A 288,358-nucleotide genomic window follows, 5' to 3' on the forward strand; every position below is an offset into this window, starting at 1 on the left:
GTCTTACGACTCAAACTGTGCGCAATAGGCTGCATGATCCGTAACTTCACTCCCGCTGTCCGTGGCGAGGTCTGTCTTTGCAACCACGACACCATGCAGCGCGGTACAGATGCGCCCAACAACATCACGATGAGTATCGCATATGCCTTCAACCATACAATCGTCGGAGACCCGTTTGGAGGCAACCCGGTCAGGCTGAACGATTTACACACACAGTCCAACGAGTGCAGCAAGGTGGAGGTTCCCTGTTGTTATGGAGTGGCATTATGTGGGGCCGACGTACGCCGCTGGTGGTCACGGAAGGCGCTGTACCGCTGTACGATACGTGAATGCCATCCTCCGACCGATAGTGCAAGCATATCGGCAGCATATTACGAGGCATTCGTCTTCATGGACGACAATTCGTGCCCCCGTCGTGCGCATCTTGCGAATGACTTCCTTCAGGATAACGACATCGCTCGACTAGAGTGGCCAGCATGTTCTCCAGACATGAGCCGTATCGAACATGCCTCGGGTAGATTGAAAAGGGCTGTTTGTGGACGACGTGACCCACCAACCACTGAGGGATCTAGGCCGAATCGCCATTGAGGAGTGGGACAATCTGGACCGACATTGCCTTGATGAACTTGTGGATAGTATGTCACGACGAATACAGCCATGCATGAATGCAGGAGGACGTACTGCTTGGTATTAGAGGTACCGGTGTGTACAGCAGTCTGGACCACCACCTCTGAAGGTCTCGCTATATGGTGGTAAAACATGCAATCCGTGGTTTTCATGAGCAATAGGATGTGTGGGAATGGTCTTTATGTTGATCTGTACTCCAATTTTCTGTACAGGTTCCGGATCTCTCGGAACAGAGGCGATGCAAAACTTTTTTTGCTGTGTGTATTTTCCGTTGCGGCGAGATCACTTCAAAAAATTTCAGTCACTCTCTTCTCCTGAAAATGTGAAAATATTTTCTTGACACCCACCTACATTAGGAATCAGAATAAAATCAAAGTAAAATAAGAGAAATCAGACCTCGCATGGAATGATTTAGGGTTCTCATTTTTCCCACTTGCTATTTGATAATGGAAAGATCAAGAAATAGTCTGAAAATGGTTTTGTGACCTCTGTGCGAAACACTTACTTGTGAACCTCAGAGTAGTGATGTCGATGGAGATGTGCCAAAATTCTCAGGAGACACAGGAATGCAACGATATAATTTATTTAGGAATGAATTAAAAAGGAAGCGCGGGGAACTCAAAGCATAATAGCAGCAGGCAAAACACACAGAAATCAAATAACTCTTCTTCTAAAACAATTAAAATCAACGGCGTCAACATTAAAAGTATAATAGGAATATCACTGCCACAAACAATGTGTAAGGGACAACCAAAAGTTTCCGTCTGAAGGCGTTCCTGCAGCGTGTGTCCACCCAAGTGCGACTTCGATAAGGGTACACAATGAAGAGCCGAAGAAAATGTTACACCTGTCTGATATCGTGTAGGGCGCCCGCGAACACTTACAACTGCTGCAAAACGACGTGGCGTGGACTCGACTAATCTATGAAGTAGTGCAGGACAGAAATGACACCAAGAATCCGGCAGTTCTGTCCATATGTCCTTAAGACTACGAGAGGGTGGAAATCTCTTCTGAACAGCACGTTCCCAGGTATCGCAGATATGCTCATTAATCCAGAATGAGATTTTCACTCTGCAGCGGAGTGTGCGCTGATATGAAATTTCCTGGCAGATTAAAACTGTGTGCCCGACCGAGACTCGAACTCGGGACCTTTGCCTGTCGCGGGAAAGTGCTCTACCATCTGAGCTACCGAAGCACGACTCACGCCCGGTACTCACAGCTTTACTTCTGCCAGTATCTCGTCTCCTACCTTCCAAAGAAGGCAGAAGTAAAGCTGTGAGTACCGGGCGTGAGTCGTGCTTCGGTAGCTCGGATGGTAGAGCACTTGCCCGCGAAAGGCAAAGGTCCCGAGTTCGAGTCTCGGTCGGGTACACAGTTTTAATCTGCCAGGAAGTTTCATATCAGCACACACTCCGCTGCAGAGTGCAAATCTCATTCTGGAAACAACCCCCAGGCTGTGGCTAAGCCATGTCTCCGGTTCCGCACTTACGTTTAATGAAAAAAATACGAGCTTACGGAATATCGGACCAGGTTTGTGATTGGATTCAGGATTTCCTAGAAGAAAGAACACAACATGTCATTCTTAACGGTTCAAAATCTGCAGATGTAGAGGTAATTTCGGGAGTACCGCAAGGAAGCGTGATAGGACCTTTATTGTTTACAATATACATAAATGACTTAGTTGACAACATCGGTAGCTCCGTGAGGCTATTTGCAGATGACACGGTTGTCTACAAGAAAGTAGCAACATCAGAAGACTCGTACTTACTCCAGGAAGACCTGCAGAGGATTAATGCATGGTGCGACAGCTGGCAGCTTTCCCTAAACGTAGATAAATGTAATATAATGCGCATACATAGGGGCAGAAATCCATTCCAGTACGATTATGCCATAGGTGGTAAATCATTGGAAGCGGTAACGACCGTAAAATACTTAGGAGTTACTATCCGGAGCGATCTGAAGTGGAATGATCACATAAAACAAATAGTGGGAAAAGCAGGCGCCAGGTTGAGATTCATAGGAAGAATTCTAAGAAAATGTGACTCATCGACGAAAGAAGTAGCTTACAAAACGCTTGTTCGTCCGATTCTTGAGTATTGCTCATCAGTATGGGACCCTTACCAGGTTGGATTAATAGAAGAGATAGACATGATCCAGCGAAAAGCAGCGCGATTCGTCATGGGGACATTTAGTCAGCGCGAGAGCGTTACGGAGATGCTGAACAAGCTCCAGTGGCGGACACTTCAAGAAAGGCGTTACGCAATACGGAGAGGTTTACTATCGAAATTACGAGAGAGCACATTCCGGGAAGAGATGGGCAACATATTACTACCGCCCACATATATCTCGCGTAATGATCACAACGAAAAGATCCGAGAAATTAGAGCAAATACGGAGACATACAAGCAGTCGTTCTTCCCACGCACAATTCGTGAATGGAACAGGGAAGGGGGGATCAGATAGTGGTACAATAAGTACCCTCCGCCACACACCGTAAGGTGGCTCGCGGAGTATAGATGTAGATGTAGAATATCCTTTCTTTCAGGAGTGCTAGCTCTGCAAGGTTCGCAGGAGAGCTTCTGTAAAGTTTGGAAGGTAGGAGACGAGGTACTGGCAGAAGTAAAGTTGTGAGTACCGGGCGTGAGTCGTGCTTCGGTAGCTCAGATGGTAGAGCACTTGCCCGCGAAAGGCAAAGGTCCCGAGTTCGAGTCTCGGTCGGGCACACAGTTTTAATCTGCCAGGAAGTCTCATGCTCATTAATGTTCATACCGGGGAGTTTAGTGGCTAGCGGAAGTGTTTAAAGTCAGAAGAGTGTTCCTGTAGCCACTCTGCAAACAATTCTGGACTTATCGATTGCGACAATGTCCTGCTGAAATTGCCCAAATCAGACGGAATACAGAGTGGCCACGAATGGATGCAGGTGATCAGACAGGATGATTATGTACGTGCACTTGTCGGAGTCGAATTAAGACGTTTTAGGGACCCAATGTCATTCCAACTGTACACCTCCCACACAATTACAGAGCCTCCATCAGCTTGAAAAGTCCTCCACTGGCACGCAGGGTCTATGGATTCATAAGGTTTTCTCCATACACGTACACGTCCATCCTCTAGATTCAATTTGAAACGAGACTCGTCCGACGTGGCAACATGTTCCCAGTCATCAACAGTTCAGTGTCGTTGTTGACGGACCCAGGCGAGGCGTAAAGCTTTGTGTCGTGCAGTCGTCAAGGGTGCACGAGTGGGCCTTCGGCTCCGAAGTCCGTATCGTTGTTCTTTCGTTGAATGCTTCTCACGGTGACAGCTGTTGATGGCCCAGCATTGAAAACTGCAGCAGTATACAGAAGGGCTGCACTTCAGCTACGTTGAAATATTCTCTTCAGTTGTCGTTGCTCCCGTTCTTGCAGTATCTTTTCCCGGAAGCATCAATGGCTGAGATTTGACGTCGTACCGGATTCCTGATATTCACGATACACTAGTGAAATGGTCGTACGGGAACATCCCCATATCGCAACCTCGGAGATGCTGTGTCCCATCGCTCGTTCTAACTCACTTAAGTCTTAATAACCTGCCACTGTAGCAGCACAAACCGATCTAACAACTTCGTCAGACATTTTTTTCCTTTACAGGTGTTGCCGACAGCAGCGCCGTATTCTGCCTGTTTACATATCGCTGTATTTGAATACGCATGCCTGTACTAGTTCTTTTGGCACTTCAGTGTGCAAGCACCGACAGGTGGCCTTATAGAAATCGGGTAGATGCAAAGTAAACAATGAAGGTTTCTGAGAGGCCAAGGAAGTGTTAGATGGCGTGAAAGAAGTAAAAATTGGAGTCAATATTTAATACACAGTGGATCCAGTATTAGAGTTCAACTACAGATTTGGAAGAATTGAAATGACATAAGTCAGAAGGGATGGATGACATCCCAAAGAAATTTCTATAGTCGTTGAGGGATGTGGCAAGTAAATGGTTATTCAAGATAGTCTGCAGAATCTGTGAGACTGTACAAATACCATCAGAAAAATAGCGTCCTCACAATTTCGAAGATAGCAAGAACACGCAAGTGTGACAACTATCGCACAATCAGCTTAATAACAAATGCATCCGATTTTCTTATAAGAATACTATATAAAGGACTGTAAAAAATTAGAGTATCGATTAGATGATTAGTAAGGCCTGGCACCAGGAAAGCTGTTGAGACGCTGTGCTTCATGATGCAAGCAAAAGACTTTTAAAAAAATCAAGTTCATAGCGTATGTCACAAATAATATTCCCAGAGAATGAAGGGAGACCAGATGCAGCAGTCCTGCATCACAGCTAATGGCAAGTTGCTAGTGGAAGTGGTTGGTCTTTGCCTTCCTCCAACCTGTTAGAAGTGTCTAGTGTGTATTTGTGTGGTGTAGATAATTGTGATGAGTCCTCACGAACTGTGGTGTAGAGTTTGTGTTGTCATGGATGAAGAGATAGCAGACTGTGAAACCCTCTATAATAGCGCCAAGGGGGTTGCCGAAGCCGCGCGGGATTAGCCGAGCGGTCAGAGGGCGCTGCAGTCATGGACTGTGCGGTTGGCCCCGGCGGAGGTTCGAGTCCTCCCTCGGGCTTGGGTGTGTGTGTTTGTCCTTGGGATAATTTAGGTTATGTAGTGTATACGCTTCGGGACTGAAGACCTTAGCAGTTAAGTCCCATAAGATTTCATACACATTTGAACATTTTTGGGGGGGGGGGGGGGGGGTTGCCGACCTAGATGCCCCCACTCGACGGGCAGTGCCACATGCCTACACTTCATCAGGCACTGCAGAGAGAATAAGATTTTCACTCTGCAGTGGAGTGTGCGCTGATATGAAACTTCCTGGCAGATTTAAACTGATTACCGGACCGCGACTCGAACTCGGGACCTTTGCCTTTCGCGGGCAAGTGCTCTACCAACTGAGCTACCCGTGCACGACTCACGCCCCGTCCTCACAGGTTTACTTCTGCCAGTATCTCGTCTCCTACCTTCCAAACTTTACAGAAGCTCTCCTGCGAACCCTGCAGAACTAGCACTCCGGAAAGAAAGGATATTGCGGAGACATGGCGTAGCCACAGCCTGGGGGATGTTTCCAGCACTTACCCGCGAAAGGCAAAGGTCCCGAGTTCGAGTCTCGGTTCGACACACAGTTTTAATCTGCCAGGAAGTTTCACTGCAGAGAGGTTTGGAATTTAATTCAGGACACTGGCGCTAAGGCTGGTGATCAGGGAATGTACGCCAACACCTCTCGTCCCTGTGCCGGCCAAATATTACAGTAAAAATTTCATCCACCACCAGGATTCGAACCCGAGGCATGTGTTAGCAACCTCGGCTACGGTAGCGGATATTCGTAGGGTTTATCGGCCTAGAAAAATTTTTCGACAGTATAAGCTATTATAAGAAGTTTACAATTCTGAAAAATTAGGAATAAGCCATGGGAAATGTACAAAAATCAACAGGAAATGATAACAATGGAACACAAAGGAGAGGTTAGAGTTTAATGTCCCATCGACTACGAGTTCATTATAAACGGAGCATGTGCTCGGATTATGGAGAGACAGAGAAAGAAATCGGCCGTGCCCTTTCAAAGATACCATACCTGTCTAAAAAGATTTAGAGAAATCACGGGTCTGGTACTGAGCGCCGCGGGTTTCGAATCCGCGCCAGACGGCATGGAACTCGATGACCACAGAGGTCACTGCAGCAGTCGCGCCGTAATCCGTGGCTGCGTGCGCTCCTGGCCCCGAGTCTAACGGGATGTGCAGCACGTGGTCCCAGTGGCCAATAGGAACATACCTTGTCGTGTATTTAGACGACTGCATCTCACTCAGCGAGATCTGCTGAAGAGCTGCGCATATTCTGCTGCCAGCCCGCCCCGATGGGGAACTGAAATACAATAAAGGGAAAAAAAAAGAAACTCAGCGAGACAGTCTGGTATTCGTGTAGATTCAGTTGACATATCGCTTACAGACATCATGTTTACGTTGTGTGTGCTTACTTCCCGTTTACGAGTGGGCGCTGTTTTGATTTCGTGAGGTTCTCTTGTGACCCCATTGCTTAGTTCTTTCTTGTTGACCTTGGTGTCCTGCTCCGTTGTCTGTTGTCGTGCTTGTCCCTCCATTCCCGTTCGTCCGTCTTGTTTGTTCGCGGAGCTCTCCCGTCGGTCCCGCTGCGTTTTCGTTAGCGGCAGCCCCGTGACATGTCCGAAAGAACAGACACCATACATAGACATATAAGGTTTATGTATTGTCCATCGTTCTAATGAACACCATCTCTTTACAGAACATCGCCGCTCTCAATTTACTTGACAACAAATGGAAATAATTGTAACGAAGACCATTACTACACATTCAAACATATAAATTCAATTTTGTAATTGTGGGAAGTTGGATATTTAGGTAGAGGCCTGAGGTAGGTAGCCTTTACAGTGGCAGGGTTGCGTTTCGGTGTGTTAACGTCAAGCTGTTGCCCGGTAGCGCTCAAGAAACGTCTTTAACCGTCGCAGATATATTCGAAAGCATGCCACAACACAACACTCATTCCTTTGTAGCAACGCCCCCTCGGCGTGTGCTGAAACCATGAAGTGACAGGCGACCAACGGCCTGACGTTGTGGCAGTGGAAGACAGATCCCAGCAGTATTGCCACCCTTACAAGCGTAATTGAATTGCACGGTGTCTGTCTGTCTGCACAAGTACAGGCCGATGAGTAGGTGCACCGCCCTAGTACCGAATGGCTGTCGTCCAAGGCAGAAGTCCAACTGAGGCTGAAGTGGCCCACCAGCTGGAAGGTATCAAATGATGGGAGTTGACTTAGAATCAGAGGTCTGCTTGTCAATGAAAGCCTAGTCTCGTGGAGACAGCTTGGATAACCATTACGCCCCATCGCCTGGCGTGAACCTTCTCTCATGGTTGGCTTTGACTAAAAGTGATGGTGTTTGTATAAGCCTGGTGCCTACTTGTTGCGGCAAGGGACCGCTTCCAACGACGTTTACCAAAACAAGGTGGTGGCTAGAAGGTCTGGTAACAGGCCTACCATTGCCAGGGTCAGCCTGCCTTTCTGTTGTATCGCCTGTGCTGCGACTACTGGCCACTGACCTGCAATTTGAAATCGTCGCAGATGTAATAAAACTCATTCATACAGCCAGTGCGAAATTTTCTTTGAAAAAATGTCGAGGTTTGGCTGTGGTTGCTCGCCCTACAAAACAATTTGAAACAGGCTGGTGTTATTGCTGCGTCTGTTACAACGATGTTTTGGTCCGTCCTGCGCCTATTGTCGTCCGCGGCCAGATTGCGACAGCTGTTACAGTGGCGCCATCATACTTAGAAGCGCCAGAAAGTTAATGCGGCGCTATATTTACAAGAAAACTGTGTAATGCATTAGTTAAATAAGAGACAGAACTTACTGAGTAATCTGTTTTATATTGAATCATCAAAGAAACAATAAAAATTTGGTAAAACATTTTACTGTAACTAAACACTAAGGACTTCAGACCTACCACTGGTGGAATGAAGATTTGAACCTTAAACCAATTTACATAATAATGGACTTTGTCCTACGATTCATAAAATGCGAGCTATGAGCTGTTTATCGGGGTCTGACTGAAGTTAACATGACACCTGGAAGTAAATTTTGACGACTCTAAAATATCCAGTTGAGGTCAAGTTACAGTACCGGTAATGGAAGATGGCGTTAACTTGGGTTTGCACCCAGTGAAAGACTTACCAGTTGTGCCACAGTAGAAAGTGTTCGCAGGACCTTAAACATTGAAGATAACTGATCCGTTTCGTCTTGCTGCCTCAGAAATAAAGGATAATGCTGATACATAGTGAAACGACGCTCTGGTCTGCAGTTTGCGGGTGTTTAATCACCTCGTGGTATGACTATGCGTTACATTTGACCTGTGGTCGTCGCACGGTGGCGCCGGCTGCAGTCCCCATACCCGGAGGTGTGTTGGTGCGTGTCAGAGTATGGTGCAGCGAGTAAGTGTGCAGACGTTTCCAGACGTCCTACTAGTGACTGTGTGTTGAAAATGGCCCAAAGAACGCCCGCATCTCGTGGTCGTGCGGTAGCGTTCTCGCTTCCCACGCCCGGGTTCCCGGGTTCGATTCCCGGCGGGGTCAGGGATTTTCTCTGCCTCGTGATGGCTGGGTGTTGTGTGCTGTCCTTAGGTTAGTTAGGTTTAAGTAGTTCTAAGTTCTAGGGGACTTATGACCACAGCAGTTGAGTCCCATAGTGCTCAGAGCCATTTTTTTTGGCCCAAAGAACACATATTGATGACTTTATGAGGGGTAGAATACTAGGGCGGCAGGAGGCTGGTCAAACACAGCAGGTCGTAGCACGGGCCCTCCGTGTGCCATAAAGTGTGATCTCAAGATTATGGCAACGATTCCAGCAGACCGGAAACATGTCCAGGCGCTACAGTACGGGACGTCCACAGTGTACAATAAGACAGATATCTCACCATGAGTGCCCGCAGACAGCCACAGATTCTGCAGGTAGCCTTGATCGGGACCTTACCGCAGCCACTGGAACAGTTGTCTGCAGACACAAAGTCTAAGACGACTGGACAGGCATGGTTTATTCGTCCACAGACCTGCAAGTTGCATTCAACTCACCCATGGTCACAGGAGAGCCCGTAAAGCCTGGAGTCAAGAACACAGTACATGGTCACTGGACACAGTGGTCCCAAGTTATGTTCACGGACTCCAGGTATAGTTTGAACAGTGATTCTCGCCGGGTTTTCATCTGGCGTGAATCAGGAACCAGATACCAACCCCTTAATGTCTTTGAAAGGGACCTGTATGGAGGTCGTGGTTTGATGGTGTGGGGTGGTATTACGATCGGTGCACGTACACCCCTGCATGTCTTTGACAGAGGAACTGTAACAGGTCAGCTGTATCGGGACGTCATTTTGCACAAGTATGTCCGCCTTTTAAGGGGTGCAGTGGGTCCCACCTTCCCCCTGATGGATGATAACGCACGGCCCCAACGATCTGCCGTCGTGGAGGAGTACCTTGAAACAGAAGATATCAGCCGAATGGAGTGGCCTGCCTGTTCTCCAGACCTCAACTCCACCGAGCATGTCTCGGACGCTCTCGGTCGACGTATCGCTGCACGTCTTCACACCCCTACAACACTTCAGGAGCTCCGACAGGCACTGGTGCAATACGCCAGCAACTGCTCGACCACTTGATCCAGAGTAAGCCAACCCGTTGTGCGGTCTGTGCACGTGTGCATGCTGACTATATCCCATATAGATGTCGGTGTACATGCGCAGGAAACAGTGGTGTTTTGTAGCACATGTTTTTCGGGCAGTTTTCTCAAATTATCACCAATACCGTGAACTTACAGATCTGAATCGTGTGTGTTCCCTATGTGCCTATGCTATTAGCACCAATTTTGTGTAGTGCCACGTTGTGTGGTACCACATTCTGCAATTATCTTTAATTTACGAGAATGAGTGTATATATGAACATATCTTGCAACAAGTACCGCAAGTGCGAACGGGAAATCAGTTATTCACTTACAGTAGGTTGATGCAGGTCTGTGAATATTCGTGGGTTCGTTTATTTCTTTTAAAAAGAGGGACGATACATTTTGAGTAGAAAAGAAGATTCGATCTATTTATTGATTTAAAACAAATTTTGAGAACAGTGGAACATGACTTGTATGTTTTTGTGACTACACATACTTAAAACAACTGAGAAGTGCTCTAAGATGTCGGTGATAACTACATGGATTCTGAAATATGATAACCAATAAAAACAGCTGTTTTGACAAGATTCAAGTTTGATTAAATGTCGGGAAAGTGCTGCTGAATGAAAATCACACATTTATCACTCCCTTTACAAAATGTAGAATTGCTGCTGGCTTTACGTGGAGTGGACGTAATTGACTAAAAAGTGACTAAGAGAGATTAATTATTTGCTATTTTATTTTCTGTCCAGTTGATAAGCGACATTGTTATCATCATCAGAATAAACAGAAAAGTGTGCTTTGTTTTATAATTAACTTGTATTACACACCTACAATGTTAGCGGAATGTAAACGATTAATAATTTCGGGAGGTACTTGGAGCTATTCATTGTGACATTCAGCTACGGTAGATAATACATTTTCAACAGTATTTTAATAAAAATGGTATCTGCATCTTTATTCAGTGTGCTGTGTAATGTAAAACCGACATGATTAAGGCTACATATAGCATTTAATTTATTGTTTCAATGGTTCATACTATATTAGCTTCATTTGCGTTTGAAGTAATGTGTAGAAATGTAATTCCTAGAGTGGCCCCAGCTTAGCGCCTTACGACTTGTGTTAAACGCAGGTCACTCTCATATTGTATCGATTTTATTATTCGCTAACGCCACTTCATTATTTCAAAATCAATATTATCATTTATATAAACTTCTACAATTTCAGTATTACACACTTTGTGAGGAGGAGTATAACCATCGCCATACAATCCCGAATTGCTCAGATCATAACTAATTTGATTATAGACTAAATGTATTCCATCTGTTGAACCGGTGTTTCGAATAATATGTCTGATACATCAAAAGGCGAAGGTTGACCGCATGTTGGTAACGACTATAGCGTTAGTGACGTAAAGGTTTATACAGAACTCTACCGACGGACTTTCAGAGGTGATAAAGTGCAATAAAACAAGAAAAAAGTGTAGTAAACGTCGGCTACAAAGTGAGTAGCACAAGACCTAAGATCACGTTTTTATCTTCGCTACTATGAGACACATCTCTTCTACTGAACAAGTGCTCATAGCCCTTGCGGTACGCATTTTAGAGCTCATGTTTGCGAGGCTGTTTTGGTCCGTAGTACGACCTCTAATAGTTTATCAGTGGATCTCTGGTTCACCCTGTATATTGATGTGAGGATGTCAGAAAAGGTATTGGGGACGTGTTGATAACGAGGTTATTCGATATGGAGCACAGGCCCAGACTGGGGAAGTCAGCTCTCCATGCCCTTTCAACAGAACAATCCTGGATTTTGCGTCAAGCGGTTTAGGAAACAGTCACTAGGAAATAAAATCAACGTAAGTTTTTCAGGCGTTTCGAAGTGACTTACATTTTTTTCCGAAAAATGTGTGAGATGCCAATTAATGGGTGATTACAATGGGTTTCCATTGTAAATAACAAGCGTTCTATTCAATGTCGCTGTGTGCATCTTCTATTCTTTGACAGTCTTCAGGTACTTCCCTAATGACTGAAACCTATGTGCACGTATTTATGAGAATTAACTTCTAAGGTCATCAGTCCATAAGCTTACACACTACTTAACCTAAATTATCGTAAGGACAAACACACACACACACACCTCCGCCGGGACCAGCCGCACAGTCCATAAATCCAGCGCCCTCGACTGCTCGGCTAATCCCACGCGGCTGCCATGTGTAGAGAAGTATGTACAAAGAATTTGGACTGCTATCTAAAGTTGTAACACGCGTACGGACTAGTCTGTTTTATAACTGCATGGTTGAAAGACAAATATTGCTGTAAGTTCACTGTTCTTTTATCAAAAATGGTTCAAATGGCTCTGAGCACTATGGGACTTAACATCTGAGGTAATCAGTCCTCTAGAACTTAGAACTACTTAAACCTAACTAACCTAAGGACATCACACACATCCATGCCTGAGGCAGGATTTGAACCTGCGACCGTAGCAGTCGCGCGGTTCCAAACTGAAGTGCCTAGAACCGCTCGGCCACACAGGCCGGCTGTTATTTTATCCTTAACGTTTGATGGGACTACCTGAAATATTTTATTTCCATAAGTTTGTTTGAGGGGTGAAAAACCCTATGACTCCAGCGGTAATTATTTTAACAAACGAGACAGAAAAATGTACAGCGTTCGCGTTAGTCATAAGTCGTGTGGACATAGGAGTTGATATTGCGTTACCAGCCACACCAGTTAGGTGCATCGTTAATGATGGTAATAATTGTAAATTTCTTAACCCTTGATGCTAGCCAGCATCCTTGTATGGGTATGTCAGACCTGAAATCAATTTTTTTCTGAGAGGTATTTCCTATTCCGTATTAACAGTGTTTTACGAGCACAAAATGAATTGCAAGAAGTTTACGAGCAGCACGTCAGTAGTGCTGGAAGCCCTACGCTCATATTTTTCGCCGCTTTTGTCTGTGTGAAAGACCACTGTTGGTGATCATTAGGCGGACAAATTTGGTTTTCGACGCTTGTTTGCCTGTGAAGCGACACGTGCCCAGCCGCGCTACGCTGCCCTGAAACGCCGATAATTGCAGACGCGGCTCATTTCGGCGGCAAAGCCTCATTGCCGGCTCATTACTTAATCATGCCGCCTGACGCCCGTCATCACGCAGCCGCCGCTCCCATTACTGATGGGTGGATGGATGGATGAAGGCTCAACGGTTGAGCGGTGTCAGTACGTCTCAACGCGTCAGCAGCCGCGTTTCTGCTTCTGGCTGCAGCAGATCCTGACCCTCCCCAGTCAGACCGTGTAGGTGGACGTGACAAGGCCGTCCGAATGAAACGACATTCGTAGGTAAATATTCTTCAGAAATGCGAGTGTATCCGTAGAGCATAAAAACACAAAGCTTGGGTGGGGAGTCTCGTTTCAGTCACCGACACCTTATGGGGCAGAGTTAAATTTTTAAATAAAGCAATGAATCCAGTCTTATAAAATCGAAAATCCTTAAGCCATGGGCCCACGGACCGTGCTGTCGAACCTTAACGTTGAGCCTGCCGAGTCAACGTGCTGCTGAACGCTCAGGAACGATGCGATTCTAATTTGTAAATCACGCTGTTTACTCAACAGGCGGGCGTAAAATTCCCACGCTAGCTCTATTAATATGCACATTTTGTAAGGTGCCTCTTATGTGAGGAAGACATTTTTACCAGATTTAATAAATTATTGTCTCTTATTGATGTATTCACGATAGTTGGGAAGTGTCATGAGTCGGAGAGCATTTCCCACGCTGGCTGGCTAGGTGACGAAGCAACCATACGTCGCGCGTAGTGGGGTGGGGCTCGGCGCTGGGCCGTAGCAACAAGCGTCAGCCTGGGAAGTATACATGACGGGAAGTACATCTTGGCGCCAAAGTCACCGATTTTGTTTATTTATATTTAATAATTAAAGTCATTTATGACAACATGAATACTAGAAGGAGCCTCTGGATGTTTAAAACTATTTATCATAATTTTGCGTCGTTAAAATTCACACCCGTTCATTAACAAATGCATATCTAAGTATGTACGAACTTGATCGGAAATCCACGAACTTTCACGAAGCTAGTAAGAGATACGGACTGCGCACCAAAGTCGGCAGTCTGCGTTAAGAGCTCTTCCTGTCTTGTTATATGGTAGACACGCTCTCGGTTACGAGTAGTTTGTGACATGAGTGTTTCATTATTGATCTAACAGGAATAAAAGTGATACTACGGCATCCTGAATGTGAATTTCGAGTAAATAGATACCCCAAAGTTGATCGACAGCAATTTCAGATAATTAGCTTCCACCGACAGAGACATCCAATGCGCCAATGAAGAATCTGCACGGGACGACATTTACGAGAGCTGCACCGCGCACAGGTAGGAGGAAATCCGACGACACGACCTACCAAGGAGGTTCAAGGAATGTCCGACTTACACTCGCATATTCCGGGTGTAAATGCTGACCAGTTACACTGTACGTCACATATACCACCCTCTACGGACTCGCGGCTAAGCTGAGTAATAACAGTATCAGTTTAGAAGCGAGGGGATCTTGCAATTTCCTCCATTGTTCATATCTTAATCACGTTGTTCTATATGTAATATACACAAATAAAAATTTCAATATCGATGTACAAGTTTCAAGACAAAAAGGAAAGTACCATATCCAATCAGTGCGGATACAGGCTTATAAAAGTTCCATTACAAACAGTGCGACACAAATTGGCAATAGTTCTCCACATAAGATAAACACTGTTGTAGCTTTCCTACATTGTAGTAAAAACCTAAGGTCATTCTTACTTGATAACTGTTCCTACTCAGTAGCAGAATCTCTACAACATGTAAATTACGAAACTCAAAAGAAAAATGAACAAAATATCTTTATACAAGTTGCACAAGCTGTCCTGTAGATAAAGCCAATCGAACAAAATCAGTCCTCAAAAAAAGGTAAACTTATATTTTCATAACATCAAATATTGTAGTATATACTCACATCAGACTAATAATAAAGCATTAGAACCTATTATATACACGAATGTTAGGAAAAAAATATTTAGACATGGCGAGACGAGAGCCAAATCACGTATTTGGACAAGAATCATCAACGCTACTCACTACGCCAAAGTGACAACTCAGTTACGGCCAATTCTAAGATGTTTGCACGTGCTAAATGCTTTAATGGTAGCTATCTTACTAACTGAAATTTAACTATAACAAATTGTACCAAGAACAATGTGTTTTTGGTGAATGCTCAGTGTGTCGCTACCTTCAAATAACAAATAGTTCAAATGGTTCTGAGCACTATGGGACGTAACATCTGTGGTCATCAGTCCCCTAGAACTTAGAACTACTTAAACGTAACTAACCTAAGGACGTCACACACATCCATGCCCGAGGCAGGATTCGAACCTGCGACCGTAGCAGTCGCGCGGTTCCGGACTGAGCGCCTAGAACCGCTAGACCAGCGCGGCCGGCCTTCAAATAACATACTCCGATAATACGCAAGTTACAATATTTTTGCAACGAATATGATGCCTCTCATTATTATATTGCAGCGAATCACGCAGTGATTCTCAATTTGCTGGTGCTCAGAAACGACATTTGTATACGTATTGGCTTGAACTGAATGCCAATATGGCGCCTTACAGCTCAATGCTCAAGGGAGATGGCATGCATGTGACGTACGTGGCGTTGTATCATCTGATTGGTCAACGCTCAGAATATGTGACATGCTAGACATTCCTCTGCACGTTCGGAAAGAATCCATAACGTGCTATTCCACGCTATGACGTCAGAAACTCAGCACGCTCAAAGCTCGGATGCACGGTCCGTGTGCCGACGTCTGTCCCTGTAATTAATATAGTGTTGATGAAACCTTCATGTGCCAAAGCTGTTTAGTGGACTTTCTAAAACGTTTTGTTTCAGCTACTTTCATCTTACGAGAAATCTGACAGTGGTGTTCCCTGTGGACTCGCAGTGTGATAATAAAAACCCTAATGAATGTTCAGAGCAGGTATCTGGCAGTACGTGCCTTGTTCATGACAATTCAGATAAGGACCCATTTACTGCAGAATCAGCATACTGCCCCCAAAACGAATGATAGTGTGTGTCCATTACTGTAATAGAGTACTCGTACCGTGATGCAAGCCTTCTGTGCGCTATAGTAGTAAGAGGTTTAATGTGAATTCCGTAGACGCTGATTCACTGTATGCTGGGTGATCGTTGCATAAATTCTCTGGCGTTAAACGGCCAGCAGAAGGCGACCACCTTCACGAGTAGTCTGAGGGTTCACATCAGAATATCAGAGTCCTAGAGGCGAGAAGTAAATGAGTTTGGCACATAGTGCAGGACGCTCCGCAGCGTGCAGCTTACAAACTACGCTTTAGTATTAAAAATATCTTTCTCTTCCCCTTTCTTTTCTCTTTTCATAGCTACGTTTAATAATTTGATTCAACTCAGTTAATAACAGAGAGAACTAAAAGCTTCACCTAATTTTAATTCAAAAGATCTCGCCAACCATTACGTAATGCTATATACATATTTAGCACTTAGTGTTCAGGCTCATCGGGACCCATCCGACCGCCGTGTCATCCTCAGAGGGGTGCAGATAGGAGGGGTGTGTGGTCAGCACACAGCTCTCCCGGTCGTTATGATGTTTTTTTTTTTTTTTTTTTTTGGCCGGAGTCGCTAATATTATGTCGAGTAGCTCCTCAATTGGCATCACGAGGCTGAGTGCACGCCAAAAATGGCAACAGCGTATTGCGGTCCAGATGGTCACCGATCCAAGTACGGGCCACACCCGACAGCGCTTAACTTTGGTGATCTGACGGGTACCGGTGTATCCACTGCGGCAAGGCCGTTACCCGGTGTATATATTTCCCTGTAATCAAATTGTTCTTATTAAATTCCGATAGTAGTGACGACGAAGAGCACAGAACTGACATTTCGCAGACATGCGTGAAAAGAAAAGGCGGCGAGTCATTATAGAGGGTTGGGAGGTTTCGCTAAGACACCTGGCGAGAAATGATCAGAGAGCATCCAGTGAATGTGAAAACGACTACTTTCGAGGATGTTCTAGGAGGTTCTTAACGTATGAGGATGTTCTGTGTCATGAAAAGCGCGCCGAATGGCACTGTATTAGGAGACCACTAATATCGTGTGAACGCACTGGAGCGGAGCACCTGCCACTCATTGCCGCGCATTCTACCTCTCGGAACGTTACTACCATAGCGGAAGAACGCTTACGTTAACGCTTGTAACGCCGGAAATGCATATCCTCCTATTTCCATCTATTGTACTATAAATGTTTATCCTTATTTTATTACCTGAAGATATGAAGTTTCTGTGTCTTTGTATATTGTAATTGTTTTACTAATATATATATATATATATATATATATATATATATATATATATATATATATATGCATTTATGTCGATGTATAATTGGTTTGTTTTATAAATACTATTTGTATTTTCACGCTGGGTCTTGCCTAGGGTAAACTATGCTATCTAACGAATACATCGATAGTTCGTGTGGAGAACCAAAGTGTTTAGGATCTATGGTAGTGTGAACTCGGCCGCGTGGAGCGCGGGCAGAGCAGAGGGAGAGTCTGGCGGGAGTAGTGCGGTTGAGCAGGTGTGTTGTGTGACGCTCCCGCGAGTTGCTGCGCTTTCGGGGTTTGGCAGCATGTAACGGCTATGATGGTTTCCGACACGGTGTCGCGGACGGGAAGCATTAGCTGGAGCACATCAAGAGCCCGTTTCGCCTGGTGACCGTGTAGAGAAGAAGGCGCGCCAACATCCAGCTCCTACAACAGCGACGGCCGACAATGAGCGACTGTCGCCACCTCCTCGATCGACGGCTTCAAACCTTCAATCAACCAACAAGGAAGACTGGAAGCACGTAAAGTTTTAGGACTGTATGGCAGACCTCAACTCTTCAAACTGTTCCATTTTCGGAACTATAATTACAGCAACTTAGCACGAACATTTGTTGCTCATTGTGCCAATTGCATTACCAAGCAGGGTCCCTTCCTTTTCCGGAATGAACCCGAGTGTCGTTGAAATTCATACGCCGGCATTAAAGTAATATCATTCCATTTCACTGCTTTAATTTCAAAGTTCAGTTAAAGTATTCATAGCTGGCTACAATATTTAGATTACACAAGCACAAATTAAGAGTGCGAGCTTTGTTACCATATTTTAATTTACCTGTGACTGCAGCTCAACTTGGTACGTACTAAATTTTACTATTGTTAATTGTTCAGAATCATTTAATTCAAGTTCAAAGTTAAACCTCATATTTCTAAATTGCGTAGATTCAAGTAGCTTTTGAAATGATTGTTGAGGTAGCCCAAGACTAACCGTATTTTACTGAATTTCGATGTGCTTCAGAAACAAAGCTCACTATTAATTTCAGTCACTACATTAACTTTCAATTTTCATGTTTTATTAATTCTTTTGCTAAATTAATTCAGAGTGTAGCGAAATTTATTACTTCTGACAAACATTCAGTTTTCACACAACATGTGTCAACCTTCAGTTGCCACGCTTTTAGTGTTAATTATGTGTGCATTAATCTTTCATTTTCAGTTATTATAGTAGTTGTCCATAGGACTGGCGACTGTAATTTTCCCCAAATCTCAAATATCTAATTAACGCCAATTAATTGTCAACGCAACGACCGCACAATTACATTCTTTATTAATTTTACCCTTCTCTCAAAATTGATTTCCACCAATTTCATTTGCATTTTTCCTTTCATTTAGATGTAACCCTTTCCTCCCTCTTTACCGACAGATTAACTTCGGTGACGATTGCTTTTCCCAAATTTCCATTAGGTACACGCGGTTTAATTTTTCACTGTCATTAAGGTCGATAAGTGAGGGGGAGGTTACACGCTCCACAAAAATGTCAACCTTGGAGCTGATAAATTACTGACACTTTTGCTAAACACATCTCGCACACTGTTCCAAGTCTTCAAAACAATTTGTAGGCAGTTACAAGATGTGATTTTCGCTCAGATACAATTAATTTAAGTATCAACCACGAAGTGACTTTTAAAATTATCAAATATACTGTTACCAGTCGCAAAACCATGTTTTACTTATTCACTTTTTCAAGTCAATTTCAACTGATTAACCAATGATGGCTGTTAATCAGTTGAAATAGATTAGCAAAAGTGAGTAAATAAAACATGATTTTGCGACTGGTTGCTGCATATTTGGTAATTTTATGGTTTATGGTCGCTGCACGACTTGGGAACCACATTTAGCCCACCATTCAGAAGTGACTTTTGCTGTGTGAAAATGTGTTGTTTTTACCTGTGAAGGTATTTAGAATGACAGGTAAATAATTCAATCCTTCTCTTCGCGCGGGCATGATTTTCGTTATTTCCTTTGTTTTACTCACGCTGATGGCAGCCTGTTCGAGAGGCATGGGAAAAACCGACAGGTTAAAAGTCGGGCCAGGTATTTTAATTCTGATTAAATTATGTTTATCCGTGTTTTGTTCGGCCTCTGTTATATCAGGGCTTTTTTCGTTATAACCGGGTAAAGAACCGGCGTATCAGTTTCACATAGCAGTGCTAAATTTTTAGTTTTTAATAAAATTTTCTTGAAATGATGAGTAATTTCAGTTCGCTAAATTTCCATCGCTTTCAAATATTGGGCTATAATAGAAAGTAGAAAGAGTGATCAATGGTATTTTAACTACAACGCTGACAGACGGAAACGAGCATCAAACACACGGTATAAGAATCGTTGCAGAGACAATACTACCCCTTTTGCCGTGTTCAAATGGCTCTGAGCACTATGGGACTTAACATCTGAGTTCATCAGTCCACTAGACTTAGAACTACTTAAACCTAACTAATCTAAGGACAGCACACACATCCATGCCCGAGGCAGGATTAGAACCTGCGACCGTAGCAGCAGTGCGGTTCCAGACTGAAGCGCCTAGAACTACTCGGTCACACCTGCCGGCCGTTCGGGAGGACGATGGTTCAAACCCGTCTCCGGCCATCCTGATTTACTTTTTGCGTGATTTCTATAAATCATTTGAGGAAAATGCCGAGATTGTTCCTTTTAAAGGGCATGCCCAATTTCCTTCGCCATCCTTCCCCAATTCGAGCTTGCGTTCCGTCTCTAATGACCTCATTTTCGGCGGGACGTTAATCACAAAGCTCCTCCTCCTCCTAGTATTGGAAGTAATAGCAATAAAATCCAAAACCCGGTTATTTCAAAAAACGGTTGTTCTGAGAGGTTTTAACAGTTGTGCTAAATGCGGACTAAAAGACCGGCATAGCCGAATACAACTTGTTTCAACGGATACCGTCATCCTTACTCTTCGAGTGACAACGTTTTAATTCCCGAACGTTAATTTAGTTTACAGTAGGCAGGTGAGCATGTTTTCGCTCAGAAATTTTGATCCACATTCTCTTTCACAAGTAAAAGTGTGGTATTATGTACACTGTTCCATTTAGTTTTCAGTGAGATAATCCGATATACCTTTTAAACTCAGTATGCTATTGAAATATACGATCAGTCATATTGCGGTTAGTATATTAAAAATTATTATATAATAAGTATTTCGCTGAAGGCTTTTTTTTATATTTTATGTTTTTGAGCTTTTCCCCATTACAGAGGGTTATCTCCAACATAATAATTTACTTTGAAATTACAATACAAACAATAAACGTTGTTAAACTATACTCTCAAAATATTTCTCCAGGTGTTTCGATCTTGCGTGTCCTCTTCCTCTGCGCCCATTCTCCTCATTGTGTGCTGTACATTTTGGAGCCAGGTGGTCATAGGTCGTCATCTTCTTCTTCTCCCCTCCGGTTCCCGCTCCAGTATCAATTTTGGTATTCTGGCTTCCTCCATTCGTCGTACATGCCCGTACCACTGTAATTTCTTCCTATCCATTACGTCATATATTCTTTCTTTCTTTCTTTCCTGGAGATTCTTGCCGATCTTCTCCAAAAGTCCATCTCTAGAGCTTGTAATTTTTTAATGTGCTTCATGTTAATTGTCCAGGTCTCCGTTCCATACAGAACCACACTCTTTAATATGGATTTGTATTTTAATTTTTTAGTTCTGCTCATTACATTCCTGCTCCATAAGACTGAGTTAAGCATCCCAATGACCCTCCGTCCGCTACTAATTCTTTTATTGATATCTGACTCTGATTTTCCCTCGATTTCTAAAATGGATCCCAAATAACAGAAAGTGTTTATCTTTTTGATTTTCTTTCCTTCAATGTATAGCTCATCTGAATCATTAGTCAAGTATTCTGTTTTTTGGTAATTAATCTTCAAACACCAAGTTTTGTATGCTACTGCTAGTTGAAGAAATGAAAGAATGATTAACGGATATCTTACAAGGACGCTTAAGGGTAGAAATAAGCAAAAGATGAACGTGTTTCCTGTCCTCTTGGCACGATTCTAGCTAGAAACACACACCCACAGTCAGGAGAGGACCGCACGCTTTTTACATTAAACAGCATGTGCAAGAAACTGGTACACCTGCCTAATATGTAGCGAGCAAGCAGAAGTGTCACAACACGATGTGGTATAGACTCGACAAAATCTTAAATAATGCTGGACGGAACTGACAACATCAATCCTCCAGGGCTGTCCATAAATGCGTAAGAACAGCACATTCCAAGGCATCCCAGATGGGCTCAATAATGTTCATATCTGGAGAGCCTGGTCACCAGCGGAAGTGTTTAAACTCAGAAGTGTGTTCCTGGACCCACTCTGTATTAATTCTGCAGGTGTGGGATGTCGCATTGTCCTGCTGAAATATCCGAAGGCTGTCGGAATGCACAATGGACGTTGTCGGATGTACGTGACCAGACAGGATGCTTACGTTGCTATCACCTGTCGACGTCGTATCTAGACGTATCACGGGTCCGATATCACTCTAACTGCACAGACCCCCCACCATCACAGAGCGTCCACCAGAATGAAAATTCCCCTGCAGACATCCAGGGTCCATGGGTTCATGAGACCGTCTCCATAACCGTGCGTGTCCATCCGCTCGATACAATTTGAAACGAGACTCGTCTGACCAGGCAACATGTTTCCAGTCATCAATAGTCCAATGTCGATGTCGACGGACCCCAGTGAGGCGTAAAGCTTCGTGTGTGCAGTGATGAAGTGTACACAAGTGGGCGTTCGGCTGTGAAAATCCATATCGATGATGTTTCGCTGAATGGTTCACGCGCTGACACTTGTTGATGGCACAGCATAGAAATCTGCAGCAATTTGCAAAATTGTTGCACTTCTGTCACGTTCAAAGATTCTCATCAGTCGTGGTTACTCCCGTTTTCGATGTTTTTCCAGCCGCAGAGATGTCGGAGGTTTTATATTTTACCGGATTCCTGGTATTCACGGTACACACATGAAATGGTCGTGCTGGAAAATCGTCATTTCATTTCTCCCTCGGGGATTTTGTGGTCCATGGCTCGTGCCACGACTATAACAACAAGTTCCAACTCACTTAAATCTTGATATACTGCCTTTGTAGCAGCAGTAGCCAATGTACCCACTACGCCAGACATAAGTTGTCTTTTACGGGCATTGACGACCGCAGCGCCATATTCTGTCTGTTTACATATCTCTGTATCTGAACACTCACGCCTCTACCAGTTTCTTTGGCGCTTTATTGTAGTTTTGCCTGCCTTCTTTCAATCTGATGAAGAAGACCGCCTCAGCTATATGACAAATATTTAAGATGCAACAAGTTTGCCACAACTTCAGTGATACATATTTATTTCATAATTTAGTTCAAGCAATAACTAGTAGATGTATAATTATGACTGCCGATCTTCGTCCCACGCGGTCTCTTTATTAAGCTCCGAAAAGTGTAACTGCAGAGTGTAATGCCGACAGCGGAGCAGCGGGTCCAGCCTGCTGTGTCAGTGTTTAAGGTGCTCGCAGAGGCTACTAACCGCACCACTTTTGTCGGCAGCCTGCCTCCATCGTCATATGAATAACGAAGCACCTAAGCACTCAATTCACTGGACGCTGGCACCAACCATATACAAAATCTAGACCCTTTAATTTTAGTTTTCTTTATAACGAGTATGCATCCAGTAATAACGGTACTTAGGTTTTATCTAACAATATGCAAACACACTAGAGTGGAGAAAAGGTTTGTGCACCTAAACTGCTCCACAAAATCAGTGGCAACATGGAAATTATGGAAATTAAGATCTTATTACTATGATTGATTATAAAATGGTTGCATGTACTTAAAACCGGACAAGAACGACTGATATATGATCGTAGGAAATGGATAGTATAAACTGCAAGGCTACAGAATCAGAAATAATCAGCTGCAGCCGAAATGCTGCCTGTGAATTGCCGGCCCTTTTGGTCGAGACCCATGGTACTGGAGAGCGTTTCCTGCCCGCGAGCATTACTCATCCACTTCTCTTTCCTGGGCGCAGCAAGACGGTGCAGATGACAAATGTGTCCTGGTTCTAGCTACAGACACTAATCTGACACACTACTTCTCAGATGTGTTACTGTTTTAATTAGGTATGTAGTTTCCTTCAAGCTTTTCTTTGTAAGGCGTGATATTACGTAATGGAATGTCTCGACGATAGTTAATTTAATAAACTACACCTTTAATGCACGCAGTTCCAAGGGGGGCGTGAGGTTTACTTCACGCGCAGCTTTCAAAAATAGTGTAATCTAGTCACATACAGACACAAACACACACACACACACACACACACACACACACACACACACACACACACAATTCACATGCATATGACTGCAGTATCAGGCAACTGAAGCCACAGTTGCCTGTGTCTATCTGCGACGCAGCATCTCCGCTATATGGTGAGTGGCAACTTTTCTTTTCATCATATTGTTACATTCCATCCTGGATTTTCCACTGTAATCTAGACAGTTACCTTATATTCTAAAATTCTGAAGGAATATATCTTTATTGTTTATAATGAATTCTTCAATCATATCCCATATAAGTTTTAAATTTTTCACTTAAATTTAACACAAAAATGTAAGTTAATAGTAGATGTCACTTCCCCAATGAATCTCGTACTCAGATTTCTATGTTCAGGGCCTTACTCTCATTAAAATTTATGTTCATCGAAAAGGTAACATACTAACAGTTCAAGTTATAGTTTTCGGAAGGTTGGGTGTATATGGCTACGATGAATGAACCAACAATGTAAATTCTAGCAAACTGCACTCCCTAGACGAACAAGCAGAGACTTGATTATTTCGTATTTCTAAGGCTGTCTCGATGTCACCATTGAATTAACTGTCCGTTGGATTCGGCGTTTGACTTGCGATTAGAAGCAGTAAAGTTCGGAGCGACTTTTGGGAATGCTACTAATACGATGAAACAATGTCCTGGTTCAAATGGTTCAAACGGCTCTGAGCACTATGGGACTTAACATCTGAGGTCATCAGTCCACTAGAAGTTAGTTCTACCTAAACCTAACTAACCTAAGCACATCACACACATCCATGCCCCTGGCACTATTCAAACCTGCGACCGGAGCGGTCGCGCGGTTCTAATTAAGCGCCTAGAACCGCTCGGCCACACCGGCCGGCAAAACAATGTCCTAAAACATGAGATGCAAACTAATTTATTAATCTATCAGTAAACGGAGAAGAGGGCAGTGTAACTGTGCCGAAACATTGGTTTCAATAATGACAGTTATTTACAATATGTCACAATGATATACCGAGAAAACCTTCATTCACCTTCTTGATGAGATATGAAGTCCTGTTTCTAAATATGAATAAAGTTCTGTGGACCTTGTTGTTTGTTGAAAGCTGTAGGTAACGTAACAATGCTGCAGGACGTGTCGAATAGAATCAAAGGCCCACTACCTGTTTCTATTACCGAGATCGTAACGCGTACGTGTGCTGTAGCGATCGACTCGGAGGTCAGCAGGTTCAAATCCCGGTGGTGGGTGAAATTCTCAGTATTCAATGCTTGGCCGGCGAGGAGAAGTGGTGGCATACAGTTCCTGATCACCGACATTGCCACCAATTCCAATATTATTATTAGGACCTCTCTATAGTGTCTCATAAAGCAACAGCATGGTTAAGACACTTGATGGTTCCAGATTGTGACGTTAAGCTGGGCTGCCGACTTGATGCCATTCGAGATAATGAAAGTGTACCCTCAGGGGACTACATAAATGATTGAGAATGTATGCAAAATTTTGTTTGCTGGTCACATTTATTTTCCCAAAACAAAGACAGACATAAATTATGCTAAACAAGTTATGACTGAATACCGTAGACAACTAACAGGTGACTTAGGACAACAATCGGCAAGGGTCCTGGGTAGCAGAAATGAGTCAAGTACTCTGGCCTAAAAATGTGAATAAAGCAATCAGAATTGATCTGACGCTGAGCAGACTTTGATAGTTCAAACCTACAGATGTTTCTCTATACAGATGCAGCTGAGGGCAAGAGGCGACCGAGATCTGTACGCCCTGACAGGACCAGAGTTGCAGTACGTTACCCTGACTGCTCCGTGCGGCGATGTGACTTGCAGCTGGCGAGATGTGTGCGGCAGAGGTGAGACGTGAGTCGGCACCTGTGAATCGATCGCGGCCATGAAAGGAATACAAAAAAAGTCACGGTCTAGCGATCAGGCAGACGGATAGCAATTTACTCTCTACCAGAGCGCTGTAATCACGATAGATTTCAGTGTGTGACACACTTGTTGGCTGGTCGTACCAAAGACCAATTTGGCTCACTTATACGACACAGCACACAACGATACCAAACGTCAAGACTATTAAACCAAAAACTAATAAGTGTGCCCTCGGCAAACTAGTAGTCCAAGATGTTTGAAGTCACGCTGTCAGTGGTAGGGTTTTTGCACTTAACTTAGGATTCACTTAGCAACTCATAAATACACGAAACCCTCCGTTGTCAAATTTACCTTTATTGTAATTTTAATTGACGTGGGAGCCATAAAAAAAACACCAAACATGAAGGCAAAATATACTCATCTAAAGGCTACTTAAAAAAATTTGTTTCCACAAGAGAAGAACATAACGTCCCAATTCGGACCTCGCTAACACATTTTACTGACATTAAATATAACAAGATAAATAATCATACATGTGACGAGAACAAATGAATAACACCATCACTTTTTACAGATGAGATACAAGTATATCCACTAAGGTTCCCGCCCTGGCTAGGGAAATACTTAACTTCAACATATTACGTGATTACAGTAAGCCCTAATTCCACTAGACATACGTCGTAACGATATAAGCGAGACAAATGTACTGGAGGAGGATAGCCGGATGTGCTGTAGTAAAAAGGGCCACTATCAACCCCGTCAGGACGCGACCCCCGTCAAGACGTCAGTTTCAGCTACCTGGAACATACACAGAGTCATTTGTAGCTTCTTAAAAACACTTAACATGCAAAGGCACAACGCGTAACACACTAATAAAATACAAACGACTACTTCACAGTACTAACTCCTCTTTAGACAAAGCAAACAACAGAATATTAATAACACTTAAAATACTTCTAACCTATAGCAAACTAAGGTACCACGTATTAGAATATCGTCTTGAGCTTATAGAATACTCAGTTTGACTTGTTTGTTTATAGATCTTACAACTCCACGTAACAGTGTTAGCCTAAGCAAACTCACAAATACGAAACTCTAAATATGACAGCAACAGTGATTGAAGCCACTAACAATGCTAGGCTGCCACACAGAGGAGACAATAGTAACGTACAGCGGCACACAACCGACCTTACATCTCCAATTTAGTATAATCAGAATAAACAATTTTGTGTATAATAATTACTTACAGTACCATGACAATCTCCGAGTAACACTTATTACCCAAGGTAGATGCTGGTATCGAAAGGCACCTTTAGTAATACAGAGTTCGAGTGTATTCACTTATTGGAAGGGTTTCAACTTCACATCCCTTTCCACAGCGCTCTCTGTTTACATACTTCTATCACTTCTGCTACTAAAGAAGGGCATCTAAATGCACATATAACTGACACAGATTTAAGCAGAATAAAACAGTACCTTAGTATGGCGCAAATAGCTTCATTTGCTTTACACGCGGGATATCTTCTCCATTAAGTAATTCAGAAATATATTCAACAACGTGTGAGAGCAAGATGTCACCGTGGTATCAGGTATTTACTTCACATAATTTTCTGCACAGACACAAGGTTTTCACATGCAACAGCGGAAAGCATCACACATTTCCTCCGTCACGCCATTGACACATCTCAGTTTCAGTGGCCAGTAACAAGAACCTATACATGCCCTCGCAGCAGAAAAGCCCCAAACCACAACAGTGCACCATCGCGATATGAAACCCGACGTCCCATCAAGTCACTGCCGGGATCTCTCGCTGACCCTGCCGATAGCGTACAGGCGTCGTACCACAGGCCTCACGGTAAACGTCAACAAGCCACCTCCAACCCACGCGAATATCCCCCGCTGTCTCTTTTCTCTCCTTGGTAACCACCCGACCACTGGCCAGACTCGCGGAAGGCAAAGATGGTGACCCTGATGCCATTCTAAGTGCGAGAACACTGGCGCCAGCAGCGCCAGTCAGTATAGTAAGAACTTCACCACAGGCTCCCGAGTCTAACTACTCACAAGAGAAGTCAGCCTTAGAACAGGTCCCAAGTACCAACCACATATGCCAGAGCTTCGACCAGAAGTCCCCCTTCCAGGCCGAAGTACAGCACCTGAGTGTTTTGCACCAAGAGTTAAGAAACTTACGTCTCTGGAAAAAAGAGGAACTGGCAATTACTGGCTTTAAGGTTTCGTGGAGAGCGAAGATGATTATCTCCAAAGTCGTGTGGTTTCCCACACCAACATGAGAACAGATACAATCTTAAAGATCTTTATCTAAATCGCATGTGCCTTGGAGATTGTTAGTCGTAGGTATGAAGTGTAATAAAGATTCTAACTCTAAGCATTTCTCAGACGTTGGAGTTTTCAATGCAACCAAGGTGGCAGATGGAAGTGGTTCACACACCTATTTGCAGTATCAGCGAACATGAAAACTTGTGAATTTTTGTTATGAATGGCTCTGTACACAGTGACCGGTTTACGATTCTACTGTGTAGATACATTCCTTCAGTCCGTCGCCCCCAGCGCCATTGCAGGTATCACGGCACTGTTCTGCTGGAGTCCTGTCTCGATGAGGGGCTGGTCTGCCCAGTAAAGCTGTGGGCCTGTTTGGCAAGATATACTTAGGGATGGACTCGCCACCAACTCCCAACATGCCATTTCTACGAGCTAAGAACCATAAAAATACCTCATGCTTTTAGCGCCCTATCAGGATCCATCAACATCTGATCAGGCCATTAAGTTTCTCGAGTCTCGCTCAAGCTGCGTCAGGTTGTACTAAAATCTAATGATTTTCTGTATACGAAAAATAGGTGAGAGGATACCTTGTGCTCTCTCAATGAGTTGGCCTTCGAGTTCCAACCTCTCTTTTTCTCCCCATTATTATACTGTACAAATGGAACACTATGCTACTCTCGCACTTCTTACACTGACCTACAATCTACTTAATACACATATGTCAAAACTCTCATGCATTCCAGATTTTGTAAGCATACAATGTGGATGTGCTGTGTTTACTTTCAACGTCCTTCACTTACGTTTCCCATCAGTATAATAGAGCGATGGCCAACCGTTTCCGAAAATCCACACTACACTTCACTTTCTGTAATGATTAGACACCACCAAAGGCTCTAGAAGTCAATGGTTCATATGTCACGAAGCTATGATCCCAGCTTGCAACAATTTGGGGTATCAATGTGTCCATCTTAAGTCAATGATGCTACGTGAGAACGAATACTTCGCGACACCAAACATAGGCTACGCTTTTGCCATGCCGACAGGTGTGTCGGCGCAGTCACTGTAGACCACCATGCCTGGGCTTGTGCACCAAACGAGTCTTAGAACTACCATTCCACCTCCCGGTGGAAGACTTTATCACGTCTTGCTGCCTCTACATGGTGCCGAACGCTGTATGCAGTTCCAAACGTACCCCGTTCTCATGGATCACCAACGATGTACGTGGCCACGTGCCATTTTATATACAGATCAGATGGTGCCATGAGGTCATTATTTACGACGAGCAACTCAAGACCCATTCTGGGAGTAGCAAAGAGGGCCACCTCAGCTCTGAGTGTCTTCAGCAGCGCATCATCCAATTGCTGTCTGCTACTGTGGCACCTACGACTGTGACGACGGTATTACTTGTCACCGGCGCATCGAAGCGTTCTTCTCCTCTCGACGACTATCGTCAACCGGACCACATGCCTGTTTCCCTTCAAGCTGCCACAGATAACCCCAGGGCCGATGCTCACAGTCATGCTCACAGTCTGTCGCGACTTTGGAGCCACTACCAAAAGCGACGACTGCCGATCTCCTCCTGGCTAATGATATGGACGTCACATCGCTTACCATCCCACGCTGATTTCACCCTGTACTATCGCGACTCCCTTCCATCTTCAAATACAGATCGACGGACACCTAGAAGCCGTTCATCTAAACAGAGTTACAGCAGCCATCTTACAGTGTCAGAACGAGAGAACTCATTCCCTCTCCCCCCTTCCCCCACCCCTCCCCCGTCTGGCAGACGAGGCCTCTGAGAACCCACACGAGAAGAATGACCACAACGCTATGCTGGAATTCGCGGTGCCGGTACCTACGCCGCTGGCTCGCCTATGTGCACCTCTACCAATGGACTCTACTCTTATGACTGCTGCTGAGACAACTTCTATCGGCGAGATGAAACATTTGATGTAAAAGCCGAGTTTACACTATATTTGAAATATATGCTACGATGTTACGCTGATTTTGTGTATACACTACTGGCCACCGTAAATGCAACACTCTGAAGGAACCATCCGAATCAAGTGAAATTTACACCATGGGTTTGCAGCGATGAGATATGCAACTGACTAGAATTTCAGCGCAGACGCACATCACGCGCGCCTGTGGCGCCACCTCATAGCGCCATTTAAGGCTTGGCGATTTCGACGAGTGTACGTTCGGCACGTGTGTTTACCTTGTGGTTGTTTCATAAGACGATCAGTTATGCCTCGTAGACAACAGCGAACATCTTTTGATCAAGTATCCGAGTTCGACAGAGGAAGGATAGTAGCTTACCGAGATTGTGGATTATCATACAGTGAAATCTCTAGTCGTGTTGGACGAAACCAAACAATTGTAATGCGGATATGTGACCGTTGGATGCAGGAGGGTACGATGGACCGACGTGGTCGATCGCATTCACCTCGGTGCACCACTGCACGTGCTGATAGGCAAATTGTGCGCATGGCAGTGACGGATCGCTCAGTGACATCCCGAACCATAGCACAGCACATTGCGTCTGTAACGCATCATCCAGTGTCTGCGCGTAACATTCGACGCCGTTTACAGCAGAGTGGTCTGTCCGCAAGACGTCCATTGCTTCGTCTACCATTGACGCAGAACCACAGACGTCTCCGTCGCCAATGGTGTGATGACAGACGGATGTGGTCGGCAGAATGGAATGACGTTGACTTTACTGACGAGGCACGCTTCTGTCTGCAGCACCACGATGGTCGGATTCGAGTGTGGAGACACCGTGGAGAGAGGATGCTGGACAGCTGCATTATGCACCGCCACACTGGTCTTGCACCGGGTATTATGGTATGGGGCGGTATTGGATATTACTCTCGCACGCCTCTAGTACGCATTTCCGGTACTTTAAATAGCCGGCGCTAGATATCCGAGGTGCTGGAGCCCGTTGTCCTTCCTTACCTTCAGGGCTCGGCCACAGTCATATTTCAACAGGATAATGCGCGACCACACGTGGCACGCATTGTCCAAAGGTTCTTCGTCAATAACCAAGATTGAATTGCTTCCCTGGCCGGCTCGCTCTCCGGATCTTTCGCCGATAGAAAACATGTGGTCCATGGTTGCTCAACGAGTGACCCAGATTACATCCACAGCTGCCACACCAGATGATCTTTGGCAACGTGTGGAAGCTGCTTGGGCTGCTGTATCCCAGGAACACATCCAACGTCTCTTTGACTCAATGCCGAGACGTGTGGCAGCGCTGATCTCCAACAATGGCGGCTACTCTGGCTACTGATTCTGGCAGGAACCACATATCACAGACGTCTGTAAACATAATCATTTGATACTTGGTCAACATGTTATCTACAAAATAAATTTTGTTGTGCTACCTCTTGTCTTTCTTGGTGTTGCATTTACGGTGGCCAGCAGTGTATTTTGTGAACGATGACAGAATGACTTAATATTAAGACACGCTATAAAACAGATCTGAAAATGATCATTACTGACTGAAACCGGTAATCTAAGGAGAAAAAGTCATAATTGGTGGAAGTAAAAGAAATTCGTTCTAGAGATGGTAGCGGCAGGATGCGTCAAACCGATTAAAAGACACATGATTGAAAAATAAAAAAAAAATCATTCTTAATTATGACTTCTATAACTGTGATTAAAGATTGTGATAAGTTTTTTCCTGTTCGTTTTCAGCAACGAAGGACTCTCCTAGTTTCGCCTACTGGAGAGACGAGGCCGCGTGCTTTTTCCAGGCTCCGCGGCTGGCCGCTCACAGATAACGAAGCTCCGTCGCTAGGCAACGCCCTTAGCCTTGCCTGCCCGTTGCATGACCAAGGCAGATACTACAGCTGTTCTCTGGTTCTACTTCCTTCATGCTACGGACTGTTCTTTTTCTCGCAGAGAGTGTGCAGAGAGAGGAATACTCCTCGTTCTTTCGAAATAGATGGCGTGCTTTGTTGCATCTTGGATACCAGATCCATATAAGAGCCGCTTTTTAAGAGTCTGTTTTAGTCTTCCCTGTGGCGATAATCATCATGTGCTGTATTTCACGCAAAGTTTTTGTCTCTGTTTACAATGTGCCTGCACAACTATTGACAGAGCAGAATCAAGATCACCACAAGTGGAGTATTTACAGTTCTATTATAAATATTTCACCGTAAAACAAATGAGACCCCAAATGATCACTTGGCTACAAAGTCCTTTCTTTTCTTTTTTGTAATTTCATCCACTCTCGCCCCATGTGGGCGAGCAGCGGCACAGTCAACCCGCTCTTCAGCCAGGGAACTATACATACTTAGGCACTAACATGTAAATATGAAGACATAGTGAAACTGCCTAAAAATAGTGGCGAAATAAGGTTGGATGAATAGTTCAAAGGCAGTGATAAAAATATTTTCAGTCAGCACAATTTAAAAAACACACAAACACTAAAAACACTGGAACAAGAAACAACCCAGAAGAAACACTGGCCATGATAAACGTAGCACAACACACTTTCACTAAAACTCGAAAGATCCTGCTTTGGGAAGGCAGACGAAAGGAAAAGTAATTACAGAGGGGGAGAGGAGAATGGTGGGGCTGGGAACTAGTAACAGCTGGGAATGACAATGAGATAGGGATGGCTATTGGGCCACAGAGAGTAAAAGGTAGGTGGCATTGCAGTGTTTGAATTTCTAAGGAAAATGGAGCGGGTAGCGGCTGGGAGGGGTAAACAAAGAGGTGTCACAGGGGGCAGAGAAGGAGGAGAAGGGAGCCTCATGGAGGGGGGGGGGCGTGTGTGTGGAGAGGATGAAGTGGATTCAGGATCGGTATGAGGGGTATATTTCGGGGCAGAGTTTAAGATCTGGCAGAGAGAGATGGTTGAAATTTCTTTGGCAGAGACTTTTTTTCTTTTTGTTTTAGGGCGCAAAACTGCTATGGTCATCAGCGCCCGGTCCGTGACTTTGGAAACAGTAAAAACCGAAAATGGAAACCAGCAGCAGTGGGAACGAAACTCAAACAATTGGAGAAACTAAAAGCAGAAGGAAGGCTTAAAAATCCACTACAGCAAGGGGTTGGTTGTCCCCCAAAAAAAAAAAAAATGCTTCGAATGACTGACGTCATTTCACTGGCACTAATAAACTCGAGAACGCGATCGGCCGAGCGCGTGTCATCTGCTAAAATTGACGATATATCAGGCGACAGCTGTAGACGGGCGCGTAACGGATTAAAATAGGGGCACTCAATTAAAAGGTGTCTTACCGTCCACAGCTGAGAGCAGTGGGGACAGAGTGGGGGAGGATCGCCGCTTAAAAGATGTCGATGGCTAAAAAGACAGTGCCCTATCCGGAGTCTAGTTAAAATTACCTCCTCCCGACGACGCGTTCGGGAGAAAGAGGTCCAAGCACAAGGAAGAGTTTTCACGTCCCGCAATTTATTTTGGGGAAGTGTCGACCAATGCGCGTGCCATAAAAGAACAACTCGACGACATAAAACGCTCCGGAGATCGGCGATGGGAATCGATTGAATTGCTGGCCGAAGAAGAGAGACTGCAGCCTTGGCTGCAATATCGACCGCCTCATTTTCGCAGATACCAACGTGTCCCGGGAGCCAGAGGAACGCCACCGAGACGCCCCCCAGGTGGAGCAAGCGCAGACAGTCCTGAATCCGGTGGACCAGAGGGTGCACAGGGTAAAGAGGTTGGAGACAGAGGAGAGACCTGAGAGAATCTGAGCAGATAACATACTGTATCCGCTGATGGCGGCGGATGTAGTGGACAGCCTGGAGAACAGCGTAAAACTCCACAGTATAAACCGAAGACTGGTCGGGAAGCCGAAATTGATTTGGGGTGTCGCCAACAATATAGGCACTCCCTACACCTAACGATGTTTTCGAGCCATCAGTGTAAATAAATGTGACTTCCTTCATTTGTGCACATAGAGCAGCAAATGCCCGACGATAAACAAGTGAAGGGGTACCATCCTTGGGAAATTGACAAAGGTCACGGAGCAGGCAGATCCGGGGACGGAGCCAAGGCGGTGCTGTACCCCAAGTTGTCAAGAAGGTCTTAGGAAAGCGGAAGGAAAGAGAATGTAGCAGCCGACGGAAGCGGACTCACGGTGGTAGTAGGGAGGAGGTGCGGCCTGCATACCCTACATCAAAGGAGGCGTCAAAAAAAATGTCATGGGCTGGATTAGCAGGCATGGAAGACAGATGGCTAGCATAACGACTCAGAAGGACTGCTCGCCGATTGGACAGTGGAGGTTCAGCAGTCTCAGCATAAAGGCTTTCCACAGGGATGGTGTAAAAAGCTCCAGACACTAAACGTAATCCACGGTGGTGGATAGAGTCGAGACGACGAAGAATAGACGGCCTAGCATGGCAGAGACTGTGGAGGATGTGCAGTGGGAGCGTTGGTGGTATGTGTAGGTAGAGGCACAGCAGTACCTTACGATTGGAGACAAGGGAGGACACAATAGTACTGCTGGAGCCGAGTACGTAGGTGGTGTGGATTATCTGAAGGTGTTATATGTGACTAAGGAGAGACGGGAATGTGATGACTCGGTAAAGGATCCTCGTGTGGGGCTACTAAGACCTAAACAAACTAGTTAACTGGTCTCAAATTCATTCTAGGGGCACGGGCTAGGAGAGTATCGTCAAAGAAGTTGACCACTGTAGAGCCCTCATTGATACACGTAGAAAAGTCAAAGACAAATCGTTGTTGGTCTGTGCAGTCCCCTAAATACACTCCTGGAAATGGAAAAAAGAACACATTGACACCGGTGTGTCAGACCCACCATACTTGCTCCGGACACTGCGAGAGGGCTGTACAAGCAATGATCACACGCACGGCACAGCGGACACACCAGGAACCGCGGTGTTGGCCGTCGAATGGCACTAGCTGCGCAGCATTTGTGCACCGCCGCCGTCAGTGTCAGCCAGTTTGCCGTGGCATACAGAGCCCCATCGCAGTCTTTAACACTGGTAGCATGCCGCGACAGCGTGGACGTGAACCGTATGTGCAGTTGACGGACTTTGAGCGAGGGCGTATAGTGGGCATGCGGGAGGCCGGGTGGACGTACCGCCGAATTGCTCAACACGTGGGGCGTGACGTCTCCACAGTACATCGATGTTGTCGCCAGTGGTCGGCGGAAGGTGCACGTGCCCGTCGACCTGGGACCGGACCGCAGCGACGCACGGATGCACGCCAAGACCGTAGGATCCTACGCAGTGCCGTAGGGGACCGCACCGCCACTTCCCAGCAAATTAGGGACACTGTCGCTCCTGGGATATGGGCGAGGACCATTCGCAACCGTCTCCATGAAGCTGGGCTACGGTCCCGCACACCGTTAGGCCGTCTTCCGCTCACGCCCCAACATCGTGCAGCCCGCCTCCAGTGGTGTCGCGACAGGCGTGAATGGAGGGACGAATGGAGACGTGTCGTCTTCAGCGATGAGAGTCGCTTCTGCCTTGGTGCCAATGATGGTCGTATGCGTGTTTGGCGCCGTGCAGGTGAGCGCCACAATCAGGACTGCATACGACCGAGGCACACAGGGCCAACACCCGGCATCATGGTGTGGGGAGCGATCTCCTACACTGGCCGTACACCACTGGTGATCGTCGAGGGGACACTGAATAGTGCACGGTACATCCAAACCGTCATCGAACCCATCGTTCTACCATTCCTAGACCGGCAAGGGAACTTGCTGTTCCAACAGGACAATGCACGTCCGCATGTATCCCGTGTCACCCAACGTGCTCTAGAAGGTGTAGGTCAACTACCCTGGCCAGCAAGATCTCCGGATCTGTCCCCCATTGAGCATGTTTGGGACTGGATGAAGCGGTGTCTCACGCGGTCTGCACGTCCAGCACGAACGCTGGTCCAACTGAGGCGCCAGGTGGAAATGGCATGGCAAGCCGTTCCACAGGACTACATCCAGTATCTCTACGATCGTCTCCATGGGAGAATAGCAGCCTGCATTGCTGCGAAAGGTGGATATACACTGTACTAGTGCCGATATTGTGCATGCTCTGTTGCCTGTGTCTATGTGCCTGTGGTTCTGTCAGTGTGATCATGTGATGTATCTGACCCCAGGAATGTGTCAATAAAGTTTCCTCTTCCTGGGACAATTAATTCACGGTGTTCTTATTTCAGTTTCCAGGAGTGTAGCTCACGAGAGGATGGATACTGCCACGCTATAGCTCAGTGCACATGACTGGCATTGTAAAGCACCGCCCTCTGGCAGAGCTGGTGTCAACTGTGAGTCACCCAGAACTATGTTGTGTTTACACTGTTTACGTCTGCTGAACAGGCAGCCCTAGAGGCACTGCTTTACGGGATGAGATCACAGTCCCACTTGGGTACAGCATCTTCAACCAAGACGAACTAATTTTATTTTTTTTTTTTTTTTTGTGAGCTGCAAATTCATTATTTTATCCCACAGTTCGTGTATGGTATGCAGTAAAGCTTCTCCCTGTACTGTTTGGGCTCATTCTATTCCATTTATTTGAACAAAAGCTTAGCTTTTCATCATTTTCTTGGGTGTTTGCCCCATTTCAACGCCGGGTCGACTCTGTTACTGAGGATTTGGCGGTGTTAGTGTCAGAGAGTGGCCGGATGCTCTTCCTGTCGCCACCCCGAACCCCCTGGGATGGAAGCAGTGCACCCCACCTGTCTGCGTCTAGTGTAAGCCATGAAATAGTGTGACCGTTTTCAAATGTCTGTGAGTCGTGTTACTGAAGCGGGACATGTGGGACAGACTGATATTCACCTAGCGGGATGTGGAAAACCGAATAAAAGCCACATCCAGGTTGGTTGGCACAGTGGCCCTCGTCGTTAGTCCGCCAGGAGCAGTCGATCGGGGGCCGGCGCACTTACCTGACTCCAGGGAGCACAGTACAAAAGCGCCCTCAGCTAACCTGACGGGTCAAACAAAGGTATAGCTTCTACTAGCAATAATTCACTGAAAAATTTCCATAGGAAACTATTTAACTCTAAGAGCTTGACCTGGAGCCATACAACATCTACTTACTTCACTGCCATCAGCTGCCAGTACTGACGAGAGAGCTCCATGTGTATGTTCATATCACTCTACCAATGGTTATTGATGTCATTTCCGAACCTGTGCCGCTATTTCTTCTTGACGAGCTTCTTCTCCTATGCAAACGGAGACGGATTTCATGCTTGAGGAGTGGGAGTTGGTTGAAAGTACAGTGTCAAAGGATGGATGAGGCACATTCTGCATGGAAGGTGGAGGAGTTGGGTTGTTTGGGGGAAGAGACCAAACAGCGAGGTCATCGGTCTCATCGAATTAGCGAAGGAAGTCGGCCGTGCCCTATCAAAGGAACCATCTCGGCATTTGCCTGGAGCGATTTAGGGAAATCACGGAAAACCTAAATGAGGATAGCCGGACGCGGGATTGAACCGTCGTCCTCCCGAATGCGAGTCCAGTGTGGTAACTACTGCGCTACCTCGCTCGATCCCTATGAAAACCTTTCGTCTCAGAAGAGCGCTCACGCGCAAAGCCTTCAGTCTTTTGTTGGACATATTCCAGTCTCTGTCTGTAGGGTTTACCGTCGAGTATCTGGAGATAATTCTCTGTTGTCTCAACATCTATTACGTTGTGCCTTTTCTTGTCACTGATTTTACACATATTTCTGTCGTCATCGATTGTATAGAAACCTCATTTCTTATCTTAGTAATCCAGCTAATTTCTAACATCCTCGATTCTCTTCTGTTCCGGTTTTTCAGAAGACCGTGGTTCAAATCCATGTAATACTACGCAGCAGTAGACATACCTTCCCAGGCATATCTTCCTCGTATCAAGGCCAATGTTTGAGATTAGTAAACCTTTACTGGCCAAGAGATCTCTGTGATTCTGCTACTCCATTTCTTGTGTTCTTCCTTCAATTACTGTGGCATACGCTATTTTGGTTCCAAAGTAACAAAATTTAACTTCCTCTACTTCCTCGTTCACACTTTTGTTCTTAAGCTAATTTTGTTCTTAAGGTAGTTTTGATTTCCTTCGGTTTATTCTCAGTCTGTATCTTGTGTACACCAGGGCGAAGAGTACAGCTTACAAATACTATCCGAGCTGTTCTAGGCGCTTCAGTCTGGAACCGCGCTGCTGCTACGGTCGCAGGTTCGAATCCGGCCTCGGGCATGGATGTGTGGATGTCCTTAGGTTAGTTAGGTTTAAGTAGTTATAAGTCTAGAGGACTGATGACCTCAGATATTAAGTCCCATGGTGCTTAGAGTCATCTGAACCATTTGAACAAATACTATCAAATTTCTGTCTTGTTCCATTCGAATATTCACCGTGGGAGAAACGACTATCTGTCTGCTGCGGTATGTGCCCTGTTCTCTCTTATCATTTCCTCGTGATCCTTACGTGAGGTATGCGATGGTGACAGTAAAACTAACGCAAATTTTTCCTTGAATACCGGTTCTCTAAATTTTGGCAAACATCGTTTCAAGAATACATTATCGACTTTTTCCCAAAAATTCCTTTTAAGTTTCCGAGCCTTTATGTTACACCATTCTACTGGATGTACGGAAATGTTGCGATCCAAGAAGCACGTCCCCGAATTCGTACGTTGTGTTGTCCTTATCATCATTATCTCATTCCCATCGACGCGCAAGTCGGCGAAGTGGCGTCAAATCAAAAGACTTGCACCCGGCGAACGGTCTACCCGACGGGAGGCTCTAGTCACGCGACTTTTTTTTTTTACTATCCCAAGTGAAAATTGTTTCCAAACTTATCTGCCTGTACTTACGATTGTCCTACGACAATATGCACCTGCAAGCAACAGCGTACTCGTCAAACACTGTGACCACGTGAAAGTATAAAATACGAAGTGGTCGTCTTAACTTGGCTTCAGCGTCATGGAAACGACTTTTCGACGTTTCAGTTTAGGCAGTTAATATAGCAATCTGAAGTCTTCACGAACGTATTTCGCAATTCTCAGTTACTGTACGTCAGTCATTAAATCAGAGTGGCTAATTTTGATATGAAAACACATGACAAATTGTCAGTTATTAATTTCTGCTGTTTTATTTACAAAATCCCTCACGGTAATCCAGCTGAGTTATATGGTGAAATACACCCAGTATTTCGGCAGTTAGCATCTCCATCATTCTCAGGCACTTAGAAGCGATTCACTGGATCTACTTCGCAATTTAAACCGACGAATGTGGGAGGAGAGCACTGGCACGAACAATGTAACAATATACAAGGTGAAACTCTGGGAGTTTGTAGAGGAGATGAAAAGAAATATTTTTCCCTAATGTCATTTTTCCCTATGAGGAGTATTTAAACCGGTAGAGGAAGATTTCTCTTGCGCAAATTAATTAAACCAACAAACACTTTTCCATTTTTATGACCAAGAGACAACACATTAACACAACCAAATTTCAATTACAGTAGATTTTCAAAAATGCCTCCACACAAATGCATACACAAAGGTTACACCGTCGGATCATGTTCTGTCTGACACCGGCAAAAAACCCCAGGAAGTTCCTGAATTGTTCCTGCTGCTGCTACTATCCGAGCAAGCAGAGCCTCTTGTGATGCAACAGGAGTTGCGTAAGCAAGGTTGTGCATCTCTCCCCGCACACACACAACAAAAAATCCAGAGGGGACAAATCTGGGGATCGAGCAGGCCATGCTACAGGACCACCTCTGACAATCCGTCCAGGAACCGACGCACACGAAGACTGAAATGTGCCGGCGCCCCGTCATGTTGGAACCACATGCGTTGTCTCATAGGGAGCGGGACGTCTTCCAGCAATTCTGTCAATGCTCTGGCAAGAAAACTGTAATAGTGCCTGCCATTTCATGGCCTAGGTAGCAGATACGGCCCAAATAACAGTCCCCAACAACACCGACCCGCACTTTAACGAAGAACCGCACTTGATGAGCGCTAGTAACTGTGGCATGTGCGTTATCCTCACTACAAACAAGCGAATTGTGCATGTTGAAGACTCCATCACGCCAGAACGTTGCTTCATCGGTAAACAACAGAGAGGATGGAAATGTAGGATGCATTTACACTGTTCCAGGTACCACTGCGAAATCTGTGCTCTGGGTGGATAATCAACTGGTGCCAGGTTGTGGACACGCTGGAAGTGAAATGGACGTAACAATTTCTCTCGAAGGACTGTTCTTACATTCGTCTGATTAGTCCCCGTGTTACGTGCAATTGTACAGGTGCTGATTGAAGGATCCCGCTCCACATGCTGAATGACAGCTTCCTCAAATTGCAGCGTTCTTATCGTGCGACGGCGACCCTGTCCAGGTAATATGCTAAATGACCCTGTCTCACGACGTTGGTACACAGTAGCAAAGGTCGTATGATGCGGGATGCGGCGATTAGGATAGTGTTGTTGATGAACCGGCTGTGCAGCTCGTCCGTTGTGGTACGCTACGTATTACGCACCAAACATATCAGTGTACTCACTCCAGGTGTATCGCTCCATTAGTAAACAGAGACAATGCACTACAACACTGTTAGGCAGCAGTTGCCTATAACTGAAGATCGTAATACATAAGAAAAAAAATGACATTAGGGGAAAATATTTGTTTTGATGTCCCCTACAGCCTCCCAGAGTTTGTCAGTTCAAATACTTTTCACCCTGTATAGGAAGACAAACTACATATCGTGCTCACTGGAAACGACTGCTAACCGAAGGTAACTGCAACTGAACTGCTGGAGAGAGTATACACTAAAGTAGAGACCAGAAGCTGGATGCCGGTCGTAAGAGTGCACAGTGCCGTACATCGTTTAATTTTCGAGGTAGGGCCATAAATTAATGAACATATCTTCCAAACGGATACTCAACATAATTTCTAACTGTCCCACACGTTATTCTGAAGAGAAAGTGGTTCTTAGGTTCGTGATCAGTGATGTGCCCCGTAGCTGCATATACTTATATGTGAATAGAATAATATCATGAACTATATCACATGGCTATCTTGTAAGAAGAGTGAGCAATAAGCACTCTCTCACATGAGTACACGGATCCTTAATAGTTAAGGACTCGCTGACAATAGACCTATTCCACCGCCACACAGTGACCAACCCACTTCATTTATAGGGTTGTATGACAACTGGAATACATTGAAGATATTTCCTTCTTTTTGCAAACTACTCTTTGAATGTGCTCTTCGAAGATTTTCCCGTGTATTGTAGACTACTGGCCATTAAAATTGCTACACCTCGAAAATGGCTTGCTACAGACACTAAATTTAACTGACAGGAAGAAGATGCTGTAATATGCAAATGATTAGCGTTTCAGAGCAATAATACAAGGTTGGCACCGGTGGTGACACCTACAACGTACTGACATGAGGAAAGTTTCCAACCGATTTCTCATACACAAACAGCAGTTGACCGGCGTTGCCTGGTGAAACGTTGTGATGCCTCGTGTAAGAAGCAGAAATGCGTACCATCACGTTTCTGACTTTGATAAAGGTCGGATTGTAGCCTATCGCGATTGCGGTTTATAGAATCGCGACATTGCTGATCGCATTAGCCGAGATTCAATGACTGTTAGCAGAATATGGAATCGGTGGTTTCAGGAGGGTAATACAAAACGTGCTGGATCCTAACGGCCTCGCGTCACTAGCAGTCAAGCTGACAGGCATCTTATCCGCATGGCTGTAACGGATCGTGCAGCGACGTCTCGATTCCTGGGTCAACAGATGGGGACGTTTGCAAGACAACAACCATCTCCACGAACAGTTCGACGACGCTTGCAGCAGCATGGACTACAGTAATATATCCGCCGTCCGCGAATAGGAAACTCTCAGAGTGTGAGTTATAGCACTTTTATAAAAACTAAAGTCATTCTTCAAACTTTTTTCAAAAACAATACTCGTGAGGTAGGACTGATCCTCAAAGCCCACCAATAACTAAATCAGAGATTCTTCCAAACATAAACTGGCTGTAGTAACCATACAACTTCACCAAACCAAACCCCAGGCGTCTCGTGAAGAGCGGCGCAGAGTTCACGTTGCCGTCACCTGAGTCCGGGGACGAGTAGAGGCCCTGCGAGGATGATTCCAGTACGCTGGCGGCGGTGGACAACGACCCGGCAGTTACGATGATACCAGTGGTCTCGCTCGGCGTGAACTGCCTCGCCAGGTTTTTTTCTTTCTTTTTTTTCCTTTATTGAAGCTGGCAGCAGCTTAGTACGCCGCTCTGCAGCCTACAGATTTTGTGACGAAGATCAGGAGAACAAATAATAATAAAAAAAAGAGGCGATAACATCGGGGACTCAGAGAGTAACAAGGCGAAAAGAAATCGTGGAACTTAAAACAAATAACAGAGGGATGATGATGCTAATAAAAATACATACAGCAGACAGGGAAAACAATAGACAATTTAAAAAAAAAAAGCACGGCGACAATCTGGATTCTGTTCGCAAAAGACATAAAATTCACACCCAGCGACAGCATGGTTTCCGTTCGCAACACGAGAAAGACAAACAACACTGAATAGTCACTGGAACACTGCACGAAAAAGTTGGCAAATTGGACACCACAGTCGAGGGCAGGTGGGGGGAAACTGGACAGAAGAGGGGAAAACAAAAAAGGGGGGAAAGGAGAGGAAAAGCGCAGGGGGGGTGAACCGGGAAAGGAGCTGATGGAGGATGAGGACCCACAAGAGGGGTGGGGGGCTGACGTGGCAGGGAGGGGGGTAGGCAGAGGAGGGGAATACAACAGGACTGGGGGGGGGAGAAGGGAGGTAGGGAGAGGTTTAGTGGGCAGGAAACAGGACGGAAGGGGGGGGGAAGAGGGAGCCCAGGGAAAGGACAGAGGAAAGGAGGGGGAGGGAGGATCAGAGTTGATAGGAAGGATAAATGGAGGGAGAGAGGGCATCATCCGGGAGGGGGAGTTGACGGAAGCCACCTTGGGAAAGGAGATGGAGGGTGTAGAGATGGAGGGTAGGGGGGACACAACGGTGAAGACGTGGCACGGGTCGGGGATGGGAGAGGAGAGAAGCAACCAGGGGGTCAGGGGGTTCAAGACGGCGGGAGGTGTAGAGGATGCGGATATGTTCGAGGAATAGGAGCAGATGGGGGAAAGGAATGAGATTATAGAGGACCCGCGTGGGGGACGGGAGGCGGATATGGAAGGCGAGGCGGAGTGCATGATGCTCAAGGATCTGGAGGGACTGATAGAATTTGGGGGGGGGCAGAGATCCAGGCAGGACTGGCATAACACAGGATGGGACGGATTAAGGATTTGTAGGTGTGGAGGATGGTAGAGGGGTGCAACACCCATATCCGGCCAGAGAGGAGTTTGAGGAGTTGGAGGCGGTTGTGGGCTCTGGATTGGATGGAGCGGAGATGAGGTATCCAGGTGAGGTGACGGTCAATGGTGAGGCCAAGGTAGGTGAGGGTGGGGGTGAGACGGACAGGACGTGCGCAGACAGTAAGGGAGAAATCCAGGAGCCAGAAGGAGCAAGTGGTATGACCTACGATGATTGCCTGGGTCTTGGAAGGATTGAGTTTCAGGAGCCACTGGTTACACCATGCAGCAAAAAGGTCAAGGTGATTCTGGAGAAGGCGTTGGGACTGTTGGAGGGTAGGAGCGAGGGCGAGGAATGCGGTGTCATCAGCATATTGCAGGAGGTGTACTGGAGGGGGGGGGTTGGGGCATATCTGCCATGTGCAGGAGGTAGAGGAGAGGGGAGAGGACAGAGCCCTGGGGCACTCCAGCAGAGGGGTAGAAGGTGTGGGAATTGGCAAAAAGGTCAAGGTGATTCTGGAGAAGGCGTTGGGACTGTTGGAGGGTAGGAGCGAGGGCGAGGAATGCGGTGTCATCAGCATATTGCAGGAGGTGTACTGGAGGGGGGGGGGGGTTGGGGCATATCTGCCATGTGCAGGAGGTAGAGGAGAGGGGAGAGGACAGAGCCCTGGGGCACTCCGGCAGAGGGGTAGAAGGTGTGGGAATTGGCATGATGGATGGTTACATAGGAGGGGCTGCGGGAGAGGAAGGAGGCCACCAGACGGATGTAGTTGATAGGAAGGGCGTAGGTTTGGAGTTTAAACAGGAGACCGGGATGCCAGACATGGTCGTAGGCCTTTTAGAGGTCAAGTGAGACAGAAATGGCGGAGCGACGGGAGTTAAGCTGGAGGGAGAGGAGATGAGTGAGGCGGAGGAGTTGGTCATCAGCAGAGAAGGAAGGTCGAAAGCCACATTGGGTGTTTGGGAGGAGGTGGTTTTGGTGGAGGTGGATATGGATGCACCGGGAAAGGATGGATTCCAAGAGCTTGCTGAACACTGATGTGAGACAGATAGGACGATAGGAAGAGGCATCAGATGGAGGCTTATTGGGTTTGGAGAACATCAGGATACGGGAGGTTTTCCACAGGTCGGGATAGAAGCCAGTGGCAAGGATGACATTGTAGAGGGTGGCAAGGAGGGAAAGGAAGGAGGGAGGGCAGTGTTTGAGGTGGCGGTAGGTAACGCAGTCATGGCCGGGAGCAGTGTTGCGTTTAGTGCGGAGTGTGAGGCTGATGTCCTGTGTAGTGATGGGAGTGTTAAGTGCAGATGGTGGGGTGTGGCCCAAGTACTGGAAGCTAGGAGCAAGGGGAGGAACAGAAGTATTCGTACGGTCCATGACATCAGGGAAGAGGGAATAATCAAAGTGGGGATCATCTGGGGTGGAAAAAAAACATCAGAGAGGTGGGAGGCAAAGTGGTTGGCATTACTGAGGTTGTCAGGAAAGGGACGGTCATTAAGGAGGAGAGGGTACTGGGGGGTGGGGCGGTTCCCAGTAAGGCGGTGGAAAGCAGACCAATACTTGGAAGAGTTGATGGGGAGCGTGGTGTTGAGTTGTGTACATGTCTGGCGCCAGGCTCGGCGTTTCTTCGCAACAAGCAGGTTGCGGATGTGTCGCTGTAATTGTCGGTGGCGGGTAAGTGTATCCCGGTCACGAGTGCGGAGGAAAGAGCGGTAGAGGCGGCGGGACTCTCGAAGGAGAAGGACGGCCTGTGGAGGCAGGGCGGGGCGGTGAGGGTGGATGGCTTTGGTGGGGATATGGGTGGCGACGGCGTCAGACAAGGTCTGATGCAGGAAGGCAGCAGTGCGAGAGATGTCATCAGGAGACTGGAGGGTAAGGTCGTGGCCGTCAACCTGGGTGTGAATGGAATCCCGGTAGGCATCCCAGTTGACACGGGAGTAATCATGGACAAGTTTAGGAGGGACGGCAGGGCGAGGAGCGTGGCGGGGATGGCGACCGTTAGAGATAGTGAGGAGGACAGGAGCATGGTCACTGCCAATGAGGTCAAGGACATCCGCGGTGATGCGCCCAAGGAGGTTGGGAGAGGCATGGACTACATCAGGAGTGGTGTTAGATTCAGGCCGGGTGTGCTGAGGCAGGGGAACCAGGTCTCCCTGGAGAGTGGTGAGAAACTGATGCCACCGCCGGAGGTCGGCAGGTTCACGGCTGTGGATATTGAGGTTGGCGGCAATCACGTAGGTGGAGAAGGTGCGGTCAGTGTGGGCCAGGAAATCGTACGGGATGGGGGTGCGAGGGCGGACATAAATGGTGGCACAGGTGATGGTAAGGTGGGGAAGAAGAGGCTGAGGGTGAGATGCTCGGCAGGATTGTTAAGGAGAGGTTGGGGCCGGACAGGGAGGTGCTTGAGGTGGCCTACAGCAATTCCGCCACACGCGAGAGGGTATGGGTTATCGGTGCGGTGTAGAGTGTAAGGAGCCGTGGAGATGGAGATACGGGGTTGAAAGAAGGTTTCATTTAGGACCAAGGCATCCACGCAGTGCTGACAGAGGGTGTGGAGGAAGAGGAGTTTGTGGGTGGGCAGGGAGCGAATGTTGTGGTACAGGATCCGGTTCGGTTGTTGTACCATGGGAGTGGAGAGTTAGACAAGGGTGGTGAGGGGGGTGAAGGTGAAGTGGGCCTGATTGTGGGAGTATGCGGCATAGGTGGTAAGATGGAACGGGCAGCGAGGGCGATTTGGGAAAGAGTGTGTGAGCACTGGAAGGGGTGGATGTTTTCGAGCACAATGGTGGTGAAACGGATGATGTCCTTAGCAGTAGGGGTAGGGCGGAGCGAGTTGTTGGGGTGGATGGGATCATCAACAGGATGGACAGGGTCGGTGAGCTCAGGGGTTACTGGTGGAGGTTTCGCTTTACACTTCGAGGAGTAGGTAGGAGTGGTTCATTGCAAGTGTTGCAGGAGGGGGAAGAGGTGAGGTTGGGGCAATGCTTGAGGAAGTGGTGAAGCTATGCAGTGGGGACAAGTAGGGGGGTTCTTGCAGGCAGAGGTAACGTGGTCGTTGTAGGTGAGACAGCATTGGCAGCGGTAGGATTGGAATGGGGAACGGGAGGGGTCCACCTTATGGCGCTGATTGTAGATGAGGGCTTCCTCAGTGAGGAGGCGGTCAATGGAGGAGGAGGATTCAGTGAATATCCACATGAGAAAAGTCGGCCCGGCATCATTGAAGATGCGACGGGCCGAGCGGATTTCAATGTTGGGCCGGGAGTTGAGTTCCGCCAACACCTCAGCCTCCGTGATCACGGGGCTAAGCTTCGTGATCACAGTGGTGAAGGCTGGCGGACGTCGGGGAGGTTGAGGCTGACGGGGAGAGGACGGGGTGTGGTAGGGGGTGAGGGTTGCACATTGGCCAAATTGGATACGGGGGATACGGGAGAGGAGGTCGGTGTGGAAGGAAGCATTGGGGGTTTTATAAGGACCGAGTCCTTGCGAGGAATCAGTTGGGAGCATTGGGGTAGTATTTCCGGATGGCGAGGGTGAGGGAGCAGGCATCAAGGAATTGAGGGTCAGGATTGGAGAGGACAGAGCTGTGGGTGGCAGGCGTGGCGGGGGCGGGGGTCGGGACCGCGTCCATGGGAGTGGGTGGGTCACGGGGATTGTGGGTTTTTTTGGAGGAGACTGCGGGGGAAGGGTCAGCATTCGGGCGCTTTGAAGATTTCGTGGTCACCACTGGGTGGGGAGGGGGCAGGGGGACGGGTTGCAGGGGGAGATGGCGGGGGGCAGGACCACCCTGAGCAGCGGATGACACAGACGTTGGGGGCGAGGGTGTCACGGAGACTGTGGAACGTCGAGCAGAGATCCGCGCTGGCTTGGAGCCTGTCGGAGGCGGTGCGGGGAGCGGCGGAAAGTCAGTAGCTGTCGATGGGGCGACAGTGATAGGGGAGGAGGAGTTGGGGGTGGTTACAGCGGAAAGTGGCGCAGGGGTGGGGTGGACAGGGAGAGAAGGAAGGACGGGAAGTGGGGTGGAGGATGAGCTCCATGTGATGGTGGTTGGAGCAGCGGAGGGAGAGGTGAAAATGATAGTGGTGGTGGTGGGTTGGGACATGGTGGCGGCGCGCGAGAAGGGCGGCGGCGGCGACTGGCAGGCGGCGGCGGCGGCGGCAGGCGGCGAGAACCGGCAGGCGGCCAGGGGGGCGGCGGTGGCGAGCAGTAGTGACGGCGAGCAGACGACACGGCAAGGAAACGGTGGGGAACTTCCACGTCGAAGTTGCACCCTGAGAGTAACCCAGGCAGTGAAACTCTTCGATGAAGAAGAGAGGGAATCCAACCCTCGAATGATGCCTCGCCAGGCTCCTGCGCCAGCCTAAATACTGCTTGGCGCATGGATATGGCTGGCTCTATTTGCAGTCACATGTCGAGCGGAAGGAAATAGGTCTGCGGCTGTAGCGACCTCTTGCGGCGCTGTGGACGCCTCCTGGTGGTCTCTGGGAAGCGTCTATGTTTCCGGGAGGACCGGCCAGGCTGACCCCTACTCGGTTCGGGACCCGCTCCACCAGTCTGCTTCGCGGGAAGCGAGAGTGGCAGGCGCTAATTCTGGACTCAGTAATCAGCTCGGAGGCCATGGCTGCGGTTACATTGACGCTGCATCGCAGACAGGAGCACCTGCGATGGTGTACTCAACGACTAACCTGGGTGCACGAATGGCAAAACGTCATTTTTTCGGATGAATCCAGGTTCTGTTTACAGCATCATGATGGTCGCATCCGTGTTTGGCGACATCGCGGTGGACGCACATTGGAAGCGTGTATTCGTCATCGCCATACTGGCGTATAACCCGACGTGATGGTATGGGGTCCCATTGGTTACACGTCTCGCTCACCTCTTGTTCGTATTGACGGCACTTTGAACAGTGGACGTTACATTTCAGATGTGTTACGACCCGTGGCTCTATCATTCATTCGATCCCGGCAAAACCCTACATTTCAGCAGGATAATGCACGACCGCATGTTGCAGGTCCTGTACGGCCCTTTCTGGATACAGAAAATGTTCGACTGCTGCCCTGGCCAGCACATTCTCTGTATCTCTCACCAACTGAAAACGTCTGGTCAATGGTGGCCGGGAAACTGGCTCGTCATAATATGCCAGTCACTACTCCTGATGAACTGTGGTATTGTGTTGAAGCTGCATTGGCAGCTGTACCTGTACACGCCATTCAAGCTCTGTTTGACTCAATGCCCAGGCGTATCAAGGCCGTTATTACGGCCAGAGGTGGTTGTTCTGGGTACTGATTTCTCAGGTTCTGTGCACCCACATTGCGTGAAAATGTAATGACATGTCAGTTCTTGTATAATATATTTGTCCAATGAATACCCGTTTATCATCTGCATTTCTTCTTGCTGTAGCAATTTTAATGGCCAGTATTGTATAATGCACCATCCTTTTCGCGTTTACCCTTTGTAACGGGACTTAAACATAGGGGAACTTGAAACAGGAGATCCTAGAATTGCATCGAGACCCCAGTCTGACAGTAGGTGCTGGTCAGTGAACTGCGTGATGCAATCCTGTGTCTTCAAACCACAAGCCGACAAATCAGGCTACAAGCCACGGACATCGCCCACAGCTAGCTGTCCCTCGTGCTGTATCAGCACCCCTCAGCAACAGCAAGGCTTTTGTAACACCGTCCCAGGCGTCAGGGCTCTGGGACCAGCTTCCGAGAAGCCGCTCTGGATTTTTTCACTTCCACGTCGTCGATGCGCGCTGCCAATTTCGCTACACCGCGGCCATTGCTCTGTTCCAGATGGTTTTCAGTGGCCCACAAGCGCGCCGAGAACCAGCATTTAAACTCTGTCAAAGCCGAATAACACATGTTTGTCTGGGCAGCACCACTCGTGGCACCTGCCATGTGTAGACCGGGATTCTGCGCCATAAATTGTCACCATCGGCTTGTGAATGAGGGACCTCTGCTTGTCTGCTCAGCACAGGCAGCCAACACCGCTCCAGCCGCTGGTCCCTGCTTTTCAGCACCTGTCCAGATTTCGAAACAGGGCTATGCAATCGTCACTGGTTTGTCTGCTGCTTTTCCACAAGACTCACCTGATTCCGAAACCATTTACGAACCTTACCATGCGCACAGGAAAACTTAAATCCATCCTGACAAGCAAGAACTGCTCATTGTTTAACTCCAGTTTTCCCACAGCTATCCCTGTACCGCTACACAGGGGGAATGTTATTTCGGCTTCCGATATTTGGCATGATAATGGTACAGTCATTACAATCGGGTGTTGCCGATTGATTTAAAACCATTTGACACGACATCGTCGATAAATGCACTTGCGTCATTGGTGACGCTACTAGTAGCAAGAGCGTCGGTCACAGATAAAACTTTATGCGTCTAAGAATGAGACATAGCACCTGCAAATTTACCGAATCCACAATTCTTGCAAATAAATTATGTGGTTAATTATTAAAGTAGATTGTAGCTGTTGGAATGCCAGGAAGATAAGGCTGAGACAATAATTTCTCTGGAATCTACAGTACTTACTTATTAAAATAGATTGTAATGTAGGAATGCCAGGAAGATAAGGCTAGAACAATAATTCCTCTGAAAACAAAGACGTGAAATCAGTGCTTTACAAATTATGTGGAACTGCAAACCCTCGTCTCGGTACAGCATGTTCCATGACTACTAAATCATAATGGAATGAGGCTGTGTCCACTGTCTTGACCTTCTCGTGATCTTCGGAATGCTAGTGTAAATAAATTGTTCAGTCACTGTTCTGTTGGGCTGCAGAAGGTGGGTGTGTTTCTAGTGTTCGATGCGTGTACGGTGTGTATTGTTGTCTATACGTTTTACCGAACTGAGAAGCAACTTCATATATAACTGCCTTTCCTAAAAGCATACCATTTTGCACAGATCCCAGTACAGTTGCCATTTTGGCTGGTGGGAGGGAGATTGCATTCCAGCAAATTCTGAAGAAACATATCCCACATATGGTAAAAGATCATAGACTTTACATCTCTTTCTTCTTGCTCTTCCTTTGGGTTTTCTAGCTGAAGTCTCGTAATTTGATGTTTCGCGTATCAAGTTTTACTGAATACTCTTCCAAGTGTACCAGTTTATCCTGTACGCTGTCAGCGGAGGACACTACATAAGGCCCATCTACTAAAATTTTAGGTATGTTCATAGTGTCCGGAGGATGGTAGCAGCTAGAAAACGAGACCAACAAGCTGTGGAGATTTTTCTGGATGCTACTATTGATGTGAAGTTGTTAGGGCTTAGGCGACCTAAAATCGAATATAAAGGTCATTATTTTGATTATCTACGACTACATATGCAAGCGGCAAACCTCTGTAAAAATCATATAAGGGAATAAATTATATCAATATTATCGATTTTCCTTGCTGTTCCATTTACATATGAAAAAATTATCATATGAACCCGTACACCCAATAATGTCTATTATTTTATTTTCATTAATCCTGCCTAAATTACACAATAGTTGCACTATCTTCTACGAATACAGATTCTCTAAATCTGCCAAAAAGGGTTTCACAAGAACTACGTCATCCACCTTCCAAGGATTATTATCTAAGTTCCCCTGAGGATTTATGTTACACTTTGTAGATGCTACGCTGCCCTGTGACGATCATATGAGTGCTAATTTGCGCCCCTCTATTGGAACTGATATTTGCTGCCTTTCCTAACTCTTCTCCAGAAGGCTAGGGTAGGAATTTCTACAAAGAATTTGTATTTTGCCCAATCAGTGATGACCAACTGAAAAGTACCCATGTTGTCATGCTTGGGCCTGCTGCATAACTTACGCCTGTGTTGTCAATTCTGAATCTTTTCCACCACCAGCGCTTATTGCGTGCCTCACTTAACTTGAAGTTCACATTTCTGACGCAATGTTGCGTCACACTTCTGCCATGCAAAGTACAAGGCTCCTGTGTTTATTCAGCAGAATGATATCCCGTAGAGGATATGAGTGGCTACCTCGGTAACTAGGTACCATGAGACAACAGAATATGTCCAGTACGCAAGAATGCGTGTTCAGTAAGCTGACATTGCAGGCGACACTGTTGGACACCAGAGTGGTGACAAATTACAGTGCCAACTGGGCTCCTGGAAGACCTGACAATACAGGAAAGACAGGCTAAGTGATGCCATTTTTTTCCCAAATTACATCAACTTAAGGGCCAGGAGTTATGTCATTTGAAAAACATTAGCCAGCCTGGCTGATATGTTTACCACCTTCTTTAGACCCTCAGCATAGTCAATTATGTAGTTGATGACAGCCGCTGTGCACAAAGAGGTCTGCTCACGGTTTGAAATTAACCACCAGGCTACCACTGTCAGACTTTGCCACTATTGCTTGTTTTTATGCCGTCGACTAGGCACCTTTACACCATTGGGCCATTCACTGGATGACTACTAGCTGCTGATGTTCGCCTTACTGATGAGCCAAGCATTCGTGTGTGGAGGTGCTCAGACACCTGTGCCCAACAGACACACAATCACAGTTTGGTGCCTACACTGGTGGATCCATATGCTGTCCATCACCCAGTAAACCAATTCAAACGTCATCGTCATCAGCCATGCTGGAGGCAGCAGTTTAATCCCGCCTACCCTCACGAGCTTCCCGTCGAGCTACAGAAACCGTCCAGCTGCCGTGACAGCTTTCGGCTGTCCTGCGCTGACAGCCTTGCATCAGCACTGAACGCTACGGTGCCGGTCAAAAAGCCGGCCAAAAGCCGACACTGGCCGTGAGTACATGCCAGGCGCTTTCCATTTGTCGGCAGTTTGCTGACCCAGACACGCTTCGCTACCAGTGGCTGACTATATTATTGAGACCACTATTGATCTCTACAGCTCTATCGCTACCACTGCCATTGCCATGGAATAAAAGTCTTATCCAACTATAAATAGCTCCATGGAAGGTCACCTACCGCACTACCGCAGCAATACCCTGGGATGTGAGATGCTCGGCATACTGAGACACATCATCTAGCTTCGCCTGCGACCGTAGAGATCGTACGCCCCGAAGAGATCTCCTCCACAGTGGTGGTCGATCTGCACAGGGATTTAAGTATAGTGGCTAATCTGTGTTCCGCGGCAGGTGACTCTTGTATCAGCATTACTCATAGATTTCTTTTGACGGACTGTTCCATATTCTTTGCATTTAAATGTACGTTAGTAGTGATTGTCTTACTGTAGCCTTATAGTTCATCAGGTTTATCATTTGCGTGGCCACAATATCTGTAGTTACGGGATAACTATTTGAGTTATTTCAAGCCTGTCTTTGCAAGTACTGAAACTGCATACTTATTTTAATTAAATCGTTTCATTTTCTTCTTTTAAAACATCGTCTCGAGTCCTGAATGAAATATAATTGAAATCATGGTTTCAGTTCTGGACTGAAAATATATTTTTTTCATTATACACTGAATATCATTTTGATTTATTGCGTTTTCGCGAGAATTTTATTACGTGGGGTGAAGTTGTTTATAAGCTCAAATCGCGCCACGTAACTGTTAGGAACGTTAAACATGTCGATAGTGACGCTGTAACAGCTGACTGCTCAGAAAGCCATTGGCATCAAATAATCGGAGTGACAACTATTAATGGCAGTATTTATGAACATACTGACAAGCCTTCCTCAGGGGATATCGCCTTAACATAGCACTGTCCATACACTCGAGTAGGTTTGCGAGCTCCGATTCAGGAGGGCTAGGCCAGCGGTAGCTATAAGCGTCAGCCAAGCTGGACAGGCCGAGGCTGAGGAGCCAGACGTAGTGTGTCTCACAATGGTGTGATGGTCCGTTTCTTTTATCTTAAGCCTGTCCTTTCCATGTCCCTTTTCCTATCTCAGCTAGTGACAAGGAAACGGTAGGGATAACTCTTTAGGCGCAGGGGAACCAGCCCCCCATCGGACATAAACCATTAAAACAAATCAGGTAAGATGGAATGCCGAAAAGTGGCAACTCCATTATCGAACTATACTAATGCAGCCCTTGTAAGGTGGCCTAGTGAATTGTCCCAGCTGCTACCGAAGTCAGCCTCGGATCAAGGTTATTTACACCGACGCCGAACCTGACTAAGAGAATAGTTAAGAACAAATGGATTGTTAATATAACTAAGGTAGCAACATGGAATATCAGAAGTTGGCAGTATTCCTAAAAACTGTCAAGACAGACATGCCTTCCATAATAGAAGCAAAGGAAAAGCTACAGGGTAACAGGTATCCTGGAACATGAAAACAGGAGAGAACAGGCCAAGCGATTACCATCTACATACGTGAGGAATGGGAAAAGAGAATTATATGGTACACTTATGTAAATGATAGAATTATAGTCTTAAATGTGAAAGCAGCAAGACAAAACTTGACCATCATTGCAGTTGACGCACTTGACGAATGGAAAAACAAGCGCCTCAACATTTCTACGACAAACTGTCATCGATTTTGGACAGCTGTAACAATAAGCGTAAAATAATATTGACAGCAGATTTAAACGTAAGAGTAGGTAATAAACCTATCCCAAAGATTGTTTGAATGATGCGAGAGAACGTCTCAAATTACAGTGAAACATGGCTTATAGATATTGTTTCTTTTAAGAAACGCAAGATAGCTAATAAATTCTTGAACAAAGAAAAAGATACACAGAAGTACATTTGGTCAGATTGAGGAATTAAATGTCGTATTGACAACGGAAGGGAACTACAAAGTATATCTCCCAGATGAATAAAGAATACGATATGTGCACCAGAAGAGGCTTAATCAAAAGTTAGAGAAGTAAGACGAAGTGGAAGAAATACAGAAGGAATTGCAAACTGTAGAAACTGCAGTTAAGAAAGTTGCTGAAGAAGCATTAGGAAAAAAGAAAAAGATGAGAAGAAAGAAATTGTAAAAAATTTGGACGCCAGAATTAAATATAATTATAACGAAAAAACAAGATGCCTACCTAAAGCATCTCAATGAACCGACATAGGCGAATCATCAGTTTTAAAAACTAGAGTGAAATCCAGGAAATCGAGCTCGGCAAGAATCGGAGGGAAGGTTTATAAGTGTAATAGAAGACGATATTCATAGAAGGCAACTGATAGCTTATGAGACAAGGAAAATACTAAATCAAACAGAAAAAATTAGATGCTCCAATAAACAAAATCCAAGAAGCAAAATAGATAGATTACAAGAACTTCTGGCATGAAGAAACGTGCTCTACAGAGAATACAGAGGATGAAATTTAAATAAGATGTGTAGACGATTCATGTATGTATGAATTAAGAGAACCTTTCAACTCCACAGAAAAATAGAAAAGGTAGCGGCACGGATGGTATAAACACTGAACTCCTTAAATATGGACGCAACCTACTGCAAAAAAGATCGTTGCATTTATATAAGATGTGCTGGGAAAGGGAGCTATTCCAGAAACATGGTCACAAGCAAAGGTGATACAAATATTTGAAGAACGAGACTGCAATAGTTGTGAGAACTTTAGAGGAACCAACTTACTGGATAGCGATTACAAAATTTATGCAATAATAGTGAAGAAGAGGTTAAGGGCTATAGCTGAGAGTTTATTAGGCGAAGAACAAATGGGATTTCGGAAGGCAGATGGATAACATATACACTGTTTACAATGAAACAGATAATCTAAGAACAGTGAGAGTACAATAGGAAGATTTTGCGTTTATGTATTTTATTAACGAGTTCGATAATGTTGACAGAAAGAACCCGTGTAGAATAGTGAAGGAAAAGGGGACATTCAAATCACCGAACAATGTTTTAAAAAGTCTCTACAAACACACAGCGTAATTTTAGATATAAATGGTACTCTGACGCAACCTATGGCCACAAAAAAAGGAGTGAGACAAGGTTGCAGCATTTCACACACACTTTTTATTATTCATTAGTTATTTAGATTACGTAATTTGGAAATGGAAGGAGATTCTAACGGGGAATTAAGATTAGCAGTAATTCCCGCTTGAAATGCCTTCTATATGCAGACGACGCTACACTACTGCCGGGTAAAGAGGATGACCTACAAAAGGGAATATATTTATTAGATAAGGTTTGTGAGGAATACCATTTGACGATTTCAGAGAAGAAGACCAAACCAGTGGCTGTCAAAGGGAAATATCATGTACGGACAAAATTTGTGATCAACAATAAAACAATAGGACAGGTGAAACATTTTAACTATGTAGGTTGTGACGTCACATATGAGTGTGACGGAGGCATTGAGAAGAAATTAGCAAAGTTAAGGAATACATGTGGAACAATAAAGGCAAGTCTAAAAATAAAACTAGGAAAGAAACTAAATTGAAATTTTATAAGACAATGGAAATTACAATGTTTGTTTACGGAAGTGAATCGTGGGGTGCATGTAAACGTGAATAAATCCGCATACAAGCCACAGAGTAAAGGATTCTCAGAGAAGTGAAGTGATGCACCAGAGCCAACAAATTCCGAAATTTGGAAACTACGGAGGAACTGAATATGTTTAACATCCTCAATAAAGTGCAAGAAAACAGGAGTAACTGGAATGAACATCCCAAAGAATGACGGAAGAGAAATTGCACTTCGAGGTAAGTAGATTAAGCCAGTTTAGAGAAGAAGTCACGGATGGCGGTGGAAGCGATGAATACCGTAAGAGGCAAAACAAAAGTCTTATAGCTTGAAGTGAAGATGATGATAATGAGTGATAAGCTCAAAACTCTCTCGGCAAGCATGTCCCTATGTGTTCAACCCGTATGAAAAAACGTTCTGCACCTGGGCTGCAATTGACTCATACCTAATGACGAACAGTGATATTGCTCACAGACGTTTCCAAGCAGCTCTAAAACGGGAACGCTGTGTAGAACGCAGAATACAGAAAATAGCGAAACCAGATAAAAGCGATCTTTCGCAATACCAAAAATTAGGTACGCTCATTCATTTGTATTCAATTCTGTGGAAGAATCTCCGGAGCTCGGGTATCGGAAAGGTAAAAACAGAAATGTCTCAACTAATGATTTGAATTAATTTTCGAAACACGAATAAATACCCGTGGCAAAGAACTGACGCCCGCAGGAAACCCCAGAATGCGTAACTTACCGCAAAACTTTCCACATAAAACGTCGTACAACAAACACGATAAGAAAAGCAATAATAAGAAACTCTTGTAAAGCGACAGCATAACAACGATCATGAATGCTGGAGATGTGTTAGTACCTGTCTACAGACATATTCAATTTTTCTCACGTGAGCAGAACATATCCCATGCCAAGGAAAAGATGCATAGTGCATAATCCGACCTATCCTCAAGAATGAAAACCCCACACTCTCCTCGTGAATGCCGTCCAGTCAGCATTCACCCATTGTAATACTTACGAAAATTCAACTTATATAACAAATTTCATTCGTAAACATCGTAGCACAATACTAAATTACTTAAGGTAACTAATGATCTGAGATACGCCATGGAAGACGGTGTGGCTGTATTATTGACACTACTACATTTTAGCGAAGCATTTGATGGAGCATACCTTTACATACGCAGAAAAATACGGCAGCTGATATTTGCGGATAGTACACTGAAGTGGTTTTGTCTGTTGGAAAAGAAAAGTTGACGTAGAAGAACGTTCTATCACAAATGCCACAGTGATCAATCTGGGCCGACTATAGTTCTCCTTATGTGTCACAGACGTCTCGTCCGTTCTGTCGATCCGAAAATATGTAGATGATGTTCAGCTTCACCGAAGAGCCATAAGCGAATACATAAATAATTCGATAGTCTACAACAGGAGTTATGTCAAAGATGGTAAAAAACGACGATGAATAAAAATCATTTATCAACAGCCTTTGCGCGGGTAATGAGTTTTAAAAGCAGATATTAATTTTATGAGATCACAGTGTCTCAATCATCGTCAGTTCCGAGAGTTTATTAAAGAGATCGAAGAAAACGACTTAACATATTATACAGCAGTAGTGTGGCTTAGTTGTGGAAAAGCTCAGACACAGTTTTTTTTTTTAGCTCCGAACGACAATCGATATTTTCTTGAATGAAAGGATTCATCCTCTAACTGAGTTGCAAATTAGTGAGTGGTTGTAGAAGTCATTATTGTATACTGAGGTAACTAAACCTAAGAACGATCTTAATTCAAAATTACAAGGAGAAAACCAACTACTCACTGATTTGTGCACTCGTATTAAGTCCTTTCGACAACAAATTGTTTTGTTTGTCCCAGTTTAACAAAACATGCTTCACACATTTTAATATGAGCCAAACATTCAGTCAGCAGTCAGAGACTCCATTTCTGGTAGATTTCGAAGTTGAATCTTTGAGTGCTTTAAAAATAAATGCCGGCCGGTGTGGCCGTGCGATTCTAGGCGCTTCAATCTGGAACCTCGCGACCGCTGCGCTCGCAGGTTCAAATTCTGCCTGTGGCATGGATGTGTGTGATGTCCTTAGGTTTGTTACGTTTAAGTAGTTCTAAGTTCTAGGGGCTGATGACCTCAGATGTTAAGTCCCATAGTGCTCAGAACCATTTGAAAGATTCAAAAATAAATTTTAAGTCTCTCTTTTCAGCATTTATTGTAATTCCAAACGATATCAAGGTTTTCCAGAATCTTTTTAACGCCGATTAAAAACTCTTGCCCCAGAACTTCGAATGGAAATGTTTGATTTGCAGTGTAGTGATTTTTGTACAGATTGCTTGAATTCATCATTGATATAATTTCCACTACTAATATTGATCCTCAACTGCGAACAATCGTAAGTGGGGAGTTATAGCTACATAAATCTCATTAATCACAATGACAATGCTTTATTTCACCACGTGAATTGCCTGTTTATGTCACTTACGTACAACAAGTTTTCAGGAAATCTGATGTAATTAGTTATCATAAAATATTCACTTACTTGACATTTATCAGTTAATGTGTGTCTTATTAACTGGTCATAAAAGCAAATGATTATTGTAAGTATTTTGTATGATTTATTTGTGTTGTAAATTTTATACTCTACAATGATACTTCGCTTAATGAGCATGATCCCTTCCTGAAACTAATTAGTAATAAACATTCTTAAGTGAAACTCTATTTTTCCGTAGGAATGCGGGTAGAGTAGAGCAATGCGCTCCATTCCGAAATAACAGGTACTAAAACAGGTTTATATTACAGTATTGTACCTTTTTATTTATTGTGCAGTACATCCTATTTTATCAGAATAGAGATATATTTCTTTGCCTCTGCTTCAAAACTTGTCGAAAAAGAGACAGCATTTTCGTTAAATAAATTCAGAGGGTTCATAGTTGCTACCTCATGAGCGTCTTTAATGATTCCATGTTAGTTAACAACACAAATAAGATCATACAATGTAAGCTTTCACGGCCGGTATTGTCTTCACTAAAGTTCGCCGTTTTACCTCCGAGGATGTCTCCCGCAGTCGGAGACGAAACGTCAGAAGACAGTTTTATACTTCGACCACGGCCTATCAGCCCGGAAGTTTTAAGTGAAAACACAAATAAGAAATGGAATTCATTAATGGGTACAGCTAGAGTCATGGTTACCATACATCAGCGAAGAAAGATCTTGAAACATCGTCGAAAAGAAATCGCCATTTCGACGCTGAAGGCCGAGCCGTGGAAAGGCTAACAGTTGCGGTGAGAGGCACATTGCTATGAGCATGACGGAAATAGCGTTATTGGAATTCTTACTGTAAAGATATGTAGTTTATAGGAGAACACATGATTTGGTGTTCATTTATAGTGGCTAAGGGACCGATGGTTTATGAAAGACTGAAAGAATTAACTAAACAAACTCTTGATGCGAAGCATCGTTCGTTAAGTGAGTCGGATTCTTACGTTTCCTTCTACACATTGCACGAATCACTCGCTATCTCGGGTACTCGATAAGCAAGGTTCGACTATAATAGTAAAAAAAAATACGCTGGGCCGGAGACATGCATGTATGAACAGTTACTGCGAGCAGGACAATGGTGTTCGCGGCCGGGTGTTGGCCAGCGGGAAGTGGCTTGGAGACCCGTGGTGTTGTGCCGTCGCCAATGGACGCAACCGGAGCTGGCGACCTGAGACAATTTCCGATTGGCGCCACGGGCGGCGCTTTGAAGTTCGCCGCCAACCACACGCGCGGTCCAATCGGCAACCTCTGCGCCGCCGCCAATAAGATGGAGTTCCGCGCTGTGATGAGCGGCGGCCGCAGCCAGAAACGGACGTTTCATGTTCGGCGTTCGCGTACGACACTTCAGGTACGGAGTTCCAGGGTTGCAGTTCGCAGCTACAGTTCGTAGTGGATATCAGCTTGTGAGACTCAGTCGCCCATAGTCTTTCTCACAGGAACAGGAGTTTACTAAAGTTATTGACAGTGTGGCGCTCAGGACTTACATAGTCTTGTTGACATTGTATGTTTATTCACATGACCGGTTTCGGTTCCTCTAGATCCATCTTCGGATCTGCAACTTCGGTTACAGGAGTAACCCGTCCACACTTATTAAACCTTCACCATGCTGCGTGACCATTCTTCACAAGCTTCTAACTAAACTGCGTGCCTATGGAGTGTCGCCTCAGTTGTCAGACTGGATTCGTGATTTCCTGTCAGAAAGGTCACAGTTCGTATTAATAGATGGAAATCATCGAGTAAAACAGAAGTAATATCCGGCGTATCCCAAGGAAGTGTTATACGCCCTCTATTGTTCCTGATCTATATTAACGACATAGGAGACAATCTGAGTAGCCGTCTTAGATTGTTTGCAGATGATTCTGTCATTTGCCGTCTTGTTAAGTCATCAGATGATCAAAACAACTTGCAAAATGATTTATATAAGATACATGTTTGGTGCGAAAAGTAGCAACTGACCCTGAATAAGGAAATGTGTAAAGTTATTCACTTGAGTGCTAAAAGAAATCAGCTAAATTTCGATTACGCGATAAGTCACACAAATCTGAAGGCTGTAAATTCAACTAAATATTTAGGGATTACAATTACAAGTAACCTAAACTGGAACGATCACATAGAAAATACTGTGGGTAGAGCAAACCAAAGACTACGACTCATTGGCAGAACACTTAGAAGGTACAACAGGTCTATTAAGGAGACTGCTTACACCACGATTGTCCGCCCTACTCTGGAGTATTGCTGTGCGGTGTGGGATCCGCATCGGGTGGGACTGACGGATGACATCGAAAAAGTACAAAGAAGGGCAGCTCGTTTTGTATTATCGGGAAATAGGGAGATAGTGTCGCAGACATGATACGTGAATTGAAGTGGCAATCATTAAAACAAAGGCTGTTTTCGTTGAGACAGCATCGTCTCATGAAATTTCAATCACCAGTTTTTTCCTCCGATTGCGAAAACATTCTGTAGGCACACACCTACATAGGGAGAAATGATCACCACGATAAAATAAGAGAAATCAGGGCTCGCACAGAAAAATTTAAGTGCTCGTTTTTCCCGCATGCCGTTCGAGAGTGGAACGGTAGAGAGACAGCTAGAAGATGATCCATTGAACCCTCTGCCAGGTACTTTATTGCGAATAGCAGAGTAATCACGTAGATGTAGATGAACACTGTATAACCAGTGATTGCTGTTTCCCATCAGACATTATGTCTGCTTTTGCAAAACATTGTATTCAGACACGCACGCCTTGACAGGCCTCTGCTTAGTTGTATCTGTCCGCAAGCACATCCAACGAGTTGCTGTACAACTTTAATTATGTATCGCATTTCAGTAAAGTGTATATTTGCGTCACTAATTTGTTTCTACAGTCACTTTTGCTCCATCCACCTGGAAGCACCTAAACCTAATACGACGTGTGGGAGCCGTTCTTTTCAGACGAAACCTAACACTTCACCTACTCGAATGATGGTCTGACTTGTTCTAAGATGGGTGTAAAGCCTAAGACTTAAAATATATACAAATGTGTCCCATACATATACAAATCGGCCATCCCGGACCCTGATGATCATACGGTGTCCTTACAATGTTTCTCCATTGATGGCAATCCCGTTTACTTTGGATCCATTTCTCACGGGCGCCGAACTACTGAACTTCCTTCTCAACCTCACCTTATCATCGCTTCCTTGGTCTTATAGTCGGACGAGCTCCATCAGATTTTTCCGTAAGAGCTGTGTTGACCCGGTACGTTTCTGTCCCCATGGCAGCGTGCCATGCCAGGCTTATTCTCCGTGCATTCATTTCCTGCACGATGCTCGGTTGTTGCAAATGGTTCAAATGGCTCTGAGCACTATGGGACTTAACTTCTGAGGTCATCAGTCCCCTAGAACTTAGAACTACTTGAACCTAACTAACCTAAGGACAACACACACATCCATGCCCGAGGCAGGATTCGAACCTGAGGTCGCGCGGTTCCAGACTTTAGCGCCTAGAACCGCTCGGCCACTCAGGCCGGCTCGGTTGTTTCATTAGGCCGTTCAGTTCCTGCTTCTTTCCACGTATCTATGTGGGTTGGTCCAAAGATCTTCCTCATGATTTTCCGTTCAGATATCAGCAGGTTCTCTTCATCTTTTATATATATATATATATATATATATATATATATATATATATATATATATATATATATATATGCATTTTAGTGCTTAAGGTTTCTGTCCCATATAACAGAACCGTGACTAACACTTGATCTTAACTGACAAATATTTGGTGACATTACCTGCTTCAGATTGAAAGTTTCATACCGTTGACAACTTGTTGATTAATTTCTTGTTATAGATTATTATGCCTGTTGAACCATCTTCTAAGGTATTTCAAATTTTCCATTCTGGTTATGGGCTTCTCTGAATACTTTCATCATATCAATCGTCTCCGTTAATCCTCAAACCAGTCTTACTGGCATTGTTTGCTACAGTTTCTGCCATCTCTTCCTCTGACTCTGCTGTGGCTACAATGTTGCCTGGATATCCCATCATCTATGTGCTTCCATCAGCTTCACCCATTTGCCTTCTCTTTCTTTTCCCGAATTGCTTTCTTCAGAACCAAATTAAAAGGCAATGATGAATTGGCTTTGATCACTGAACTATTTCTCCTTGGCTGTCGGTTTCTTCCCAGAATATTCTTTGCTGCTTCAGTTACACCGGTGTTTATGTCTCACTATTTATAATAACACTTCTTTCATCACTGTGATATGATGCCGGAATTTCCAGTTTGTTATGCAATCTGATGTTATATTGGTGACACAACTTTGGACCTCTGAATTTCTCAAAATAAAACTTTCTCTTGACCATGACGTTGCTCTTCATTTTATAACAGAGCAGTAATTGTAGTTGGCGGATTACTGGGCATTGGTCTGTGTCTGCATCAGACTCTCTGTAAGATCTAATATCTCTCATATACTTCTTGTACCTCATGTGAATAAGTATATGATTGCTCTGATGATATTTGCATGTCGGGAAGCTCAGGTCCCTTTGCATATACGTTTGTGGGAGATAGTTCTGGCTTAGCACAAAACTAATGAGACGCAGCCCATTGTCATTTGTTTTCGAATCTATACTCTCCTTCCCAATGCCTGGCCTAAACGTGTCTTTCTGGGACTGGAATCTCCCAAAATTGTATTAATACTTCTGGTACCAATGCTTTCCACTATTCTGTCGAGTATGTCATAAAACTCACTTGTTTCCTCCTCATCCCTTACGTTGTTCGTGCATATACAGGGTTATTACAAATGATTGAAGCGATTTCATAGCTCTACAATAACTTTATTATTTGAGATATTTTCACAATGCTTTGCACACGCATACAAAAACTCAAAAAGTTTTTTTAGGCATTCACAAATGTTCGATATGTGCCCCTTTAGTGATTCGGCAGACATCCAGCCGATAATTAAGTTCCTCCCACACTCGGCGCAGCATGTCCCCATCAATGAGTTCGAAAGCATCGTTGATGCGAGCTCGCAGTTCTGGCACGTATCTTGGTAGAGGAGGTTTAAACACTGAATCTTTCACATAACCCCACAGAAAGAAATCGCATGGGGTTAAGTCGGCAGAGCGTGGAGGCGATGACATGAATTGCTGATCATGATCTCCACCACGACTTTGTCATCGGGTGTCAGGGCTTGTAGCAATTGTAAACGGTAAGGCTTCTGCTTCAGCCTTTTCCGTAAGATTTTCCAAACCGTCGGCTGTGGTACGTTTAGCTCACTGCTTGCTTTATTCGTCGACTTCCGCGGGCTACGCGTGAAACTTGCCTGCACGCGTTCAGCGGTTTCTTCGCTCACTGCAGGCCGACCCATTGATTTCCCCTTACAGAGGCATCCAGAAGCTGTAAACTGCGCATACCATCGCCGAATGGAGTTAGCAGTTGCTGGATCTTTGTTGAACTTCGTCCTGAAGTGTCGTTGCACTGTTATGACTGACTGATGTGAGTGCATTTCAAGCACGACATTCGCTTTCTCAGCTCCTGTCGCCATTTTGCCTCACTGCGCTCTCGAGCGCTCTGGTGGCAGAAACCTGAAGTACGGCTTCAGCCGAACATAGCTTTATGAGTTTTTCTACGTATCTGTAGTGTGTCGTGACCATATGTCAATGAATGGAGCTACAGTGAATTTATGAAATCGCTTCAATCATTTGTAATAGCCCTGTACATTAACAAGAGTTACATCTCTATACTTGTGTCGTATAGCGAGACATGATATCCTCTTGGTACGAGGGCTGTGCAGAAAGTAAGTTACGATTGATCGAGAAATGAAAACCACAGTGAAAATCAGAAATGTTTCATTTGTAACACTTAGCTACACCCTTCAGCTACTTCTCTACGTAGTCGCCGTTCTGACTCAGACATTCGTCGTAGCGTTGTACCAACTTTCCAATACCCTCGTTATAGAAGGCAGCCGCCAGTGCTTTCCGCCAATTCTCTACGCTGGCCTAAAGCTCCTTGTCTGTGCGAAAATGTTGTCTTCATAGCCAGTGGTTCGTTTGAGCACAGATGAAACTCAGTGGGAGACAATTACGGGCTGTATTGTGGGTAACCAAACATTTCCAATTGAAACGATGCAGGAACATCTTCATTGCCCCTGCAGAATGAGGCTGAGAATTGTCTTGAAGAAGAAACCGCACGGCAGTTATGTAATGTTGGTTGCATAGCTTCAGGGGAAAATTCTGACCAGGCCCTCGTACTTGGCGGGAGACACTATTTTCTATTACATCTTCACGCGCTCGATAAGAGCTCAGGAATTAAAAGAGCCACATAATTCTATCTAGAGTCATACTAGAGACACTGCCCAACACATCTTTGCAAAGCTTTATCGGATTTTCATAGTCGTTTCCATTTCGCGACCGATCGTAACTTACTTTCTGGACAGCCCTCGGATTTGCACTGAATGTCTTAACTTGTCATAAACCCTGTTTCATGCTCATGCCTTCCATTCTCTTTGCAGCCTCCATAAAAGATTACTGATTTCTTTTCAAGTAAAATGCCTTCTTCACGCAGTGACATCATCTTTATATTCCTCCAACGCTGACTCTACAATTTTGGCACCTCTTCGCATATAAAGACATTGGTACCGCGCCCCGTGGAATTTGAATCCCCGCCATAAGTCATGGACGTCGAAGACCCCTACAGGTCTCTGCACCATCGCGCCGTAATCTGTGGCGGCGCGCGCCTCCTGGCCTGCATTTAGTGTGATGGCGCCACAGTGGAACACGTGGTTCCAGCGGCCAATAGCGGCGCCCATGACAGAGTACTTGAGCGCCTGTCTCTCGCTCAGCCAGCCTATCCACAATTCCAACTTCCATACTCTCTATCCCTCTGCTGGCGTGCCCAAAGGCTCTGCCCTTTCCCCTCTCCTCTATCTCCTGTACACTGCTGATGTACCCAAACCTCCCCCACGTGTTCATCTTCTCCAGTTTGCTGATGACACCGCCTTCCTAGCTCTTTATCCTACCCTTCAACGGTCTCAACGTACCCTCCAAACCCATCTTGACCAATTCACCGCTTGGTGCAACCAGTGGTTCCTCCGTATCAACCCCTCTACGACCCAGGCGATCATCATAGGCCACTCCACCTGCTCCTTCCATCTCCATGATTTCTACTTCACCATTTATGGCCGTCCTATCCACAGCACAATTACCCTCAAATACCTTGGCCTCACCCTCGACCGCCACCTCACCTGAACTCCCCTTCTCCTTATCATCCAAAACAAAGCTGACAACAGACTCCGCCTCCTGAAACTCCTGTCTGGCCGGACGTGGTGTCTGCATCCTTCCACCACCCTTCACACCTGCAAATCCTTGATCCTTCCCATCCTCTGTTATGCCAGCGTAGCTTGGATTTCCGCCCCTCCCCGGTTCTATAAAGCCCTCCAAATCCCCGAACGCCATGCACTCCACCTCGCCTTCCACATCCGCCTTCCGTCCCCCACGCGCGTCTTCTACAACCTCATCCCCTTCCCCCACCTTCTCCTTTTCCTTGACCACATCTGCACACTATATATTGTCTGCCGCCTTGATCCCCCTCATTGGTGTCTCCTTTCCTTTCCACCCCGAACCCATTTCCGCACCTTTATCGGTGTGTCCCACCCTCTCTCCATCTCCATACCCTCCGCCTCTCTTCCCAATGCAACTTCCACCATCTACCCCTCCCGGGTGATGAGCTTCGCCCTGACATCTACCCTTCCTCCAAACTCTAACCCCATCTTCCTGCCTCCTCCGCACGGCTCCCTCTCCTCCCCCTCCCTTCTCCTGAGCGGCTTCGACCTCCTACTCCTCCCCTCTCTTGTGCTACCTTTCAGTGTCTCTACACTCCCTCCTGCCTTGTCTTCCCTCTTCATCTCCTGCCCCACCAGTCTCCTGCCTCTTTGTGTACCTGCTGACGCCCCTAATCTCTTCATCCCGCCGCCCCCCTGCCCCTTGCTCTCCCCTCCTTTTACATCCTCTCCGACCTCTCCCTCGGCAGGTACCACCTTGCAATTTTATACTTCACCGTGTGTGTTCCAAGTGGGTTTTAAGTGTGTTGTTCTGGAGTGTTTTTAATACTGTGGCTGGCTTTTAACTTGTGCATGTGCATTCAGTGTCTTCTTTGTGTTTTAAGAATCGCCAACTGTCTTTTTTAACTTTATGGTGACTTTTTTAACTGTCCCCCCATTAACATCATCCTGTCAGTGTATCTCCGCTTACTCTGTTTTATGTATGTATATGTAGCATTTTTTTCTTGTTTTAGTTGTCATGTCACTCGGCGGATGAAATCACAATAAAGGATAAAAAAGCTCAGCCAGCCAGTCTAACCTTGCGTACGTCTCTGGACACATCGCCTCGCCTTAGACAGCTTATTTACTTTCTTGTTCTGTGTACGAGTGGACGTGGTTGTTAGGTTTTCTTGTGACTCCGTTGTTAAGATCTTGTTGTTCGTTCCGTCCTTCGTTGTTTGTGTCCATACTCTCCCTTTGTGTTGTTGTTCACGTGCCGCTCCGAGGGTCCCGCCGCGCTTTCCGTCACGTCAACCCTGCGACCGTTCCAGTCACCGTTACAGCAAAGACTTCTACACTCCTGGAAATGGAAAAAAGAACACATTGACACCGGTGTGTCAGACCCACCATACTTGCTCCGGACACTGCGAGAGGGCTGTACAAGCAATGATCACACGCACGGCCCAGCGGACACACCAGGAACCGCGGTGTTGGCCGTCGAATGGCGCTAGCTGCACAGCATTTGTGCACCGCCGCAATCAGTGTCAGCCAGTTTGCCGTGGCATACGGAGCTCCATCGCAGTCTTTAACACTGGTAGCATGCCGCGACAGCGTAGACGTGAACCGTATGTGCAATTGACGGACTTTGAGCGAGGGCGTATAGTGGGCATGCGGGAGGCCGGGTGGACGTACCGCCGAATTGCTCAACACGTGGGGCGTGAGGTCTCCACAGTAAATCGATGTTGCCGCCAGTGGTCGGCGGAAGGTGCACGTGCCCGTCGACCCGGGACCGGACCGCAGCAACGCACGGATGCACGCCAAGACCGTAGGATCCTACGCAGTGCCGTAGGGGACTGCACCGCCATTTCCCAGCAAATTAGGGACACTGTTGCTCCTGGGGTATCGGCGAGGACCATTCGCAACCGTCTCCATGAAGCTGGGCTACGGTCCCGCACACCGTTAGGCCGTCTTCCGCTCTACGCCCCAACATCGGGCAGCCCGCCTCCAGTGGTGTCGCGACAGGCGTGAATGGAGGGACGAATGGAGACGTGTCGTCGTCAGCGATGAGAGTCGCTTCTGCCTTGGTGCCAAAGATGGTCGTATGCGTGTTTGGCGCCGTGCAGGTGAGCGCCACAATCAGGACTGCATACGACCGAGGCACACAGGGCCAACACCCGGCATCATGGCGTGGGGAGCGATCTCCTACACTGGCCGTACACCACTGGTGATCGTCGAGGGGACACTGAATAGTGCACGGTACATCCAAACCGTCATCGAACCCATCGTTCTACCATTCCTAGACCGGCAAGGGAACTTGCTGTTCCAACAGGACAATGCACGTCCGCATGTATCCCGTGCCACCCAACGTGCTCTAGAAGGTGTAAGTCAACTACCCTGGCCAGCAAGATCTCCGGATCTGTCCCCCATTGAGCATGTTTGGGACTGGATGAAGCGTCGTCTCACGCGGTCTGCACGTCCAGCATGAACGCTGGTCCAACTGAGGCGCCAGGTGGAAATAGCATGGCAAGCCGTTCCACAGGACTACATCCAGCATCTCTACGATCGTCTCCATGGGAGAATAGCAGCCTGCATTGCTGCGAAAGGTGGATATACACTGTACTAGTGCCGACATTGTGCATGCTCTGTTGCCTGTGTCTATGTGCCTGTGGTTCTGTCAGTGTGATCATGTGATGTATCTGACCCGAGGAATGTGTCAATAAAGTTTCCCCTTCCTGGGACAATGAATTCACGGTGTTCTTATTTCAATTTCCAGGAGTGTAACATTCCATGTGCCGACTCATAAACCAGTCCGTCTAGCCTTTTTTGTCTTTTCTCGGGGGGACACTTGAATGGTTTAACGTAACGACAAATGTCCCCTGGCTGCATCACTTGCAACCCAGTGTTACTCCAGTATTGGCGCTACAGTTTTCTGCTACTCGAAGAGCAGCATTAAATTTTGCCCTCAATGTTTTCTCGTGTAAGAAGACAGGTTTCACTACATCTCAACAGTTCCCCCTACTCAATGGAACAGATACATACGGGCTGTGTAAGGAATGAAACAATAAGTAACATGGGTCGCTGTGAGGTGCACACTATGACTCCTCTGCTGAGACTATTACAGCTTGGTAGTACATGCCGGTAGCTATGCTGCCACCGATATAACTCTCATCAACTTCGTTGTAGCACACAAACTCTGCTGCCTGCACGGTCAGTGTTACTATAAAGTTGCCGCTCCCCCCCCCCCCCCCCCCCTCCATCCGAGAGAACAAAGGTAACTTTGAGAGAGCCCATGATAAATAAAAATTTCTGAATTGCTTGGAATTTACCTTCTATTCTTCACCACTATATTCCAACACCATTTAGAATACGGCCAAGAACGTCGAGGGAACTGTGTACAAGCATCTCAGTCGGGCAGAAAATACTGTTGTCTCATACACGAAGACCTCCCATTGCCTCTACGTCTTTAAAAAATACTTCCACAGGATGTGAAATGGAAACTTACGCCATCACTCGGTCTACCGAGACTCCGCCATTGATATGTAGTCCATGACACTAGTAGTGAGAACACTAGACCGCTAGAACAAACCATGAATTCTTCTGTGTGTTAGACCTCCAAAGTCCGTCTATATTGTCCAATGAAAAGTATTCGGACACCCGTCTATACTGCAATGCTAGCTGTCACAATAGGTGGACCCGTCATTATTAAAAGGGAGGCGGGGACTATTTCATTGCAAATAACGAAGCAGTAACAGCTGATTGATAACGTCAGGCGGTCTCAGTGACTTCGACTAGACATTTAATGTCACCAAAGTAACAGTTCCTAACTTCAACCTTCTAAAGCTGCCCAATTCGACTGTTACTGAGGTGATTGTGAAGTAGAAATACAAAGGAACAAAATCAAGGGATTGTCGAGCATTACGTATAGTAGATGTAAATAGTCCCATTAAATTAGAGCAGATGATTCACTCATGAGTTCCAAAGTGCTACCAACGGTCCAGCTAGCTCAACAGCTGTGCCTCTGGAAATAAAGTATTGGTGTTACAGTGGTCAAGTAGCTGCTTATATGCTATACATTTCTGGAGTCAGTGCTAAGCGACACTTGAGCTGGTGTAAACAGCGATGGCACAGGACAGCGAAGGACTGGAAACGAGTGATTTGGAGAGGTGAATCACACTGCACCCTATGGAAATCCTATGGAAGAGTTTGTGTTTGTCAAATGCAGGGAGAACGTTACCTGCCATTACGTAAAGCGTCACGAGTGAAGAAAGGAGGACGTGTGGGAGTGTTTGTCGTGAGTATCCTGTGGTCCACTTAGTGTGCAGAATAAAATGCTGAAAGCGGAAGTACGTACTGCTTGCAGTAGACGAGCGGTTCGAAGACGATGGCTGTATCAGCATGACAATGCACGATGATAGAAAGCAGCAGCTATGAAGCAATGTTTTGTGGACAACAACATTCTTGAAATGGACTGGCCTGCTCAGAATCCCGACGTCATCCCAATGAAACAACTCCAGGATGAGTTGGAATGTTGACTGGACTCCAGACTGCAGTGTTCAACACCGTTACCTTATGTAGCTTCTGCTCTTGAAGAAGAATTAGCTGCCATTCCGTCGCAGACATTCGCACACATTACATTTCCTTGAGCACTTTATGTAATTTTTGTATTAGTCTTACTTACCAGTCCTGCTGATGTAGTAGATTTGTGTGCTGTGGCATAAAAGGTCGTTTGATTAATTACGTACAGAAAACAATAAACGTAACACGTCTTTAATGTTCGCTATTTTTAGTCGTTCGTTTTTCAACACCATCCTGAGTCTCCACATTACTTTTAATACATTATTATAATAATCACCCAAATAAATCGCCAAACTACGATGGCGACGCCTATATGTAACGACGCAACGAACTGTTTTTACGTCGTTTTAATTTCGAGGACAAAATAGAACTCACTTATCATTTTGGTGTCGAATTCATCTCCGAAGAAAAGTAGTTGAACTTCCACTGCGCAATAAATGTCTTTGTAATTATATGGACTTCCCCTTTTTCTATTCTGGAGGCGGCAGAGCAATGAGTTATAACAAACTCTATGAAAGCATCACTAGAATGCATGCCGTCTATAGGTTTAGAATATACACGCCGCTTATTTATGTCCGTTAACTGGTGTTAGGATACTTGGCACTCTTTAGTAGCTTTCTTTTTCCTATTGTCATTACCTTTTTTGTGTTGCTTCTAGGTGACGTAATGAAGCATTGACAGGGGCAATGTGGCTGTAACGTCCAAGTTCTTTCGAACTGTTTATCAGGTTTGAGGCCTCGGTTACGAGTATGAAGAATTTTATCGGGGACGTAATGAAGCATTGGCAGTGGCCATCTGGCTGTTACGTCTCAGTTCTTTTGAACTGTTAAACACGTTTGACGCCTCGGTTACGAGTATGAAGAATTGTATCGGTGACGTAATGAAGCATTGACACAGCCTATCTGACTGTTAACTCCCAGCTCTTTGGAACACTTAATTACGTTCGACGCCTCGGTTACGATTAGCAAGAATTTTTAGCGGTAAGCTCAGTTACGGCGCAATATTTTGAGCTGAAATTTATACCCGTCACCACCCCTGAATCGCCAATGTGGCCCTGTGCTCCATAGTCCAACAGGTGTACGACTTCGTCTTGTTATTTTTAATCTATTGATTTATTATTGATTTTAATAGCGATTTATACTTATGCCAGTTTTTAATTTCCTCAGATTGTCTGATGACGCCTACAACAGATGTAACGCGTCACATGCGAACATTAAATAAGCCTATCTAGAGCAATCAAGACTACTTGTTCTGTTTTGAATATCAAAGCTGTTACGCGAAATTTTGGTACCTATGAAGTCAATGAAACAACTTCCCGCTTAGACGTGTAAGCTGATCACATTTTTGTATGGCGACCGAAAATATAAGGAACTCAGGAAGTACCTGAGCCCGGTTCTGTGTTAGAAAGACAAGTACAGAAGATCGGGGAAGAAGATTTGAGACGCATCTGTTTGGCCGACAGTACAGCATACGAATAAGGGGCAGATTGGTTCGGCGCGTTGCCAGGTTTATACTCACCGCAGTGGCGAACAAAGCGAAGGATGCAGAATGAATGCCGCCACGCCCAACAAAAAAGGTGGGGACCGCTGTGTTTATCTGTGCCCACCACAGAACACAGCCCGCTCGGTCAGCTTCGTCTGCTTGGCACAGCTAGTCCGAGCATCTGACGCTCTCAGACGGTATGATGCAAGGTACTGTGTAGCACCGTTATCGCTGCAAAGGGTGACGAAAGTAAATTTTACTGCTGCCTTCAGTATACTCAAAACATAGCTGACATGAGGCCAGCACAATTTTTGGTGGCTGACATCGTTTAGGAAGCTATTTCATTTTATGCTCACGAGAGTTAATAGATTTCCTTTTCCTTTACGAATCTTCCCTGCCCCACGACCCACAACGAAAAAAACGAAAAAAAGGAAAACAGGCAGCTTTTGTACCTCGCATATAAATACTTCATAACTTTTCTCTTCTACTTTACTTACACATTTGCTTTTGAAGTTTTCTCTACTTCAGTTCATTTACTCTGTTTCATTTTCTGAAAAAAAATAGGAAAATGTTCCATGGTATCGAATAATATGAATGTGATTCTACGGTACAATTAATATCTAACTTTCAGAAAAATCCTTGCCTGGGATAACCCGAAAGGAAGTCGTTCTCTATGATTTATGACATTATATATTGTGAAGGGCGTGTCAGACTGTGGATACTAGTATTCTTATATAATTTATTTGTAATTTTGCATAGAGCATCGATATTTAAGCCATCCTGTAAAGAATATGAAATAAACTCTTACAAATGATCTACATCTGTATGTGCATGAACAATCTTAAAACCGCGGTGAAGTTAGTATAAGAGGATTCTTCTCGCTGTACCACTTATTAGGACTTCTTCTCATTCCATCCGTGTATGGAGTGAGTGAAGAAAGATTCCTTAGAAGAGCCATCCTGTAAAGAATATGAAATAAACTCTTACAAGTGATCTACATCTGTATGTGCATGAACAATCTTAAAACCGCGGTGAAGTTAGTATAAGAGGATTCCTCTCGCTGTACCACTTATTAGGACTTCTTCTTATTCCATCCGTGTATGGAGTGAGTGAAGAAAGATTCCTTAGAGGAATCTACGTGTCCTGCAATCAGTCTTATCTTATCAGGGTGATCCCCAAGGGAGAGGTACCTGGGGGATGTAGTGTATTCCTAGATTCTTTACTGACTGATGTTGCTGTATTACTTTCATGGGATAGTTGGCATCCCTCTTCAAGCATCTGCCACTTCAAGTTTTCAACATCTCCATGATGCTCTCTCACAAATCAGCAGATCTGTAACAATGTGCGCTGCCATTTTTGATTACGATCATGATCCCCAGATATTGGTATGTCGTATGGGTCTCAGGAACTCAAGCAATATCGTAAGACTGGTCGCATGACTGTTTGTAAGTTACCTCCTTTGCACGCTGACTGCACTTTCTTAGGACCCTGCCAAAGAACTAAAAGGTGCCACCTGTTTTATTTACGACTAAACCTGTGTGGTCATTCCATTTGGTGTCCCTACAAACACATACAGCCAGATATTTGCGTGAGATGACTGATTACAAATGCGATTCATCGATACTGTCCTCAAAGTATACCAAGTTTCGTTTGTTTTGTGAAGAGCAAAATTTTACATTCCTGGAGGTCTACAGCGAGTTGCCAATCTTCGCACTACTTTTAAATCGTATCATGATCGGACTTAATATTTACCTGATTATTACAGGCGCTTCATCCTGGAATCCAGCGACCGCTATGGTCGCAGGTTCGAATCCTGCCTCGGGCATGGATGTGTGTGATGTCGTTAGGTTAGTTAGGTTTAAGTAGTTCTAAGTTCTAGGGGACTGATGGCCTCAGAAGGTAAGTCCCATAGGACTCAGAGCCAATTGAACCATTTTTTTTATTATTATTTCAGACAATACATCAGTAGATAAAAGCATTCTCAGCGAACATTTACAGGTTACTATAAACAGCGTGTCCCACATGATTGACATTCAACACGAATAGCAAGGAACCCAGCACAATAACCCGAAGTTAGTACTCTCGGCAGTGTGATCGGTACAAATCTCTAGATGAAGTCACTTATGATTGAAATCAGACGAAATACTGTTAATATATATCATGTCCTTTTCGAGGTGGCCAGTGGTTGAAACATGTCACGAAATGAATAGAATGGTTATAATCAAGATGAACATACAATTAAATTATGTAAAATCAACTAGGACATCATCATTTTACGTTCATGCAGTTTAGCTTCATGACGTTGGGAGCTATTAGAGAAACGCCACCCATTGTTTATAAAATACTGGAAACTGGTAAACATTGGCAACTGGTGCCTCGGTGGTATGTACTTTTGCCATATACTGTAACATGGAAGCTTAGTGGCCGCGAGCTTACTATTGATCAAAATCAGTGCTTGAATGACGAGCTGTCTAATTGAATACCAAAATCAGTTGGGTTTAGTCCTATGTTCTATGACAAAGAAACCGCACAACGAAATTTTACTACTGGAACTTAGACAGATCGTTCAGTGATTGAACTTTACTAAATGCTTCATACTATTTTTCTCTTTCACAGTACGTGGTGTTAATGACTCCAGGAGGTTTTCTCGCGTATCACGTCATTTCTGGAAACCCAGAATCTACTCTGTAGGAATCAGCATGGATTCCGGAAACAGCGATCGTGTGAGACCCAACTCGCTTTATTTGTTCATGAGACGCAGCAAATATTAGATACAGGCTCCCAGGTAGATGCCATTTTCCTTGACATCCGGAAGGCGTTCGATATAGTTCCGCACTGTCGCCTGATAAACAAAGTAACAGCCTACGGAATATCAGACCGTCTGTGTTGCTGGATAAAAAAGAGTTTTTAGCAAACATAACACAGCATGTTGTTCCCTATGGAGAGACGTCTACAGACGTTAAAGTAACCTTTGGAGTGCCACATGGGAGTGTTATGGGACCATTGCTTTTCACAATATATATAAATGACCTAGTAGATAGTGTCGGAAGTTCCATGCGGCTTTTCGCGGGTGATGCTGTAGTATACAGAGAAGTTGCAGCAATAGAAAATTGCAGCCAAATGCAGGAAGATCTGCAGCGGATAGGCACGCTTAACGTAGACAAATGTAATGTATTGCGAATACATGGAGAGAAGGATCTTTTATTGTATGATTATATCATAACGCAACAAACACTGGTAGCAGTTCCTTCTGTAAAATATCTGGGAGTATGCGTACGGAACGATTTGAAGTGGAATGCTCATATAAAGTTAATTGTTGGTAAGGCGGGTGCCAGGTTGAGATTTATTGGGAGAGTCCTTAGAAAATGTAGTCAATCAACAAAGGAGGTGGCTTACAAAACACTCGTCGACCTATACTTGAGTATTGCTCATCAGTCTGGGATCCATACCAAGTCGGGTTGACGGAGGAGATAGAGAAGATCCAGAGAAGAGCGGCGCGTTTCGTCACAGGGTTATCTGGTAAGCGTGATAACGTTACGGAAATGTTTAGGAAACTCAAGTGGCAGACTGTGCCAGAGAGGCGCTGTGCATCGCAGTGTAGCTTGCTGTCCAGGTTTCGAGAGGTGGCGTTTCTGGATGAGGTATCGAATATATTGCTTCCCCCTACTTATACCTCCCGAGGAGATCACGAGATTCGAGTTGGTACGGAGGCTTTTCGGCAGTTGTTCTTCCCGCGAACAGGAAAGGGAAGTAATGACAGAGGCACGTAAAGTGCCCTCCGCCTCATAACGTTGGGTGGCTTTCGGTGTATAAATGTAGATGTAGATGTAGATGCAGGTGGGATGGCGAGCTGGTATGTATATTGGGGGTTAGTTTAACGAACTGGGTTTATTCAAAACTGATATTTATTTACGAAAAGAAATGATCCCCTGAATTTCAGTAATGACTTGACACGCATAGAAACTAACACTATGGTTCGATAAAACTGTTTGCGATTGCATTAATCGTCAGTAATCAGCTTTAATCAGATTGACTGAGGAACGCAACATGAGCTCACACACAGATTCAAACAGTCGCAGAATAACCGAAAACAAAATTCACGTTGGTCCAGGTGTGGTAGCGTGTTGAAGCAGCGTGGTTGGCTCTGAGCTCTATGAGACTTAACTTCTGAGGTCATCAGTTCCTAGAACTTAGAACTACTTAAACCTAACTAACCTAAGGACATCACACACATCCATGCCCGAGGTAGGATTCGAACCTGCGACCGTAGGGGTCGCACGGTTCCAGACTGTAGCGCCTAGAACCGCTCGGCCACCAGGGACGGCAAAGCAGTGTGCTACAAGGGTTTATTGACGTCCAAATCTTTGAACATGATGTACTGACCTGTCGATGTCATTTCAGCACTCTAGTCCTTCCCCATGTTCATCTTTCATGGGGTTCATTTCGTTCTGAATTCGTTTTTTATGGATGACAATGTGCGACAGCATCGAAAAGCGCAGGTGGAGAAGCTCTTTGAACGATAGGATATTCGGTGAATGGACTGATCTGCTCGATGCCTCAAATTAAATCCCTTTGAGTACGTATAGGATGCCTAGGGAAAAAGTATTGCAGCACGTCCACGTGCACAAAGGAGTATCCATCACTTGCCAACGGCCCTGGTGGAGGAAGACAACGGCCCATCAAGAGGACATCTAATAACCCTTGTGACCAGCAAGCGTGCACACTGCAAAGCATACGTTGCTGTCCGTGGTGATCACACAGATCATTAAGGATTTTTGTAATGTCCAGATATCTCTCGTGATCGCGTTGACTTTGGTGCGATTACTGACTGAATAAAAATGTCATTTCAGTTCGTCTCATTTTTCTTTCAGTTATCCCCCGCACTATACTGTAGCATTTCTGTCAACATGTGTGGCCCAAGTGTCATCGAACTACAAGGTCATCCATTGATAGTGACCGGCCAAATATCTCAGGAAATAAGCATCAAACGAAAAAACTACAAAGAACGAAACTCGTCTAGCTTGAAGGGGGAAACCAGATGGCGCTATGGTTGGTCCGCTAGATGGCGCTGCCATAGGTAAAACGTATATCAACTGTGTTTTTTTTTAATAGGGACCACCATTTTTATTACATATTCGTGTAGTACGTAAAGAAATATGAATGTTTGAGTTGGACCATTTTTTTCGCTTTGTGACAGATGGCGCTGTAATAGTCACGAACGTTTATCTTCGTGCTGTCACGTAACATTCTGCCAGTGTGAACGGTATTTGCTTAGTGATACATTTCCCGTGTTTAAATGGACCGTTCACGAATTGCGGAAAAGGTCGATGTCGTGTTGATGTATGGCTATTGTGATCAAAATGCCCAACGGGCGTGTGCTATGTATGCTGCTCGGTATCCTGGACGACATCATCCAAGTGTCCGGACAGTTCGCTGGATAGTTGCGTTATTTGAGGAAACAGGAAGTGTTGAGCCACATGTGAAACGTCAACCACGACCTGCAACAAACGATGATGCCCAAGTAGGTATTTTAGCTGCTGTCGCGGCTAATTCGCACATCAATTGCAGACAAATTGCGCGAGAACCGGGAATCGCAAAAACGTCAGTGTGAGAATGCTGCATCAACAGCGATTGCACCCATACCATATTTCAATGGACCAGGAATTGCATGGCGACGACTTGGAACGTCGTTTACTGTTCTGCCACTGGGCACAAGAGAAATTACGGGACGATGACAGATTTTTTGCACGCGTACTATTTAGTGACGACGTGTCATTTACCAACAGCGGTAACGTAAAACGACATAATATGCACTATTGGGCAACGGAAAATCAACGATGGCCGCGACAAGTTGAACATCTGCGACCTTGGCGGGTTAATGTGTGGTGTGTGGTGTGTCACAATGGTAGGAAGGGTAATTAGCCCCCATTTTATCGATGGCAACCTAAATGGTGCAATGTATGCTGATCTCCTACGTAATGTTCTACCGATGTTACTACGAGATGTTTCACTGCATGAGAGAATGGCGATGTACTTCCAACGTGATGGATGTTTGGCACATAGCTCGCGAGCGGTCGAAGCGGTATTGAATAGCATACTTCATGGCAGGTAGATCGGTTGTCGAAGCACCATATCGTGGCCCGAATGTTCACCGGATCTGACGTCCCCGGATTTCTTTCTGTGGGGAAAGTTAAATGGAATTTGCTATCGTGATCCACGGACAGCGCCTGACAATATGCGTCAGTGCATTGTCAATGCATGTGCGAACATTACGGAAGGCGAACTACTCGTTGTTGAGAGGAATGTGGTTACACGTATTGCCAAATGCATTGAGGTTGACGGACATCATTTCGAGCATTTATTGTATTAATGTGGTATTTACAGGTAATCACGCTATAACAGTATGCTCTCTCAGAAATGGTAAGTTCACAAAGGTACATGTATCATACTGTAACAAGCGAAATAAAATGTTCAAACGTACCTATGGTCTCTATTTTAATTTAAAAACCTACCAGTTAACAACTGTTGTTCTAAACCTGTGTGCCATATGTTTGTGACTATTAACGCGCCATCTATCACAAAGCGAAAAAAGTGGTCCAAATAAAACATTCGTATTTCTTTACGTACTACACGAATATGTCATAAAAATGGGGGTTCCAATTAAAAAAAAAACTCAGTAGATATCCGTTTGACCCATGGCAGCGCTAGCTAGCGGGCCAACCATAACGCCATCTGGTTTCCCCCTTCAAGCTAGACGAGTTTCGTTCTCTGTAGTTTTCTCATTTGACGCTTATTTCGTGAGATATTTGGCCCGGCCACGATCAGTGGACCACCCTGTATTTTACTCGACAATGACACATCACGCGGAAGTTACTTTCTTCCTTAGGTTTTGCGCACCAGTATGTTTCTCTTTCAGGTCCTACAAATATTACAACTGTAGTTTGATTTTGGTACAAGTTCTGATTATCCCAGCTGCTTCCAGATTTGTAAAGAGAGTTTTTCCATCTTGGATGCTCCAGCCACAAATTTACTGATACAATACAGATTTTCTCCTGGGCGGTGTTGTCATCAAAATCATTTAATTGGCACGATCAGCTGATCTCGCCGATGTATCATTTTCAAGTGCCAACTGCCTTGCCGCAGTGCTAACACCGGTTCCCATGAGATCACCGAAGTTAAGCGCTATCGGGCTGGACTAGCACCTGGATGGGTGAGCATCAGGTCTACCGCGCGCTGTTGGCAAGCGGGGTGCACTCAGCCCTTGTGAAGCAAACTGAGGATCTACTTGACTGAGAAGCAGCGGCTCCATCTCGGAAACTGACAGACGGCCGGGAGAGCGGTGTGCTGACCACATGCCCCTCCACGCATCCAGTGACGCCTGTGGGCTGGGGACGACACGGCGGCCAGTCGGTACCATTGGGCTTTCATGGCCTGTGCGGAAGGAGTTTGGTTTTAGTTTATCATTTTCAGGTAGTTACTGTCCGGAAAGGTGGTCTAGCGCTGGGAGTTCCGCTTCGAGTTCCGTGCGGCAAGGTTCTTGTTTATTTCACTTGCCATAGTATCACTTGTGTGAAGTCCTCCTCGTTAGTGTTGTTTTGTCTGCCGAGTGATTCGTAGCGCCTCCGCCTTACTGTCTGTTTGTGTTAGTCTACTTGGAGCGGCGTCGGCTGCTCCGCTATGGCTACCATGGTTTACATGTGTATTCCACGAAAAGGTACTGTGAGCTTTACTTTCGCTAAAACAATGCGATTGGCTTGTGGATACAATTGATGTGAACTCTGATCAGGTCCACACCGCTTATTTTGACGCAGACGAGTACGTGTTTTACGTGAAATTTATGGATCCATTCACGTTGAAAGATTACTTTCGTGACATAGTTCTCAAGCCCCGTTCAAGCATCGCGATAATTCCGTTAGTATGGTGTCCCTCTCAGATGGTTCAAAATGGTTCAAATGGCTCTGAGCACTATGAGGACTTACTATCTCACGTCATCAGTCCCCTAGAACGTAGAACTACTTAAACCTAAATAACCTAAGGACATCACACACATCCATGCCCAAGGCAGGATTCGAACCCGCAACCGTAGTCGCGCGGTTCCGGACTGAAGCGCGTAGAACCGCTCTCCCACCACGGCCGGCTCCTCTCAGATGCTGAAATTGACTATACAAATGTTTGAGTGTTCAACCTCAACTTTCTAAACGACATATTGAGTCGTCATGGTAACGTGAAAAACGTCAGTCGTGAACTTTGGTCTGCTAAACACAGATGAAAGAGTTATAGTGGAATTCGATCGGTGGAAATGCATGTCAAATGTAATATTCCATCACATTTAGAAGTGTATGGTTACCGCGTTCGTGTCATTTATACTGGTCAAGAGGGAACTTGCTACCTACGTAATGAAAGTGGACACGTTCGGTCTAATTGCCCGCGGGAGATTTCTGTATTAAAGCCATCATTAATGCAGTGTAGCAGATTGACGGTTGCTGATCTTGTTCCTTCCACTCCCAACGTCGGACCGACTTCTGCTTCAGATCATAATGAATAAAAAGTAAGTTCCGACAATCGTGTTTAGAATCCTATTGCCCGCAGGATAGAACCTGCAATAGTGACAAACAAGTGACGTCACACTAGATGGTGAGGGTGAGGATTCGGCTGTGCCTTCTGCCCCAACCTCCTCCCCATCGATTGTGTCCTCTCGATACCTCCCGTCCAAGGAACTATGAGTGGCGATGAAGTTATCTCCAGCATCCCTCCTGCTGGCCAAGTGGCTCCTTCTGAGCTGCGTGTGTGTGGAGAGGGAGCGGACTCCCCTTGTTTGTCTTTGTGTCCTCCGTTACAGTCTGAGACAGTGCAATATCTGCCTGCTCCTTGGTCTCCAGTCGCCGACGGTTTCTCGAATTTGCTGCCTACAGCAACTCCCGAGGGGAATGAAATTAACGACCAAGTAGCGACCGGTAGCATTGGTAGTTCCACAGAATGCTTCAGCCTTAGTGACTGGACCTGTATTACACGTCCCTTGTTGTGAGGGGCAGGAAGCTGTGCATATGCCCCCTCCCACACCTCCGTCTGCAGAGGCCGTCATGCGCGTAGCCGACAGAAACGGCGTATACAATCTGACCGTGCAGTGGCACGTAAGAAATCTAAGAAAAAAGGTTATAGTGATGGAGGTTCTGGTCGCCCGATATCTGACTCATCTGCGGACTGCGCAATGCAATTTGACGCTCGGCTTTCTACCAAATTTTGCTCGATACGTTCCGTCCATCCCAGCATAGCTGTGATCATTGACCCAACCCTGAACGTTGCTTTCCTTAAATGGTAATAGTGTGGATTCAGCATTGCGATTGGCTTCGCAGCGTCAGTTCATTTATGATTCATGTGCGCTCGTAATGTTTTTACAGGTGTTGTTTAGGACTTTCTCCTTACCCGGTTTTCGTATGATCTTTAATGTAGCACGCCCCTTAATCTTTTGCGAAGGCATTCCTATTGCTGAGGTGGAAATGTTGGATTGTGGCAGGGAGATGGGTTGTCAACTCTTTAACCTCACCTTGATTATTTTATATGCCCCTTCTGGCACTGGTCGCACAGTTGCTCGTTCGCGTTATTACAAAGAGACAATTATTTATCTGTTGCGTAAGAGCCCTCCGGGTACTCTGTTAGGAGGTGATTTTAACTGTGTCTTGTGTCCTCCAGATCATTCAACACACTTCAATTTTTCTCGTGAATTACATAAATTGGTCAACTCCTTACACCTGAAAGACGTCTGGATATGTAAATACCCGACTTTAGTTAAATTTATCCCCTTTAGAGCGACTTCTAGCAGCAGGGTAGATAGCGACATTATCCTTAATGCTGAAGTCATCCCAGCTTCCTTTACCGATCAATGTGCTGTAACTACAACTCTCAATCTTGAACGGCAACCAGTCAAATCGGTTCGCCCTCCGTGGATGTTAAACGTCGCTCACCTGGGTGACCCCTCTCTCTATGACGTGATGCGAGCCGTGTGGGATCGTTCTTTGCAGTCCACTGGGAAATACTCTTCACCCTTGACTGGTGGACACAGCTGGAAAAACCGAGGCTCAGCCAAACTTTGATACTTTTCTGTGCTCCCAAAGCACGAAAACTTTCGGAGAACTTAAATTACTATTCCACCCTGCGTGAACTTTATGCTCCTTCGCATCACGCCCCTCTGCGAATTATGGATGTTAGGCGTGTACAGGCACAGTTCTTGTCCTTGAAGAGAATACAAATCGAAGGTCTGAAAATCCAGTCCAAGCCGCGTTCATTAGTGATGGAAGAACAGACTACTTTATATCATACCCGTCGCCGACGAGCTTGTATTCAAATAATGGACGTATCGTAATGGCGCAAGATTGTATAATGCTTATCTTACACCAGTAGTATGTAGACATCTACGACATCCATGAGTCCGGCGAAACCTTTTACGACTCACTAGTCAGCTTCTTGCATATGGCAATTACACCTGCGTTTCACGCTGAGCAAGTTCAGAAAATTATTGTGGGATTGCCTTCTCAAAAGTCCCCGGGCCTGGATTGATTCCCCAACCAAATTTTTGTGCTCTTTTGGGCGTTGTTGGGTGCTACGTTCAGGTCCCTTTTGAATGCAGTGTTACGGGGTAGAGTAGTGCCGACCTCTTTCAAAGTGGGAAAAATTTTTTGAATCCCTAAAACCACCGACCGGCTGTCCGTGATAGCTTTCACCCAGTTACTTTTTTAAACTTTGTTTGTAAGACTGAGGCAAACGCAGTTAATAGTAGGATGTTGGCTCTGATGGAGACGATTGTTGAAAACCATGAAAGCTGCATACCTGATCGTACTATTCTCACCTCAATAGTCGAGTGTCATGACGTGGTATCGGTTGGTGCTGTAACGTCCGTCCCTTGGGCCCTTGTCTTTCTAGACTTCGGTAAGTCATTTGATCGTATTAATCGCGAACTTTTTCTTCGGATTCTGGAGACAGTTTGTTTTACTCTTGGCAGATGGCCAGTGGTCTCAAATCTGTTTTACGGCTTCGGTGGTTGTTAATGGCCAACTGACGCCCCCGATAAACATCCGTAGGTGAGTGCCTCAAGGAAGCCCGCTGTCAATGTCTTTGTTTGTGCTGTCTATGGAGGTCCTACTTCGGATGCTAGCTTCCCAGCTGAATGGTGGGATGCTTCCCGGTGAGCTGTATCTGGGGTGCATACGCGGATGGCGTGATGGTTCTACTTCGCAATCCTGCGGACATACCTCGACTGAAAGTTGTAATCGATGATTTTTGTCGGAGTTCAGGTGCACTACTTAACTAAGGTAAATGCAGGCTTCCTTCCTTCCGATGTTTTGATGACACGGATATTACATGAGCTACTGCAGTTTATCCTCATACATCTCTGGGTTTCATCATTGATCGTTGTCCACTCAAAATGGCGAAGCTCAACTGGAAGTCTGTTAAGGAAAAAATTTAGGGATCGTTCTCTCACTTTTCCCCAGAAAGTCCGAATACTGGATACATATGCCATATGCAAAGCTTATTAGGTGGCCCAAGTTCATCCGCTTCCCTCAATGATGGCGGAGAGACTATAACAATTGGTGATCGTTCTTACGGAAAAGACATATATTTCGCTTACGGTATGAGGTGAATACGAAGCCTCGGTCCTTTGAGGGGATGGGTCTGACTGATATACGAAGGAAGACGCAGATGCTATATGTGCGTCGTACCGTTTTGACGATGACTACGGAAACTCACACATTCACTTCTCGTTTATTTCTCTGTGTCCATCCTGCCAGTCTTGAACCACCTATTACTGTTGGCTGCATAAACTGTAAGCTAAACACATTCGTGACCTCTATCTTGCGGTGAGGTATTTAGGGTGTGACATTTTATGGAGACCCGTCCTCACCATGAAATTCCTACAGACTCGTTGGAAAGCAGTCCCTTGGCCGAACCTCGATGAAAGAGAATCGCAGCAAACAAGCTGGACGACAGTGTGGTTGAATATTAGTCTTCCGATTTTGCCGATGCTCGTAGCGTTCTCCTAGGAGAGGGTAGTAAATAACTTGATTCCAACGAACCAGCGACTTTCACGTATCCGGCTTGGCGACACGTATTCATGTAGTCGTTGTACGCCTGCAGATACGATACATCTCTTTACTTGTGGAGGTCATATGGCAAATTGGTCTTGGACACAATAGGCTTTCCTTACTCTATCTCCTGAGCCTGTATGCATTACAGACATCATATTGAGCGCAGACTTTCTTCCTTCTACGGTCGAAAACCCATACCGTTATGTTTTTTTTTTTTTTTTGTGGTTTTAGGGCGCACAACTTCAATGGTCATTAGCGCCCTGACGACGTTAAGAATGCACCGCGAGGCACAAGTTTAAAACAACAACTAAAAGGGAAAACACGATAAAAGACAGACTGACAGGCATAGGATTAAAAAACAGCATCATCAAATGTCCTTAGTGAGGTTTGTCAAATTGATAAAACGAAGAACACGAGCAGCTGCTCGTGGGTCATCCGCTAAAACGGCATCTAAAGTACATGGCAGGTTAAGATCGAGACGCAGTGCGTTAAAATCCGGACAGGACATTAAAATGTGGCGGACCGTCAGCAATTGCCCACATGGGCAGAACGGCGCCGGCGCAGCCGTCAGCAGATGGCGATGGCTGAACCGGCAGTGTCCAATTCTTAACCGGGCCAAAACTACCTCCTCCCGCCGAGAAGGGCGTGAGGAGGACGTCCAAGCCACGGGAAGAGGTTTCAAGGCCCGAAGCTTGTTGGCTGTAAGGGCAGCCCAATCGGCATGCCACAGCGATAAAATGCGCCGACAAATAACCCTGCGAAAATCTGGCGAAGGGACACAACAAGAAGCTGTCCGAGGCTGCAGGACCGCAGCCTTGGCCGCGGCATCTGCAGCTTCGTTCCCAGGGATACCGACATGGCCAGGGACCCACATAAAGCTAACCGGAGAACCGACGTCCTCCAGCTGCCGAAGAGAGCGTTGGATCCGGTGCACGAAAGGGTGAACCGGATACGGATCACTGAAGCTCTGGATGGCGCTCAGGGAATCGGAGCAGATGACATAAGCAGAATGTCGGTGGCGGCAGATGTAAAGAACAGCCTGGTAGAGGGCAAAGAGCTCAGTTGTGAAGACCGAACAATGGCCATGGAGCCGGTATTTGAAACTTTGTGCCCCGACAATAAAAGAACACCCGACCCCGTCATTGGTCTTAGAGCCATCTGTATAAATGAAAGTCATATTGATGAACTTCGAAGTTCCACAAAACGGGAGTGGTAGACCGAACTGGCGGTAACCTCTTTTGGGAGCGAGCTGAGGTCAAGGTGAACGCGGACCTGAGCCTGGAGCCTAGGTGGCGTGCGGCTCTCGCCCACTCGAAAGGTTGCAGGGAGTGAAAAATTAAGGTGTTGAAGGAGGCGACGAAAGCGAACTCCAGGGGGTAGCAGGGCAGAGACATACAACTCGTATTGACAGTCGAGAGAGTCGTCAAAAAAGGAACGACAAGACGGATGGTCGGGCATTGACAGTAGCCGACAGGCATACCGACAAAGCAGTATATCGCGCCGGTAGGTGAGTGGCAATTCGCCAGCGTCAGCATGAGGACTCTCTACGGGACTAGTATAAAATGCTCCGATCGCAAGTCGTAAACCCCGATGTTGTATGGAGTTGAGGCGGCGTAAGATGGATGGCCGTGCAGAGGAGTATACGAAGCTCCCATAATCCAGCTTGGAGCGGACGATCAACCGATATAGACGAAGTAGGACGGTTCGATCCGCTCCCCACGACATACCACTGAGAACACGGAGGACATTTAAAGAACGGGTACAACGGGCGGCCAAATATGACACATGTGGAGACCAGCTAAGTTTCCTGTCAAATGTAAGGCCAAAAAATTTGGTTGTCTCCACGATTGGGAGAGCAACGGGACCGAGTCGTAAGGACGGTGGGAGAAACTCTTTGTAGCGCCAGAAGTTAATACAGACCGTCTTCTCGGCAGAAAAACGGAAGCCATTGGCGACACTCCAGGAGTAAAGATGGTCAAGAGAACGCTGAAGACAGCGCTCCAGGACACGTGTACACTGCGCGCTGCAATAGATGGTAAAATCGTCCACGAAAAGGGAGCCTGATACATCAGCTGGGAGGCAATCCATTATTGGATTGATCGCGATGGCGAAGAGAGCGACGCTCAAAACTGAGCCCTGTGGCACCCCATTCTCCTGGCGAAAGGTGTCTGACAGGACAGAACCCACACGTACCCTGAACTGTCGATCCATTAAAAAGGAACGAATAAAAAGAGGGAGGCGACCGCGAAGGCCCCATGTATACATGGTGCGGAGAATGCCCGCCCTCCAACAGGTGTCGTAAGCCTTTTCCAAATCAAAGAACACAGCCGCGGTCGGGCGCTTCCGCAAGAAGTTATTCATAATGAAGGTCGACAAGGTAACCAGATGGTGAACAGGAGAGCGGCGCCTACGAAATCCACATTGTACATTGGTAAGTAGGCGTCGAGACTCGAGCAGCCAAACCAATCGAGAGTTAACCATTCGCTCCATCACTTTACAGACACAGCTGGTAAGCGAGATAGGTCGATAACTGGAAGGCAAGTGCTTGTCCTTCCCCGGCTTAGGAATCGGGACAACAATAGACTCGCGCCAGCATGCGGGAACAAGTCCCTCAATCCAGATGCGATAGTATGTACGAAGAAGAAAACCTTTACCCGCAGGAGAAAGGTTCTTCAGCATCTCAATATGATTAGAATCAGGCCCTGGAGCGGAGGACCGTGATCGGCCAAGTGCGTTTTCGAGTTCCCGCATGGTGAATGGGGCATTATAACTTTCACGATTCGAGGAGCGGAAGTTAGGTGGCCTAGCCTCCTCTGCCTGTTTGCGGGGGAGGAAGGCAGGGTGGTAATGAGCGGAGCTCGAAACCTCTGCGAAAAAGCGGCCGAAGGCATTGGAGACATCCTCAGGGGCCACAAGGACGTCATTCGCGACCGTCAAGCCAGAAACTGGTGAGTGGACCTTAGTGCCAGATAGCCGGCGCAGGCTACCCCAGACAACAGAAGAAGGAGTAAAACTGTTGAAGGTGCTTGTGAAAGCAGCCCAGCGGGCTTTCTTGCTTTCTTTAATAATACGACGACACTGTGCACGTAATCGTTTATAATTGATACAATTCGCCACGGTAGGGTGGCGTTTAAAGGTGCGTAAAGCACGTCGACGAGCACGTAAAGCGTCTCTACATGCTGCGGTCCACCAGGGGACCGGTACGCGACGTGGAGAAGAAGGAGGGTGAGGGATCGAATATTCAGCAGCAGCGAGAATGACTTCCGTGAGGTGTGCGAGCTGACGATAGCAGCTTGTGAAGGTTTGATCCTGAAAGGTCGCCCTGGAAGAGAAGAGCCCCCAGTCTGCCTTGGAGATGGTCCAACTAGAGGAGCACGGAGAGGGAGTATGCTGCAGGAGATGGATAACACATGGGAAGTGGTCGCTCGAATATGTATCAGAAAGGGCATACAACTCAAACCGGCGTGCAAATTGGGGAGTACATATAGAGAGGTCTAAATGGGAATAGGTGTGAGATGTGTCCGAAAGAAAAGTAGGGGCGCCAGTATTGAGGCAGACAAGATTGAGCTGGTTGAAAAGGTCTGCTAACAGGGAGCCCCTCGGGCAGGATGCTGGAGAGCCCCAAAGGGGATGGTGGGCATTGAAGTCTCCAGTTAACAAAAATGGTGCAGGTAGCTGAGCAATAAGTTGCATCATGTCTGCCCTGGTAACGGCAGATGACGATGGAGTGTAAACGGTACAAATGGAAAATGTAAAAGTGAGGAGAGTAATGCGGATGGCAACTGCCTGCAGGCCGGTGTGCAACGTGATGGGATCGTAGTAAATATCATCCCGGACCAGCAACATAACCCCTCCATGAGCTGGGATACCTACCACAGGGGGTAGGTCAAAACGCACAGAGGTGTAGTGTGCCAAGGCAATTTGATCGCATGGGCGTAGCTTCGTTTCCTGGAGGGCTACGACGAGCGGACGGTGCAAGCGGAGCAGAAACTTCAAGTCCTCTCGGTTGGAGCGAATGCTGCGAATATTCCAGTGAATAAGTGCCATCGTAAGAAAAGGAAGATGAAAGTAGGGGTCACCTCGAAGGCCGCTGAGGGCCTGGCTTCGAGCGAGCACTGCCGCCGCTATCAGTAGGCGGACAGTCATCGTCCATTGGGTTTATAGGTTCATCGGCCATCTTGGGAGGATGGCCGGGAGGGGGAGCTTCCTCCGCCGGTGAACGGCCAGATGTTCGGCTACCAGCGGTGCGGCCAGGCGAAACGGATGACGGCCTGGGGCGGCAACCGCTGGGTGGCGCAGGAGAAGAAATGCGCCGTGGCGGAGAAGGAGAACTGTGCTTCCTATGAGCCTTCTTGGAAGGACGTTTGGTGGAAGTACCGGTCGAAGGCTGGGAGGTCGATGTACGTAGGAAGTCTGCACGGGATGGTTCCTTCTTGAAGGCCCGTGCATCGGACTTCTGGGTCTTCGTCTTAGCAGAAGCTGATGAAGGGGCTGATGTCTGTGGGGTGATGGGAGGAAGAGGAGACGTCGACCGCGCGATCTTAGCACTGGCCGAACGGACGACCGTGGTGCTGAAGGTCAGATCGCATGTCTGAGTTGCCACCTCCCGGGTAGTCCGAGGAGAGGCGAGGACAGTACTGTATTTCCCCGCTGGGAGCAGCGTGGGCTTCCTACTAGCCAATAGCTTGCGAGCAGCCGAGGTGGACACTTTCTCTTTGACCCGAATTTCTTGGATACAGCGTTCTTCCTTATAGACAGGACAGTCGCGGGAGGATGCGGCATGGTCACCCTGACAGTTCACACAACGAGGAGACGGAGGTGGACAGTCTCCCTCATGGGCATCCCTGCCACAAGTGACACATTTAGCCGCATTGGAACAAGACTGTCGAGTGTGATTGAAACGCTGACACTGGTAGCAGCGCGTAGGTGTCGGGACATAGGGGCGAACAGAAATAACCTCGTAGCCCGCCTTGATGCGCGATGGCAGCTTAACACTATCGAAGGTCAAGAAAAGTGTCCGGGTCGGTACAAGGTCGTTGTTGACCTTTTTCATGACCCTATGGACAGCCGTCACGCCCTGCTCAGCGAGGAAAGATTGAGTCTCCTCGTCAGTCAATCCGTCGAGGGAGCTAGTATAGACTACACCACGAGACGAATTCAAAGTTCGGTGGGCCTCCACCCGGACAGGGAACGTGTACAGGAGTGTGGCCCGAAGCAGTTTTTGTGCCTGAAAAGCGCTCTCAGTTTCTAGTAATAAGTTACCGTTACGCAACCTGGTACAAGATTTGACAGATCCGGCTATGGCATCTACGCCCTTCTGGATAACGAAAGGGTTGACAGAGGAAAAATCCTTTCCGTCCTCAGATCGAGAAACGACGAGGAACTGTGGGGCAGGCGGTAGTACTTTTGTCACTGGTGGCTGGTCACGTTTCCGTTTTTGGGCAGAAGTCGAGAGAGATGGAGTGAAACCCATTGCGGAGGAATCCCCCATGATTGCCAGCGTCTCCGATGGCGCGCTCCTTCCTTGTGGGGACCCACTCAGAGGGCACTCCCGCCTTAGGTGAATATTTACACCTCAGGTCACACCTCCTGAGAAACAGACGGAGGGACCAATCGGCATGGTCAGAAGGTATCAGCTCAGGCAATCACCCCTCCCCGGGCCTGGTCTTTACCAGGGGGTACGCGCGTGCCTTACATGTCTACCCAGGGCGGGGAATTACGCGTTACCCCGTCACCGGCTACGCGTGCGAACGCGTGGGTCGGCCTTCAGGCACGCACAGGGAGGAAGGAAGAAGAGGAAAAAGAAGAGAGAGAGGGAGAAAGAGGACAGACTGTCTCAAACGCCGAGGCGGAGACCAGAGAAGGCAAGGAGAAGAAGGCAATGAGAAGGCAAGGAGAAGAAGGCAATGAGAAGGCAAGGAGAAGAAGGCAATGAGAAGGCAAGGAGAAGAAGTCAAGGGAAAGAGTAAGGAAGACAGTGAGGTGGAGAAGAACAAAGAAAGGAACCAACCAAAGGAAGGAAGAAACGAGAAGTGAAAAACCATAATGACCACAATTATAGGTCGTGGAACCGTCCGTCTCCGGACGCAGGCGCTAACTACCCCCGTGAGGGGGATGGACTCCTTTTAGTCGCCTCTTACGACAGGCAGGAATACCTCGGGCCTATTCTAATCCCCGGACCCGCAGGGGGGATACCATTATGTGGTTGCTAGGACGCTTCATTATGTTGTAGAAGGCGACGGGGAAGATCACATGAACCTTATGCGGCATATGATCACGGCCTATTGGACGTGCTTCCGAATGCCTCAATATCGAGACGTCTTCGCCAACATGTTGAATCTTCTTTCCCATCGACAAGGTGTTGGTTAATTTAATTTTTCTGATGATAGCTGTTTTCCTTTGTTATGTATCTTCCCAACTGATTTGCTTCGGCTTCTTCTCTCATTGGTTCCCTTTCGTATTGGTTTGTGTTTTGACTCAACATCGCTCCAGTTCTATTGGTAAAATGTGTGTAGATGATGTATATATATACATGAGCGAATACAGTCCTTGCAAACAAATTGGGATTTTCCTTAGTTTCCTATTTAGAATATAATCTGATTTCGTTGTCCTACTTTTAGATTCTATGTAAAAACTATAAAAAATACAAAATAAAGGAATAAAAAAATACTACTGTATATAAAACTATATAAAACAGTTCTTTATAAATATGGTGAGAACTTGGTTGTTGATTTGCAGGTTATGTTCTCGTTTTTTTTCCCTTTTATTTATTATTCTGTCATCAGAAATTGTAGCTTGTATTACATGATGATTTCATTATGGTCCACTGAAGCGTCATGATAGTACGAAGTCATTCTGAAAATAAAAAAAAGCGCTAAAGCGTGTGCTTAGAGTCCGAGAGGTCGCAAGATCGTATCCCTGTCGGAGCACAGGAAATTCAACTATTTGGGGAATTGCCAGGACAACACGTAGTTCTGGTACCACGAGAAACATTAGTTCTGCTTTTCCCAGTTTGATAACGGGGTGTGTTTAGACATCGAAGTAGCTTCCATTTGAAAGACATGCAGTCGGTAATTCATGCACACGCTTTTATCACCCAGTACTTTCTCATACCCTCCTAATTTTAAAAGTTTGCCAATTGTGGGTAAATACTCTTTCAATGTAAATACAGTTATGCAGCTGTGAGGATATGAGTTAGCACTTGAAAATGGCACAGCGTCGAAATCTAAACCTTCATCAACACTCCGCAAGCTACCTGACGGTGTGTGGCGGAAGGTGCTTCTGGCGGCACTATCTCATCCCTTCTTCAAACCTCCATTCGCAAATGGTGCGTGGAAAGGACTATTGTCGCTAAACCTCTGCATTAGCTATAATTTCTCGAATCAGATGATACTGTGAAATAAATGACTATTTCACAGCCAACGGAAAGACGGAAGTGGTAGTCAATATTATATAAAATGATACCTCATTTAGTCTCCAAATGTTATACATTCAGGTGACAAAAGTCATGGTATACCCCGTAATACCGTCCCGGACCTCTTTTGCCGGCGTAGCGCAGCAACTCTAAGTGGTATTCAAAGTCGCTAGAAGCCCCGTGCATAAAACTGGGCTACGCTAACTCTACATGATGACGAAAGTAATGACAGTGCATGATTTTGTACACGAAATGACCTCTCGATTATGCCTTATAAATATTCGATGCGATTGATGTCGGGCGATCTGAGTGGCCAAATCATTTGCTCGAACTGTTAAGCGTGCTCAAACCAGTCGCGAACAGTTGTGGCCCCGTGACATGATGTGTTATCATTCACAAAAATGCAATCGTTGTTTGGGAACACGAAGTTCGTTAATGGCTGCAAATGGTCTCTAAGCAGCAGCACTGAAACAATTCTAGTCAATGATCGGTTCAGTAGGACCAGAGGACCCTGTCAATTACATGTAAACTCAGCCCACACTATTGTGGAGCCTACAACAACTTGCACAGTGCCTTGTTCCCTGGCTATGTGGGGTCTGCGCCACAGTCGAACCCTACCATCAGATTTTTCCAATTGAAATCAGGAATTATCTGACCCAGCAACGGTTTTGCAATCGACTAGGGACCAACTGATATCGTCACGAGCTCTGGAGAGGCGCTGTAGGCGATGTCGTGCTGTTATCAAAGGCAGCCGCGTTGGTCATCTGCTGCCACAGTCCGATAACACCAAATTTCACCCCACTTCAAATGGTTCAAATGGCTCTGAGCACTATGGGAGTTAACTTCTGAGGTCATCAGTCCCCTAGAAGTTAGAACTACTTAAACATAACTAACCGAAGGACATTCCACACATCCATGCAAGAGGCAGGATTCGAACCTACGACCGTAGCGGTCGCGCGGTTCCAGATTGTAGCGCCTACAACCACTCGGCCACCCCCGCCGGCTTTCACCCCACTGTTCTAACGGATACGTTCGTCGTACGTTCCACATTTATTTCTGATGTTATTTTAAGCAGTGATGCTTGTCTGTTAGCACTGAGAATTATACGGTGACGCCGCTGCTCTCAGTCGTTAAGTGAAGGCCGTCGGCCGCTGCGTTTTCCGTGGTGAGAGGTAATGCCTGAAATTTGATGCTCTCGGCCCACTCTTGACACTGTAGATTCCGGAATACTGGATTCCCTAACAATTGCCGAAATGAAGTGTGCCATGCGTCTAGTTTCAACTATCATTCCATGCTCAAAATCTGTTAATTCCCGTCGTTCGGACATACAGTCATCGGAAACATTTTTCACATAATATTTATGAAAAATCCGGCTCGACTGCACAAACTACCTGGTGTTTACCTAGGTTTCAGCGTGGGTAACCACGCCTTCAGAACAAATATAAAACAACTTGCCTAAATAGGTATAGTCAAAGGCTAAAATCAACATCTACAGCGGCAAGATCCCATAATTTTTTTTTACAAATACACGGTACATATGTACTAAGTCAGTAATACTACTTATCTCAACCCTGTGTGTGCTGCCTCGCCCCAGCCAACGTACGATGGTCAAAGGCCATTGACTTAGTACATACAGGGTGTTTCAAAAATGACCGGTATATTTGAAACGGCAATAAAAACTAAACGAGCAGCGATAGAAATACACCGTTTGTTGCAATATGCTTGGGACAACAGTACATTTTCAGGCAGACAAACTTTCGAAATTACAGTAGTTACAATTGTCAACAGCAGATGGCGCTGCGGTCTGGGAAACTCTATAGTACGATATTTTCCACATATCCACCGTGCGTAGCAATAATATGGCGTAGTCTCTGAATGAAATTACCCGAAACCTTTGACAACGTGTCTGGCGGAATGGCTTCACATGCAGATGAGATGTACTGCTTCAGCTGTTCAATTGTTTCTGGATTCTGGCGGTACACCTGGTCTTTCAAGTGTCCCCACAGAAAGAAGTCACAGGGGTTCATGTCTGGCGAATAGGGAGGCCAATCCACGCCGCCTCCTGTATGTTTCGGATAGCTCAAAGCAATCACACGATCATCGAAATATTCATTCAGGAAATTAAAGACGTCGGCCGTGCGATGTGGCCGGGCACCATCTTGCATAAACCACGAGGTGTTCGCAGTGTCGTCTAAGGCAGTTTGTATCGCCATAAATTCACGAAGAATGCCCAGATAGCGTGATGCAGTAATCGTTTCGGATCTGAAAAATGGGCCAATGATTCCTTTGGAAGAAATAGCGGCCCAGACCAGTACTTTTTGAGGATGCACGGACGATGGGACTGCAACATGGGGCTTTTCGGTTCCCCATATGCGCCAGTTCTGTTTATTGACGAAGCCGTCCAGGTAAAAATAGGCTTCGTCAGTAAACCAAATGCTGCCCACATGCATATCGCCGTCATCAATCCTGTGCACTATATCGTTAGCGAATGTCTCTCGTGCAGCAATGGTAGCAGCGCTGAGGGGTTGCCGCGTTTGAATTTTGTATGGATAGAGGTGTAAACTCTGGCGCATGAGACGATAACGTGGACGTTGGCGCCATTTGGACCGCAGCTGCAACACGGCGAACGGAAACCCGAGGCCGCTGTTGGATCACCTGCTGCACTAGCTGCGCGTTGCCCTCTGTGGTTGCCGTACGCGGTCGCCCTACCTTTCCAGCACGTTCATCCGTCACGTTCCCAGTCCGTTGAAATTTTTCAAACAGATCCTTTATTGTATCGCTTTTCGGTCCTTTGGTTACATTAAACCTCCGTTGAAAACTTCGTCTTGTTGCAACAATACTGTGTTCTAGGCGGTGGAATTCCAACACCAGAAAAATTCTCTATTCTAAGGAATAAACCATGTTGTCCACAGCACACTTGCACGTTGTGAACAGCACACGCTTACAGAAGAAAGACGACGTACAGAATGGCGCACCCACAGACTGCGTTGTCTTCTATATCTTTCACATCACTAGCAGCGCCATCTGTTGTTGAAAATTGTAACTACTGTAATTTCGAAAGTTTGTCCGCCTGAAAATGTACTGTTGTCCCAAGCATATTGCAACAAACGGTGTATTTCTATCGCTGCTCGTTTAGTTTTTATTGCCGTTTCAAATATACCGGTCATTTTTGAAACACCCTGTATGTACCGTGTACTTGTGAAAATTTTTTATGGTGTCTTGCCGCTGTAGATGTTGATTTTACCCTTTGACTGTGTCTATTTAGGCAGGCTGTTTTATATTTGTTCTGAAGAAGGCGTGGTTACCCACGCTGAAACCTCGGTAAACACCAGGTAGTTCGTGCAATCGAGGCGGATTTTTCATAATTATTTCGATACTTACGATTGCTGATGCGCTGCAATGCTGAAAGTTTTTCACATAAATCACCTGAGTACAAACAACAGCTCGGCCAATTCACTACCTTTTTATACGGTGTGTACGCGCTATTACCACCGTCTGTATATGTGCGTATCGTCGTGCGGTGATTTTTGTCATATTTTTCTAAAGTACGTTTGTAACGTATCTGTAACATTTCAAATGAATCTGAAATGAAATGTTAGATGCTCAACCTGTATGTCTTGTCGGTAGTGATCTCAGACTTGTAACTAACTCAGACTTGATGCTAACAACCACCTTTGGCCTCTTGGGATTTGCCCTTGTTAGCGGCATTGATTCGCTTCAACCTGCTATTAAGCACGTAAGCATGAACGTGAGCTGCTATTACAAGGCTATCTGATCTGCAGACGTGCGGGAAGTGGCTTGCGGCGGTCCGCGGAACTGCAGTTGTGTAAATCTGTCCTCCCCGGCCGTGCTCCGGACACGCCAGGGCCAGCCGCTGTGTCGTGTGGCACAGGCAGGCAGTATCGTGCGCGTAATGAACAAGGACCTACCCTACGTCACGGTCGGCGCCAAGGCTGCGTGCTGCCGCGCTCTGCGCTTCGTGGCGTGGGGTTGGCCACGTACCGCAGTCATAACCCGAGATTGCCTCGGGTAAATAACCGTGCGTCCGCCGACAAATTAGTGTTGCGCACGACCAAAGGAAGTGGGAAGGCGTTAAACACTCGGAAATTTCCGCCGGATAAAGTTAAATTAACTGTAGTTTTTTACACGCTTTAATTACAAGCGTAGAACTTCCATACATAAATTTCATTGGCTTAATAATTTTTATTACATGTAACGCTATAGCGACTATAATGTCACTCTACGCAAAGTAGTAGCATAATTTCACAAAGGAACCGTTCTTGTGTATATTTGAGATGACATTGCAAATCTCTGAAAAACTTACCTTGATCGCAAGACCGGCAACGAACTGCAGTTCCTCCTGTTATATTTTAAGTGAAGGATATCAAATGACTTTTCGCAGTGATTGGAACATTATATACATACTTTATTTATTTTTGCTTCAAGCAGTACAGCGAACTTTTGAGATCCTGAGAATTACAGTCGCTTGGTGTTTTTTTTTTTTTTTTAGTGGACAGACGGAATGCCAGTATGGGAACGGATGGGAGGGAATTATCAGGTTTGGGATTCGCCTGACACCACCAAGGGAAACCTCTCAAAGACATTGGTTGAAGCCCGTGTGAGGGATTAGGATTACTTATTTCTGCGACGAATGAAAATTCTCTCACTGTCTCTTAAAAAAATGTTTGAAATGGTTCTGAGCACTATGTGACTTAACATCTGTGGTCATCAGTCCCCTAGAACTTAGAACTACTTAAACCTAACTAACCTAACGACATCACACACATCCATGTCCGAGGCAGGATTCGAACCTGCGACCGTAGCGGTCATGCGGTTCCAGACTGAAGCGCCTAGAACCGCACGGCCACACCGTCTCTCTCTGTCTCTCTCTCTCTCTCTCTCTCTCTCTCTCTCTCTCTCTCTCTCTCTCTCTGTGTGTGTGTGTGTGTGTGTGTGTGTGTGTGTGTGTGTGTAGAGAGAGAGAGAGAGAGACCGAGAGAGAGAAAAAAAGAGTGACAAAACGTAGGGAGTGAGGCAGAGCTTCCATGTCTGTTCCTCACACTACGACGTGTTTGAATAAAAGTGTGCCGTGTACTCCTTCGATTTGATTGTTCTGGTGTAGTGTATTCGATCTCTTTCGATTCGCTTTGCGCCCTCTGGGATTCCGTGCGGGAAGCTGAAAGGGAGTCTCGGGCAGAGAGAGAGAGAGAGAGAGAGAGAGAGAGAGAGAGAGAGGGAGGGAGACGAGCGGGCCTTGGCGGAGCGACGCCGGAAGACCGCGGAAGTCGCGTCGGCAAGTGGTGTGAGTGTGGCAGTCGCATTGGGGCCGGCCGAGCACCGGAACTGGAGATGCTGCAGTGACTCGCTGTCGTTCGTTCTGTTTACCAGTTCAACCTTCAAATGTTCAAATGTGTGTGAAGCCCTATGGGACTTAACTGCTACGGTCATCAGTCCCTAAGCTTACAAACTACTTGACCTAAATTATCCACCCATGCCCTAGGAAGGACTGGAACCTCCGCTGGGACCAGCCGCACAGCCCATGGCTGCAGTGGCTAGACCGCTGGGCTAATCCTGCGCGGTCGAGTTCAACATTCCTCACGCTGTGGCTACGGGCTGGTGTTATTCTGGCCATTACATTATTAGCGGCATCTGGACTGATATTGTTAAAGGTGAGCTGTTAGTTAGGTGCATCTTCATCTGGTGGAGTTACAGTGAGACTTCTTTCCGTCGTATTCTGGCTTGCGCTGCTGAGCCGTGAGGGTTCCCACGTCGCGTGTCGAAATACTGACTTGTGCCCTGGTTTATTTACGTATGAAATGGAGTGCCTATGTGGGCGTGTTTGCTTAAATTGTCGATGAAGTATTTCGCAATACCCTTACTTGAGTGTCTTTAAATTGCATTTCAGTTTGTTACTGAACTTACGTCTGTTAAACCGAGCGAGGTGGCGCAGTGGTTAGCACACTGGACTCGCATTCGGGAGGACGACGGTTCAATCCCGTCTCCAGCCATCCTGATTTAGGTTTTCCGTGATTTCCCTAAATCTTTTCAGGCAAATGCCGGGATGGTTCCTTTGAAAGGGCACGGCCGATTTCCTTCCCAATCCTTCCCTAACCCGAGCTTTCGCTCCGTCTCTAATGACCTCGTTGTCGACGGGACGTTAAACACTAATCACCACCACCACCACTTACGTCTGTTAAGGGACGCCAAAATTGTCACGCTAGTCAAAGTCTACTGTGACACCACTGTTTATCAGTTGGATTAAAATTAATTCAATCTTAACCACAGCTAGGAATAATTCAAGGCTAATTGTAAGTGCCGTGTGTGTTTCTTTTTTTGTGCTACGTAAGATTATAACGCAAGCGCCATTGGGGGTAATATTAAATACAGTGACCCGTTTGGTAATTTTCTGTGTTTCGTAATAGCATTTTACAAGCATTAAAATTTTGGGAAAGGTTTAAATCTTATATTTTGCAGATTATTTGATGTTAGACAGCTTGTTGATGATTCATGTTAAATCAGCTGATGGACGTTTAATTGAACACGATATATGTCAATATGTTGTTACCAGTAACTTGCATGAATTTTCTTGCGTAATAAATTAAATTTTATACTCTATCCTCAATTTGTTGCTCAGCCTTCCTCTCCAGCAGTCCCTGTATCCTTCTCCCAACCATAACAAAAAGAAATAAAAATGCTTAGAATACTGCAGGAAGGAACTACTTACCTAATTTAGGTAATGAGGCACACGTTAAATCTTCTAACTAGATCACAAAACATGTTCCGGAATTTAATAACGCCGGATTGGGAAACTACTTAATGTTTCACTATTAAAAACGTAACTAGTGCACTTTGAACGGCTAAAACTGAGAAACATGCTTTTACAACACTGAGAAATGTCTGTCCTAAGATCAGTGTCCTTTACCTGTAAAACGCAGCAATTACGTACAACCGCTGTTAAAGGATCTAAGGACTATAGAAGCGCAAGTTTCCGCCGAGACGATACCCTGGAAGAGACAATTCCAGGCAGCGGATTTACGAGTGTCGTAAAGAAGCTACTATTAGGAACAAAACTAAACATTTTCTTGAAACAATGTCTTGTGACAAGTGCAATACTTGCTGTTACTACTGTCTTCTTCAGTCCAAGATTGGCCCAATGCAGCTCAACATCTTAGTCTATCCCGTGCAAGGTTCCTCATCTCAGCATTACTTCTGCAACCAACCGTTGGTCTTCCTCTACATGTCTAACTTCCTTCATGTCGCAGGATATGTCAAATTAACCGATCCCTTTCTTTAGTACAGTTGTGTCGCAAATTTCATTTCTCACGAATACGATTCAACTCCGCCTCACTGATTATCCGATCTACCCGATCTACGAATCTAATTTTCAACATTCGTCTATAGAAACACATTTCAAAAGTTCCTGTCGTTTTTATCAGAATTGTACATCTTCCACGTTCCGATATTGCACGTGGCTGAACTCCGAACACCGTAAGAAAATACTTAGTTCAGAATTCTTAAATTTATATTACATGTTAACACATTTATCTTTTTCATCAAATAAATTTGCGGAACTATGAAAAGCAAACCCGCTATGGACGGGATAAGTGCTAGATCAAAGAAAGAATAAAAGACAGTAAGAAGCCATCCCAATTTTACGTTACTTGATGATGTAACATTCTATCGAAACTCGTAACAAATAATGATTGATTCATCTCTGCCTCTTGAGGTAGCATGAGTGTGACTTTGTTTCAGTAGAGATACTTTGAGGGGTAATACTGGTATACCGTATTTAATTGGTTTTCGTAATTATATCACTATATGCATATTCAGGTGATTTTGTTCAGGAATGTTCACTGTTCGGGTCTGCGTTCCTCTGAACACTATAATATAAAACTGATAAGAGGAATTATGCACAACCTGTCTGCACAGGTGTGTTAACTTGAAAATCACTGCTAACAACCACAGAAGTGATAGAAGAGAATCTCAAGTGCCTAACGCTCAATTCTTTTTTTTTTTTTTTTCAAATTTGTAGGTTGTTAAAATGTTTCTTAACCAACATGCTGACTAATTTTTCTCAAACAGTCAAAAACGTCTGGAAGAAATTAGAAACAATCACGCAGCAGTGGTGAAAGTAGTAGAAACAAGTGAATGGTAGTATTAGGTTAACTGTCATTACTGAAGAGGGAGAAACATCCTTACTACAGGTAGTTCTATTTGAGGCTCAAAATTTTATTTCCGTACAAAGAACCGAAGTACAGTAACGTGAAAGTAATCTTCATTAATCGTAGATACCAAATTTTACGAGAACACTAGCTGTACTGAACATGGAAGACGACATCATGAACAGTTAAACCTGCTACCTGCGTGCATATTTAACTAGCAACCGCTTTGTGAATCTGAAGAGCGCAATACCAACATACTCGTATGTTCTTCAATACGTATTTTACAGTAAAATAATGTGGTAGGGATACTAGCGGAAATTCACAGAAACGTGTATGATAAAAAGAGGAAAAGACGTTCTGGCGTTTTGCTCAACTTAAAAACCTCTGAATATGTGTACCACTTACTAAATGCTTTAGCCCTTTTCCCGTATAAAAGAGAAGTTTTGGCAATTTTTTCAAACAACTTAACAGCTTTTTTAAATTGTGTGCCGTAACTCAAGCTGGAACAGGAAATGAAGCTGATAATCGGTTTTGGTCATGCGAGAAATTAGTCAGACGCTTAACGGGTTCCTAAAAACATGATAGACGGTGCATGAAAATTATTCCCTGGAACAGGAATCGACATCTCACACAGAGGAGGAAATTGATTCCTGTCTAGTTGTGCATACTCTGATTAATTTTAAATAGCTATCTGAAAATTATCGTTTGGACGATGTGTAGCATATAAACAAAGCCACCTTTTTTCGTTGATTTGGCGTTTAATGCTTTTCCGATTCAAACCCACAGAGGCATCAACCGAGCAGCCTAGCGGTGTAATCTGGAACTTTGGAAGCGAAACGAGCTCAAATCGCAGAGTCGTTGTGAGTTCTGGCGTTCTGCATGTTGAAAACAGAGAGCGAGTCCGGTTTCGAATCTCACTCTGGCAAACAAATTCGTCCTGCTCCGAAAAGAAATTTATTTTTAGTGCAAGTAAGTAATTTAACAAAACTGAACAAGTACGAGTAGGACATGCGCTTTGAAGGTTCTTTCTATAGCTTTTGTTGAGTGAGTTTGCATGTATCAAAATATGTGATGTAAATGGCCGTATCTTTTAATTCCATTTCATTAGAAGGTTAAATTTCTTACACCTCCAAGGTACCATAGACCTTATTGTTTTAAATAACTTTCTGCTTGATAATGCTACCTGTCCTGAGGAAAATGGGTCATGGGTCATAACATATGGACAGACAGACGGACAACAAATGCGAGACTTTATTTTTTTGGTAGGATAATTACACACTAACAATTTTCCTGGTTTCTTTCTTTGCTTGTGGATTGAAACATTGCTTCTTGTCTAAATTCATGATTCTAGATCAGTGTGAAGTTTCCTATAAGTTTTGATAAGTTAGTTCGCCCTTGAGATGGAAAACTGCCCCTAAAAGCCGGAAGAATCAGCAATGATCAACGGCACAAGGACTCGGAAGGAAATGGAAACCACTGCATTAAAGATACGTGATTTGTATCCGCAGGGCATGTGACCCGTAACTGAAAAAGTGTCGTGATAATCTTTCCATTGGCAAAAGATTCCGGAAAAGAAGCACGTTTGGATCTGCGAGAGGGGACTGCCAAGGGGGATGTGACCATGAGAAAAACATTTAAGAGCCAACGAAAGGGTAACGTTCTCCTAGTCGGACCGTCGAATGTCAGAAGCTTGAAAGTAGTAGGGAAGCTAGAAAAAGAAGGGAAATAGAAATCCTGAGTCTAGCTATAGTGTGGGATTAGTGAAGCGAAATGGGAAGAAGACAAGGATTTCTGGTCAGATGCGTACAGTGTCATATCAACAGAAGCAGAGAAGGGTATAAGAGGAGTGCGATTCGTTATGAGTAGGAAGGTACGGCCAGAGTTTGTTAGTATGAACAGTTCTGTGATAGGGTTGCTCTCATCAGAATCGACGGCGAACCAACATCGAGAACGATAGTTCAGGTACACATGCCGATTTCACAAGCTGAAGATGTAGAGATAGAGCAATTACGTGAGGATACTGAATGGGTAATGAAGTATGTAAATGGAGACGGAAATCTAATGGTAATGGGGGCTGGAATGCGGCTGTAGGGAGATGAGTAGAAGAAAGGGTTACGGGAGAATATGAACTTTGTACTGCGAATGAGAGAAGAGAAATACTAATTCAGGTCTGTAATAAATTCCAGCTAGTGATGGCGAGGTATACTAGAGAAACGCCGGGAGGTACGAGAAAATTAAAGGTCTCTTACATCATGGTCAGACAGAGATTCCAAAATCAGATACTGGTTTGTAAGGCGTCCTCATGAGCAGATACAGACTCAGATCACAATGTAGTAGTGATGAATAGTCGGCTGAAGTTTAAGAAGTTACTCAGGAAGAATAAATAAGGAAAGAAATAGGATACGGAAGAATTATTTAAAAAAGAGATACGCTTCAAGTTTTCTAAGGGTATTGATAATACAGTAAGCAATAACTCAGTAGGCAGTACAGCTGAAAAGTAATGGACATCTCTAAAAACTCTAATCACAGAAGGTAGCAAGAAAATCATAGGTACAAAAAGGTAACTGCGAAGAATCGATGGGTAGCATAAGAAACACTTGAGTTGAAAGAAGGAAGTACAATAAAGTTCAGGGAAATTCAGGAACACAGAAATACATGTCGCTGAGGAATTAAATAGGAAGTGCAGGGAAGCTAAGACAAAAGGGTTGTACGAAAAATGTGAAGAAATCGAGATAAAATGATTGTTTAAAGCACTGACTCAGCATACACGAAAATCAAAACAGCCGTGGATGAAACTGAAAGCAAGGGTGATAATATGGCAGTTTCACTGTGAAACGCAGTGGAGAGAGCGGATAGTTAGTACGTTGAAGGCACCTATGAAGAGGAAGATCTGTCTGAAGTGAAAGAAGAAGAAACAGAAGTCGATTTAGAATAGATCGAGGAGCCACTATTAGAATCAGAATTTAAAACAGATTTTGAAGGCCTAAGATCACCTAAAGCGGAAGAGATGAAAAATTCTACTAGAATTTCTAAAATCGTTGGGGAAAGTGGCAACGTTCGTATGTAGAATGTATGCGTCTGACGTTCAGAGAAATATTGTCCACACAATTCCGAAGACTGCAAGAGCTGACAAAAGCAAGAACTATCGCACAACCAGACTAGTTCGTGCATGCAAGCTGCTCGCCGGCCGAAGTGGCCGTGCGGTTAAAGGCGCTGCAGTCTGGAACCGCAAGACTGCTACGGTCGCAGGTTCGAATCCTGCCTCGGGCATGGATGTTTGTGATGTCCTTAGGTTAGTTAGGTTTAACTAGTTCTAAGTTCTAGGGGACTAATGACCTCAGCAGTTGAGTCCCATAGTGCTCAGAGCCATTTGAACCATTTTTGCAAGCTGCTGACAAGAATAACACACAGAAGAGTGGAAATAAATTGACAATGTGTTAGATGACGATCAGTTTGGCTCTGGGAAAGGTAAAGGTAAAAGAGAGGAAAGCGAAACTACAGAAAATGAAGATATGTTCGTAGGAACCGTCGATCTGTAAAAAGCGTTTGATAATGTAAAATGGTGCGAAATGTTCGAAATTCTAAGAGAAATAGGGCTACGCTATAGGGAGAGATGGGTAGTGTACAATATGAACAAGAGCCAAGAGGGAATAATAAACTGGAAGGATAAGAACGAAGTGCTCGGATTACAAAGGGTGTAAGAGAAAGATGTGTTCTTTCGCCCCTACTGTTCAATCTGCATATCGAAAAATCAATGACGGAAATAAGAGAAAGGCTCAAAAGTGGAACTAAAATTCAAGGTGAAAGGATATCAATGATAACATTCGGAGATGGCATTGCTATCCTCAGTGAAAGTGAAGAAGAATTACATAATCTGTTGATTGGAATGAACAGTCTAATGGCTACAGGATATGGACTGAGATAAAATCGAAGAAAGGCGAAAGTAATGAGCAGTAAAAGAAACGAGAGAATGAGAAGCTCAACATCAGGATTAATGGTCACGAATTAGATCAAGTTAAGGAAATCTACTAACTTTGCAACAAAATGACCAATGACATACGGAGCAAAGAGGACATCGAATGCAGACTAGGACTGGCAAAAAGGGCATTCCTGGCCAGGAGAATTCTATTAGTACAAAACATAGGCCTTAATTTCAGGAAGAAATTTCTGAGAATGTACGTTTGGAGCACGGAACTGTATGCTGGTGAAATCTGGACTGTAGGAAAACTAGAAGAGAATCGAAGTATTTGAGACGTTGGGCTACAGAAGATTGTTGAAAATTTGGTGGATTTATAAAGTACGGAATTAGAAGGTACTCCGCAGAATCGACGAGGAAAACAGTATATGGGAAACACTGACAGGAAGGAGTCACAGGATCGCAGGACACCTTTTAAGATATCAGGGAGTAACTTCCATGGTACTGGAGAGAGATGAGACAGTAAAAACTGTAGAGAAAGGCAGAGATTGCAATAAATCCAGCAAGTAACATATTACGTAATTTGCATCAAACCAGTGAGAAGACTGATGTCCCCTCCCCACCCCCCACCCCACACCCCCAAAAAAACAAAAAAAGTGAGTTTGCGAGTGTCAAAATATGTAACATGTATGGTCGTATCTTTTGACTGTATTGACTCAGAAGCTTAGATGTTTCACAGCGTCGAGGGACTATTGTCCTTACTAGTCGTTGTAAATTTCAACTTGATACCGCTACCTTTTCATGAGGAAAAGAAGTTTCAACAGACGGACAACATCTATAAATGTTCCGTTCTTATCGATTAAGGTACTAAACCCCAAAAACGTGTGGGACAGTCACTTTATTTAGTTTGATTGCATTTGGACACAGATGTTCCCAGAAACAGTATTCATTTGAAGTGTTTAAGGATACAGCAATCAATTGCAAATGATGTTGATTGTATATCCAGTAGATTCTGAGTTTCCAAAAACGACATGATACTCGAGCAAAAAACATGTTCTAAAATTCTACAACAGATCGACGTCAGAGATATAGGTCTATAGTTTTGCGCATCTGCTCGACGACCCTTCCTGCCTGAGGCAGGATTCGAAGCTGCGACCGTAGCGTTCGCGCGGTTCCAGACTGAAGCGCCTAGAACCGCTCAGCCACACCGGCCGGTCTCACCACTTGGTCAGCGTGTCATAAATCTGGTGCAAGCTGACCTATTGGGGACACTGACTGTATGGCACTGATGGCTGGGAGTTCCCAGCTTGGGAAGTTTGGCGGCCGATTTGCAAAGCACATTCAGTTGAGATCACAGAGGGCGACTTGCGTGTCTACGATGACAAAAGTATGGTGAGGGCAACACAACATTCAGTCTTTGAGCGGAGAAAATCTCTGACCCGGTCGTTAATCGAACCCAGGTTCCCGGCATGGCAGTCGGACATGCTGACCACTCAGCTAAAAAGGCGGTCACGTCTTGGATATGATGCACATTTAAAGCAGTCGGAGTGCAACATGCCTACTGGTCTGGCAACACACAGTATATAGGACAACACAATGATGCACGATCTGCACGCCAAGTCGGTCAACAGAATGTGTGGCCAACGTCGCAAAGCCCGTGAGAGATAACACATGCGAACTTATTGCGAAATGTGTGACACATCGTCATCTTTGTCGTCATCAACGTATACTCCTAATTACCATATGTTATTCACATAACGAATACTCCAGCAAAGGCAACAGAACCTTAAAAGAATTAGTGAAACGCCCTGCTAAACCCGAAGGACAGGAAAGGTACCTGGAATTGAGGAAAGGGGCCAAAATGGGCGGCTGTCAGTTACACTCGGAGACATATAACCTTATTATTTGACCAAAAATTACAGCACAAATTTTTTAACTTAGATATCGGCTGAAAGGCAACACTATCTTACGCCTTAAGGGTACAACAACTTAAATTTAAAAACGAATGAAAGTCATTCACTTAAGATTCAGAGCCAAAAAAGAATATTTAGCAGGCTGAAGGCCCAACAAATCTAACACTTGAAAAGCCAACAAGTTTAATTTAAAGACGGCTTTAAGTCCCATGATTTAAGACTCAAGGTAAATTCAAATTTAAAGATAAAACACAACAGAAAGCCTTATTTTCAATTAGGCTGAAGGCGTCATTCTGTTGCTTGACAGACAAGAACTTTAATTTAGAAACGGCTGAAGGCTCCATGTCTTAAAACACAACTAAAACAATTCCACTTTAATTGAAACCATTGGCTGTGAGCCATACATATACACACAACAGAAAATAAGAAAAGGCAGTGCAGCTAACAGCGCTCAGTAGTTTCGGAGGTCGGCCAGCACTTGAATTACTAACGTTCCCTTAGGTGAGACAGGAAGTCGGCCGAACCATCATCAATCCGACGCAACCCAATCGACAGACCGTCAATAGACCAATTTTGAAGGTGGTTTCCACTCCACACTTGCACCAAGGTTCCGCTCTACACTTGCACCAAAGTTCCAACGATGCTGACAGCAAAGACTGCAGAACCAAAAGAATGGGTCACAGAAGACCCATACGGAGTGGAGGACCCGAAAACCCACGTCGTTTAATCAAACGACCGACAAACTCAGAGGCAGTGCGCCGACAACACTTAAATGAACTTGTCAGTGAAAATCACATGAACTACACACAGCTGGCCAGTGTAGCCGAGCGGTTCTAGGCGCTTCAGTCTGGAACAACGCGACCGCTACCGTTGCAGGTTCGAATCCTGCATCGGGCATGGATGTATGTGATGTCCTTAGGTTAGTTAGGTTTAATTAGTTAAGTTCTAGGGGACTCATGACCTCAGATGTTAAGTCCCATAGTGCTCAGAGCCATTTGAACTACACACAGCCCCACGAACATCTGCAGGACTAGACGATGCTCACGGCACTGACTGTGCAATAACGAGGACGAACCACGAGTCGGCGCACACAGCCAACCCATAAGTAACCGTCGGCCATATACACCTCGTCTAACAAGAGGACCGACCGACGGTCAACCAAAGTCGTCCCCACTCAAACATGTGTGTCGGCAATCGTCGGGCAAGTAATGGCTATCCACACCTTCCTAACGCTGCTTGCCCCCACTGGTGCCACGTCGCAACTGCACCAACCGACCAACTGCTACATATCAGCACAGAAACAGCACTAAAATAGCTGGGCAGTCGACATCTCAAGCTACACACAATATCACAAACACTTGGGCGAAGTACGCAACCAATGGTAAAAGCAGTAACTATGCAATGACGAGGACGAACCACGAGTTGAGACACACACATCTCCAACCCATAAACGATCGGCGAGCAGTCACGTCGTCCAGTAAGACGACCAACCGGTGATCAACAAAGACGTCCCTACAGAAACCATGTGTGCCGGCACCGGTCGGGCGAGTCCTGGCTACTGGAGCTCCAACTCGACCGACTCGTGCCGCGTCGCAACTGTCCGACCGCCAGGTCCGAACTCCACTCCAGGCGCGTTGCAACTCACTACCAGATACGAACTCCCCACAGCACACGACAACCTGGAAGTAATAGCAGTCCAGCAAAGATACTACGGCGGGGCATATGGATAGCAGGCCGGTGTGGCCGAGCGGTTCTAGGCGCTTCAGTCTGGAACCGCGCGACCACTACGGTCGTAGGTTCGAATCCTGCCTTGGACATGGATGTGTGTGATGTCCTTAGGTTAGTTAGGTTTAAGTAGTTCTAAGTTCTGGGGACTGATGACCTCAGATGTTAAGTCCCATAGTGCTCAGAGCTATTTGCATATGGATAAGCGCTGCTGCTGCCGCTCACGGGCAGCAAGGCAGCAACTCAGTAGCACCAGTAATTGAATTAACAATACGAGGTGGCAGTACAGTAAAACAGAATGTATAAGAGAGAGATGGCACGAACACGAGCCAAGCACGCCTCAGTTAGCATTGAAAGAGACCCCAAAAACAACTGTTTAGCACAGTGGCTCTCAATTGTTATCACCCAAACCTGTGGTTCTTGACTCGGTTCCTGCCACTCGCAGAACTACACCATTCGAGGGACGCAGTTCAGCGGAACGTATGTACGACCGCCGACACTGGATGCCCTGGGAATTCCTGCGGCCTGCAAGACACCAACGCCACTCCATCTGTCGCAGCTTCTACAATCTCAGCACAGGCACCAGCACCATTAGGAGAGTACCAGTTGTCATCAAAGCCACCTGGGGGCGACAGCCGAAGACCTCATCCTGGTACGGTATACATACAGTATCACCTGCGTCGATGTGAGCACGCCCCTTGATACTCTCCCACCCACACCTTCCTCCTATGGGTTGCGATCCGGCTACCTACAGGGACGTTTTCGATCCAGCTGAATAGGAAAGAGATGCTATAACTATGTCCTCAGACAATGGCGTCAGAAGTATCCAATAAATGCTTGCAAAGACTTCATCCCCGGCTGATAAAGGCCGCCTGTGAGCAATTACAGGGGCCCGGTCTCTGACGTCATGCAGTGAGCCTGAAGTCACTTCATATCTTGCTGTACTCTAGTAGCTACATCACTGACGCTACACCTTCGTGGCTTTTGCGACTGTGAATACACGGATGCTGACGAACTTTCGTGACCACAGGCTGTTTTTGTTCTTCTCTTAGTGTGCGTCAACAACTTAACGACGACCTGTCGGGGACTGATTTTGTATACTGTGAGGTGATGATTGTGTATTCATCCTTACTGTGTAACAAAGAATGTTCGCTGCAAATTAGCAGCTGTAATATGGATCATGGTATTTGTATTCGAGAGCTACTCCTCTTTCTTGTATCAGTACTAACATGAAGATTTTTGAAACGAATGAATCAGTGGCGTTATAAACGCGATCCACTTGGTATGGACACTGTCAGGATTTTGAAATCCAGCCCATTGTCAGCACAATCTCCACGTACCAATACCGGCCACAAATGTTAGAAAATGTTGTAGGAGCGATTATGTCGAGAAATGGCCAATGGACGAAGGAAAACCACAGAACATATAAATACAAGCGGTCAATCGTAAATTTGAACATTTCTCTGCCCCAGTAATAATAAAATACCCCTTTAACTAGATCAAGAAGTAGCTCGCTCCTACTTTTGCCTTGTACTTTCCCGGATGACTGGACAATGCATGATTAGAGTTGAAGTTCTTTTATGCTTGCCTGACGCAGTGTGACTGTTAAGAATTCTACATCATAGCCTCATCTCCCCCCCCCCCCCCCCGCCAACTAATTAAATATTGGTTTCATATCAAGTACCTAAAACAAGCATTGACCTCCAACGGCCTACCGTTATTCTACGATCTCAGTTACTATATCCGAGTAAACACTGAAACGAAGACCCACACAACGTGCAGTGCGAGGTTCTCTGCATCATTAAGCCAAAAATTACTCAATTTTTCTGCTTAGCTTTAGAGTTTGTCAACAATTAATTCCTGGAGGCGTCTAACGAGCGTTGCATTTCGGGTACTTGACTGGGTGGTCTAGATATGTAAGGAGGCTTCAATCATTTCAACATGAGACATATATTAAAAGTAAGCTGTTTTGTAATATTGAATCTGTGGAGGCCAGAAAAAATGAATTATAGGGTGTAACACCCCTGAACGATAATGTCAGTAAAGACTGAGCGTAAGGTCGTATTGTTCAGAGGAATCATTCTGGCATTTTTCATAAGTGAGGCCTTTTCACTGCTCCATCTCTCTGAGTTTGAGGTCTTCTGTTTATTAGGTTAAGAATCAAGTCACAACTACCTAGCATCAAGAAAGATTACAAGTTATGACACAAATCGTTATGATTTCTAGGATGACCATTATATACCTACAGACTACATCACCATTTCGACTGCGCATAATCGTTATGGATGTGTGTCTGGGATCCACAAGATTTTCGTGCTTAATTACTGTATGCAGTAATCAATTAGATATATAAGGAACTACGCTGTCACTACCTCACCTGAAAGAGCTGGAAAAATGAACCTGTGCTGAAATGTATTTTCATATTTCTTTCGATGAATTGATGTACACATAAAAAGCAATCCATATTACCTGGCAGATATACTCGTCTTCTCGAATTAGCAATAGAGTTGTGGCGACATGTTGTTGCAACGTTTCGACGAGTTTCTTGCTCTCGTTCTTTGCCTGAAGCTGGTGTGTAGGAAACTCGTCGAAACTTTGCGACAAAACTGTACTACGACTCTTCTGATAACACAAGAAGATTTCATTATGGAAATTCACCGACAAATGTAGTATTCGTATATAACCCATCAAAATACTACTTCTGCTGCCCATCAACAGTCCACAAACCATTAATGGAAAATTATAGGGGTCGCTTTTGCTGCCGGCTCCTATGGCCGTCTTGCCGGCGCTCGATTTTCATCTCCCCTGGGGCTTACCCGACGAAACCTCTACAATTCGTTTTTTCCCCTTTTGTTTCTTCGCTTTTTTTACTTGTTCTGCCAGCGCGCCGACAACCATCATATTCGTGCAGCAAATGGTAGCCGATTCCTCTACCAATAACGCCGCCGACAGAAAAGTATCTGCTTCCATTGTGTGCTCCAGCCGGGGGCCAGCGCTCTGCTGAATTATAAATGTGATGTTCTCCCAGATTGCAAACGTAACTCTGCCCCGCCCTCTCTTGCTCCGGCTATGTCCTATGGTACTACGGGGAATTTCCGCCATCTTTCTCAGAAGAGAGTGGCTCTAGGGACCACTTCGTGAAAGAAAGTAACTTCGTTCTCCACGTGTGGTATATAGTACGCTACGGATCATCAAAGTTTTCCAAGGTAAGTGACAGTATTGCGACGTAAGGAACATGTGGTGACCTGAAGAAAAGGCTTCTTCGCAGTATCAATTCGTGCACAGGGCCGAATTTCAGTTAAGTGATAGAAACCCACCTGAAGCTGTAAATTTTAGTTTATTTATTGTACAGGGCGGATGCAATCATTCAAACATATTGAACTTTCACACTGCAGCGAAGTGAGCGCTGATTTGAAACATGCTGGTAGATCAAAAATCTGTTCAGGACCGGCACTCAAGCCCCAGACCTTCGCTTTTCGCGAAAAGTTACCTACTCAGTTACTCCAGCACGACTTACGACCAACCCTCATAAGTTTACTTCCGCCAGTGCCTCAAATGTTGTGATGAGACAAACCATGTTGGCTAAATAAATCTTTTTGAGAGGGCTTCGATTTATCATACTTCGCTATTTTACTCATCCTGATGTCAGTTGGAGTCAACAAAACAGTTTTATATTCATGGGAGAAAGTTGTCAATTGAAATTTTGTGAAATGATTTTGTCACATTAGTTTTAATAATATTCATCCAAATTCGTTCATTCCCTGTTTCGTGATAATGCAAACCAGCCGTTACTTTTGAACTTTTCGATGTCTTCCGTCAAGCCCATCTGGTAAGGTTCCGAACTGTACGTAGAACTCTGAGAGTTCCAAGGAGTTTCTTCCTTCTTTTTAGCCTATTAACGGCACCTCCTGAACAAAACTTCTTAGTTTGTCGTCTTACGTTGCTCCTAACTGTAGTCTCAAGATGAGAATCGACGGCCTCTCAATTCTTGTCATTTGTCATGTAACTGAAATTAAACGGAATTCCCTTATCAGTCACATGCATATTATTATTGCTCAGGATCAATATTCACCTTCCCCCCCGCCCCGCCCCGCCCCCCCATCGCTAATATGTCTTGTCTAAAACCTTCAGTAGTTCATTTTGGCGTTCTGTTTCTTTGAGTAGCTGGTAAATTACGACATTATCTGCAAACGATAACGTGGAATAAATATAACGTCTGTAAGTGCGTGTTTTACACTATAAGTCTACGTTGCGCACAGCAATTTGAAAAAAAGTTAGTACACATTTGACTTGCTATGAAGAGATAATACGGGAGCGATAAGACTCACAGGATCGCTAATTGCGGCTATAGTGGTGGGAAAGTGATTTATGAAACGCCTGGTGCCGTTACAGATTGAATTGGTACTTATTTGATTTTCTGTCTGGAAAAAGATATTGTGGCTATGTGAAGGATATTAAAAGTTAGAGTAATAAAGAGCAGCATTTGATTTCAATGGATAGCTGTAAGGGTTGCTGTGGCGATTGTTGAAGTCTTCATGCCAAACACTAGGCCTGAGGGTAGGAGATACTAACGCTTGGAGCACTTTTAACAAAAATTACTATCTGTAGGAAACTGGAACTACAGTAGGACAATTCTCACAGACTGGTGTGGTGAAGTTAAGAACATTAATGTACCAGGTGTGCGCGGCGATAGTTCAGTCTACTACAGAATGGCGAAATAGTGAGAATGGGAAAATCAGTCGTCTGAGGATTATGGAATTACGAAGTAGGTAACTACGGTTTCAGGTTAATCTGTATGGAGGTGAACATAAACTTAATGAGGTTAGCTACCTCAAGGTAACACTGCACATGGCTGAAAAAGATACGCAGTGTGTGACCACGTGTTACCAAAATGAAAGTGACCATAATTACAAAAATGAATTGAAAAATAGATTTAGAATGAAGACCGGAACATACAAAGAACGAATGGCATAAGTAAGAACGTTCTTGTTGGTCGAAACAATGACTTGGTAAGAACGATATAATTCACGACAAATAAGTAATCCAAATTCTGCGACTATAATGGATACAGAATGTGGCTTCAATATTAATATAGTAACCGAAACGATCAAAAGCTCTTGCGAAGCACGTATCTGCATAACAGATATTTTGTTGTCCACAGCTTGGTGCGCAGCTAATTAGGAGTAGCTCCTTTCGATCTCTTAGTCACTCAGAAGGCGCCGATGCATATCAAAAATGATACCTGCCTTTGCGCGCGAACGGAAGTCAACATTACTTACTGTGAAAAAAGATATTCCTACTTGATGAATATCGATACTGACATTCAGCAGGTACTTCGTCTGCTGAAGGCTGAAAAGCACGAGAACAGTAATGAAGGATAATATCTGTTGTTGTTCATACAGGCAACACAACTAATTCTCATATTATCGTGAAATCTTTCGCAACTCTAGGAGACCAGTGGCAATTTCAGTCAAATTTAATACGTAAAACGTATTTCACAACTTCTATCACAGGTTTATAGTGGTCATAGTAGGAACTTATCAGATAAACGTTAGGAAATAGTTCCAGTCTGTAACTGCATTGACGTCACTGTTTGCGGCAAAGGAATAGTTATGTCGCACTGGGACCTGATATCGCTTTCCTGTGAACCACGAGACTTGGCTTTAACCACTCTATCCGAGCATGCCTTGCGGACCGATCCAAAGTTCCATATCTCACGCAGCTACAACCTTTATAGTAGCACAATTCGTGATTCCCCCGCAAGGAGACAAATATTATGTCGACATTTTAGTCTGTCGAGTCATGGATACATACCTAGTGGTTGCTCAACCGTGGATTTACTTTCAAAATTTACTTCATTTACTAGCGATTCATCAAGAACATTAACACATTTAATCACACTATTTGAGCGTGGAAGTAGTTGCCAGTGGGTAACTGATAAAAACAAATTTCTTTCAACAAATGGAAATTTTATTCCTAAAACCCCTTTCTTTTTAAAAAAAAACAGATTTAAAAATTATAATCAGAAAGCACCCTCTAAATATCAAGTTACAATTTATTCAGAGGCAGAAATAACAATATTTTTTTTACAATATGAGCTTTCGTGCTGAGAACCTTGCCACTCCCTTTTAACACGGCCGTAGTCACGACCGATCACAACAACCTCTGAAAGGCTACACTGGTGCAAATCTGCAACACATCACATTATTTTAAACTAAAAATTTTAACAACTCACACGAACACATAAACTATTCACCCCGTAGGAGGGATGAAAATGGTACAAAACACTCACATTAAAAAAAATTACTGGCCACCGAAAGTGCAACTTGTTTTTAAAAGAAAACTCTTATGGTGGAAGGGTGGCAACTTTATATACTAAAATGACCATTTAAAGAAAAAGCCATGAAGTGCAATCTTACATAAAATGTACAAACATGCTCTACATTACACATATACCGCCTCTCAAGATGATAGGCAAGATAAAAACATATTTCAGAAATTCGGCCTTTAAGCAATAAATTCTCAACACCGAATCCCACAAACATGACAGAGGCAGCTGTTAACGTACGGCAGACCAACAGACAGACAAACAGACACTAACTGCCTAACAAATGCGGACGAGAGACAGACAGCAAGCTGGGGAAGAGAGACTAACCAAGAAAACAAGTAGAATTTAACACGTAAATGAAACAACATATCACGAATCACTTAACTTCTAATAAACTGCGATGTCTGGCGAAGACCTGGCGCAGGACCCCCAAAACGCTCTCCCGAGTCGTTCGGTGCCAGCCGCTTCAACGGACGCAGGCAGGCGCGCCGATCTCCCATCTTATGGCGTCGCAGCTCGCACCGGCCACACCGTAGTCGTGGGTTGACCCCTGTTGCTCTCGTGTCGGCCGCGAAGCCACTACCCCTCGCTATACGGCGCGGCCCACTGGACTGACGTGGCGGCCTCACATGCGCCGACGCTCGAGACGGAGAAGTCATCTTGTGTCCCAGTGCGCGACCCACCAAGCGATCGATCCAACCGTCACTGACCATTGCGTGAACAAACTCGAGCAGACCGGCGGCCTAACACATACTAACACTCCGGACGACAGATAGACACTGTCTGCCCCACACTCACCCGGCTGACCAACTGACCAGACTCACCACCCAGCGAGCTCATAGCGCCCCTTAAATGCACGTGAACAGTCAACCTTTCCCCTTTCCCACCACAGGGAGACACCGAAGTTGCCATTGCCACAGCGGCGCCACCGCCAGAAACGGAGGGCGACTGCTTCACACTACGCGCTGCGGCGCGCTCTTCAAACCAGCCATTTTTTTTCCACGGCTCAGTTGCAAGGTCTGCGTTTATGTAGTGTTTCTTTACAATGCTACGTCCTTCATGTCTGAGGTAAGGACTTGAACTAAGATTTCCTGCTATCGCCTTAACCACTTCCGCTATCCGACCAAGCCTCCATAGCCGATCCAAACTGACGTAGATTACGTAGTCGCAGGATAATAATCTATTGCGTAATGCTTACTACAGCTATAGCCATTAGTGACAGTGTCTGTACCTTCAGTCATGAATGCGTGTAAGAAGGACATTGAACTGTGAAGATGCAGACACTGTATAAACTCCGTGACCGTTAATGATGGATACATGCCACGAGAGGCTCAATTGGCGATATAATGTTTGTCTCCTTCTGCAAGAACCACGAATTGTGCGAGCACAAGCATTGTGTCTACGTGACATATGGAAGTGTAGATCAGTCCTGGACGCGTGATAAGATACCCGAAGTTGTTAAGGCGACACCTCGCAATCTGCAGGAAATCCAGGTTCCAGACCTACTCCGTCACAAATTTTCTAATGCCCCAAATATCGAACGTCTCTGCGTAGTTGCAGAAACTGGTACTATTTTATAAAATTTAACACGACTAGAATCGTAAATGACAGCGTCCCTTCAGACATGCATTTACGTCTATAGGCATTTTATTGTGAAGATAACACAGGAACTACTTTTTTTCCTTGAGTCATCCGTCTCTTGGTTGGTTGCATGCGGCCCGCTACGAATTCCTCTCTTGGGTCAATTTCTTTATCTCGGTGTAGCACTTGCAACCTACGTCCTTAATTATTTCCTGCATGCATTCCAATCTCTGTTTTCATCTACAGGTTTTGCCCGCCACAGCTCCTTCCGGTACCATGCAAGTCACTCCCTGCAGTCTTAACAGATGTCATATCGCCCCATCCCTTCTCTTTCTCAGTATTTTTCACACGTTCCTTTCCTCTCCGATTCAGCTCACAACCTCCTGGTTTCTTACCTTACCAGTCCACCTAATTTTCAACATTCGTCTGTAGCACCACATCTCAAATACTTCGTTTTCATTCTGTTTTGGTTTTCACACAGTTCATGTTTCACTACCATACAATTCTGTGCTCCAAACGTACATTATTAGAAATTTCTTTATCAAACTGAGACCTATGTTTGATACTAGTAGTCTTGTCTTGGCCAGGAACGCTCTTTTTTCCAGTGCTGGTCTGCTCTTGATGTCCTCCTTGCTCCGTCCGTCGTTGGTTATTTTGCTGCCTAGGTGATAGAATTCCTTAACTTCATCTACTTTTCGACGCTCAATCCAGATGTTAAGTTTCTCACTGTCCTGATTTCTGTTACTCTCATTATGTTCGTCTTTTTTCATTTTACTCTCAGTCCGTATTCTTTACTCATTAGACTGTTCATTGCATTCTGGAAACCCTGGAATTCTTCTACACTTTCACTCAGGATAGCAAGGTCATCAGCGAACCGTATCACTCATATGCTTTCACCTTGAATTTTAATTCGACAGTAGGGGAGAAAGACTACATCCCTGTCTTACGCAATTTTTAATGCGAGCCCTTCGTTCTGGTCGTCTTTTCTTATTATTCATTATTGACTCTTGCACATGTTGGACATATTACGCGTCTCTCCCTATAGCTTATCCATATTTTTGTCAAAATTTCGAATATTGTGCACCGTTTTACATTGTGGAACGCTTTTTCCTGGTCGACAAATCGTATGAACGTGTCTTGATTTTTCTTTAGCCTTCCTTCCAATATCAACCGCAACTTCAGATTTGTCCCTCCGGTGCCTTTACGTTACCCAAAGCCAAACTGATCGTCATCTAACACGTCATCATTTTTTTTTCATTCTTCTGTATATTATTGTTGGAAGTAACTTTTATTCATGAGCTGTTAAGCTGATTGTACGATAATTCTCGCACTTGCCAGTTCTTGCAGTCTTCAGAATTGTGTGGATGAAATTTTTCCGAAATTTAGTAGTTATGTCGTTTTGTTACGACTTCACCCAATGATTTTAGAAATTCTGATAGAATGTTATCTGTCCCCTCTGCCTTATTTGATCTTAAGCCATCCATAGTTTTTCTAAATTCTGATTCTAATACTGAATCTCCTATCTCTTGTAGATCGACTTCCGCTTCTTCGTCTGTTTCATTAGACAAATTTTCCCCCTCATTGAGGGCTTCAATGTACTCCTTCCACCTCTTTGCTTTCTCCTCTGCATTTAACAGTTGAATTCCCGCTGCACTCTCAATGCTGCTACTCTTGCTTTTAAGTTCACCGAAGGCTGTTGTGACTTTCCTATACGCAGAGTCAGTCCTTCCGACTATCATTTCTTTCTCGATTTCTTCACATTTTTCATGCAGCCATCTCATCTTAGCTTCCTTGTACTTCCTATTTATTTCATTCCTCAGGGACTTGTCTTTTTGTATTCCTGAATTTTCCTGAAGCTTTTGTGCACTTTCTCCTTTCATCGATCGACTGAATTATTTCTTCTGTTACGCTGTTTAAAACTGGTACATGGCGAAAAACTTGTGAAGAAAACAAAAAAAAAGGTCAGTGATGCAGACTAAAAAGCTTAGGAAATAGGCACAATTCAAAAATATGGCAACAGTCTGATTTCTGCTTGCAGCACTATAAAAAGTTGACGCACAACACTGAACACTCACAGAAAACACTCCACTACAGAATACGAAGGCATATGGGTATGGGGGTGGGGGTGGGAAGGACCCAGACAGATGGGGGGGAAGAGGCCGATGGAGGGAGAGGGCACGGAAAGAAGGGGAGAGCACGGCAGATGGGAGAAAGGAGTTTGGAAGACAGTGGAGGTGAAATAAAACAAGACTCAGGGGGAGAGAATGGAGTCAAGGAGTGGGTAGGTGGGAAAAAAACAGCGTGGGGAGGGGGAGTGGTAGCCCTGGAAAAAGACAGAGGGAGGGTGGGGAGGTGAGGATCATAGTTGATATGAGGGATAAATGGACGGAGAGAGGGCATCTTCTGGGAGGGGGAGTTGATGGAAGTCACTTCGGGGAAGGAAGTGAAGGGTGTAGAGGTGGAAGGTAGGGGCGTCACAACGGCGAAGGCGTGACACTGGGCGAGAGTTGGAGAGGAGCAGCCAGAGGATAAGGGGGATCAAGTCGGCGCGAGGTGCAGAGGACGTGGACATGTTCGAGGAAAAGGAGCAGATGGGGGAAAGGATACGGGTCATAGAGAATCCGCTTGGGGGACGGGAGGTGTATACAGAAGGTGAGGTGGAGCGTATGGTGCTCGAGGATCTGGAGAGAGTTATACAATTTGGGGGGTGGGTAGGGGGGAAATCAAGGCGCGACTGGCATAACAGAGGATGGGACAGATTAAGGATTAGTAGGTGTGGAGAATGGTAGAGGGGTTCAGCCCCCACGTCCGGCCAGAGAGGATTTTAAGGAGACAGAAGCGGTTGTGGGCTTGCGATTTGATAAAGTGGAGATGAGGGATCCAGTTGAGGTGACGGTCAATGGTGAGTCCAAGGTAGGTGAGGGTGTGGGACAGGCGGACAGGACAGTACAGATGGTAAGGGAAAAGCCGGAAAATCAGATCACTGTCAGATATCCCACCTGAAGGAGGGCTCTCTCAAAATGAGAAGAGGGCACTGTCGTCAGTCTCTGTTGTAATTACGAATCACTTGCTATTTTCGTCTGCCTATACCTACGGCTACGAGAAAGTAATACCTTCGCTACTGGGAGAGTTGACTATGGTACACCAGTTTCTACCAATAAATGCCGCGGCGCCAGAGACAGTGCTAGTTCGTCACTTGCTTATGAAGTTCGCAGCGTCCCGGCGAAGGTCACGCGAATCAATTGAGCCGGTCGGAGTGGCCGACAAGTTCTAGGCGCCACAGTCTGGAACCGAGCGACCGCTACGGTCGCAGGTTCGAATCCTGCCACGGGCATGGATGTGTGTGATGTCCTTAGGTTAGTTAGTTTTAATTACTTCTAAGTTCTAGGGGACTGAGGACCTCAGAAATTAAGTCCTATAGTGCTCAGAGCCATTTTTTTACTAGTAACAGTATTACGATTTTAACTGACCAAAACTACTGTTGTCTATGGTTACATATGGTAGCCTATGATACCCCGTGATAGTTTTACAACACTAGCCAGTGATCATTTCATGTGTGTGCCGCTCCTCCAGTCGACGGGAATCTACAGTCAAGCCCGCCTCAAACACTTGGTAGAGAGTTCCTGAGGTATGCCTGTGCGTGCTCGGCGTGCTGTGTGGCGACTGATGAAGAGCTTTCTTTTTTAGCGAAATTGTAACAGGAATTGCACCAGTTACTTGGGTACTATTGAATCTGGTGAAACTGAACTCGTTAGACGTCAGTAACACGACAATGGTTGGCTAAAATACATTGAGGCTAGTGGCAGGCCTTTGGAGAAGCAAAATATAAGTAACGGTGCCCTGTGTATGCGGTGTCCCCGGAGGAATAATCAGTATTACGTGATATGACAAGAAGCGTAGCTTAAGAGCTAGGAGCGCTTCTTAATTTTCGTTTCTCTCAAACAAATTCCTTCTGCTCTTTCCTTTCTATAATTTTTGGAAGAGATGATATGGACCAAAATAAGAAAAAAATTGTCGTATGGACAAGGGTTCTAGAATGCATACCTTAAGGGGCTCCGGAAAGGCTCAAAATCATGAAAAGTTCAATTTTTACTTTTTTGCGTTTTCCGAATCTGCAGACTCTTACCTTTTAATAGATATATAATTTATTCAATTCCGAAGACTACAACTATTTTTAAATTTTTTTTTGAAATGTGTTCTACATGGGCGTGACCCAATGTTAAACTGCTGTCAAATGGTGTTATTATTGACGTCCGTGTTCATCAGGTACATTTTAGTGATGTGAGATAAAGTATGTGTTGTGGCTAACCTGTGATGGTTCAATATATATCGCTGGTGTGATTGTCGATTGTTTCATGTTTATTTACTCTGTCGTTATCTCGAAAATATTCGTACTTAATTCTGTTTCTTGAGTCTCTGTTTTGTTGAAGTATAATAATGAGTAAAAGTAAAGTTATTAGAAATACACAAAGTGTCGACGAAATGAAGAAGGCTGTTTGGACTCTTTTTATCAGACTTCTTCAACCGATGAAAATCCCCAACATAGCTTGTGTCCCAAAGAAGAAGACAGTTGGTGTAAATATAACAAAGGATTGCTAACTGGTGAAGTGTACACTTATAAGCATTGTCTGCCTCATGCTATAATGGAGGTGATAAAACCTATTTTCAGAGACTTAGCAGCACCTGAACTGTTGAAAAAGTGTATTCACGGAAAAACTCAAAACCCCAATGAAAGTGTAAATAGTGTTATATGGGCGAGAATCCCCAAGACTGTATTTGTTGGAATAGAAACACTTCACTTTGGTGTGTATGATGCTGTTGCGACTTTCAATGATGGCAACATTGTAAGGTGCAAGGTATTTAGAAATATGGGAATGAAGATAGGTTCTAACATGGTACGAGCGATGCTTGCTTTAGACAAGGAACGCCTTCGGGCTGCAGACAGGGCTGTAAAGAGTCTAGAAATACAAGCAAGAGTAAACAGGAGGAGGAACAAGAGGAAGCTGGAGGAGGAGTTTGCAGAGGATGAAGATAATCCATCCTATGGACCTGGAATGCACTAAAAAGTTAATCCAATCTTTGTCGCTCGATTCCCAAAACTTTTATTTTGTCACACTAATTACATGTTTTCTAAGGATCTTCCAAACATATTTGTTTCAAACTTTCAGTAAATGTTACACAGTACCTTCTGCATAATTTAACACAGCCTTTTTCCAATAAACTGTATATTTTTGAATATATAAATAAAAAATTGCAAAAAATGTTGTGAATTTTCATTACAATTGAAAAAAAATCATCTTTAATAACTGAACTAAAATTTTGTAAAATCCCTGTGTTAAGTTGTAGCCCATATTCCAATAAATAATCTGTAAAAAGTTTAACTTCCTACCTCAAATACTGTGTGAGTAAAGATGTAATTTATAAGCGTTATTTTAACATTGCAAGTATAGGGCGTTCCGGAGCCCCTTAAGAGATATGGGCCCTTCTTCAGCAGAAAAGCTGCTTCAGAGTAGCGAAGACGAACAAGTGTTCTTAGTTTCTTTCAACATTTCGTGGATTGATTTTGACTTGATAATAGGCGTGTGTGGATTGTGGCATTCATCCTGCTTACATTTATAGAGCATGTGTTGCCACCCAATGTTTATAATTAAGATCATGCACTTTCAGAGCAGCCTCAGTAGACAAGGTATGGAAACCTTAAGGGTTCCAAAGTAGTCGTCTAATAAATACTGCAACTGTTGACTGAACCGTTACTAAAATCTTCAAGTACTCTTAGCTCTTGAGACACCCATCTTAGAGCCCATGTTTACCACACTTTTTTCATCGATTAATATTGTCTGTCATAGCTCTGCACATTGACAATGCCTCCAGGGACAGCCTGTATACCTCCACTATTTAAGTGATGGTAATCTTATTTTAGATACGTCGTTTTAAGATCTACTTCTGAAGGAGCTTATAATTTTGTTTACTACTCCAGGCCCAGTTCACTTTGGTATGAATTTTTCTGTGAATATGTAGCTTTTAATAAGCATAATGATTTACATGGTTAATTGTGCGTCACATGTATAGTCAGGAAATCTTTTCAGCACGAATTTTCGTTTTGATTGGTAATAAATTTGGTGTAATCCCCTTTGTGAAGTCATTTACGTTATTTATGTTGTAGTAAATTGCTCAGCCAGTAGCTATTGAGTATTTCTCAAAGCATTTACTATAGCGATTGTCATATATTTTTTCTTTCTGCCGTAATTTATATTGGTTGCTAAAAGCTATTTTTTTAAAAAAATCCCTAAGGATACTTACTTCTTAGCTCAGCCAAATTTCCTTTTGTTAGTACTCTTAGAAAAAAAGAAAATTTATGACAGGTTTTTATGTTTTGTGGCCTGGCCCTCCCGCTTCCTGCTCTAACCATTGCCCACTTCAGAGTAGCTTGTACGTACAAAACAATTTCGAAGATCAAATCGCTTTGAAATTTCCTGCTCCACGTTGCTCACAAATACCAAGACTAGGGTATTATCGCCTATCATTTCCGTCTTACAATAATAGCTGCGAGAAACTGGTACATCCGCAGTTAGGACAGTTGGCATGATGCTCCACGGACACGCCGCTCCGCAATGTCGGCCTTTAAGAGGGCGTCTCATACACGACGATCATTCTGAACATTGTCCATGTTATCCGCTCCTGTAGAGCATATGGATCAGAGCTCCTGGACTACGTTGGGGACGTACCACGAAGAGGAGGATTTGGAAATTAATCCATCTTTAAATTTATTTTACATTCAAATCATATATTTGCTGACTAGGTTCCCTTAGCAAGACTCCATCCAATGAGTCCACTACTCGACTTCTAGAACACTGGAACAGAAGATCTGCAGTAGACAGCTGGAAAAATAAGTAACCACACAACAGTTGGTAAACAGCTAGATATTTAGAAGTTGAAGAACAGCAAACGCCTCATCCGAGATCATCGCACAATTTCAGACATAAATTCGTTTCTACTATGCGAGTCCGTACCAGCTACTACGTACTGCTAAACTTCTCTTAACAAATTACGATTATATTCGCATGCTTGACACAATATTGCATAGGCATGCAATTTGCTTAGAAGCTGTAATGAAATTTCGACTCTGCAGTGGAGCGCGCGCTGATATGAAACATTCTGGCAGATTAAAACTGTGTGTCGATCCGAGATTCGAACTCCGGAAGCTAAGGAGATGAGCTACTGGTGTAAGATAAGCTGTAGGGTCGGATCGATAGAGCACTTGCCCGCGAAGGGTGAAAGTCCGGACTTCGAGTTTCGGTCCAACACACATTTTAATTTGCCAGGAAGTTTATGATTAGCAGCTGCTTCTAAGGAAAGGTGTTGCTTTGCTGTTATGGATCAGCGAGCCAGAAACAGTTTTTTAAAACAGTACTAACTGTAGCGAACTACGACTGGCGGGCCTCTTGGTCTTGCAGCCTACGCACCGGCAGCACTTGCGTAACAGCGTGGTGGGAGGGGAATGCCGCCCCTTTGCGACGGCAGAGAAACCAGCCGGAGTCCCCGTAAATCACGATCCTCCACAATTAAGCAGAGTGGGCCGGTCACGACTTTCCTGTCATATGCCACGACAGCTCGCGAGATAGTTCCTCTTACGTCAAACTTTCACTTTCGAATATAGATTTCTCGTCCTCTGTCAATCCAGAGTAATCCCTAAGTCTGGCACATCTATGGATAAGTGGTTATTTTTGTACTTCAGCTACTACTCCAAAACTAAAGCAGCTCAACATGAGAGCACTTCAAAAAGGCTTTTTCTTTAGTGCTTATATACGAGCGTTAGAGCTTTTAAATGACAACTATTTACGTAAAGCTGATACGAAACAGATAGGGGAAAACTGCGTAAATGGGCCACCATAAGGAAAATGTTGTTTCTTTCTGAAATCATGGCATATATAGGCGAATGAAATGCATTTCTGTAAACTACATGTACACCGTAACTGTAAAACAATTATATTATTAATCAAATCCTCCACTTGCATTAAAAAACTGAACATTAGCGAAAGACTGCAAAACTGCCACTTTGATCGGTAGGTAGCGCAAAGTGGTCAGAGACAGAAAAAAGGAAAAATAAGGCTCAGATGACGTATTACACAGGGTATCCCAGCTATCTTGTCCACCCAAAATATCTCTGGAACAATAACAGCTATTGGAAAACGACTTTCACCGGTATCAATGTAGCGCTGGGGCCCCATGAATGTACATATTTGGAAACATTCTGAAACGAAAGCATATGTGCTTTTTAACACAAACTCATGTTTTTTTTTAAATGGACCTCCTATATTTTTTCTTCAGCAATCCATAGCACGACAAAGCACATACACAATGTCGTTGATTCAATCGCAATATTCCCATTACATCCCGAGATATTAAGACGCGAAGTTGACGCTTGAAACACCCGACATGCGCTGCTAGCGCACGTCCTGAGGCTCAGGCGTGAACCCCATGCTGCCCGTAATCGCGATGTGATTGACATGTGTAATCACCCCTCCATACTTATCAAGAGGTCCGAAACGAATAATACGGTCTGCTGCCATCAACTCTCATAAGCACATAATGGTTTCCCTCTTGCACGTTTTACGTATCTGCGTACACAATATGAACCAGTACCGATCGGTGTACACCCATCAGGTTGTCTTATTTATCCTGCACACCCAAAATAAGATTTATCTAATGCGTTATATGACCCATTGTGCCTGTCGCGCAGGGCCTGGCTCTACCTAGTCAAGTGTCCAACGTAGTTCCCACTACTGCCACAGTTACCACTTCGCCTTGTTTATGATTTGCGACCCATGCAAACTCCTGTACTCCACCACCCTCCGAGCATCCCATTTGTTGTTGCTTTGGCGTGCAGTACACCGCTTGCCAGTGTAGTCGTGCATCAGAGTAATCTAGTGACGGCGCGGAGGTAGTACACATTCTGAATAAACGTTGTGTTGTGGAACTTATACTGTACAGTATAATGTACATACATGAGGATATGGTAGAAATGCTGCTGATCTATGGAGAATGTACGCTGACGGGAAATACGTTATGAGATTGCTTGTTTGTTGATAGTACTGTTAGCGAACATTATGATTATTAAGTTAATATCTCTGTTTTCTACCCTACTCTATATATCTGTACTGTACCCTGTTGTAGGCGGACGAAATGCTGTTCAGGCAGAACGACTGTAAAGAAGACGATTCCCTGACAAGCCATCGCCTTCGCGCCGGATGTTTGGTCGTCTCACATATCGTCTACGTGAAACGGGTAGCTTAAATCCAAGATCTCGACATCGTCCTAGAACACGCACAGATGAATGTGATGAAGTTGCTGTGCTCGCTACCATAACTGTGAATCCTCAAATCAGCACACGTCAAATTGAACGTGAAGTTGGTGTGTCGAAATCAAGTGCACAGCGTATTCTTAAACGTCATAAATTTCATCCTTACCATGTTCATTTACACCAGGATCTTCATGGAAATGACTTCCGCAGTAAGGTAACATTTTGTCGGTGGGCTCAGCAAAAACTTCTGACTAATCCAAATTTTTTTTGCAGATGTTCTCTTTACCGACGAGGCATCATTCTCCAACAAACGAATTGTCAATATGAAGAATATGCATTATTGGTCCGCAGACAATCCAAAATGGCTCCGTCAGGTAGAGCATCAACGTCCGTGGAAAGTTAATGTTTGTTGTGGGATTATTGGAGATACCATTATCGGACCTTACTTTACAAATGGCATCCAAAATGGCAGACAATACTCAAGATTTATACGATACAATCTTCCTGTTCTCTTGGACACCGTACCTCTGAACCGGAGAATGGTCATGTGGTATCAGCATGACGGATGCCCTGCACATAACGCCTTACGAGCATGACGACTTCTGAACCGTAAGTTCCCTGGTAGGTGGACTGGACGAGGTGGCCCAGTTAGGTGGCCTGCCCGATCTCCGGACCTTATACCGCCGGATTATTTTCTTTGGGGAGCAGTGAAGGATGCTGTTTACCAACATGAACCAACAACACCAGAGGACATGAAGCAACGCATTATTGATGCTTGTACAGCCATCAAAGAGGAAACAGTAGCACGAAGTAGGGCATCCTTCATCCGCAGAATGACCCTATGTGTGCAAGCCAATGGGCATCACTTTGAGCATGAGATGTGAACGCAATGTTTAGTATGTAGTGCTGGTATCACATTGGAAGTTTCTACAAAGGGCCATTTGTTTGCAACAATTTGTCATTTAACGCATTAGATAAACATAACATTGATAATTATGTGATAATAAAACTAACTGGTTAAACATGTTTACATTCATCTTCTGTGTCCTACCTGAACTTCCCAAATCAAAACTTTTTACCTAAACAACGGTAAAACTTTTAGTCCACTTGCTCGTTTCACTAAAACCATCAACATGAAATTTACTATTTCGAGTGAATGATTAACTGTTACTTGCGCTAGATCTACAGTAAAGTAAAATTTTAACGTTGAACGGCATTACCTTTTTAGTAACGGATTAACGATAAGCGAAGTTAACTTTGTGACCAACTTTGCGGTACACAGATATGTTACAGAACCGCATCACCTCTAGTCTAGGGGATAAATACCTGCTGGAATGTACGACGTTAATGCAGGATGGCAGCAGACCGTATTATTCGTTTCGGACCTCTTGATAAGTATGGAAGTGTGATTACGCATGTCAATCACATCGCGATTACGGGCAGCATGGGGTTCCCGCCTGAGCCTCAGGACGTGCGCTAGCAGTGCATGGGGTGTTTCAAGCGTCAACTTCGCGTCTTAATATCTCGGGATGTAATGGGAATATTGCGATGCAATCAACGCCATTGTGTATGTGATTTGTCATGCTATGGATTGCTGAAGAAAAAATATAGGAGGTCCATTTAAAAAAACATTGTGTTAAAAAACACATATGCTTTCGTTTTAGAATGTTTCCAAATATGTACATTCATGGGCCCCAGCCCTACATTGATACCGGTGAAAGTCGTTTTCCAATAGCTGTTATTGTTCCAGAGATATTTTGGGTGGACAAGATAGCTGGGACACCCTGTATTGTTTGCTTAGGCTTATGTTTGGATGCCTCGACCTAAACTGTGTCACCCAACACGTGGCTGTCATCTTTTTCTCATCGTTGGTGTGGTGGATTATTCCTCTGACCAAGCTTAAATGCCAGCTAGTCGATGAGGATGTCTGGTTTGTGGGGCGCTCAACTGCGCGGCCTTTAGCGCCTGCACAAAGTCCCAATTTTTACACAGTCCATTTTTCTACCACACTCCAATCTAGCCACTATCACGAAAGATGATGATGATGATGAAATGATGAGGACATCTCTGCCCTGGGCAGAGAAAATCCCCAATCAGGCCGAGAATCGAAGGTGGGTCACCGTGATCCAGAGGCAGCAACGCTAGCCACTAGACCACGAGCTGCAGACATGCCAGCTAGTGTAAATCAGTTATTTATATGGCATAATAACTTCGTTCGATGTCAAAAATAGGCTTAAAGAATTCTTCCCCTTGCTGTTAGTTGAGTATACATCTGGAGTTTCCAATGATCTTCTTGTATTCGGTAGCATCATGAATTTTTTAAAGTACGCGTATGCTAAGTGTGTCTCTTGAGACACTGCATAGATGCGCTGCTGAAGTAAACAGCGTTTTTTTCTCGTGCTACAGCGCACAGTGCCTGTTGCATCGCTTCGGACTCCCATGATAACCGAGAGATTTTAGTTAATAATTTGACGACATCTTGACATGCATCTGTAATACGAGAACATAGCTTTTCACCAAATTGGTAGTGCACTAACATCTTCCTATACATATTTCACAAAATACTCTTGTCTTATTAGCAATTCCGCTGTTTTGAAACAAGGTAAATACATTACAAAATATTTCTGCAGGCTACTCGGTCACTTTGTCCCACGAATGACCGGCCACAAAGCTCGATTGGACGCCATTCCTCTAAATGTCGACTGAACGCCATTGCACTAAATGTCTGAATATGAAATGACGTACCGAGCGAGGTGGCGCAGTGGTTAGCACACTGGACTCGCATTCGGGAGGACGACTGTTTAATCCCGCGTCCGGCCATCCTGATTTAGGTTTTCCATGATTTCCCTCAATCGCTACAGGCAAACGCCGGGATGGTTCCTTTGAAAAGGGCACTGCCGACTTTCTTCCCATCCTTCCTTAACTGAGACCGATGACCTCGCTGTTTGGTCTCCTCCCCCAAAACAACCCAACCCAACTAAATTACGCAAGCTAAGCAATTCATGAACATGTGGTTTCTAAGGCTGAAATACAACGTTTTAGCTGGACTGCAGCAATCAACTGTTAAAATATTTCTTTTTAATACGTGCAAATAAGATTGTCACTTGGTTTACATCAGATGCAGGGTAAGCACAAAATATTTCGCAACATGAGGAACGTGCGCAGCTATTGAGATCCCTGTCATACCTTTCTCCTTTTGTAAACTGCTCATTGGTTTTTGGAACTTGCTAAATCTTTGTGAACATAATCAACCTCACGAAAAGAAGTAAATGTAGATACACAATCGTGTGGCTTGAATATTTGTGAGTTCCTGTTCCAACAGGTCAAGGAACGAGCAAGTCGGACCTTACAGAAATAACTGTTTTTTGTTTCCTTGACATAATATTCGGATACCCGAGTTCCATATACCAGACGACTGCCTCTTCCAGCAAGGCAGTCCGTGCACTCTATCGACAAGAGGGAGCTCACGCATGCAACACAACCTCTGCCCTGGAGGGTCGGTTTGCAAACAAGGCAGGGGCTCTTCATGGTTCGTTTTCGGTGGTATGCACTGGGGAGCGCAGTTCACTGATTAAGAATGGAGACACTCCTCTTGCAGACACGTGACTTCAAGACATCAACAGCAAAGAGACAGCACAAGCCCCCCCCCCCCCCCCCCCCAAGCGACATGCCGGCTGCAGTCAATGGTTAACAGTCATCTGATTGAGTAGTACATTACGCATCCTGGAGACGTACCAATGCCGAAGGAGAAATTTTAGGAATGATACGTGGAGAAAGGAGCATTTTCTTATCTGTGATAGGATAATGGTAAGATTAAAGCTTCCACTGGCATCTGATACGTGGTGTGGATCTTTCTGCGTGGAATTTTCATTAATCCGATATGTCAACAGATAACCATGTGCCCTAAATGATTGACGGGTGTTATTGGTGGAATTATTTTCGGGATGATGCCAGAGTTAGAGAAACGAAAAATATGGAGAACATCCAGTTTCGGAGAGCGGCGAAGAACAGCAGCTTTCTGATTCTGAGGCCGATAGAAAGCAGTCGCTGTTCGTTCGAGATCCGAGGCAAAAAAAAAAATGGCTCTGAGCACTATGAGACTCAACTGCTGTGGTCATCAGTCCCCTAGAACTTAGAACTACTTAAACCTAACTAACCTAAGGACATCACACACACCCATGCCCGAGGCAGGATTCGAACCTGCGACCGTAGCAGCAGCGCGGCTCCGGACGGGAGCGCCTAGAACCGCACGGCCACCAGACCGGCAGATTCGAGGCAGCGGCCACAATGATGAATAGTCTCGCAGCAGTGTTAGTGTTTCTCTGAGGTTGTCATCGTGAGAAGTTTAAGTGCGTTCCGACCAAATTAGATTCATTTCACGACCATAGTCATGTTTCTTATTTTGCGATTCGAGGCACAACATTTGTTACAATGAACCTTGGTATTCCATGACTTGCTCGTTAAGTTCTCCAGTGCAAGTATTATTTATGGTACATATTTACCTCTGCTCGATGCCATGGGTAACGCAGTTGTTTCTGCGACATCATTTGAAGGCGAATCAGCCACGATCTCTGGGATTAGTGCTTCTTTTATAGTTTTTCCCAGTGCTTTACGGATCCACCATATATGTGTTACTTGTAACTGAGACAGTGTAAATAGTTCATGTATTTCTCGTTATTTTGATTTTTGTCATGTGTCTACAGCCTTGTAAAATAAAAGTCTTGTAATAGAGTTCTTTTTGGTATCATTTAGGTAGTGAATTGATCACATGTCGCTTGAATGCAGGTTACCCAAGGCTATCAGCCACGCCTATACGTAAGGGACATTGTTTCCTATGACAGTTTCGCGGTGCAATTCTTCTTTTAAATTGTAGACAGCTCTTGAATAGCTTCAAGGCCATAGGATATACTCCTTTATTTTGTATTAATCACTGATCCTCAGGCATTGGTGGAACGTGCAAGTAATAAGATACCTTTAGCAGCAGTAATTGAGTTAATAGTTTGAATAGTGCGGTCTGTTGCCTACGAATTCCGTAACAGTCCTGAAGCAAATAACATGAAGTGCTTCCTTCATCTTAGGAATCAATTTGAAGTCTGGAGAGCGAGCCACACAAATTGAACAAATCAGTCACAGCTTCCGCTATAGATTCCCGATTATTGTCGTGCAAAATTATGTGGGTTCTACAGAAAAAATTCGCCGCTTTTTTTCCTCAAAGATGGTTGCAGATTGTGTTCCAAAATGAACGGCAGTATAGCGCGTTAATCGTCTGTTGTTAGGGAATGGTATCCATTAAGATTACCCCATCCCGTCACCGTCATACAAGAAAAGTCCACTGTTTCACGTTTCTGGAATTCAGACACCTTTCGATCGTCATGGTGATACGTAATGACACCATTCGTTTGACTGGCGTTTCATGTGTGCCGCACACGTTTGGGCCCATGTCTCATTCAGTGTAATGATACGGCGTACAAAAACTTCTTAGTGCCCGTAAGGTTCCAAGTGTGTAGGAGCAGGTTCATATTGTAACCATTTCTACATTTCAGTCAAATCATGCGGTGACGATCATGATGCAGTTTTCTTCAAGCCCGGATGTTCCTCCACAATTTGAATTACATTCGTATCCGCTGATCTTGTCTCTCGGCGTAGCTCGCGAACAATTTGCCGTCGATCAAGGCCCAGTGACGCGGTAGAGCAGGCACCTCTTCTTCACTGACAGGGAGACAATATGGCTGCTGAATAAACGCCAGGTATTGGCATCTGTCGTTGAAAGCACGTACTCAACTTGTCTGTAAAACTTCTTGAAGACCATGTGGAGAGAATCGTGCTGTACGTACTGTCATGAATGTCAATGGATGCCCCAGGATAGAGGAACAACTAAACGGGCGTGGGATACTGCAGACCATTTACCACACGTCATTTATCACTTCACAAGAGTCCAACAATATTTTAATGCACAGATAAATCTTATGATTCAAATACATGACAAAACACATTTCCTCTGAATTCTCTTATTCCATCTTACCACCACAAGTATAGAGCATTTTTCGAACATACATAAAAATGGAAACTCTTCTGTTCAGATTTACAGGTAAACAACACGCAAATAGGAAGGTGAAATCCCTGGGCTATCAGGACGGAGTGTATGAGGTTATATAAACTTCTTTTCTGAAAACACACAATCACACAAGCAAGAATCAAAACTCTCAAGGTTTTAACGAAAGACCTCTATGATTTAATTTAGATCAGCTGAAGGCCACATCGAAAATCCAAGGCACAAGGCCCAAGCAACAAATTGAGGTACAGGAGTTCTTATGAAGGTTTCACTTCTTTAGAAAAAAATTTCTTATCTTCACTGTAAATAGGCTAAAAGCCGTTGCTTAAATTTTTCCCATAGAACACGACCGAAGGCCTCACATAAATCAAGAACAGGCTTACGGCTTAAGGCCGAGACAAAGATTTCCAAAGGTTAATCTAAATAGGCTGATAAATCGGGTGAAGGCCACGTATCGACAACACAATTTAACGGCTTAAGGCCTAGGAAGAAGAGCTTTCAATTTGAAAAGGCTGAAGGCCTTATCTTAAAATATTTCGTGTAAAACTCGGCTCATACTAAAGGAAACAATCTTGTGACTTCAGGACAAGACAAGGATTTTGAAATTTTAATTTAAGAGAGATTGTAACTCGGCTGAAAGCCACACACCATGCAGAAAACAATTTTATGGCTTAAGGCCTAAAGGGAAGAGCTTCTAAAATTCAACTAAAATAGGCTAAATGATTTATCCTAAAATGCTCCACATAACTGTCGGCTGAAGGCCACATACTAAACCTAGACAATCTCACGGCTTAAAGCCCAGACAATGAAATTTCCAATTTTTAATTTATGCAGGAAAACTAGGCTGAAGACCACATAAAAACAAGAAAATATTTCTTACGGCTTAAGGCCTAAACCAATTTTTCAACTTTTGATTTGAAAAGGCTGAAAACTCGGCTGAAAGCCACTTACCGACAAGGAACAACTTTTTTTTACGGCTTAAGGCCTAAGATGAAAAGCCTTGCAATTTTAATAAGCTAAAGCTCAGCTGAAGGCCACACAGAGTACTTAAGCCTAAAAAGGAAATGCTATGTAAAACACAAGTAGTGGCGCTCAGAAGTTTCCAAGGGTCGGCCTGGGAAGGTAACACTAACGCAGGTGTAGCTGGGACAGGCAGCCAGACCGACAACCTCTTAATCGGAAGGCAACCCAACCGGAAGCCATCCAACGAACCAACCAAAAAGGTCAGTTCTACACCACCCGACCAACAAAACATTCTGGATACTGGTGACCAATCCAGCCAAGACAATAGCTCAGCTGTCGAACTACCCGCCATGCTGGTCAAAATCATCACGACGAGGAAAATACGCTGTCGAAAACGACCAGGGCAGGTCACCGAAAGGTCAAAGGCCCCAAGGCAGAATATACTGCTGGTATACTTCATTAAATATAGTTAAACACCACACAGGAAGATGGCTGCAATTGTAGCCGACTTCAACGCACACATGTTGTTGCTCGCTGGAATCTCCCAGAAAGCGACAACCAGGATGAAATGAAGAGATGTGATAGCAGTTGACGCTTGATAGTAGGTTAAGTGATCACTCAACTATAGTGTCAAGGATCGGTGGGCGACGAACTTCGTAACCCTTGCAAGAAGCGCTTCACAACTCCAACCGTGCGTGCACGCCACCAGCGGCTCCAGCCTCACTACGCACCACGGAGTCTTCCTCACTGCTCTGCTCCAACCGATCGACTGTCTCACACACGGAAACGGTCAAAAGACCAGATACACGTCGGCCGATGAGACGACCGACCAGACGACCAACCAACGGTCGTTCCCGCTCCAGTCTCCTTCCGTCGGACAGTTCATGTATGTCCCCAGCGGTCGGCAAGTACTGTCTGTCAGCACCTCACTGGCGCTCCGTCCCCGACTGCACTCCTTGTCCGTCTCCAACTGACTTCCACACACACAACGGCACGGAAACACTATCGGTCGCTCCAGAGACAGTACGACAGTGCACTTATCGATAAGCGCTGCTGCTGCCACCCACGGGCAAGTAAGGCAGCAAGTTAGTGACACCAGTAAATGGAATAAGAAAATGAGGCTGCAGTACCGCAAAAGAAGATGACAAACAATAAATGGCATGAACAAGAGCCGCGCACGGCTCATCAGGCTCTTGGTCATATTCAAGATACTGATTTGGATAAATGATAAAATACCATTTAACAATTGAGCATTACTTCAATATTAAAACTACTACGTTAGAAACGAAACTTCAGTCGGGAAGCCATGGAAGGTACGGCAGGCCAGATCTGAATAAGATGGTTCAGAATAAGAGGCACTACTGCATAAATTAACGACCTATTGCCACAAGATGGCGCTCATCTTTGGAGGGAGGCCGTAGGAAGCCAAAGGCTACGGTGAGACGGGAAGCGGCGCGCCGCCCGCATGCACGTACCCAGCCGATGTGGTCAGGCTACGCCTGGTGGATCGGCGGATACAAGAACATACCGGAGAAGCGCCCCAAGCGCTACGAGCAGCTCGGAAGGCTGAGAGGAAACAAGCAAACATATAGATCATGCATAGTAATCTTTGAACATCTGAAAATGCTCAGACCAAGACAAGACGCTCAAAGTGAGCGTTGCTCCAAGCCCAAACAAACCTTACGTGTAACAAGAATTTTATAATAATAATTAGTAAAAGGATGGTCAACGGTCCTGCCGCAGTGGTACCACCACTTCCCGTCAGCGCTGTCGAGCTGGCCCAGCACTTGAATGAGTGACCATCCGGTCTGCCGAGCGCTGTTGGCAAGCGTGTTGCACTCAGCCGTTGTGAGGTAAACTGAGGAGTTCCTTCATTGAGAACTATCGGCTCCGGTCTCGGAAACTGACGTACGGCTGGGAGAGCGGTGTGCTGACCACACGCCCCTCCATATCCGCATCCAGTGACGCCAGTGGGCTCAATATGTCATGGCGGCCGGTGTAATAATCACACACGATCCTCAGACACATTAACTTAAGTGGTTTAGAATGTATCAAGCAAATCTTGATGGCTAACACTCAGACAACTACAGTTGTAATCATATTTGAAACATTAATTATTAATTTTCCTCAAAGGGCAAAATCTCACCAGAGTTATGGAACTCAGTTACTCAAAAGAGCTTAACACAGCCGTAGGCAGTTTTATAGTCGATACGTCTGGGAAGTAATAACTTCCAATACAAATCAGACTCAGTTTCTACCTCAGTGGTCACAAAAACACGTGGCGGCGTAAAAAAATGGTTCCAATGAGCACTATGGGACTTAACATCTATGGTCATCAGTCCCCTAGAACTTAGAACTACTTAAACCTAACTAACCTAAGGACATCACACAACACCCAGTCATCACGAGGCAGAGGAAATCCCTGACCCCGCCGAGAATCGAACCAGGGAACCCGGGAGCGGGAAGCGAAAACGCTACCGCACGACCACGAGCTACGGACGTGGCGGCGTAGAACATGTGACAATTAATTTCAGGCGCAGGTGACAAACAAACAGACATTGAACAACTGGTAATTAAAAGAAATTTTAAGAACACAAACGTGGCTCATAAATAATTTCAAACACAGGCACCAAAGTGTAAATTCAATTCTTCAAACAAAGTGATGGAGAACCACAGGCAATGCAGAGTAGCGGGCGCTACTTCAACACGGCACACCTGCGTCAATCAAGTACCGAGTACCTTACCCCTAAAGGGCAGAACAGACGGCACCAGAAAATGAGCGGCAGTCCAACACCCACATCAGAAATTACGCCTCCTTAAACCAGCGTACCCGGCCGGGGTGGCCGAGCGGTTCTAGGCGCTACAGTCTGGAACCGCGCGACCGCTATGGTCGCAGGTTCGAATCCTGCCTCGGGCATGGATGTGTGTGGTGTCCTTAGATTAGTTAGCTTTAAGTAGTTCTGAGTTCTAGGGGACTGATGACCTCAGAAGTTAAGTCCCACAGTGCTCAGAGCCATTTGAACCATTTTTTAAACCAGCGTAAACAGACTGCGTCGACATTAGGCCCAAGTATTGCCGACCAACAAGCTCTAGCGACGACCGACCGCTTAGAGGATCGTGCGCCCGTAAGCTCCATAAACAGCCCACCGTGCGTCGCATGGGCCTCTTATCTCCCTCTCACCCTGGCTGCGACCGACTGACTGCCGATGTGACCAAGAAGTTGCCCAAGGAAATACAACCAAAGACTCAACCAACAGACGACCGAAGCACTACCCGGCGACTAGACAGTGAAGATTGCGCCAGTAAGCAAAGATGTAAGAGTGCAGAGTTATTCAACAGGTCTCATTCAGTTTTTATCCAACCCTGTCGTTCTTGCTTCTAAAGCATTGTGACGCGTCTCGTTTCCTGTCGCATCTACTGAAGTCGGTAGGGGAGCTAATTTGTGCTGAGATAAATTAGGTGTATGTAACTGACTTGTCGTGTAAACGATGTTATTCGATTCCTTTGTATTGCATCTCTACGCTAGTGTTGCCAGTACAAAAGTTTCGTATTTTGTCAGGATAAACTTCCTGAAATAAGTCATGAGAATAATAACACGTTAAATAATAAATAACTAAACCCTGAATTGATTTGGACAAAATGTACATAAAAACAGAGTATCGGAAGGCCGCAGTTGTATTCAAGTTCTAAAACGCTGGAACATGGACTTAGCGTGTGCGTGGAAGGCGTCTGTAACGGTACGATTTTTGATACCCTTACTAATAATTGATAACTACCACTATATGATTGCATTCTTACAGACGGGGCAGTTTCGCGCCAACGGAAGGGTAGTATGGTTGGGGGCCATCGGAGCGGCAGCAGTGTGTTAGAAGTGGCTAAGGCGTGGTTCAGATGCAGTCAAGAAGCGGATTTCCTTCTTTTTTTTTCTGTCATCAGCCTTATGACTGGTCTGATGCTGCCCGCCATAAATTCCTGTCCTATACCAACCTCTTCCACTCGGAGGAGCACTTACAATCTACGTCCTCAATGATTCTTTTGTTGTCAGTGTTTTCCATATATTTCTTTCCTTACCACTTTTGTGGAGAACCTCCTAATTTATTACCTTATCAGTCCGCCTTATTTTCAACTTTCTTCTATAGTGAGCCGTGCTGACCCCAGCTTTAGTGTTGCTTTAAAACTGGGCTGTTACCTGCGTTTTTCTAAATTGGGCAAGTCTTACATTGTTTGAAGATAAAGCTTGGGTCTTCTGCCTGTTGAAAATTGTTTAAAAGCATCAGCATCAAGCCGCTTTAGGTTTTAAGGTTCCTATTTATCAAATATTACCTTTTGGAAGATAAAGCTGTGGGCTTTCTGCCTGTTGAAAATTTATTGTAGTTGTTTTGTTTTCTTAAAATCACGGGTTCTCAGCTACTTTAAGTTTTAAGGTCCTTGATTATCAAGTATTACATTCTTTCAAGATAAAGCTGTGGGCCTCCTGCCTGTTGAAAATTTATCGAAGTTGTGTTGTTCTTAAAATGATGGGCCTTCAGCCGTTTTAAAATTTTGGATTCTTACTTATCAAATCTTATATTACTTGGGTTTAAATACTATTTAAGGTTAAAACGCTTGGGCCTTCTGCCTTGGAAAATTGGTTGCATTTTTTTTTAAACAAAGGCCTTCAGCCGTTCTGGAGTAAGGTTTCTTACTGGTCATAAGGCTTGGGCCTTCTGCCTATTGAAAGGTTATTGCAGTTACGTTGTTTTAAATTTATCGGCTTCAGCCGCTTTTAAGAAACTTAAACTGGCTAGTCAAATCTTACATCGCCTGGCCTTAAATATTATTTAAGGATAAAGCCTAGAGCCTTCTGTCTCAAAAACCAAAAACAAAAAATATATATATTTATAGCACTTGTATTTAATTCATGGGCCTTCATCTTTTTTAGAATTAAAGACGTTTTATGTCGATAGTCAAGCTTAGAAGTTGCGGTGTAATGTTTGGACAACTAAATAAAGTGATATGTTTCGAGTATAATTTGAAACGTCCCCTTTGTACAATTTATACAAAACTGTGCTTAAACTGACACACAATATTTTTAGCGCAACGCAATCTGACTATCAAAGATCCCTGCAAAAGAATGGCCCTGAGTAACATTAAACTACACCTTTCAAAAATCACTTACCTCACAAAAATCTTCGTTACTCGAACTACTGCAATACAGCGAGCGCCACTACTGCCAGCTAAATAAAAGATTCAAACTACGGAAGGCACTAACTACTGATAGAGATAGTTAGCAAATGAAAGATATTAAAAGAGAACAAACAATGTATTTACCTTAATATCATCACAAGTCATAATACATGTAATTTCAAAACTCCGCCATCTCTCTCCTCACATCCACCACTGCTGGGGGCTCACCTCTAACTGCGCAACGCTACGCGCTGTTAACAACCAGCTGCCCCTCTACAATGGCAGACAACAACGCAAACTAGCCACAGACTGCACACAGCACAGCCAGTGATTTTCATACAGAGAGCGCTACGTGGCGGCGGCGTTACCAATATAAGAACCTAAACAGCCTACTTACATAAAGAAAACATAAACAGCCTACTTACATAGCCCCCATGCTCCCCACAAAAAATTTTTGCAAATGGTGTTGGGCACTGGCCAATACAGATTTGAAAAAAATTTTTCACAATTACAGTAACAAAGATATAAAATGCACACACTTATTGATACAATGATGGTCAAAAGCTAAAATTTTCTCGCAGTCCATAAAGATAGTCCTGATCATTCATCATAATAGTAATTACAGGTTTTTTTCACAAAGTCTCATTAGTAAAAGAAATTGCACACAGAAGTAGTGGATTTCCATGCAGTCTTGAAGAAGTAGTGTTGTCCTTCCAACGGAAAGACAGTGCTGACTCTTGACATGCTGACAGGTAATGGGCCACAACAGGGCAAGCCCACAGCAGAGTCATTCGACGTTTTGAAGAAGATTGGTAGGTAGGTCATCACAGAGCAGACCCACTGCAGTCCTTGTAGAGATGGCCAGCAGCCATCTGTTGTGACTGTGCAGGTACACAATCACCATTGAAGAGTCTTGCGGATAATAGCAAGTCCATAAACCACCACTTGTGCACTCACAAAGATTTTTGGAATTGTCCTTAGAACCAGCAATGCTGTTATCCAGTCCCTTGCTGAATTAGTAACACACGTGCAAACATTAACAGTCCCAACTTCTCACATAGTGTCCATATAGTATGACCAACAGAACTGTGTGCAGTGAAATGTAACTTACAAGTTAATAATATGATGAACTGGTGTCAATTAGAATTTTATAACATAAGAATACAATGACAAAGGTACAGAAAACATCATCAAAGAACATAACAATACAGATAACATTTGTAGTACAAGCTTTACAAAAGAATAGAAATAGACATATACATCAGTGTTACAGGAATTATGACATAAGTAAATACATAAAAGATCAGAATAACTTTTGAAACATCAACTTTACACATTAGCATTAAAATAAAACAGAATAAATAATGTCTAAGCATCTTTACAAGGTAAATAACATATTATTAATGCAAATTATATTTGAGGATAACAGTATTCCTCATCATAGTTCATGTAGCGGAGTATTAAAAGAAAAAAAATTCTATGAAACTACACAGAGACAGGAAGAAAACAACTACACAAGGGTACACAAACACATAGTGGGATAACACAATAGGAAAGGACAGGGTTTGTTTCATTGCAGTATTTTGCAAACAAAACTTTCTTTGCTTCTTGGAGATCTCCCTTCATTCATCATTATCCCCAAAAGTCCTATCTAAGCCTGCCTTCTGTATTTTGTTCACATCCTCTGTCAAAAATAGTTTTTCTCCACTGTACAGTATCCTTTTTTTTTTTTTTTTTTGGCCCAAACCATTTTCATATAGCTTCTCAATACATTTCTTCCAAGTCATCATAGTTAGTTTCTTATATAGTCTACCCCCTCTTAAGCTAACTTAAATCTACTGAGCTCAGATGCTAAACTAAGAGACGAGGCAATGCAGCAGCATACAACAAATCAACACAAACAGCAATAACAAAAAATGCCAATTTGCAAAGCAAGCAGCAGTAAATCTAAATTAACAGATAAAATGCAAAATTACAACTAATATGAGCCAATGTGCAGCAACAAGAAAAGCTTAACAGAGTAATACAAAGTGAAATTTAGTAGCACTATGCCTGGCAAACAGCAGCAGCAGAAGTATTAACTTATATCTAAACATGACATAGCTCAAGCAGAAAAAAATATTACAGTAAAAACAACAATGCAGACAAGGGAAATGTCTATTCACATCTTAATGTCTATGTAATTAAAGTGGTGCACCACAACAACTTATTGTAAAAAGAAATATTACCATGTACTTGAAAAGAAAATTATGTGTTACTGTTACTAGTTCCTTCTTATTGTTCTTTCCTTTCCAAGTGCTCCTTTTTTAAAGAATGTGGATCATAAAATAATTATTTAATAGATCTGTTGACAGAAAGTGTTCACATTAGCAAATGCATTTTATTTTATAAAAGCAATGCTGCAACACAGCTGGAAACCAGACATCAAATGAAATAAGCAATTACGCAAACCAAAGCATAAAAATTACATTCAATAGTCATGTGGCATTTCATAAGTCAGTAGCTCTCAACTCTCGTAGAAAGACACTTGTGATAATCAGGTGTGCAGATGTACGAATATTTCCCATCAATTCATAAGCATTTCAGTAATTAGCACAAAGTATGAGTAATCATATGTTTTCAGGTAATGAGCGTGTAATATTTGCGAAGCTTTCTACAAAGGAATGTCAATAGCAAGGTTAATGGAAGTAATGAGGGTGTCGCATTTGCAATATTTTCTCTAAAGGAATGTCAATGGCGAGGATAAATGCCTGCCTTTTTTCTTTTTTTTCTTCCTGTGCTTCCGGACTGGCACACCCTAATGGCTTGTTCTCCAGGTGTCTGACACAGCCGTGTGCCCACGACGCATTACGTGCAGGTGGTCACTTAACTTTCTTACGGAAATATTTACGACACCAGTTTCCGCTACAGTGACAGTCTCATATGAAAATTTCACAGGTCGAAAATTTACGTCACAAGTGTGTAGAAACAAAATCCTATGAATATAACAGTGTCCAAAAAAATTTTCGCCAGCATTGTGATACATTCACGCATTTACACACATTTCATAACTCTTAAAGTACGATTCTTGGTTTCCAACATCCTTTTTCACAAGTCAAGAGTCCTTAACTTCTTTCATTATTCATATACATATAAACATGTAATCACATTCCTCATATATGATAGCATCATCTTATTGACATAAACATACCTCAACAGCATAATACACATCGTCGTCGTAAAAATAACATCATAACACCTCAGGCAAATCTCAAAATCGTCGTAGCTTTCTGCAATAATTTCAAAACCTAAAGAAAATTCTATGCTCATGTCAATAGTGTCATCTACCTCAAACGTACATTAAAAATCATGATCCCATACCAAATACATCATTCAAAGCTCTCATAGTATCACAATGGTTCCGAAAAAAATATGAACAGTGCACAAAGTACAGACAGAATACAATTTCATATGTGTGAAGTTACCCAACGGTGTAATTACGTAAACATGTGTCACTGACGTAGTAAAAAACATGTTTATCTCTCAGTTAAATGATCAGATAGCTGTGTAATTTATGTGTTAGAGAAATATGGTACCGATGTGTTAAATTGTATAAGCAAATACCATATTAGCTAGGGCTCCTTGTGCTTGCCAAACACATGATACACAAAGTAGGCGTGTACGCCCCTGAGGTTTAATGTAATTATACCCTTAGGTGTTCCAGATTACAGCAATGGAATGAAATGTATCACGGAAAACTTTCTTTGTAATTAAAAAATCTGTAAAAATAAATGTTTTATGTACAAAATTGATCACTCAAATACGTGTCCTGTAGCGCTAAATATGCGTCTTGCTGTAAGATAATCTCTGTGGAAATGTCGTAGTTATTTTCCTCCGAAAGCTAAGTTCTGCAGAAGTCAATGTACTTACCTCATGATAAACAAAAGTGAAATGCTTTGCGTATAGATTTCTTAGTTATTACGCTTATTGTTGTGATGAAGAAATTACTGTGCTGTAACGTATTGTTGTGTTACGGAAAAGGCTGTCTCATTGTAGCTATACCACAAAAGTTACTACTAAAACATGTTTTACTTTCCAGAAGAATTCAGAAAGACTGTGCAGATATAAAACAGAAACACCGCAAAAGCAACATTGTAAATTGTCACTCATTAGTAGTGTCGTGATAAAATCGTGTAGCTGTCACATAAACTAACCATTGTCTCATCTGGTATCTCACAGAAAGTACTTTAAATCCGGAATGTATTTTCAAGTAAACCAAAATGGTGCATTAGAATCTCATTAGCAGTACTGGTAAATGTTCTAAGTATGTGAGCCTTATAGTCGTTATGTAATCGTGCAACTAACAAGCAAGAATGTACACACACAATAACACTGTGTCGTCTGTTCGCAACAACAATGCAGTCGTAATTTCTGTTTAAATAAGTTCTCTTTGTTCTTGACTGGATATTTAACTTCAAACATTGTTGCATGTTAACAGTTTCTCAGTGTGACAAATTGTACAAGTAGCGTGAAGTGAAAATTGCAAAGACTAAGTTAAAAAGCAGATTATCTGTCAATAAATGGTTTTACATGAGAAATGTGGTGTAAACCTTTACTCTTCCTAGTACGCAGAGTTTCAACTTCAACGCAATTATCATGTGGTATACGTCGGATTCTGTAAGGTCCATTGTAAACTAGAACGAATTTGTGACTCAAGTGTTTCTTCTTATGTGACAATGAATGAGCTTTAATGAGAACTTTCTGACCAATACATAATTTCTTTGCATTTGCTTTCCCGTGTAGTTTTCTCCTTTTGTCTGCTGCAGATTTTATATTTTTTAGAGCCAAATCAATTATGTCTTTGTGTCGAAGTTTACGTGTATTCGGGAAAGGTACAAGCTCTCTGATTCTGTTCGGAGGTTCTACATTCTTCAGTACAAGAGTAGGTGGTAAAGCAGTGGAGTCATGAGGTATTTCATTCAGCACGTTTTGAAATAAGTGTAAATATCTGTCCCAATGCTGATGCTTTCTGTGACAATAAAGTCTGCAAAGCTTATTGATTTCTTTCATAATCCGTTCAGACGGGTTACAATGTGGTGAGTACAATGAAATAAAAACAGGTTTGATTTTATGATTCCGAAGCATGCGGGACCAAACAGCAGATCTGAATTGCGGTCCGTTATCTGAAATGACTTTAGCAACGTGGCCAACTTCACGTAAGAAATTTTTAACAAAGGCGTTGGATACAGACCGTCCAGTGGCTTTACGTAACGGAGTGAAAGAAACAAATTTTGAAGTAAGTTCAACAGCGATTAGAACGTACGAAAATCCATTCGATGTTCTGACAAGGGGCCCCAAGAGATCAACAGCAGCAAATTCTTTTAATTTAGAAGGAATAATAGGAAACAACGGAGCACGATGTGATATAGTAGATGGTTTCGCCTTTTGACAAAGTTTACAAATAGACAAGACTCTTCGAATTCGCTTTTCCATATTGTTAAAATAACAATTCGTTCGAAGAATATGATAACATTTTCGTGGGCCAAAATGTGCGTAGCTGAAATGAATGTACCAAATGAGCTTATTAACAAAATCGTCTGGAATGCAAAGTACCCATAGCTTGTCATCAACAGTGCAGCGTTTGAAGAGTATGTTGTTTCTAACCAGGTAATAATGCCAAATCTGAGTGTGTGTCTTTTCATGCCATTTACTTTTGATGTCTTTCCAAATCGGATCTTTATCTTGTTCATGAGCAACGTCCTTTAAAGATGTGGTGATGAAGTTTTCAAAGGCGACTTTCTGAATGTAAAGAATACTGAGATTTTTCTCGAGGTTGCCTTCTGTGTTACTTTTCTCAAGTCCAGCCGGTGCGGGTGACAGTGCGTCGGCAACAATGTTCTCCTTGCCGGGAATGTAGACTATTGTGAAGCGGAATTCTTGCAGAAACAACGCCCAACGTTTTAACCTGTCATGATTTAATTTTGAAGACATAAGAAATTGTAATGCACGATGATCACTGTATACTTTTACGTGCTTACCAGAAAGAAAGAAACGGAATTTGTTAAATGCCCAAACGATAGCTAAAGCTTCTAATTCAGTAACGGAATAATTTTTTTCAGACTTTGTTAGCACTCGGCTAGCAAAAGCAATAGTTTTCTGAACAGTAATGTCATCTTCTATGGCTTCTTGAAATAAGTGGGCACCAAGACCGACTTTAGAAGAATCCGTGCTAAGGCAGAAATCTTGTGACAGATCTGGATGAGCTAGTATTGGCGCGTGAAGTAACGCTTCTTTCAAAGAATTGAATTCCAACTGTGCTTGTTCGTCCCAGTTCCAAACAGTATTTTTTCCAGTGAGAGAACAAAGTTTTGGTGTAACTAGAATTTGCATATTCAGAAAACGACGGTAAAAATTTACGAGACCTAGAAAACTGCGGACTTGTCTTTTTGTGGATGGAACTGGAATGGCTCTGATTGCTTCTAACTTTTCAGGATCCGGCTGAATGCCTTCAGAAGAAATAATATGTCCCAAAAACTTCACCTTTGACCTACCGAATTCAGACTTTTCCAAGTTAACTGTAATTCCAGATTCTGCAAAAATACGTAACAAACTGTTGAGGATGCGGTTATGTTGTTCCCATGAAGCTTCTGCTATTAGAATATCGTCCACATATAAGGTGATGTGACGTTTTAAGAACTCAGGTAATATGGAATTTAACCCGCGAATGAATGCTGCCGAAGAAATGTTCAAACCAAAAGGAAGTTTCCGAAACTGATAACAAACGCCGAAACAAAGGAAAGCTGTGTATTTTCTGCATTCTGGATGAAGTTTGATCTGATAAAAACTGGATCTGAGATCAATGGAAGACAACACTTTTACACCATTAAAATTTTGAAGAAGTTCTTCCATCGTCTGCGGCCTGTCTGTTTCAGGAATAATGATAGTATTGATTTGTCTCGTATCTAAGACAAGCCTGATCGATCCATTTTTCTTCTCAACAACATGTAACGGATTGTTGTATGAGCTTACTGCAGGCTCAATAATGCCCTCGTCAAGCATAGATTGTATTTCTGTTCTAACACGGTCCCTATAATGTGCTGGAATTATGTATGGTCTAACACAAAATTTAGTATGCTCACGAACACGAAATTGGTATTGAAATCCCTTGATTGTTCCTATTTTGTGAGTAAAAACTGTGGAATGTGCTTGTAAAATCTCAAAAAGGTCCTGCCTATCAGTGTCATTACAATTCTCAATTGTTTGAATTTTATTCTGAATTAACTCATTAGTTTCAAATATGCCATCGATACCATTCCTGTCAGTACTTCCAGAGTGATTGTTAGTGTCTAGTTCCGTAGAAAATTCCGAACTGTTGTCTAACAGAACGTAAAGCCGATTAATTTCCTCATCATGGTTTGAGAGCCAGTCTTCAAATTTGAAAGCTATTGACTTACCTTCTTTCTCTAAACTTATTTCAGCATCGTGAAAGCTTAAAATTGCTTTGTATTCATTCAAAAAGTCTACTCCCAGTATAATTTCCGTCGACAATTATGGAACAATAAGAAAGTTCATAGAAAAGCTGTGGCTTCGGCAAAAGAATTCTAAATTGGTTTGTTGGCGTACATCTACACTTTTTCCAAAGATTGCACCTTGTAATTTAATCTTACGTAACGGAAGTGTGGGACAATCGTTCGATTTGTTGCATTTGCTAAAAGCTGTTTCACTAATTACTGAAATGGGACTGCCAGAGTCAAGTACTGCCGTAAATTTTACGTCATTTACTGTAATGTGAATCACAGGATGTGCAATGTTGTTAAGTTTTACGTCGTGTTCCTGGAGTAAGATGTCCCTAATGTCTTCCATTTTTACGTAATTACTAGCTACGGCAGCTGCGTCGTCAGTTTCATAAGTACGTATTGTGGCTGCCAGCGGTGTGAGTCATTGCCTATTGTCTCTTTGTTGGCGCGCGTCGTTATTGGGATTTGGAGACCTAACTTCTACAAATTCACGTTGCCCAGAGGGCCCAGCTCTGTTAGAAACCCGCCAGTTCTGATGAAATTCACGTCTGTCGTTTTGTCGGTAGTTTACATAGTTTCTTTCTTGTCTGTCACGTGGTGGAGAATTTCTCCCTGAGTCGTAACTGCGTGCTGGACCGTTGCGTCTAAAGTTATTCTGTCTCCCTTGATAATAATTGTTTTGGTTCCCATATTGTCTGTTTCTCTGATTGTCTCTGTGATAGTCATTACTGCGGAAAGGTGATCTTTCCCTGTAACTATTACTCTGCCATTGGTTGTCATATGGGTGGTGCCTGTTTTGGTCACGACTTACGTTGTAAGAATAGGCTTGTCGTGGCCATTTATTGTTTCTGTCGTCACGGAATTGTGACGGATGTGACCTGTAGTGATTGTTTTCCTGTTTTTGCATCCCGCGACTGTCTGTGTCAAATTCTAATTCTTGTAAGAGTCCCTGAAAAGCTTCAATGTCGTCTTTGCAACGTCCTGCCAAAATAATATGCCGTAAATGTTCAGGTAATTTGATTAAGCAAATGCGGATGAGTTCTGAGGGGCTGTATGGGTTTGACAGGTACTGATTCTTGTGCAACATGTCTTCAAAATATTTGACAAGACTGGAAAATTCAGATTGTTCAAAGTGTTTCATCATCATGATGCTATGTTTTACTCGGTCTTGTGTAGCTTGAGACCAATATGCTGAGAGGAACGCATGGTAAAATTCTCCTTCACTGTGACAATCGTGAATGACCGATCGCATTCTTACAGCTGGTTCATTCTCCAAGTAGCCACACATAAATTCTAACCTGTGCTCCAATGACCAGTTGGGAGGAAAACAATGAGAGAATTGATGGAGCCACGCTTGTGGATGAATCTCGTTGGCAGAGTTCTTAAACGTTTTGAATTTACGTGTAGTAATGAACAGCTTATAATCAAAATCATCATGTCGGCGAGTCGCATGTCGGTCATTGTTACGTCGTTTCGGTGGTTCCATCTCAAAATTCGGTGTACCTTGCCGATTTCTTTCATAATTTCCGAAGTGCCCTGTGTTATTAATTTGTGGCTGTTCCGTATTTCTATGTCCCTCTTCCTGTATTGGAGCGCGAGTGTCCTCTGAAAACGTAATTCTTGTATTACCTGTGTCAGCTGATCTTGTACTTCCCGGATTTCTCTTTGATGTTGCGTATCAATTTGATTCAGATTTTGTTTCAGTTTCCTAATTTGTTCGCTCTCTTCTGTGTCATTAAAGACTACCGGTTTTGCGTCATTCAGATTATCATCTACCTTCGTAGATAAATTATTTAGCTGATCCGAAAGTTCAACTACTTTTTTCTGATAATGAACTAATTTCCTCCATGTGTCTTTCTACTGTGTCCTTTAAGTTTTCCTGAGTTTTTGCAAGTTGCGTAACCGAATCGGTAGATGCAGCTGAGTCAATTTTAGCCCACAAGGTCTCATGATTTTCATGAACAATAGTTTGGAGTTCTTTTATGGCTGCTTCGTGATTCCGTAATGCATTTTCATGCCGCGAAAAAATAGGTTGAAAATGCTCACAAATTTGTGTTTTTACATCATTACAGACTTTTTGACATTTCGATTCAATGTTATGTAACTCAGTAGTTAAATCTTCACATGTTTGTTCAAGCTTATGTTCCACTGAATCTAACTTCTGAAGCTTTTGTTCCATTGTGTCTAACTTTTGAAGATTTTGTTCCATTGTGTCCAACTGTTGCTGTGTTTGTCTCTGATTTTGTTCCATTGTGTCTAACTTTTGAAGATTTTGTTCCATTGTGTCTAACTGTTGCTGTGTTTGTCTCTGATTTTGTTCCATTGTGTCTAACTTTTGAAGCTTTTGCTGTGTTTGTCCCATTTGTTGTATTAATTGTAATAACAATGCATTGGTGTCTGAAACATGTTCCTCAGTGCTTTTCGGCAGTGAATTTGCACCGGCAACATTCACATTTTGACAAGCGGAAAATGTGTCTTGACTCATTTGAAAAAACGGTGAGAACCCAAAACCTGAGTCTACAGTATTTGCAATATTGTGTTCTGTCATTCCCGATTCCTGAGGCGAGCTGTTGCCGACCGATCGATCGATAATGCTTCCCTGTTCACTACCTGTTTCCCTGTCTACACCATTATTTGACGCCCGCTCCATTTCTCTGTGCACAGTTACCAAATTACTACTTTGAACATTAGTAAATTCATTACTCGGTGGCGCTGATAAGCTACGCTCGTCGTCACTATTATTTCTCAGTTTAGTTTGGAGCCTAGTGTTACGTTTTTCACACGCCATTATTGTCACAATATTTCACACGATAACACAGAAAAGCACAATTTGAAGTGCAAAAATAGGAGACACATTAACATAGCACTGAAAATAATATCTAGTTAATTGCAAGTGTAGCTGCGAAATACTTGGTGCAAATCTATATGCATGCCACAACTGTTTTGCTGTACAACAATGAAAGGCTACAACTACAAAGGAGATTCTCTCTACAATTACGCGCTAGCAATAAACAAAAGCTACACTAAATACACAAACTACAAGAAAAATCAAAAGATTCCAGTGAGGTATCCTAAGCTAAGGGTCGACATATGAAACGTCCCCTTTGAACAATTTATACAAAACTGTGCTTAAACTGACACACAATATTTTTAGCGCAACGCAATCTGACTATCAAAGATCCCTGCAAAAGAATGGCCCTGAGTAACATTAAACTACACCTTTCAAAAATCACTTACCTCACAAAAATCTTCGTTACTCGAACTACTGCAATACAGCGAGCGCCACTACTGCCAGCTAAATAAAAGATTCAAACTACGGAAGGCACTAACTGCTGATAGAGATAGTTAGCAAATGAAAGATATTAATAGAGAACAAACAATGTATTTACCTTAATATCATCACAAGTCATAATACATGTAATTTCAAAACTCCGCCATCTCTCTCCTCACATCCACCACTGCTGGGGGCTCACCTCTAACTGCCCAATGCTACGCGCTGTTAACATCCAGCTGCCCCTCTACAATGGCAGACAACAATGCAAACTAGCCACAGACTGCACACAGCACAGCCAGTGATTTTCATACAGAGAGCGCTACGTGGCGGCGGCGTTACCAATATAAGAACCTAAACAGCCTACTTACATAAAGAAAACATAAACAGCCTACTTACAAATTGACAGCCGCTCGTTCTGTCCCCCTACTACTTGTCCTGTCCTGCGGGCTTAGCAGGGCGTCTCATGTAGAACCACATCTCAAATGCTTCAAGTCTCTTCTCTTCCGGTTTTCCCATAGCCCATTACTGTACAATACAGTGCTCCAAACGTACATTCTCAGATATTTCTTCCTCAAATTAGTGACCATGTTTTATAGTAGTAGACTTCTCTTGTTCAGTAATGTCCTTTCAGCCACAGCAGATCCTGTAATTCTTCTTCACTTCCGCTGAAGGTGGCAATGTTATCAGCGAATCTTATCATTGATATCCTTTCACCTTGAATTCCACTCCTGAACCTCTCTTTTACTTCCGTCATTGCTTCTTAGATGTATAGACTGAACTCTAATAGCCAATGACTACATCCCTGCCTTACATCCACTTTAAACCGTTCGCTCTTGGTTCTTGTACATATTGTATAATACCTGCCTTTCCCTGTAGCTTACCCATATTTTTCTCAGGATTTCGAAGACTCCCTTAATTTTACATTATCGAACGAATTTTCCAGGTCGAGAAATTCTATTAACGTGTGTTGATTTTTCTTTAATCTTGCTTCCATTATCAACCGCAATGTCAGAATTGCCTCTGTAGTGCCTTTACCTTTTCTAAAACCAAACTAACCGTCATCTAACATAATATCCGTTCCCCTGTATTATTCTTGTCAGTATTGTGGATGAGTTTGCTGTTAAGCTGATTGTGCAATAATGCTTGCTCTCAGAGGCTCTTGGAGGCCTCGGAACTGTGTGGATTATGTTTTCGCTAAAATCATATGGTATATTGCTGGACTCATACGTTCTACACACCAGCGTGAAAAGTCGTTTAGTTGCCACTTTAACAATGATTTCAGAAATTCTGATGGAATTTCAGCTGTACCTTCTGCCTTACTTGATTTTAGGTCTTCCAAAATTCTTTTAAATTCATAACGACTCCCGTTACTTCTTCCGTCACTTTATCAGACAAATTGTCGCCATCATAGAGGCCTTCAGTATTCTTTCCATCTATCTATTCTCTCTCATCTGCTGTTGGCAGTGGTATTCCCTTTACACTCTTAATGTTGCCGCCCTTACTTTAGTTTCAGATGAGGTTGTTTTGACTTTCCTATATGCAGAGTCAGTCATTCCAACAATCATTTCGTTATTCCTTCACATTTTTCATGCAGCCATTTTGAGTTAGCTTCCCTGCGCTTCCTGTTTGTTTCATGCCTAATTGACTTGGGTTTCTGTGTTTCTGTATTCCTGAATTTCCCTTAACATATTTGCACTTCATTATTCCATTCTTCCTTCGATCACCTGGTATCGAGCTGTAGGGAAGTTGAATGCCAGCGTGCCACCGTCGAGCCACGTGAATAGCCCGACCAATAGTGTCCGCCACTCATCAAGCGTTCAGTCCCTAGAAACTCCTCCAGGTACTGGTCAGCCTTCCATCTCCTTACTGATTCCCATTCCACACCCCATTACCCCCTTTTCCATAATGACTGCCCCCATCTCTACAACCTCAGTAAGGCCCACCACTTGGTGTCCCACCTTTCTGAGGTCTTCTCCGTCCCTGATGATCCCCACTTTGATTATTCCATTTCCCCACCGTCATCGAACGCACCGATACCTCGGTCGCTCCACTTGCTCCGAGTCTGCAGTACTTGGGGCAGTCTGCCCCCCCCCCCCCTCCCTCTGACTCCAATCACAGCACAAGACATTAAAATTATCCTCTGGTCAAAACGCAACACGGACCCTGGTCACAACTGTGTCACCTACTACCACCTCAGAGATTGCCCCTTCTCATTCCTGACTGTCCTTGCCAATTTATGCAGCATCATCCTCTCTACCGGCTTCTACCCCGACCTGTGAAAGACTTCCCGTGTCCTCTTATTCCTAAAACTCAACAAACCCCCTATGTCGCCCCTTCCTATCGTCCCATCTGCCTCACTTCCATCTTCAGTAAGGTCTTCGAATCCATCCTCTCCCATCATATCCATCACCACCTAAATCAATACCACCCCCTTGCCCTTACCCAGTGTGGCTTCCGACCCTCTGCTGAAGACCAATTCCTTATCCTTGTCCACCTTCTCTCCCTCCAACTTAAGCCCGTTGCTCCACCATTTTTGTTTCCCTCGATCTACAAAGTGCCTACGACCGTGTATGGCATCTCGGTCTCCTGTTTAAACTCCAAACCTACCCCCTTCCTGCCAATTTTGTCCATTTGGTCGCTTCCTTCCTCTCACGCCGTCCTTCTTATGTCACACTCCACGATACCAACTCGAAAATCTTTTATCCCACTGCTGGTGTGCCCCAGGCTCCATCCTCTCCCCTCTCGTCTGTCTCCTGTACACTGCCAATATGCCCAAGCCACCTCCTCCAATATGCTGATGACACTGGCTCTCTATTCTACCCTTCAACGGTCCCAACACACCCTCCAAACCCACCTTGACCAGTTCACAACTTGGTGCTACCAGTGGTTCTTTTGTATCAACCGCTCCAAAACCCAGGCAATCATCATAGGTGGCACCATGATTTCTACCAAACAATTTATGTTCATCCCATCCAGCTCACACCCACCCTGAGACACCTTGGCCTCACCTTCGATCGACAACTCACTTGGGTCCCTCATTTCCTGACCATCCAGGAAGCCCATTCCCACCTCCATCTCCTGAAACTCCTGTCTGGCTGGACATGGGGATTGCATCCTTCCATCCTTCCACCTGTAACAACAACGACGCTGTACTATTGTACATATAAATAATATTTTTTCCATCAGATTTTTCGATAAACTTGGGTAATTGATGTTCTGATTTCATTTTGGTTTTGTTTCATGTCATTATGTTAAGAAAACTGTAAATAAGTTTCAATGTGAATATTAATGTTTATGTCAAATGTTAAGCAATATTGTAATAGAATTGAAATGTAACAAATGTTGAAACTGTTGTAAGATGTTTAAAATTGTGACTGTGCGTCTGATCCATACGTAGGCAATGTGTTAGGATATGTAGAATGCAAAACCTCGGGTGAATACCCTATCTGTAAGGGAGCGGTAAAAGGTGGATGGCAGGCGAGCGCGGGAAAATGCACGCGGGCACTGCACGGCACAACGGGCTCAGTAGTAGTTGGAGTTTGTCACTGGTTTGAGCAACACCTTCTTTAGCGACGAGGCTCTCCTTGAAGACATAGCTTCACTGAGCCTCGGGTATGCCGTTCCAACGCCCACACAGCATGGAAAAATTCCATAGGCACTAAATGGAAAAGTATTGCGACGCTAAGAAGAATTAAAGTGCCGATACGTCAAGAGCCATAGCTGTGATTGTATGTGTGCTCTGTGTTTCGCCATCTCGCCTCTTGCAACCGCTGCAATGATACTAGCAGGTTTAAACTTTTAGTACTGTATTCGTATGGATCAGAGAGAGAACTGTGCAATAATAACCTAAATTTTACCAGAAATTTCCCATCATTTAATTATCCTCACAACTAACCTAGACAGGGTCCTCTCCAAATGTTGTGCAATCCGAGTGCCCCGAAATGAAAATTTAAATTGTGTGTTAGTAATAATTATTTGCAGACCTAGCTATGTTAGATGGTGTTTAAAGGAATGTTTGTTAATGAACCAGTAAATGAATAACGAAGGTCTAACGAAGTTGGAAGATATCTTTAATATTGATATAGCAATGAAGTTTATTATTTCGAGACAGATATAAAGGCATTTAAATGAGCAGTAAATAAGATGCAGAGAGTGGTAACTTATATACTGGAAATCTTGAACGCATAATAAATTCAGCGATCATTTTTTAATACAGTGAGCATAACAGTTTCAGCCCCTCCCCCCTTTAATTCATTTGAATACTGAAGTGTTCTAAATTAGTTTGACCAGCAAAAGTTAAAGTCAATATAAAAGTAAAAATTTATCAGTGTTTTATCTTTATCAAAATTGACATTTTGTGTGTGGCTCGAAAGTGCTATTTCCATGGTAACCTATGCCCGATTTTAATCAGATTAATAGTCAGTACAAAGTTTTGTAGTATACATTGTACTGTAGTGTTATGTATTCATGGTTTTTCCATATCAGTACAGAATGTGAAAGTATCAGTTCAATAGATTTTCTGGTTCTAAAATTCTACTATATTATGCAGTGTTACTACTTGTTGTTTTTCATGAATATATAACAACTTGTACAGGGAAGAAACTCAGTTAATGCCTAATTAGGCTGGCGACCGTATTATTGTCACATTGGTAATATATTCTGGTTTGCTTTTGGTCCATCCTGACGTGTAGTTGCATTTCGGACTTGCGTGACGGATAATTGTTATTATAGAGTGGGTACAAGTCTGATTTGCCACCATTCAGGTACACGTGGTCGATATCTATACTAAAACCCTTTCTCATAAGGTGAACCCCGCTCACTTACCATAGTGCAGGCTTTAATGAGTTTTGTGTGATGCGGGGGTTACACACCATGCTCCACACCTACAAATCCCTCATCTTTCCTATCCTCTGTTATGCCAGCGTTTCCTGGATTTCCGCCCCCCCCCCACTTTTATAAGGCTCTCCAAGTCCTTGAATGCAATGCACTCTGCCTTGCCTTCTGTATCCGTCTTCAATCTACTACACAACTCCTGTATGACCTCATCCTCTTTCCCCACCTCCTCCTTTTCCTTCAACATATCTACTTCCTTTACACTGTCTGCAGCCTTGATCACCCCCACTCACTGACGTCGTCCCTCCTCTCCACCCCTCATCCTTTACCATGTTCTATCGCTATATCGTCCCCTCTCACCACCTCCACACCTTCAGTCGCGCTCATCAGGGCAATTTCCAGCACCTTCCCCTCCCAGATGTTCAACTTCGCTGTGAACTTCCTACCAACTGTAGCCTTGTCTTGTTATCCCCCCCCCCCCCGACAGGGAGCCCCCTTTTCCTCTCCCCTCCTTCTCCCAGAGCGGTTTTCCTCCTTACCTCCCGGAGCCTCTGCACCCGCTCCTAGGCTAATTCCCTTCCCTCATCCTTACCTCCCTGGCCCTCTTCGGCGCCCCACCACCCATCTCCCATCTCGCCTCCCTCTAGCACCAACCTTCCCCTCTCTCTTCGCTTCTCCCTCGTCTCTGTTCCCCTGGCAGACCTCTCAGTTTGTTTACCATGGTCAGTGCGTTACGTCAGTGTTGTGTTTGGTGCAGGTCTGTGACATCCAGAGCTGTGAATTTAATTGTGTGCAGGACTTGTACATAGTGTTACTGTCAGTGATTGTTATGCGCTACGCCGCCCATCGTAAATTTTATGTTCCGGCTGTTCTTCACCTTGTGTTTCTTTTAATCATCACAGTGTGTGGTTTTTTGTGTACAGTATTTAAATTTTTATCACTATTTTTACAGTCACTCCCTTTTTACGCTATCTTCCATTATATTCCCCCTTCTATATGTCTGTTTCGCCATATTTTCCTCTTTTATTTTGTTGTAAATGTCTCCCAGCTATGCCCCTCGTCTGAATAGTGGCGCCTATGCTGCAGCCAGCCCGTCCAATGTGGGGCACTGAAATACAATAAAGAAAAACAAAGCGCTCAATCAGTCAAGTACTTCGACTGACAGCGTCCGTTGCTCATCCTTACTATTGATTTCTCCACCCTACTACTGACTACTTTCAGACGACATCGCTTGGATACTTGTTTTCTGTTTGGTCTCAATTTGGATCGTAAAACAATAAACTGATAGCCAAGATCGCTGGAATTCTTTTTATTCTATGATTACCGGTTTCGGTAAAACTTAAGCCGCCATTATCGGATCTTAGGGCACATACAGGTTACAACATCAAAGCTTTAGTTTCGCCGAAACCGGTAATAATGGAATAAAAGGAATTCCTGCGATCTTGGCTACCAGTTTATTGTTTTACAAGCATCCAGATCGCTCCTACATGAGCCCAATATGCTCCCTACAAAATAGTATGTCAATTTGGATCGTTGCTTGTACTTGATCTATTGACAGCGTTGTGTCAAAAGTTCGGTGCACTTCGTTGTAGCCTAGCTTGCTTTTGTCTTGCTCTTGTTGGCTCGGGTCTGCCGTTCGTCTGTCCTGTTGCTCGGCTCCGACGTGGGTATGAGTCCCGACAGCAACAGGCGGTCTTCCCGTCTTGCATCATAAGCGTTTCTTGCCTGTTCTCTCACGTGACCACCGATATCCGACGACTCCCGGATATAGCAGATCAACTGAAGTATTTTCCCGTTACTCATTGTTTCTTCACCGTTACCTTATTTGTACCTATGTTTCTCTTTCAAACGTCTGTGATTGCCCTTATCAGTATGTTCATTGGTCTTCAACTGAACCATGTCCATTATAATTATCCGGGCTGTTATGCCGTGGTCGGTTGATGAATGCTGTGGTGATTCCCAACGTTTCGTCTCCGACTGCGGGAGACATCTTCAAGGGGGTCCGTAGCTTGATGGAAGATCCAACACACACACTGGCTCGCTACACACCAGTGTGTGTGTTGGATCTTCCATCAAGCTACGGACCCCCTTGAAGATGTCTCCCGCAGTCGGAGACGAAACGTTGGGAATCACCACAGCATTCATCAACCGACCACGGCATAACAGTCCGGATAATTATAATGGACATGATATTTCCGGCCGTGAAAGTTTACATTTTAGTATCTTCAACTGAACCGCCTGCTGAGATAATCCTTATCACAGTATCTATATCCTTCGAGAACTTCAAACATATCTGTTCATTTCTTGGTACTTCCGTATCCCACTTCTTTGCTTTTGATTCTTTTTGACTAAATTCTTCAACTTCAGCCTACTCTGCATCACCACTACATTGTGATGTGAGTCTATATTTTCTCCTGGGTAAGCCATACCATTCAGTATACTTCCACATGTATACCTGAACCATCACTATCGGATTTGATCTGCTGTCCATTCTCATAACGACAAACCTGTCACAGAACTGTACACAGTAACATTCTCTCTGCCCTACTTTCCTATTTACAGCGAAACCTTCCTCCCGTTGTACTACTTTCTGCTGCTGTTGAGATTACCCTAGACGGCCGGGGTGGCCGAGCGGTTCTAGGCGCTACAGTCTGGAACCGCGTGACCGCTACGGTAGCAGGTTCGAATCCTGCCACGGGCATGGATCTGTGTGACGTCCTTAGGTTAGTTAGGTTTAAGTAGTTCTAAGATCTACGGGACTGATGACCTCAGAAGTTAAGTCCCATAGTGCTCTGAGCCATTTGAACCATTTTGATATTACCCTAACTCGTCCTTTTCTTCTTTCCATATCTCTTTACTGCTCTCTATTGTATCTACACATGAGCCTTTGCATTTCTGTTCTCAGATTTTCTAGGTTTCCTACTACTTTCTAGCATGACATTCCACGCCCCGACTCGTAGAATGTTATCCTTTTGATTGATTATTAAATTTTTTCTCATGGTCATCTTTCCTTTGGCTGTTCCCTCCTGTAGATCCGAATGGGGGACTAATCCGGATTCTTTTGCCTTGGAGAGGTCATAGGGACACTTTTCCTATTAAGGGGCACTTGATCTGTGCATACACGTTATGTGTCTTTAACGCAGTGGTTTCCTTTGCCTTCCGCATCCTCATGCCTTTAATCATTGCCGATTCTACCGCCTTTAGTGGCACTTTTCCACCCGTTGGGAAGACAGTGCACTGAACCTCTGACCGCTCCTCCAACCTATTTGAGAAGGCCGTTGGCTGAATCTACATCTACATCTACATTTATACTCCGAAAGCCACCCAACGGTGTGCGGCGTAGGGCACTTTACGTGCCATTGTCATTACCTCCCTTTCCTGTTCCAGTCGCGTATGGTTCGCGGGAAGAACGACTGTCTGAAAGCCTCCGTGCGCGCTCTAATCTCTCTAATTTTACATTCGTGATCTCCTCGGGAGGTATAAGTAGGGGGAAGCAATATATTCGATACCTCATCCAGAAACGCACCCTCTCGAAACCTGGCGAGCAAGCTACACCGCGATGCAGAGCGCCTCTCTTGCAGACTCTGCTACTTGAGTTTGTTAAACATCTCCGTAACGCTATCACGGTTACCAAATAACCCTGTGACGAAACGCGCCGCTCTTCTTTGGATCTTCTCTATTTCCTCCGTCAACCCGATCTGGTACGGATCCCACACTGATGCGCAATACTCAAGTATAGGTCGAACGAGTGTTTTGTAAGCCACCTCCTTTGTTGATGGACTACATTTTCTAAGGACTCTCGCAACGAATCTCAACCTGGTACCCGCCTTACCAACAATTAATTTTATATGATCATTCCACTTCAAATCGTTCCGCACGCATACTCCCAGATATTTTACAGAAGTAACTGCTACCAGTGTTTGTTCCGCTATCATATAATCATACAATAAAGGATCCTTCTTTCTATGTATTTGCAATACATTACATTTGTCTATGTTAAGGGTCAGTTGCCACTCCCTGCACCAAGTGCCTATCCGCTGCAGATCTTCCTGCATTTCGCTACAATTTTCTAATGCTGCAACTTCTCTGTATATTACAGCATCATCCGCGGAAAGCCGCATGGAACTTCCGACACTATCTACTAGGTCATTTATATATATTGTGAAAAGCAATGGTCCCATAACACTCCCCTGTGGCACGCCAGAGGTTACTTTAACGTCTGTAGACGTCTGTCGAAGAGGCCATTAAGCTGGATAAGATATGGATGTCAACACTACAGCAACAGCGTGACAATCGATTAACTTCAATTGAGAAAGATGGCAATATCAGAGATTATAGCGCAGCCAACGTCACGTGATTGACAGCGGCGCCCTCTGGATGGCTTATAGAGGGTGTTACAAAAAGGTACGGCCAAATTTTTAGGAAACATTACTGACACACAAATAAAGAAAAGATGTTATGTGGACATGTGTCCGGGAACGCTTAATTTCCATGTTAGAGCGCATTTTAGTTTTGTCAGTATGTACTGTACTTCCTCGATTCACCGCCAGTTGGCCCAATTGAAGGAAGGTAATGCTGACTTCGGTGCTTGTGTTGACATGCGACTCATTGCTTTACAGTAGTGGTATCAAGCCTATCAGTACGTAGCATCAACAGGTTAGTGTTCATCACGAACGTGGTTTTGCAGTCAGTGCAATGTTTACCCAGTGATCTATGTTGAGATGAAGAGGCTTGCTCAACACTGAGTAGCACGGAGATCAGTATCAGGCCAGACCTAGGACTGTAGGCCACAGAAAGCACAGCAACTGCAACTACGTGCAATTTGGGCGCAATGCACACCATGTACTAACGCACTGATTCGGGGTGACAGTGTGGTGGCGAAGCAGACATCCCACCACTGTCCTCGCAAGGGAACCCTAAGAAACAGGTTGCTTTGCATGTAGTCTTGGAACAACTTTATTCGGCCCACGTACAGGTGTGAATCAAGCTTTCAATGTGTGTATTGACTGATGCATACTAATCGTGGATATGAAGGCGAAGAGGAAAGGCTGTACCTAAACTGAAATACGTGGAAGAGCACAAATTTGGCTTAATGTTATAATACGTTGTACACCAACATTTTTCATATACAAGTGTTTCACTGATTATCAAAATTATCACTCTGAGAATAACCTTTAAACTGAATATCTTCTTGTGTACAGGAAGACACTACAGGAATGAAACAAGTGATAAAGAGAAATGAGAGCAATGAGACACTTCTCATTGTTGCCGTTTGTCTCAGTGGAACACAACAACGTGCTAACTAACCTGCAGATGGCAGCGTTTACACGTGCAGCTGCAGACAGCGAACTGGTGGTCCACCTTCTGATCCCGGAATCTGCGATGGTTAAAAAAAGAAAAGAAGACGCATGGTTAACGTTAAACGTCACGCTTTAAATTAGAGGCTCTTCCTAATCTAAGAGCATGAGCGTGACAACATTCGTAAATACGGCGCCTAGGATGAGGTCTATTCTGGTTCACACTGGATACACGACGCGGACGTTACAGGTGGTTCTGTCTCTAGCACCTCAGTGTACATGTTATAGTTCATTCCAGTGCTCATCCAAGCAATTCGTGGCTTACCTTTGGCACAGAATACTACACAAATCATAGCTCTTCCATTAGCGGAGTTTCTGCTCTTTCTTAACTGCTGGACTGTTCTCAGTAATACTGAAATTCATCTGGCCCATATAAGTCAAACTTCTTATCACTGAAGATCACTTATTCTATTCTGAAGCCCGTGACATACGATTTTCAACAAACTCCAATCTAGCCTGTTTATGTTTGGGTGTTACAGGAGGTTTCTGCAGTCGTATCTTGAGTGTAAGATGTTTCAAAAAATGGTTCAAATGGCTCTGAGCACTATGGGACTCAACATCTTAGGTCATCAGTCCCCTAGAACTTAGAACTACTTAAACCTAACTAACCTAAGGACAGCACACACACCCATGTCCGAGGCAGGATTCGAACCTGCGACCGTAGCAGCCTTGCGGTTCCGGACTGCAGCGCCAGAACCGCACGGCCACCGCGGCCGGCTGTGTAAGATGTTTGTCACGCCGCAAAATTTGTCGTACACGCCTGGTAGTTGCTGGCAACTGTAAACCAGCAACAAGTTGAATAACGGTTTGGACCCTTGTTATGTACCAAAGTAACCTTCGCTACGCCTCAGACAATTTTCTACTTTGCCGTCATTTTCCGTTTTGTCTATATCGTGTGCCCAATCTAACGAAATTATCTGTCAGCGTACATTACCAGTTCAGCTTCTTGGTGTTTTGACAGTTAGGGGGCGCTGTTTCCTTGCATGAACCGATATTTGCGTTTTCTTCACGTGATAACAGTTTGCAGAGTGGCACTTTCACACTCATGGTTTTTGTACACAAAAAACACTGCCACAAATGATGTCTGTTTCCTGTCTGCCGGAGAGGCATGTATACAACACTAACACGGTACAGAGCCGACTGTTTTTATACTGAATTCTACCCTCTGCAACTTGAATCTTTAATTTTTTTCTTATTAACTGTACTACTAACAACACATTTTATTCCATTTGACTACATTTTTCGGTATACTAGATCTCATACTATTGCATATAGATTATGCGCAAATATTATAACCAACGATGTTAATTTTTCTTCACATATCCATGCTTTATACTGATTTTCACGACTATAAGTATAATCTTTGGACAACGCCATCTTTTTTTATTTTGTTCAAAATATTCAAATGTGTGTGAAATCTAATGGGACTTAACTCCTAAGGTCATCAGTCCCTAAGCTTACACACAACTTAACCTAAATTATCCTAAGGACAAACACACACACCCATGCCCGAGGGAGGACTCGAACCTCCGCCGTTTTTATTTTGTCATTACTTAACTTGTACAAATTCATGAGAGATTTAGAACCCCACAGCGTGTCTAAAAAAATCAGAAGTCTGCCCTCTATTTCAATTAGGTCTGGAGTTACGTTATTTCTTTCAATATGCGTACTTTTCAGGCCCGGATAAATTTTCTGCTTCTGAACGTGAAAGCACAACAATTTACACTTCGGAACTGGCAACAAAGTGAGAGCCGACAACTGAAGCCGCCCTTTCATGTATTGCTTGTTGTAGTCCATACGCGCGCTTTATCGAACACCTGCTAATTTAAATTGGACTCTAACGTCACATAAACAGTACACTAGTACAGCAAAAGAGGGCAGAAATAATAATTAGTATCAAACACACTACCAAGCGATATGAAGACAGCTATTGGTTTAACAACCTTTAATCCACAATTCAGTTTTCCGGATTTTGAAAATGTTTGGCGCCACGTAACACTCCAGAATTCAAACAAATACTCGGTGTAACATTTTACCACTGTATCGTGTAAAGTCGTCATTCGCATTTGTATACGGAAAATACTTGTTTACAATAAGTTGGTTCACAGCCGTCAGACACGCAGTACAATAAATATACATTAGTTGAAGCGCCTTGGCGCCTCTATACGATTTATAATGCCACCTGGTAGCAAAAAGTCTTATTGCGCACTGTGCAGAACCGTGTCTGTAGTATGGGAACGTTTGGTTCACATACAACTTAAAACGCCGTATCTACTCGCAGCAATCGCTCCTGGGTAGGTATTGTACAGTTTGTGCCGTGTGATTTCAGTCAAACTGGAGTGCTTTCGCTGTCCATTACTGTCTTGTACAAAATATTTTTGGTCTAATTTTTCTTTGATATCTGATGATGGATACATTCCGAAACGCATCATGTGAGCAATATAATCATTCCTTGCATTTGGGCCGCCCGGGGTAGCCGCGCGGTCTTGGGTCTCTTGCCACGGTCCGCACGGCTTCCCCCGTAGGAGGTTCGACTCCTTCCTCGGGCATTAGTGTGTCTGTCGTCCTTGGCGTAAGTTAGTTTAAGTTAAATTTAGTGTGAAATCTTAGGGACCGATGACCTCAGCAGTTTGGTCCCATAAGACCTTACCACAAAAAAATGGTTCAAATGGCTCTGAGCACTATGGGACTTAACTGCAAAGGTCATCAGTCCCCTAGAACTTAGAACTACTTAAACCTAACTAACCTAAGGACCTCACACACATCCATGCCCGAGAGTCGAACTTGCGACCGTAGGGGTCTCGCGGCTCCAGACTGTAGCGCCTTGAACCGCTCTGCCACTCCGGCCGGCTTTCAAATGTTCAAATGTGTGAAATCTTATAGGACAACTGCTAAGGTCATCAGTCCCTAAACTTACACACTACTTAACCTAAATTATCCTAAGGACAAATACACACACCCATGCGCGAGTGAGGACTCGAAACTCCGGTCCGCAGCTCGTGGTCGTGCGGTAGCGTTCTCGGTTCCCACGCCCGAGTTCCCGGGTTCGATTCCCGGTGGGGTCAGGGATTTTCTCTGCCTCGTGATGACTGGGTGTTGTGCGATGTCCTTAGGTTAGTTAGGTTTAAGTAGTTCTAAGTTCTAGGGGACTGATGACCATAGATGTTAAGTCCAATAGTGCTCAGAGCCTCGAACCTCCGCCGGGACCAGTCGCACAGTCCATGACTGTGGCGCCCCAGACCGCTCGGCTAATCCCGCGCGGCCCTTACCACAAATTTCCAGTTTGCCTTATGCTTCACTTTTACCACGACGAGCCAATCAGCCTAAACGCAGAACTACTGATTATTGTACTAGTGATCGCCTGCCTCCGGCATGGATTTATGTCTCATTTATATTATTTTACTATGTTGCTTTGCCTGTCCATGAATATGTCACCGCTTCTCCAAACTGCACCTGCTTCAGAACGCCCTACGCTAATACCTTATTGACTATGAACATTGGCACTCGTCTCTCATTAATCCAAGGTACACTCAATGAGATAAAACTAGCTGACAATTTAACAGCATGGCCATCTTCAAGACAGTTTTACAGAGATGCATCTAAACAAAAAGACTGTGCACGATGTGGTTTCGAGACTAATCGAGGTGAAACATTCAAGTTACATGAAGTAGCTTCTATGCTTATGCAAAACTTGCAGCGATTTTTGGTGGAAATTAATTACGCAACCAAACTTCAAGAAGAAACAACAACTGTTTTATAAGATGCATATTCATCACTGACACTGTTAAGATGTTACGATGTCAACAACGCCACAAATTATCTCGTATATTACATAACGGAAGCAGTTAAGGATCTCCACGAGTGCTAGTCTTGCAAGGTTCGCAGGACACCTTCTGCGAAATCTGGAAGGTAAGTGATCAGGTACTGGCGGACATAGAGCTCTGAGGATGTGTCGTGAGTCGTGCTTAGGCAGCTCAACCGGTTGAGAACTTGCTCGTGAAAGGCAAAGTTCCCGATTTCGAGTTTCGGCCCGGCGCATCGTTTCAATCTGCCAGAAAGTTTCATACAGCCCAAACTCCGCTGCATAATGATGATTTCACCCCTGAAAACAGAAATTTTGTAACGAACACGGCACAGCTTCATCATAATCACGGGAGTTCTCATCACCATCTCTATCCCCACCACGGTCTCATACTCATGCGAATTCCGCAGTGAGGAAGAGACTTATCGCCAAGTCTTCGCTTGTGATAGAAGATATAAAAATCACAGTAATATTCCAATGTGTGATGTCCTCTGAAAATGCACTGCCAACTAACATGCAAATTCTTTTACCGACAGAAAACTCCCATACCACTTTATAGCAGAACGGCAAATCAGACCGTAGGAAAAGCGATTCTTTTTTTTTCACGTGATAATAAAGTAACTGAATAAATACCTGATAAATAAATCTCTGATGAAAAATATCCGCACACATATTACTGAACATTAAAAATGGCTCTGAGCACTATGGGACTTAACTTCTGAGGTCATCAGTCCCCTAGAACTTAGAACTACTTAAACCTAACTAACCTAAGGACATCACACACATCCATGCCCGTGGCAGGATTTGAACCTGCGACCGTAGCGGTAGCGCGAATCCAAATGTATCGCCTAGAACCGCTCGACCACTCCGGCCGGCACTGAACCTTAATGTGGGGTGTGTCCACCCTTCACCTTCAAGACGACAATTTCATTGAGGCAACTGAGTGTTTGTGAAGGAGTGGCAACGCATTCCTCCTCGTCATCCGAAACTGGAGCAGGTAGCGATGATGGACGCTGAGGTGAGGAATGATATTGGTGTTCCATCTCCAAGGGTATTACATTAGATTCAGGTACGTAGGCATGTCCTCTTTGGGGATGTTACTGTCCACAAACCATTGCCCCACGGATGCTGTTTTGTAACAGACTGCATTGTTATGTTGATGCAGTCATAGTCTACGAACTGTTTCTCTACTGTACGCAGTACACAATGCCATAAAACATGTCCATATCCATCCACATTTAGTGTTTTCTTAAGAGACCATACCCTAGCCACGAAAAAAACACGTGTCCGTAACACCAGAACCTCCGTAATTTACTGTTGGCATAAGAAATAATGGCAGGTAGTGTTCTCTAGGCGACCGCCAAACCAAAAGCCATCCATCAGGTTGCCACGGGATACAGCGTAACTCATCACTCCAAATCATTCGTTTTCAATCATCTACTGTATAGTGTCATCGCCCTTTGCACCAAGTATCGCTTAGCGTTAACTTCAGAAGTGTGTGGTGTTTTTTTAACTTCCTACGCACAGTTATTTTCGTAGGTGGACTGCAGACATAATTTTGGAAACACGTATGATTCATCCACTGACTTCAGGCGATTATTTACAACTACTCTGCGTAAAGCTCGACGTTTCGTATCCATCTCTACATGAGTATATTAGCTGTTGTTGTTGCTTCACGTTTCCACTTGCCAACAACATCGATATATTTCTGAAGCTATATGCATTGAGTAGTTCACATTCCAAATCACTGCGATCTCCTGGTCGACTCAGTCTGCTGTCACTACATCTCAACTGACAACACAATACTTTCCACCGTCTTTTGTACTGATGGGCGGCATCTCATGATATATTTTGACCAATTCCGCGTTATATATAAGTGTTCGGATACTTTTGATCAGACAGCACAAGCTTTGTGTTATCAACCACTTTATATTAATGAATGTTTTTAATTTTATTAGATCTCCTATACTTGATCTGGCAATGGCATTGATGCAGTTGATACACCGGTTCCCGTGAGATCACCGAAGTTAAGCGCTGTCGGTCGTGGCCGACACTTGGATGGGTGACCATCCAGGTCGCCATGCGCTGTTGCCATTTTTCGGAGTGCACTCAGCCTCGTGATGATAACTGAGGAGCTACTCGACCGAATAGTAGCGGCTCCGGTCGCAGAAAACCACCATAACGACCGGGAGAGCGGTGTGCTGACCACACGCCCCTGCTATCCGCATCCTCAGCTGAGGATGACACGGCGGTCCGGTGGTCCCGATGGGCCACTTGTGGCCTGAAGACGGAGCGCCTGTACTTAATTTAAGGCACACTGAATGTAATTGACCGTTATTGTTATGACGATATTTCTATTGTTTGTTATCTTCAACGGTTTCAGTGTGTTACGAATCCAATTGCTTACAAACAATCATTCTGAGGCTGGCTGTTGCGTGATGTACAAAATCGATTAAGAAATTTAAAAGAAAAGTTGATCTCAACTTTAGGAAGAAATTTCTGGAAATGTTGGTCTGTACCACAGCATTGTCTGAGATTGATTCATGGACTGTGGGGAAACCTGAAAAGAAGACAGTCGAAGTTTTGATATGTGGTGATATCGAAGAATATTGAAAAACAGGTATACTGATAAGATACGAAGTGACGAAGATCTCTGCAGAATAGACGCAGAAAGAAGGGAATTTGACAACAAGAAGGGTCAGGATGATATGACTTGTTTCAGTACACCAGATAATAGTTTCCGTACTAGGGGGACCTGCACAGAATAAGAAGTGTGGACGAAGACAGATATTGGAATACATACGACAAATAACTGAGGACTGGTGGGTGCAAGTGGTACTCTGAGATGGAGATGTGGGCACAGGAAAGGAAGTGGTGAACCGCATTAAACCACATAGCTGTTGACCCAAACTGAAAAACCTGCATTCTTTGTGGTACGTTGAGTCCTGCGTCAAGAAGTGCGTTATATTTCACCTCTCTCCCTCCTCCCCCTCTCCCCCCTTATGGCACCCGGAGATGAGACGTCAGCCCCGCTGTGGCGCGACATGACGTAACACGCTTCGGGCTGAGTGCATAGCGGTGCTCTGCGGTGACGGCTTCTCGCCTTCCTACCCCCGCGCTCTCGCAGAAGATGTTCTCATCCTGTGTCTACTTCTAAAAGCGACAGTGGTGGCCGTGAGGCTTCAGCACTAAGCTAATGCTCAGGCTACAGAGCGCGGTGGGTGCATACGGTATAGTTAGACGTCAGAATGAATGTACAACAATACGACTAACTAAGGTGCTTCCAACATCACACCATAACTTCACTCGTGAAAACAGTTTATTTAAAACAAAAGGTGGAAATATTTCTCTATCCAGACGGTCCAACATCATTGCGAAGCTGAGGGAAAATCGTAAATCTTGTTTTTATTATTATCAGGCCTCGCACGAAGAGACAGCATTAAAATTCGAAAAGTCACCTCTACTCGACGTGGTGTGCATTAGAAATGTTCCACCTCCTACTAACGTTGCGTAATATATATATATAAGATAAGAAAAATAAGATAAGAAAAATAAGAAAAAAATCTCACAAAACAAAAATATTTCAAACATCTATTCAGTACATCGTCGAACTTATGTAAAACATGTTTCTATTATTCGCAAGGAACTTTCGCATTTATCAATAATAACTCTTGCCTTTGATCACGACGAAGAACGCTGTATTGAGTAAAAAATAACAATAGTTACAAATCATCTTATAATTTCTCACGTTAACCGTACTTGCATCAAAAATAATTGAGTTGGTTACATGAAAGCGTGGACGTTACACGATCAGCTAGTTTCTATTACTTATACAATGCAATTTATGTTCCGCAAGGATATAAAATACACCATCGACTAACTGAATGATGTGCGGCTCTAATTTTAAAACAAGAAATAAAAGGAACTCGTCAGCTCCCATTTTCCTTCTCACAGATTCGTTTATGTTTCTTTCACTACCAGCTCTAACAATACTTCCGATAATCTTAAAATTTACTACGTCATTTATGTAGGGTACCAAAACTACCAAACCGTAGTTTGGTGGAGCGCAACTCTAGTCATGAGCGATACAGCCAGTTGCAGTTGAACTTAATTTAATTTAATTTATTTATTTATTTATTATTATTATTATTCTTTTACATTCGATTACCACTATTTTTCATCCTTAAAACATAACGCGTGCTTTTGTAGGCCATGGTTTAAAAATGGACATGGTGGTCCGAACCTAGTCTCTACTAAGAAATTACTATGATGAAAACTGTGACAGGTACTGGAATAAAATAAAAAATGTATGTTTTGCATTTATTCATCTATTGATATCCTACGGAATAGTATTTTGTATTAACTTCTCGCATATTTGCATATTTGCGCTAAGTTCTCCTCTACATGATTGTTCATTCCAGAGACCGAGTGTTGTTCGCTCAAAAGCTACAGAATCATAAACAATAGATAAATTTGCAATATAAATAAAAGTTGGGTATAGCCCGGAATGTGCGGTTGCACACGTGCCGCACCATCACAATCTAATGGAAATATTGCGTTCCACATGAGACATCCCACTTCAGATAGCTTCCGCTATCCACCACATAATAAATATAGTGTGGTGGATAGCGGAAGCTACGTGGGGATGATCTCATCTAATACTGTTTCTGCAGGAAACTTTCATCCCAGACAGACAACTGGAGCGAAACGCAGGAAGTGTATCGGCACTTGATTCACGACTGGCGGCTCATAATCAACAAAAACACCCATAAAGTCAGGAAGCGTGGTCTGATAAGTCTGATAAAAATGAAAGAAAAATTGTTTCGTGGACAAGTCACCGCCGGCCGTTGCGGCCGAGCGGTTCTAGGCGCTTCAGTCCGGAACGGCTCTGCTGCTACGGTCGCAGGTTCGAATCCTGCCTTGGGCATGGATGTGTGTGATATTCTTAGGTTAGTTAGGTTTAAGTAATTCTAAGTGTAGGGGACTGATGACCTCAGATGTTAAGTCCCATAGTGCTTAGAGTCATTTGAACCATTTGAACAAGTCACCCTACTTCTCGATATAGTCTCTTTTGAGTGATATATATTTGTTTCAGTGTTCCCTCCTATTTTTCATCCCATCGGAAAAATAGGTCCTGCCAAACTCTCAAAATAATCGTTGACTGCAATTGTCACATCCCCATTTGATAAAAAATTCTTCCCAGAAGTCAAACTTTGAAGTTAGGGAACAGGAAAAAGTCACTTGGTGCCTAGTCTGATGAATAGGGTGGTTAAGGAAACCATTAAAAGTGCAATTCATGCACTTTCACTATTGTTATCGCTGATATGTGGGACGTTGCATTATCCTGGTGGCAGAGCATTTTTTTGCATTCCAACCCTGGTATTTTTTCAGCCAATGCAAGTTTCAAACAATCCACCTAGTGATGGTTCTACCTTTTCCAAGTAAATAGTGAGTATTATTCCTTGGGATGATGATGTTTGGTTTTGTTTGGCGCTCAACTGCGAGGTCATCAGCACCTATACAAAATCCCAATTTTTCACACAGTCCAATTTCTTTACTCAGTCCATTTAGCCACTGTTACGAATGACGATGATGATTAAATGATGAGGACAACACAAACAACAAGTCCCCGGGCAGAGAAAATCCCCAACCCGACCGGGATTCCTTGGGAGAAGGAAGTTTCAGCGTAACATGTACATGTTTTACGAAAATTTTTTAAGACCTGAAGATGACCAAAAAGTCTGTTGAAACCAGTTGTCTTCAATAAAAATATATTTTATGCGGTATTGGGGTTTGAATGGGTTTTAACAGTTAAAACAGATAGCCCTTCAGTACTCTCAAAAGAGAAAATTCAATATTCGTTGGGAATCCCAAACGGTGGTCACCACCTTACCAGCTGACAAATCTGTCTTTGCCTGCTCGCTGCACTTCCACCAGCCACTAACCATTTTTTTGACTGTCAACTTGAATCTTGACTCTGGTGTATCAACAGTCACAAATCGGATCAGAAAGTCTTGAGGATTGCAATTAAAAATCGCCACACATTGCCTTGCAAGGCTGTGCTGGATGCACTCCTGGTCGACTGTGAGCAAACGTGACACCCAGCTCGCAGCTTCTTCATAGCCATTTCTCCGTGCAAGATGTCACGCACTGTCGCAGCTCAGGTATCTACAGTCTCAGAAGTCTATCAAAATTTTCGTCCGCGGTTTTGCGTTACTATATCATGGATTATGTAAATGGTTTCCATTTTGGTCACCTCAACTGGACGGCCTGAGGTTGCTTCGTTTTCGGTGCTTGTCCGAGCCCGTTTAAATGTATTAAGCCCAAAGTAAATGGTCTTCAATGATGGCGCAGAGCCCGCGTGAACTTCATTAGATTCTGTTTTGAATTTGTGTGGCAGTCCAACCATTCAAATTAGCATGCTGATACCAACATGAATCTCGGTCCTCTCCATTTTCGATTGCAGGCGACACACTGGGCAATTCCGACGTCTGTCACCAACGAACTGCACGCTGTATATCGTTGAAATTCTTCATATAGTCCTTGGAAAAATGAAGCTTACCAACCGTGAAGGTGCAACAAAAATTTTTCATACTTTCACAGAAATTTACCAGACTTGCCGAACCACCCTCGTACCTACGATAATTCAGATGCACGATTTACAATGAATCAACGGAAACTCCAGCAGCCGTAAAACATCTAGGAGTAACCAACCGGAGTTACACCGAGTAGAATGACCACACAAAACTAGGTGCCTCTTAAGATGCCCGGCTAGGATTCGTTGTACGACTCCGAAGGAAATATATACTACTGGCTATTGAAATTGCTACTCCACGTAGATGACGTGCTACAGATGCGAATTTAACTGTCAGGAAGAAGATGCTGTGACGACACCTACAATGGGCTGACATGAGGAAAGTTTCCAACCAATCTCTCATACATAAACAGCAGTTGACCGGCGTTGCCTGGTGAAACGTTGTGATGCCTCGCGTAAGGATGATAAATGCGTACCATCACGTTTCCGACTTTGATAAAGGTCGGATTGTAGCCTATCACGATTGCGGTTTATCGTATCGCGACATTGCTGATCGCATTAGTCGAGATCCAATGACTGAAAGCAGAATATGTAATCGGTGGTTTCAGGAGGGTAATATGGAACGCCGTGCTGGATCCCAACGGCTCGATGGTATGGGGTGCCACTGTTTCGACGTCTCGGTCACCTCTTGTTCGCATTGACGGCACTGTTAACAGTGGGCGCTACATTTCAGATGTGCTACGACCCGTGGCTTTGCCCTTTCTTCGACCCCTGAAAAGCGCTACATTTCAGCAGGATAATGCACGACAGCATGTTGCAGGTCCTGTACGGGCCTTTCTGGATACAGAATATGTTCGACTGCTGCCCTGGCCAGCATACTCTCCAGATCTCTCACCAATTGGAAACGTCTTTTCAATGGTGGGCGAGCAAGTGGCTCGTCACAATACGCCGGTCACTACTCTTGATGAACTGTGGTATCGTGTTCAAACTGCATGGGCAGCTGTACCTGTACACGCCATCCAAGCTGTGTTTGACTCGACGCCCAAGCGTATCAAGGCCGTTATTACGGCCAGTGGTGGTTGTTCTGGGTACTGATTTCTCAGGATCTATGACCCCAAATTGCGTGAAAATGTAATCACAAGTAAGTTCTGTGGTGTCACCGCCAGACACCAAACTTGCTAGGTGGTAGCCTTTAAATCGGCCGCGGTCCGCTAGTATACGTCGTACCCGCGTGTAGCCACTGTCAGCGATTGCAGACCGAGCGCCGCCACACGGCAGGTCTAGAGAGACTTCCTAGCACTCGGCCCAGTTGTACAGCCTACTTTGCTACAGATGGATCACTGACAAATTACGCTCTCATTTGCCGAGACGATAGTTAGCATAGCCTTCAGCTACGTCATTTGCTACGACCTAGCAAGGCGCCATTATCATTTGCAATTGATCTTGTGATGGATGTACCGTCAGACCGATGTTCACCAATTATGGATTAAAGTTAAGTATTCCAACAGCTACGACCTTTTTTGTTAAAATCTAAATTCCTTAAATATTCCAGACCTCACGCCAGCCTGCGTGAGCTTAAACGCGTGCCTTTCGGCTTCCTCATAGTGGCTTGGCTGTCTTGCCAAGTCACAACAAGTTCTAGTATAATATATCTGTCCAATGAATACGCGTTTATCATCTGCATTTCTTCTTGGTGTAGAAATTTGAATGGCCGGTAGTGTAGAAGCAGATGATAAGAATCATTGGATAGCGATTTGCACTTACATTGGTGATAGTGTCGCAGTGGTATCGCGTACACAAGATATGAAAGGGCAGTGCATCGGCAGAGCTGTCATTTGTATTCAGATGATTCATGTGATCATGCGCTCAAGTCGGGAATTAACAGATTTTGAACGCGGAATGGCAGTTGGAGCTCGACGAATGAGATATTTCACTTCGGAAATACTTAGGGAATCCGAGAGCCATAGCGTCAACAGCGTGCCGCGAATACCAGATTTCAGGCATTATCTCTCACAATGGACAATTCAGTGGCTGACACTTGACTGAGAGCATCCACATCTTTGTAGAGTTGTCACTGCCAACAGACAATAAACACCGCGTGAAGTAACCGCATAATTCTGTGTGGGACATACTACAAACGTATTCGTAAGGACAGTGAGGCGTAATTTAGCGTTCGTGTGCTACGGCAGTAGTTGCTCGACGTGAGTTACTTTGATAACAGCACGACATCGCCTGTAGTGCCTCGTCTGTGCTCGTGGCCATATCGCTTGGACCCCAGGCGCCTTGCAAACCGTGACTCAGTTGGCGAGAGCTGATGGTAGTGTCAGAGTGGGGCGCAGACCCCACTAATCTATGGACCCAAGTTATCAACAAGGCACTGTGCAAGCTGGTGGTGGCTCAAGAACGATGTTTGCTCTGTGGAACCGACCGAGTCCTTTGGCCCATCCAAACCGCTGTTTGGTTTGTGGTCACGTTCGGCTGCTTGGAGTCCATTTGCATCCAAAGAACAACAGATGAAAGTCTTACAACTGAAACTTTTCCAGATGCTACTGCGCCATGTCAACGGGCCGCAGTTGCTCGCGTCTTGTTTGAAGAACATTCTGAACAATTCTTGCGAATGATTTGGCCACCTAGATCGCCGACATGAATCCTATCGAACATTCATGGCACATAATCGAGTGGTCAGTTCGTGCGCAAAATACTGCATCAGCAACCAGTGGTGGATACAGAAGAACCTCAAAGAGGGGGTGCTCAAGATACCTTGACCTACTTTTATTTGTACCGTAACAAAAAATTATCATGTCACATGCCAAGTTTGAGAAAGTTTTATTTAAACTGATCATACATTTATAGAAGACAATGCCATCTTATGATATAAAAAAAAGGTACAATTGTGGTTCTCTTCCTAAAGTGATGAATTCCATGCGCCTATTCTTCCTGGGAAACTTGTTAATTACATCGCCAATAGGACGATCGATGTCGCAGGGAGGGTTCAACAGACCTAAGCCATTAAGTCGATCATGTTTCCTATGTAGTAACAAGAGGTTTCTAGGAATTTTCTCGATTGTCACTACTACCGGAGGAAACACAGCAACAGTTTCCCATACCTAAAACTCTATGTACGAGCTAGGTATGGGAAATTATTGTTACGTTGTTTAAAGTTTTCTCGGCGTACTGATTGTTTCATAAAAACACGGGAGAACTGCCGGATGTCAGTGACGTCCTGCCACGATATTTCGGCGCAGAGTCTTCTGCTACAGTGGCACTCACCTGAAGATGGCCAGAAGACTCTGCGCCGAAATATCGTGGCAGGAAATTACTGATATCCGGCAATTCTCACGTGTTTTTATGAAACTATTGTTACGTTACTAGTAAAAAAGTCGTTACGAGTCGTAACAATGTTTTTACTGAGGAAAAACTATGAATTACTATTATTAATACTTCACAATCAACTGATCACTCTCACTCTTGACTAATCTTCACACTTGCGCTTCCCACAATTAGGGTCCGTATTTATAACGCTATGTATCGAAAGTTCTCTGTACAAGAAAACAGTAGAATATTCGCCACTTTTCTCGAACAAATGCCAGACAGAACAATGTCTCGAGATCACTTGAATGGCCTCGACTTTTCTCGTAGGTATGTGTTAACTATCTATGTGCCAGACAGAAATGTATAAAATACGATAACGCGCACGCGCGTGCTGCATAGCAAAGTGCAGCTAATCGATAACTCCATCAGTCGAGTCGACTGACGAAGAAAGGAACGAATAGCATGCAGGCTGACTGGCGGGGGCGGCGCGGGTAGCAACACGGGTGGTCCCGTAAAGGGGTGGGGGGGCGGTGGAGGCGGCCTGGGGGGGGGGCGGTGGAGGCGGCCTGGGGGGGGCGCCGCCCCGCTTGACCACCAAGTGTATCCGCCACTGCCGGCAACACTTTCGAAGTTATGGACGACTAGAGAGCCAACAAATCTCAATATTTCGGTGGGGATTTCCAACGACTTGTTGAATCCATCTCACGTCGAGTTTCTGCACTACACAGAGCAAAAGTATGTCCGATGCGATATCGGGATGTAACTCATCACTTTTGTCATACCAATGTAATTAAATCACGTAAGGAGTGGCTTATAAAACAGTTCTTCGACCGATTCTTGAGTAATACCGATAAACTTGTACCATTATCGGATGGGATTTATAAGGGAGATAAAGAAAATTCAAAGAACAGTCGCAGATCATAGATTCGTTTGATTACGAAATTACTCTGTCAGCTTCTATTACAACACATTCATTGATCTGTAATTCCATGAATTTCACTCCGAAAAAGAGTCAGGCAGCAAGTAATATGTTATGTAAGCTTATTAGTTCCCTGTTTGATGGATGTTATGAGTGTGTGAGCGTTTCTAAATCTTTTAGGGCTGATAACTTGTGATATACCAGATCTTGGTACATAAGTTTCCCATTTGCTTCCTTAAATCACATGCAACTACATCTACATCATCTACGTGATTACCCTGCTATTCGCAATAAAGTGCCTGGCAGAGGGTTCAATGAACCACCCTCAAGCTGTCTCTCTACCGTTCCACTCTCGAACGACGCGCGGGAAAAGGAGCACTTAAATTTTTCTGTGCGAGCCCTGATTTATTTTTTCGTGATGATCATTCCTCCTCATGTAGGTGGGTGCCTACAGAATGTTTTCGCTATCGGAGGAGAAAACTGGTGATTGAAATTTCATGAGAACATCCCGTCGCAACGAAAAACGCCTTTGTTTTAATGATTGCCACTCCAATTAACGTATTATGACTGTGGCACCATCTCCCCTACCTCGCGATAATACCAAACCAACTGCCCTTCTTTCTACTTTTTCGGTGTCATCCGTCAGTCCCACCTGATGCGGATCCCACACCGCACAGCAATACTCAAGAACAGGGCGGACAAGCGTGGTGCAGGCAGTCTCTTTAGTAGATCTGTTGCACCTTCTAAGTGTTCTTAAAATGAATCACAGTCTTTGGTTTGCTCTACCCACAACATTATCTATGTGATCGTTCCAGTTTAGGTTACTTTTAATTGTAATACCTAAGTATGTAGTAGAATTTACAGCCTTCAGATTTGTGTGACTTCTCGCGTAATCTTTTTTTAGTACTCATGCGAATAACTTGTATTCAGGGTTAATTACCGCTTTTTGCACAAGACAGATGTCTTTCCGAAACCATTCTGCAAATTCGTTTTGGTCATCTGATGACTTTACAAGACGGTAAATGACAGCATCATCTGCAAACAATCTAAGGCGTCTATTCGGATTGTCTCCTGTGTCGTTAATACAGATCAGGATCAACTGAGGGCCAACAACACTTCCTTGGGGAACGCCGGATATTACTTTTGTTTCACTTGATGACTTTCCATCTATTACAACAAACCGTCCCCTTTCTTAAAGGAAATCGCGTATCAAGTCGCACAACTGAGGCGATATTCCGCAGGCATGCAGTTTGGTTAGAAGACGCTTGTGAGAAACTGTATCGAAAGCATTCTGGAAATCTAAAAATATGGAATCAATTTGACATCCCCTGTCGATAGGACTCATTACTCCATGAGTATAAAGTGATAGTTGTCTTTCGCAAGAACGATATTTTCTGAATTCGTGCTGACCGTGTGTCAGTAACTACACAGGTATCTGTAAATAATTCGCTCCTTTTGGAAGCTCGTAAAAATATATAACAAGCGGAACGCGTACTCGCCATATTAGCAGCAGGAACGCGGGGTGCTCTGTTTCTGACGGTCCATCCGACATGATTTAATAATAACATATAATGCCGAATTTGTGTCAACTAATCATGAACTGATGTTATGTTACTCGAATGCAAATGTTAACTCTGTAGCCTACGATCTCTGACGATAGCCCCCAAAAAATGCGACACGAGAGTATGTTTTTCCGCCACGTATATGTGCAGATACATCTACATACGTACGCCGCAACTTACCATGCGGTGCACTCCTAGCCATTCGTTTTCCTGTTCCAAGCGCAAATGGGGTGACGGAAAAGGGACTATTATCTGGTTCCGTACAAGCCCTGTATTCTCTTGTCTACGCGGTTCTGATGCAGTGTGTGTGTAGGTTGAAACTGCATCGCTCTATAGTCTGTCGGCAACGTCGACTCTCTATGCTGTTACAATCGTGATTGGCGAAACGAACGCCTTCTACCCTCCATGGATACCCATCCGAGTTCCAATAGCATCTCCATGATGTTCGCTTCCCGATCGAGCCAATAAATACCAAATCAAGCAGCACGCCTCTGAATTCTATCGATGTTGAGCTTCCACGAGCGATGCTTCCTGTATGTATGTCGATAGAAAGTTTCCTCTCTCAAGGAATTTTATTGTGTAGATTTGAACATGGCTGTTTTTGAGCAACTGTATACATGTTTCAACGGAGATATATCACGGTCAGCCATTTGCAAACAATTACTTAGTACGTTGACCTAGGTATGCGTTGAATTAAGTTTCGACACCTCTCTGGATGTCTTCATCAGAATGAAATTTTGAAAGTCCTATGAAATTATACATAGAAAAAAAATAACAGATATTTTAACTAAGGTGAAAAAAGTCGTAACACAGAAAGGTTACTTATGTAAAGTCACATAGTGAGAAGGCAATAGCCAATGCCTAGAGCAGACATTCCAAGTCCAGAATTAAAAATTGTTGGAGTCAGTCACTGGCAGAAGGGTCACTACTTCTGAAGAAGATATTTTTACAAATATCGAGACCATGGGGAAGGGCTAGTAAAGCTTTATTTGCAACTGGTTGGCTGATTTTCCAACCTCTTCAGTTAAAATCTGTATACGATCCACCCTTTGGTACTTATACCTTGCAAGGAACAGCATCAGATTGATCGCCCCAGTAGCTAACGTTGCTGCTACGAAAACAAGCCTATCGAGCGCGGACAGTGACATACGTCCGTCTGAGACATTATAAACGTGATAGTCAAAGTAAATAATTAATTACAATAATATCAAAACATGAGAGCTTAGAGTATTTTTTTAAAATACAAAGTAAATCAAGTGCAACCAAGAGACATCTATTAAGTTTTACAAAAATTCCTATTACGTGAAGTACAGTATGTAGCAGAATATTTACACAATTAGCTGCACAGTGCAAAAATCAACCGCGTGAAGGAAATTTTGTAGTACACATCTATATGAGATCTGAATAAAAAGACGCTTCGGAACTAAAGGCAGAAGAACAAAGCAAAAAAAGGCATCCAAATACCGCGAGTATTGTAGTAAAGCCACCGGAAAAAAATTTATCATGTAATTTTAACTGTCCGTTGAGGACGAGCCCATCTTCTTAGAAATATACTAGGAAATCTCCAGCTCTTGGGGTACCTCGAGCCTGTGACCTTTCTTTTCCCGGCGTACATGGAAATTTCTTCGACACTTTCCGGTTTGTAATCGGAAATTAACAGATGACCGCCAAAAGTGGTATTACGTACATTACTCCCTCTTTTTCCAAGAACTGTTCCTTATACCTGACCATGAATGATCTTTCAGATTGTCCAATTTAATGATGATGATGTCCTCCTCGCCGTGTCCGACGACAGCGACTCCGTCAGTCTTCTCTGTCCTTGTTGTGGTAGGCTCGGATGTGGCTCGCTTATCCGAATTTCGCTTTGAATATCCTGTTGCATGAAGCACAGTGAAGTTGACCAGCAGAGTTGTAAGTACACGTGTAGACAGACTTGAGCTGAGATTTTCGGAGCTCTCTTTCAGCATCCAGGTTCATTAGACGCTTTTGCTCGAATTGTTCCCTGCTCTTATGTACAGTTGATCGCCACTCCGATCGGCGCAATGCTAGCTCCTCCCAACGGTTGCTTGGAATGCCACAGGCTGCAAGGTGGCGTTTAATGGTGTCTTTATATCGCAGGTGTTGCCCACCTTTCCTCCTCTTCCCGCACGAGAGCTGCGAGTAGAACACCGCTTTAGGTAGCCTACTGTCATCCATGCGTACTATGTGACCACTCCATCTCAGTTGATGTTTCATTATTAAAGCATCAATACCAGCCAGTTTCACGCGGCGCAAAATCTCCGTGTTTGGGACACGGTCTTCCCATTTGATGCGCAGAATTGATCTCAGACATCGAAGATGAAATTTATCTAGCTTCTTAATGTCAGCTTTGTAACAGCACCAGGTTTCCGAGGCATAGAGTAAGGTGGATAATACTACTGCTTTGTAGACTGCAATTTTTGTTTGTAGTTTGAGATCATGTGATTTCCATACTCGGTCATTAGGCTTACCGAAGGCTGAGGCTGCGCTGGCTATACGCGCTGCGATTTCCGTTGTCAGGCTGTTGTCACTTCTAATTTGGCTTCCCAGGTATTTGAAATTTGACACATTTTGCAAGGGTTTGTTATTTATCTCAATACTGGAGTCATCTGCATTAATACCTCTAAGTGGCTGTTTGAGAACTTGCGTCTTATTGATGCTAATGGCTAAGCCAAATCTTCTGCAGGAGGCATTTAGCAGATTTATGTAAGTCTGAAGAGTTTCGCAAGAATTAGCCATCATGCATACATCATCCGCGTAGAGAATCTCTAAGATGGATAGTTTGGTTACGCGACTTTTTGTTCTGAGGCGAGAGATGTTGAAGACACTTTTGTCTGTCCTTGTGTCGAGACTAATTTGATTACTACAGGCTTTGCTCGCGTCTCTCATAACAACTGCGAAGTAAAGTGAGAAAAGTGTGGGAGCCAGAACACAGCCTTGTTTTACACTACATGTCACGGGAAACTGTTCTGAGAGCTTGTCCTCATGGCGGATTTTTGCCATCATGTTTTCATGAAACTGCCGAATCAAACTGACGATTTTGTCAGGGCACCCAGTTTTCTTTAGTATGATTCAGAGAGCTTCCCGTGGGACACGATCAAAAGCTTTTTCCAGGTCTACAAAGGACATGAACAAAGGCCGATGTTGCTCTAAGCTTTTCTCTTGCATTTGTTTGACAACAAATATGGCATCCACTGTGCCTCTGTTTGGGCGAAAGCCACACTGGGTCTCTGGTAGCAGTTTTTCTGCAAAGTGTGTTAACCGGGTGTTAATTATGTGGGCACGGACTTTTCCCGCTGCTGAGATAAGAGAAATGCCCCTGTGGAAGCTGCAGTCTGATATGTCACCCTTGCCTTTATAGATCTTGGAAATACAAGCATCTTTCCAGTCTTATGGAATCATTTCATACTCCCAAATCCTTAAGATCAGAGCAAACAATGGTTTCTTGATGTTTGGCCCCCCATATTTATATAGCTCTGATGGCAAGTTATCTAATCCTGCTGTTTTGTCATTTTTCAGCTTATCCAGTGCTGAAATGATTTCATCGTAGGAAGGGGCATCCGCAAGTTGTTCCTCAACTGGCAGATCTTCAAGTGCTTCTATGTATGGAATATGGATTGTCTGATGGTCGGGATTAAGAAAGTCATTAAAATGTTCCGCCCACCGAGACAGGATGTCACTCTGTTGCGTCAGCCGACAACTTTTATCTTTGTTATAGACTGGTGCTATCTTCCCACCTCTTGGACCATAGATAGTTTTCAGGGACTCAAAAAATTTGCCCGTTTGGTGTGTGTCGGCATATAACTGTATTTCATTTGCTTTATTTGCCCACCAATTGTCTTTGAGAGCACGTACCTTCACTTTCAGATTGTAATGCGCTGCTCTACGCTTGTTATCATCAGTGGTGCGAAGAGAGGTTCTGAAATCATTAATTAGCTTTCTGATCTCTGGATCTGAGTCGTCAAACCAGTCCTGGTGCTTCTTCTGAGGCTTTCCCAAGACTTCTGAAGCACAGCCACGCAGTCTGCTAGCGTATGCACTCCACTGTTCATCCACAGGGGCAGATTCAGATATCAAAAGGCCATCGACACCAAATTTTTCATCCAGTTTTGCTCTCATTGTCTGATCATTGGCCAAGATTTTGCGTGGCAATTTTGTTGGTATTTTGTGTGAAGCTCGGCGTGGTGCCTTCAAAGTTATCTTTAATTTGGTCCTCACGAGTCGATGGTCTGTCCATCTCTGAGCGCCTCTCATTGCACGTGTGACCAGTACGTCACCAAGATCTTTTTTCCGTACTATCACATAACGCAGAAGGGGCCAGTGTTTAGATCGCAGATGCATCCATGTCGTTTTATATTTTTCAGGCAGACGAAAATATGTATTTGTCAGACAGAGTTCAAACTCGGCACATAGAGTTAGAAGATCCAAACCATTCGAGTTGCATTTTCCAATCCCATGGCGACCGAGGACTCCATTCCAAGCACTGAAATCATTCCCAACACGAGCATTAAAATCACCAAGTAACAGAAGTTTATCTGCAGAAGGAATATCCCTAAGGACATGTCGAAGGTCTTGGTAGAACTTGTTCTTCTCTTCATCCGGAGATGGCAATGTAGATGCGTATACATTGATCAAGTGAAGATATTTCTTGGATGCGAGGTGAAGTCTGAGTGTTATTATTCTGTCACTGACACCTTTTGGGAGTTCTGTTAGTGAGCATGCCAATTTATTGCGTATGGCAAAGCCTACCCCACTTTCCGCCCGCTCAGTGGATGATTTTCCACTCCAGTAGTAGGTATAACCTCCGAGCGGTTCACATAACTGTCCAGCGTCACTAAGATGTGTTTCACTTATGGCGGTAATGTCGATGTTATATCTAGCCAATTCCCTTGCGGTAAGTCCTGTCTTTCTCTCTGGGCACTGATTGTGGTCGTTATGCTGTAAAGTACGGACGTTCCAGACTCCAATCATTAGATATTTAAGGTAACTGTTTATTTTATTATTTTTTTGACCGCATATGTTTGTGAACAAGTGACCGCAGATTGCCACTTGTGCTGGGTTGAGACGGGCTATGTTTAGGCCACCTTTTCTAGGCCCCTCCCTGGATTAGGGAAAGCAGAGCGATTCTAAATAGGGCTGCTTTGTCGTCTGACGAGCTGCCGAACCAGTCCTCCCGTCTCTCACGAGTACCAGAACGACCATCACCGTCTGACCGCCTAACGTGCAGAGCACCAACTAAGGTTGAGGTACACCAAACCCTTGCCTCACCATCAGTACTCCATCGCCGCAGGACTTTCAAAGCTCATAGTCCATTGAAACTTTGCCGGAGTCATCTGCGCGTGAAGGTATTTAAAGTGGACAAGCAGTTGCGCAGATGCAGATCCACTCTCTCGTCCTCTGCCTCTGGTTGGCAGTGGATCGTAGGGCCGATACGACTGGCAAGAGGCAGGGGATGCAGTGAATGGCCATATGCCACTGGAAGTATCCTGACATACGCCCTTAAGGCACATCACAGGTGCCTTACTTTGTCGGTACAGAAGCCGTGAATGTTTACCTATCTATATTACCCGCCTCCTACGCCGATGAAGAGACTGACAGAAGGGAAGAAGGAAAGGGAAGGGACTGGAAGGGAAAGGGAGGAAAGGACGGTAGGTCGTTGTGAGGCACACTTCGTCTGGCTCCTCTGCTGATACCTGACCGGCTAGGTTGAACCTGCCAGTAGCTACGCTACCACCGGTTTTCTCAGCATCACAGGAACACGCAAACTCTCCCACCCGCACGGACAGTGCTACGATAAGGTGGTGCCTCCAGGCATAAACAGAAAACGTATCACAAATGATTTTATAAACTCCTGAACTGCGTAGAGGAGCAACTGTGGACTTGAGACCGTGAATAAGATTTTTCTGTAAGTTATTGTTAGCAGAAAAGGCAACTATGAATCCACATTTTTTAACTAGAAGGCGGTGAATTCTGTATGAAATAGGGCCTAAAACACATTCTATACGCACGTTGCTGTCAGAGCCAACATTGGTGCTGTTTAGCGTTAGTTTATATTTAGTTTTAATGATTATAAAGAATCCGCCTCGATTGAAAATAGAAACCGGATGTTGACCTAGGTATCCGTGCGGATAACCATGCATTCTTCGGAACACACTAAAGCTACAAACTACCTAAAGAGGCATGGTCCAACATTAAAACAGGACGCCCAAAAGGGCAAAAGACTCGCATAAAATGTAAAATAAACGGTACGTGTGTACCATGTCAATACCTGTACTTGGCTCAAACGTCAGAAGCGTGCTTCCTCACCTCAGTCAACGATCGGTGGGTCGCGGACTCTCAGGTAAATTGAGGTGGCACCGGCAGCTACGCTGTGAGAATGTCAGAAAAGTACGCGCATGCCCAAATCGAGAAATCGTCTAATTGCATGTGATTGGCATAAAATGTGTTACGAAAGTATCTTCTGGTAAACCTTCCGGGATGTAAGCTCGTGGTCCATGAAACTCTTCAGCTCCATACGAAAGTGATCCGATAACCGGGTCAAAGGCGCAAGAAGTTAATGCGTGTGTATGTATAATGTCCGAGCTAGATGTCCTATCATCCTGTCCCTTCTCCTTATCAGTGTTTTCCACATATTCCTTTCCTCTCCGATTCTGCGTAGAACCTCCTCATTCCTTACCTTATCATTCCACCTAATTTTCAAAATTCGTCTATAGCACCACATCTCAAATGCTTCGATTCTCTTCTGTTCCGGTTTTCCCACAGTCCATGTTTCACTGCCATACAATGCTGTACTCCAGACGTACATCCTCAGAAATTTCTTCCTCAAATTAAGGCCGGTATTTCATATTAGTAGACTTCTCTTGGCCAGAAATGCCTTTTTTGCCATAGCGAGTCTCCTTTTGATGTCCTCCATGCTCCGTCCGTCATTGGTTATTTTACTGCCTAGGTAGCAGAATTCCTTAACTTCATTGACTTCGTGACCATCAATCCTGATGTTAAGTTTATCGCTGTTCTCATTTCTACTACTTCTCATTACCTTCGTCTTTCTCCGATTTCCTCTCAAACCATACTGTGTACTCATTAGACTGTTCATTCCGTTCAGCAGATCATTTAATTCTTCTTCACTTTCACTCAGGGTAGCAATGTCATCAGCGAATCGTATCATTGATATCCTTTCACCTTGTATTTTAATTCCACTCCTGAACCTTTCTTTTATTTCCATCATTGCTTCCTCGATGTAGAGATTGAAGAGTAGGGGCGAAAGGCTACAGCCTTGTCTTACACCCTTCTTAATACGAGCACTTCGTTCTTGATCGTCCACTCTTATTATTCCCTCTTGGTTGTTGTACATATTGTATATGACCCGTCTCTCCCTATAGCTTACCCCTACTTTTTCCAGAATCTCGAACAGCTTGCACCATTTTATATTGTCGAACGCTTTTTCTAGGTCGACAAATCCTATGAAAGTGTCTTGATTTTCCTTTAGCCTTGCTTCCATTATTAGCCGTAAGGTTAGAATTGCCTCTCTCGTCCCTTTACTTTTCCTAAATCCAAACTGATCGTCACCTAGCGCATTTTCAATTTTCTTTTCCATTCTTCTGTATATTTTTCTTCTAAGCAGCTTCGATGCATGAGCTGTTAAGCTGATTGTGCGATAATTCTCGCACTTCCCAGCCCTTGCCGTCTTCGGAGTGTGTGGATGATCCTTTTCCGAAAGTCAGATGGTATATCGCCAGACTCATATATTCTACACACCAATGTGAATAGTCGTTTTGTTGCCACTTCCCCCAATGATTTTAGAAATTCTGATGGAATGTTATCTATCCCTCCTGCCTTATTTGATCGTAAGTCCTCCAAAGCTCTTTTAAATTCCGATTCTAATACTGGATCCCCTCTTCTAAATCGACTCCTGTTTCTTCTTCTATCACATCAGACAAATCTTCACCCTCATAGAGGCTTTCAGTGTATTCTTTCCACCTATCTGCTCTCTCCTCTGCATTTAACAGTGGAATTCCCGTTGCGCTCTTAATGTTACCACCGTTGCTTTTAATGTCACCAAAGGTTGTTTTGACTTTCCTGTATGCTGAGTCTGTCCTTCCGACAATCATATCTTTTTCGATGTCTTCACATTTTTCCTGCAGCCATTTCGCCTTAGCTTCCCTGCACTTCCTATTTATTTCATTCCTCAGCGACTTGTATTTCTGTATTCCTGATTTTCCCGGAACATGTTTGTACTTCCTCCTTTCATCAATCAACTGAAGTATTTCTTCTGGTACCCATGGTTTCTTAGCAGCTACCTTCTTTGTGCCTATGCTTTCCTTCCCAACTTCTGTGACGGCCCTTTTTAGAGATGTCCATTCCTCTTCAAATGTACTACCTACTGCGCTATTCCTTATTGCTGTATCTATAGCGTTAGAGAACTTCAAACGTATCTCGTCATTTCTTAGTACTTCCGTATACCACTTCTTTGCGTATTGATTCTTCCTGACTAATGTCTTGAAGTTCAGCCTACTCTTCATCACTACTATATTGTGATCTGAGTCTATATCTGCTCCTGGGTACGCCTTAAAATCCCGTATCTGATTTCGGAATCTCTGTCTGACCATGATGTAATCTAATTGAAATCTTCCCGCATCTCCCGGCCTTTTCCAAGTATACCTCCTCCTCTTGTGATTCTTGAACTGGGTATTCGCTATTACTAGCTGAAACTTGTTACAGAACTCAATTAGTCTTTCTCCTCTTTCACTCCTTGTCCCAAGCCCATATTCTCCTGTAACCTTTTCTTCTACTCCTTCCCCTACAACTGCATTCCAGTCGCCCATGACTATTAGATTTTCGGCCCCCTTTACATACTGCGTTACCCTTTCAATATCACCACACACTTTTTCTATCTGTTCATCTTCAGCTTGCGACGTCGGCATGTATACCTGAACTATCGTTGTCGATGTTGGTCTGCTGTCGATTCTGATTAGAACAACCCGGTCACTGAACTGTTCACAGTAACACACCCTCTGCTCTACCTTCGTATTCGTAACGAATCCTACACCTGTTATATCATTTTCTGCTGCTGTTGATATTACCCGATACTCATCTGACCCGAAATCCTTGTCTTCCTTCCACTTCACTTCACTGACCCCTACTATAACTAGATTGAGTCTTTGCATTTCCGTTTTCAGATTTTCTAGTTTCCCTATCACGTTCAAGCATCTGAGATTCCAAGCCCCGACTCGTAGAACGTTATCCTTTCGTAAATTATTCAGTCTCTTTCTCATGGTAACCTCCCCCTTGGCAGTCCCCTCCCGGAAATCCGAATGGGGGACTACTCCGGAATCTTTTGCCAATGGAGAAAACATCATGACACTTCTTCAATTACAGGCACATGTCCTGTGGATACACGTTACGTGTCTTTAATGACATTGCCTTCTGCATCCTCATGTCGTTGATCATTGCTGATTCTTCCGCCTTTAGGGGCAATTTCCCACCCCTAGGACAAGAGAGTGCCCTGAACCTCTATCCGCTCCTCCACCGTCTTTGACAAGGCCGTTGGCAGAATGAGGCTGACTTCTTATGCCGGAAGTCTTCGGCCGCCAATGCTGATTATTTATCAAAATTTAGGCAGTGGCGAGGATCTAACCCGGGACCGAAGACGTTTTGAATATGAATCGAAGACGCTACCCTTTTCTTTTAATCTCATTTCGTTCTCTTTCGTTCGTTGTATCTGCCCGGGGCGGACGTCTTAAGACACCCGTTTTGGTTCGTTGTTGATCGGTGAACTCAGTTTTTTTATTACAGAGAGCAGCTAACCCTCTGACCGAACACGCTGAGCTACCGTGCCGGCGTCCCCTAGACCACGGGTTCATACAGAAGTATAGAACGATTTTATAGAATTATGGAACATGGGTAGGCTGAAACTATATATGTGGGATAGCAAATTCCACGGATGGTCAAAACGCATGCACGTAGGAGAGACAAAGTACCATCAGCTAGAAGCAGGCTAAAAATATGGCGGGCGAATAACGCATTTTTCAGTTACTTAGGGTCATTGATAGTATTTGATGACTACGCTTAGTGGCTGAGCGGTTCTATGCGCTACAGTCTGGAACCGCGCGACCGCTACGGTCGCAGGTTCGAGTCCTGCCTCGGCCATGGATGTGTGTGATGTCCTTAGGTCAGTTAGTCTAAAGTAGTTCTATGTTCTAGGGTACTGATGACCTCAGAAGTTAAGTCCCATAGTCCTCAGAGCCATTTTGAACCATTTGACTACGCTTAGATAAGCGTGTAAAGTTACTATAATAAATCAGTATGACAGGCTTAATGTAATTTCGTGAAAGGACCTACACGTCGTCTTCTTCGCCCTTAACATATAACGACCGATAGAGGTCATTTTGAATCGGATATGTACCAAAATAGTGTAAAAGGACCTAAAGCTAATCTTCTTAAAATCAGGTGCTTGAGGTACTGAACCACGAAGCTTCATCAAGTGAGGTCTGTGAACGCATATAGCGTGAAACAGACGAACTACCTTTATGTTCTAATAGATGTTGACGTGAAAGGTCAAATAATCTAAGGGGCTTAATATACATGCGTGAAAGGACGTACGACATCGCTTTAAGCGTCCTTATTATCTATTGATCGACAGAGGTCAAAGTGATTAGAGCTATCAAGTGTTATCAAAGTGGTATGCAAAGTTGTGTGTATATGTGTGAAGAGACGTACGACGTCACTTCTACGTTATTTAAAAAAGGTTCTAATTTACGACCAGAGCTCGGACTTGGGATGAATATGAATAAAAACATCCTTGCATCACCGTATTCAAATTGGATAGTTATAACTAAGTGGGAAAGGCGATTTGGACCATATTAGGAACATTGGAGCTTGTAGGAAGTGAGAATACTGCGAACATGTACAAGAATCACTCATTATAAGGCGTTAAATGAAATAAAAAAGCATGTGTATTGTATTAGTGTGCCCACGTTTGTAAGGGCAGCCGTCATAACTAAAATTAAGGGAACCTAGAGCGAGACTGAACGAATTGACTATCCGTGACACCAAACGACCACATGACTGCATCGGCTATCTTGTATGTCGTATGATAGAATGTGAAGCACTGAGCAATCGGATAAAACCTTCAAAAATTGGCATTGAGCACTGTGGGACTTACCCTCTGAGGTCATCAGTCTCCTAGACTTAGAACTACTTAAACCTAACTAACCTAAGGACATCACACACATTCATGCCTGAGGCAGGATTCGAACCGGCGACAATAGCGGTCGCGCGGTTCCAGACTATAGCGCCTAGAACCGCTCGGCCACTCCGGCCGGCGATGAAACCTTCAAAAAAAATTTTGTTTTTTATCTGGAGTTGGTCGTTAAGGATGCAGTCTTTGTCATAGCATAGATGTTTAAAAATTTCCATTTCTTCTAATATGTCTAATTTCAGAATGAAGCACAGAATGAAGCAGCTCGGTACTGCGGGGGATTAGGCGCGTTGAGTCATTTGTACAAGATGTTCAACGAAGGTGTAACCCACGCCCGGGTTTCCGGGTTCGATTCCCGGCGGGGGCAGGGATTTTCTCTGCCTCGTGATGGCTGGGTGTTGTGTGCTGTCCTTAGGTTAGTTTGGTTTAAGTAGTTCTAAGTTCTAGGGGACTGATGACCGTAGATGTTAAGTCCCATAGTGCTCAGAGCCATTTGAACCATTTGAAGGTGCAACCTCGCGTATCGTCACCACTTCTGGTAGGAATATGTTCCTTATATCTAGTAGCTAAAGTTCGACGTGTTTGACCGATATAATCTTTGGACAGTCACCGCACGTAATTTTGTAAACCCCCACAGTGAGAAAGTTTATCACCAGCGAATTGTAAAGAGTGGATTCGGTTCTTTTCCAAATTATTATTAGTGGAGGAGGCTACGCTAAATCCATAGGTTTTAAGTAAACGTCCTAATTTGTAACTTATTTTATCTATGAAAGGAACAGATACAACTGCCATTAGTTACTTATCTTCTGCATCACCTAATGTGGAAGCCGTATTATTATTTTTATTTATTTTCTTACTGTACATTCGTCTAACTAAGTGTGAATTGTAACCGTTAGTTTTAGCGATAGTTTCCAGCCTAACTAATTCCGTTTCTAGCGCCTCCGGGGAAAGGGGGATAGCCATGGCACGATGTAGACTTGAATGAAAGAAGGCCATTTTTGGGGGATGCGGATGTGTAGAGTCAGCAGGAATAATGTTATCAGAATATGTATTTTTCGATATGTATTAAAAGCAACGTGGCTGTCAACTATAGTGAAGGTGAGATCTAAATAATTCAAGGACCTCATAGACGACTCAGTTTCATACGTGAATTGATGTTTTCATGAAATTCGTTAAATATTGAAAATATGTGGTCTATATCATTTTGAATGCCAGTAATGACACAGATTATATCAACATATCTTGCATAAAATTTTATTTTACTCAAAATCTCTGCATTACTGGAGAAAAAATGAGATTCTATAGAGTTCAGAAAAATTTAAGAAACAATACCAGATAGTGGGCTTCCCATAGCTAATCCGAAGGGTTGAGAACGCATTTTATCATTGAAGGTGAAATAATTATATTTCAACACAATCTGTAGCAAATCCATTAGCTCATCAATTTCGATGTCTGATATTCTCTTATGGTGACGTAAATTGCATTCCAAAATCTGGAGGGTTTGGTCAACAGGTACATTTGTATACAGACATGTTATAGCGAAAGAGACGAGTTTGGATTCGTCAGAACAAGTTACAGATCCCAAAAGTCTGGCCAATTCAATTAAATTTTTAATTCTATAATTTTTTACAAAAACAAAATTATCTTTTATTTTATTATGTAAGTACCTTGCCAATTTGTGATAGGCGCTCTCTGTACTATCAACGATTGGACGGATTGGATTATGTATTTTATGGACCTTATATTGACTTCTGACGTTAGTTTTAACTTTGAAGATGTTTTCAACTAACGACGGATCTCAAACGTCATTAACTACAATAGTTTTTACTAAATCCATCTCATTATTAAGATTGTCTAGTGACAAAGGTACAGAAACTGCACCATGAACGGTTGCATGAAAAAATGTTTTCTCATGGAAATGAGGATGCACTGACCTAGCGAGAAGAATCTGCTCTGTATTAGTGGCTTTTCGGAAAATGCCAGAGGAAAGTCTGTCGTTGTCTATGGCAATATTAAGGTCCAAGCAATGTAGCTGACGATCATTATTTTCTGATGCACATATGAAGGTGACTTTTTTCCATGAAGGGTATTAAAAATTCCAGAAAATGCTCAGCATCTTCTCGAGAACCACTGTATATGATGAAAATACCGTCTACGTACCGAGAATATGAATTTTTTCCCAGCAAAGTAATGAAAATACCTGTACAGATGGCTGGCAGTGGATTATACACTGCCAGGCCGTCAGGCTGATGGTATAGTTTGCCACTGAAAACAAAATATCTGTATTTTACTAATATTCTTAGCAAACGAATTAGGTCAGTGATTTGCTCATCAGAAAAATCTTTTTTCGAAAGTGCGTTGGTTCTATTGTTTTCTAATGATGCCAATAGTTACTTGAAAAGGTATATTTATATGTAGGTTCGTAATATCCAGTGAAAACAATTTAATATCATGATCACACTGCAAATCTTTAATTTTACTGACTTGGTTTTGAGTACTATCGACAGGATAATTATTTCGAAAAACCAAGTACTTTTTGTTTTATTCCGATGAAACCTTGCTAACTCATGATATGCACTGTTCATACTGTTCACAACTGGACGTACCGGATGGTGAATTTTATGTACCTGAAAGTGGGAACGCAGTTTTGGGGCCTGTGGACTCATATTAATAAACTGTTTCTTATGATGAAGTAAATGCATAGCACTATTAACGGCGAGTCTAATTTCTTTTTGTATCGTGCGAATCGGATCCTCATCCAGCTCCGAAATATTGCTCTCTTCAAATAATAGTAATGCTTTAGACAGCCCGCCCGGTTATCCGTGCGGTCTAACGCCCGCTTTACGGGCGGGAAGGCGTGTCGCTACCCGGCACGAATCCACCCAGACCAGTCAGTGGAACCTTTCCTAGGTGGTTTTCCATCTTCCTCCGAATGCGGGCTGGTTCCCCTTCTTCATCCTCAGTTACGCTACGTCGGCGATTGCTGCGTAAACACTTCCTCCACGTACGCGTACACCCTAATTACTGCACCACGCAAACATTGTGGTTACACTTGACTAGTGTGAGGCGTCCCCTGGGGCACGGGGGTCCACTGGGGGCCGAACTGCACAATAACCCTGGGTTCAATGTGAGGCGGCGGTGGGGTGAGTGGACTGCTGTAGCCTGTTGTGGGGTTGTGAACCACTGTTGAGGGCTACGGCCGGGACGAAGCCTCTCCGTCGCTTCTAGGTTCCCAGTTCAATACAATACAATACAATGCTTTAGACACATATTCGTCCTGACAAATAACGATTCCATCATTCCCAGACATCCATAGAGGTGCCGAAACCTACGTCAATGTACTAAATAATTATTTGTAATCGGTTAGCTGTGCTATTTTTGCATTGAAATTTATTGTATTTGAGTTCTACAGCAAAACGACGTTTCGGATATAGTTTCCTGAATTAATATACGGGAGTGGCCATCCTTTTTTTCCGATCTCGTGGGACTTTCCGATTGGCGAGAGATACGCGTAAATGCAAGCTAAGTACGGGGCTACTATCGAATAATACTTTCTGCAAAGTCGAACAGGGGTTCCAACTAGTCCTAGCGATTTATTTATTTTAAACTCTTTCTGCTGCTTTTCAATGGCAGGGACGCCTAGTTCTACGCCCTCCAGAAGGGAGTTTTGCGGCGGCCAACTTGTAGTTGGTGTGTATGCTCCTTCCATGTGGATGACGAATTGAAGCGCGAAATTTAAAACTTTAGCTTTCCACAACTGCAGCAATCGTAATTCCTAATTCAGGTACTAGTCACGAATGTAGAAGAACAGTTCTCTAATTACAACTCTTACTTTCAGAGGAACTGGAGGTCACCCGTATTTTAATAGAAAAGGGAGGAAATGATAGTGGTTCCAATAGAACCGGCTCCCTTCACAACGTAAGGTAGAGTGTAGAGTGTAGATGCAGGGCGACATGACGCTGGCGATCTGCCAGGTGGCTATACAAACACAATTCCAAAGCACCGTCACGTAGGCCGAAGTTACCGCCCCTAAACGTCCCCTGGAACCTTGCCAGAGCTAGTCATAACCGTTTGCCGTAGCCTGGTGATCACTCCCGCAAACACCCCGTGTGCTGCAAAGCCTATTAGCCAAGTCGAGGTCGCCTACGGTGACATCAAAATCCCAGACGTCCGCCAACTGCTCTTGACGCACGTGGCTCATCCGGTCGCTGTGTTCCTAACAGGCATGTTATGTAGTGTCGTCAGCACATTCTTAAGTATCGATATTTCTGCTTTGAAATAAATTATAAAAATAAGATCGACATTTGAAAGAGTAAGTACCAATATTTTCGAAACAATGTAATTCGATAAATTACCAGATATCCTCATTTGAAAGTTGTTATGTTTGAAAATGGAATAAGTATTTAAATATCTTGTATGTGAGGTTATCACTAATGATTTAAACACATGGTTTTGCAATGAAAATTGTAACCAAGACAAAATATTGTTTTACATTTTCATAATTTTTAAGACATAGTCGGCCTCTGTGGCCGAGCGGCTCTAGGCGCTTCAGCCTGGAACCGCGCTTCTGCTATGGTTGCAGGTTCGAATACTGCCTCAGTCTTGGATGTGTGTCATGTCCTTACGTTAGTTAGGTTTAAGTAGTTCTAAGTCTAATGAAGTGATGACCTTAGATGTTAAGGCCCATAGTGCTTAGAGCCATTTGAACCATTTATAAGACATAGTTCTTTAAAACTGAAAACAGTATTTCTGTTCTGTGCAGGAAACATGTTATGTATGAAGGATGTGTTATTATCTCATCACCATTCCCAAGATTCGATGATCATGTATTTTATTTACCGCACTTTATCGAGTTTTCTTAATATGACATAGGTATTTTGGTAATGAATCTGAATAGCAAAACACCTTGCGTGACGGCTATACACTGATCCCCCATGACACAGGTACAGCCGTGGAAGTATATGGCTTCCGATGTTGGAACAACTATCTGAGAAGATTTTCACGTCTAGTTCTGTTGACTGATTATGATGTCAGTCTCCACTTGAGAAGCAATGTAAATAAGGTGCAGTCACACAGTACATAATCACTTCTCTTCTTACGAATGTGCTAAAATATGCCTGATGCACCCATGACAATTTGAAATCCTGCTGAACTTTGTTTTATATTGTGTTTTATATTGTGTCCTCTGTCACGTGTATTATGTGAAGAAATTTTTTTCATTTTTCGTGCAACGGGAAAAAGGTTATGTTTTAGACATTTCTTTATGGATTATCATTATTGTAATGATTTTCTATCATAATAATGAGATACTTATTACTTTCAATTCAGAAAATAATTTTATGTGTAATGATAAACTAAAAAAAACATTACTAACTTAAAATAACTATTTAGGTCATAGAAAACATAAGTAAAATAAAGAATTAGAATAGTAGTGAGTGTTTAGATATTTTAATCAGATATGTTGAAAATACTCTGACAGCACTTTGTATACAGCTTATTTCCCATGAATGCTATGTCAGGAACCAGCTTCATTGCACATGCATATATGTAGCTTGAAACCTTCATTGCTTTATGTTGTAACAAAAGTTTCCCTTTTTGAAAACTAATTAACGGTGGAAAAGTATTTTGCAAAATTTAAAAACATTACAAAACAGCATAGAGTGTTTTTCAAAAACATGGAGGAACATGATAACAGATTTCTTGTAACTACTGCGTTTTCATGTTCTGAATGAAAAGGGTGAGAATGGGTGATTTATACTTTTCAAGAACTTCTATATGGAAAACTTTATCATCGTTTCTAAATACATAACACCTGTATGATATCCAATAAACCACATGGGTCCGCCTCCATAACTGCGTAGTCAGCGTGACTGACTGCCATGCGGGGCACGAATCCTGGTACTGGTAGGGTTATTTTTTTTTTCTTGGTGAGACGACTGGATCAGGGTACACTCAGCCTCATGATGGCAGTGGAGGTGCTACTTGACCGAGTAATACCGGCACCAGGTCGCCTAATCCGACAATGGCCAAGAGTGCGGTGGGCTTACCCCCTCCCCCCTCAAAACTCCATTGAAATAGCGTCATTGGCAGAGGATGATATAGCGGTCTCTCGGTGCCGATTAGCCCATTTGTGGCCGTAACGGTGGTGTTTACGTTGCTTACGAAATGACTGTGGACCATAAGATAATGGAACTCTCTCTGTTGGGGACATGTATCAATATTATCGATGTATCAAGCTATTAGAGATACAGCAACATAGATATTTTCATACAAATACCTATGTTTCCACTTTATCGATGTATCGTTGCCTTGTTTATGCATCACACCTTGCTCAGTGCATATCTGTCATTAATAGAATTAGATATCCTCGGACTAACGAAGCAGCTTACATCACTTAATAGAGTCAAGGCTTCCGGTCCAGATTGTATACCAGTCAGGTACCTCTCAGAGTATGCTGATAAAATAGCTCCATATTTAGCAGTTATACACAACCACTCGCTCACAGAAAGATACGTGCTTAAAGACTGGAAAATTGCTCAAGTCACACCAATACCCAAAAAGGGAAGTAGGAGTAAGCCATTGAATTACCGGCCTATTTCACTAACTTCGATTTGCAGTAGGGTTTTGGAACACATACTGTATTCGAACATCATGAAGTTCCTCGAAGAAAACGATTTCTTGACACGTAGTCAGCACGGTTTGAGAGAATATCGTTTTTGTGAAACACAACTAACTCTTTATACTCATGAAGTAATAAGTGCTATCCACAGGGGATGTCAAATTGATCCCATATTTCTAGATTTCCAGAAGGCTTTCGACACCGTTCCCCAAAAGTGTCTTCTAACCAAACTACGTGCCCATGGAATATTGCCTCATTTGTGCAACTTCATTCGTGATTTCCTGACAGAAAGGTCACAGTTCGTAGTAATAGACGGAAAGTCATCGAGTAAAACAGAAGTACTATCCGGCGTTCCCCAAGGAAGCGTTATAGGCCCTCTATTGTTCCTGATCTATATTAACGACATAGGAGACAATCTGAGCAGCTGTCTTAGATTGTTTGCAGACGACGCTGTCATTTACCATCTTCTAAAGTCATCAGATGATCAAAACGACTTCCAAAATGATTTAGATAAAATATCTGTATGGTGCGGAAAGTGCCAATTGACTCTGAATAAGGAAAAGTGTGAAATTATTCACATGAATAGTAAAAGAAATTATCTAAATTTCCATTACGCAGTAAGTCACACAAATCTGAAGGCTGTAAATTTAACTAAATACTTATGGATTACAATTACAAATACCCTAAATTGTAACGATCATATAGATAATATAGTGGGAAGAACATCCAAAGACTTCGATTCATTGGCAGAACACTTAGAAGGTGCAACAGGTCTACTAAAGAGAATACTTACATCACGCTTGTCCGCCTTATTCTGGAGTATTGCTGTGCGGTGTGGGATCCGCATAAGGTGGGACTGACGGATGACATCCAAATAGTACGAAGAAGGGCAGTTAGTTTTGTATTATCGCGAAATAGGGGAGATAGTGTCACAGACATGATGCGTGAATTGGAGTGGCAATCATTAAAACAAAGGCGTTTTTCGTTACGACGGGACCTTCTCATGAAATTTAAATCATTAGTTTCCTCCTCCGATTGCGAAAACATTCTGTTGGCACCATCCTACATAGGGAGAAATGATCATCACGATAAAATAATAGAAATCAGGGCTCACACAGAAAAATTTAAGTGCTCGTTTTTCCCGCGTGCCTTTCGAGAGTGGAACGGTAGATAGACAGCTTGAAGGTAGTTCATTGAACCCTCTGCCAGCCTCTGTTATTGTCAATAGCAGAGTAATCACGTAGATGTAGATATGAATGTAGATGTACTATATTTGAGCCACCAAACTATGTTACGTAAAGGAACTTCTGAAAAATTTAACACTTAAGCCTTGAATTACATTTCTGTTTCAGTACTATCACGATTATTGCCCGTAGGTGACGTAGAAAAATTCATTGATTTTACCTAGGCACAAAATTCATCACAGAGCGATTTGGGACCTTGCTTTAGATTTCATTGAACCCTTTTCTGTCGTACATATTGGATTTGAGGTCAGAAGTCAGGTCTAATTTACTAATGCGTTGGCTTAGTGACATTCGCTTCGGCAAAAATACATAAGAGACTACCATTTGACGTTCCATCACAGTGGTGGGGTGGGATTGGGCTGCTTCCGAGCTCTGCGTCTTGCCCTTGCTACAGGACAGCTTATCGCTGCTAAATCGGACTCCTCGGTCTGTGGCGTGTGGTTCCACTGATCGCACAGTCGCCCCGCAGCGGTGCGTGCCGTCGATACTATCGAAACGGCGAGAACTTTGCGTGCCGTAGCAAGCATTTGCACACGTGGCGAATAACATAGCCATTCTCGCTCTTTGCATTCATTACACGAAAACACAATAGTTAGGAGAAATCTACTATAATGGTTCTCCATGTTATTGAAAAACACATCATGCTCTTCCTCGCTCTTGATCCATAAGCAAAATCGGCACTTCCACAATATATGGTGTTATGACGACGTCTTACTTGTCGGAACTCAGCACTTTTTCCTCAATTGCCATTACATCATCTGATGCGAACAGTAATTAGGGACCAATAGGAATCTGAGGTTTCGCAGTAGCGAAGAAGGGTGCATCAGTCCCGGGAGACATGTTCCAACCCCATCGAATGCTCTGTAAGCCGTACTGCTTATGACACCTTCCACGACATCATCACTAGTTGTGCATCATATGTAGATGGTCTAATCTGAGGAAGAAAGAGAAATCCTTTAGGGGGTGGTCTGTCGACCGTATGCCTGAGTGCAGTTAAGCACTGCAAACAGCATGGTCCGATGGCGCTGGGAGAGGCGTGTCAAAACATGTATTTTTCCCAAACAGCCGTTCGGCCACATGTCGACGCGAAGTGTGGAAGGAGAGACTCTATTAGTACTTATGGGGCAAGGAATTGTCTAAAACAAACTGAATTCCTCCAACAAGCTGTGGGTGGCACAAACACGTGCTGTCTCCCTCACACCTTATCGTCTGTCGCTCTCTCCAGCCTCTTCAGGTAAGTCTTCACTCGAGTGTGCTAGAGGAGGTCGTCAGGATTATGGTTTCTCTCAAATATCCCTTCGGCCATTTGGTGGAAGAAGAGTCCTTGCGACGGTACAAAGTGAAATTCGATAAAGTAAGTGGCCATGTTCATTCGGTTTTTAGTTTTGCAAGATTTCAGCTTCAGGCGCAAGGGCAGTAGGCGTGAGACTCTGATGTCAGCAGCTTTTTGATTACCACAGCTGGACTCTGAAGATTTCTGGTCCCGATGGGCAGCAGTGCTGATTTCACAGGCGACCCCTTCTACTTGGTTGTAAGCGTTACTCTGCGAGATGTGTGACAGGAATGATTGGTTTTGTTCACACTGCTGCTACAATACAGTAAATTTCTGAGTATTATGTCACAAATGAATTGCGGATTAGCTTCTTGCGTCCCAATGCTTTTCCCCCATGAACTGCTCATACAGTTGTCTAATGCATGGCGTTGACTTCCTTTTGATGCATCATTAAACGTCTCTTAATCACAGATACCGATCTATGCAATTGTTTGTGATTCAATCTGATTATACAGGCTGCGACATCCAACCACAGGAAAGGAATGTATTTACGTTTCTTTTGCCTCTTCCCCCGTGGTCGAAGCTAGAGACAATTATATGTGCTGTACTAGGAATCCCATACGGAGAGTGATCTTGGTTTGTTATTGTGTTGGCCCTAGGTTAGTATTATTTAATAATGATATAGATAATCTGATAATGAACATCCTAAGGGCTACAGTAAATGTCTGTATGAAATGTGGCTTACGCGTTTACTTTCTTTAGTTTCAGAATTTACTTTCCTAATCAAATAACAGAGCGTAACAGATGCCAGAACTTCCAAATGTAGTGATATTTCAATACAGTGTCTTCTCCCCTTCTCAGTTGAGAATGTGTAAGTTGGTTCATCGGTTCGTAGCGTTTTTGCTTTGCATGTTGTTATTCCGCTTGCTACGGGATTATTTATCGATTGTCACTTTTTATTCAAAGATCACTGTTGCTGTTTGAGTTCACATTTACTCGTTTTGCCATTTGTAGACAGTGAGTGGAGCTGCGATCGCTAGAAATAGAATGCCAAATGGAGACGTTGGAAGATTTCCCACTATTCTTCAATTTGAAGTCAGCGGAGTCAGACAGGAACACTTGTTTCGTGTATGAGAATGATGCTATTAGACAGATAATGGTTTTCTCGTTTTAAGTAGGATCGTAATGACATTTGTAACTCTCCACGTTCAGGAAGCCCTTCGGGGTAGGATGAAGATCGCTTAAACGCCTTAATTCACAAAGCTCACGACATTCTACTTGAGAACTGACAAACTGTGATCGTTCTACCACTGTGTGACATTGCATACAATGGGGAAGGTTCAAAAATCGGACGTATGGGTACCGCATGCTCTAAGCCAAAATCAGCGGGTCGCTATAAATGCGTCTCTGCTCTCTCGTCATCAGCTGGTTCGTGAACAACACCAACTTCCCCATGCTGTATTAATACAGGTGACGATAAGTTGTGTGCTTACACTAACCTAAGGAGAAGTAATGAATGGTTGAACACGAAGTAGCAGCTCCGTGAAGTGGTGTTACTCTGTAAGTGGCCTGCTTAGGTTTTTATGTTGTTAACGCGACGTAGTGCTCTGTATGAAAATCACTGACTGCACTGTGTTGTCTGTGGCTGGTTGGACTCGTTGTTGGAATATTCGCTTGTGTAGTGTTAGGCAGTTAGAGGTGAGCCGCCAGCAGTGGTGGATGTGGGGACAGAGATGCCAGAGTTTTGAGAGCGGACGATATGGACATGTGTCCGTTGAAATAAGAACACCGTGAATTCATTGTCCCAGGAAGGGGAAACTTTATTGACACATTCCTGGGGTCAGATACATCACATGATCACACTGACAGAACCACAGGCACATAGACACAGGCAACAGAGCATGCACAATGTCGGCACTAGTACAGTGTATATCCACCTTTCGCAGCAATGCAGGCTGCTATTCTGCCATGGAGACGATCGTAGAGATGCTGGATGTAGTCCTGGGGAACGGCTTGCCATGCCATTTCCACCTGGCGCCTCAGTTGGACCAGCGTTCGTGCTGGACGTGCAGACCGCGTGAGACGACGCTTCATCCAGTCCCAAACATGCTCAATGGGGGACAGATCCGGAGATCTTGCTGGCCAGGGTAGTTGACTTACACCTTCTAGAGCACGTTGGGTGGCACGGGATACATGCGGACGTGCACTGTCCTGTTGGAACAGCAAGTTCCCTTGCCGGTCTAGGAATGGTAGAACGATGGGTTCGATGACGGTTTGGATGTACCGTGCACTATTCAGTGTCCCCTCGACGATCACCAGTGGTGTACGGCCAGTGTAGGAGATCGCTCCCCACACCATGATGCCGGGTGTTGGCCCTGTGTGCCTCGGTCGTATGCAGTCCTGATTGTGGCGCTCACCTGCACGGCGCCAAACACGCATACGACCATCATTGGCACCAAGGCAGAAGCGACTCTCATCGCTGAAGACGACACGTCTCCATTCGTCCCTCCATTCACGCCTGTCGCGACACCACTGGAGGCGGGCTGCACGATGTTGGGGCGTGAGCGGAAGACGGCCTAACGGTGTGCGGGACCGTAGCCCAGCTTCATGAGACGGTTGCGAATGGTCCTCGCCGATACCCCAGGAGCAACAGTGTCCCTAATTTGCTGGGAAGTGGCGGTGCGGTCCCCTACGGCACTGCGTAGGATCCTAGGTCTTGGCGTGCATACGTGCGTCGCTGCGGTCCGGTCCCAGGTCGACGGGCAGGTGCACCTTCCGCCGACCACTGGCGACAACATCGATGTACTGTGGAGACCTCAAGCCCCACGTGTTGAGCAATTCGGCGGTACGTCCACCCGGCCTCCCGCATGCCCACTATACGCCCTCGCTCAAAGTCCGTCAACTGCACATACGGTTCAAGTCCACGCTGTCGCGGCATGCTACCAGTGTTAAAGACTGCGATGGAGCTCCGTATGCCACGGCAAACTGGCTGACACTGACGGCGGCGGTGCACAAATGCTGCGCAGCTAGCGCCATTCGACGGCCAACACCGCGGTTCCTGGTGTGTCCGCTGTGCCGTGCGTGTGATCATTGCTTGTACAGCTCTCTCGCAGTGTCCTGAGCAAGTATGGTGGGTCTGACACACCGGTGTCAATGTGTTCTTTTTTCCATTTCCAGGAGTGTATATATATATAATGATGACTTTTGAACATTATTAAGGTAAATACATTGTTGTTGCCTATCAAAATCTTTGATTTTCTAACTATACCTATCAGTAGTTAGTGCCTTCCGAAGTTAGAATCTTTTATTTAACTGGCAGTATTGACGGTCGCTGTATTACAGCAGTTCGAGTAACAAAGATTTTTGTGAGGTGAGTGATTCATGAAAGGTATAGGTTGTAGTTTGTCAGGGCCATTCTTTTATAGGGATTATTGAAAGTCAGATTGCGTTGCGTAAAAAGTATTGTGTGTCAGTTTATTGATGATCACAATAAGTAAAGAGAGAGATGTCTGAATACGTTCTGTTTTACTCAGCCGTCTCTGTATCAAATAACGTAGAAGTTTACTAACACAGTAATTTATAATTTTTCTAAGGGGACGTTTCAACTCCCCGATAAGGCTCGCCCATATTCTGCTAGAGCGAGAAGAAACGCTATACAGATTTGGGTTGGGAAGTCATTCCGCACACACCTTATTAACCTTTTCCGCTCCCGTCGAACAGTCTTCAAGAAACTTCCTTCCCGGATGTAAATGCTCTCCGAACGTCGTTTGACGAGTTCTCGTCTCAAAAGTACCTGATTTCTACAAAATCCAAAAGCTACTCCAGCGTTGGCAGACTTTTGTAAATAGTGAATGGGATGACATTATTGATGACTATTTTATACAAAATCCAAAAGCTACTGCAGCGTTGACATACTTTTGTAAATAGTGAAGGAGATGACATTATTGATGACTTAAGTCTCTGTTATGCTTATCTAAACTTCGCTAAATGCTGTTGCACCAACATTTTATATATCAGTCTCCGCGCATCTTCAAATCTGGACGACATAACAGTTCATTAGGTGTTGGTGTGCCTGCTGGCTTGGGACTTATGTCGAGCTGCGGTGTCCCAGCTTTGAGAAGCGGGCCGTGCCATCGAGTGAGAAGACGCGCCGTGACAATGGTGCTGACATACGGAAAGACATACGTCATTTAGTTTCTGCCAGTGCGTACGGTACTGTCATTCCTTCTTGTCACACGAAGTGACAATGTCATATCGATTGTGTGAACACAAATTATATATGAAGAGTTGTTTCTTACAAACTGATAGTAAAACAATGCGCAATATAGCTGTGTTCAGAAGAAGTGCTTTCTTGTTCTTAGTGGGTGGTTCAAAACTTATCAGCGCTTCCATTTTCCAGCACACAACTGCATTGGAATTGAAATCCACATTAATGCACACTACAATGTTAATTTCAACATTTAGCCAAGCTGCAGCAGATCAGAATTAGAGTGAATAACGCTTCCAGTTCAGAAATATATCTTTATAGACTAGTTCGTATAACACTTTAACTTACAGTTTAGCAAGGAAATCGTGCCGGTTGTGTGCAGGGCAGACGAATATGTCAGTGTTGGCCTGAGGCACTACTACTGTGCTACAATTTAAAAATGTTATCTAACTGCTGTTATCTTCAACGAAATTTTAATCTTTCCTTGTTCCTGGCACACTGCTTTGTTGTTCGCATTTCATGTGCACAGGAGGGGGTAACTTGGGCTGGTGTTTTCTACTGATGATTTTTGCTCGTTTGATAATAACTTGTTTCGTGTTAGTCGTCATGTTAGGTTGGCTATATTTTAGGTTTCGGAATTCTGGACTACGATTTAATACTGTGAATTTTCTTTACTGTTATGTTATTGTTTTCATGTAATAATATTCTTAAAAATGTTAAAGGGGCTGCAAAAAAGCAAATGCTTAAATCTGAGGAGGTTGAAATCCAGCCAACCAGTTGCAAAATAAATGTTTATTAGCCTTTGACTTAGGTTTTGATATTTTTAAAAATATCTTCTTCCGAAGGGCAACTACTTTTGCAGAAGAGATTCTTAAAATTATCGAAACCTAGATCACTAGTTAGTAAACCCCTGCTTTGCAACTGGTTGGCTTATTTTTAAACTTCTTCAATAATATTCTTGCTCTCAGTATGATAAAGTTGGTGAAATTCAAAGGGGTAAATTGTTTTGTCACGATATCTATTGTGTTAGACACTAATTTTTGCGTTCTGGTAAACTGAGCACTGAATATCTTACTTGTGTCATTTTGAGTATGCGCTTTGGGTAGCTAAAATTCGTTCACAAATATATTTAAATGTTATTCACCCACATAATTCATAGACGCTTTTCATTCCAACGATTCCTGCGCCACCGATTTATAATAAAGTATTCGGTCATGGTTCCGACTAGTACTCATTTTTCTTATTTTTGTTTATTAATTTATTTGTGAGCATTCTGTTGAATGCACTCAATTCGAAAGTTATCCCATAGCACGGTTTTTGATCCATGTTGCTTTCGAATAAATATATGTAGCCACGTAAACGATTCTGACATGAGTTAACTAACTGTGCTATTTCCTCATTCTCTCTCCGTTCCATCACCCCCACCCCTCCCCCTCCCCCAATGGCACAATTAGTCAACTTAAATTGGTTGAAATCGGTTGTCTAGCAGACAATTATAATTCTTTATTGCTCCAGTATTAGTGCAATGATTTTTGTTATCTTTGAAACGCGTGCCATAAAGGAATCAGACAGAGCATATGTAGGTGACATGGAGATATTTTTTACTATCCTGCTCTGGAACAGATTCTTCATTTATATGGCGAGTACTATACGTCTGTGCCTTTCTGTTGGCGAGGTAATGTGGTCATTTCGAATAACATTGGTTGTAATTTAAAAGGATGAATCAGTGTGAGAAATGTGCTTGAAAATTAATGCTATCTAGCTCTGTCAATTTGAAACTGAATGATAAAGTAGTTGACTTGAATATAATATTGATTCTGTTGTTGAACTGAAAAGTTATTTTGCGAAAATTTAACGCTCATGAATATAAAATGGCATGGAAGTTTATTGGTTAATGGAGATTCGTTGTATGATAGCATAGCTGGAGGATTTAGTTTGCAAGGGTAACGAAATTAATCAGTTTATTTCATTTCACTTTAATATGACCGCAGTGGACAAATGAATATATTAATACCGAGGTTGTAAAAAGTGAACTGTAATAATTTTGCTGTTATTCTTGTGACAGATTTGGGGTGATAATTATGTAACTGAAAACTTTACTGATATACAAACGTCTGTTAGCGGAAGTTAAAGACTGGCCATAATAACACAACTTGTGTGAAACTGTTTCTGAAAGAAATACGCACGTTTGTTTAACACGTTCAACAGTAAGTACGCGTGCCTGTATGAGTGAATACACCACCAATAATGGCGATTATTTGCAACACAGTTAATCCAAGAACCAGCGTCCGAGTGCTAAAAGAGCTTGCACTTAGTGTATTACATATCCGCAGCAAAAAACTGAATTTAAGTGTAATACCGAAATTTTGGGTGATTTTTGTCTGAGAGAGACTCTTAAATCATCTATACTCGCTGCTCAGGTGCAGATAATTTTCATCAAATCTGAAATTTATACATCCTCAGTGCAAATACTTACATATTAACACTTTTCTTCAGATTTCCATCAGCATGTAAAAAAATTGTCTTGGTGTATGGGTGTTGCGAGAAGTGCGAACCCAGTAGTGTTCCAAGGACATGTAATATTGAAGCTACTAAGGTAGTCCCAGGTAATGTTCAGTTATCACCACTTGGGAAGAAGAAGAATAACAACTGACGCAGTAATTTTACAGACTGCAGCAGCCTATCATTTACGCTAGAGCTTGTAAATGAAATTACTATTACTGCGTGTATTTGATGTGGTTTTTAACAGTTATAGCAATTTGATTACAATGCACTTATTCCAAAACAAAGTTTCGCGCTTATAATTTGTGAGCGTACAGTACTAATTTCTCTTTGCGACGGGTGTTTGAATCTCCTTAAGACATGATATGTGTACTGCGAAATTCTGCGTAGTGTCTACGCGGCACCAAAAAGTAATTGTGTTGATAAGTGTTTTTTTTAAGTTTTTCTTCAGTGTGTTCAAATACTTATGTTGTATAAACCGGACGCTCCTGGAGAGCGAAGTGCCAGAAACTGCCGATTGCTCGACTAGGAGATACATTAGATATCTGCGCCTGTTGCCAGCATATACCAAAGCTCACATCCAAAGAAAAATCACCCAAGAGCTCTGACGCAATTCCTCTACAATGGTCCCTCCCATTGCTAGCAATGTAACGATCCGAAAAACGGTTTTAGGTTGTCTCAGTACCCGCTTAGAGCTGATTCGAAGCAATGTTATGCTCTGGTAACGTACAAAGATCGAAATACACCATTTTCACTGTTATCTTTAACCTGATATGAGCAACCTGAAAACGCACTTTGTAGATACAGTAAGTAATTGACTTTTACTGAGAATAGAAGTTCTCTGCCTATTTGCATAATTAGTGGAAAAGAACCTCAGCCAGAACCAATGAACAAAGTGGTACTGACTGACTATTTTTAAGAGTGCAGTGGTAAACGTTAACCGGTTGCCGTGTGAGCTTTTCCGGCGTCAACCTGTCACTGTGGCGACTGTAGCCTCACGTATCGTTTTGGCTAACTTGTCTCCACGAGGAAAATTCTTCCCATGTGTTTAGTCGTATTAAGAAGGGTGTAAGACAAGGCTGTAGCCTTTCTCCCCTACTCTTCAATCTGTACATCGAGGAAGCAATGATGGAAATAAAAGAAAGGATCAGGAGCGGAATTAAAATACAAGGTGAATGGATATCAATGATATGATTCGCTGATGACATTGCTATCCTGAGTGAAAGTGAAGAAGAATTAAATGATCTGCTGAACGGAATGAACAGTCTAATGAGTACACAGTATGGTTTGAGAGGAAATCGGAGAAAGACGAAGGTAATGAGAAGTAGTAGAAATGAGAACAGCGAGAAACTTAACATCAGGATTGATGGTCACGAAGTCAATGAAGTTAAGGAATTCTGCTACCTAGGCAGTAAAATAACCAATGACGGACGGAGCAAGGAGGACATCAAAAGCAGACTCGCTATGGCAAAAAATGCATTTCTGGCCAAGAGAAGTATACTAATATCAAATACCGCCCTTAATTTGAGGAAGAAATTTCTGAGGATGTACGTCTGGAGTACAGCATTGTATGGCAGTGAAACATGGACTGTGGGAAAACCGGAAAAGAAGAGAATCGAAGCATTTGAGATGTGGTGCTATAGACGAATGTTCAAAATTAGTTGGACTGATAAGGTAAGGAATGAGGAGGTTCTACGCAGAATCGGAGAGGAAAGGAATATGTGGAAAACACTGATAAGGAGAAGGGACAGGATGATAGGACATCTGCTAAGACATGAGGGAATGACTTCCATGGTACTAGAGGGAGCTGTAGAGGGCGAAAACTGTAGAGGAAGACAGAGATTGGATTACGTCAAGCAAATCATTGAGGACGTAGGTTGCAAGTGCTACTCTGAGATGAAGAGGTTAGCACAGGAAAGGAATTCGTGGCGGGCCGCATCAAACCAGTCAGTAGACTGATGACCAAAAAAAAAAAAAAAAAAAAAAAAAAAAAAAAAAAAAAAAAAAAAAAAGTCTTTATGTAATGCCTTCAGCTTGATATACGAGGTGCGATAATAAAGTAATGAAACTGATTTTCTTTGCAAGATGTGATAACCCTGCAGGCTTGCGTACGCACAATATGTTAGACATTGGTCTATAAGCTGCCTCTCGTCTCTCGTCTCTCGTCCAAGCGGCACATCGATGCAACTGCTCAGTCGTGAGTTGTGCTGTAATAAGTTAGCACATGTTTGTGTCTCTTGTTACGGAAATGGAACCGCATAATATTGCTCATTGGTATGCTATTTCTTTTTGCATTAAATTAGGTGAAAACGCGACGACAACTTACCTTAAGCTTCAGAAGGCTTTTGGAGAGGAGGTTATGTCATGATCTCAAGATTTTCGTTGATATCAAATGTTTAGCGAAGCCAGAACTTATGTTGAAGATGAAGACCACAGTAGACGACCACCAACCTCACGGACGGATGTCAACTTGGACAGCGTGCGTGAACTCGTACGATCTGATCGAAGATTATCCATGAAAATGATTGCAGAAGAACTGAACATGAATCGAGAAACGGTTCGTCTAATAATAACTGAAGATATTGGTATGAGAAAGATTTGTGCAGAAATGGTCCTCAAAAATTTCACACCACAACAGCGAGAAACACGGAAAAATGTGGTAGCTGATCTGTTAGAGCAAACAGAAATCAATCCAGAATCGTTGAGCTGTGTTATCACTAGTGACGAAAGTTGGTATTTTCAGTACGATACAGAACAAAACGCCAAAGTTCGCAATGGTGCTCAAAGGGATCACCGAGACCAAAGAAGATCGCATGTAAAAGTCAAAAGTGAAATGCATGCTTGTGTGCTTCTTTGAATCCAAGGGAATTGTTCATAAGGAGTGGGTGCCTCTTGGACAAACAGTTAACCAATATTACTACCAGGAAATTTTGCAAAGACTTCGTGAAAGAGTTCTTCGTGTCCGTGCCAAAATTGCTGATAATATGATTCCGCATCAAGATAATGCGCTATCCCATAGTACTCTGTCAGTACAGCAATTTTTAACCTCAAAACAAATTTCAGTACTACCAGAGCAATCATATTCAACAGATATCGGTCCATGCGACATTTTGCTATTTCCAAGAGTCAAAACGGCGCTCAAGGGACACCATTTTCAAACAACATAAGATGTCCAAAACGCTGTGACGAGGGTCTTGGAGGATATTACAGAAGATGAGTTCCAGAAATGTTACCATCAGTGACAGAAGGGCTGGGAAAAAGTGTGTGCAATAAGGAGGGAACTACTTTGAAGGAGACAACACTACACTTGATTAAAACGGTAAGCAAAATATTCTTTCACATCAGTCTGATTTTTGAATGTGTGCATAGTGTACGTGGTGTCTCTGCCAGGGGAATCCCCGTCGCGTCTAGAAATAAAAAAGATTCCCGCTATACAAACTGTGCCTAATAAACACGAACGGACCGCGCGGGGTAGCCGTGCGGTTTGGGGCGCCTTGCTCGGTTCGCGCGGTTCTCCCCGTCGGAGGTTCGAGTCCTCACTGGGGCACGGGTGTGTGTGTTGTCGTTAGTGTAAGCTAGTTTAACTTAGATTAAGTAGTGTGTAAGCCTGGGGACCGATGACCTTAGCAGTTTGGTCCCATAGGAACCTACCACAAATTTCCAAAACCTGAATGGGCGAATGCCAATCGTTGTTTTCTTTATGTGATTGACTGGGTAGGCGAATGATAAACGTTGTTATAACTGTTAGCGATATCCATGGTTTCAGACTACCAAAATGGAAATAAATGACAAGAATAACACGTATGAAAGATTACATCCAAGAAAAAGAAATTTGACACAATTTTTTGCCGTCCGCTATACTACTAAGGGCCAGTTGTACAGTCCCCGGTTAGCAAGCGCTTATTTCTGTTCTCGAATAGTGTGGAAAATACGTTGCACGAACACGTAATAACGTCTAACCTGAGAATAAATGCGTAGTAAGTAAACCGGTGATTCTGGCAGGGTTAGCGAAGTTAACCGCAGAAAAAGTTCTGACAGTGCCACGAATAGTTCTGTAGTGTAACGACGCAAGTATTTTATAAATGATTTTCTTTTGACATATGACCATATGTAGGCTTTGTCACCTACGTCAGTTACAACACACTTCAAAATTATTTATATTATTTTTAAATTGTCTCAGAATGGTTCTTGAACGAAACTGTAAAACATCATTTGAGTCGTATGCGCAGAATTACGTCACTCAGTATAATTGGTTTCCGCAAACTTTTTCAATTTAGATGTCGTTAGTTTCTCTTCAGAAATTATATTAATGCACGTTACCTGATTTAATAAATATTAGAACAACATTGAATAAACTTTCGAGTTTCAAACTCGCGATGAACGTTGTCAAAAATTAATAATCTTTTCAAATATATTATTAATTCATTCACATAATTCTTCATAAATAAATTCTCGGAACACGTATTTAAACTTTTGTAGCATCCACCAGTTTATTATCTTCCTACATATAGACGTGAACCTGAGCCTTGACAAGACAGAACTGAACATTTGCAACATGATTAAACTTTCTATGACGTCATTGTTGTACAGACATTACAAATTCTCAATTTTTTAATTCTTAGAAGCACGATGCAACAACTCGGTTTCAGGATCTTCTGCTGCTCTTTGGCTGTCGACCCGCGACGTATAGTGGCCAGCAATTTTCTCTCTGGTCCCGGCAGCGAAGATGCAGTCTCCGTTCGTTGCGCCGCCCTCTCCGTACATGAAACATAAAAAATAAATACAAAACTTTAGATAATTCACAGCTATTACAAATATTGCAATAATACATAAACAAAACAGTAAATTAAACTTGTATTCACCTGCAAACTGGGCTGACACTGGTGTGTGGGGGACGCTTCAATTTCACATCCCACTACATACCCCACCCACAAGCTCAGTTTGTCAGGTTTTAACCGAAAATAAAACTTTTTCTATATACAACATTTAACTGTTAATACATTGTTCTCACATTTTACGTAATCTAGAGTCCTTACTCTTAGATAGATTCAATCCTTTTATGACGATATTGTTGTAACTATTTGTCATTTACTTTTAATTGTGCTATTATGGTAATTCACAACCGAATATATGGAGATTACTCCTTTTCATTTAATAGTTGCTAGTAAATAATAATTTAGTATGTTATTTAACGTTGTTACATTAGGGCAGAGCGTTCAAATTGTGATAGGTTAGTTTCAGTTTTATTCATTTACTAGAGTTATTCTTTCTAAAGTGTATATTACTAATACGTTTCTCAGAATAACTAATAGTACTATTTACTTTACGTCGTTCTTTTCCCTAATGCTTTATTTATGCCTGAGGTCAAGAAGAAATCAAGCAAAACTTTCTTTAGAATCTCGGCACGGCTTTCTTTACCTTCGGCCACTTTGTTGGGTAATGGCAATTTATTTAGGAGAAACAAGCGAGAGAGCCCCGTTTGTTGTGTTCTATGTTAACACTATTACAAATCTCTATTAAAGGCACTCTGCTATGTTCTCGTGAGCCATTCAGCTCTGGACGCCCATGGCTCCTAAAATTATTAGCCATCCCCTTTGGTTCCTACTGTCCGAGTAAATATAAAATATACAAAATTCCTTCTGACCTAATAACAAAATTTCTTCCATATAAATCCCCTTTTAGTTATCTTTCTCCGTTTGAAGTACCGGTAGATTATTGTAGAACACTTGTTTAAACTTTCTGTTATTTCTTTAAAATAACACGTAACTATCACGAAAAACTTCACATGAATAAACTATGAACGCTCTTCCATATGTAACATATACTAAATATTAACTTATTTAGGAATGAAGGGTTTCATTTGATCAACACTATATAATCCTTTAATTACACCTGATGAAGGTTCCATAAGAAGTAACGCTTTGGGATGTACAATCTTATGTACAACATATGGACCTTGAAAGATAAAGACGAATTCTCTACATTCCTTATTGATCTTCGAACTTTTAGGATGAGATCGTACAAATACACGATGTCCTTTTCTCGTTCGGATGGATAATTCGTAGAATAACATTTTTCTTTCCTTTACATAATACGGTAACCTACTAATTAGGACTCGTATTAGATGACTTTCAATAATTGGTTCTTCAATTAATTTAGCACGATTTAAATGCCATTCGAAATAATTCCTATAACCTCTCCACTGTTTAGAATATGGAGGATGGTCTAACAACTCTAAAGTCAAGTGTTGTTGTTTTCCTCTTGACCAATAATTTTGTTTAAACTGCTTAACAAAATCATCCCAGTCCCTAAATTCAGTTCTATGCAGTACTGCCCATTCCGCAGCTTCTGCCTCTAAATGTCCTATTACAAATTGAATCCGTTTTTCATTACTCCATTTAGGAGATAATGAAGTTTCAAAATCTTTTATAAAGATTATAGGGTGAAGTTCGCCTCCTGGTTTGAATACAGGAAATCGGCTTGCTACGTTTGAATTTGTCGTTATATCATCCCAACATTCTGCGAGAGACATAGTTGGATTTTGTTTAGATTGCAGAGACGTAGTTGCGTCGGATTTGCTTGCCGTGATTTCTTTATTTGTATGGTTGTCGTCCGAGCTAGCAAACACGATGCGACTGTTGTCTCTGATTACGTTATTACTTCTACTACTTGAAATGTTTTCATTATGATCTAATTCCGATAACCGTTTAGTAATTTCCTGTATTCGCATTTCTGTATTGTATACGCGGTTAGCTAATATCGATTCTTCACTGTGTTCACGATGTGAACGCTCTGTACCTTCGCCAATGTTATTATCTTTGGAAGTCTCAAGGTTACTGCATATTTCGGTAATTAAAAATTTCATATTTTCTATTTCAGTATGATCTTTTTCTACTCGATGAGTTAATGTCTCTAATTCTACATTATGTATTGAAGAAATCTCCACAGGTTTGGTAGAAACCTCTTTAATAGATTCTAAAAATTCTCTACGAACAGTTTCTGTTTGCATAGAAAATTCATCTCGTAACTTATCGTTATTTTTCTCTATGTCATTTACAACTATGACGTCGACATTATCTAGTCTCTTGGTTAAGTCAGTAATATCACTTCGCGTGCGAGCTTTTTAATCACGCGATTTCTGGATATGTTCTAACCTTTTACAATTATCAGCAATCTTATTACTAAGTCCTACTAGTTTTTCCTGCATTTCAACTTCAGAAGCCTCTATTTTATCACTTAATTCTCGACTGATTTCATTAAGATGTTCCTGTAACCTGTCTGTCGATTTTGTTAGCTCCCCTTTAAGTTCCTCTTTTAATCTAGCCGTAGATTCTTCGTTAGACAGTTTTAATATAGCAGTAGATTCTTCGTTAGATTATTTTAATTCCTGTTTTAATCTAGCAATAGATTCTTTGTTAGACTGTTTTAATCTAGCAGTAGATTCTTCGTTAGACTGTTTTAATTCCTGTTTTAGTTTCTCTTTTAATCTAGCAGTGGATTCTTCGTTAGACTGTTTTAATTCCTGTTTTAGTTCCTCTTTCAATCAAGTAGTAGATTCTTCGTTAGATTGTTTCAATTCAGCGATCGCCCTAAAAAGGGATCTCATGCTCCTATCGGACATAGATTGCTCTTCGTCTGACATTTCACTTCCCGACATTATTGTAAGATATTAACTAGTTCCGCACGCAGACTTGTAATCAACAATCCTGTAAAAGCACACTCCCTATGTACAACACTCCACTTCCAACTTAAAACAGACTCAACGGACACTAATATTTTAGTTTGTAGTTCTCGATGATCAGTGTGCTACTATGGGCTGCAGAAGTAACAGCCGTCTATGCAGCCGCTGAGCTGCTGCGACCCCGCTTCCGCAACCGGCAGGACGCTGAGTCGAACACCGGAGACGTCACTGGCTGCAACCACGCCCGGCCCCACCGTCGACAGGCGAAACCCTCAAAACACCTCTAATACCAGCCGGAGGAACACTCCCCAGCTAACGTACTGGGCTTGTTAGTTTATGGAGAAAAAAGGTTGTCGGGGTTTGCACCGTTCAGCTGCTGCCCAACAGATGCGCCTTCTCGTAGAATAACTGCGTGACCGTACTGCTTGTCTGCGCTCCGTCAGCTGCCCACACCCGCGAAGTCGCCGCTGGCTGGTGAAGGCTCCACGAAAACACGCGTTGACTTCCGAAGGACTCTTGATGTTTTAATTGTCTCGTACCTGTGTGCCTTAGCTGCACACAAGTCCTGTTTCTAAGGTCGCCACGGTGTAGTGTAACGACGTAAGTTTTTCATAAATGATTTTCTTTTGACATATGACCATGTGTAGACTTCGTCACCTACGTCAGTTACAACACACTTCAAAATTATTTATATTCTTTTTAAATTGTCTCAGAATGGTTCTAGAACGAAACTGTAAAACATCATTTGAGTCGTATGCGCAGAATTACGTCACTCAGTCCAATTGGTTTCCGCAAACTTTTTCAATTTAGATGTCGTTTGTTTCTCCTCAGAAATTATATTAATGCACGTTATCTGATTTAATAAATAGTAGAATCACATTGAATAAACTTTGCCGGCCGGAGTGGCCGAGCGGTTAAAGGCGCTACAGTCTAGAACCGCACGACCGCTACGGTCGCAGGTTCGAATACTGCCTCGGGCATGGATGAGTGTGATGTCCTTAGGTTAGTTAGGTTTAAGTAGTTCTAAGGGACTTATGACCACAGCAGTTGAGTCCCATAGTGCTCAGAGCCATTTGAACCATTTGAATAAAATTTCGAGATTCAAACTCGCGATGAACGTTGTCAAAAATTAATAATCTTGTCAAATATATTATTAATGCATCCACATAATTCTTCATAAATAAATTCTCGGAACACGTATTTAAACTTTTGTAGCATCCACTAGTTTATTATCTTCCTACATATAGACGTGAACCTGAGCCTTGACAAGACAGAACTGAACATTTACAACATGATTAAACTTTCTATGACGTCATTGTTGTACAAAACATTACAAATTCCTATTTTTTTCGATTTTTAGAAGCACGACGCAACAACTCGGTTTCAGGATCTTCTGCTGCTCTTTGGCTGTCGGCCCGCGACGTACAGTGGCCAGCAATTTTCTCTCTGGTCCCGGCAGCGAAGATGCTGTCTCCGTTCGTTGCGCCGCCCTCTCCGTACATGAAACATAAAAAATAAATACAAAACTTTAGATAATTCACAGCTATTACAAATATTGCAATAATACATAAACAAAACATTAAATTAAACTTATATTCACCTGAAAACTGGGCTGACACTGGTGTATGGGGGACGCTTCAATTTCACGTCCCACTACAGTTCCCGAATTAATGCTGACGATATTGTTTCTCAGAACGAGGAGCGAGAAGAAACAGGGACACAACACAATTTATATGAACGAATATGACGATTCCAAATTTATATAAAAATTTCGAACTCCTACTATTTTTTGATCTCATGCATAAGAAATTGGAGCATATAAATGAAATCTCAAACTATTTCCTCACGTAAAACTTTCTGCTTGTAGTGGGCCTAATAGGAATTTGACATTGGTAGTTACTGAATTATATTCTTTCGTATTTTTTATGTAAATGAGATGGATAAAAATAACGATTTGTGCCAAAAGTCTCACTGTTTTGGCGTGTATTACAATTTCTGCAGCCCAAAGTATCATTTGCACTACCCATCATGAGATACGGACTCTGTTACAAACACGAAGTAAATCATGATGAAGGCAGTGACCTCGACTAGTGCGTGATGCCCAGTAGTCCAGCGCAGGAAGTGCAATATACGTGACATTAGCGGATTTGATCACATGAAATTAATATGTGCACGGTGCATTAGATACAACATTCAGCACCGGATCTACGATATTTACGAACCGGTACAGAAACTTGATGATAGTGCCGCCCCCCATCCCCCTCGAGCGTTTGAGATAGGACGTCAAAATTAATAATAATATTAATAATAAAAACACATTCTTCAGAAATAAGTTCATTTTTGTAGCGCACATTTTTCTGAGTGTTTGATATATAAATATAAGACATGTTATTTGGTCTTAAGGGTGCCAAAGTGCTGAGTCATGCCTCTTCACACAGCATTCTTCTATCGCATGTCACTGTATTTCGCTCTGTGGAATTCAAACGTGCATATTTTGTAATGGAAGCCATCAAACCTATATTCAAGGTAGTGAAAATTAAAATGTCCTGTAGTGCCTCTGCTGCTTCCAATCAGCCGGCTTCACATCCTACCCCTCTTAACAAAACTCACGATACAGGGTGGGATTATTTGTGACCGTGAGAATAAGAACTCTTCAGGAAAATTGCACTTTTTAAGGCCTATTAGCTAATAGCATTCTTTCTCGTGTGGCGTAAAATTAAATATGGGAAACATAAAAGTAATAAAGACAAGAACAAGGAAGACAGTACACATTTCTTCATTCCGTAGGTCCCAGAATTTTTTTTCTCTCTAATTTTGCTATAGCTTTACAATGCGTGCTTTTCTTTTCGCGAAAGAATCTATCACCTCATCAAAATTCGTCAAACGTTTTGCTTCATGAAAAATCGAAAAGTTGTTGTCTAATACTGAAAAAGTAAATACGAATAGCCTGGTGTGGTACCTCAATTTGATTAGGTATATTTCGTTACTGTCCGATGGATAAAACGAAACATGCCTTTCGACATTCTTTTTTTTATGAGAGTGTCTGAGTTTGAAATATGTGATAACTATATTAAAAACATTCACAGCACACAGCCTCGCACTGAAACAACGTGAATGCGTGGAAAAAACAGTAATTAACAATTGTCATCAGGACGTATGCAGAGATGATCACTGACACAAAGAAGATATATCATTTGTACAAACTTAATGTGTCTGAGCTGTTCAGAAACTAGACCCTCGTGACGCTGAGATGTTACTGGCGGAGGCATTGCTCCGAACTTTAAATTCACGAAGAAGCAGATCTCACTTAAAATTTGGAGCTTTCCATTGACTTCGTTAGAGCAGGTCCTATGCAATTTTTCAGTTTATGTCGTATGTCAGTGATGTCCTCTGTAATATGCAGTATAGAAACAATTAATTCAGTTGATGAATACGAAAAGAGGAAACATATAACTGGAAAGAAGAGCCGACCGGTGTGGCGTTGCGGTTCTAGGCGCTTCAGTCTGGAACCACGCTGCTGCTACTGTCGCAGGTCGAATACTGCCTCGGGCATGGATGTGCGTGATGTCCTTAGGTTAGTTAGGTTTAAGTAGTTCTAAGTTCTAGGGAACTGATGACCACAGATGTTAAGTCCCATAGTGCTCAGAGCCATTTTTTTTTTTTTTTTGGAAAGAAGAGGGTAATTGTGAATCTGAGATACTCAAAAAATTAAAGAATTCTTTGAGCAAAACATTTTATTACAATCGTAACAAATTATTTTTTTCTAAATATGTGTACTTCACTCCATACGTTTTTCTAATATCAGGATAATTTTTTTCTATTTCCATAGTTATTGAGCTACGGAACTGTTAAAAACCTAGGAAAATCGGTTATTCGAAAGCTTAAATTGACGAACGATTCGAGATACTTTCTGAGCAGAAATGTGAGTGGCGTTGTGTAAGTGCTATTAACTACGTTTGAATATGGATGGGGAAGAGTTGAGTGACTTTCTTCTCGTGTGAACTTCTTCTCGCATGGTGGTGAGGTGGCAAATACCTCAATTATCTACTACATCTACGTACATATTCCGCAACCCACCGACCGGTGCATGGCAGAGGGTACCATGTACCTCTATTAGTTATTTCGTCTCCTATTCCATTCGCAGAGAGAGCGAGGGAAAAACGACTGCCTTTGTCTCCATACGAGTCCTAATTTCTCTCATTTTACCTTTGTGACCCTTACGTTGTATGTACGTTGGCGGCAGTAGAATAGATCTGCAGTCGGTCTCAAATCGTGCTTCTCTAAATTTCCAAAACAGTGCTTCGGGAAAAGAGCATCGTCTTCCCTTCAGGGATTCCCATTTTAGTTTACGAAGCACTTTCGTAATACTTGCGAGCTGATCGATCCTACCGGTAACCTAATAGCACGCCTCTGAATTTCTTCGAGGTCCTCCTTCAATCCAACCAGGTGAGGATCCCAAACATCCGAGCAGAACTCAAGAGTGGGTGGGACTAGCATTCTACACGTCGTCATCCTTGTAGATGAGCTACACTTCCCCTAAATTTTCCCAATATTCTCGCAAGTTGAACATTCACCTTCTTTACCACCACACTCACGTGCTCATTCCAGTTTCATATCGCTTTGCAACGTTACGCCTAGAAATTTTATTGCTGTGACTGTGGTCAGCCAAAACAGTAATATTACTAATACTGTATTCGAACCTTACAGGATGGCATTTCCTACACATCCGCATTAACTTTTTTTCTACATTTGGAGCAAGCATATATCTTCTCAATATTTTTCAGTATCTTTTAATCGTCAATCGTTGAACAGTTCCACAACGCTATCCTACTTTACACTTACACTATGACACATAATACGCCGAATGCCGTAACCTTTTTTACCCATCGTCAGAAGTGAAACAGTAGAGCTGTTAACGGCAGTCTGTATAGTATCTACTAGAAATGGATGAGAAGCAGTGTTGCATTTGGAAAACTACACATCCGATACACTGAGCCGAAGATTAGGTCCTGCTGGTATGAGCGTACACACAGCGTTCAAAGTGAAGGGAGTCACTTTAGCCCCCTGCATCTGCATGTCGACCCTCCGTGTGAAACATCCTCAATTCCTTGTTGAGCGAGCTAGATGGAGTGTGTTTTACCTCGAAAGTGCTCGGTCACATTCGGACTGACTCGTCAGCATCCTGAAATTCAATTGTCTACGGCATTTAATGCCGAGCTGAATATTCAGTACATCATAATGATGTTCCTTCCCTAAAGAAAACTTTTCCATGTGTTTGTGACTCCACTATTCACGTTGTTTGTACAGTAAGCAGCTCGTTATGGACGCAGATGCGCATCTCAAATATCGGTTGGTCCTTGGATACAGCAATTCAGCGGACAGTTAGCAGCAGGCTTCTCCCTCTGCGCTGAACCTCTAAGTAGCTTGTGACTACGAAGGCTTGATAATATTCTTCTCGGGTGTGCATCCGGATCATAACTGAAACCGATAATAGTGGCTAAGGTGCAAAAATTCTAACAATCAAGGAAGTAACGAGCCACTAGGATCTGGCGAGGAAGCAGGGCCAAGTGCTGGTAGAAGTAACAAAACACCTTAATTCTAATGCATTTATTAAAACTAGCTAAAATACAATATACAATCTGCCAAGATAATGAATATAGGGAGAATCAAACCTTAAGAAACTAGTTCACCAACAATTTAATATTGTACCACGCTACATAGTACTGCGTATGCCTTAAGGGCTGCAATCGCAAAGAAAGCCAGAAGGGCCAATTTAGCAAGAATACATATAAGATGTTCAGCCTGAAGGGCTGTGCAACTTCCAAGTAAGGGGCCTGAAGGGCCAAATTTACAAGATAAGAAAATCTTAAAAATATCAACTGGAAAACAACAAGTGCTTATTAACAACTCGACCTTAAGGGCCAGGTAATGAATGAAATTAGTCAAACAAATTCTGCAATAAGTAAGTAATGGCCAGGAGTATATCAGTAAGCCGGCCTTAAGGGCCCCAGTACACTATTAAAACCGAATTTCAAAGCCTTAAGGGCTGTAGAGCTTCCGAAAGAAGGGGCCTGAAGGGCCAATTCATCAAGGTACTTAATAAACAGCTAAGCCTGGATGGCTGGCCGATGGTTAAGGCTAGACAATTTCTCAAAAATAGAAGGCAAATCAATAAATTTATCATTAATCGAGCCTTAAGGGCCACAGTACATTTAGAATACACATTAAGCATTAAGAACTATCATACAGCGAAGCAATTCCCTAAAACTTAGCAACCTTAAATAAATCAATTGATACTATTCAGCTTAAATCCTAGGGACAACAACACATTCATATACTCCTAAAAGGAAAACTTGCATAAAATCTAAATTTAAAAATGCAAACAATCGCACACCAACATGGCCAGCAAATTTACAAAAGTTTAACCACAGTTGCTGAGTATGAAATGCAAGCAGCTGCAATGCAACCAATCAGACATCGTGCCCCCATATGATGATTTACAATCTTCAGGTAATACGAAACAGGAAAAATACAAAGCGAACCCCAAAGAGGAATTAAATGATGCCCTTCGATTACAAATCATTAGACCGCAGCGTAAAGCTGCCACATTTCACAAACTGGCGTAAAAGCCACCAGCTCAATCTACACTGTTCATATAGGCAAACACACAAATAAAATCCTCTAATCCTGTAAAATTTTCAGTCTACAAGGAGGTTGATAACATATGTTATTAAAACAATCTTTAAGATAAACACATGCACCAACAACCTTTACGGTGTGCACAGCCACGTACTTCACAAATTTCTTTTCTCTCACATACATAGAACACGTAGGCTTGGAACTGACTACCAAATTGGTCACAAGAATCAATAGATAGCCACCAATACATCAGTAACCAATTAGACAGTCTCCTAGTGTGACATGACAGAGCAACAGTTCACATTCACAGCCTTTGACTCAACATGTTCTACTATCCTGGTTGTACAGCATCGACCATGCCCGGAGTTCCTACTGCAAATTTTAACCAAGCAATTCACGCTCACGCCGACGCCTAACCGAGGAACCAGCCCAGCAGTACAAGAGCAACCTACACACTCTAAGTCAAACTCCGCAAAGGCAGTGCAGAACTAACATTCAACCTTTTCCTTCATAGGTACAGAACCGGCGAGCTAAACCGGTGGACGGAAAACACACAATGTCGGCGGCAGCAACATAAAGGAAGTCGCGAACACCACCCTAATACAAGGCAATAGCAAGTCAAAAACACAACGGCAATAGCGAAATATACTCAACTTCAGTCCCGGAGGAAAACTTGCCGCCCTCAGTGCTCAAAACATGCCCGGAGCAACCGTCCTCGGCGACTCCCACTATTCTCCGGAACAGCAACGTCACAGCTCCTTATTTCAATTCTCTTCCGACAAGAACAAGCATAATCGGAGCTAACGGCTTCTCCAAGTCAGACATGCTACGCTGTAGAACCTCACGGTGGAATGAGCCGACCGACACCACACAAACCACCGCCAGTAAGACAAACAAGCACTTCCGGAGTCGATGGCGTACTGCCACGCTTCACGACGCAGTAACTCCACTGACCTAGAGGGCGGGGCATGAGACGAGGAGAACAGACGGCGCCGCCGGCGGGAAGCCAAGACGTACCTAAGGCGCGTGTTTAAACGAGACGGACAGAAGCACGTCTCAATAACGTCATCTCGACACCTGGCCGCCATTTTCAGGTGAGACTGCTGGTACACGATCTCGCCGGAACTAAGTAGCTTGTTTTTATGTTGGCACTGCTATAGACTGTGTTATTATCGCTGACAGCGATCTGCGCCCTCGGCAAGAGATTCTGTGGTTGGGCGGACTAGTAGTTAGCGAGTGGATAGGGAAATGTATGGATATGATATTCTTAGTGGAGACTGTGGGCCGAGCGGTTCTAGGCGCTTCAGTACGGAACCGCGCTGGTGCTACGGTCGCACGTTCGAATCCTGCCTCGGGCATGAATGTGTGTGAAAGGTTAGTTAGGTTTAAGTAGTCCTAAGTCTAGGGGACTGATGAGCTCATATGTTAAGTCCCATAGTGCTCAGAGCCATTTGAACCATTTTTGAGACACTGTGTTGGTAGGACACGCATTGCAAAGTGAGATGAAATGATGTGCTTATAAGAAAATACGCAAGGAAATATATGGGGATGGATGTATGGTTCTTAATATTTGGGCAGTGGAATTATTGACAATATTTGGAACTGGATGTCACATGAATAATGTAAAGTTTTCGAAGCAGATTGTTTGCTCTTCAACAAAATCATTTTGCTAACCATATGCCTAATAATAGTTAAAGTCTATAGTAGTTAGAATCCGTTTATTTAACTGGCCGTTGTTGCTACTTGCTGTAATTGCTGTAGTTCGTGTTATGATGATTTTCAGTGAGGTAAGGGACTTATGAAAAAAATGGGGTTTGCGCTATCGGGATTTGAGATTGAAATGCATTTAGGCAATTGACGAAGTTGGAGGTAGTTTCATATTTCTTTAATTTCATATTTCTTTGGATTTGTATCATTGTTAGGATTCGTTTCAATTCAGGGCCATTCTTTTTTGGCAATTATTGGAAGTCATGACGTCAATGTATACCAGTCCGATTACGTTGGGCTTGTATATTGTGGGTTATAAACGAATAGTTTGAGTTTGAGTTGTCCCTGTCAGGAAAACTTCTGTAGGTCGGTGTTTAGTAAAATAATAATTTACGAATGAGTTTCAAACCGCCTTCTGTAGTGGCAGGTAGGCATCATCTCACGCTATGACATGACGTGTCGTCCTTTATCAGCAACTTACTAGACTTCAGTGTAGCAAGATAGTTTAGTAAGACAGTGATACCTAGCTGAACGTACGTACCCCTAAAGAATAAATCAGATTGTGTACATAATTCAAGTAAAATGTATTTGCACCCAGTTAATTGAGCGTTAGGCAAGATACGCAAGAGCTCGTGAGTGGTAAGGTCTAGTGGCCCAGAAAACAAATTTAAAATTCTCATATTTCTTATACTCCAGAGACGGGTTTGAAGGAAATCTGACGTCTTACAACAACCAAGTACTGCAACCGATAAAATTGTTTGCCTTTGCAAAATTAAAAATAAAAGGATGATAATAAGTTTACTTATATTTACACTAGATCTGATCTGATAACACCATAAAAAAGGAAAAAACTTCAACTCCTCGTAATTAACTTGAAACTTAATTGAATCAAAATTTACACTGACCCAATTAAATTGCAAAGAAACATTTTGCTGCATCGAAAGAGATATGTTACGTGAATATTAAAAAACAGTTTCCCTTCCTTATTGATAAGGATTACGGGTAATAAACTAACATCTGACACGTATTTTACAACACGTATCTTTTTTTGCATTTTTGGATTCTACGCCATAAAGTACGAACGTTTCATTCAAGCCATTGTTTCCCTTTCGTCGTAGATGGCGCTGTAATAGGCAAATATCAAGTGTGCCTCTGTTAGCAACTAATAAAACGGTGCATTTAATTGTCCATTTCATATACGATGTAAATGTAAACTGTTGTGTTCTGAAGATGATGTTAATGTACGGATTTACTTTGGCGTTTCAAATTAGATTGCACAGTACAATATGGCTAGCCGTTTCTATGTCAGTTTATAAATTACGTTTAGTGTGATCGAGGAACAGCGACTTGGATGTAATAGTTTCCTGTTATCTTCGGGATGCTTGATAATGGTGGTCTCCTTGCCACTCATTATTGGGGGCTTTATCTCAGGGAATCGCCTTGTCTCTCACCATTGTGGTACTTGATTTCGTGTGTTCCTACAGCAGGCGCGTAATAGCCAGATTAAGGGTTACTGCGGTTTCATGGAAACACACACCTAAGTCTTTCACCCCGATGTCAGCGTTCGAGGATGGCCATAGAAGTGAAGCATTGCAAAGACTTGAGAGCTCACCACTCAACCCAATAGGGAACAGCTTATTTGCCAGAAAAGTCAATGTCTTAGCCACATTATTTGTACTCTACTATCCGATTTGCAACATTCAATTAATGGTAAACAATGGATTGAGTATCTTTTGACGTAGAATCGACTATGCAATCAGACGGGGGGGGGGGGGGGGGGCATCTGAAAATACAGACTTGACTCCGCCCACACAGAAAGGATAGTTAGGAGATGGCCAGGTGCAGCACGGACAGATGTCCCCTTAACCAACATTAACTTATTAATTATTTTTTCGGAGCGTTGTTTTTGAGATATTTAGTTATCTCAAGTTAAAGTGGACGCCCTATATACGTTACCGCATCTTCAAATTCTGCTAGAATTCAGTTGCCAGTGAATGGTTGCATTTGGGGAGACCACATTCCAAATATCAATACAGCACCGCACTCTGATGAAAGTTTGACGACTCTACGAGTGAGACAATATTATTTTGCAAGTAGCGGATAATTTACGTAAACATTTCACTGGCGGATAGAAATACAGAGGGCTCATGAATGTTTGCAAGTATAATTAAAACCTCTCTGTTTAAGTTTTTTAATGTGGTGAATCTGTTTGTGTTGCTAATGGCGGACACATATCAGTCTACGGCACTTTAATGGAGTGTGTTTTATACTCTGACAAAAGGGCAGGGGTAAATTTTATCTATTTGAGCTCATGACGACAACGAGTATAGTATTTTTGACCTTTGAACGTCGTCGGGACTTTTTAATTTTTTACTTTGTTAAAAAATTTTATTATTATGAATTTAAGTAGTTACATTAATATCATTAATTAAAATGATTTGACATTCGAAAGATTTCATTGTGGGCGTACGTTACTATGGGTCCGACTTCGTGTAGAGGAGTGTCTCGCACGTCCGGTTGTTGCTTCGTCTTGATGTTAATAGGGGCGCGTCGGTTTCTTGCTATTAAAAGGTTTTTTGGCGCACTTGATTGTCGGCAGTCAACACAGTTTCTTTTAAATGCTATATCTATCGCAATGATTGAAAAATTCACAAATAAATAAATTGGTGGTCTTAACTTCTCAATATGGTGCAGGTTACGGATGGAGCGCACTGTGTGGGCAACTATCCATGTGGTGGCAGAGCTCTTGTAAACAGAGTACGGCTTACAACCTGCTGTCGTGTCTTTTGTTGCGTCGAAATGGGTCGATGTGCTTCGTTTATCGGGCTGAGTATTAATTTACTATTTTTCTTGAGTCAACGACCGTTCGGCACAGTATCGAAACAGTCTCTCATCTGTTTTGGTTACTGTAGACGTACTCAAGAGGGCAATTGCCCACGTCCTTCTCCTTGATGTTGTAATTCTAATGGCGCCCATGACGCCTCATCCACCATGCCACCTCATCCAGTGAGTGTCCCGTGTGTATCGATGAGCGGGCAGTCCAGTAGATCTGAGAGAAGGAAATAGTACCCTACCGTAATTTTCGCAAGCTGTTGCCTAGTCGAAAGCTCTGCATTTTACCATCTAGCACTCATAGTATCGTTCTTGGTCCGCCTCGCTCCACGAAAGACATTTCCACGTACACTTGCGACCTCCAATTCAGTATTTCAATTGTAAAATCTCCCAATACCACGGTAGCATCTGTGTGTCCTTCTACAACTGCGCAACAAGCCACCAAATCTTCGCTCCGAGCGAAGAAATCACCTGCTATACAACCGGCAGGCCTTAATGAAGAAAATGAACACTCCCACGAAGACTTTTTATGTCCCTCAAGCCAACAAATGTCTGAGTCTTCGTCTGCCAACCGTAATGGCTCTAAGAAGTCGACCACAGACAAACGGTATCCTTCTTCACTTACTCGGCAATATTCTTCAACAGTGTCGTGGCGTGATTTCCTCACCCTCATCCAGGTGCACACCGCCTACAGTTTTTCTGCCATGGACTCCACTGGCCGACCCATGGAGGATGCCGATGTCCGCGTCGATTTTATGCAACAGGAACCTCCAGCCCTTACACCTCCAATCAGTGAATCTTCGAATCCTCGGACTCGGCAGGTGACTGCCCTTTGTTTGTTTCCTCTTCACCATTCTCCGTTTTGACTCTTCTCCAACGGAACGTTCGTGGCTTTAGATCCAATAAGGAGGAATAATGACCACTTCTTGAGTCGCAGTATCTGGTTGTTAGTTGCCTTCAAAATTGCGTCTTCGGGACTGCTTTGATCTCTCTTGTTTCCTTCTGACCAGCTTTGACCTTCCCCCACTCCACCCTTCCCCCGAGTATGGCATTCCATCTCATGGGGGATTCATGCTGCTCATTCAGGATGACGTCCATAGGCAACACCCAGCTGCAAGCTGTTGCAGTCCGTATTTTCCTTCCACATTTCACCTTTCTCTTTGTAATGTCTACGTCCCTTTGACATTCACTGTCACCAGGAGAGACTTACTCTAGCTGATTTTTCAGCTTCCTCTGCCGTTTTTGGTGCTTGGCAACTTTAACGCCCACCATACCCTCTGGGGCTCTTTGAGGACCTGTCCCAGACGTTCCCTTTTGGCTGACCTTCTCAATGAACACAGCCTCGTCTCTCTTAAAACTGGAGCACCCACGTTCCTTTCAGACTCCAGGCACACCTACTCTCATTTGGACCTCTCGGTCCACACTGCCTGCTGGCCCATCGTCTCGGGTGGTCCATTCTCTCGGTTAGGTACTCGAGCGACCACCTTCCGTGTGCTATCCATTTGCTGATTCCTACTCCACCTCCGTGTAAAGCCTTTTGGCAGCTTTCTGTGAGCTACTGCAAGCTTCACTCCTCCCTGGTGAACTTCGAAGAACATTTCTCCAGTTGTGATGATCAGGCAAGAGTACCTGACGAAAGTTATCCTTACCACCTACGGATATTCCGTACCTGGCACTTCTTCTTTATGGTGCCGTGGTCCCCTGCTGAACTGAGGCACGCTGCTACGAGATTCATGTACGGAGACTTGCTCTCTGCAATTTCAACTGTCATTCTACGATGGCGAACTGTATTTGCTATAAACAGCTGTATGCGAAGTGTCGTCGCATTGTTCGCGATAGCAAAAAGTCTAGCATGATTTCCCTACTTCTTCTTTTAACAGTTTCACTCCCGTTTCTGTAGTGTGGGGCAACCAGCATAGGCTCTCTGGGAGCAAAGTTCGTTCCCAGATTTCTGGTCTGATAGTAGCAGATGTGGTTGTGGGCGCTTTCGCTATCTACCGTTTGGGCCGCTAGTCTGGGGAGATTTTGTGCTCCACCCACTATCACCCCGTCTTCGTCCCTCTGAAACGAGTGGAGGAGAGACTGGTGACATCCTTGTTCTCTTAGTATAGTGAATGCTACAGTTTCACTTTTACAATGAGGGAATTTGATCTTGCTCTCACTTCATCCCCATCTCCACCTAGGGATGGACGATGTCTACATGTTGCAGCATCTTTCTCTTTCGGGCAACCACCTTCTCCTTCGTAGGTGCAAAAGAATTTGGGCATATGGCACATTTACCAGACGCTGGCGTGAAGCCACTGTCATGCCCATGCCAAGGCCCGGTTAGGACAAAAGCAGCTTCCTTCTACCTCCCCATTTCTCTCGCCAATTGTGTTTTCAAGGTGATGCAACGTAAGATTCATGGCCTGTTGGTATGGTGGCTCGAGTCTCGCAATCTACTAACCACTGTACGATGTGTATTTTGTGCGCGGCGCTCTGCAGTTGACCATCTCCTCAGTTTGTCAACCCATATCATGAACGGTTTTCTGCAGAAATAACAGACTGTGGCCATGTTTTTTGAAGTGGAGGACTGGTATCCTCCGTACTCTACACACGCCAGGCTTCCGAGGTCTCGTTCCCCATTTCCTCCAGGAAAATTTAAAAGACCGAGTTTTCAAGCTACACGTGGGCTCGGCTTATTCAGACATCTTTATCCTGGAAAACAGCGTCCCTCAGCACTCCGTTCTGAGCGCCTTCATCTTTGCTAAAACCATTAACCCTGTTATCGACTGCCCCCTGCTAGGCATCCCTAGGTGCCATTTCGTTGACGACTTTGTGATCTGTTGCAGTTATTCAGGAACTTTTCTCCTTGAGGCTCGTCTTTAGCTGAATGTCGATCGTCTTTACTCATGGAACATCGACAACGACTTCTGCACTTCCTCTGACAAAACCTTTTGTGTGAATTTCTGCCGGCGCAGTCGCTTTCTTTCACCGTCTTTACAACTTGGTGCTGTTGCTCTTCCGCTCGCCGAAACTATGAAATTCCTAAGGTTCAAGCTCGACAGTAAACTTTCTTGGTCCGCCGATGCGTCTTCTCTGACCGCCCTCTGTACGGGGTCCCCCAATGACCTACGTGTCCTCAACTGTACTTCCTGGGGAGCGGATCGGACCACCCTCCTCCGTTTGTACTGGTCCCTTGTCCATTCGAGAGTCTGTATGCAGAAGCTGCCGAACTAACACTGTCATACCGGCGTGATGTCCTCCTTAGCGGATACTCATGCCGTTTGTCTGCCACGTCCGGCCGCCCACCCAATGCTTCCTTTTCCGATGACTCCCTTGACCACCAGTATGGGGCGCGCCCTTCTTCTCCATTACTCCCGCTCCATCAGATTGGCTTCACACTACCTGTCGCGTTCCTGATGGCTGTGGTCCCTAACCACCTTGACTTCGTGCAATAGCCTGTGTTAATCTTTAACTTCATTCACTTCCTAAGGGCACTACTCCAGATTCGATCTATCGCTATAAGTTTCTCGGCCTTCTCAGTCACCTTAGTGGTAGCACATGAGCCGTTGTCGGCTCGCACTAATGCCATTTTTCCTTTTGGGAATTTTGTCACCATCGAGTGGCATCTTATTCCTCCCTCAGTTATTTCCGAATGAGTTGCTCACTTTCCTTCATCAGTGGCAGCAGCAGGGTTTATCGATACTAGTACTGCCGTAACGTCTTTGCTATGGCAGTGTCATGGTGTGTGTGTAGAGTTGGTCGGTTGCGGCGGAGCAGCGAGGAAATCTCTGCGGCGTGTTGTCAGGCAGGGGCCACTGGCGGCGTGCACGTGCGGTCGGAGTTGTGTGGCGCTAACTGCGAGAACTGCCAAGTTCGCCGCCCACCGCACCTGTATACTGGAGTTGAGTAATCAGTGAAGGTGTGTTGGAGTCGGCAAAGTTTTGCAGCCGTCTCCCTGTGTGGTGTTTAACCTTTGAAACGATTATAATTTATTAGTGAAGTGAACCGGCGTTATCTTCTGCCTTGTGGCCGTTAACGCGCCGGTTACCAGCACTGGTCGTTAGCGTAGTTTTTCGGCAGTGTGTTTTCCTCGCCATGTTGACGCTGTCTGGCACAGCGTGTAGTTCGAGAGTTTGGCGGTTCTCTTTTTCTGTTTGAGTGTTTATTGTGCCTTGACTGTGTTTATACGCCAATTATTAAGACATGATCTTGCTGCGATCCTCGTCTTCGCTGATACATTTCGTTGTCGTGCTGTTGGTCGGGTGGAAGGGAAGTGATTAGGCGATTGGGTGGTTCGTCAGCCGTCCGAAGGTCATGCTGCCACCCGATTGTTTGGTGTCACGCTTGGCTGTCTGTCTGACCTAAAGCGTGGTTAGAGCTTCCTTCCCAGGCCGACCCTTGGAACACTTCTGAGCACCACTGTTTGTTGTTTGTGATTGTCATTTCATTTGGTGATAGGTACTGAGCCAGGCCTTCAGCCATGTATTAATTTTGTCCCTTTTATGTTTAGTATATGGCCTTCAACCGAACTTCATTACCAGTTTAAGATTAGGCCTTCAGCCGTGTTTCATTTAAAATTCTTGTTACTCTGTATTTAGGCATTCAGCCGCGTTTGCTTCAGAATTTGTGGCTTTAATATATAAATCCTTGTCTGTAAGGTTTCTCTTAAATTATCTTTAATTCTTGAAAAGGCCTTCAGCTGTGTTCTGTATTTATCTTAAGGTTGTATTTGATTATTCTTGAGTAATTGTTTGAGCCTTCGCCCGACAATAATCTTTAAGTTTTCTTAAGATGTTTTTCTGTTGTAGTGTGTAAGCTTATCTTTAAAGCCTCTCGTTTATAAAGTAAAGAAAAAATTATTATTGGGCTTTCAGCCGAAGAATTAATTCGAATTTTCCTTAATATGGCTTTTAGCGGGAATTTGTAAGTGCTTAGCATTTAATGAATTTTCCTAGCTGATCCGAAATATTTCGGCCCATAGCCGAGACGATATAGTAATTCTGCTTATTAAGGCCTTCTGCCGTTACTATAAATCATTCAAACTTACTCTGGAGAAGTTAGTTGGGCTCTCAGCCGTGTTTTAAAGAGAAATCTGTGCATTTGTTAGAGCAGTAAAGTTGTTTGTGTTCTTTTATAGCTAACAGTAATTGACTTTGGCCGCTTTCCACAACCTGATCCGCTCTATGCAGCGAAACCAGATTTCAGCACCTTTCTGTACACTGGCACCTCCAAGACCGGCCAGGGTGTCACGCGTGACTTCGTCATTGGCATCGACCGTTTCCTGTATTGAGTCACGACAATGTTCTATTTTTACAGCAGGCGTCTTTAGTGTCTATCAGGCCACCCAGTACATCCTGCCACAGAGGCTTTTTAATTGTGCTATAAGCTCAAATTCTCTCAGTGCCGCCGATGTGGCCGAGCGGTTCTAGGCGCTTCAGCCTGGAACCGCGCGACCGCTACGGTCGCAGGTTCGAATCCTGCCTCGGGCATGGATGTGTGTGATGTCCTTAGGTTAGTTAGGTTTAAGTAGTTCTTAGTTCTAGGGGACTGTGGACCTCAGATGTTAAGTCCCATTGTGCTCAGAGCCATTTGAACCATTTTTTTTCTCTCGGTGCCTTTCAGGGCCACTATGTGCTGCCAATAGTCTATCCCTTAGTTTAAGGGGTCAAAACACGTTCCCACTTGCTCGCTGCTGAGGGAGCCAACGCGATGTTCATTTGGATTCCTGGTCACATCGCTCTGACGGGAAATGAAACTGCTGACGCTGCTGCCAAGGCTGCTAATCCTCCTACTTCGGCATTCTATCATTTCCAATCCTTCGGATGATGTCCATGTTGCCGTCTGTCGGCAGATGGTGTCACGTTGACATCACCACTGGTATTCTCTTTACAGGTGCTTGGCCGACCTCTCGTCCCTCTCTCGCGAATTTTTTTTTTTTTTTTTTTTTTTTTTTTACTGCTTACGTTCCAGTATATGTTTTCCGTCTTTCTGCCGCTTTAGCGAACGACGCAAGGACTGTCGAGCACGTTTTATTTTTTAACCTTCGTAGCAATAGGGCAAAGGACACTTAATCTTTGATTCGGGACCTCTGTTGCCTCTGCGGTGTATTTTGTGGACCTTTCTCCAAGGAGAAGCCGTTGTTCTTAGCTGTCTTTCCTTCTGTCGATTGGGCTTAACTTCGCTTTTAGTTTCTTTTATTTGTTAGAGGTCTAAGGTTATGAGATGGGCGCTTATGACCTCAGTCGGTTTTGCACCCTAAACAAAAAAACAAAAAAGAAATCAAATGTATTCTTCAGCGGAGTGCATCTAACTGCGTCATGAATTCCCTTGCAGTCTTTCCTGTGGGACTGAGGGTACTTCCTATTACATACTTCTTCTTTGTGTAGCATTTTCGTATGTAGCCGAGTGTAACTGGAGTCTTTGAGCGGTTCATTGATGCTGCTTCGGACTCTGCTCTGTATTCGTCGAACAAGACCGCTGTCGGATTACTTCATTCTGGAAGACGCGATACATCAGTAAAAGTATGGATAGATTCTTGGGGATCATGTTCACCGCTGAGATTCTTAGGGATCATCTTCACCGCTGCACGCAACTTGCTTTTACCTCGGCACTATGGCATCTAGCAGCAGTACAATGCAAAGTGTCATAAGCTTATTGTGGACGTGAGTGGTTCGAAGGGCATCAGGGTGACTTCACCGTACTTCCCTGGCCACCAAACGTTCCGTATCTAAGGCCGTTCGAGCATCTGTGAAAACACTTAAAAATGGTTCAAATGACTCTGAGCACTATGGGACTTAACTTCTGAGGTTATCAGTCCCCTGGAACGTAGAACTACTTAAACCTAACAAACATAAGGACATCACACACAACCACGCCCTCGGCAGGATTCGAACCTGCGACCGTAGCGGCCGCGCGGGTCCAGACTGTAGCGCCTAGAACCTCTCGGCCACAGAGGCCGGCGGAAACACTTAGATCGGGCTGTTCATGGATCCTCAACCGAGAAGGCTAGCGCGACTGGCCACAGCACTGGGATCCGCTTTTCCTGATCGTCCACACTTCAAAAAGTGGTTATTGAGTCATTCGTCAGACGGTGTGTCTGGACAGTGCATATGCTGCAAATTCATTGAGCCAAACATTCCAAGGTTCTACTTAACTCATATCGTTATACTGAACGTATCTATGATTTCCGATGATCATCTGTCTTATTTAACAGAGTTTGAATATAGCCTTCTTCTTGTCACCCACTTGTCTCATATGTTCCGGAATGTAAGTATGCCACTTTCTACTTCTCTGTAATATTGGCATTATTATAGAAGTAACTATCCTGAATTATATTTTTACTCATAATATGTAAAGCTTCTTTTCATCTTTCATTTCATAATAACGCCAGGGAGCGATTGGTGTTCTGGCGTGTCGATTGTGCGCCATCCCCGCGCAGTTGTATGCATATCTGCGTTCTTTCATAAGTCGAACCTCGTAACTTAAATTTCTTGTCACGAAGTCCGATCATTGATCTTCTTTTTGCAGTGCTCGTTATTCCATTACATTATACATCAGGTTATCACGATCCGCTGTTGGAAAGCTTCTCTGCTCCCCAGCAATAACTCTGCACCTGACTACAAAGGAAAAAAATGATACTATCCGGCAACAGTGCAATTTTGGCCCAGCGGGATTCCTCAGAATTAATTAACTTTGGCAATCCGATGATCAGATCCTTTCTTTCTACTCCTGCTGTGGCCATCGTGATGTGACCCACTTTCAAAAATCTAACTTCTGTTCGAATGATGTACAAGCATTATATTGTATCCAATTCTCTTTTTTCTGTGAGTTCATTACAGTTCTTTGTACTCTGTCTTCTACAGCTTCTAACAACCCTACCACAACAAAGGTCAGAAATTATTTTTGATTGTGGTGTTGCTCACGCTGCTAAATACTGCATTTTCGGGCTACAACAAAGTTATATTATGTGGCAGGTGTCATTAGAGCACAGTTAATAAAGTCATTTCATGAAATAATGGATAAACTAGGCACTCATCTTTTCGTGTTTCCCACGCTGGTCTCGTTGTGAAATCATGGCTCCATCATCGAAAATATAGGTAGTGATGATTCCAAGCTCGGATGCAAAAAGGCCTAGGTGTTATTCTGCGATATTCAAAAGTTTTATAGATGTGTTTCACAAACCACTCTTGAAGATTAAACTTTTACAAGTTAGCACAATGGTGATGTAAAAGAAGTAATCAGCACTCCGGATTTAAATTACACTTCTTTTTTATTATTTTTCTTGCAATATCACTTTACATTATAAAACATACTTGAAAATATCTTCCTCACTGTTAAAGTTCACATTTTATAAACTGACTTCAATTTGAGTCTTTTCAGCATGACGACCAATACTTGACTTTGACTTTCTAATAACCGCTTACGCGCCCAAAAATCAGAGTTAGAAATACGACAAAGATCATAGTGACAAAAGAAAGAATACACATAAGAATAATAGGATTGCAATATAAACATATCGATGTATCAAAGTATCTCTACATTAATGAAATCAAATCTGAATGTGGTCTCAGAAATATGTTAACCACTTTACGGAAACACAGTAGAATATTGCTAGTATCGAGAGGTTGCGGTGAGGTGCCGTAATGGTTACGTAATTCAAGTACCATTACAAGCTGCCTTATCAAATTCGGCTGATGTTTTACTGGTTGAATGTGGAGGTACGGCACACCGCTGCAGTTGTCAGGTGGATATCAGAAATTATTAAATTTAATTTACTCTGCTGGTGATAACGTTAAATCTCACCTACTTAGTGGTATTTTATACAGGTACCTAAAACAAGCACCTGCACTGAACTGTACTGTTTAATTTTGTTTGTTGTCACACAGATGGAAACCATTACAACAGCGGTATGTTTGCGCGTGCCCTCTTGGAAAACATCCTCTGGAATGCAGTTCATGAATGGCTTTTCAATAGGTCGAGTCACCAGAATGACGTACAAATTTGCTGAGAGGGTGCATGGGGTAGCCACGAGAGTGCTCCTGCCATCACATGAAGTCGCATCCCAGACTCAGGTGTAGGTCCAGTATGTCTAGCACGCAGATAGATTGGTTGCAAGTCCTTCGCTGGCATCGTTCTAACCAACACACGGCCATCACTGGTACCGACACCAAGCCTTCATCAGAAAACACGTCTTCACCCTGTCCTCCAACGAGCTCTCGCCTTGACGCGAATGAAGTCGCTAATGGTGGTGGTTTTGGATCAGAGGAATGCACTGTGCAGGGTGTCTGGCTCGGGGTGGTCTTCCTGAGCCTGGTCTTCCTTAGACCGTACATCCTCGTGACCACTACTACCAGCAAATATGTACAGTGGGTACACTCCCACCATTTCTTTCTGCAATATCACAGAAGGAACATCAATCTTGTCGTAGCCCTAATTAAGGTACATGGCCTCGATGACACTCAGGTGTTGATAATGACGTCTTTGTCACCTTAAAGGCATTCTTGACTAACATCAGCTCACCACGCCCAATCTCAAAGGTAATCAACGTGCACGACCGTTGCAGCACGGATTTTAAGCAACGCTGATGTGCTACTACAGCCACTCTTGTGCGACTGGCGCAAAATTTGAACAGACATCACGTTTCAGTTGTAGGAACTCGACAACTAACGTACACAACTCGTTCTTTGTGATGCCATTTTTTTCCGTTAGTGTAGAATAAACGCTCGTTTTCCGATAGTTCTTATTATCACAAATATAAGCGACGGCGTTTGACGGAATATAAATATAACTATTTCTGCTGGGATCAAGCTGCTTAGCTCGGTTACAAGGCCACAGGAAGACGAAGATAGCTGCCAATCTGATTTCGCCAACGCACACTACAGGGCCTGACGCGTTTTAACGTATCTCATCTCTCCGGCTGAAAAGCGCTTACAGAGTACAGGTGTCCACCGTGTACCAGTACTTCTCCTTACAGCTTTTCGTAAACAAATAAGTGCGGCAGACGAGAGCTAACTACTCTGCAATCTTTTTATGCAACAAACAAGCACAAACATGGCTCTGTAAACTTTCTTTATGCAAGTATTCCGCTGCTGTTTGCTGACCTTGCTTGTTTTCGAAAAGCTATATGATTGAGCGTTGTTGGATAGTAGAGTTCTGTATTAGGTTAGCGGATTATACCAGGGTCGATAAACTATGTTCAAATCCGCGAGGTCCTACACCTGCTTTGGAGGAAATTTGTACTTAACCATCTTCGTCTTCACGTCATCATTGGACCCAAGTTAACCTGTTTCATCTGAGCTGAAAAAGTAAATTTTCTATCCCATCATGTGGCTTCGCTTGTGTTTGTGGTAATAAAACCAGTTTGATTACAAGAATTTAACATATCTATGTAATAACCTTTAACGCTGACCAATATTTAAGTATTGAAGAAAGTAGATACTATCAGCCGTAATTTTATTTAAAAATTTTATTTTGCTGCTAGTTTCGGTCTCTATACAATTAAGTAGACAAATCATCTAAATGTTTGTGCTATATAGGGACCACTAAGCCGGCCGCTGTGGCCGAGCGTTTCCAGGCGCTTTAGTCCGGAACCATACGGCTGCTACGGTAGCAGGTTTGAATCCTGCTTCGGGCATGGATGTGTGTGATGTCCTTAGGTTAGTTAGGTTCAAGTAGTTCTAAGTCTAGGGGACTGATGACCTCAGATGTTAAGTCCCATAGTGCTTACAACCATCTGAACCATTTTTTAAGGACCACTACATCAACTGCTTTGGGTACGCTTCTACTCAGAAGACGTGAGCCATTCATACTTCTATCTACGACTGAGGTTTCATTAGAAGGTTCCACATCTACTGAGAGAAGTCTGCGGAAACGACGACTGGGTTCTCTTTAGGGGTGTGCAGGGTCCACTACAACCAGGAAGAAGTCTACGGAAACGACTGCTGAGTTGTCGCTTAAGAGTTGTCAAGGATCCAAGTCTACTGTGAAGAAATATAAGAAAAGGTGTTGTATGTAGTGGTCCGTATGATAGCACAAACTTTTAGATGATGCATCTAGCTACGTGGACAGAGGACTGAAGATTGTGCCACTGACGTAGCGAAACTGGTAGCTAAATAAATCATTAAATAAAATTACGGTTGTTGTTATCTATTTTCTCCATCTCTTCGACTAGCCGCAGTCCCATTCCATTTAAACAATATGGAATTACAGAACCTTTAAGTACACTTTTTGAAGGAAGTACGCATTCACTGCGAATGCGTGGGTGTGATAACGCTTTGCCTGTTTCTCCACTCTAATTATTTTCCGTAAACGGAAAAGTAATGACAAATATACTGCGCTATATTAATTTATTCAACTGATTAATTACGCCATTATATCTTCTATGATTCTCAATCAGATCACTCACGTTTGTATTACAGATATCTGGTGAATCAACACTACAGAGTGTGTCAACATTTCCCTTGGCCTGCTCGTTAACCAGATCAGTCTCCAATATAGCACCTACGGAACATTGTGGGACGATAACTCGAGCGTGATACACAAACAGCATTAACCGCCCCTGTTTTGAGCGGCCAAGTGCAACAAGCATGGATCCCACAAACTGACATCCGGCACCCTTTTAACATAACACAATCTTACATTCAACATTCTCGCGGTGAACTGGGTTATTAAGCAACCAGAATTTCACATTTCCAATGGCTTATCTTGCACTTAATCAACCTGTGACCTTGCAATGTTAATCATTTAAATACGTTAACTAGCGAAATGGATTTCCGAATTTTTTTACTCTACAGTAATTATTTTACGGTGTTTCGATTTTTGCTTTAGTGTGTTATTATTTTATCCTAATTTACATTCAGAGGGTTTCTAATGGTAATAATTGGATGTCACATGTTCTTGTTTTCAAAAAACTTCCATGTCATATCTCTCTTAATACTATAAAAAGAGGTCCCTGCTTCTGGTCAGTCACTTCACAGACTATCGCAAGTTCTGCGTAAACTTGGTGCTGCCGGATCAGTAACTCAGGAATTTCATTAAGAGAAATCAGTCAGTAGAATATAAAGTTGATAGACTTTCGTAATACACTTTCCTTCGCAAATCGAAATTGTAGCGATAAAAATTTCGTCACAGATGAATTCTCAACGCAGATCGGTGTATTCGTGTACATTCTAAAAGCATAATGTAACACTAATTCAGACCAATAAAAGTGAAAAAATTTTACTAGCACTAGAATATGGTTCAAATGGCTCTGAGCACTATGCGACTTAACTGCTGAGGTCATCAGTCGCCTAGGACTGAGAACTACTTAAACCTAACTAACCTAAGGACATCACACACATCCATGCCCGAGGCAGGATTCGAACCTGCAACCGTAGCGGTCGCTCGGCTCCAGACTGTAGCTCTTAGAACCACACTAGAATATTTTGGGTGTAAGTAATCAGTGAGGAGCGACTGTATAATGTATTGCAGAGGATGACGGAAGAGAAACTTACGTAGCAACCAGTGGCGAATAGTTGTCGTAAACTTGTTTTAGTCGTAACTTTCTTTTTTTGTGTCGTCCGCGAGACTTTCTAGTGACTCATATGCTGGCGGTGGATTTATTACCGTAAAGTACAGGTCTTTGCTTCGGTATTTTTGATTCAGAAAAACAACTGAATTTAGGCAAACTAATGATACATTAACAACTACATAAAAATAAGGATCGATTGTGTCTTAAGACAGTCACCCATCATAGAATCCATTACGATGTGTGAATGGGGCTATGTCAACAGCTCGCTCTTTATTAACATGAAAAGTACCGAATTTTTAACGTACATGATTTACTCGCACTGTGTAAGAAGATACAGCTTTCCACTCATGCTTTCGAGGCACACTTCATGTAATGCCAATTATTGGAATCTGACAATACACTAATGCACAGAGTGTAAAAATAGCTTAGAAATATTAATAAATATTTAGATGCCACTTCGAACTACAGCCCAGCCCACAAGCATGTAGTTCTCACTCAGTCTTCGTGTGGCTGTTTACCAGTAACAATAACAGCATGGGATCGGAATTGAATTTGTTGAAGCACACACTAAAAGCGAACAGCTATGATTACTCTTCCTGAGTTTGGGGTTTCTAACGAAATAGTATTAATTATCCTAATAAAAAGAAAGTAGAATCGCCTTCTCACTCATTAAGTTTGCTGTTCGTTTCCAGACTGACTAATTACATAACCAAAGTTACGGCTTGGTACAAAACAAGATATTTCCAACGGTAAAAGGACGCATTGATTAGCTCCACACTGTTGGAGTCTATGAAGTGACTTGCGATTGTGGCAGAGTGTACGTAGGTGATTCTTAGCGTGCAATAAGATACGAAACAAAGAATACGAACAGTACAAGTGTTTAAAACAAATCGCGAAATCTGTGATTGCGGAACATCAGGAGACTGTGGCAAGGATATAAGTTATGACAATGTACGAGTTCGAGCCAAAGAGTGCAGCGTTTACAAAAGTAAGGTACGAGAAGACGTTGAAATATCTAAGAGAGAAAGAATTTCAGTAGAACTGACGGCTGTATGGTTCCAGACTGGAGGCACCCCGCGATCAAGGAAATAAATTCGTATATGTAGTGCACGTTGAGAATAAACAACTACGTGGAAGCAACCTGTGCAAGACGACAACAATATTTTGTCGAACACTACCTCCTTTCATTCTCTGCTTGTTATTGTTACCAATCCAACCATAATTTCCGGCCAATAATAGCTAGAGAAATTTCACCTAGTAATTCCATTTCTCACATCAAGCACTGGCAAAACACGCGACAAAGATCTTTGAAAGTGTTCAGCTAACCGTGGACACCAGAAAATCTGAAAGAAGATGTTAGCAGGGGTGGCCGAAACGCAGAATGGGAAGAAGAAATTTAATGAAGAGTGGGAAGCTGTTATAAGCAAGAAAGCAAATGATATTGAAGGCCTGTAAGGAATTTTTGTAAAATAGATTATTTTCTTCAAGTCTATCTCACACTGTGTAAATTTTTTGAAATAACCCTCGTACATAGAGCTAACGAAAGAATTGCTCTTCTTGTAGCAGCAATGCATGGTAGGTTGTTGAAGAGGTGAAGCGTGCTTATGATTCCTAGGTCTTTCCCGTTTTTAAGACTGCTCGTCAAACCGAGGCTCCCAACTATAGACTTACATAGCAGCCGTCGGTATGTTGCAGAAATCTGGAGCCATGTTTTACGCTCACGTATTATTATATTTCTAGAGACCGGAAATCTCCTCTACAAGAATCAACATGGGTTCCGAAAACAACAATCATGTGAATCTCACCTCGCTCTTTCCGTCCAGCCGGCCGGTGTGGCAGTGCGGTTCTAGGCGCTTCAGTCTGGAACCGCGTGACCGCTACGGTCGCAGGTTCGAATCCTGCCTCGGGCATGCATTTGTGTGATGTCCTTAGGTTAGTTAGGTCTAAGTAGTTCTAAGTTCTAGGGGACTGATGACCATAGATGTTAAGTCCATTAGTGCTCAGAGCTATTTTTCTTTCCGTCCATGACACCCAGAAAGCAGTAAATACTACAGCCCAGGTCCGGGACATGTCCCTTGGACTTCAGAAGGTGTATGATACAGTTTTGCACTGCCGCCTTTGGACAAAATTGGAGCGTAGAGGCCGTGAAACCAGGTGTGTGACAGAATTGACTGGTTCGTAGAAAATAGAACACAGCACATAATTTTTAATGGAGAGAAATCTTTTGAAGTAGAACTAGCTATGGGCGTGTTTCATAGGACCATCATTTTTCATAATATACGTGGTTATTCACCTGCCTCTGTCTTTAGGTTTTATGCAACCCACGACGCCTTCAAAAACTACGTGCAAAATTTTCATATCCTCTTGCTTGCTACATGGCAACGGCCTTGCCGCAGTCGTTACACCGGTTCCCGTGAGATCACCCAAGGTAGGCGCTGTCGGGCGTGATCAGCACTTGAATGGGTGACCATCCAGGCCGCCATGCGCTGTTGCCATTTTTTGGGGTGCACTCAGCCTCGTGAAGCCAATTGAGGAGCTACTCGACCGAATAGTAGCGGCTTCGGCCAAGAATACCATCGTAACGGCCGGGAGAGCGGTGTGCTGATCTCACGCCCCTCCTATGCACATCCTCCACAGAGGATGGCACGGGGGTCGGATGGTCCTGGTAGGCCACTCGTGGCCTGAAGACGAAATGCTTGCTTGCTACAAGCTAATTATTAGTCCTACAGAAAAAGTGAACAGGACGTTTATGTAGGAATTTTAATATAGCGAAAATTGGTACTGGGGTTCCTTGTAGCTGGAGGCCTGTTTTATATTCAAGAAGAATTCGATTGAAGTTTAATTTTGTATGTTCTTCTTCAATAATTCGAATACTATGGCCTCTAGCGAAAAATTATCCCATTACAAAATTTAAGTCCATTGAACTTCCTACAAGAATGCCCTGTTAATTTTTTGTGGAGGTCTAATAAATTGCATCTAGCGAGGAAGAAAATTGGAAAATCTTCCTCGTGCTACTTGAAGACACTGTGGATTGCATAAAACCCGTAGTTAGGGGCAGCTGAGTCTGTGTACAGCATGTCTCTCCTAAGAATCGACACGCGAATTTTCTCTGGCGTTTCGGCAGACATTTGCAATTGCACTTTTACAATGTGAAGATGGAGTTACTGCGACTAACACTGCTAATCAGGTCTTTCATACTGCAGCCAGTGTCAACGGATAGCGTCGATTTGTATCCTATTAGAAACAAAATGGTTTGTAAAGCGGGATTTTACGTTTTCATTCGATAGAGCTGTTCCAGATTAGTCTATTTCTATAATCGGTCCGACAATATGTATTAACGGTGGCAGTAACATACGACGAAAACTAACAGTGACTGAGTAGTGCTGCTGCATGGCAGTACCACACACATTGCGAGGCAGGGAAGCACACTAGTTGTTACTGGAATATCGGTTATTTTTCATGTTGTACTGTCCCTGTTAATGTATATCGATAAAACGAATATCGCACTGGACTAATATAGGACCGATCTATCGAATGGGCACGTAAAATTTCCCTTAAAAATCGCTTTGTTTGTAATGAGAAACCAAATGATACTTCCATAGATACTGATCGTCGCAGGAACAATGTGATGAGCTCTTTTCGTCTGGGTTGACTCTAGCGATATATTGCGGGAACGGAAAAGCGGTTGATGACTGTTACTGAAAATCACCGGAAGTTCCAGAAGGCTTTTTTTACAGGTGATTCAGTACCATACAGATAAGGCGTAATGATAAAAAATTGTGACGAAATGCAGCAAGACAGGCAGATCATGGACGCTTGGTGCAGGGATTTACGACTAACTTGCAAACGAATGTAACGTTTGGGACATAAATGGGCATAAAGACCCATTACTGTATGACCACATGATTTCAGAATAAAAGAGAATGCAGTAACATCCATAAAATATTCTGAGTATGCGTACGCAGCGATTTGCAGTGTATCGAGTAAATAAAATTAATTGCAGATACGGCAGATGCCAAACAGATCTATCGAAAGAGTCTTTAGGAACTATAGCCCACCCTCAAAGGAGGTAGCCTACAAAAACTCTCTTTCGACCAATACTTGAAAATATTTCGCTTGTGTGTCAGAGATTAATATTAAACGAAACAGAAAGATCGACAAGAAGCAGTGCATTTCTTTACAGGTTCAAACAGCACAGTTAAGTTAGTATGCGTCGTGGAGATGACCAGCCACCTCCAGCGACAGACACTGATAGGACTTCTGCATCAGAAAGTTGTTTACTGTTAAAATCCACGAAATCCATTAAGAGTCAAAGTCCCGCTATTATTTAAAGAAACTCATAACTTAGGTCTATTATAGAGCACCGCAGTTTGCTGTAACACGTTTAGCAGCTCTCAGAGGTTTCCTTCTGACATGTCAGACTTTCAGTATGTGTTCCTCTCGTAGCTCAAAGCGATATTAGGGTCCTGTTAATGTACGGATCAGCACTGTAACAACAATAGTACTGATCGGTTTACCGATTCCTGCATTAAAGGTCTCTTTGTCTTGTCTGGCGTTGTGTACAGGTGATCCTTGACGTAAACCACAAAAATGCAAAGGGCGTGACGTCGGAAGAGCGCGTGGACCACGAGAAAGATACCATCACTACCATCTATTTCTCAGAAAATGCGTCAATGAGATATCGCAAGCTCTAATTTCACTGTTGTGGTGCACAAATATGCTGAAAAATGATGAACTGCAGCAGTTTTCGTCCCGTGGTAGCAGGAACTGCTCGAGAATGTCCAGGTAAACAAATATCTCGTTATGGTTTTTGAACCACCCTGTTACATTTGTTTCTTTTCCGGTGGTGCCTCCCACACTGGCGTCGATAATTACCCACTACCGGTCTCACAGATTTGGATACTGCAGACGATAAGTTGTATCTCCCCCGTCTATAGCCATTTTGATGCATTCGATGTCAAATTTCCAACAAAGTACAAAGAAAAAGAAACTTTGAGAGCTGTTTAACCTTCTACAACAAACCACGATTCTCTAATAATTTCCAAGTTTCTATTTTTTTAAAATTATAGCACAACTTTGTAGACACTTTCTGTTGCTTCCCCATAAGTATATCTCATCAATGTAAAAATTATAGACACACTAACAGATACGGAAGTTTACTAGCAATCGTTCTTCCCATAGACATCTCGCAACTGGAACAGTTAAACTGGAAGTGGCAGTACGAATTGTGGCTATAACAAGACGGGTCTGATGCTGTCGCAGTGTAAGTAGGTGTGCATCAAAAATGAATGACCAATAGCTCTGAAACGAGAATCCTTCTCAATCTAATGCGGCAGATGTGGTGTCTGTAGACAAATAAGTGTGACTGTGGCCTTCGTTTGTGTAAGAGCTGTTATTTTGTTTTGCCGGAGAAATGATAAGTGTAATAACAGAACAATGAACTGCCTTGAAGTTTCACATGACACTGGGAAAAACTGCTACTGAAACCTATATCTTGCTAAAAGAATGCTTGCGGTGAAGAGTGTTTATCATGTACGAGAGTATTTGAGTAGTTCAAGCGTTTCCAATTTCGCCAAGAAGACGTTGAAGATGACTCATGACCGGGACGCCCTTTAACATTAAAAATGCATTAAAATATCGAAAAAGTACACAGTCACGCTGACAACTAGCGACTGGAACGAGGAAGTTGGGAAGTGGCAGTACTACGTGGTCCGCCCCAGTAGCTGAGTGGTCAGCGTGACGGATTGCCGTCCTCCGGGCCCGGGTTCGATTCCCGGCTGGGTCGGAGATTTTCTCCGCTCAGGGACTGGGTGTTGTGTTGTGTTCATCATCATTTCATCCCCATCCGGCGTGCAGGTCGCCCAATGTGGCGCCGAATGTAATAAGACCTGCGCCAAGGCGGCCGGACCTGCCCCGCGAGGGGCCTCCCGGCCAATGACGCCAAACGCTCATCATCATCAGTACTACGTGTGGCTACAAAACAACGGGACTGATTCTGCCACAGAGGAAGTATGTAAATGTCTAACACGAGAGACCAATAGCTGTGAAGTTTGAAGCCTTTTCGGCCGAATGCGGCATCTGTGGTGTCTGTATCGATTGCTGATCTGCAGGATTTGAGAAAGGATGCGTATGACAGATTTTACTTAAACAATTTCGTATGAGAAAAAAGTGAGTGAAACTCATGCGGAAAGATTCTCGCTGTCGAACAAACAAGTTCGTGAAAATGTTTGTATCGACAATGTTGAAAACTCGGTCTGTGGCGCTGCAGTCATGGACTGTGCGGCTGGTCCCAGTGGAGGTTTGAGTCCTCCCTCGGGCAAGGGTGGGTGTGTTTGTCCTTAGGATAAATTATGTTAAGTAGTGTGTAAGCTTAGGGACTGATGACCTTAGCAGTTAAGTCTCATAAGTTTTCACACAAATTTGAAAATTTGAACAATGTTGAAATCTGTCCTAATATCTCGCAAAGAGTGATAACATGTGAGGAACCTTATTCCTTTCACTTATCATCCAGACACTAAGCTCCACTCCATGCGCTGAGAAGGCCCAACTTCACTCAGGGCGAAATGAGCTCGAATGACCAAATCAAGATTCGAAGCTGTTATGACTGTTTTTCTTCGATTTTCATGGGACTGTGTATCTTCACTCTGTTACTGTAGGGCAGATTATTAATCAACGTTACAAATCTTGAGGTCCTTGCTCAGCTCCGTGAAAAAAATAAGAAAGAAAGCTACCCGAATTGTGGAAGAACAAGTCAAGTGCTCTCAGTGAAGACAGCACACCGGTTAATAGCTACTTGTCTCTTATGTGGTTTCTGGCGAACTAAACATCGCATTGTTTGACCTCCCATCTTATTCAAGTGACCTAACACCATGTGACTTAAATGGTTCAAATGGCTCTGAGCACTATGGGACTTAACTTCTGAGATCATCAGTACCCTAGAACTTGGAGCTACTTAAACCTAACTAACCTAAGGACATCACACACATCCACGCCCGAGGCAGGATTCGAACCTGCGACCGTAGCGGCCGCGCGGCTACATACTGTAGCGCCTAGAACCACTCGGCCACTCCGGCCGGCCCATGTAAGTTCTATACTCTCCAAAGTCAAATCTTAATTAAAAGGAACAAAATTTCAGTCCGTTTTAGCAGTGAAAGGAAAAGCGGCGTCATCAAGGAGCTCACAAAAGAAGACGTCCAGAACTGTTTGCATCAGAGGAAAATTTGCATGGAGGGTTGTAGGGGTGACGAGTGGAGTATATTGAGGGTGCCAATAAAATATGTGTGTGTTCGAAATAAAATGTTTTACAACAATGGTCCCGTTACTTTACAGCCACACCTCGTATGACACAAAGCACCCTCCGTCGCATACCACAATATGTCTTGTGGAGTATAAACGTAGATGCCGAATGAGAAAGGACTGAAGATAACGGTGTATATGATGATCTTACAAACTGTTGTGTTCTACTGAACGCTGTGCTATACAAAGTAATGCAGAGTGTCCATCAGGAAAGCTTCCTCGCCTCATGCGTGCACGCGGAGTGGGTCTGCGGTGGGAATCGATGGATACGGGACAACCACGGCCGCGTTGTGGGAGTCCAGGGCGCCGCGCCGTATCTGCCCTCTCTCTCTGGTGTGACGTCACTGGGGCGTGACGAGGGGGTGGGGTGGGGTGGGGTGGGGGCCAGGGCAGCCCGCGTGGCGCCCGGACGCCACAGGCGGCCAGTCGGCGTGCGTCGGCGACAAGTGCAGGCGAGGCTGCCCGCGGCACTGTCACGAGCCCCAGAGCCCTCCACACCGCACGGCTGTGACGCGAGGGTTGTGGCGCCCACCGGTGAGTACACGCAGATGACAGCGCATTTTACTCTACCTGACCTGCGTGGCTTCGAATATCCAAGCGTCGGTCCGGTCTCGTTGTGATACAGGTTCTGTTTGGTTGCTGTTCTGCTGCGAAAAATCAGGCTCATTCTTCGAAACACAAATAAATGTCTACTTGTCGTTGCATCATTTTAATATCGTTATGACCTCACCGCCCGCTGTAGTGTAACGACGTAAGTTCTTTATAAATGATTTTCTTTCGACATATGACCATGTGTAGACTTCGTCACCTACGTCAGTTACAACCCACTTCAAAATTATTTATATTCTTTTTAAATTGTCTCAGAATGGTTCTTGAACGAAACTGTAAAACATCATTTGAGTCGTTTGCACAGAATTATGTCAGTCGGGCCAATTGGTTTTCGTAAACTTTTTTCACTTTTAGATGTCGTTTGTTTCTCCTCAGAAATTATTTTGATACACGTTATCTGATTTAATCGATATTAGAACCACACATTGAACAAACTTTTGAGATTCAAAGTCGCGATGAACGCTGTCAAAATTCAATAATCTTGTCAAATATATTATTAATTCATTCACATAATTCTTCATAAATAAATCCTCAGAACACGTATTTCAACTTTAGTAGCATCCACTAGTTTATTATCTTCCTACATACAGACGTGAACCTGAGCCTTGACGAGACAAAACTAATATTTTCAATAAGATTAAACTTGCTATGATATCATTGTTGTACAAAACATTACAAATTTTCATTTATTTGATTTTTAGAAGCACGACGCAACAAATCGGTTCCAGGATCTTCTGTTGCTCTTTGGCTGTCGACCCGCGACGGCCGGCCGAAGTGGCCGTGCGGTTAAAGGCGCTGCAGTCTGGAACCGCAAGACCGCTACGGTCGCAGGTTCGAATCCTGCCTCGGGCATGGATGTTTGTGATGTCCTTAGGTTAGTTAGGTTTAACTAGTTCTAAGTTCTAGGGGACTAATGACCTCAGAAGTTGAGTCCCATAGTGCTCAGAGCCATTTGACCCGCGACGTATAGTGGCCAGCAATTTTCTCTCTGGTCCCGGCAGCGAAGATGCTGTCTCCGTTCGTTGCGCCGCCCTCTCCGTACATGAAACATAAAAAAATACAAAAACTTTAGACAATTCACAACCATTACAAATATTACAAAAAAATACATAAACAAAACTAAATTAAACTTATATTCACCTGCAAACTGGGCTGAAACTGGTGGATGGGTGACGCTTCAATTTCGCGTCCCACTACACCGCACTATATGAGTCAACGGCTCTCCTTTGCAGAATTTCACCAGAAACAAACAACGGAGCAAAGGGATTTCAGCTACTGCAAACTATTCCAGTATGCAAAGCATGAGTGAGCCACGATGCGGAATTTCAGCTAACAAGCAGAGGACAGACGTACGGATCACAGATTCACTTCAGACTTTCTACACTTTTAATAGTCCACTAGGACAATATAATGCACAAGTAGGAACGCGTACTACTTAGCCGAAAACAAGGAAATTGCAAGAGAAGTTTTACACGCCAGTGATGTACTGGTGCGTCGCGATCACGAACACAAGCTGGCGACTGTCATGTTCTATAGTGGTCAAGCTCCGTAATGATTGGTTCGCTGCCTCGAGTCCGATTCATATTTTCTCTTTAATTTTCATTTTTTAAACGCTAATCATATTATTTCGTACATATTACGTTTGAAATGACGCGTGTCTTTGTACCAAATTTTATTGAATTTCCTACATTATTTGGCTGTTTACAAATTTTTTTTATTACAACGAATATTATGCTTCTTTTATCTCTATAGGCAAATTAAAAAATTATCAAACACCTTCAAACCTGTTCATATTTGATTGGCAATAAACGAGAAATTGTTTCTCGTGAAGACGCTACTACAATATAATCAATCATACGTCTTCAACTTCCAGCATCCACATTTACAAAAATGTTGCATTACGAGTGGTTTGCATCCAAATTGTCGGAAGGAAGATCAGTTTTTTAAGATATCGAAGAGCTTCGTTTTTTTCGTAGGAATTCTGAAGTTTCCTTATGTACTGCATTGATTCGATGTAGTCCATGCAAATTCACTTGACCTTTCATCGTATTACCTTTCAGACGTAATATCTATGAAATTTTATGACTAGTGTTGAACAAAGGTAAAGAACAAAAATACAAGCAGGACTCAATCCAGCGACTCGACCACATGACCGCAGCCAGCTCACTAACGTGTAAAACTTCTCTTGAGATTGTCTCAAATCACCTACGTAGTACGCGCTACAGTCTGGAACCGCACAACCACTACGGTCGCAGGTTCGAATCCTGCCTCGGGCATGGATGTGTGTGATGTCCTTAGGTTAGTTAGGTTTAAGTAGTTCTAAGTTCTAGGGGACTGATGACCACAGCAGTTGAGTCCCCTAGTACTCAGACCCATTTGAACCATTTTGAACCTATGTAGTACACCTTACTACTCGTACATTGTCCTGATTGACTACTAAAAGTGTACAAAGTTCGAAGTGCATCCGTGATCCGAACGTTGTAGCCTCCGCTTGAGGGATCTGGAGACCTTGCGATTATGTCTTTCACTTTCCGTACCTGTTGTCTCTTATTGAAAACGGAACCTTCCCAAGAGTGTAGACCATTTTGCACGATGTTTACGGGTCTACTTGTACTATCCAAGAACAAATACTGACTAAAAGCAGTTTCTTTTGAGTACTCCACGTAGAAGGGTGGCTGATATAGATTTTTCAGACACTCGACTATAGTTCAGAAATATGACACCAAGGATATTTCTGAAACCCGCTTTATAACTTTATCAATTCGTGAGTGTTGGCATTTTTGCGAAAGTTAGTTGGACGTGATACAGTAAAAACATCTGTGCGCGGAGGGGCTGCATAAACTAGGTGAAGGATATACGTACATTCCTTTTTTGAAACATATTCTGTAGGTATTCCCCAGAAAATTAACAAAAAAATGGTTCAAATGGCTCTGAGCACTATGGGACTTAACATCTGAGGTCATCAGTCCCCTAGAACTTAGAACTACTTAAACCTAACTAACCTAAGGACATCACACACATCCATGCCCGAGGCAGGATTCGAACCTGCGACCGTAGCGGTCACGCGGTTCCAGACTGAAGCGCCTAGAGCCGCACGGCCACACCAGCCGGCGAAAATTAACGACCAATGCAAAGGCTTCAAAACAATATCATTTGGTGCCTAATAATCGTTTATACGCAATTATGTGACAGTGATGTGCAAGAAAGCACTGGCATAGTATAAATACTGCTCTAAGTTGACAAAGTTCAAAAATATTTTTTTGTGAAGTCCACCACAATGCCCTCTACTGTGTCAATCTTTTCACCTAGGTACAGTACTAACGCCTACCTCCAGGCCCTCACTCCAGTACTACACAACTTATTACCAATCTGTTAAAACATGTCGTGAAATTTGTTTTCCGCCTATCACAAATTCCTTTTTGCTACAAGGAATCTTTCGATTTTTTATTTTATAAATGCACTTGATTTTCAGTATCGTTCAGAAAGACCACATCCCAGCCGACCCGATTACCTTACATTATGTTCATATACAAAAGTAATAACTTTAGTTCCTCAGACTGTCAGAGTATACAGGGTGTTAGAAAAAGGTACGGCCAAAATTTCAGGAAACATTTCTCACACACAAAGAAAGAACATATGTTATGTAGACATGTGTCCGGAAACGCTTACTTCTCTTCAAATCAGATTAATCATGGAATGGAAACACACAGCAACAGAACGTACCAGCGTGACTTCAAACACTTTCTTACAGGAAATGTTCAAAATGTCCTCCGTTAGCGAGGATACATGCATCCACCCTCCGTCGCATGGAATCCCTGATGCGTTGATGCAGCCCAGGAGAATGGCGTATTGTATCACAGCCGTCCACAATAAGAGCACGAAGAGTCTCTACATTTGGTACCGCGGTTGCGTAGACAAGAGCTTTCAAATGCCCCCATAAATGAAAGTCAAGATGGTTGAGGTCAGGAGAGCGTGGAGGCCATGGTATTGGTCCGCCTCTACCAATCCATCGGTCACCGAATCTGTTGTTGGGAAGCGTACGAACACTTCCACTGAAATGTGCAGGAGCTCCATCGTGCATGAAGCACATGTTGTGTCGTACTTGTAAAGGCACATGTTCTAGCTTCACAGGTAGAGTATCCTGTATGAAATCATGATAACGTGCTCCATTGAGCGTAGGTGGAAGAACATGGGGCCCAATCAAGACATCACCAACAATGCCTGCTCAAACGTTCAGAGAAAATCTGTGTGGTGACGTGATTGCACAATTGCGTGCGGATTCTCGTCAGTCCACACATGTTGATTGTGAAAATTTACAATTTGATCACGTTGGAATGAAGCTTCATCCGTAAAGAGAAGATTTGCACTGAAATGAGGATTGATACATTGTTGGATGAACCATTCGCAGAAGTGTATCAGTGGGGGCCAACCAGCTGCTGATAGTGCCTGCACACGCTGTACATGGTAAAGAAACAACTGGTTCTCCCGTAGCACTCTCCATACAGTGACGTGGTCAGCGTTACCTCGGCGGGGTCAGGGATTTTCTCTGCCTCGTGATGACTGGGTGTTGAGTGATGTCCTTAGGTTAGTTAGGTTTAAGTAGTTCGAAGTTCTAGGGGACTGATGACCATAGATGTTAAGTCCCATAGTGCTCAGAGCCATTTTTTTAACGTTACCTTGTACAGTAGCAACTTCTCTGACGCTGACATTAGGGTTATCGTCAACTGCACGAAGAATTTCCTCGTCCATTGCAGGTGTCCTCGTCGTTCTAGGTCTTTCCCAGTCGCGAGTTATAGGCTGGAATGTTCCGTGCTCCCTACGACGCCGATCAATTGCTTCGAACGTCTTCCTGTCGGGACACCTTCGTTCTGGAAATCTGTCTCGATACAAACGTACCGCGCCACGGCTATTACCCCGTGCTAATTCATACATGGCATCTGCCAACTCCGCATTTGTAAACAGTGCACTGACTGCAAAACCACGTTCGTGATGAACACTAACCTGCTGATGCTACGTACTGATGTGCTTGATGCCAGTACTGTAGAGCAATGAGTCGCATGTCAGCACAAGCATCGAAGTCAACATTACCTTCCTTCAATTGGGCCAACTGGCGGTGAATCGAGGAAGTACAGTACATACTCACGAAACTAAAATGAGCTCTAACATGGAAATTAAGCGTTTCCGGACACATGTCCACATAACATCTTTTCTTTATTTGCGTGTGAGGAATGTTTCCTGAAAGTTTGGCCGTACCTTTTTGTAACACCCTGTATATTTCTCTACATTAAGGACTAATTTCTAGTGTTCCCTGATACACCGTGTTAGTGGTTTAAGTACAGATACTGTGATCACTGGTACCTTCGTATGTGCCCATTTCAATGTGACAGTTGTTTTTTCTCTGCGTCTAACAGTCTTCCTGGAATGACATCACATCATTTACGACCTGATGCTTTTCCACGCTGGTAATTGCAGCATTCAGTGAAATACAACCGTTTTGCGTGCATGTGTCCATAACAACTGTGGCATTCACTCCCATACCACTGAAACAATTAAAGAGCTGCAGTATATTCTGTTTAGTACATTATTACGTGGCTCTTAGCTGAATGTTTAATGCTCAGTGTCTAATTTCTCCACCAGTAGTAGTATAAAAATTGTAATTATTTGTTGTTTTTCTGCTACTGGCATGCTATAGCACACATTTATTTACCGCAAGCTTTCGACATCTTCACTCGCAGGAGTGCCTTATTTCTTCACTGCTGATGTGATAAACTGGACATTGATCCACCTTTCGAAGTCGACATTTAGATTTATTCTCCTACGTCTGGAATTAATTGTAAGATTATTGCTCTACAGTTTACAGAGAGATCCAACATGCTACCTTGTTGCGCGATTTGTAAATGTATGAAGCATTTACAGTGATCTTTATTTTTTAAAAAGAAATGTGTGCAAACTCTTATTCGGAAATAAGTGTGTTAACATTTATTACCTTGGCCAACAAAACTAATTATTCTTTTAAATTTTGGCTAGCGGTTTCATGGCTATGCAACCAGCTACGATTCATATAAGAACAACTATTATTTCTGGCTATTATCTATGAACAAAATTTACTCATATCAAAGTAGGTATTATTTTTATAACATTGTATACACACTGCGGATACCTGCGTACAATAATTTAGTTATAACAGACGGAGTATTAGCTTGGAAAACTTATATGTAAATGTTACTTTTTATGTGACAGATTTGGGTGGTGGCGTCTGTGGTACAAGACGTCTGTCTATCGCTTTTTACAGCATATATATATATATATATATATATGTGTGTGTGTGTGTGTGTGTGTGTGTGTGTGTGCGCCTGTGTATGCGTGTGTGTACGTTCGTTCCACGTCTACTCCCAAACCACTGGACCGAATTCACCTAAACTTGGTACACATATCTCTTACTGGCAGGCAACAATCGCAGTGGGGGCAGGAACCACCTACCTATCGCAGCTCAGGGGATGTGACGTTATAGTTAATGAGGTGCGAGAAATGCTGATGCATGATGCATGACGTTTACATGCACTACTTCTGTACTAATAACTATATTCGCAATAAATTTCACAGGCAGTGTCCACATATATTTCTAATTGCACCTACAAAAGTATATCGCGCTACAACACATGGTTCAGGAGACACAACGTCATAAACGCCTAAACGCTTGAAGAACTGTCGCATCATGCATAACATTTAAACGTATTATTTCTCTGCTACTAACTACATTCGCAGTATATTTCGCTTACATTCAGTCAACTTCGGGAAATTATTGACATCTGGCAGCGTTTCTTACAGCTTTCGACTGCGAAGCGCAAACGGCTGTGGGCGAAAACGATAACTGTCTATAGAGCTATGAACAGACGTTGCCGTAGAAACGTCTACAAAATCGCGTTGTAGCATGCGAAGCAGGCATAAGAAGCATAAAGAAATTCTCCGAGATCATGTCTCTTAATTTTGACACTGTACTTATACATTTCCTTCATTATGCGTATTACTTTGTAGGGCTGTATCATGGAAATGAACTTTTTCCGGTATTTCGCTCCAACCACAGTTCATATTTTGGTTTCGTTTCAAAAACGAATACCCAAGAAATGCTGGGGTTCTCAGCAAGAGGTTGTACAAATTTGTCTTGAGAGTGTTTGTTTACCCTACTCCTTGGCCGAGGTCGCTAATGCACGCTTGGGTGGTGGCATTCGACCCGGGGGTTACCTAGTTCGAATCCTGCTGGTGGAACGATTTTTCACTCCCAGTTTTTGGCCGGCAAAGGGATGCGTTAAGCTCCTGATTAGCAGACTTTATGTCAACATACTGGTTTAAATACTAACTATCTTCACAGTTTCCCCTAAATTGGGGGCATGTGACTCTTTTCATGGTGATCTGTGCATCGAATGGGGAATGGGGGACGTTAACCTAGGCGGCCTCCTTGGTGCTATTAGCGAGGAGTAGGCTATGTCCTGACACTGGGTTTCACTCTCTCCCTTCTCCCACGACCATGCAACACCAACATTTTACACACGCACACACACACACACACACACACACACACACACACACACACACACACAAAGACTCTTTGCTTAATACACCAATAAGTTGTTCGAAACACAGACTGTAACGCTCTATCACGTTTCCTTTTATCGTTAGGTTTCTTCTCTTATTCTCGTCCCACTTCATACTCACCGTCCTTTAAAGTCTTTGCATGGCATGGCGTTCCTGAAGCTACAACTTGTTTAGCCAGTAGCTCGACCTGTCCTTTGCCGCGGATGCTGCTGTGGCCTTTGACCCAGAATAATAATTCTTTCGCCTATGGTGTACCTTACTATCTTGTTGCATACTTTCATAAAGGACTAGTTTGTTGTGTCGATGTGCAAAGATCGTGACTGCTGATCGAGATGATTTTGGCTTCACTGGAGTTTCTTGCATACTTAAGTGTTTCTAAATTGGCAGCTAGCTGAGCATTCATATTAAACATTTCCACAGGTGAATTATGGCGTTCCCAAGGTTCAGTTTTAAATGTATATATGCACATCCGGTGCCATTTGTACTCTAGATCCTATCCGAACATATTACCGCAGGTATCATTATGAGTTTTTATATTTATTTGCATCGGGTATATATGACAACACTAGCGGTAACACGGTAGAGCTTCAGGGCGCATCACCCAAAGCTGGGGTTCTTCTATTTCAACGCACTCTATAACATATATCGGCGCTTGAGTGTTGATTCGATATCGTGCGGTGAAATGGTTTATCCGCAATGCCCCGATCTATTGCATAACGAACGACCTCGTAAATAGCTATAAATAACGCTGTTGGAGATGCCTTATAGCTTCTAATATCTGTAATAACAGTGAATCTCCTGTTGTTGATTTCATCGCGCATACGCAGATGTGTAACGCTTGATATGTATTTTTTCCAGGTTACACAGGATGGACGTGATTGTAGATTCATAGCATATGCATCCATAGTTCAGGCACAGACGAGTGAGCTCTCGATAAATGCTTAGTGACACTGCTGTCTACTCCTCTGGTAATACCCATAGCTGCTCGTAGGATACTTAGCGTTCTTTCAAATTTCTGCACTACCCTTTCAGTATGTGGGTTCAATGTAGTTTCTGGCCTATTTCCAAGCGTTCGAATATTTGTGCTACTCTTTCAGTACTTCGGTTCAATGTCAGCTTGTAACCTATTGGCAACCCTTATATCTTTCGTGCTACTGTTTCTGTACGTGGGTTCATCGTCAGTTTGTGGCCTATTTCCAAGCGTTCGAATTTTTGTGCTACTCTTTCAGTACGTGGGTTCAATGTCAGTTTGAGGCATGTTTGCAACCCTTCGAATTTTTGTCCTACTCTTTCAATACTTCGGTTCAGTGTCAGTTTGTGGCCTTTTTCTGAGTCTAAATTTGCTGTTTGACAAAAAGAAGAAGCGCTCAAAAGAAGAGAGGTAAACAAAATGAAACTCCGTTAGTGGAGAGGGTGTGTGATGTTACTTCTGTGATTAAAATATCGGGTTAAATTTACAATGAACTTATCAACGTTATATTGCACCCCTTTTGCCCTTGATGCATGCACTGATTCTGCTGGTAGGGGTTTGAAAGTTGGTTTAGCCTCACTGAGGCAAGCTCACAATTGTTGTAACTGGTCCTTGTCATCCTGGATGGTTGCTCTCGGATGGATATGAGGTATGAACTGGTCTCACGCATGTTTTATTGGGAACCAGCACATGTCGGGCCCTCGACGGCCACACACACAGACACGAGCCACACGTAGACGAGTACTTTCCCTCTAAAACATGGCACTATGATAGTTTCGCTTGAAAGGTGACACATGAGCACATAGGACTAGTTGGTTTACGTATTCCATAGATCATCTGAACGATTTTGCTATCGAAATGATGTGGATATAGTCAGTTTTCGGGATGTGTTTATATGATTAGTGTTAACTTTAATGAAAACTTTTTTTAGTAGTACTTATCCAACTACACTTTTTGTTTTTATTTTGTTTTAATGTTTTTTTTTCTTTAATAGCTACCAGTTTTAAGTATAAATTCTTCGATGGAATAAAAGGAATTGTCAAGTAGGAGACATGATTTTATGTCAGATTTTAAATTTGCTTAGCTGCCTGTCAGACATCATATGTTATTGGGCAAATGATCAAAGATTTTTCTTGGTGCATATCAACTCCTTTCTGCACCTCCTGACGAATTTCATTAGTGAATATAAGTACGGCACAGTAAAAATTCCTAGCTCCTTGAAGAGGTATCTAATAACTTCCACGGGTGAACGCCAAATATTATTCTTACTCCTCGCTTTTGTGGAATCGATACTTTCTAAGTGATGAGTTACCCCTGAAAATTATTTCATACACCATTATTGAGTGTAAATGTGCTAAATATGTCAGGAGGTTGATCCATTTGTTTACAAGATCAGTAATTATACGTAGAGCAAGAATAGATGATTTTACTTGTTTGAGAAGATCAGTAGTATGCGTCTTCCATTTCAAGTTTTCGTCAATATGCACACCCAAAAATTCTGAGCGTTCTACCCTACTTACTGGCTCTTGTTCACGTGCTAAATCAATTTTTCGTATGACTATTTGTTGTACAGAACTGAATACGGCGCCTCTTTTTAAAAATTTAGGGAAATTACGTTTCAGAAAGCATTTCATAATTTTTTGGAAAATGTCATATACCATTTTTTCTGTTGGGATCCCTCCAATTGGATTTATTAAAATAACACTAACATCGTCTAGAGAAGCACAAATTCTGCTTGTTCAGTGTTATGTGTAAGGTCATTCACATATATGAGGAATAGGAATGGACCCGAAGTTGAAACCTGGACGTCCGTGAAGTACCGCTGTGGCATCAAAATCCCCTAAAATACTTCCACGCCTGACCTGAAATCAATCACGATGGCTGCTCACACCATGCCTGTGCCTCTGCAAAATATTGGAGGATTGAAACCTCTCACGAGCTCACTGTCAAACTCGCCGAAGATGTTCATAAGGGTTAGTACAGAACCGTGATTTACAGCTGAAAACAGTGCGACGCTATTCATCGCCAGTTCAACTTTTCTCATTACGGAACTACTCCACGCTAACTCGTTATGTGTCGCGGCGCTAACGCCTTCCCAGGCATGGGACTCAGAACTTCCTCGTCCGTCCACTGCAAGTCGCCGAGCAAGTGGTGTGGGATGATATGCGAAGGTGTGAAGAAGGTACGATGTGCCTAGTGTATAAAGCGGCGATCGTCTATTGTGGTGGTCAGATGTGGTCGACTGGAACATTGAGAAGTTTTCGTTTACATATTATTTTCCCTTTCTGCAGGATTTGTATTATTCTTGTTTTTAGTAGTCTATATTTTGACTGGTTTGCCGCAGCCCACACGAATTTCTCTCTTGTGCCAGCGTTTTTACTTGCACTTGTACCCTAGACCGCCAGTTATTTGTTGGATATACTCCAACCTCTGTTTTCTCTATTTTTACGCTCTACGGATCCCTCTACAATCATGGAACTTATTCCCTTATTCCCTGATGTCTTAACAAATCAGCATATCACCTGTTCTCGACAATATTATTAGTACGAGGGGCGTTCAGTAAGTAATGCAACAACACTATTCTAGGATAATTTCGGTTGTGCGACATGGTGGGATATTCCTGCTTCAGCCCCTACAGATTCATGAAGTCCCGATAGGTGGCAGGGCTGTACGCACCCTTCAAAGTGGCGTCTGTAACGGAGGAGTGTCCCAAGCAGAACGCTGTCTCTGAGTTTCTTTTGGTGGAAAATCAGAGCACCGCAGATACTCGCAGGCGCTTGCAGAAAGTTTAGGGAAACCACGCTGTGAACAAAATCATGGTGAATCTTTGGGCAAGGCGTCTGTCATGACCGCAAAAACGGTCGCACAAACCTGCGACCTCCATGTGCCATTCGGCCCCACACAGCTGTCACTCCTGCAATGTTGGAACGTCCGGACACTCTAATTCGAGGTCTCCTATTAACAACAAATAAAAACACGATAATAACCATCCATCAAATATTTTACTGTCCAAGCAAAATCACGATCAAACACCACGATGCCCAACTGGAAGTTTGTGTTGCTAGTGCTGATACACTCCTCCGCCACTTGAGGTACTCAAAGATGGGTGCCGTTGGGTTTCTCGCCGCCTAAGACGAGACCATAAGGAGCAACGAAGGTTCATCTGTGCAGAATTACATGCGCGTTAAGAGGCTGATCATGAGAGGACGTTTTTTTCTCGAAACGCCGTCACAGGCCATGAAAAATGGGTTCATCACTCCTGAATAAAAATCTAAAATCAAGATAACTGACAGACATCTCTGTTATACGTCACGTTAAGTCTTATCTTCAATCTCGTTTTGTTTCGCAAAAGTACTGTTCATCCTTCCTTTTACAACTGCTGAACGTTTTTAGCATAATTCATAAGCTCCATTGTTTGTTAAGTCAATCTGCGACGGACAGTTATAGACTGCTAATGTAATTTTGATATGGAATGAAATTCACTTAAATTACTTTTATGGGAGATCCTAGCGCTGTTCTTCCACCTTTGCCTAAGACAAATTTGCATTGTATTAAAATTCTGTTTTCACTTGTTGCAATGCAACGGTGTAACAATCACTGCATCTTTCAAATGTCTCACATTGTGTGGAAACAGCAGTGGCGTCAGCTACTTGATTATGTTGCCATTTTGTCGATCGAAATTAACTAACTAAAAGTTCAAAATAAACTGGTGCGTCGTCTAAGTGGCTCAGACAGTTGTCAAAATTTGTAAAGCTGCGTCGGTGTAGGAAGCGGTGGTGGATATGCCAAGCTGAATATTACAAACACGTTTTTATACTCTCAACAATGACGGCTGTGGGACTAGACAATGAAACCACAAACCACAAGCCATAGTGTGGCTGGCGCAATATAGCAATAGCTAAAGATATATGTTATTTCATCGTCTATTGTGTCATGGTAACTCCAGGTGTTTTACTTTCCAATCGTAAGGTTTGGAGAAACAGATTCCGGAAGATGTAAAATTAGATAATGACGGTTCCCATAATAATCTTGTGCAGGCTATCCCTTAGAAAAAACATTATGTCACATTGGTCTAATTTTGCCTGAGACTTAAACTATAATAAATCGAATTACGCATGGCAATCACAAAAAAAAAAAAAAATCGAATAGTCGTTTTGAAAATAAAGTCTGTGTGAGTCATGTGGGGCGCTTTTCAAACACTGTGAATTTCGGCAAGTTGGTTGCTAAGAGCTCGCTATCAGCAACACCAAATGTCCAGTTTCCGACCTGTGTGACAGCCCAGAGGTGTGCGTGCGTGCGTGCGTGCGGCTAGGACACGGCACGTCCACTTCCTCTAATTACTTGGCCTGGCTGCTTGGAACCGCCTGCCACATTAGCAAATGGGATTTATGTATAAAGAACCCCGCGCTCACAGGTCGCAGGAGCCAGCGGGCGGCTTGTAGTCTGATAATCAGTGTGAACGTTCGAACTGTTCAACCCTTCCCACTGATACATCTTTTTACCGCCACGAGCATACAGCCTAAGTCTCCCTGTAACAAAGCAAGATTTACTGCGAGTTCCTGGGTGAACAGCTGGTTGCGATTCCAACTTTCTTTTCGGTGTTGTTTATCCCGATTTTCGGCTGTCGAGTATGAGATTCATGTTTTTCACCTGATTACGTAAAATATTGGCGCATTTACGAAGATTTATACCGTTCCAAATCAGTCCATAACGTAATATCAGTTTCGTATGTTTCTGTGTGATAATGTTGTGCTATGAAAATTATTTACACTGCAGATTTCACCCTACAGCCACCTCGATTCCAAATAGAGTACAAACCTATAAGAAACCTTGTTTTTATAATCTATATCATTCAGAACTAATGGCACATAGGAATAATTATTTTCGTAATTTAATATCATCGTACGTAATTATTAACAAAACTTTCTGAACCATAAAACTAAGAATCATCATTATGTTTCAAACACACATTTAGCATCTTCAGAAATAAGTGATATTGACGTAAAAAGTAAATGTAAACCAACATTGTGACGTAGCATTTTTGAAAAATTATTGCATTTATTTTCGTAAATATATAAATACCTTTTGTTTCTGTTTACATTTCTGAGAATTTTGGTGTCATAAAAAATCGTATCAATTTCATTTGTTACTCTTACAAACTTAACACACTGCAATTTCCGGTACATAGTGGACACAATACATCGAAATGCACACCAAAGCACACGCTTCTTGTTAGCTCTGAGTGAAAGTCAGTCAGGCTGTGATCTGTAAGAATATCTACTGTGAGTGTAGAATGTCTTTTGTTTCGAAGAAGTATTACGAAGGCGTATCACCTGTGAGTAAAAACTGTATATTGTGACACAGTGAAAAAATCATGGCGTAATCAAAGCGTGTTACGATTTTGTGTGCAAATATTCGTGTAATAAAACGTGTTATGAGAAATCACCGAAATAAAAATGTCAAAGTTAAATCTCATCTGAGCACTTCAGTCTTCAGAAAAAGTCCGAACGAACCTTAATATGATGACTGGTGTTACCTGTAATTTTCCCCTCGACGTTGACCACGACTAAAGCTAAGCTTATGACGTCTTCTCTGGAAACATTGAATTGTAAATGCAGTATTATTGATACTCACTAGAAACACATGCCTGAAATTTACTAGTCTAATCAAGAGGGAGTGGTTACATCCACTTGTTAAATATCGTCACGCTTATACAGAAATTCCTTCATAACGTTTTCTGTGTGTCTAATGTCGCACTTTTTTATTCTGATTACGATTTTTTTTTCAAACTGAACATTCTCCTGTTATAGTAGCAACGTGCAGCACCTGACTCGTAATAAAAATTAAAAAACTTACTTGTAATGGGCTTCTTCGTTTGACCGTACACTAAGGTTTCAAAAAATATTTCTAAAGTAATATTATGCAAAATTTATTTCTGCGTTCTTAAGCTTTAAGCTTTAGGCTACGTAGGGGTCAGTTCCGTAAAGTATACTTACTCAATTCTGACACCATTCTCGTCTTACGAATTATTATATACGAGAGTGGATCAATAATTAATGCCTCTTGTGTCATAAACAAAATCAAGTAATCGAAGTATACCTGTGGATTTAGTTCAGATGATAGCCTCAACTTCGTATACATAAGAGAACCGTTCAATGCAGTCACCATTAGGCCCGCACACAGGATTATTTTACAGGCTGGAGTGGAGGGAAAGGGGCTCAGATCGGAAAGCTAACTTTCCCTAGTGTGACCTTTTCTACCTTTTAATAGATCAGACAGCGGAAGATAACTGATTTCCTGTTTCAATTCGTCTTAAATGATCCATAAATGTGTTAATGGCTCAATTTTCCGAAAAACTAATAGATAAATATTTATTTAATTTACAGCAGTGGTCCTGAATGATCAGTGTAACAGAGTGCCCAATATAAAAGAAAATACCTCGGAAAAATTCAAAGAAACTGACGGAAGGTTACAAAGCAAAGTCAAAATCTTTCGCAACTTTTTTTCCTCCGTGAAAGGCATCTATTTATCTTTCAAAAGTTATCGCACAATGGTACTAACCTTGAGTCTATTCTTTTCTATTCTGGAACAACCCGGACGCAGCCACGTAGCAGTTAATTTTTTAAAATGATTCAAATGGCTCTGAGCACTATGGGACCTAACATCTGAGGTCACCAGTTCCCTAGAACTTAGAACTACATAAATCTACTAACCTAAGGACATCACACACATCCATGCCCGAGGCACACTGAAGCGCCTAGAACTGTTCGGCCACAGCGGCCGGCTTAATTTTTCTTCCTTTTATGTCTAAATGGGGCACTGAGACTGGAAACAAAGAAAACTAATTGTCTCAAACCTGTCCTTGGCTGATGTATTTCCAACTTCACGGATATCTTCAGGTAAAAAAAAAATTAGTAAATTTTCCAAACTCTTTACCGTTTACTCTGCTTTACAAGAGTTGAAATCTTGTATTATTTCGTCAGTCTTCCTCTGCTGCTTTTCATCAGCTTCTTTACACCTTAAATCGCCTTTACCTGACTTTCAGTCGTAATCAAGAATGAATAGCATTAGCATTTTGATGCTAGAAAATTTCCTTTTATCTTGTATTAGCCCAATCGTTTCCAGGGGGGTGGGGGAGGATGCCCGATATACGCCCGCTCGCCCCCCCCCCCTTTCCGCCTCTTTGCATGTGGGCCTGGTCACCATGCAGCTGTACACAATTGCACCTTCATTGAACCCAGGCTTCAAAAGGAGCCTATAAAATTCCAGGCTTTAGCTTCTTGATACGTGATTATAAAGCTATTTTATGTCGCCCATGAAGAAAGTGTAACGGTATCCTACAACGGACATAAACAAAGCGCGGAGTTCGGTAAAAATGTTGGGTAACAGGGAAACGTACATTGCAGATAAACCGCGCAGCGGCCGGCCGGCAACATCTGACACTGTTGCCAATCGTCCTGAGAAAAATGGATCAAGAAGTAAAACAGTGAACTTTTCCAAACTGGTTTTGATGCCAGAGTTCAATGCTAGCGTGTGTGTACACGAAGTATGGTGGATGTGTTGAACGGTATTATTGTGCGGAGGACATTTCAGGCTACAATCTGTACTATGTTTTATTACTATGTTTTTCGTTCAATATAAAATTTTTTGTGACACAGAATTCATTTCGTTTTGATCCATACTCGTGTACTCGTATTTCTACCTCAAGTGCTACCTGTTTGCATATTTTGGAACAAGTTATATTTGTACGAGATGTGACTGAGTATTGTGAAAGATGATCACATCTTTCTTCGTCACCAAACAAAAAAAAAAAAAAATCACTGGTCGTACAATATTATTTTACATCTAGATTGATGAGCCTAAATATTGTGACTCCCTCCTTAGTGCATAATACAGCAATTCATTCTGCATGGTATGGATTCGACAACTCTTAGGTAGTTATCCAGTGGTATCTGCCTCCAAATATCTATGCATAGGTAACGTGGTATCTACGCATAGGTCACGCGATTTTCTCATTTCAGGGGATGGTAGTGTGTGGGCCATCGCTGCCACCCGATAGTGTCCCAAATGTTTTCCATCGGGCTAAGATCAGACGCATTTTCTGCCATACCATCAACGTAAGTTCATAATTGTGCTCCTCGAGTCTCTGTAACACGTTTCTGCCCGTTAGCCATCCTGACAGGAGATGCCATAGCTGTTTTTGGAGACATCAAGTATAGAAAAATTCAGGTGGTCTGCAATATTGTTCACGTAGTCCAGAGGTCCCACGAAGCCTTCGATTAGAACCACACGTCCCATGGAAGCCCAGGTGAACGTTCCCACAGCATATTACTGATCCCACAGCCCTGCACTTGTGGCTTAATCGGCTTAATAAAAGACGTCCAGCGACCTGCTATAATAAGGAACTTGATTCATGCGACGAGGCGAGACGTTGCCATTGGTCCACGGTCCAGTCCGGATGCTCATTGCACTAGTAACTGACGATGTCGTTGCGTCAACATGCGAACACGTTTCAGTCATCTGCTACGCGGCTGCTCGTTCAACAATGTGCGGTGAACGGTGTACTCTGAAACAATTGAGCCAGCAGCAGAATTACACTGTGTCGTCAGGTCTGGCACAGCTCGCTGCCTGTTCTCCTATAGAGAGCGGACAGGTCTCCGACCTCCACCGTCTGAGCCGTGGAAGTCCAACGACTTGCCATTACTCTTGGTGTCTCACGTTCCATAGAATTTAATGAGTCAATTTCCTTATAGCTGTATTTTGATATTTTATTTTGGTGTTTACCTCATGTACATACTGTCGATTTCAAGACAATATCATCTCATCTTCAGGTACCTGATCAGCCGACCCCTCAAGGTAGGTCAAAACGTACGTGGACGAGGATCTGATGACATTACAGCGTGGAATTCCACGTACCGCTATAATGCAAAGCGTGAAATCAATAACCTCGCGAGTCAGACTTTGTCTCGTAGAGAAGAATGTGGCCAATGAGATACGGCATCGGTTTTACGTCACTGACAGAACTTAGGAGCCGCTGCATGGTATTGAGATAAACTCCGTGTTCGATGGATTTTTTTTCCTATACGTTACATGGTAAGAATATAAACGGCATCAAAGTATTAGCACATTGAAGATCTCTTGAAAAAGCGTCGTTTCAGGTACGATTTGTTATAATAACAGGAAACTACATATCGGTAGGTAAAGGCGTACCCTATATGATGCTATCAGTGTTACAACGTGTGTGCTGTGAAAGTATACCGTTTCAGTGCTACATAAAAATGATGAGCTATCAAAAGCGCGTCTTTTTGCGTACCATTTGTCATACTTAATATCAAATAACGGCGTTTGTAGATACAGCCATTTACAGCTTATACCTTATAACTGCGACGTGACAGCTATTTTGAAGCGTAGTTTAGCTGAAAGTGTCTTGAATTTTAAGTTGTAACAGGTTCGCGTCTAACTACCACAATGTTTTTCTTCTTTTTACCTTTTGTTTTCTATGAGTGTCAGGATCTTTCTTCCTTGTTTTATAGAAATATTATCTGCAATAGCTGATGTCATTTATTATAAATAATGCATTTTTTGCAACGTTTCCCCAGTGTGTAGATATCTTAACACGACTTTCCGTCTACGTCAGGGAGTAGACACGAGTTACACACTGGAAGTTTTTGGTACTGTGGCGCTATGTGGTATATATATTGCTGGTACATATACACATCTCCATCTCATTTTCCGTTGTAAACTGAATGTAGTTAAATTATAGTGTCTAATGTCAGTATGCACAAACATAATATCGAAGTTTCATGGACTACCATCAATCTAAAGTAACATACTTCGTCATACATGAGTCAAGCCGGAGCTTCGTTTCGTAATTTCGTTTGAATGGAAGAGGAGATTTCTTCGAAGCTGCATACCAGAATTGAAAAAGCAATTTACCGGCAAAGATAAAGATACAGACTTGAGGAAATCTATATATATATATATATATATATATATATATATACTGACATCGCAAACCACGAAGAGAAGCACGACCACGAAAAGAAACCTTCCGTGAGATGTCACAGCGTGCAGAAACCACAACAGGCAACACACCTGGGAGGCTCCGCGTTGAGAAACAGTCCCCTCTGAGGACGGCTTTAGGCATGCTTCTTGAATCGAATGCCGTTAACTATCGAAACTATCATTCCATGAAGGGAGGTGCCCACGATTCATCTACCAAATAGTTTGATAATTTATGTCAAACAACCTCCATTGTATTAAGAGAGTCACCTCGGAGCTTGTACAACACTTACACAAAGTTGAGAGCGTCTACGGGATCCCTCTCGGCCCTCAGAAATTATTCTCGGAACTCACAGCCGCCCATTCTGAAATACTGATGTAGTTAAACCATAGCGCAGCACTATAGCGACACCATTGCTAACACGCATGATGTGAGGTAAGCGACCAACAGTTTTGACTCACATTATTTTTACATGTTTGCGACTTGTTGGACTGAATCAGATGCCATCTTCATATCGTTTAAGGCTAATCAGCTGATGACCTTCTTCAGTGCGGATGTACACAATTTGCCTGAACTCTTACGGGACTCGGTGGATTGTCTGCCGCGAGTAAAGGGTATAATGACGGGGGCACAACGAATGTAGTGTGTGGACTGGAAGATGAGAATGTGGGTCTCACGGGGAGCGTGTCAGCGATAAATCCCTACAGTCGCACTATCCTTTGTGTCCTCGGTGGCTCAGATGGACAGAGCGTTTGCCGTATACTTAGGAGATCCCTGGTTCGAGACCCGGTCGGGGCATACATTTTCAACTGTCCTCGTTGATGTATATCAACGCCTGTCAGCACCTAATGGTACTGATTTAACTGTAATTTGAATCATAATGCGAGATTCTGAAGATGACAATTGTACTGCCGGAATCGGTAATTAAGTTCAAAAAATTTTACACTTAATACAAACAAAAGATTGTGAGCAACAGGGAATTGTTCTTGTGTTCCTTCATCTGCTTTGTCTTCGCTGTACCTCGTAGCTCATTGCGTGTTTAGATCAGTGAACTCAGTAGGACACAATGTTTTGCTGAGCTCGTTTAACTGATGCTAGACGGTGTCAGCATAAACACTGACATAAAGAAAGGACCACAAGAGAACTTCGCCATGGAAGTTTCGTCGTAGGAAAAGGCTACCGCTAAGTACAGGCTGACGATTCACTGTTTTCTGTCAGTCCTTTACTAGTGTATCACAGGCAGCAGTCTTCCGTGCAGCCCCCTCATCATGCATTGTGAAGTCTCCATCTGACAGCCGAAGGAGGATAGAATATAGGGAAGACTGTACCCGAGCAGTTTAGCAACCAACAGCGGTCATAGTTTAAAAACGATCTGGCACAATATCCAAAAGCATTTTATTCAAATAACACCTATATTTCTCAGCACAAGAGCGTGTATTAGTCTGTCATCAATAACTCATTAGGCAAAAGAACCCGGAGAGACACACAAAACCGTGTCCAGTTTGGCCAGTATGGTATTTACTAAATCATCTGTCATACATCATGCTGCGATTTTTACATACAACAGGTAGATCATTTAGCATATGGTACAGAGATCTCCCACACCCCCACCCCTTCCACCCCCGTGGACTTTGCCTGGATAGTTTACTATAGGCACAAAAACAATAGATACATCAGCCTAACTCGTAGCTTCTGAAAAGGGATACCAGCCGTATCTGTAGTTACAAGGACAAGTCTGTATGACTATTGTGACTATATGACTGACTAATCTGACTTTACATCATTAGCCAACAAGGCTTTGCTGTGTTGGTAGTGCTAATGACTGAACCCAAGGGAAGTATGCACCTGCATTTTTTTTTTCGCGGCCATGTGGCTTTACTGCGTAACTTAACGTTGATGACACTCTCTTCGGTAAAATATTCCGCCATTCGGAAGAGAAGGAAAAATAGTGGGAGAACATGGACTGTGGGAAAGAATGAACAGGGAACAGCCTGGAGGTTCAAATGGATGGATGTTGCAGTAGTTATGCAGAGATGAAGAGGTTTGCGTGGCCTAGAATAGTATGGAGGGCTGAACAAAAACAGACATCAGACTGAAGAGTAGAACATCACAGAGAACACATTTTTTTCTCGTGGGAGGGGTTTATCGTAACTTCTCACCAATGCAGCAAGAACCGCATCGCTAAAGATATTGATGAAGAAAGACACATTTATGGATGAGTAAATATTGATGAAATTAACCCTTAGATACTAACAGTGTCAGCTGAATCGATCATAATCAGGCATCATAAAATTATTGCAGCTGGCTATAAGTTACTGTGGAAACAGAGACATTATAAATAATAATATCTCGCATCACTGTCGTCAAAGGCAAGGTGCATTCGTAGTAGCACAGAATGAGTGATACCAAATCTTACCAGCATGTAGACTGTTAGAGAAGAATTCGTAAAAAGTTCAGATGTTGTGTACAAAGTGCACAGACTGTATATTGATGAAGTGTTACACATTCTGCATCAAGTCCAGAAGCTTGTTGTGGATATTTGGTAAGAAATTCAAACGTTGTCAAACAACAGACAATACATATATAACGATTTAAAAATTAATGCACTGTTATTCGACTGTGAATGCTTATTAAAATTGATGAACATGTTTCTCAGAGCTGGCATTAACTACTTATTCATCGGTATCTTGCTTAAATTGTTTTCGAATATGATTCCAACATCTGCAAAAACGTAACAGAGATATATTTAACATGACTTTCTACTACACAACACCGGCTGAAACAGAGAAGTACTACATTACGTTTTTAGTTCTCTTGACCCAATATTAGTCTCTTATTTCAAATAGGAAAATCATTGCTTTGGAGTGCTGTAGACAGAGTAGAACTGGTACCTGGTTGTTACTTGGTCCTCAACACCAACTTAAGTCATGGTACAGAAGGGTTGTACATCATTGTGTCAGTCACATGGAACCAGTACAGGAAGATGGGTAGATGAAAGTCACGATGGGGCAATGAAAAGATGGCGGGGTGCGCTATAACTTGATGGAGAGATGCCCAACACATGGACAGCAAAGTGCAGACACAGCACAGCGTGACGATAGCTCGATGTGATGCAGAGACAGCACACATACAGGCACCACTGTACACAGATAGATCAATGCCAAGATGGACTGACACTAAGATGGCATGGTATGAAGAAAGAGTAACATGAGGATAGCTCAATGTAGTGATGGCACAACACAAAGAGGCATGGTTTGGAGATACCACAGCTTGGGCATAGCTCAATGCAAAAATGGATTAACACAATGATGGCTATTTGTGGAGAAAAAGCAGCACTTGGATAACACAATGTAGAGATGGCTTGTCATAGGCCCAGTATAACACATAGCCAGCATAGTGCTCAGACAGCTTGATGTGGAGAAGGCTCAATGCAGAGTCAGCACTACATAGGACAGATTGAAGTGGGAATAGCTCGAAGCAGAAATGGCACAGCATAGTGTAGCATAGAGGCAGTGCAGTGCAAAAGTGGTATAGCACAGATATGGCACAGCATGGAGATACCTCACGATACCTCTGCGTGGAGACAACTTGACATGAAGATAGAGCAGCATGGAGACAGCGTGATGCAGTAATGATACAAAGCGAAGGTGCCACAGAGAAGAGATAGCGCATCACACAGAAAGCTGGATGTTGAGATGGCTGAATGCAGAGTGGAGCAGCGAAGAGAGTGGCTGAGTATTGGCTCAACAGTGCAGCACAGAAAAATATTGGCATGGGAATAGTTGGATGTACAGAAGGTTTGGAAAAAGATATGCCACAGTGCACATTCAGTGTCATGTAGGGATAACTGAACATGGGTATAGCTCAACACAGAGATGGCTCAATGCAGTGATAACTTTATCTGCAGTTAGCTCAGCACATAGATGGAACAGAGCAGAGACAGTACAGCTTAGGGACAGGTCAATGCAGTGATAGCTCCATGCAGAGTTGTAGTAGCACAAATACTGACTGATGTCCTTATAGCATGTTGTGGAGATTGGTTGATGCAGAGATGTCACAGCATGGAGATTGTGTGGCACATTCAAAGCTTGAGATGGATTGACATAGACATGATGCAGTACGGGGACATCATTGTGTGAAGATACTTGTATATCAGTGGAGAGATGTCCCCATGGAGAGACAATGTGGTGTGGTGATAGTGTGATATTGGCATAGCTCAGTATGGGGTTGGCTTGATGCAGAGATGGCATAGTGCAGATACACTAGGGTGTGTGGACAGTTTGATGTACAGATTGCTCATTGCAAGGACAGTGCAGTGCAGGGACAGCACAGTGTGAGGTTAGCTTGATGCAAAAGTGGTTTGAGGCAGAGATGGCACAGAACTGAGACACTGTGGCATGGGGACAGCCTGATACAGTGATGGATCAACACAGAGATGGCACAGTGTGGTGATAACACAGCATAGGAATAGCTCACAATGAAGATAGTGCAGCACAAAAACTTTGTGATGTGGGGATAACTTAAGGTGGAGATGGCTTGACACAGAAATAGCACAGCATAGAGGTGGCACAGGGCAGGCCTACCTTTATGCAGAAATGGATCGACACTGAAGCAGTGCAGTGCTGAGATTGTGCTCTGTAAGGGGTAGCTCAATATGGAGATGACTTGATGCAGAGATGGCACAGTGTGGAGACATCACTGGAAGGAATAGTCTGATAGAGAGACAGCTCAATGCAGTGATGGCACAGAGACTGCACAGTATGGGGATAGCTTGATGTGTACATAGCCTGGCATTTAGATGGCACAGTATGGAGGTTCCACAGTGTGGGTTCAGCTCAATGTGGAAATGGCTTGAGGCATAGATGGTGCAACATGTAGACTATGTGGTGGAGAACAGCTCAGTGTAGAGATAGCTCAGCATAGCAATGGGACAGCACAGTGATAGGATATCTGGATGTGATGACAGCTCAATGCAGAGACAGCAATCATGAACACTGCACAGCATGGGGATAGCTCAGTGCAGACATATATCCATGGACAGCTAGCATGATGTGGTGGGAACATAGTGCTGCATGGTCATGGTGCAACATAGAGATTGTGCAGCACAGAGATAGCACAACATGGAGATAACATGGCATGAATGAAGCACTGCATGGCAGTGGCTAGACATGTTTGCAGCTCAGCTTTGCAGATGGTAGAATCGCTATCAGTGAAGTTTTGACTGACAGGCTGCTTATAAGACCAGCTCCTGGCCTGGAATGGAGAAAGCTATTGAATGAACTCCTGCTTGTTAGTAGACTTGCCATGCCATAAGAACCCAGAAGGTGGAAAGATATCCAATGTAGTTTCATGATCACATCACCCACAGAGAAAACGGGTCACATGATAGTGGTGCTGCCGTTTGTTTATGCACATGGTGTATTGGAATGTGGCTGGTGGCCACTGATAGTGTCTGGAACAGATGTTGAGAGAAAAATTGGTTGAAAATTTTGGAAGCAGCTGATTGACGGTCAAGTATATAACAACCTCTGGCTGCAATGGAGTTGTGGGTTAATGGAGCTATGCTGAGGTGTGCCTTCAGCAACAGTCACATCATGGTACTTTTGCATTTGCACTGTCTGCAACTGCCGGCAGCTGTGGCCGAGCGGTTCTAGGCACTTCAGTCCAGAACCGCGCTGCTGCTACAGTTGCAGCTTCGAATCCTGCCTCAGGCATGGATGTGTGTGATGTACTTAAGATAGTTAGGTTTAAGTAGTTCTAAACCTAGGGGACTGATGACCTCAGATGTTATGTCCCATAGTGCTTAGAGCCATTTCAACCATTTTGTCTGCAACTACTCAACATAATAAATAATTTTTAGAGCTGTGTTGAAACTTATCTGTCACAATAACAACTTTCGGAACTCTTTCCTCTTCAAACTGTGCTAAACTTCTGACACTCTTCAAAGACTTTTGTGTCCCAAGTAACTGATCACTGAAAATATTTCGTTTACTAAATCATAAGAGATATCTCAAGTGTAAACTTTTGCAGATTGGCAGTGCTACCCAATTAGAGGCGAAAATACTGACTGTTTCAATGTGAATTACCAGTTGAATTGCATAAAGCGAATTCTAGTCTGTCTAGGGGTTCCAGTGAGAGTATGTATGAGTGCAAAGTCGCTGCTATCGTTAAGTAATTCTTTAATTGAAATACGCTCGTTTGATTGTTCTCAGGTTTCACGTTACAAATGTTTGTGGTGTTTTGGCACTGCTTCATCTAAAATCATTTTCAGTTTCTCCATATATTTACCATGCCTTTATCTCTGTTCGAAAGTAAAGTTGCTTTTTCAGTGAGATGTTCAGTTTTTGAGGTGTGGTACAGAATGTTTACGTTAGTCAGTCAGAAAACTAGGTCCGCTGATTTCAATCCCCCTCATCTAGTATACTGTTTCAAAAGTTTTCTAATGCATATTCAATCATTGTTGTTTATTTCCTAATTTTGTTGTGGTATGTTGTACCACACGTTTCACCACAGATTATTTTGTGGTTCGTTTCCACCTTGATCATGCTTTAGATAAAATTACAATCTCTTGAATCCAACTTTAATTGTGATTCTTCATCGCTGTGAAAGTTTCTGGTGTCATGATTACTTGACACTGTCAGCGTTATACGAGGCGATCTTTAAGTATAATGTTGCAGTCTTCTTTTGGAAAACTCTTTATTGGCCTAAATTGCAAGAAAGAAGTATTTTATGCCAGTTTTATAATTTTAAACATACTACTGTCTGATGTAGTGTGTGGCAGATGTATTGCACTATGGGGATATCTAATCATTTATCACCTACACCAGCCATTGGCTCTGACTATCATCTCAACATGGTAACCGTTATGATGTGGAATGTGTCAAGTGCATAAGAAATGTACACATGAATGAAGATTGATTTCATAAAAAAGATTAAAAATTTTACTACCTACCCCATTCCCTTAAACGGCACAAAATGCATGTATTATACCTGTAGATTTATTCATCTATGTTATACAAGAAGTTGTCAAGGAGATATAATTTCAATTTATATTTGAAACTGTTATTGCTGTCTGTCAGGCATTTTATTTCATATGGTAATTTATCGCAAAGTTTTACAGCAGAATATTTTACCACTTTCTGTGCCAAAGGTAGGTTGAGAATAGTGTACATCTTTCTTTCTTCTGCTATTACAATCACGAATGTCACTGTTGTTTTTAAACTGGTCGATGTTGTTGAGAACAAATTTCATTACTGAGTAAATGTATTGTGAGGCACTTGTAAGAATTCCTAAACCTTTAAAGAAATGCCTACAAGATGTGCGACTTCGAGCCCCACACATTATTCTAACCACTTCCTTTTGAGCAGTGAATACTTTTTGCCTAAGTGTTGAGATACCCCAAAAATATTATTCTGTATGATATCAGAGAGTGAAAGTATGGAAATTCTTTTAGCTTGCTAATTTCTATGTCCTCAAAATTAGTAACTATTCTGATGGCAAAAGTTGGTGAACCTAGCCGCCTTAGGGGATCTAATACATGAATTTCCGAATTAAGATTCTAATCTATATGTAAGCCCAAAAAAATAGTATGCTCTACCCTGGCTAGTGACTTCCGTTGGTGTGTTATATTTATTGAAGTAACTATACTTTTTGCACTAGAAATTTTGATGTAGTGTGTTTTTCAGAGTTCAGAGCAAGCCCATTAGCAGAAAACCAATGAATAACTTTTCCAGAGACATTAATTCTATCAATTTCTATTGGAGTTTCTTTTACTGGATTAATAATGATGCTTGTATCATCAGCAAACAGTGTCAGTTTAGCTTGTTTTTTCAGATAGGAAGGGAGGTCACTCATATATCATAAACAGAAGGGGATCCTTGATAGAGCTCTTTGGAACTCTTAATGTGATTTCATCCCAGTTAGATGAAGTGGAAAATCACTTAACCCATACAAAGAAACTTTTTGATTCCTGTTCTGTAGGTATGACTTAAACCACTCATACGCTGTTTCATTTACACCACAAAATTGTAATTTCTGTCGTGGTTCACACGATCAACTGCTTTCGAAAAGTCACAGAAAACTCCTATTGGTGACATTTTGCTATTTAAAGACTCTATTATGTGGGCAGTAAAATTGTATATTGCTGTCACAGTGGAACAGCATTTTTGAAATACAAACTGTGATTTACTATCCCATTACTGCTGAAAGGGCTAACTACTCTTGAGTACATTACTTTGTCGACAATGTTTGGAAATGCTGTGAGGAACGATACTGGCTGGTAATTATTGACATCTGTGGTGTCCCCGTTTTTGTAGCGACGCTTGACAGTAGCATATGTTAATCTGTCTGGGAAAATACCTTGACTTAGTGATGCCTTAGAGATGTGACTCAGTACATCCGCTGCAAATGCTCCACATTGTTTTAATACCTTGTTAGAGTTGTCATCTATTCCAACAGAACATTTATTTTTCAAAGATATAATGATTTTCTTTATTTCACAAGAGGTTGTCAGATGAAAATTAATCTGACTAGAATTTATCAAAACTGACTTTTCTGTGTACTGCTTGGCTTCTTCTTTTGAACTATTATCACCAATTTATTCACCTACACTTAAGAAATGGTTGTTAAATACATTAGCTACTAGAGTATTGTTGGTTAAGATGATCTCATTCACTTTAATAGTAATACCATCTATTCCAGAGGCTACTTTTCCTGTCTCTCTTCTAACAACATTCCATACTGATTTGATTTGTTGCCAGAGTTGTTAATTTGATCTCTAATATACGTATTTCTGGATTTTCTGACAACATTCCTCAACATGTTACAGTACTTCTTATCATGTAATATTGCTTCTGGGACTTTACTAATTCTTGTGGCCTCATACAATTTTCTTTTTCTTTCTGAAGGCACTTTAAGATGTGCAGTATTTTTCTTTGAAAACGGTTTAGTGTTACGTGCTACATTATTCATTATTTTACTCTGTAAGAGTAATGTATTTTTACTGAACTGCCACTGGGAGGCAGCTTCGATTAATCAAAAGTCTGTACACACAGTACTTTGCAATCTGCTTATGGTTGTACTCAGTTGGATAGAGTCTTCCAATACTGCCAACAGACAAAACGACTTCTTATGTTGCCTCATTGTAAAACTACGTCTGCTGGATTATCTCCATATATTTTATTCGAGTTTATCCATAGTTGGAACTGTAAACAGGATTGTGAGAAAGCATCTCGCATTAATAACCGATGTAGACACTGCTGTCTATTATGTGGTATGTACGCTTGAAATTTTTATGCAACCATTAACTTAGCCTATTCTTGATATTACGAACATCGGTCTCTAGCTTTCTGTACACTTACAGATTTCAAGATGGTCTTTAAACTGTTGGAAACTAGTAATTGTCGTATTCTTCCTGGTGATACTGCCAAATTAATTTTTCCTAGAGGACTCATTGTAAAACTACGTCTGCTGGATTATCTCCATATATTTTACTCGAGTTTATCCATAGTTGGAACTGTAAACAGGATTGTGGCAAAGCATCTCGCATTAATAACCGATGTAGACACTGCTGTCTATTATGTGATATGTACGCTTGTAATTTTTATGGAACCATTAACTTCGCCTATTCTTGATATTACGAACATCAGTCTCTAGCTTTCTGTACACTTACAGATTTCAAGATGGTCATTAAACTGTTGGAAACTAGTAATTGTCGTATTCTTCCTGGTGATACTGCCAAATTAATTTTTCCTAGAGGACTACCTATACAATAGAATGTGTACTACGTAGTCTTCAGATGGTTCAAATGGCTCTAAGCACTATGGGATTTAACATCTGATGTCATCAGTCCCCTAGACTTAGAACTACTTAAACCTAACTAACCTAAGGACATCACACACATCCATGCCCGAGACAGGATTCGAGCTTGCGACCGTAGCAGCAGCGCGGTTCCAGACTGAAGCGCCTAGAACTGCCCGGCCACAAATGACAGAACTACGTAATGTGCATTGATCTATTTCACGCAGTGTTATATGTGTATCCCAGGGGGAAATGTCAGTATTCAGAAATGTGATAGAGACAGTTATTCGAAGAAAAATCTCTATTGAGCATGAGCTCTAAAATGCATCCCTTAAGAGCTACGAGCACTTATTCAGCTATAGAGGTGTGTTTTACTGTAGCGAATATGAACAATTGCTCATAGCTCTTAAGGCATGCACTGTTGAGGTCCTGTTTACCGAAAATTTGTCTCTTGCTTTGATCCATACTATTACCTCTGAAAATATGGAAATCAAAGAGCTTGCTGTAGAACTGATTTGTTTTAAAGTATCGAAAATGAAGAAGTGCTGGTTGCTCTAAAGGTATGAATTTTAGAGTTCATGTTTCGTAGACTTATTACTTTACATGATTGTTACTGTCAGGTCCCTGAATACTGACCATTTCTCCTGGGACACCGAGCGAGGTGGCGCAGTGGTTAGACACTGGACTCGCATTCGGGAGGACGACGGTTCAATCCCGCGTCCGGCCATTCTGATTTAAGTTTTCCGTGATTTCCTTAAATCACTCCAGGCAAATGCCGGGATGGTTCCTCTGAAAGGGCACGGCCGACTTCCTTCCCCATCCTTCCCTAATCCGATGAGACCGATGACCACGCTGTCTGGTCTCCTTCCCCAAACAACCAACCAACCAACCATCTCCTGGGACACCTTGGTCTCCTGCCTTCAGCAGACATGCTAATCATACTGATCAACTGCATTAAGCAAGTATGTTTTTTCAAAACGGCTGGGAACGGTACCCTTCGTCTATTGCTTTGCATGCCTTTTGGGCCAGAAGATAAATTATCAGCTAGAGATGCAAACAAAACTGGCGGCGCAACGCTTAATGCACGACGTGATTACTAGAGGTCTTTAAATTGCGAATTTCTTAAGAGGAAAGTGCAGATCAACAGACTGAGTGAACCACGCTCACTGCACGTAACTTGCCTACAAGGTAGGATACAAGTCTTTGAAACCAGGTCATTACCTTACCACTGTTCATTTAGTCACGGTATCATTTCATTGCGCAAAGTAAACTATACCAATCCTTCGACATAAAAGTTTTCTGGGCGTGGTACCGCGTCATATTGTATAAAACTACTGCTGGAGAAAAACCAACGTTTCAGCCACCGTTGCAGCGGACTTATTCTGGGTCTGGGTCTGGTACCCAGAAAACTTTTATGTCGACTGACTCTCGCCGCGGAAGCCTGCCCAAATAAATACCTATCCCTTTCTCGTTCTACTATTTTAAATGAGACGTCATTATACATGTTATGTAGAAGAGGCAATTATTTCCTGGAACGCCCCACAGACAATCCTTATACACAAAAAGGAACTTTTCACGATCTGAAGAAACATTGTCTCATCGGTTTACTCCATGTTATATACAAAGTCGTCAATAAATTATTGCCAGATGGTATCTTCATAGCCCATAGAACAAGCTGGATTCCGCAGCGGAGATTGCGAAATTGACTATGTACAAACACTGTGCGTGAGGTTCTTAGATGAGCCAACGTATATGAAATGCTACTAGTTATAAGTTGGATAGAGTTTGAAAAAGTGTCTATCTCTGTTAGGCAAGCTGCAGTTATACGGGCACTGACCGGGCAAGGTCTGTAAACAAAATACATGAACATATTATGTAACGTTCATGATACCTCGATGGTCAGCTTAAGGAAACACACGAGGGAATTTCTCATTTCAAGAAAAGTAAATCACGGTGATCCTACATCACTGGAACTATTTACAACACCCTTTGATATGGCTGAGTCCAAATTTAATCAGAAAGAAAGGGAAATTAGAAAATATTTGGAAACACTATGTTGAGATCCTCAGACGATGTACGTAGCGGAGCTAGCCAAAAGTATGACCTAACTGCAATCCTCTACAAAGAATTTATGAGATGGTTTGGAAAAAGTGGACATTAAGATAAATGCGTAGGAAAAAGCACACAAATACTACACACAACAAGCGCAACACAAAAATCTTTGAACAACAGTTAGTTGAGATACAACAAAACGTTAAAACCTTAAATTTTTCGTTAAATCAAATTAGGGTAAAGGGTTCATGGAAGAAACGCAACAATTTTGAAATTTGATATGCCAACAAACTTAAAAATGATTGTGTTCGGATACTATGATATGGCTGTGGAACTTGTATTTTAAACGAGATTTTCAAAAGTAAACTGCAAACAGCTCACTCAGCTGTGGAAAGGTCACTCCTAGGTATCACTAAGAAAGATCGGAAAAGAAGATATAAGAGCAATAAGAGGAATTCTGTAGGTATTGGAAAAGATAATGGCTCTAGAAACGGATCCGGTATTAAGATAAATATTTCCAAAAGCTTATAGACTGTCTGAAAAAAAAATAGTCGACCTGGAAAGACGACGTCAGTTTTGATCCAATGACGGCATATACCACCTGGGGGACAGAAGGTATACTGATAATGATTTAAAATTCGCCGGACAACACATAGCGTAGTGGCTCAGCTACCAGAGCGCCACCTGTATCAACATTTAATAGGGAATGCTTACAGCCAGAAGGCTCCATGTTATGCAAACGTGTGACAAGCAGGAAACCATGCCACGGAGAGGAATACGTGCACTCTATAGCCAACTGAGGAAATTTGAAAAGGTTCAAATTGTGGCCTTACGAGTCGCGGATGGTCCTTTCGGAGTACTGCCACACAATTTGGACGTGATGTGTCATTTGTGGAAAACGTATGTATATATTATTTGTATTAGTATTCGCTATTGACATCTTTTCATCTCCAGCGCGCCTTCCATTGCAATACACAGAGTTTACCGCGGCCAAATGCTCGATTCGCTAATGAGTGGTTGTCTATAGAGCCTTGTCCACTGAACCACTGTTTTCGGTTAAAGGCGGACGTGTAGGTGAAACCGCTCCTATTTCCCCACAAAACTGGTTGGGGTTGGGTTGGTTTGGGGAAGGAGACCAGACAGCGTGGTCATCGGTCTCATCGGATTAGGGAAGGATTGGGAAGGAAGTTGGCCGTGCCCTTTCAGAGGAACCATCCCGGCATTTTGCCTGGAGTGATTTAGGGAAATCACGGAAAACCTAAATCAGGATGGCCGGACGCGGGATTGAACCGTCGTCCTCCCGAATGCGAGTCCAGTGTCTAACCACTGCGCCACCCCGCTCGGTCACAAAACTGGTTCAGTGATCATCTGGAGGTCTATCAGCGAAAGATTGTGACCATTAATCTAGTTAAGACGAACGACCTTGCTGAGGTGGGTGACTTGCGTACCGCTACGATACAGATAGCCGTATTGTACGTCAAACCTAGCTACCATAGGCACAGCAAAATAGGTGGGTTATCTGTGGAGAGCTGAGACAAACACGTGCTGCATGGGAAGGAGTTGTAGCAGCGTGTTCATTGGTTGGGGGTCATCTGGGTCTGGGAGTGTGACTTTTTCGGCCTTGTAAAATTTGCAGACATGTCCTTCATATACTTACTATGTTGGTATCGCGAACTGAGAAATGTAAGAGAGATCTACAGCCGTTACACTTCGTGAGAACATGCAGCTCTACTATGTAAATTAGTGATGATTGCATGTTCTGTATCCTACTTGAGGTAGGTAGAAGACATTTTATGATGACCTGCACGGGCAGTGGAGCAGAGACTGGTGGGACTAGAAGGTGGTGGAAGACGTTTGAGTTCACAAGGTGAATGGCAAGCAAGAAGAAAATTCTGTAGCATAGTGGAAGTCGTCGTAAGTGTCCTCAAAGAGTCCATAGGATGATCCGAACCGAAATACATAAGCACAGCAAGGTCAAACACTATACTATCAATGACGTGCATCAAAAGTTTCAGAGATAAACGAGAACTGTGCAGGGCCGCAGCAGTTAAGGAGTTTGTTGTGCCAGCGGGCAGGTCCATGTGACATGTGACATGTCCGCATTGGTGACGGCGCCTTCTATGGGAGAACATAGAGATCGTGGTGTGAGGCCCTAGCATCTGTGACCTTTCTTCAGATTTGCACTAGCCTGAGAATCCGATTCACTTTTAGCTATTAAAGCAACCTGTTAGGTAAAATAAACCAGAGGTACCACAATCCCTCATTCGTTTATCTGGATGGGGACTACTTAGGAATATGTCGTCTACAGGAAAAGCAAAATTTCCATTCTAGAGATGTAAAATACAGAGGATATTAAAGATAGTCTGGTAACAGTAAGATAAATACTTATGAGGAAGAGTAATTTGGTAACAGGAAACATAAATGCTTTAACTAAAGTAACTGATGACCTGAAATATGCCATCGACAGCCGAAAGGCAACAATATTGATGCTACTAGACTTCAGCAAAGCTTTTGACAATGTTAACTTTGACATATTACTCAGAAAACTGCAACAGCTTAATTACTCAGATAGTGCAATGAGGTGGTTTAGAAGCTACTTAAAAGACAGACAGGAAAGAGTTTTCTGTGTAAATGAAAAATATTCCTGGAAACAGGTCTCCTCACGAGTGCCACAAGGATCAGTCTTACGACCACTTTTGTTTTCCTTACATGTCAATGACATTTCGTCGGTTCTGTCCTGAAAATATCATTTCTATGCTGGCGACCTCCAGCCTTACCCAAGCGTGAGACCAGAAGATATAAACACTGCAATCGCTCAGATGAATGATGATCTGTCTTCAGTGGTGACTTGGGCGAAAAACCTGGGGCTTAAACTAAATGCAAAAAAGACACAAGTAATCTTGATATCTCATCAGAAACTAATAAGTTCTGATTTCCGCGAACGGCTGCGCCCTATTCTCCTCGACGGTATTCCAATACCGTATCAGAAAACAGTTAAGTACTTGTGTCGAACTTTCAATGAGCATCTCAACTGGGCAGAAAATACAGTCGCAGAGTGGCGGAAGACGTCCGCTTGTCTCTACGGTCTCAAAACGTTTCGGAGCGCCTTTCCACAGGACATGATACGCCAGCTCGTGGAAGCACTCGTTCTACCAAACCTCCATTATTGTGATGTATTTCAACAAGGCATTAGTAGTGAAAACAATAGACGGTTAGAACTAACCATGAGTGCCTGTGTGCGTTACACCTGCAACATTCGCCGATATGATCATGTTTGTGCTTCATACTCCCAGCTAGGGTGGCTGCGGCCGGACGAACTGCGTGACTACGACACTCTTCGTCTACTCCACCGACTCCTCGTCGCACAAGCACCGCAGTACCTGGCTTCATAGATTAAATACCTTTCATGCCATCATAATCGAAACACGAGGTACTGTTATTTGGTATCCAAACTGTGCCCACTCGCTAAACAAAAACATTTGCAAACTCCTCTGTAGCCGCTGTCCGCCTCTGGAACAGACTGCTCGTTACTTTGCGCCAAATTAAATCCCCTGCTGCTTTTAAGAAGGAGTTGAAGCACTTCCCACTATCATCCTCATAACGATTTCCACAAAATTAATGTGTAAGGCCAATCCTCCCCTCTGTCAAATGGCAAAGCTAGTGTCTTCTATCTTTCACCGTTCTCTTCTTCATTTTCTTCTATCTCCATTAGGCACGCAAACGTCTTTTCCTTTATATTTCCTTAACTGTTTTTCATCATGTTCCTATTCTTCTCCTCCCTTCACAATCAGTTTCCTTCATACCCCCTGCTGCTAGCTATCTAAACTCACTGTCATAATGTCTAATTATACCAGTACTTACCATCTACGAGTATAAACTGTATGTGTATGTATTTTTCCTAGTGTACCGTTGTAATTGTTTATTTCACTTTTTTTACTAGATGTAGTTTAACATGCCTACCAAAACATATGAAGGCAAAATAAGTAGAATGACTGTGTAGATGTAAGAGAGAGCCTGATGGCCCTAATCTTGCCAGGTTAAATAAATAAATAATTGTAACGACGAGTGCACCAACTTCAGTCAAAAGACAAGTTAACGAAAGTCCAGTGATCACTATGAAATGTAAACCGCGTTTAAAATGTCTCTGTGGTGCACCAATGTTAATTGCCGGCCAGCATGCCGAAGCCAGCCAGTCGTGCATTTGACCGAGGTGTACAGCAATTAAAGGCGCTCTGGGGACGCAAATATGTCGATAGTGAATGTGGCTTACTTTACTTGGTTTATTTATTTAACGGAAGCTGTTATATAGGCACAGTTTTTCAGTAAAGAGTTAATGTTTCTCCTGCTTGCTCCCTTTATATTTGCATATTGTTCAGCTTTTTACTTTTTAAAATGCGGTACCACCACACTATCAAAGGTGGCTTTTACTGTAAGTTCCCTCACATTCCTCCATTTTCCTGCATTTATTCATTTCTATTTATCTTACTGATAGCGCTTAAGTTCTTCATGGATTCTGTAATTACAACTGAAAACTCTTTCTTTAAAATGGTTGTGTGTCACTCTCCATGTTTTATACCTCTTGAAGTAGCCTTGTCAAGTTCTAATTTTATTTTATTCTATTGAGTTTCTTTATCAATATAATCTATTTCGTTCGGCATGCTTTTCCAGTTTTGTGTCGAGGCTTGTCACTGTTTATTCTCTTTACATTTATTTACCCGCCAGGGTAGCCGAGAGCGCTAACGCGCTGCTTCCTGCACTCGGGTAGCCACGCCGGCGCCGGATCGAATCCACCCGGCGGATTAACGACGACGGCCGGTGTGCCGGCCGGCCTGGATGTGGTTTTCAGGCGGTTTCCCACATCCTACTAGGTGAATACTGGGCTGGTCCCCACGTTACACGACTCAGACATTTGAAACACATTTACACTATTTTACGGTTTACACTAGACATGGACAGCAGGGGTACACTAATTCCGTCCTGGAGGGTACAGGGTGGCGGCAGGAAGGACATCTGGCCACCCCTTACAATTAACATGCCAAATCCGGTTAACCATGGCCGACCCTGCGTAACCGCGGGACAAGGCACAAGCGATAGATAGATAGTACTCTCTTTACATTTATTTGTTGTTCAACATTTTATTTTTTACGTTACATTGCCACGACACTGTCCAAGATGTCATTTACTGCGCGTTTGTACTTCAATGAGATGTTTACCTAGTTTCCCATGTCGTTTACAAATATTGTAATTTCTTTGGCGACAGTAATCATGAACGGCTGATAATGGCCTTCTAAGCCGAAAACCGTTTAGCACAATAAATTAACTCTGTAGAACAAAAGCAAACTAGTGATTTTCATTTAGTAGACATAAATTTGCACATGACCGCCTATATACATGAGCTTTTCAGACAATCGACTGTGAATGATGTCGTTGTCACATAATCTCACTTTCGTCAGCAAGCACAAATGTGTTTATCGCTATTAGTCCGACCGTATGTGTTTTGCAAAATGAAAAATAACAGAAGTTAAGTAAATTTTGCGAAGTAAGTGTAATTACTTACCGAATTCGTCCTTGTGAATGCATCAGTTCTTGAAAATAAAATAACTTATGGTTGCAGCGTAAAGGAATAAACGTCTCGATCCGGTCATTATTTTTTCGTTTTTTATGTTCAGTTCGAATACCTACGAAATATAAAGTTTACGAAATCTATGCTACTTCTCACTTGCAATGGCCATTTTTATGAAAAATACACGTCTTCGTTTTCTCTTATTGTACACTGCAGAGAAAATCCAAGTTTTCAGTGATAACAAAAGTTCATAGTTATCGATATTTTATAAAGATTGTTAAATGAGATTGTATAATTAAAAATTACAAATTAAATTTTTCTGTTCTTTTGTGTTTTACGCTTCACATAAATGCTAATAGAACGTGCATCTTTCTTTTAAAAATTTTAATTCACCTGGAATATAACCCAGACCCCATGCAAATAGCCTGGAGATTAACACAGAGCTACTCTGCTCGTCGAAAAATGCGTCTCTTATTTTAGTACACTAACAACGGTCAGAAACTTAGAAGTCGATTTTCTTGATAATTTTTTAGAGCTGCATCGAGATAAGTTAACTATGCATCTTGTAAGTTTGATTAATAAATTAATTAACTTCCTGGCTTCATGTCTGATATAGGGTATGGTTAACGATGTCTTGAGTCTGTCTCAGAAGAGCGTAATGCGCCGCCGTCTTAATACTGTATGCTTTTAAAATCCTTGACAGCTCCAGAAAACCGCGCAATGAGCCACGGTCACATTTAATCGCGGCCAACTCCCTCGTTAACTTTACTCGAGGTCGGTGTACCAGAATTTTGCGTTCAACGAAGTTAAATGCCGAATTTACGGAGGTTAGCTTTCAATTGAGATTGGTTCACACGTCCGCATATTTTATAGGAAATTATTCCTGAAGGGATTTGGGGTGTAGTCTGCTACGGAAGTGAAACGTGAACAATAACTAGGTCAGTCAAGTAAAGTAGCTTTTGAAATACGGTACAACAGAAAAATACTGAATATTGGATGGTTAGCCTGAACAGCTGGTGATAATATAACGGGTAAGATAAGAAATTTATTCCATAACCTGACTAAAAGCAGCGATCTTTTTATAAGATACAGATGCATCAAGGAATCGTCAATTTGGTACTTGAAGGAACCATAGGCGGGGAGGGGGAAGGAAGAGGAAAAGTTGTAGATCAAGAGTTGACCACCACAAACAGGTTCAAATGGGTATCCCCTGCAGTAGTTGTGCAGCTGGACAACCGTCCACAGGATAGGCTAGTGTGGAGAACTACATAAATCCTGTCTTCGGATTGAAGAAGTATTCGAAGCTTTATGTATTTTTTTTTTTTTTTTTTGTAAGAGGCAACAATAAAAGCCATGTCGATGGTAATCTAATATTGCCTGGTACTCTTTGCTCTTACGTCTCGGCCCTTTCTCACTGCCCTTAGATCCACGTTATACGCTCATTCCGGCCTGCGTATGTGATAACACTGTAGGCTGTCTCTTTCACAAAGATTTTTCTTATCTTTAGGGTCATCAGTGTTCTGACTGTATTGATGCAAGTAAAAGTAAACAGTATTTAAGTGTCTCGTATTCGCTGATACCGAAGATGAGCGCCATTTGCTCTGAAGGGATTGGAGATAAATCGATATTATAAAAATAACAATCTGAGCGTGTCATAAGAGTTTGCGGTGAAGACATAATTACTGTACAAAGTAACAGAAAACAGATATTGCCAATAAGGCAAGATGATCACACAACTATGTGGTTGCGGAATGTAGACAGCGACGCATACCAGCAAAACTAAATAACGGACAACATATTCACACCATGGAGTTGTGACGGATGCTAATTCTTTCCATCAGTTCACCATCTTCACCCCTCACCTACGTTAAATTCGTAAGTGCATGCGTGGTCCCCCTTGTGGATGCGATATTTATACTTGCCGCACGGTTTGTGCTACTTTAAGAACAACGGGCCTTGCAGGCGACAATGCGGTCGACATGCGACCACATGAGGTTCTGCTGTGCCAAAGCGACTCCCGGTGTTTAAAGCTAGCGCACGCAGCCCTACGAATAGCAGACCTCAGGGCTAGATAGTGGTGTGTGCAGTCACTGTCGTAAATCTGACACAGCAAGCCGTGAGTTCGCGTGTTGGTGCTATGTGGAAGATGGATCTGACGCTACACAGCATTGCTTGCAAGAGCCCCACCAACACTGCCTTCTGCATACTATCACCATCATACTATCACAATCAACCATCTGTCAGTTCAGAGTCTCACAGACGAGAGAACGTTCAGTCCTCTGGTAAATTTATAGTATGTAGTGGCGGACTCCTGGTCTAGGCGTTCTGTTCCACATTTGGCGTCGTACGGGTAGCCATTATTTACTTCCGATCCGTCGCAACGCTACGAGTATTGGAATATTGATATTTAAATGACGTTTTGTGCTTTGTGAGTGTGAATTCATCTTTGTGTTTTTTTTAGAGTGCTCTTGGTAGCGGCGCTGTTCGCTTGTTTTGTTCGCAAAGCCTTCAGGTCTACTCCACGTAAGGGCACAGTGAGTTTTTCTTATGATAAGTCGACCCGTCATGTGTAGCTCAGTTCTCTCGACATCCACAACTGGCTGATAGACGCTTTTGGTTCTACTTCGGATCAGCTGCACACTATTTTGACATCGAACTCTATGTTTCCTTTATTAAGTCTGTGAATCCCATACAAGTAGACAAATTACTGCTTAATCATGGTTCTCAGGTCTTTCTCCGACACAGAGATGACTTAGTTTGTATAGTCCTTCTTGATAATGCTGACACTGAATATACGAATTTTGTGTGTTCAAATGGTTCAAATGGCTCTAAGCATTATGGGACTTAACATCTGAGGTCATCATTCCCCTAGACGTAGAACTACTTAAACCTAATTAACCTAAGGACATCACACACATCCATGCACGAGGTAGGATTCAAACCTGCGACCGTAGCAGCAGCGCGGTTCCGGACTGAAGCGCCTAGAACCGCTCGGCCACCACGGCCGGCTTTTGTCTGTTGTGCCTGGCTAATGAGGAACATAATGTCTAACTTACAAGACGTTTTATTTAAGTATGGCGAAGTCAAAACCATTCGCCTTGAACGATGGTCAGCCAGCACAGACATCAAATCTACAGCCACTTACGGTGGCCAGGTCGGGACGTGCTTTTTGTATAAGGAGAGTGGTACCAGTTGGTCGCGGAGGGTTTTTGTTTCGCAATGTTGTCCTGAATAGCGGCGTATGTTACTGGTGGCGCTCAACGGCACTGAATCAGTGGCTGGGCAACATTCTCCTAGTGACGCCGACTGGACGGATAAGAATTTCGCTGCGAGTGATTTTCGCCGCTATGACGCAAGACGAGTTCTGATGTGAATGCTCTGTGCATGGAAACTCAAGTGATCCTAACTAAGAGGTATTGCTGATCTTTGTCTCCTGTCCTGCCCACTCCCCCCACCCCTCTCCCCATATCCCATTCCCCATGGCCTGTGAACCTCGGGCATCTGCATATCCTCTGTATGGCGGTGATGGAGTCAGCACTAACCCACCGAAAGTTTAGACTGAAGGTTCTGGTTTCTGCTGGTGTTTCCTATGAGCCTCTCCAACTGCCAGAACACTTGCTGTCTATTCACTTGCCGCTGGTTCCATTCGTTCCACCCGTTGAGTAGCAGCACCTGGGTATCTCGTCTGATACTCCTGATGGCTGTTAGAGAAGTCAAACTCCGGGATAGTTTCACGTGTTTTGTCTCTCGTGACGTGCGGTCTGTCGTCTGATTGTTTTGGTGACGTGGGACGGACGCTTTCGTTGGTGGTACCTCCGGTGCAGACAGCTTCCGATTCGGGCCCAGGAATGATTCAATTAGATGCGGTGAACGATACTCCCACCTCGCCGAGGGCGGAGGATAACTTGCCACGGAGTCGGCGTAAACAATGAATCCAGCTGGACCGCGCTGTTGGAAGAAAGGATAGAAGAATAAAGGTTCAGCAGGAGGTGACACAAACCTATCTCCCTCAGATAGTCGAAGAATGTGGTTATGTATTGTGTCAGTCGAGGGGTAAATAAAGTGTGTTTTTTGTTGCAATTTTCATACGTTTGTTATTCTGACTGAAGACACAAGATTCCTACTTTACTACCCTAATCTTTTATAGAATTTACTCAGACCTACGTTTGGTTTTGTTATATCAATTTATCTATGATTTCTGTGCTGGTACTGTGCTTTTACAAGAAGTTTAGTTGATCAGTTTTGCTCTTCCTGGATTTCGGCCTGTTTTTTAATGTGGCTCCTGAATGTGCGACGCTTACTGCCCTTGTCCTTTCGTGGGGATGTTCCCATTACCGACGCTGAAATACTTGATCCTGGTACAGGAGTAGGATGTCATCCTTCTGACCTCACCTTGGTTATTTTATACGCACCCTCTGTTTGGACTCACACTCTGGCTCGTTTGGGATTTACAAAGAGAACATCATCTACATTTTGCGCAAGAGTTCTCTGTATCCCATCTCAGGTAGCGATAATGTGTTTTACTTCCCAGCTATCAATTCCCACATAATTTTTGTCGTAAGTTAAGTGAAGTGGTCAATGAAACGTGTGCGAGTAGAAACAGCTCACCGTGGTTAGATACACGGATTTTTTTTTAACGCCACCTCTGGTACCAGTATCGACAGGTTTTCAAATACAGTCGCTGGTACTGCTATAATTATTCAAGCTCTTTCGTAACAGTTCTCAGTTTTTCCTAATGACCTTGAGATCACTGTCCTCAGGGAAGAACCTGTTCATCTGTGGTACCGTACAGACTTCACGCTGCCGTACCCTAACCTCCAGCGGGTGCTCGCGTCAATCCGACGTATGGAATGTACTGAAGTCTACGCCTCCTCTCTCAGGGTAGCAGGATACTTACGCTGACGTCAATATAGGGTTGAGCTAGAGCTCTCCCCATTTTGTAACCTCATTTGAAAGACTGAAAATCATAGTATAGGACCAACTTAATAGTTAAAGTATCTGATAGATTTAGTCATTTAAATGTGGAATACTGTACTGCCAAAAGGCAGTTTGTTAATCTTAGCATCAAGGGGATGCTTTCATACTCAAAAACAGTTGTAACTTATCAAGCAGTCCTCTGGCAAGGAATTGTGTCAAAGTGAAGTAAATCTTTCATTCATGTACGTAATATGGTGACCTAAAATTTCATCTGTTGGTGTTGAAAATAATCTCATAGAGCAGTGAAAGAGCCCACGGTCATGACTGGGCGAAAGTAGCTTCGCCTGTCACAACATCATCAATCACAGATTAGATTTAGGTGAGTTAACAGGAAACGTGGACATCAACTTGGTCCGTGTGATTCTATGAGTTTTGGGCTAAGCTTTATTATATGCAAAATGAAGCCTACTAACTGACTGAGCCCATTGGGTCAGAGACTGGGTGTGGAAAATGATCAGGGCAGATTTCTGGTTTCAGTTAACTGGTTCCACACAAGATGGGTGTGGATGATAGGGAGTAGTAATGACGCGAGATACAGAGTTATGGAAGTAGAATGTTCTATATTATCAAGACATACAAACTTGGGCATTATCACATACGAGGATCGTTTGAAAAGTCCATGCAAAAATAAAAACTACTTACGTGTTTTACTTTTCGACATAGTCCCCTTTTAGACTTATACACTTCGTCCAACGCTGTTCTAATATGTCGATCCCTTCCGAATAAGAGGAACTGTCCAATTCTGTAAAATGGCTATTAGCTGCTGCAGTCACCTCCTCATTTAAATAAAATCTTTCTCCCGGCAGCCATTTCTTTAAATTGAGAAACAAACAGTAGTTCGACGGAGCTGAGTCTGGAGAATACGGGGGATGTGAAACGAGTTGGAATCCTATTTCCAATAATTTTGCGACCACAGATGCTGAGGTGTGTGCTGGTGCATTGTCGTGATGGAAAAGGACATTTTTGCTGTCCAATCGATGGCGTTTTCCTTGCAGCTCGGTTTTCAAACTGTCCAGTAACGGTGAATAATATGCACCTGTAATAGTTTTACCCTTTCCAGATACTTTATGAGGATTATCCCTTGTTGTTGTGGTCATCAGTCCTGAGACTGGTTTGATGCAGCTCTCCATGCTACTCTATCCTGTGCAAGCTTCTTCATCTCCCAGTATCTACTGCAACCTACATCCTTCTGAATCTGCTTAGTGTATTCATCTCTTGGTCTCCCTCTACGATTTTTACCCTCCACACTGCCCTCCAATGCTAAATTTGTGATCCCTTGATGCCTCAAAACATGTCCTACCAACCGATCCCTTCTTCTAGTCAAGTTGTGCCACAAACTTCTCTTCTCCCCAATCCTATTCAATACCTCCTCATTAGTTACGTGATCTACCCACCTTATCTTCAGCATTCTTCTGTAGCACCACATTTCGAAAGCTTCTATTCTCTTCTTGTCCAAACTAGTTATCGTCCATGTTTCACTTCCATACATGGCTACACTCCATACAAATACTTTCAGAAACGACTTCCTGACACTTAAATCTATACTCGATGTTAACAAATTCCTCTTCTTGAGAAACGCTTTCCTTGCCATTGCCAGTCTACATTTTATATCCTCTCTACTTCGACCATCATCAGTTATTTTACTCCCTAAATAGCAAAACTCCTTTACTACTTTAAGTGTCTCATTTCCTAATCTAATTCCCTCAGCATCCCCCTACTTAATTTGACTACATTCCATTATCCTCGTTTTGCTTTTGTTGATGTTCATCTTATATCCTTCTTTCAAGACACTGTCCATTCCGTTCAACTGCTCTTCCAAGTCCTTTGCTGTCTCTGACAGAATTACAATGTCATCGGTGAACCTCAAAGTTTTTATTTCTTCTCCATGGATTTTAATACCTACTCCGAATTTTTCTTTTGTTTCCTTTACTGCTTGTTCAATATACAGATTGAATAACATCGGGGAGAGGCTACAACCCTGTCTTACTCCTTTCCCAACCACTGCTTCCCTTTCATGCCCCTCGACTCTTATAACTTCCATCTGGTTTCTGTACAAACTGTAAATAGCCTTTCGCTCCCTGTATTTTACCCCTGCCACCTTCAGAATTTGAAAGAGAGTATTCCAGTTAACATTGTCAAAAGCTTTCTCTAAGTTGACAAATGCTAGAAATGTAGGTTTGCCTTTTCTTAATCTTTCTTCCAAGATAAGTCGTAAGGTCAGTATTGCCTCACGTGTTCCAACATTTCTACGGAATCCAAACTGATCTTCCCCGAGGTCGGCTTCTACCAGTTTTTCCATTCGTCTGTAAAGAATTCGCATTAGTATTTTGCAGCCGTGACTTAGTAAACTGATTGTTCGGTAATTTTCACATCTGTCAGCACCTGCTTTCTTTGGGATTGGAATTATTATATTCTTCTTGAAGTCTGAGGGTATTTCGCCTGTCTCATACATCGTGCTCACCAGATGGTAGAGTTTTTTTATGACTGGCTCTCCCGAGGCCATCAGTAGTTCAAATGGAATGTTGTCTACTCCCGGAGCCTTGTTTCGACTCAGGTCTTTCAGTGCTCTGTCAAACTCTTCACGCAGTATCTTATCTCCCATTTCGTCTTCATCTACATCCTCTTCCATTTCCATAATATTGTCCTCAAGTACATCGCCCTTGTATAAACCCTCTATATACTCCTTCCACCTTTCTGCCTTCCCTTCTTTGCTTAGAACTGGGTTGCCATCTGAGCTCTTGATATTCATACAAGTGGTTCTCTTCTCTCCAAACGTCTCTTTAATTTTCCTGTAGGCAGTGTCTATCTTACCCCTAGTGAGACAAGCCTCTACATCCTTACATTTGTCCTCTAGCCATCCCTTCTTAGCCATTTTGCACTTCCTGTCGATATCATTTTTGAGACGTTTGTATTCTTTTTTGCCTGCTTCATTTACTGCATTTTTATATTTTCTCCTTTCATCAATTAAATTCAATATTTCTTCTGTTACCCAAGGATTTCTATTAGCCCTCGTCTTTTTACCTACTTGATCCTCTGCTGCCTTCACTACTTCATCCCTCAGAGCTACCCATTCTTCTTCTACTGTATTTCTTTCCCCCATTCCTGTCAATTGTTTCCTTATGCTCTCCCTGAAACTCTCTACAACCTCTGGTTCTTTCAGTTTATCCAGGTCCCATCTCCTTAAATTCCCACCTTTTTTCAGTTTCTTCAGTTTCAATCTGCATTTCATAACCAATAGATTGTGGTCAGAATCCACATCTGCCCCAGGAAATGTCTTACAATTTAAAACCTGGTTCCTAAATCTCTGTCTTACCATTATATAATCTATCTGATACCTTTTAGTATCTCCAGGATTCTTCCAGGTATACAACCTTCTTTTATGATTCTTGAACCAAGTGTTGGCTATGATTAAGTTATGATCTGTTCAAAATTCTACAAGGCGGCTTCCTCTTTCATTCCTTCCCCCCAATCCATATTCACCTACTATGTTTCCTTCTCTCCCTTTTCCTACTGAAGAATTCCAGTCACCCATGACTATTAAATTTTCGTCTCCCTTCACTACCTGAATAATTTCTTTTATCTCGTCATACATTTCATCTATTTCTTCATCATCTGCAGAGGTAGTTGGCATATAAACTTGTACTACTGTAGTAGGCATGGGCTTTGTGTCTATCTTGGCCACAATAATGCGTTCACCATGCTGTTTGTAGTAGCTAACCTGCACTCCTATTTTTTTATTCATTATTAAACCTACTCCTGCATTACCCCTATTTGATTTTGTATTTATAACCCTGTAATCACCTGACCAAAAGTCTTGTTCCTCCTGCCACCGAACTTCACTAATTCCCACTATATCTAACTTTAACCTATCCATTTCCCTTTTTAAATTTTCTAACCTACCTGCCCGATTAAGGGATCTGACATTCCACGCTCCGATCCGTAGAACGCCAGTTTTCTTTCTCCTGATAACGACGTCCTCCTGAGTAGTCCCCGCCCGGAGATCCGAATGGGGGACTATTTTACCTCCGGAATATTTTACCCAAGAGGACGCCATCATCATTTAATCATACAGTAGAGCTGCATGTCCTCGGGAAAAATTACGGCCGTAGTTTCCCCTTGCTTTCAGCCGTTCGCAGTACCAGCACAGCAAGGCCGTTTTGGTTAATGTTACAAGGCCAGATCAGTCAATCATCCAGACTGTTGCCCCTGCAACTACTGAAAAGGCTGCTGCCCCTCTTCAGGAACCACATGTTTGTCTGGCCTCTCAACAGATACCCCTCCGTTGTGGTTGCACCTACGGTACGGCCATCTGTATCGCTGAGGCACGCAAGCCTCCCCACCAACGGCAAGGTCCATGGTTCATCCCTTGTGAATCCCAAAAGACAGTCGCCATAACCTTTTCGCCCGAAGGAATGGTCTTCGCCTTTTTTTGTCTCAGGAGTATAGTAATGTATCCATGTTTCATCCACAGTGAAGAAATGACGCTCAAAGTTCCGCTGATGCTTCCTGAACAGCTTTAAACTATCCTTGCAACACTTCGTACGATTCCGTTTTTGGTCAAGCGTTAGCAGTCCCGGAACCCAGCTTGTTGATAGCGTTCTCATGTCCAAATGTTTATGCACAATATTTTGTAGGTACCCATACATTCGAGATGCCCACAGAACTAGCATCTTAACTCTTCTGTCATCCATCACCGTATCATAGATTTTATCAATGATTTCTGGAGTCGTAACTTCCACTGGGCGTCCAGAAAGTTCAGCATTCCTTGTGCCCATATAGCCACTCCGAAAATTTTGAAACCACTTATAAACTGTTCTAATCGAAGGTTTATCAAGCTTCTCTTTAGTTTCCTGAGGCCTTTCATAAAGTAATTTTAATCACAACATGAAATTCTTTTTCGTCCATTTTTTGACAATCACTCGACTTCCTTGATTCACACGAAAGCCAAACACAAAGAAATAGGCCAATATGGCTGAAATTTGCTGTGCGTTCTTTCCAAAGATGCTACTAACTAAATATAACCTCGAAACTCACCGGTGGTGCCATCTCTTGGACTTTTCACGGACATTTCAAACGCCCCTCGTACCAGCATCTTACGTGCTCCAAACATCGGAAAGTTGTGCTTAAATGGTTAATCGTAACCACAGTGATGACAGACTTACTTGGGATCGGCGAAAGCGCAGAAAGGCATCTACCACACCTATATGTGCCGGCTACGAAACTAGGTATGGGGTGGAGCTCCAGATAATCGATAAAAATTTTTTCCATGGTGTACTCCATGCTACTCGAACTAAGCTTACTCTTACGGTCCCTGAGAATGGGTTTAGTCATCGTACACATTTCACATTGCCCGACTAGGTCCCTTACATCATTAGTCAACGTCATCCATGTTAAATACGCTTTAATTTTCATTACTGTTTTATAAATTCCTTGAGGTACCCTGCTCAATGAATGGCGGAAATACCTGGAAACAGGAGAAATTAACTCCATCAGAAAACATATCTTTCCCATGAAAGTAGAGAACACCTCGCACCTTCTTACCACCCAAAATTATTGTTTAATTTCCCATAACCGAGTATATGCATCCTGTTTTCCCCCCAGAATTCCAAACAGCACTGAAATCTACCCTAGGACTACAGAAACAGATATCTGCTTTTTGTATGTTGTGAAGGATCAGCGACATTGGGCATGGGGTGGAACATATGGCTGAGGGTATCAGCTACTTGATCATCCACGCCTCTGACGTGTCTCAGTTCAAACTGGAAAGCCGAAATCCACACTTCCCAATTTTTCAGTCTTACGGGGCCTGGACAGTACCCTGGTCCATGGCAGGTTTTCGGTTTCCAGTCGAAACAGTAAACACTCCAAGTAAATTTTAAATTTTTCCATCCTGAATGACACAACCGGTACCTCCAGCTCATAAACTGAGTATCTGCTCTCAGCAGCGGACAGATACCTTGTATCATAAGCAGTGTGCTTTCTTTCTCCTTCATACTCTTTGAGGCAAGATTTGTACTCCGAACAAACCATTAAAGGAAACTGAGGATAGGGCACGATTGCACTGACAGAAACTGACCGAGAAGTCTGATGAACTTCAACAATATCAGAGACACAATACTCTCAGTCTGTTCAGAATTCCAGAGAGTAGCTGAGAGAATACTAATGAACTGGTGACGAATTTTGTCCGCGAGAAGCTAGGCCTGCAGTTGACATTTGAACGAAATCAGTCGAGTGGTATGTGAGACGCCAGGCTCTACAAAATCCAGACTAATAATAATGAAGCTCGTGTCTCACAAGAAAATTACTGAGATCTTCAAAGCAAAGAAGAAACTAGTGGAATCAGGTCTGAAAATACTACAAGATCTCACCTCTGAAAGATTAAACAATTTATAGAACGTGATTTTGATATTTAGGTTACATAATGAATGGAAAAATGATGGGAAGATAATGGTGAAGATCTAAAAGGGAAAAAGAGCAGTTAGCAATGATAATGAATTCTAAGGCTTGTACATTAGAGAGAAGAATAAGTTGGCTCTTGCTGCCGCTGTCTTGTGTGTCTATAGTGTCATTGTAAATAACAGTTAATCATGACTTGAATAATGTTTTAACGGTTTTGCTTACTTCGTTACTCATTCCTATTTTGTATTGTTCTTATTTAGTATCACATTTACTGTTCCAGATCAGTCTTTCTTCGATTTTTATTTTGTAGTTGGTTGTTGTACAGGGTGATTCAAAAAGAATACCACAACTTTGATGAGCTGTATTTAATCAAAGAAATATGGTGAAACCTTGGATAATTAATCAATAAGAAGAGTACTTAGCAAAGTTTTTCCAAGTAGAAAACAAGTTCATAAATGTACAATATGAACCCCTCCAAACACTTGAATGCCATCAACTCAAAACTCGAGCTCATTCCACACTCTCTGTAGCATCTCCGGTGTAACAGTTTGGATATCTGCAGTCATTCCTTCTTTTAGTTCCTGTGTTAGCCAGTAGTGGTGAATGAAACACCAAATCCTTAACTTACCCCTAGAAAAGAAAATCACATGGGCTGAGGCCAGGACTTCTTGGAGAGCAGTGATGAAGTGCTCTGTCACGAGATGCCAGGCGGCTGATCCATTGCTGAGTGTGCTTTTCGTTCAAATAGGCAAGGACGGCTAAGTGCCGATGGGGTGGTGCCCCATCCTGCTGGAAAATCAATTGACGTACTTCTCCTTCGACTTGAGGGAATAGCCAGTCCTGCAACAATTCCACACTGGTTTTCCAAGTTAAAGTTGCACTTTCGAAGAAAAAAGGACCAAAAATATTATTGGATTAAATGCTACAGAAAACGTTAAACTTAGGTGAATCACGTTGGTGTAGAAGTGATTCCCACAGATTCTCAGTGCCCCATATAGGTACATTATACCCACTGACTTTCTACGTTATGTAAAATGTTGGAACATCGCTAAACACTAGCTTCAAAATGGACCAGTCATCTGTTTCCAGTTGCTCAAGGACAAACTCGCAGAACTCGATTCTTTTCGCCTTAGCAGCTTCAGAAAAGGCTTGAAACAATCGTAGGTGATAAAGTTTCGTTAGTAAACTTTTCCTTAGGATTTTGCAAATAAAATGGGTGGGATGCAGGGTTCGCAGCTCTCTGCTAGCTCGGCAGTTCAACTTCCCTGGAATACGAGCAAATGCTCCCTGTCTTTTTTTTCCTTTTTTCTTTATTGTCATTTCACTCTCCATAATGGGGCTGGCTGGCAGCGGCACAATACGCTGCTCTTCGGCAGAGAGAGTTGCAAGAAACACAAACACATAAGATAAAAATACATAAACGAGAATGGTAAAAATGTGTGACTAAACGATAACAATAACAGATGAGTATAAAAGGTAGATTAAAAAAACGTAGATGAGAGCCACACACACACACACATGCGCAGAGAATGATCATTGTAGACTGAAGCAAAAACAAAGAAGCACCACAGTGGAAAGACAAATGAGTGTCACTGGCAACACTGTTGGTGGCGATGAAATGTAGCACTGCACACGGCACTGGAGAAACACTGACACTACAACAAAAACGTTAAAAATTACTGCACTGAAAGGGGGGGGGGGACCTACCTCTGGGTGTAGAGTAGGGGGGAGAGATGGTAAGGGGAACCAGGAGGGGGGAGAAATGGGGTGGTAGAGACAAGGAAAGGAGCCAGAAGCCCAGGGGGGTTGGAAAGGAGAAAGGTGGGCAGCAGCGGAATCTTTTTGAATCATCCTGCATTACT

Source organism: Schistocerca cancellata, chromosome 3 (genome assembly GCF_023864275.1).
Source record: "Schistocerca cancellata isolate TAMUIC-IGC-003103 chromosome 3, iqSchCanc2.1, whole genome shotgun sequence".
Classification (NCBI taxonomy): Eukaryota; Metazoa; Arthropoda; class Insecta; order Orthoptera; family Acrididae; genus Schistocerca; species Schistocerca cancellata.